Genomic DNA, 288,358 nt, shown 5'->3' with positions numbered 1-288,358 from the left:
AACGCGGCCGCCCAAGGGCTCCACACGACATCTACGTGAGCCCGATGCTTGTAACCGCTAGCTGGCCGAGTGGGGGAGGGGCCACACACCCGGGCACGGCTGAGGCACTGTAACGCTTTACATTGCTGCCACCGCATTGGACCAGGAAGGCAAGACCCGGTCGAAGGCTTTGCAGCGACACACTCCCCCATTGAAGCGGAGGCACGGCTCGTGCGCTGCTGTCGTGGTGAGTGATCCGGGGGAAGGGTCGCGAGAGCTTAATAATAACGACCTGAAGACGGGAGTATACACCTTAGTCACGCCAAGCCTCAATCCTTCATTTGGGCTCCAATGAGATCCTTGCTGGCAGACAGGGCTAAGACTGCTACACCGCCCGCTCGCACGACTGCTGGCGTTAAAACTCTAATCTCCGGGGGGCCCATCATAAACACGTTGGAAAACGCAACTCACCATACACCAGTGGCAGTAACTGATGGGCCGCACCGAGAAGAAGGCGGCAGGGGGGAGAAAAACCGGCCCTATGGATACCTTTGCCAGCTCCCAACCACAGGCGATAGCGGGGGGCGGGCGGCGGCACAAGCTTCCAAAAACCGAGACACAGACCCATTGGACCGCCTGGCAACAATCGTGCAGAATGGGTTCCTGGCCGTTAATGTCAAGTTGGACGACATAGTGGCTACAATTGGTTCCCTAAAGGCGAGAGTGGAAAAGGAAAGCTCACGCATCACAGAGGCAGAGAACAGAATAAGCTCCGAGGATGTACTCACACAACGTGGCCGCGACTTAGCTTTACTTCAAACCGAGCTACGCGAAACTCTATATAAGTGTGAGGATCTCGAATCGAGGTCCCGCAGAAACAACATTCGGATAGTTGGGGTTTCGGAGACGTTCGGCAGGGGCTCCATGGAAAGGCAAGTGGAGGAATTGCTAAAGTCTGTGCTGGGGACAGGATCCCTTTCGGACTACTTCCTGTGGAAAGAGCACACCGTACCCTTGCACCACCTCCGAAGCCGGGCGCTCCACCCCGCACCATCATAGCATGGCTCCTCAACTATCGGGACAGGGATACAATACTTCGACTGTCCAGAGAAAAAGGTACGCTACAATATGAGGAGAATAGAATCCACATTTATCCGGATTTCTCTGCGAACATACAATCACAACGCAGGTCATATGGGACGGTCAAAAGACAGCTACGGCTCCGTGGTGTCCCATACGCATTAATGTTCCCCGCAAAAATGAGAATCCAACATGGAGGGAAGGCCCATTTCTTCGAGAACCCTGCTTAAGCTATGGCATACGTGGAGGCCACCATTCCGTTGCCCCCTAGAGACCGCAATGTGGATCAAAATGCGAGACCCAATCCTGGGGAAGACTGAAGAGATCTGACAAATGGATGAAACCACACCATCCCGCCATGATATTTTGTTCACCGTCCTTTCTATAAGTTGACACAACTGGACTGGAAGGAGCGCCGTAATTACCGGGCCTGGGGCCTCTGACGTGGGCGGCCAAGGGTCGACAGTGGTTGCCCCTTTGGAAATGTCCACCAACTCTACAGGAAAGCCCTTCAGGCAAGTTATGAGTGTTCCTGGGTTGCATCGTCGAGTTTGGGGAGATGATGCGGGTGGGGGGGCAGGGTATGGGACATTGGTTGGCTGCGTTAAGCTGTGGATGAAAGGGGGGGATACGTTGTTTTGTTGTTAGGCTTGGTTTAAAGGTTAAGTGGTCTCGCAGTTGCGGTTGCTGCCCCCGCCGTGTGAATACTGGAATTGGATGATGGTATGGCAAGTATTATTACACATGGGAATGATACCGCGGGGGGACTGCGAATAACTCTGCTGTCCTGGAATGTTAGAGGTTTAAATAACCCGATGAAGGCCAGGCAGGTCAATAACTATGTTTCTAGACATTGCCCTCAGATAGTGATGTTACAGGAGACCCATGCCATGGGCGCAGTAAATATGAATATAATGCCCAAATGGGGTAAGACACAATGTTATACGAACTATTCATCCCAGTCCCGAGGGGTCATCACTCTTATTCATCCCTCAATGGGGTTCCGGGCTGAGGGGCACAAGGTGGATGTGATGGGGAGGTTTGTTCTTGTGTGGGGAAAGTTAGCGGGTAAGCAAACTACTCTGGTTAATACATATGGTCCCAACATAGATGAACCAGATTTTTATTTAAGCATATATGAGACCCTCAATAAACTAGATGCTTCCTCCATAATATGGGGGGGACTTCAGTATGGCCCTGAACCCGGGATTGGATAGATCCAGCACGAAAGGGAGGACACCGACCAAAATGGCACTAACACTTGGACAACTCCTTCCACAAATGACATTAATAGATGCGTGGCGCACATTACACCCAGACGTTAGACATTACACCCAATACTCATCCGTGCACGACAGTGAATCACGAATAGACTATTTCTTTTTATCCCAGAACCTCTCTGAGGCACTGCACAGCTGCAAAATCCTGTGCCGCACACTGTCCGACAATTCCCCTGTTACACTGGAGCTTAGGATAAGAGATGCTCCTAGACATGCCAGAAGATGGCGCATGTCGGGTGGGATACTTGGTGACCCGGGGGTGGCGGAGACACTACGGGAAGAAATAACAGAGTTTTTCAAAAATAACGTTGGGTCAGTTGCACGGGTCTCCACGGTATGGGAAAAATTTAAGGTATGGGCTAGGGGGGCAATTATCTCCAAATCTACTGGACTCCTGAAGGGAGTGAGGAGGGAGCTAGAGGGGGTAGAAAATACCTTGAACAGCCTTGAGGGGATATATAGCCGTACACACGACAAGGCCGTTCTGGCCGAGATTAATAAACATATCCAAACCTTTAATGAGCTGGCTGCTAGAGAAATACAATATATAGCGGCCCCTGCCAGAGCACGCAGATACGGTGAAAGTAATAAGGCGGGCAGAACAATGGCTAACTTGATAAAAAATGAGAGGCAGCCATACCCTATTACTAGCATACAAAACACTGCTGGCGAGGTACTGACGAGTGAAGAGGGGATAAATGGAGAATTTGCCAAATTTTATCAGACGCTGTATTCAAATAAGGATAGGAAGACGACTACTGAGATTAGAACATACCTGGCATCGGTAGGGCTCCCTAAACTTTCCCTTGAGAGCAAAATGGCACTAGATCAGCCGGTCACTGCAGATGAAATGAGTGAGGCAATCATGGGGCTAGCGTCGGGCAAAGCTCCGGGCTCTGACGGGTTGGGGGCTAAATTCAATAAGGAGTTCCGCACGGAACTGGTCTCCATAATGTTGGAAACCTGGGAGGAAGCTCTAGAGGGAGGCATATTACCCCCGACGATGAGGGAAGCCATCATCACAGTGCTCCCCAAGCCCCGACGGCCTCCTAGCGATATGTCATCATACAGGCCCCTTTCGCTCATCAATCTAGATGCCAACATTTTTGCTAAAGTACTGGCTAATCAAATGTTGCCCATGGTCTCCACTCTAGTCCATCCCGATCAGAACGGTTTTATCCCCCAGAGGTCCACGGCACAGATTGACCCGAGCAGAAGTGCAGCAGCTGTAGCCCTTGACGACGAAAAGGCGTTCGATTCTGTATCATGGGTCTACTTTTTCACGGTTTTGGAAGCATTTGGAGTGGGGCCGGCGTTTATCAGATTTGTAAGACTGCTCTATAGTGCTCCGGGCGCCAAAGTCTGCACGAATAGAACCATCTCTGAGATGTTCCAACTGGGTAGGGGAACGCGGCAGGGTTGTCCCTTCTCGCCCATCTTGTTTGCCCTAACTATTAAGCCTATGGCAGCTGCGGTTCAGCTGAGACACAGGGACAAGGGGATTAACATGAAAGGCTCTATCCAGCTAATATCACTCTATGCGGATGATACGTTGCTCTACGTCCGCGAACCAGAAGTAAACATAGCACCCATTATGACTGACATACATGATTTCGCGGATTATTCAGGATACGTTATCAATATAACCAAATCGGAAATATTTCCGCTCACACCCCACACTAAATGCCCTGTGAACACCTGCGGCCTTAAACGGTCGGACCAATGTATTAGATATCTCGGGGTTTTAGTGTCTAGGACCAGGCAAACCCTGTACGCAGACAACCACGAGAAGGCGCTGCAAACATTGGGCACCAAGCTACAGATTTGGGGACACCTCCCTATATCGCTGTATGGCAGGATAGCCCTACTTAAAATGATAGCTCTCCCCAAGTTGCTATATTTTTTTGTAAATATACCCATATGGCCGGATAGAGACTTTTTTTCAAGACTACGGTCGCTGCTAGTAACCTTCATATGGAATGGGAAGGCAGCCAGAATAGGGTGGGAGAAAATGACAGAGCCCTACAACACCGGAGGAATAGTGCCTCCAGACTTTGAGCTCTATTACCTGGTCGCACAGGCACAGTTTGCAAAATATTGGTACGAGGAACCTGGGGTTACACCTCACAACTGGGTGGAAGCACAAACTATATCCCCCGCAGACATTAAGTCGGTCCTATTTAATTCACGCCATAAAGACACCTGTGATTATGATCCAGTTAGCTGCACGGTTAGGGCCTGGCGGGCATTATTTAAACGACTGAAGTTGGAAACACCATACAACCCAGAAGTCCCCTTGTGGAATTTTCCGGGCATCCCCTCTATGTCAGACCTGAGTATTCAGGAGAGCTGGGACCCACACATGGAAATGAAGGTAGGCGATATGTTTATAGATGGTAAATTTGCAACCAGAGAGGAATTTACTAGAGCGATGGGGGGTGGGCCACTCAAAATACTACAATACTACAGAGTAAGGGCCGCATTTCAGAAAAGATGGCCAATGTTCCCAGATGAGCCCCTTAACAGCCCTGTACACAACTCATCACAATGAAGGCTGGGCTGGGCATTTCTAAACTATATGGGGCAGTACAGGCCCACACCCCCTCAGTGAACCGGGTCAAGGACAAGTGGGAGATAGACTTGCAAATGCCTATCCCAGAGGACAAATGGAGCAGATACTGTTCACTAACAAAAATGGTTTCATTCAATGCAGGCTTACGTCTGATACAATTTAAACTTCTAAATAGGTTACACTATACGCCAGCTAAAATGGCAAAATTTGCTGCGGAACATGGGGGGAATGCCCCAAGTGTGGGGCCTTACATGCGGACTCCTTTCACATGTACTGGAAGTGCCCGGCTCTCCTGAAGTTCTGGGGAGAGGTGGCCGAAATATTGACTGAAATTACACAGATACCCCCACAGCTGACTCCCCAGAAATATTTATTTGGAGACATTGGCAAGTGCTCGGAGAAAACAAGGAGGCTATTTAATATCGCATGTGCTGTGGCTAAGAAATGCATCCTGCAGGCCTGGAAGATGCCTGTGCCACCAAATGTGACCACTTTCCTCCACGAACGTACTTACATTAATGAATGTGAGGAACAATTTGTTTTGACTCTGCCGGGGGCAAGCCGACCAAAAGACATGTGGGGCCCCTTCCGAACCTATCTGTGCGAGTTGCTCTCAGATGACGAAATGTGCATATAATGTTGTATGTAAATGTTTTCTTTGCCTATCAATTTGTGTTTTCTTGATGGGGTACGATGCTGTAACTGTTGAGACCACTGTTGAACAATAAAAAGAGTTTAAAAAAAAAAAAAGAAAATAGGTTCACCTTTCACTGGTGTCAATTGTAGAAGATCTCCGAAAACTAATAATGTGTTTAACTGCAAAGAGTGCTTCGTACTTTGTTTTAAGTACTTCTTTCAATCTGAGGTAAATCAAAGCCAACATTAGGTTGGAGACCATGCTCACTTCATCTATTAGTAGCATTTTCATTTGTTTTAATACTCTGCATAGTTCTATTGCAGCTTCTGTGGAAAGTTTATAATAGTCTAATTTGTTTCGGTTCTACTGGAAGGAGTAGTAATCGGTGTAAAGTCACACCGCCTATGTTGTAGGCAGCTAAACCTGTAGGGGCAGTTACAACAGCGGGCAGTTTGTTGTTTGTCAATTGTTGAAGGAACTTGCTGATGATTTTGATTAATAATGTTTGAACCAGCTTCACCATTGACATATAGCAGTATAGGTTTGTAATTTTGGCAGGTACATTCTTTATTTTCGTGCTGTACATCATGTGCAATTTCTTTTGTTACTTCTTCAAAAATGGTATGCTGGTCTTTGTTAATTTTTGATTGTAGTACAGTTAAGTCTTCTGTATGTTCTTCATAGTGACACGTGGTGTTTTCCACTTCTGTCATAGCTAATTCTGCCTCATTTGCTATTAGTGGCTGTCCTAGTGGTTCTTGACTTCCTGTTATAGAAGGTTGACTACTGTCGGAAGTGTCCTTATCTAGTTGGGCCTGGAGTTCTTCTTCGTGTTTCTGTTCATTGTGCAACATTGTTTTGTACTGCGTAAAGTTCACATCGGTGATAGTGCTTTCATTTGCTTTGAAAGCCTCTTCATAGCAGTCATAGTTATCTAGTATCGCTTCCTCTTTTCTCCATGGTTTATAAAAGTTGTAGCAGGGACATGTAATATAGTTCTTTCTGTTGAGGAGTTTTTAATAACAATTTGACATGATTAATTAAGCTTTGTTTGGTAAGTTTCACTAAGCTGCCTTCACAATCTCTCACTCTATATCAACCTTTGCTTTCATTGGGTTTTATTTTATTTTTGTATGCAAAGTTTTGGGCTATGTGGTATAGACACATGGTTTCCAAAGTGGTACTCCTGTTCGGGTAGTATGTGCCTAGTAAATTGTTATTTAAAATGTCTTGGCTGTTGGGATCCTTTTTGGCTATTGTTTCTATGTCCTCTTATGATTTGAGAACTTTTTTTCTATATTTAGCAGGACCAAGACTTAGCCATGCTATATTTTCAGATTATCCATACAAAGCAGTGACGGTTAAACGATCTGCATCTTCATAGGCGCCATATTCTCTATGAGAGAGTATTTGTATGCCTAGGCTGTACAATTTCTGAGAGTGTTTTGTCTGATGATAGGTCATTCCAGAGGTCTTGCATCTCTGTTTTTTCTGCTTTTGTTAAGTAGGCTGTAACATATCGTGCAACTGCAGTGGAATTGTCTGCAATGTACTGCACATCTATGTTTGCATTCCATAAGAGGGCAATGATTGCATTGTAATAATTGATATATTTTGATTCTTCTGTTCTTTTTATGTAATACGTGTTCTTAGGTGATTTACCTTTAACACTATGTCGCACTGAAGACATGGATTTGTTGACTTCACCTGTTTCTCTAACTGGTCTAGGGAAACCAAAGCGGCATTTGGTGTAGTATTTCCCTTTGCTTTTGTATTTGCGACGACAATATTTGCCACATTTGTGTCTTTGAAATTGTACAATTTGTCCATCAAAGTCACTATGTGTCCTTTGTGAAGAGATTTCACAAGTGACATATTTTTGGATGAACTGCAAAACAGTGGCATCACTGTCCTGACCAAATTTAGGTGCACCTTTCATCCTTCAAAGCATGTGGATATTTGGTGCTCCTCTGGCTTGGGATTCTTTTCTCCAAAAGAAGTGTTGCACTTCTCCAAGGGGAGGAACAGTTTTATTACAAATAAAGTGTAGCATAGCAATGAAACGATGGTGGAAATATCTTGAAACATTAACAGGATCTAGAGAGCAAAGTTCTCCAAATGTTAGTATACCTATGTTGGTTTTGTTGTTGTTTGATATGCATAGGAAATCATGTAAATCTTCCCATGCATATTCTGCACAAATTAATGTAACAAATCAAGTGGGTGGTCCAAGGTTTCTGATTATACAACGTACATCTCAGTGATGTCAGAACCGGTATTCTTTAGTACCACGCATGTTTGCAAACAGATTTGTTATGCTTGATTGTAAAACCTCATCTTTTTCTTGCAATTTTTGTATTAATTGCATAGCTGACATATTTTGAAAGTGGGTTCCAGATTTCAATATGTGTGCAACTCCGTAACATAGGGTTGCTAGTTCACTTTCAAAGAGTACGTGGAATATGTATTCCACATTTTGTATAAATCTGGGATCTTCAGAATACATTCGTAATGAGCGGTGTTCTGATGCTGTTATCTGAGTGGGTCTATCCTCGTATCTTCCTCCTTTGCCAGTAGGAAATAGTAGTGGAAAAGCATGTACTTCTATACTTTTTTCCCATATGCCGATTGGTGACCCTTTGGTTTGTTGCATTTGGAAAGTTTCTAGTGCATCATCTATGCTCTCATTAGAGTGCAGTGGATGAATTGTATAATTTTCTAAAAGAGTGGATACTGCAGCAGGATCCAGAAGTTCAAATTGACCAGTTTCTGATGAGTCTTGAATTATTTCAGTTGTTTCCCTTAAGCTTTCTTCAATATTTATGTCTTTGTAGTATTCATTATTGTGTTTCAGATATTGCAAGGCTTGTCTAACTTTATGTAAGTCCACAAGTTGTTGCCAAATCTTTTTGTCTTTTGTTGGTACACCATTTACTAAGACAATTAAAGAATGCTCTACTGGACGTTGCACTCCTAGAGTGTGCACATTTTCTGTCAGATCTAATGGTAAATAAACTACTTTGCCACAAATGCCTTTCACCAATTCAGAGGGAGGTAATTTTGCTGTTTTTGGTTGAAGGCGTATTATGGCTTGAAATGGGTGTACTGTTTGAATTATGATGCTCTCATACAAATTGAGTTGTTGCAGGGGTTTTGGTAGTGGGAATAATTCCAAATTATTTGTGATAGCATGTGAAGGAGTTTGGTTGCTGTCAAGTTTTGTAATGCAGTAACTGCAACATATTAGGGGTTCACTTATTTGGTATTTGTTTTCTGCTAAAAGGTACAGAGCTAATTCAAACCATTTGGATTGTTCATTGTCTTCTATTTTGTATGTTACGTCTATAGTTTTTGTGTTACTTTTGTAAAAAGTTCTGCGGCAACACACACACACATGGTTTGGTACTTCAGCGGATTTACGTTTACATTTTAGTATTTCTTTTTTGTATGTGTGTAATAGAAGGTTGCAGAATTTTTGCTAGTCTATTCTAAAACTATTGCATTTTGTACGTGGCTTTCACTTTCAAAATATTTTCTCTGGCTACGGTCAATTTCTTCTTGTATGTATTTGGGTATACCATGCAGAAGAGTGTTATTTAAATTGGCTAGTTCTAAAGCTAGACTTTTAGCATAGTACAGTTTATACACTAGATTTCTTACATTTGAATGATGTTTTGATATCATTTTGATATCATGGATGGTGCTTTTGCGAATAGGTCCTGAAATGCAGGCTAATGAATGCCCTTGTAGTCCTGTGTATTTGCACACTGGACAGGTATCCATATTTGCAGCACTTTCATTTTGATTTTGTCTTTACCTTTCACGTACTGATTGAGGAACTGGCATAAATATTTGTATGATTTGTTAGGAATGTTACACATTGACGTGCACGGCCATTTGTATCCTGGATTGTCTGGTTCATTCGAATGGAGAGGTAATTCTGAGTTTTCTGGGGGAACTTTGGTAAGCAGTGTTTCTTGTTCCATGATGGTATTATTGATTTTTTCATAACCTCGTCCACTGCTGTGGATGGCAATTGTGGTTGTTTGATTTTGTTTGTATGCTTCTTCATTCAAATATGGTTCTGTGGTCGTGGTGTGACTCCATTCACCTCCACAAATATTTAAGAAGTTATTTTTGTTGACATTCCGTTTATTGAGAAGTTTCTTTTGTAGTTTAGTACTTAGTTTTGTTAGTGGTTTCATCCTGTTTATAACTAAAATAAATATCTTCCTTTTGAGAAGGATTGCACTGTCTACGAGAGCTTCTAGGATTAATTTTCTATGATACGTTTTAAGGGTTGTGGATGATTTCACTCCTCTTCTTATTAGATTCTGAAGGACACTGTGGCGGAACATTTTTGCAAAAATACTATTTTTACTATGGTTTCTTCCTACTATATCAGTATTTATAGGAGCAGTGTTAGCAGTAGTGGTAGCCAAATTCTTGTTAAGCAATTTCTGTTTCATGCCACATTTTGATAGAGGAGGCAAAGTTTATGTAGTTGAATATTCAATTGTTTCGCTATATGACTACATTAGCTGTTTTGTTTTAACATTTTGTACAAACTCTGGTCAATTTGGATGCTTACTTTGGACACTTTTATTTTCATTTGCTCTATTTCTGCGTTCCTTTCTACAGACTTGCTTTTTGGTAGGCATTCTTTGGGGTCTGTTGAAAAAAAAGAAGGTATGGGTTGGTCTGTCTTACAATGTATGTGTGCTGTGTGCATGCGTGTATGAGTTTGATGGGGAAGATGTATGTGGTGGTGTGTTAATGTATATTGGGCATTTACAATGAGCTTGGAAGGCTATTTCTCTGTTTGTATCTTACTACACTGCGATTCAGATGAGAGTAGAAAGTGAGCTAGTGGTGAGGAGAGGCATTAATAGTAAACGTAATGGTACAAAATTAAAACAGTTCTTTGTTTTCTAGTACTAACATGCTAAGGGATGAGTATATTATTTGTGTTCCAAAAAACAGGGATTTGTGTGCCATTCTGCCTGCTAATCTCTGTTTAATAAATGAGGATTTGTGGGCAGAATGGTTCAGAAATTGATGTTTTTTTTGGTGCGCAAATTACATACATAACCCACACAATCTCTTTGAGTAACAGTAAGAATATAAAGGTAGTTTTGTACTTACTTTTTTGTGCAATGACCAGGTTTCTTCGGATATGTTGTTTGTAGTGTAGATGCTGTTGATTTTCAGGTGAGTGGTCTTCACTGCAATTGTAAAAGGAAGAAGTTAGTAATTTTGTGTGTTTATAACACTGACGTTAATGTACATGTTCATTTTTCAGCTTTTGTGGAAGTATTCTCGTTTGATATCTCGACACAGTGCATGCGTGCATTTCATTTGACTATGTGCAGCCTTTATATATTAGGGACTGGGACTGTAGGGATCATCCAATCAGATGTTGACATTGTTGATTTGTTTAGAAAGAGAGTGTGTGTAGTGAAGATGGCAGAGGTGGAGACAGTCAGGGTGTTGGTGCTCAGAGATAGTTTTGTCCATGGTTTACAGCACTATTCTGAATGTAGACATGTGGCAAACAATTTCAATGTATGAGGAGTGGAGCTGGTGTGGAGCGCTGCAATGGATTACAATGTAGAGGCAATTCTCCAAGTTTGCAGAGATATGCGTAGGATGAACAGTCCCCATGTGGTAGTTTTGCACTATGGTGCTTTCCATTTGGGCTATGTGAGTTCACCTACTTTGTTGGCAGATATGGAAAAGTTGGTTCAAGCAGTCATCAACATCTTTCCAACTGCTAAAGTCAATTTTTCTGGCTTACTCCCTTGAGCAAAATGGGACTGATCAAAGTATTGCTAGCTGTGCAATCAATCACGGAATGCGTGCTTTCATGTTAAGAGCTTGTATGTTTTTCAGTAGCCACGAGAACATTGTTTCCAGTAATGCAGCTTATTTTGAAGCAGATGGTGTTTCTTTATCTTTTTTGGGAAATGCCATGTTCATTTGGAATGTAAGGCTTGCTTTGGAGAAGGTTATGCAATGCGTGTAGGAGTAAACTAAGAAAAAAAAATGCAAAATAGCAGGTGTCTGTCGGGCATCTGCAAAAAGACCCAAAAAAATTGCTCTTTTCAGAGCCCACCTTAAATGGTAAAAGGGGAACACTATTTAAATGTACAGTCGTCACACTCAGATCACTACATGTCTGCGGACATAGCGGTAGTCTGCAGGCAGCGCATACTACATACAGAGATTCTGGGGTGAAGAGGCATGCAAATGAGAATGAGCAGAGCTACGGATTGGTCAGTACAATTCAGTGGGTGTGTTGTGAACAGAGAGATTTAGTTAGAACGTCTTCTCCCTGAGAGGAGAACAGACAGCTATGGCTGTGTGTGCTTGAAAACAGATTATCTGGATTTTGGGAGAATCATGGATACATTGGTTGAAGGTGCATGCAGTACGTTGCGATATATATGCAGATCTTGGATTCGCTCATGTGGAAGTGCACTGGCATGGAGTGCGTGGAATGAAGTGGCTGGACTTGGTACCTCTCTGTGCTACTTTACAGACAGAGCATCATCCTGATATGATTATCATTAATTGTGGAGGAAACAGTTTAGGGCATGTGTCTGGAATTTTTTTGAAATTTGCAATGAAGGAAGGACTTGAGAAGGTCATGGACATGTTTCCACATTGCCAAGTAATTTTTTCACGCATTGCACAAAGACAAATGTGGCTGCATTGTTCTTCATATGGTCCACAAATGGAGAAAGCGAGGCGCAATGTCAATAAGTCTGTTTGTGCCTTTCTAAGAGATATTGGCATGTCCTCTTTCCACAATGAACATATTATGTTTCGTAGAACATTCATTTTTCGCAGAGATGGAGTCCATCTTACATATGCTGGCAATCAGATTTTTCTTCGAAATCTACAAAATGCATTGCAACCTTTTTTGCCATTATAGTAACCGATTTTGCATTACATGTTGAGGAATCCAAGTTCTTCAAACACACACAACACCACCAAAAGGCTCTTTTCAGAGCCACCACTTACTCCCAGAGAAAAGTCCATTGGTTTTGCTACGGTTGCACACTAACATTTTGTCTGTCATACGACTGTCCGCTGACCTTTTGAAAAATGTGCGGGGTCCTACACCGTTTATTTGATAGTTCCTTTTTTAAACTGAGAAAGGCAGCTCTGAAAAGAGCCTTTTTTATATATGTTTGTTGTTTTATATTTTTTGGGATTTCTTACACACGACACACTAGGAGAGGAGGGGAAAGGAGGGTAAGGAAGGGACACCAACCACAGGGATAAGATAGGGCAGGTGGAGAGAGAAAGATGTAGGGTGCGCCTTATTTAGGTAGGTAGCAGGTCTTCTGGTTCTCCGTGACCCAAGTCTTGAAAGCACTTCGATGACTCCCCCCCACAGAGTACTGTGTCGCAGTGCATACACAATATTGAGACCTTCGAAAGGTAAGGGTCAACAGCATCGCAAATGGCATGTGAGGCAGCTGGAGGGATGCGCTCTCCCAAAGGAGTGACTCTTGTGGAGAGAGGATCGGACACGGAGGATGCTGTGGAGGAATTCAATCTACTACGTTCTTTACATGGTACTACCTTGCGAATGTCCGCACCATGAAACGAAGTTAGGTGTCGCTTCATGGTTGTCGTACCAAAGCTGTACGCACCAGGTCTCCCAAGACTCAGCACCAAATTGCACTTTTTACAGGTGACCAGGTTCGCACGTGCTTTTGGTACGTTACCAAAAATGGTAAACAACCGCCACACCCACGACTCCTGGCGAGTGGTGGTAGTAGGAAGTTCCCCCACCTCATTCTCTTCATCCTCTTCTTCCTCACTCTCTACATCCTCACGCGTATTTCCCTCTGCAGGCCCATGGGGAGGTGGTGGTGGTGGAGGGTGGTGCTGAGGCAGATGTAGCAATAGCAGCCATGGATGCCATTAGGGTTGGTGAGATAATGTCCACTAGAGCACTAAAGGCAGCGAAACTCAATCTACAATCGCCAGAAGTACAATGAAGATGAGCTCGGGGGTGTGGCCTTTTATAGGGGTGGGGGAGCGCCTCGTGACCATATAGATCACTCAAAAGCATTGAAAAAGTTCCAAACAATATGTGGAAAGCTAGGGCCATTGTATGGGACATGTGAAATGACGATTTTGTATTGTAAAATAATTTGGCTTGTCTGCATAAGTTCTTTTGAAATGTTGCGGAAGCAGACAAAGTGCTCTAATTAGGGCACACGCTCTGCGTGGGTGCGGTCACATGATGATGTCGTGAACACATCCGCAAAGGAAATGGGTAAATGGGTGCCCGCAGGACACCAAATGCACAGGAACAGTCGTGCACATGAGCGCGGGTGTTCTACGGACAGTGTTCGGGTCCTGAAACTAATTAAAAGTGCGACACAAGTGAGAAGGACAGTTACGGACAGGCGTGATATTCGCAGGTCTTACGGGTGTGGTGCACATGTGCGTAGATGTTCTGCTGACTGTACGGCCAGGTATAGTGTCCTTGGGACACCTCTATTTTGTTTCACTACGGACATGCCGGACACCGCGCCTGTTCTATGGACAGTTGCATCTTCGCTGCGGACGGTACAGACAGGTATAGTGTCCTTAGGACACTCCTCTTGTGTTCATTTATGGACATCCCGGCCACCTGGTGTGTTCTAAGAACAGTTCTATCTTGGTTGCAAATGGTACGGGTAGGTGTATTGCCCTTAGGACATCCATATTTTATTAATTACGGACAGGCAGAACAGGCGCTCTGTCCGCAGACATTTTAACTCTTTAAAAAAAGAAATGTGACACACACGATACCATTAAAAGTAACATCATTTTTTTTTATTAAACACATATATAGCAATTAAGAGAGAGAGGGGGAAGCTTTATGTTGTTCTTCAGGGTTTGGGGATAGTTCACTAGGAAATGGAGAAGGGGGACAGGTACAGGTAGGACAGGGGTATCTTATTTTTCCTTTGACGTGCTCCTCCACAAATTGCCTTAACCCGTTACAATTCTCTTTTAGCATGTCCACTTTGCCTTCTATGCGTTTCAAGGTGTCTCACTGTGTCTTTTGGTGAACTTTTTTTTTTTTTTTCCTGGTCTGTTAAAAATAAATATATATATGTTAAGTATCCATAAAGTACTGACTATTAATTTGCTTATGCAGAGAAGTGTGTACCATAATTATCGCTATCTTCCGACATTTCGCCATGCGGAAAATTCTCCTCCAGCCAGTCTACAGTACTGCACATTCCTGTGTCAAAACAACAGAAATACATTATTTGTTCTGCACCTCTTACAAAAAGTGTACCAACATACATGGAAAATGAAGTTCACTTAATACTTTCTTGTCATTTGAATTTGTTGCGTTGTGTTCGTCTACTGTCGCTCCTAGCTGTACAGTTTCTGTGAGGTAATTACATTGGAGGCATATTTTTTTTTGTTATGTTGTAATCCATTTCATTACACATGGTATTTAAATGGATGGGTTATGTGTGAGACGTGTAGGTTCCAATGGTTATGTATTACTACATATAATGTGTTTATGTGCTGCTTTTCAACCTTGTGCAGTTTTTATATGGCATGATAGAACAATTTCAAATACCCCCTGACTGTTTGGGTAGTGTTGCTCTCGTCCGCGCCCGTCCGCAGACAGACGCTCAGTCTGTGGCCTTCAAATATCATTGGCAAAGGAGGTTCAGTATATTCTATGTTACATGTACACAAAGTAAGGGAATCCTAGTAATTATCTCCCAATTTTATATGATGAATGTGTATATTCAGTAAATAACCTTTGTTAAAGGGACGTTATGGTTAAGTTGCCCTACTAAAAACCTGTGAAATTCAGTAAAAAAAAAACTTTGTTAACGGGACGTTATGGTTAAGTTACCCTACTAAAAACCTGTGAAATTCAGAAAAAAAAACTTTAACGGGACATTATGGTTCCAAGTAAAACCGAAAAACCCTTGAAATTCGCCAGTAAGGGTAAGCTAAGCAACCATAACTGCGCCACCACTGTGCACTGCTAACACTAACACCCAGGACCTCAAAGAGGACATCAGAAATGTCATTGATGACATCGCTGATGACATCACATGTACATTCACTTTAAATGCAAACTCTGTAGAAGGTATTCTTATTGTAATGTTGACCAAAAAGTGTCAAGGATCATTGTAATAAATATCAAGTGCTAATTAGTGCATTAAGCAATGTGTTGAGATACGTAGCATTCTATTATGAAGCTCTATGCAGTATAAGGTAATCATGTAGAAATATAGGCATTGTGGGCAGCATACATGATGGAGGTGCAATATTCATAAGCTTGCCATGTTGAACAGTGAAATGATAACTGTATTCTTATTAGAGTTTTGACTACTGTGAAACATGTGATATGTAGGCAATGAAAACCACTTACTACATAATGGCATTATTGTAGACAAAACACAAAGAGACATCATCACATACAAATATGAGTATATGCACGAAAATTGAAGTAAGAAAAAAAAAGAGGTAGTAGCAGTAAGTGTTCATAACCTAACTGATTATCTTTATGCAGAGAAATGATTGCTCTGTTTCAAAGGTGCCAATTACCCTATGCATATGTATCACATGATTTGACTGGACCCTAGGGAATTACTGTAAGAACATACTTGAAGGATAAGTCTACAAATATAGTACTTTTTATATTTTTAATTCCTGACTGTTACTGAAGAAAACCATGTGGCCTAGATATGTTAGTAAAGGAAAAAAGGATGAGCCAGACATGTGATGTCATCTTTGATGTCCTGGGTGTTAGTGTTAGTAGTGCACAGTGGTGGCACGCGTTATGGTTGCTTATATATATATATATAAATATATATATATATATATAATATATATATATATATATATATATATATATATATATATATATATATATATATATATATATATATATATATATATACATATATATATATAGCAAAGGAGAGAGGAGATTACAATCAGGTCTCCATCCAGATGGTGGCAGATATGAGTGTCCTCAGTGCACCGTCCCTACTTATGGGGAGCAACGTGGCCTAGCAAGGGTCTCTCCAGGAAAGGCACCAGCAGATTTGCAAGATACAGGGCAGAACTATGAGGACATTCCCCCCTAGCTGACCTGTGTGTAGTGGATAATAATTTCCTACGGAACCTACTCATGCAGCCGAAGGGCACCCCGATGGCAAGCTTGAGATGGGAAACCGGCCTCCAACCGTTAAATGAAGTAATTGCCACAAAGCAAGTGTTATATTGGGTTAGGCTTTGGAGTGTTCCTGAATTGGTTAAGTATAGGGTGGCATTAAGTAGTTTGTAACTGGTACCTGGGTCTAGGTCATTAGCCTGGCCTAAATTTGTTAGAAGGAGCTGTGAAGAATTGGAATTGCCGGACCGCTGGGTTAACCTGGAAGACATAACATTGAGTGCTAAAATCAATGCTAAAACTATTCATCAAGAGGTAATCCTGGGTACATTGAAAACGGCTTGTATTGAATTGATAACAGGAGCCCCCTATGTAATGCTAAAACCGGTTGCAGGATTTGAAGCATATCTGGACTGTGTAACCCCAGCATATGCCCGAATTCTGTTTGTCCAGCTGCGCACTAACACCCTGAAGGTAACTGGGTTTACTGCAAGCTGGACAGCTGTGTGGGAAAAGTATTGTAGGGTCTGTGGTAACCCAGTGCAAACATTGAAGCATTTTATTTTGTTTTGCCCAGGGTATGACAGATTGAGGAGGTACCATTTGTTACTAATTTTCCAATTAAAGTAGATTAGGACGGCAGAACTGGCAATGATTTCTGTAAGAGTACCATAGATGTGAACCTGATTTATTTTACTGCAAAATATATGCATAGGGCATTGTTTCACAGGGCTAAGTGTTTGATTTAATTGTACAGAAACTTTATGAATTTAACACGTATTTTTAGAGTGTATTACTGATAGGTATTTTTAAGAGTTTAAATGTTTTTATGTATTGTCAAGATGTTTTTATGGTTGTTATACCGAAAAAAGCGATGTACAAACATTCTTTATGAAGTTATTGAACCATTCCAGTTTTAAAGGGGAATTGATAGTGAGAATAAGGTCTCCTGCAGTGCAAGAGGAAAGTCCTTTAATTCATGTTTAGGTAAAGATTTAGGAGGTGACCACGAGAAACAGATCACAGCCAGGAGGAGTCTGTTCAATTAAACCTGCTCAACTGTGTAGATGTTCCTTAAGGGAATTTATTGTAAGATTTATTCAGGAGAACGTTACTAAATGATTAGTGAAGGCTCCGGCAAGTGGGGCAGATCCACCAATGCCACCGGATAATGGAAAATCTGTATCCATAGTATGGCCTAGAACGTGTGTTGCTCCAGGAGCACATGGCATATGAAGAGGTCTAGCATTTGAGAAATGTCTGTCTGATTGTACAATGCACATTGAGGTGACATATGGTAAGGGCACAACAGTTTCAAATAGTAATTTGATAATAGAGGGAAATAATCTCAACACAGCCTAGGGTGCCGTCCTCCATAAACCATGACTCATTATTACAAAGAATATAAATGTTAAGGTCACAGATTGCATTTACAACTAAGAGGACAGTAGTACAACTAGAGTAGTGAATATTTAATGATGGTGCCTATTTACCAATAGGAGTGTAGATACAGTGATTATTTCTATCCCAAGTATATTAAAAAGGTGTGCAACATTACTCATACCTATGACAAAGTCCAAATAGAGAAATAGTCAAAGGACTGTGTTAATACCAGATATAGCAATCCCACCTAATGGTTCTTAGACATGTTTACCATTTTAGACATCAGAGAATTAAAAGCTGTGGATCCCCCAAGACCTTTGCCAATGTGTCCCTGTGATGAATCAACTTCCGTGGCCCCATTGGTCAAGGGGTAAATATCGGTTTCTAAACAATCAATCAGCACCACACCTCTAGTACACCAGCAGAGGTCCGAACAGCTTGAAAACACAAGCAAATTATAAACCTCCTTGTACAATTTTGGTAACGTGGACAGAACAACAGGCTTATCACCAAACGGTTGTGGATGGTTGTTAGTTGCAACACAGCGAAACTACAATTATTACCCAAAGATAAAAGGACTGTCCAGTCAAGGTTGTATACAAATATCTACTTTATTGTTATCACAACAGACAATTCTAGCAGTACTATGAAATCCAACCCACCCTGTAAAGAAATGCAGATAGTAAACAGCAACAGTTCAAGGATACCTGGATTCAGCACAAAGGTAGAAATGGGTCTTAAAATGTCTCTAGGGGCCTTCGGAGAAGGACCAGGGGGATAGAACCACAATGTACTGTGTCTTGTAGGAGTTCTTGGTGCTCGACAGGGTCGAGTCAGCTTCAGTGCACTTTGCAGGCTTCTGTAACATTGCCTGCTTTTGCCTGTGAAAGTGTGCCCATGTTAATAGCTTGGCTTCCCTCATTTCACCTTACACCTGCCTACAACTCCCAACAGTGTGTCCTCCTACCTTGTTTAATTGTTGGAGCCAGCATGAAAACAAGATTGTACTCTCCACTTTTGAAAGTAATGGACCTATTTATATCAGGTTGAGGCCTGTACAGCATCAGCCTCTGAATTCCAACCCAAACTCTTGACTGTTCTATAATGAACAGCGCAAAGGACTTCAAAGACGACCCAACGTGTGTATGTGTGACCCAGGCAACAGTGTGGACTGCGCCGCGTGGTGTGTGATCTCTTCTGCTATGGTCAGGTGATATCATGATTTTTTGAGCTCAGAAGCTGGATGAAGAAGAGAGCAGGATTTGCTTACAGGAGATCCTGACAATCGAGCACGCCTTTTCTCCTCGCTGGTGATTTTCTTCGCGGGGCACTATCTGGCGTTGACCTTGTCTTGGTAAATCCATTCCTCTATCACAAGGCATGCATTAGAAGGCCAGCCCTTATCAGAAGGAAGGCAACTGGCAAAAAGAGAAGTTCTTCTGGTAATGTCCTACCTAGTTTCTTTGGCACCATTGGGAGTGGAGACTTTTGGCAAAAGTGTCAATGGGCACATACATATAGGCAGGGGTGTTGCTAGGTCTGGAAAAAGATCTGGGGCTAGGCCAATGTCAGGACAGTTGTAGCTCCTAAGATTTTATCCAGGGCTACAGCCAAAGGACCCAGGGCTATAGCCTCCTCAGCACCGCCCCCCCCCCGCCCCACCACCTGCATCGCCTCTGCATATAGGAGCTGCTTCATTGCCCACAGTTCTCTTTTTGGTAAGCAGTTATCATACACAGTCTATGTGTGGGTGCATGATCAAATGTGTGTGTGTCTGCACGTGTGTGTGTGTTTATACATATGTGAGTGTTTTGTGAGTGTGAGCATGCAGTTGTGTGCAAATATGTGCACGTGTGCTGACTAAACACCACCTCCTCCTTACCACATCTGCAACAACCAACATATTCCAATGAAGCGATGGAATTTGCTATAAAGCAGCTTTCTTTTTCGCCTGCCACAGCTAGACGTAGTCACTTTGAACATACGGTTCAGAGTTTCCCTTTTGTGGTAAGGGGAATGGATGCCGGCTCCACATCACAACAGAACATGATACCTGTCTTAACCCAGCTAGATACAATGCGTGGATCCAACCTGATGCAGCGAGTCACAGCATGACACGCCACTTGAAAAAAATAGGAATGGAGTCGACTGTCGAAACAAAAGGCAAAGCTGGAAGCCTTGTACTGCCTGTAAAATAAAGTTTCATGTTCAAATAAAAAAAGGAATAATAAATAAAAAGGCGATGCAGACTGAATAATTTATTAGCCCTTCTTTACCATCAAATCTGGCAGATCTCTTTATTTTAATTCTATTTTCAAAGTAGCATGATGCAAATACCACAGAAAAAAAGGACAAGGAAACTGCAGATGGATTGTTTTCAGTGATTCGTGCTCCTCAAAACAATTAGCATTTTCCCCCCATGGTTTTACTGTAAATTACAATTATCTTTGTTGTTGTTCGATTCAATCAAGCTCAACCGAGAATCGGAATCTGTCTAAAATAATCTTGCCATTTTCTTGAAAGGTTGATTTAATTAAAGGATATTAAAAATGCAGAGGGTTTGGTTAAATGAGGCGACAGATCTCAACGAGCTCTATTCCCTATGAAATAGCCCCTATCCAGAACCTGTAACTCACCCTAGTTTCCCTGTTTCTACAGTGCAGTGTAAGGATGCACAAGGACACTTGGGTCTACTGGGTGAAGACCTGCCTACCCTGTGGTAACTTGCAAACAAATGCACATCTAATAACCCCTGCATTTCTGGATGTGAGCCAAACATTTTGTCAGCATTCGTCGAGGACATCTTCTTGTGGTGGCATTGGCAACATTTGAGGCATTATAGTAGGAAACGTGCCCTCTCCTAGGATGAGACTTGCCCACCCTGTGGTGAATTGCAGATTAAAGTACAGCCAAAAACACCTGCATGCATTGATGTTAGTCAAGCATGTTCTCACCATTGGTTGAGGACAATCGCTTGTGATTACGTTGGCAACATTTGTGGGTTAACATTAGGATCCAGATTGTAATAAAACACTTGGGATAAACTCTGCAATGGTTTTTGGTTAATTGAGCAATATAACATGAGCTGGGGCATTACTGGTCAGGTATTGGCCTGGGACAAGTAACACGCCCTAGTGAAGTGAGGGCTTTAGCATTTGCACCAGGGCATTACCTGGCCAGCAATGACCCCCCTGCAAGGGTTATATTGCCATTAGTACCCCGGCACATTAAACCAAAAGTTGAGAAACAATGTGTTTTACCGTTTCTCAGCTTGAGACAAAACTACACATCAAGATTGTTGCTGTAGTCCCTTCTTCTTTTCCATGGCAGCTTTTGCCGTGACGGGGACTCACTGGGAACACTAGTGTTCCCCATGCTGACAAAGGGACAAGGCAGCGCAAGGAAAATGGTGCATAGAAGAGTGGATTGGATATGTGGAAAAGGGGAATCGGGAAGGGGGTACGGATGCAGGGGAGCGCACTTACCTGATTCCTGGTGAGGGACGATGGTGGCCTCTCGCTCTGCGGAGGCTCAGAGCAGGGTCTAGTTCGGAGCCTCCTCATTCGCTGGGAGGCTGCCACACCACTCTGACCGGGTAACTAGTCACAGATCTGCTATGATTCAGCAGAGGATCCAGATGTGTGGTGATCCTTACATTTCTGAGAATCCTTCCCTGAGAATTCTGATACATTTCTTGATTCTCAGGGGAATCTAGGACAGGCCCACAAAATCCACATAACACAGTTCAGGCATTGGCCTTCCGGTGCAAGGCGCTTCATTGGTTTGGGGTTCTTCGAGAATTTAAAAATCAAGGCATGAAACAGAGGAGAGTGGTGGAGAGATAGATTATGTACACTATTAACATAAACAAAGAGGAATTACAGGTGATGATTCAAAGCATAGGTCTCTTTCAGACAGAAACAGGCGAACCTGTGCTGGAGAGTCCACTGACCAGTGAGTAACTAGGTAGCTGTGGTATGTGTAAAATAGTGGTGATATCAGAACAAAAAGTTGCTTGTGGTCACAGTGGCAATTTCACCATATTTGGTGAAGGGCCATTTTATCCTCATTTTTGCTTCATATTTAGAAGGGTGTGGGGTAAGGAGATAGTCCAATGGGAATTTAGCTTTGTGGATTGTAAGTGATTTCAACCCGGCACACCACCTAAGTCAATGCCTAGCGTGTGATGTACAGTTGGAACCCTTAATTATATATTTTTGTCTATAAGTTCTTTTATTTCTGAATGATGTACCCTTATATCACGCCCCTCCCTTTGAATCCCCCCGGTCTCACTGAACCAAGAAGCAGGTTGTTTTGCAAAGTTAAAAGATTTAATTTATGGATTTGAACAACATATATGTCACACTTTTATGAATTTGAACAATATCTTGATATCACACTATTCATATGTATACAATGACAGTGATATCACAACAATCAACAATCTCTTTAATCAGAATGAGTATGGATAAGAACAATAATGCAGCATGGAATAATACTTGATATGGATAGGAAAACAATGCAGCATAGAATAATACTTGATGTGTGTTCAATCAAATGCAATGCCACTCTTTCCCCCTGATACTACTCAATCCCCCCTAATATGCAATATAGAGATAGAAGGAGAGAAAACAGGTTTCAGGAATATACAATCTCAACCAATACAGTTTCAATCCCAATTCCCCCCCAGCAATCAGAGAGAAAAAGGAATGATTTCAAAACAGGTCAAATGCTTTTGAATGTGGTTTTGAATGAATGGGAAAAACACTGAAAAATGAATTTAATTCTCTAAATAGGATTCACATCTAGTGGGAGCCGCTTTGTATAGTTTCAGGTAAACACTAGCAATGATGAGTGAACAACTAGCAGATTGAAAACTGAAATCTGAGGTCAGATGCAAAGAATAGCTGGTTTACACGGGATGAAATTGAGCCAATTGCAAATTCGAGGAAAACTTTTCAGTGCGCGAGAAATGTGATTGTGGGAAAACTATAAGGAGTTAGAATGCGGTTTTGGGTTCGTTGGAAAGCTGAGGAGATGTTAGCTTTAATCTGACACTTAAAGTTCATTTCTACCATGTACGGTATGGAAGTTACAGACGTCTTCGTAGAGGTCGATTTTTTTCAGAAAGAGTAAACATTTTCAAATGAAAGATGCGCTTTTGAAATTACAAACAGATATTCTTTAAACTAAGGAGGCTATGAAGATGCAAGATACCCAATGGACAGCCACCAGAAAAGAGGCACCTCTGCTCTGACTTTTGCCCACCAAGACACTTGTCTTTCTTAGCAAATATATTAGCGCAAAGATGAATTTATCACTACAATTAACAAAGGACTATATGGATGAGGGAAAGATTCAGAAAAACAAGAAAGGTTCTACAATGCAGTTCTGGATATGATAGAATCGGTTGGATAGGATTACTTAAAGATAAGAGGATGGCTATGGACAATTCTATGCTATAGATACTCACAACTATGGTTTTGGAATAGGCCCGTCAGGATCTGGTCAAAGGATTCTGGACTGGAATTCTGCGAGCCCACAGGACAGGATTCAGGCACTCGGTTCTGCACTCAACACGGCACTCTGGTCTCTGCATGGCCTCTGGACTGGATCTGACAGGTTGGTTCTGGGTTACAGCTACCTGGTTAATGCTCTGCTCTATTGGTTTGGATCTCTGGTTTCTAGCAAGAGTTCCTGGCAAGAAACAGAATCAGCACATCCAGGCTGTTCAATTTTTGGTGTGCCCCTGGAAGTCTGTGGTTAAAATCAGGTTGCAAAATTTATTTTAAAGGCCAAGCTGAGAAGGATTCAGCTTTGGAATTGGGCCTTCTCTGCTTTCAAAGTTTTGGAGTCTTGGATCTGGGTTCTCCTGCAGAGTGCTTCGCCAGTAAGTCAGTTGATGGGTGAATCTGTGTGTCCTTCTAGGTCCTAACCAGTCTCTATTTATGTATTTCCCAAAGGGGTGGGTAGGCTGAATTATAGTAGGCACACCCTCTAGGAATCCTATTGGTTAGAATATTTCCCCTCTCCTGATTTGAGAAGGAAATCTAGTGTCATAGTGATGCTACATTTTACAATCCAGAGAGTACCTCCCCTTTGTTTCAGTACAGTAAGTCTATTTTTCACATAAATCATATTTACAATATCACCAACTTGCTAATGATACATATTCACATCACAGATTTAGTAGAGCACGTATCCGTCTGAGTTCCATTTTAGTTAGAGATTTGGTTCAAATTTGACAGTTTTTCGTGCTTTTGGTGGGTTACCCAGTGTGAGATCTGTCAAACCATTTCTCCATACATGCGCATGACATCTGGGCATAATCCTGTGAAGTTTCATATTTCTAGCATTATCACAATTGCTAAAACATCAACATTTTGGTAGTCCTGTCTCTGAACATCGCACAGAGTAGTTTCAAACTGTGAGCAGTAATTTCATTTTAACAACACTATATTTACAGATTTTTACACATTTCGCACAGTTCTCTGTGAGTCTTTTTCAAAAAGATATTTTCTTGTGGGTCAAGATACACATACCTGTCTGGTCCCGCCCCCAAGGTTTGGGTGGACCAGAGCACTCCCAGGCTCTCTTCCTGCTGGCATTTGTTTTCTGTTGACAGTTGAATCTGCTTATCTTTTCAATCAAGGGAGTCTTTTGTCTCTCTTCAGAGCAACAGGCCAAAATCTCCTCCCACCTCCATTAACAACTCAATGACAGTTCCTGAGCAGAGAGGAGGGGGGAGATGCCTTTGTGGAATGTGCTTTTGAAGTACTGTGGCTAACATTAGTTCACTTTTAAAATGTTCTTTTCTAAATAAACTTACATTTTCAACAAACATAGAGATTGAATTGTAGCATTCTATATTGATTTTGATGGCAAGTCTTTTCTTTTCCACAATTTGATCTTAATGTACAAGTTTAACTAACAGTATAAGTAAATGACAGCTCTGGCACAGGCGAGCGGCGGTACTGCACCCGTATCTGACAGATCTTTCCAGGTAAGCCCCTTTTTGAATGGGGATTTTCTTGTGATGAAATGTGCTTCTCCTGACATTGTGCTCATGGGGATTCCTTAAATAAAGTGATGTTTAACACCCAACAAGGATGTTGGATCTTTTCTGATGTTTGGGAACCATGATTGTGCACTTTCAACAGCCAAGAAAAACATATTTTAAAGAACTTCTGGGTTTTCCTGGCAATGCAGCCCTGCCTTTTCAGGTAATTCCATTTCACTCTGTGGGCAGTCCAATGACAGGTTTTGGTAGTGTGGTCTCCGGTTCCACCACTGACACAGGCAAAATGGATTGGCAGCTTATTTTTCAGGTTTCCCTGCGCACTTCTCAGAGATTTTTAGCGCATAGAGCTTTTTGGCAGCCATCCTGTTGTTTCTGCTGAAAGCAGCGCACAGTGATGTTGCAGGGCAGAGCCTAGTGTCAGAACATCCCACAAGCCCCCCCTTGTGATTTGGCATTGACCGTCTATCAATGGGAAGTCGCAAGACTGGGATGATCAGTCTCATTTCTTTTGGTTCCAAAAATGGCAAAGTTCATCATCTTTTCTTCCATCAGGGATGGATCGACCAGTTCCTCGTCCGGTCCTGATGTGGGTATGAAGCGATACCCCGGGCCCCTTGGATCTTTCCTTCCGGTCCCCGGGTGGTCCTCCTTGGTTTTAGTCTCCATGGTTTCCAATTCTAGGATGACAAAGCAAAAACATATTTGTAGACATTTCCCCACCACTATTAATGAAGTGGGGCGGACACATACATTTTGACAAATCAGGACACATTTTTCTATTGCCAATTTATTGACTATATATGGAATATTTTATAGTTGTTATTCTGGGGAGCTGGAGTGACCCCCTCTGGGGTTCCAGAAGACTCCTCCAGTTGCTGCAGAGTATGCCTAGGATGGCAACACTTCAGTTGGTTAATATGCACCCACTTAACTTCCCCCTCTGCCAAACTGCCTTTGTGGATGCAGATTTTGTAGGCCGACTGGTGAGATTTTGTCTACAAGTTCAAAAGGACCCCTCCAGGTAGGCAAAAATGTGCGCTGTTTGGCCTGGTTCCTTTGGAAATTATATAAGTAGACCCGGTCTCCTGCATGGTATTCTTTTCTGGTAGTCTTTAAGTCATAGTGGGTCTTCATGCTGTCTGCAGATCTTTCTAGATTTCGCTGAGCATAGACAAAAGCATGTTGAAGGTGTTTTCTCAGATTTTCAACATACTCATGAGTTGTGGAGGCATTCATTAATGTCTGCTCTTGGGTTCTGTAGATGCTGGGGAAGCACCATCCTGCGTCCAGTCATCAGCTCAAACGGTGACATTTTAGTTGCAGATGAAGGGGTAGATCTGATGGCCATCAGGATAAGAGGTAATTGAATATTCCAGCTTGGCCCAGAATCTGCTACAAACTTTTTTAATATGCTCCCAATTGTCTTGTTGTATCTCTCCACTACACCACAAGAGGCTGGCCGGTAAGCAATGTGTAGCTTCCTTTTGACCCCAAGAATCTCCCACATCTTTGTCATTACTTCGCTAGGAAAGTGGCTACCGCGGTCTGACTCAATCCTTTGGGGTAGTCCAAAACGCGAGAAGATGTGGTTGATCATCAGGGCAGCTGCTGTTTCTGCCTTGCAATTTGGGGCCGGAGACATTCCACCCATTTAGTAAACAAGCATGTCACTGTCAATATGTACTTATTTCCCCTAGAGGAGCGAATCACAGGCCCGATAAAATTGATTTGCAAATCTGATCATGGCAGTGTCATCGCCCTCTTTTGGAAAGGTGCCTGGTGTGTGAGAGATGTTGCCTGAAAGTGTGCACACACAAGACACCCCTTCAAGTATTGGTCGAGGTCCTGCCCCATGTGTGGCCAATATGTAACCTCTCTTAAGATTTCAAGTGTTGTATGAAACCCACTATGACCGGCTGTGGCCGCATCATTTGCGTGACTTAACATCAGGCTTCGGAATGAGGTAGGGACCACCCACTGATCATGGCCAGCTAGGGATCTCCTTACCAACAAACCGTCTTGGATTCGGAACATTTCTGGACATTTAATCAACACCCTGAGGTCCTCTTTCCCTATGTAATTGGTATCCGTCAGGGGAAAGTTCTCAGGGTCCTCAATATGTTGATAAAACTTGCCAATTATTGGATCCCCTTTTTGAGCCGTAATCAAATCAGCATCTGGGGTCTTCTTAATCCATTGTGCAGTTGAGAGTTAATTGTGAGCATTTGTCTGGGACCTAGTGATAGCAGTGACTTGGATTTCCCCCAACAGCAACTCAATCTCAAGTAGATCCCCTAGGATGGCTCTGGTTTTGGCTAGCTGATCAGCTAAGTCATTTCCAGTTTTGTCTGATCCCTCTACTTTGGAATGACCCTTGATCTTTTTCCAGTAGATGGTCATCCCATTCGAGGTCACCAGATCATCAATGTTTTGAATTAATTTCCCATGTTTCAAGGGTTTATTATTAGCACATAGCATGCCTCTGGTTTTCCAGTTAACCAGGTGCTCCACGAACCCGTTCCGTACATAATCCGAATCTGTGATTATGACCAGTTCGTGGAGTTGATGTTGGGCAGCAGTAAGGATGGCTTCATGCACAGACATCAACTCTGCCACTTGACTACTCCGGGGACCAATCTTGTACCCAGCGGAGGGTTATGGGATCTCATTCACCCATGCATTCCCTACGCCGGTCACAAGTTCTTTTTCCCCGTTGTTGTCAACATGGTCCATCCACATAGACAGTAGCCATTCCCTCACACTTGTCTTCTTCGTAGACTTTGTGTGGGTAATTAAGGTATGCCTCCATGTTGTCCTTGATTTTTAGACTCTCATCCTCGAGAGAGGTTTCTCTGGCACAATCATGCAAGTCAGCCAGACCTTGCGTGAGGGGACTCTTCTTGTTTTGGCCATATATGACCTCAAGAGGAAAGCCTTGCATTTACAGAATCCAGGAAGTAATTCGGGAATTACTCACATTTTTCGGCCCGGATTCTGTCACTTTGGAGATATTGCAGAGGCCGGTGTGGAGTCTCCACTATGATGTGTTCCCCCTGGATAAACGGGCAATAATTCTTCAATGCCCACACCGTTTCCAGGAGTGCCTTCTCACAATCGTTGAATCTTTCCTCCACAGAGGATAAAATTTTACTCGCATAGGAGATTATTTTATTGACCTTGTCATGCTTTTGGTATAATACTGCAGTCAAGCATGTATTAGAGAACCCTGTCTCTAAGAAGAACCCCTTTTTTTTGACAGGGTAAGCTAGGCAAAGTGCTTGTGAGAGGCTTCTATTGAGTTGTCTTACTGCTTCGGCTTGTTCTGGACCCCATTCCCACTTGACCCCCCCTTAAAAAGATGAATCAGGGGTCTTGTGATCTCTGTGTAGTCCTCAATGAACTTTCTACTGTAATTAGTCAGTCCAAGGAGGCTCCTTAGTTCCTGCAGAGTTGTGGGGTCTTTCAATTTCTGGAGTGCTTCCACTTTCTTTTCCTGGGGAAAGACCCTGAGGAGTAATCTCATACTCTGAGAAATTGACACAGGTTCTACACCACTGTGCTTTTTGAAAGGAAAGTTTTTCTCCGGCAGACCTCAACTGTGTCAGAACATAACGGATCTCCGCTGTCCCTCCACAGTCGAGCTTTTGATGAGAACATCATCTACATAGGCCAGTGAAGTGGGAGAATGGGAGAAAAAGCTCCCCCTATCTCCTCGCGACCATGGCCTAGAGGATCGCGGCCCAGACACCCACCATGAGATGAATTTGTCTATCTACCAGATGACAAAATACCCTGGTTCAAGAACATAAGGATATGCCCACCAGCCTGTCCTACTCAAGCCGACACCTGCGGCATGGATGAACTCGACTAAGACCTTAACAACGAGCACCCACATCGTTAGAGATGCCATAACGACCTAGCCAACTGCCAAGAACACACGTGCCACCATGCACACTGGTCACTCACGCACCAACCTACACGAAGAATGTATTCAGTGCTATGACGCAGGTGACGGATATACCCACTGACGCGCATCTTTATTATGTTTCACAAAGGCCTTTTTAGTAATGCAGAAACGCAAGACGCATAAAGCACTCGCGTATACGCTTGCTGACGCTTCTCCCACCCCTCGCATTGTGATGAGAATATAAAGAAGACGTAATATTGCTTATGAAGCCATGTCAAACCGCAACACAGGTGCCGTGCATTACACATCCCACCCATGAACCAGGTCCAAGTAGGCCGCAAGCAAGAACCGCCATGAACACTGTATGAGCGAGAGTACAAGTGCTGATCATGCAGAACGAGCCCAGCGAGAGCTCACAGCCAAGGGGGCGATGTTGCAAATCGTATGCTACCAGCCGGCGCCAAGGTCACACCTGTAAGCAAAGCCAAGCACACAGAAGCAAAGTACAACTTTAAATGTGCAGAATTCCGCCCCAGCTACGGTCTCTCCACACGTGACCAAGCTGACCTGACAAGGTGCCAGACCCACGAGGGAGAAGTCGCCTGGGTCCCACGTCTGGGACACAGGTTGCAACAGTGAAATTACTAGATGTACACCTACAGCGATGGGAATGGCCTGCTCTCAGGCCTATGTGCAAACCCGCACATTGTCGGCACAAACACATAGTTACACATTGTTGCTAGTGACAGGTACACCGCAAGCTGGGAACGATGATGGTCCCAAACTGGGGGGCTTGCGGGAGGACCAATCAGAGCATGGGGGCACTCATCACTGACGCCACTAACATTAGCCAATCATTAGGGGTCTTTGTGTAACAATTTTCAAGTATCTAATAGAAGGGACAACCCAAGTACACCACCTGACTCATCCTTAACCACTAATATTGCTGTCTATATGTATACTATACTAACCCTACCACTCTACGAACCAATCCGGAGTGGCAATAGGTTTTTCGCTAACTTTCCCAGGTGACGCAAGTAGCGTGTCATACTGTGGCAAAAAGGACCTGCGAGCCCCACGAATTTTGAGAGACTGGACGGACGCGTACGATCCTAGACCCATCCCTGCCGTGTTTTAATAAACAGCAGAATCGCCTTGCTTCTTGTGTGTGTCTCATACTCATTTTTGGGAAACACGGGAGGAGTTGGGGCCTCCCAGCCTGGAGGTCCGCGGACGGCTCAGCCGACCCCGGGTTAACCACCCCGACACCAGGTTACCCCTTTCACCCAGGTCGGGCATGGCCTTATGTAGAAAAATGTTGAATTCATTGCCGGAGTTGATATATCCGAAGGGAATCCGGGTCCATGTGTACTGCTGTCCCCCAAAGGTGAAGGCCAGCTTGTATTGGTCCTCCCCACTGACAGGTACAGTCCAGTACCCATTGGTCAGGTCTATTGCAGTGAATACTTGTGACCCCTGGATCTGGGCCAGCCCCTGGTCAATGTAGGGAAGAGGCCATCGGGAAGTATGGACCTATTTGTTGAGCTCCCTAAGGTCGGCGCATAGTCTCCACTGGCCGTTTGGCTTCAAAATCCGCAGCACCGGATAATTGAAGGTGCTGTAGACTGGACGGATTATCCCTCAGGACTCAAGGCTCTTAATTATTTCAGTAAGAGACTCCATTGATGCGAGAGGCAAGCGATATTGCTTCACAAACACTGGAGTCATGCCAGGGTCCATGGGAATTGTTATTGTGTGGATGTCGGTGCGACCACAGTCATATGAGTCCACCTCAAAAAGATCTTAAAACTCCAAGAAAACTTGTTTCAATTTTTGCCTTTTCTCCAGAGTCTCACAGGCATCAGCTAGGTTGGCTCTCTCTTCAACCATCTGCATGAAGCCTGGAAAGATTACCGGTTTCGCTATCTCAGTGGCCTCCTCGAGCTGGGTGGAAAAGTCCCTGGTCAGAGTGCTGATTTGGATTGGTGGCTTCAGGTGGGGAAGGCAGTCTTCGCAGAGTTGGAAAATCACCTCATCCCGCCTGAAGTCACAGGTCACATCTTCCTTGCCATAAAGACAGGAAGTGTACACCAGGAAGGTTCCCCCATGCCGGGTAAAGATCCCGTCTGGTGTAGTGTTGTCATCCCTATTACTGTCAAAACAGTCCTTGGGGATTGGTCCTAACAGTTCACTGCCTAAATCTATGGAAAAATGTTGGTCATCAACCGCCATTCCAATAATGGTGCCTGCGGCTAGAGTGATACTCTTTAAGTCACTGTTATCCACCTCTATTGGAATTATGTCATGTTCTATATTGACTAGTGGTGTTGGGTTTAACCCCAACCCTTGCAGTTAGAGAGAAGCAATCAGATGAGCATAGGCGTCAAGGTTTTTCAATTTCTGTCCTCTTTTAACTTTCACTTCCAGGGAGAATTGTCGTGTCCTTTCTGGGACGGTGACGTCCTCTCCAATCTGAATTTCAACTGCATAAGGCAGCAGTTGAGATGACCTAAATACTTTCTCTGAGTCATCAAAGCCCATGGGATTATCCGCTAATCGGGACCAAGCTTTGAAATGTATTAGGTCCAAACTAATGGCAAAGCGATAGAGAATGTCACTGCCTAAGTAAAAGGCAGCAGTGATGTCTCACACAACCCAACAGTTATGGACTATGGTCTTGTTGCCTATGGAGATTTTGAGCATACACCAGCTTGGCAGACGATGTTCTGAATTGGGTGTTTCCAGATCCATTTCCCATTTGTCTATCACTTTACATGTGGGAATGGCTGGATCTTTCGGGAGTTGGCGGAACATGGCTGATGAAGCTCTTACCGTTGTTCACACACACTCGGGGGCGAGAACAGAGTCCTTCCCTTCATTTAACTGAATAGGGATGAAAACTGCTCTCCAAGTTGCTGAATAGCAGCCAGGCTTTGAGCTGATTTCTCATCTTTCTGGACTATAGGAGTGGGAATGTCTGATTGTGGATTGGTAAAGAATTTCAGAGTGTTTCCTTCCAGTGTGGAATGCCACCTTAAACTGGAAGGAAGGTTGATTTTCAGAAATAGAGAGGACCCTCCATCACCTGTTTGTTGTCCTACTACTATTACTGCCACATCTGGGATTTGGTTGTTCTGGAAGTTAAATTCTACTTGGTCAGATTTTTGTTCAACCATGTGGCAGGTGCCGTTTAAACTAACATGGTTGACAATCTGTTTTAATTTTATGGGTCGGCTAGTCTGGGTCCAGTGGACCTTGTTTACACAATCTATATGGGGTGACAACCTTCGCACGAGGTCATTCCCTAGTAAACAAGGGGTGCTCTCTGGAGTCACTACTATGACCGGGTGCTTCATCTTGTGTCACCCAATTTTAATATCCAAATCCGCAGTCCCCTCAACGGGAATTTCCTTCCTGTCGAAGTTCTGAAGTTGTCCAGGAAGAGGGGTGAGAGGAATTTGGTATTTCTCCCCCTTCCCGAAAACAGTTTATCAAAGGCCTTGTTGGACCAGGGCATAGGATCTTCCCTCCTTCTCCTCAAGGTGGGGCAGATAATGGACATTTTTTGACAACTGGTGGGTTAGTTTTCTAGTTTTGGACACTGATAGAGAAGAGATTTGGGCAGCACTCTGTTTGGAGTCTAGGGAATCTGAAAAGAAAAGGTGAAAACTAGATATGGGAGAAATGTTGGGTTCCCCTGGTTCCGGATCTGGGCCACCCCCACCCCACTTTTTGGAGGTAGTCACCAGCATGGGTTTGAATCAGGGGATTTTCATGTTGTTGGTTCTGGGGTTGGATGATGGGCGGCGCTAGCTCAGTCCCCACATCTACCCAGTCTGGATTTGAATCCTTTGGGACCCATTTTTCTTTGGGAGGAGTTCCCAAATCTCTGAAGGAAAAGAACCTTTCCCCAGAATCCTCTGAGGATCCCTCTCCTTCAAATTGGAAGATTTGTACCTCCTCCTCAAAATGGGTCTTTTTGGGTTCTTTGTTTCTCCTACCCCCCCTCTGCTCCTTGGGTGGCAGACTTTCAGGGGCAGGAGGTTTTGGTTCCAGTTCCTATGTTTCCAGGGGCTTTTTACAAGTGTGGAAGGAAGCTTCCTCCAAGGCTTTACACCCCCCTCCCCCTTGTGCCTCCTCCCTGGGAACCGGTGGGTTGTCGGGGTTCTGCCACCGCATTGCTCTGGAGAACCAGGTCCAGAGTTTGAGGCATTCTGCACCGGCATGCTCATCTGAGGGTTATGTAGAGCCCTCAGCATGTGACCCAGATCATGTGCCATGTTTTGGACCTGGCGCTCTAGCTGTGACACCCGCTCAGGCTGATGTAGGGTTCTGTTGTCTCCCCTGGGCAGATCCCAGGAAGGGTAGCTATCCGTTCTCTGAAAATACCCCGGGTTTGGATAAATTTGGTACCCCTCCACCCTTGGCCTCCCCTCTCCCGGATTGGGTTGTCAAGGCTCAGGAAAGTGGGGAAAGAAGGATAGATTGTTCTGGGGTTGGAAGTTTTGCAGGTACCTGGGGAAGAAGTTCTGTCCAGTATTTGGGGAATTTCTGCCCTCCTGGGAGAAGTGAGGAGGGAAGCTTCCCGGGTTAGCTGCGGTTTGGTTGGATTTCCCCCCTTGGGCTGGAGGAGTCCACACATAACCCAGGACGGGTCTGTTCCCCTTGTAGCGGGGACTTATGTAGTCAGGGGAGTAAGGGATCTCATTTGTGGGACTACCTCCTTGGCTACCTGTTTGTGACTGACCCGAGGGCCTTCTGGGCTTGGGATTATTCTGATTTTGTGCAGGCAGGTTTTTAGGCCCCCCATCTCTAAGTCTAAAATGGGGCCAACTTTCATCCCTGCCATCTTAGCAGCAGGGGTGTTGGTTGTTATGGGGCTTTTTGCATTATTTTTGTTTTCTATGGGCTTTTGCACCGAATAAATTCGGGTGGCCTGTTCAATGACCCAGTCTAGTGATCTTTTCTCATGAAAATCTCTGACTAGCTGGGTCATGATGTACTTTGGTAGAGCGTGGAAAAAAGTATTCACAAATTCTTTGCTGTCTGTGCGCACCCTTCAGGTGGTCTGCGCAAAGGCAAGCTTTAATTCCTGCACAAATTCTTGTGGGGCCTGATTCTCCCCACATTGCAAGTTATAGGATGCCTTGTGAGCCTCCTTAGGATTTCTGTGCACAGAAAAATGTTTCAAGATGGCTGCCCTATAAGTGGACCATCTAGAATTAGTTTGGTCCTCCAGCCCCGCAAAGAAGCTGGAGTATTCTGGTGAGAAGGTCCATTTCACATATTGAATACTGCTTTGGCTGTCCCTCAAATGGAAAGTTTCCATCATCTGCTCAAAGAGCTCTAAGTGCTCCCAAACAGAATACTTAGCGTTCTTATGATAGGGCGTGATGACGCTCCTTATCGCTTTGATTTGCCTTAAGGGGTCCTTAAGCAAGGACCTTTTTGCCTATTGTCCTTCTTGGTTCGGGTAACCCTGGTCCACTCCTCCTCTGACTCAGAGGCACTGCTCCCAGAGGTGCCCGTCTGGTCTTTTAGGCTCTCCTGGATTCTACGAGCCTGGGAATGTCTGGCTTAATGTGGGGACCTAGTCTCCTGTGTCCTGAGGCGCTCAGAGGAGTCTTCTGATTCCGCCTTGCTCCCAGGATTTAATGAGTACCCCCCCCCACCCACTGTCCTAGCTGGGCAGAGGATTTCAGGATGCCCTTAATGGGCCTACTCTCATGGAGTTCCCCACTAAATTTCACTTTACTTTGGAACCCATACCCAGATTCCCGCCCATCCATTCCTGGGAGGTGCTGGTCTATGAGCCCCTATTTCTGATTGGATTGAAATCTGCCATCCCTGTGGCCCTTGGTTCATGTGCGCCAGTGGACATGGGGGTGGCAGAGTCCAGGGATTGGAAGAGGTGAAGGCCTCTGGTACTAAGGTTCCTGAGGTTATGCTCAGGTGTTTCCCTTTCCCAGTGAATCTCATCTCTGTCAGACCCTGCTCCCTGTTGCATGCAAGAACCTGAGCTTTCTGTTCCTCTATCAAGGCCTTGCTCGTTTCTATCAATAGCTCTTGCATAGCTACCTGTCTGTGGAGCCTGTCATTGTTCTCACAGAGAGCCTCAATTTCTCTCTGTGCTTCATGTGTTGTTTTAGAATACTGGGCCAGTCTTTGCTGCAGGAGGGTTACCTCCTGAGTCCTGTCCATACTGGCCTGGTCCTTCCTTGCTAGTGCATTTTCTACCCTCCTGGTGTGCTCTAACAATATTTGATGGTCTTTCTGGAGGTCACCCAGTCCCTGAAGGGTCAGGTGATTTTCTTCCAGCTTCTCTTTTAAATAGCAGACTTCCTGGCCTAAGGTGTCCCTTTCCTGAGAAAGAGCCTGCCTCTGTGCCGCCAGGTCGTCCCTCTGTCTTTGGAGCGCACCAGCTTTCTGGCGCTCTTCATCACATTCTGCCTGGGTGTCCAGGTCTTTCAGGATTAATGTATTGCTCTCTTCTTTCTCTCTGTCTAGTTGGCTTTGCAGGGTGACTATCTGACTGTGCATGCCCTGTTGAAATGTATTTGTTGATCCAGCTTTTTCTGGCTCTGCAGTAGGGTGTCCAAACTTTCTTGGTACTCCTTCTGCAGGGCCAGCATTCTGGTATCCTGGTCTGCCTTTTCCTGCTGCAGGATACCCATGTCCTCTTTTATTTTGGTTAGGTACTGCCTACTTTCATTTTCTGATTCCTGGCTCCTCTGTAGCCTCTGTTCAGAAGAGTCCAGATCATGAGTATGGATAAGAAAAATAATGCAGCATGGAATTATACTTGATATGGATAGGAAAACAATGCAGCATAGAATGATACTTGATGTGGGTTCAATCAAATGCAATGCCACTCTTTCCCCCTGATACTACTCAATCCCCCCTAATATGCAATATAGAGATGAAAGGAGAGAAAACAGGTTTCAGGAATAAACAATCTCAACCAATACAATTTCAATCCCGATTCCCTCCCAGCAAGCAGAGAGATGGTCCTATAAGTGGACCATCTAGAATTACTTTGGTCCTCCAGCCCCGCAAAGAAGCTGGAGTATTCTGGTGAGAAGGTCCATTTCACATATTGAATACTGCTTTGGCTGTCCCTCAAATGGAAAGTTTCCATCATCTGCTCAAAGAGCTCTAAGTGCTCCCAAACAGAATACTTAGCGTTCTTATGATAGGGCGTGATGACGCTCCTTATCGCTTTGATTTGCTTTAAGGGGTCCTTAAGCAAGGACCTTTTTGCCTATTGTCCTTCTTGGTTCGGGTAACCCTGGTCCACTCCTCCTCTGACTCAGAGGCACTGCTCCCAGAGGTGCCCGTCTGGTCTTTTAGGCTCTCCTGGATTCTGCGAGCCTGGGAATGTCTGGCTTAATGTGGGGACCTAGTCTCCTGTGTCCTGAGGCGCTCAGAGGAGTCTTCTGAGTCCGCCTTGCTCCCAGGATTTAATGGGTACCCCCCCACCCACTGTCCTAGCTGGGCAGAGGATTTCAGGATGCCCTTAATGGGCCTACTCTCATGGAGTTCCCCACTAAATTTCACTTTACTTTGGAACCCATACCCAGATTCCCACCCATCCATTCATGGGAGGTGCTGGTCTATGAGCCCCTATTTCTGATTGGATTGAAATCTGCCATCCCTGTGGCCCTTGGTTCATGTGCGCCAGTGGACATGGGGGTGGCAGAGTTCAGGGATTGGAAGAGGTGAAGGCCTCTGGTACTAAGGTTCCTGAGGTTATGCTCAGGTGTTTCCCTTTCCCAGTGAATCTCATCTCTGTCAGCCCCTGCTCCCTGTTGCATGCAAGAACCTGAGCTTTCTGTTCCTCTATCAAGGCCTTGCTCGTTTCTATCAATAGCTCTTGCATAGCTACCTGTCTGTGGAGCCTGTCATTGTTCTCACAGAGAGCCTCAATTTCTCTCTGTGCTTCATGTGTTGTTTTAGAATACTGGGCCAGTCTTTGCTGCAGGAGGGTTACCTCCTGAGTCCTGTCCATACTGGCCTGGTCCTTCCTTGCTAGTGCATTTTCTACCCTCCTGGTGTGCTCTAACAATTTTTGATGGTCTTTTTGGAGGTCACCCAGTCTCTGAAGGGTCAGGTGATTTTCTTCCAGCTTCTCTTTTAAATAGCAGACTTCCTGGCCTAAGGTGTCCCTTTCCTGAGAAAGAGCCTGCCTCTGTGCCGCCAGGTCGTCCCTCTGTCTTTGGAGCGCACCAGCTTTCTGGCGCTCTTCATCAAATTCTGCCTGGGTGTCCAGGTCTTTCAGGATTAATGTATTGCTCTCTTCTTTCTCTCTGTCTAGTTGGCTTTGCAGGGTGACTATCTGACTGTGCATGCCCTGTTGAAATGTATTTGTTGATCCAGCTTTTTCTGGCTCTGCAGTAGGGTGTCCAAACTTTCTTGGTACTCCTTCTGCAGGGCCAGCATTCTGGTATCCTGGTCTGCCTTTTCCTGCTGCAGGATACCCATGTCCTCTTTTATTTTGGTTAGGTACTGCCTACTTTCATTTTCTGATTCCTGGCTCCTCTGTAGCCTCTGTTCAGAAGAGTCCAGATCATGAGTATGGATAAGAAAAATAATGCAGCATGGAATAATACTAGATAGGATAGGAAAACAATGCAGCATAGAATGATACTTGATGTGGGTTCAATCAAATGCAATGCCACTCTTTCCCCCTGATACTACTCAATCCCCCCTAATATGCAATATAGAGATGAAAGGAGAGAAAACAGGTTTCAGGAATAAACAATCTCAACCAATACAATTTCCATCCCGATTCCCTCCCAGCAAGCAGAGAGACACAGGAATGATTTCAAAACAGGTCAAATGCTTTTGAATGTGGTTTTGAATTAATGGGAAAAACACTGAAAAATGAATGTAATTCTCTAAATTGGATTCAAATCTAGTGGGAGCCGCTTTGTATAGTTTCAGGTAAACACTAGCAATGAGTGAACAACTAGCAGATTGGAAACTGCATTAGCCTGCATTTGCCTGTTAGCCAGATCTCGGCCCTCAGCATATTTATCCTGTATTGCTCCAATATATAGGTATAGATATGCCACTATTTTGGCAATCTTGTTTTGCTCTTTCTTTGCCTTAGGGGCCATATATCGTTCACTCAGGGCCATATGTAATGGACCCTGATCTTGCCATCTATCTAATCATGTTGCAGTGATCTGTTCTGTGATTGCCTGTAACCACACATTCTGATCCTGCTCTGTCCATTCACCCCTTACAAATAATCTATGCAATAGGTGCTCTTTATCCATATTAATCTCTACCAAAGTTGCCATTCTGGAAATATTGATTTCCTTCCTAACTTACAGAAGTTTTCTTTTATTTTTGCAAAACAGACCGATTCCTTAGAGCGTTCCTATTGAGGGGTGCTTTTCACAGTGTAACACAGTGTGGTAGCCCAACAGGATTTATGTACCCTGTCAGTTAGCACACTGTATTAGACTGTCACAAGTGGTATATCTAATTCAGAAATCCTGCTACGAGACCCCAATCTTATAAGTGATTTCAACCTGGCACGCCACCTAAATCAATGCCTAGCGTGTGATGCACAGTTGGAACCCTTAATTATATATTTTTGTCTATAAGTTCTTTTATTTCTGAATGATGTACCCCTATATCACGCCCCTCTCTTTGAATCCCCCCGGTCTCACTTAACCAAGAAGCAGGTTGTTTTGCAAAGTTAAAAGATTTAATTTATGGATTTGAATATTGTATATGTTACACTTTTATGAATTTGAGCAATATCTTGATATCACACTATTAATATTTATACAATGACCAGCATTGGGTGATATCACAACAATCAACAACCTCTTTAATCAGAATGAGTATGGATAAGAAAAATAATGCAGCATGGAATAATACTTGATATGGATAGGAAACAATGCAGCATGGAAAAATACTTGATGTGGGTTCAATCAAATGCAATGTCACTCTTTCCCCCTGATACTACTCAATTCCCCCTAATATGCAATATAGAGATGGAAGGAGAGAAAACGGGTTTCAGGAATACACAATCCCAACCAATACAGTTTCAATCCCAATTCCCCCCAGCAAGCAGAGAGAAACAGGAATGATTTCAAAACAGGTCAAATCCTTTTGAATGTGGTTTGGAATGAATGGGAAAAATACTGAAAAATGAATTTAATTCTCTAAATTGGATTCAAATCTAGTGGGAGCCGCTTTGTATAGTTTCAGGCAAACACTAGCAATGATGAGTGAACAACTAGCAGATTGAAAACTGAAATCTGAGGTCAGATGCAAAGAATAGCTGGTTTACACAGGATGAAATTGAGCCAATTGCAAATTTGCGTAATACATTTCAGCGTGCGAGAAACACGATTACAGGAAAACTATAAGGAGTTGGAATGCTGAGGATGTTAGCTTTAATCTGACACTTAAACTTCGTTTTCAGCATGTACGGTATGGACGTTACAGAGGTTTTAGTAGAGGTCAATTTTTTTCAGAAAGAGTCAACATTTTTAAAATGAAAGATGCGCTTTTGAAATTACAAACAGATATTCTTTACACTATGGAGGCTATGAAGATGCAAAATACCCAACGGACAGCCACCAGAACAGCGGCGCCTCTGCTCTTACTTTTGCCCGCCAAGAAACTTGTCTTTCTTAGCAAATATATTAGCGCAAAGATGAATTTATCACTACAATTAACAAAGGTCTGTATGGATGAGGGAAAGATTCAGAAAAACAAGAAAGGTTATACAATGCATTTCTGGATATGATAGAATGGGTTGGATAGGATTACTTAAAGATAAGAGGTTGGCTATGGACAGTTATATGCAATAGATACTCACAACTATGGTTTTGGAATAGGCCCGTCAGGATCTGGTGAAAGGGTTCTCGACTGGAATTCTGCTCGCCCACTGGACAGGATTCAGGCACCCGGTTCTGCACTCAGCACAGCACTCTGGTCTCTGCACGGCCTCTGGACTGGATCTGACGGGTTGGTTCTGGGTTGCAGCTATCTGGTTACAGCTATGCTCTACTGGTTTGGATCTCTGGGTTCTAGCAAGAGTTCTTGGCAAGAAACAGAATCTGCACAGGCAGGCTGTTCAATTTTTGGTGTGCCCCTTGGAAGACTGTGGTTAAAATCAGGTTATAAGATTTTAAAGGCCAAGCTGAGAATGGTTCATCTTTTGAATTGGGCCTTCTCTGCTTTCATAGTTCTGGAGTCTTGGATCTGGGTTCTCCTGCAGAGTGCTTCACAGTAAGTCAGTTGATGGGTGAATCTGTGTGTCCTTCTAGGTGTCATGATCCGCTGAGCCTGCCCTTTTTGGACTTCATGGTCCATGATGCGCCGCGGTGTTAACTCTGTGGTTCTACCAACATGGCCGGTGCTTCCGAAGCGCTGCACGCCAGCCATCTCTTACTACATTTGGCTTCCTAGAAAAAGGACATGCCTCTGTGGCGCCGCGCGTCTCATTGCTACTGTTGGGTGTATCTAGACGTGTGTTCTGAAGTTCGCTTCGCTCTCATTGTTACCCTATTTTTCTTCCTTCCTTAATGGCATTCATTTACCCTTTCCCCTTACCTGTTTTCGTGGACTACTCCTGGTAATTCCTTGCGCTTGATCTCGGAGCTTGACTCCTTCGAGCTGTCTCATCGGTATCCTGGTTCCTCTCCCGGAGACTGAACGCTTCCGTTTGGAAGGCTGCAACCTCACGCTGGACTCCGAAGTACCGCGTCCAGGTTTAAATAAGTCCCGGACCGTAAGGAAAAAAGAAGCTAAGTCCAAGAGCATCACAAGAAAGGAAAAACAGGTGAGAAGGGGAAAAACTTGTGACACTAGGTCCTAAGCAGTCTCTATTTATGTATTTCCCAAAGGGGTGAGTAGGCTGAATTATACTAAGCACACCCTCTAGGAATCATAATGGTTAGAATATTTCCCCTCTCCTGATTTCAGAAGGAAATCTAGTGTCATAGTGATGCTGCATTTTACAATCCAGGGAGTACCTCTCCTTTGTTTCAGTACAGTAAATCTATTTTTCACATAAATCATATTTACAATATCACCAACTTGCTAATGATACATATTCTCATCACAGATTTAGTAGAGCACACATCCGTCCGAGTTCCCTTTTAGTGAGAGCTTTGGTTCAAATTTGACAGTTTTTCACGCTTTTGGTGGGGTACCCAGTGTCAGATCTGTCCACATTTTTCTCCATACATGCGCATGACATCTTGGCATAATCCAATGAAGTTTCATATTTCTAGCATTATCACAATTGCTACAACCTCAACATTTTGGTAGTCCTGTCTCTGAACATCGTACAGAGTTCAGAGTAGTTTCAAACTGTGAGCAGACATTTCATTTTAACAACACTATATTTACAGATTTGTTCACATTTCACACAGTTCTCTGTGAGTCTTTTTCAAAAAGAGATTTTCTTTTGGGTCAAGATACACATATCTGTCTGGTCCCGCCCCCAAGGTTTGGCTGGGCCAGAGCACTCCCAGGCTCTCTTCCTGCTGGCAGTTGTTTTCTGTTAACAGTTGAATCTGCATATGTTTTCAATCAAGGGAGTCTTTTGTTTATCCTCAGAGCAACAGGCCAAAATATCCTCCCACTTCCATTAACAACTCAATGACAGTTTCTGAGCAGAGAGCAGGTGGAAGATGCCTTTATTTGGGGCAAACTGTGAAATGTGCCTTTGAAGTACTGTGGCTAACATTAGTTCACTTTTAAAAACCCCTGTTTAAAATTGTCTTTTCTAAATAAACTTACATTTTCATCAAATATACACACAGATCTCATAATTCCAGTCTTTTTCAAACATAGAGATTGAATTGTAGCAGCCTATATTTCTTTTGTTGGCAAGTCTCTTCTTTTCCACAATTTGATCTTAATGTACAAGTTTAAGTAACAGTATAAGTAAATGACAGCTCTGACACAGGCGAGTGGCGGTACTGTGCCCATATCTGACAGATTTTTCCAGGCAAGCACCTTTTTGAATGTGGATTTTCTTTTGATGAAATGTGCTTCTCCTGACATTGTGCTCATGGGGATTACTTAAATAAAGTGATGTTTAACACCCAACAAGGATGTTGGATCTTTTCTGATGTTTGGGATCCATGATTTTGCACTTTCAACAGCCAAGGAAAAACAGATTTTAAAGCACTTCTGGGTTTTCCTGGCAATGCAGACCTGCCTTTTCAGGTAATTCCATTTCACTCTGTGGGCGGCCCAATGACAGGTTTTGGTAGTGTGGTCTCCGGTTCCACCACTGACATAGGCAACATGGATTGGTGATCTATTTTTCAGGTTTCCCTGTGCACTTCTCAGAGATTTTTAGCGGATAGAGCTTTTTGGCGGCCATCCTGTTGTCTCTGATGAAAGCAGCACACAGTGATGTTGCAGGGCAGAGCCTAGTGGGTCAGAACATCCCACAGGATGGGTCAAGGGCTAGGAGGCTTAGGAGAGGGGCTTGCCCCCATAAAAGTGCAGCATAAAAAGTGGTGAGATGGCTCATTCAGAAAGGTGTCCTTGAACACATGTTTCTAGTAGTGGGTGGTAGTGCAGACGCAGGTAACAGGCTATCAAGATGCAATATGCATCTCTTAATAAAACAAGCTATTTTTTTCCGTGTCTCAGTCTCCTACGTTTTTCTATGCTGAGAGGTTCTTTTCTCTGGCTTCTTCCTTCACTTCGAGAGCTTCGAGAGCTTCAAGAGTCTCATCGAGAGCGGATTGCGGGATGCGGGTTGCTTTTGCCGGAGTTTGCAAGTTTGCAAGTTGCTGCCTGAAGTCTGTAGGAAGCGGGCAGCCTGAAGCCTGAAGCAAACCCTGCTCGCCCGCTTACCCGCTGGCCCTACTTGCTCCTCCCCAGTTCAGCAGCCCGTGGGGGGAATGGGGGTGAGGCATCCGGCACCCGGTACCTGTCACCAGTGCGAAGGTCTGGTGAGGCACTAAAGGGGTAAGGCTCTTGTTCTTGCTCTTGCTCTCAGGGCTCCCCTACAGGGCATCAAGCACCAAGTACTAGCTAATAGCTAATAGTCAACAGCTAATTGCTATATATATATGTACAAGCCTGCATAGACTTTGACCATTTCGTCAGAAAACTACGTTTGAAGAATTTTTTTTCCACCACCGACTTCAAAACACGGAAAACTACAGTACCAGAAGGCAGAACGGAGATAACCATCGCAGAAATTGGAATCCTTTACGATCTGGTTGAGCTTCAGAAAGGTACAACAAATAATGTTGATCAAGAGATGGAACCGATTGACTTCCAAGAGTTGGAAATACGAACAGATTGGACGGTCAAAAGCAAACTCAAACAAAAATCCAAGTTCAATCCTATGATGAATACCGCGAATAACATTGAGGCATTTCAGACACTGGTAATAGAAGATCTCAAAAAATTCAGGTGCAACAAAGGACATCAAAAAGAAAAAAGTAATCTAACAATGAAGGATAGAGTGGCCCTCAAGGAACTTTCTAACCTGACCAACTGCATAATTAAGCCCTCCGATAAGGGACGTAATATTGTACTCATGACTAGAGACAATTATATCAAAGAGGCATACAGACAGCTGAATGATAAAAACTGCTACGAAAGATGTGATGGAAATCCCACGAATGATCTAGAAGAAAAAACCAAGAAGTTTGTAACAGGCTGGGAGCAGAAAGGGATTCTTACTGAAGAAAATTGTAAATTTTTACAAACGACTAACTCCACCACTCCTGCCATATATTTCCTTCCAAAAATACATAAAAATTGCAAAAAACCACCAGGAAGACCGATTGTTTCCATAGTAGGGTCAGTTCTGGAGAACATGTCTAAATTTATAGATGAAACTTTGTTCCCTTTCGTCTCTACGTTACCTTCTTATCTAAAAGACACCAAAGACTTTCTGTCACGTATTAACAACATTCCTTGGGAATCAAACTTCATGATGGCAACAATGGATGTCGTGTCCCTATACACATCAATCGAGCATGACTATGGGAAAAAAGCTTGTGAGAGATATCTTAACACGAGGTCTCTCAATTATCTTGAACACACACAGATGATCTTAGAGATGATTGATCTCTGCCTAACCCACAATATTTTCGTCTTCAATGAAGAATACTTCAGGCAAATACAGGGCACAGCAATGGGCACCACATTTGCCCCTTCGTATGCAAATTTAACTATGGGTTTCTGGGAAGCCTCTGAGGTATGGACGGAACAATACCAAGAATCAACCGAAAATGTGGTCATCTGGCTCCGGTACATAGATGATTTGTTCATAATCTGGAAGGGGACCGAACATGGATGGGTCGATTTTGTAAAGCAGTTGAACCAAAATGAGCACAACCTGAGGTTCACTGAAACCCACAGTTTCTCGTTGATCACCTTCTTAGATGTGAATATACGAATAGTGGAACAATCACTTACGTGCGAACTACACAGAAAACCAACAGGGTCAAACATGCCACTTCATGCCAAAAGTGGACATCCGAAGAGTTTAATTTGGAGTGTACCTTATGGAGAATTCGTTAGGATAAGAAGAAACAGCTCCACTCTGGACACATACGATGCAGAGAGTAAAACCACGGCGAGAGGATTCCTACAGCAATGTTATCCGAAGAAGGTCATCGAAAGAGCGTACCTAAGAGCTAGAAGTCACGACAGACAAATTCTCCTGGCGGACAAAGAAAATACAACTAAGAAAGAAAATGAAGAGATACGTCTCATCCTAACATATGACAGCAGAACAACTGAAGTTAAACGAGTGTTGCAGAGACATTGGAAAGTGCTCACTATTGACAAGGACATTGGCAAGGCACTAAAGAAACACCCAGACATCAGTTTTAGAAGGAGCATTTTGATTAAAGATAGTTTAGTTCACAGCTTTATGGATAAAGAAACACTTGACGATGCGAGCTCTTGGCTTAAAAATCGAAAAAAAGGTTTCCACAAATGCACAAGGTGTAATATGTGCAAGTTCGCAAAAAACTGTGCCACTTTGGAACACCCAGTAACAGGGGCAATTGTGTACATCAACGAAAAAATCACGTGCGACACCGAATACGTGGTATACATTCTGTTATGCAAGTGCAACAAGTGGTATGTGGGAAGCACCAAGTGTAAACTGAAAACAAGAGTGCAGCAACATGTCAGGGCGATACAGAACAAGGATGCGAACTATCCAATGGCCAAACACTTTACCGAACACCACGAGAATAATATGGAAAGTTTCGCTTTCTTCGGAATCTATGCCATTGAAAAAGGCCCTAGAGGAGGAGACCTTGAAAAAAAGCTACGACAACAAGAAACCCGGTGCATTTTAGATTTCGGAACTAAACAGCCAAGGGGCCACAATATGGACGAAGAACTTTACACTTTTTTAGGACATTGATTTATATGATAAATGGTCTGCATGTCTGATATATAACTGATTTGAAGTGATTTCATTATCTGGGTTCCAAATAAGTGGGAACCCAGCTGTGTTGCAGATTTTAACTTAATGTTTATCACATGTGTTGTGGTGATGGGTATTGTTGTGCCTTTTTTGTGGAAAGCCACGATTGTGGAGTGGTGTATATTTTAAACATTTGGACCAGTATGAACTGATACATAATGTAGGCTAAAGACATGCAGGGAACAACAACAGGGACATTTCCTAAAAATCTATCTGATCCGAGGCTGCTAAGAACCTCATAGACAATCAAGTCTTTATGCACATATACATCTGGAACTTTGACAAACTGCACTAGGCACTTTATTCGATAAATGTCGAATGCATTATGTACTTTACATGAAGGCATAAGACACTTTAAATAAAGAAACCTAGAACTCTGATAAACTGCACTACGCACTTTATTCGACATATGTCAAATGCACTTTGCACTTTACATTAAGGCATAAGACACTTTCAAGAAACTTGGAACTTTGACAAACTGCACTAAGCACTTTATTTTGTCGAATGCACTATGCACTTTACATTAAGGCATATGACACTCTGAATAAAGATAACAAAGTACTAGATGCAAGCCATACAGGACCACATTACTAGGATCAAGTGGAACAATATTTGAACAAATCACAGGCACTATGCTATCTATTTTGCATAAATGGTTAATGCACCATGCACTTTACATAGGAATCAAGCCTATTTAAAGATGGCTGCCTGCACACAACTAACCAGTCACTAACATGCAAGACATTTCTTTCTTTCCACTAAATGCCGATCTGCATGTCCTGTTTCTATGCCTACAGTTGTATTGCTTTGTATTTAATCACTATGGTGACAGGGTACTGGTGTTGTGAGCAAGCGGCGAGTAACGCCGCGAAACGCGTCAACTTTTTGTTGGGAAAGCTGTTATACAAGGCATATCATATATGTAGATGCCAACTTTTAATCAATAAAGAAGTTACAAACGACATGCCGAGATTGATGTAAATCTCTAAGTAATATCCGAAGGCGAGTGCTCCTCAAATGACTGATGGCAAGTCAGTTACATGGATGATATATATATATATATATATATATATATATATATATATTGGCAGATATATATAGGCGGAGTCCAGTCTGCCCAGTCCCCTGTGTGCGCCTGTGCCTTTGTGGAGAGAATGTCTGACTCCCCTAAGACCGGACCCCAAACCCGTCACAAGACTCTTCAGCATCGACGGATGCTGAATCCATGGACTGCTGCGCCGCACAAAGGCTTGTCTGGTCTCCCGACCAGCAAGATACACAACGTAAGCAAGTTAATCAATCCGCCTGACATCTCAACAAAACATACTCTTGCCACTAACTCTGAGTCAACCCTGTCCGAGTTGCCTGAAGCCGTGCCTCAGCCCCTTACGCAGTCCACACTGACAGGTTCCTTGACTCATGCTGCTCCATTTCACTTGAATGTTGCTGCCTGCTCAGCGGACGGGTGTGACATTTTCCAGGCTCCGTTGGTTGCTCGCCCGACTGTGTTGTTGTCACTTTCAACTCTTGTTTCAGTTCCCGTGTCCGTGTTGGACCAGGAGCATACCCTGATTCCACGAGACTCACGAGATTCACCGATGAATGCGGACTCACACGACATTTATTCCTCCCCGTTCGACATCACGACGCCAACCTCACCTGCATTGAGCCGCGCTACAGAAAACTTAACCAACTACATGCTCGACCCAGATCTTAAAGCTGCTCACATTATTACAGACAAGCCTCGAGCTGCCCACGATATAATGAAATCTGCAACCGCAGCTGCGAAACTCGCGGCCTCACTCTCTAACCCACAAGCTTTGAACTCACCGGCAACCAATAACTTACTTTTGCTATCCGCTGTTAAAATTGCCGCAGGATCTTTGGCGCAACCAACTGTGAAACTTGCCTCGGCCGCTTCACTCGCCTCTACGCCTCAGCAAGTGCTTTCCTGCCACCCCGCCGAGAAATCCTTGGCATCCAGGAAAATGGCAAGTCTGCCTTTATTTTCTGAAACTAGATATTCGTCCAGAAAAGTGCGTTCAATTCCTGATGCAGCCAACTTCTCAAACATGCAAACTCCTCATAGTGACTCATCACGTCGAGTGAGTCTGAATGCTAACTGTCCAACTCCGTCTGCAAAATCAAGTCTCTCTGTTGCGGCTGCCATTCAAATCCACAACAACGTTCTTGCAGCATCAATGATTCCCTTTGTCAAACTTTACAAATCATTGAACAAATCTATTCGTGATCAGGCTGCCATTTTGATGACCTTAACCACTAAAATGGACCAATTTGATAGCATCACCCAATTCTTGAAACATCAAATGCAGGCAGAAGCTGAATCAATGATGCAATGGCAACTTCGGCTTGCCGACCTGGCGGCATGTCATCACTGTCAAAATGACAGTCTGACCTCTTGGTTGCTAGATGCAGTCAAATGGATGAGGAAGCAAACCAATTCACTCAATGCCTCATGTGGTTGCCAGCACAAAATTATGAACAATGTTTTTAGCAATTTTAGTCTTGCTTGCCATAGGAGATGAATAAAGTTGGCATTTCTCCACTTGACAAGCAAGGCACACATGCTTGGAGATAGAACGACGTGTGTTTTTAAAGCCATAATGCACATATCACAATAGCCTAAGTGCTTAGGCAAGTTTCACTCCTCTTAACCCCGCCCTGGCAAGGGAAAAGCACCAGCGCTGAAAAGGGAACGAGGCCCCTCTCCTTCCCCATTTTTTTGAAATTGTAGGAGGGCAAGAGATACAGGATCTAATTATTTATTTCTACTATACAAATTACTCTGATTGCATGACCTGAGACTCATAATGTGTGGAAATACTAAATAGGGTATGCCTCAGGCGCAGTACCCGACGTGGTTCAATACATGTGTGTTCGACCATTGAGGAGCTCACACCATGGCACTCTGGTTGGCATATACCCGCTAGCTTGTTCTCCACATATTCTGTGCACATCAGGGCGTATTCCAACTAAAAAAGAGCAGGGCTTGGCGCCTGCTTTGAGTCTTTTCGAACTGGTATCGCTATCAAATTGGATGAACATAGTGATATGACAATATTCTCTGGCAGACTGGACAGTTCTGTGAATTCTGCACATTGTAAAATCAAGCATATGTGTGAATAAACCTCAATAAGGTTAACACAAGCTGAACAGGGTGTCATAGCATGACAGAAGGTTTCATTTTGTAAAATAAGGATAGGTTACATATGCTGGTATTTGCATTGGAAAAGGGGGGGTGGATAAAAAGGAATACGAGGCTCTCCATTTCGAGGAAACATTTGTAAAATCCTTAATAGTTCTTAACATAGATCAAAAGAAGATGAAAGTGTGTATGGTGTTGCCATCGAGTGGGGGTTATCATTCCAAATGCAGTACAGATGACCAATCAGGTGATGTGGGGAGCCAATGGTTAAGAGAGATTGAAGGGAATAGAAGAAAAAAAACCAATTCAGTAAAAGAAAAGAGGAAATACTTGCAAAAGGATGGACATCCGCAAACATCACACAATGGAGACCATATCAGTCAACCAGTAAGGCCAGAGAAGGGATCTAAGTGTTAATGTTGAACAGGAGAGGAGAAAGTGCTGATCGCTGAGGAACCCCCAGCTTAAAGATGATCAACTAGAAGCACGGGCAGGTAGTGACAAATGGGTGTACCAGCAAACCCGGTGTTTCCAGGGAGTTACAGGAGCACTTGGAACTACTTAGCTGTCACTCGATGTCTATTTCGATTATGTTAATGTCTTTGCTGCAGGTGGAGTAGTGTAAAGCACTGAGTGATCTGTGAACATCATTGTGAGAGAGTTCCCTGCCATTTTATTACTGTACCACTGAAAATCATCAGCCCACCAGTGCATAAGCCCTGTCCGTAAGGAAACAGGCAGGCTGATCTTTTGAGTTTTTAAACAGGTAACAGGAGAGTGCACTGCGAGTGCACTATTTAGCTGTCTGGTTGCAGACTCCTCGGTGGCTGCAAGATTGTATATTTCTCTCCCCGTTTGGAAACGTGCTCTATTTTGCTTCACTAGCGTGGCCATCATTTGACCTGCACCTTTTCAGCACTTCCATTTAGAACTGTGTTGCTTTTAGTAGCTTTTTCTACAAAGTCCGCCCAATTTCCTGTGGACACTACAACAAGTCTCGGCAGCGCGTACCCGCAAGTGCTCACTTTGGAGAGTGTACTGCTAGCGCACTATTTGGCGGTTTGGCAGTGAGGCGTTTGGGCAGCCTGAAGTTCGCCCTTCTTTTCCTCTTGCTGTAGGAACTTATTCACTACTATTATATCGGCACAGGGTGAGTGTTGATACTGTGACTGATACACCATTTAGATACTGGAATGTCCTATGCATATACATTGAAATCAGTGATGCTGGGGGTGGAAGAGCTGGCGGGTGGGCCACTAAATCAATCGAGGGTTCAAGCTAACCCATTGAGGTTGGGTGACTTACTGCAACCAACACGTACACCACTGGCTATGGTTTTGTCTCGTCCTGCGGCAGATATTCGCTATTATTTACAAAAATCTAAGGCCCAAACGTGAGCAAAAAAGGAATGCAACCAACGAACTACAATGATAGTGGACCAGACAGACACGTGTTTGATGGCACAGCTTATTTCATTCATCGATATACCTCACTCCGCCATTTGGCAGGGGCTATATTAATGGAATCAAAGGAGAGAATGACAGCAGTTTAACCTTTACATTCAGCTCACTGATTTCCCCCTGTTGGAAGAAAGATTGCTAGGAGTGAAAGAGAACTGCTTGAAAATGGCCTCAACTCTGAGGGAACAAGGCCAAGCAACGCTAATGGTGCATTCCGTTAAGGATAACAAAACCATTCATTTGCAAATGAATTCAAGTAAGAGGAGGGAAGCAACCTATGGTCTACCACTCCATTTTAATAATGGAACGAAGGGGTTGGCTAACTCCTCATCCTACATACCTGAAACCACACTCTCAAATATAATGGACAATCGTCAAACCAAACAGGGAGATCATGGGCATTTGTCGTCAGAGGAAGTGCCACAGCTGGATGACATACTCCGCAAGAGTGGACCTTACCATCCCCAATACTTTATCCCGATTCTTTGGATTCCTCCACTAATTCTTTCGTGTCCTTTATTCACCAGAACCCGAGAAGGTCTATTGGTTTGACTTCCTCAGTCATTCGAAAGAAAGATGAAAATAACTTTAGCAGCCATGAATACAACACTGGGTACACTGTCAAAATGATATCATTCTTTAAATTAAACGATTTTACATGAACACCAAGGTTTATATTATTGAGGGCAGAGTGTACCACACAGAGAGTTTGCACACAATACATCGTCCCTAATAGATTGTCCCTTCAAATCAGCTGTGGCGCAGGAGAACTCTTAATTGGATCAGGAACTGGTAATGGATGACCTCGGCTCTCCAGGACCCAGTGTTTACTCTTATTAAATCTAGAGCCAAGAAGATTGTAAGAAGTAATATTGAGGTTGGGGATGAGATATAGCCAATCAGTCTGGGTACGAAGGGGGATCAGGAGCCATTACATACCGCTCAGCCCCTTTTTGAAATATTTGTGAATAATATTGGGCGACAAAAGAAAACAACTACGAGGAAAAAAATCTCAAAATCCAAAACCTCTGGGAGGATCCAGAAATCGGGCTCCAGAAAGTTCTTAAGAGCATTACCTGTCCCAGTGACAGAACAAGCAGCTGCTACCTCTAGGAATAGAAACAGAAAAGAAACAAAGGAAGAGTGGCAGCAGAACCTGTGGTGATCTCTAGTCAAGAAGATTTTCCACCACATCAAGGGGATTTGTCACATCATGCTGAAACATCGAGCAATGTGATGGCCATAGATTTGTTAAATATTCCTTTGCATTCTGTTGAAGCAGAGCCTCGGCACGCAGTAATTTCTTTAGTGCCTCAACCATTGCCTCAGACAGGGGCAACCTTAGTTAGCCATCGGTTTTCTCCAAAAAGTCGACAGTATGGGTGCATACATTTGCCATACTCCTCAGATCCTATGATAAGGGTCCAACCAACAGAGTAGTCTACATTAGAGCAGTGGAGAATCGGACTAACTCTGAGCAAGTAGTTAACTATTCCCAACTGCAGCGGTCTAGATTTTTGTCTAGGTGGGAGTTTGATCGAAACATAACACAGAGAGATGGATCACATGCACATTTGAATGGAGCAAAGTTGACAACATATGTAGAGCCACTCTCAAGGCCTCAGGAATCTACAAAACGCCAGGATGGTCCACCCAATGAAGAGAACCCTAAAGTGAACCCTCTTCCTTTTCTCGTGGTCTCTTATTGGTGCAATTGGTGGAGTCTAATGTGTTCCTCATATTGAACAGGGTCAATGTCTTGAGACAGTATTTGATACCATTCCAAATCTACGATCCATATAATCGAGAGATATTGATCAGATCAAGTTCATTAATGACAAAGGTTTTGATAGTTTAATCCTACACTTTCTGTCTAAATTGGTGCCTGAGGCCATCTTGCATGCAGGTTCGCAGTTCTGGCCCCTGGGGTATGACATATTTGAAATAAACAGAAATGAAAAGTTACAATTTCGGCTCCCCCTATTAATATGGGCAGACCCCAGATACCTTTTTTACTGGTGAGGATGACATTCTCCCAAGTAGATCAGTCACCACCTATTGACGATGGTTACTCTTTCACCCTTTTAAGTGGTAATAGAGGCCTAGCGGGCAGACCTACATCCGGGTTGCAGAAATAGTTTGGGATTTGTGTTGGAACCTTGAGCTTCTTCCAATATATTTCCCCAACTTACAAAATTATCTTGGGTGAACAATCGAGGTGATGTAAGTTGTGCCCTGGGCCTGCTCCATCCATATTGGAATCCAACACGGAGGGCTGCATGGCTCTTTTCTATCTGTGTGCTACATACTCTCTGACTTTGGGGTGGTGATAGCAGGAGATTAAATATATCTTGTGTGACTACGAAGGGTGGGCCCAGGCAGGCGAGAGCAAATCAATGGCTGGTACAGATTATGGATAGGGGGTTTCTCAAGGTAAACAGAACAGTAAAAGGTGATATCCCCTCCCGCTGTACTTGAAACTAAGCAAATCACTCTGCAACAATTGATTATTTCTTTGTTTTAAGTGTTGTTTATTTGTGCATAGAGGAGTTAATAGTGCTTTCACAGAAAAGGAGTGACCACAATTTGGTGACCACTAAATGGATCTTTGCGGCCTCAGAACAGTTAAAGGAGACATATTGGGAAAACCTGGTGATTGGGCTTGGTAAGAACCATTTTAGTTGGAACATCTGATCTTTGGATGCCCTTAATAAGCATTTATTGATTAATTGTCAACAGGTGAATGATCGTCCCAAATCAGTTTTTAATTAAAAAAACAATCCAAATAGAGTAGTGTTTGCACACAAACATGTTTTTGATTTAAATGTTAAACTAAAGAAGACGGACACCAGAGCGGAAATTAGATGGGTAGGGTCACAAGATTTGGAGTTGGCATTTGTAAAAATTAAGAGCCGTAGAATCTAAAAATCTAAAAAAATTGGTTTAGCGGACACAAAGCTATCCCTGCTCAAAGGAACGCTGATAACATGTTGATGGTATTAGCCTAAAAGAATTGTGCAGAGATATGGGCTATGCTGAACTTTAATGGTAGTATTCAACCGCTGACTGTCCAGCTGAATGCTGAATTGTTTTTTATTTGTAAATTATTGATAATGTATTTAAAGATTTAAAAGGTTGAGTGTTAGATGTGAGCTTCAAGTATCCTTTTTGGGGAGGTATTTGATCGAAAAGAAATGTGAAGTTATTCACTTTTTTTGGAATTCAATACACTTCCATAATTTGCTTAAACATTTCACAGTGACATCCGTGGTGAAAGAAAAAGAAACTTAATAGTCAGGTAGTCTGATAATTACATGAAATAGGAAGTTGCAGTTGGATCTTTGGAAATCTCCATATGACCAAAGGTTTTGAAGAAGTATACTCCCGGTGACATTAAAAAAAACTCAAAAATACAGACAGTGCTTCAGAATACTTCGGAGTCGCAATAGATGGTTGTCATTTTGTTCAACACGTGATCTTTTTGGGATGTTTAATACCACCTGTCTTTTATTTTTGATAAGTCTTTCGGCTTTTTGTAGATTTAAATACATCCAAATAGGGCTTAAAGGAAGATCAGTGCACCTTTCAAGAGAAAGACTTTCAAGATCTCTGCATCTGAAATGGTTGCTTTGCACCCATTACAGAAACGTGGAAATATATACATTCCTAAGTGTTCATGCTGTTCAATAGCAGTTCGCGCCTTGAAACACCTGTGTATAGGCGCGTTACAAATACCATATCATATCATATCATATCATATCTGCATAGGATCTGCAAAGCAGGGAGCTTTGCACAATTGCCTGCAGATAGTCCGTCATCACCAGACAAGTGTGGATGCAGGACCTGATCAGGAGTTTGCACACAAACACACACACACACCACACATGCCTGTTTGCGGTTTGCTCCACTTGTGGTGGTGGGGATGACGTCCACAGTCATGCTTGGTTAGGGAAATGACTTGCCCACTGCAGTGTGTAGAGGACATCAACAATCTTTGGGCAGTGTTCCACTTCTCAAGGCACACTTGAACAACATAGGTTCATGGTCCCTGACATGATCAGTGAAAACTGATGTGTGGATTCACCTCTGATAGGCTGATGCAAGCTCAGGTTCACCGGTGCCAGAACAAAACATGTGACGTGGCCCCGTGCAGAATGTGGTGAAGTCCCCCTGAAGGAAGCTTCGATCGGAGGCATGCAGGGAATTTCGGTGCAGCTGGGAGTCTTTGACTAGCAGGGTCCCCATGCACCATAGGAGTTCCAGGGTTGTTTGTTAGGGCCAATAGGTAACGCAGGATATCAGCCCTCATAAGACAGCTTTGCCATAATATTATTGCATAAGTGGGTGGTCCTTACATAGATTCCATATGTAATTCAGAATGGAAATATACGGCCTTAGGATGTAAGGGGTTAATGTAACCACCAAAGAACAAACATGTGCATATTGTATTCATTGTCATTGTTAATGCCCAGGCCACAATGGCTGCAATCAACTTACAAGACACAGTAGTTATCTACTCAAGTGCAGGGCAATAATCTATCAGTGTTGCTCCGTATATGCAGTATTAAAAACCTCTGTGTTCTTATGTATAATTTAAAATGATTTATGCTTCAGTATTGTTGCAAAGTTGCCAGAGTGTTTTTAAAACAACATTCTAAACGCAGGCGTTAATCTTCTGGGGAATTCCTCTCTTTGTCATGTAGAACATGGACGCGTTGACAACTTAATCAAATGTTTAATAGGTGAAAGCTGCGATACCTCACATAAGAAACTTCCTTGATGTGGAATGCACATATTTTAAGCCACACGAATTCAAATTCAAATCAGTATACTTGTGTTGAGGCTGACAACTTGCTGTCAGGCGGCTGTGTTTTGATTTGATTGCTCGACTACACGATGCGTCGTAATTCAAATACTTAAGATTGGCCCAAAAGTCATATTGCTATTAAAAGAGGGGAGATATCTATGCAGAGTTCAAGGCATGACTTTTGCCCATCATTTTTGCCTGCTCGATTCTAATGGTAATGTTGAAACAGGCAGCTTTTCCAAATACTGTGGGCCTGATTCACAGAAGTGTTTTATAAGGGCATAACAATCATTGGCAAATGCTCTGTGAATCAGGGCTTGTGTGTTTATCGTGCCACATAACTATGGGTTTGGTAGCCTATAGGGAACGAAAACCTCCTGGTTGTGATGTGAGGTAGTGCCTCCACTCACAATGTTGGTAATGGTGCAGGCAGGATTACTGCGTGTAGTAATACCACCAACACTCTCTGAAAAGCCGCTTCAAAATCTAGAGTAACTAAAGGCCATAATTAGCGAGTGAATTACCATTACATCTTGCGGTAGTAATAATTCAGTTTGGTGGTATTAGTACTGCTGATATTGTCAAAGTCAAAATTAGTGGAAGGAGTGGAAGGCTATAGCCAATTGTTCTTTAACCACCAGAAGCCTAATGTCGGATCAAAGGTTGCTAGCCCCTTTCAGGAAATGTCGGGTTGCTGGAACCCTGAAATGCCTTCATATGGGAGTCCTGGAATCTCCTCTTTTTTAGCTAGGCAGATGCTGGCAGATTGTGCAACGCTGTCAAGTTGTTCTTCTTGGGGTGGTGAGGAGTGAAGCTATCATCAGAGCCAATATTGAGACCTCATGGTCAGTAGATATGATATGATATGATATTTTATTTATATCACGCTCGTACACAAGTGTTTCAGAGCGCAACAAGGCATGGGAGGGGAAACAGGGGAGAACAAAACAACAATCTTACTAGGCCCAGTGACATTGAGAACGTGCAAGTGCATGGGAAGGGAACAGGGGAAAAGTGCATGGAAGGGGAAGAGTGGAAAGTGCGGAGCAGGGGATAGCCAGATAAATAATAATAAACAAAAAAATAAAATAGATAATGGAGCAATTAGCAGGGGTAGTGCAGCCAGCAAGTGGCAAGTGCTGTGTTTATGGCAGCAGACTGGGTAAATCTGATAAGTGCATAAAAAGAAGAAAATAAATGGGTGGGTGGGAGACTGTATGGGTACAGATTCAGACTCCAGTGCAAGGGGTGGCGGGAAGGCAGTGCAGAAGGGTGGCAGGGTGAGCATGTACCTAGGCCAAGGAGACAGAGCGTGGCCAGGTGTACAGTGCCAGGAGAGAGCAGATCAGCAAGGGAGGAGGGGAGCAAAGGCAGATGAAAAGTGGAAGGTCTCAAGGAGCTTCTGGAACCAGAGATGGATCTCCTCAAGTTTTAGAGTGGAAGGGAGGCTGTTCCAGAGGGAGGCCCCGACGTAAAACAGACATCTACCCCCGGCTCGTTTCTTTGAGAAACGACTGACCCTGAGGGAGGTAGAGGAGTGAAGAGCTCGAGAGGGGAGGTATTTGCGGAGGGATAGCTGAAGGTATTTAAGAAAGCACAACACACTGTTTTCGGCCTACTCCTGGATGGAATTGGACTAAATAAGAAACAACTTGTGTATAAAGTGTTGACTTAATTTCCGGGACAGGTTTGGGGTTTTACACCGAGTAGGTTTTAAAATATTTAATTGGGTGGAGGATGCCTCTTTCTCCCAAAGCTATAGCTATATCTCCCATGGTGCTTTGCGGCAGAGAGGCTGAGAGGCATTTCAGAAATGAAGAAAACGCCTATTTGAATTTGTTTGAAATATTCCAAACGAAACCCCATCTTACCCCTGAACTGCAAATTGTAGCAACAATACTTTATAAAACGAAAAAGTTATTATGAAAACAAAACACCACAGTTTTCAGCCCATTCATTTTCCCATAGAGGAAAAGTAGAATTTGTGAACAGCCATAGCTGGATCAAATAAGAAACCACTTGGACAGAAAGCATTTCCTACATTTCCTTGACTGGCTTAAGGTAAAGGCATCCAGTAGTGTTCAAAATATACGACAGAGAAGGTGGTGGACCTTCACCTTAAAACCTTTATATTGGCTTTGGTGCTTGGCAGCAGGGAGGCTGAGCAAGGCTAATAACCTTTGGCTTACCTAAAGGATTTGGATGACATTTTCCAAACAAAAAGGTTTTCAAGGACTCCCCCAAACTAGACATTTTGGGAACAATTAGTTAAAAAATGAAAAGGTTATTAAGAAAACATAACAATGCATTTTTCAGCCTACAAACATTCATACATATATTCACACAACCAAAAACAGACAAGGAAATGTAAAGCAGTCGCTATGTTGCACACTCACAACATTGTATAGAATTCAGCAAATCGGAGTCCTGTAATTCATTTTCAAAGAACCATTTTGTTATACAGAATGAGGCAAAAAATTGGGACTAGAAAAACAAGAGGCACGAGTAGAGGCATGCATGTCCATAGGCACCTTCAACCATTTTGGTGGGTGGTCATACAGGTGGCATATCTCTCTTTGTGTCTCTACATGCGCAGAAGGGAGCAGCGACTCCAGAGTGTACAGTTATCGCACACTGCACAAAAGCATTTAAAGTATTATTATTATTATTACTTACTATTATTATTATTATTATTATTATTATTATTATTATAATATTATTATGGTATTTATTGAGCAACGTCTAGCTTCTAGAAGCTTCTAGAAGCAATGGAGTACTTTTCAAGTCTTAAAGAGAAGCACAGCGGGGAGAGTTCAGAGAGAATATGTACAGTGGCAGGCATGCTATTTTTGTGTCTGATAACATAAACACATCAAGTGCACAGTGCCAGGGAGTTTCTAGGGACCTTTCCTAGATGCTTCACCACCCACATGTATGCACACCCTTAAGTGGCTGCATTTCCATGAATGGGGAACAGAATATGGACAACTTGATTGCGCGTCTCGGCTTTGGAGGGTCCAGGGCATCTCACATCTACATCTGATGCTATGAAATTTTTATCATGGCCTGTTCCTGGGACGCGGCTGCACTACTTCCGAATATATCCATGGCCGCAAAGCTCTTTGTGCTGGTGCACTGCATATTCATCCTAACATTGTCTTTTTCAACCTCTAATCGTGGATGTTGGTGTATTTCATTTGTTCTTATTTTGTGAAGCCTGAGTCACGCCCATTCAATGAGAAACCACATATTGGGGTTTGCCCATATTATATGATATGATGTGGCATTTATAATGCGCCTATACACACATGTTTCAAGGTGAGACAAGGCAAGGGAGGGGGAACAGAAAGAAGACAAAAACAACAATCTTACTAGGCCTAGTGACATTGAATTCGCGCAAGTCCCGGGGAGCATGAAGGGGAGAAGTGCCAGGGCGGAGGGGATGGCAAGTGCAGGACATGGAATAGTTTAGTTCTCTTAAATTTCTATAGCATTCATATTTCCAGGTAATCTCTGCCCTAGGCAGCTGCCTGAAGACCACGTGCAGGCGAGGAACATAGAGTCTTAATGCTCCTTACCTGTAATGCCACAGTGCCCAACCTCGGTGTAAAACTCTGTAAAGTCCCATTGAATCTCTTGCAAGCTGTTCTGTAGTCTTCACGAAAGATAAAGCACAAAAAAAATGAAGGAAAGCCATACAGATAAAGAACATACTACATATGATAGATGCATATTAATTTGTTTGGATTTCTAAATAACCTTCACCAAGGCACTGAACAATCATTGTTTGTTTGTTTGTTTGTTTGTTTGTTTGTTTATTTGTTTTTTTATTTATTTTTATTTTTTATATGGCGCTCCAAACCCGGAGGTAACTGGGCGCAAGCAGTACAAGGAGACTTTAGGCTTGATGATACATAGAATTACAGTCATAGAATTACAGTCCATTAATGACATGTTACAAAATGTCATTAACTGCTAGAAAGAAAAAAAAAGAGAAGAGGAAAGAAAAAGAGGTAGACATACCATGGTTAAAGCCAGAAAAGGAAAAAATAGCTTACTCCAATGGCACCAGTGAAAGGACCTGCAGACATGAATGGAATACCAGTGGCACAGCGATATATGATAACCCGGTTTACCGGATTGCACCAGGCTAAATCTTGAACCCACTGGCACTAAAAATCCAGGAATTAAAATAGCAGGAAAAAAAAAATAACAGTATTCGTACCTTTGGAATTGAATACAAATAAGGTTCCATAATACAGTGTCAAGAGGTAGATGAATGTGTCACCCATAGCGTCTGCCCCTCCCCCACATCTACATCATAGGAGCGAAAGGAATGCATCATTCTTGGCATCTGCAAATTCCCTGCCGCCATTTCACAAATATGAAAGGCGCTATTCACTAAGGCAACCCTACTGACCTTATAATGGAAAGATCGAAGAAGAGCAGAATCATCAAGCTCAAGAAGAAATGAACATGCTGTAATGGGAAGATGAAAACAAAGTAACAGCATCACTTAACTGACACATGTAGATGCATTAGACATGAAGCAGACATGGACTTACCATGAAGATGCACAGACCCTAGTTTAAACTGCAGTTAGACATGACGAAATGTACCTGCATTCAATAGACAATAGAATACGTATAATCAATGTATACGCTGCAACGCAAGATGTGTATGTATACACATAAAGCTTGCTTAACGCAGAAACGCAAAAGTAACAAGTGGCTATTTTGGACAAAATGGACGGTGCTGCTACGTTCCAGTGAATGTGAAGAATCAAAGAAACCTTGAAGCTGCAGGGAGGTTCAACTCGCCAAATTAGTAAAAAATACAAATCCGAGCAGACTAGAGAGTAGCTGCGCAACACATGCCAAGGTTACCATAGAAAAGGAAGGCTTGGACTGACACTGAAGAGAACAGAATATAATAATTCCTGAGTGCAAGTCACATTTCTCTTAGATTAAGTAAAGAAATAAACAACCCTTGAAGATCAGGTGCTCATTAATTTTCAAATGACCGACATGCACAAAGTTCAGTTCTAAGGACTACTTCCAGCATATATTGCACTAATAATAAAAACATTGAACTTGTCTTTTTAAGGAAAGCACATTTGAGCCAGGCGCATCAGCTTGATCACAAAAGGGGACTTTTGTAAATTTGGTATAAATCTTCTTCAGTAGGTATTTTTAAAAACAGGAAAAAAGTAGGTAAACATTAATTAGTGAAATATGGGTCTGGTCCGCCAACTCAATTCCCTATTCGGTCCGCAGACACCCTCTTGGACCAATCATGGTCCACCGTGATAACCGCAGACATCGTATGCGTCAACTGATTGGATGGTGAAAAGCATGCGGTGCGTCATATTTTTTTTTATACAGTCGTCATGTTGGATTCGTATACAACCGCCGGTGTCTACGGATAGTGCGGTGGGAAAATATCTGAAAAGCACATTTGGGGTTATTTAGTGGTCGAAAGAGGGCCTGGAAAGTGTGGGGGGCTAGAATAAAGCTGATTTGGAGCTGTTGTTGTAGGTGAAAAAAGTGGGCGCGGGTGCTGCTCGGTCTACAGACACCACAGTTGTACGTGGACAGCGCTGTGAAAGAAGTTTGGAAAACCAATTTGGAGTTATTTAATGGCTGAAAGAGGGCATGGGAAGAGAAGCGGAGTGGAATAAAGATGATAAGGAGCTATTTTTATAGGTCAAAAAATGGTTTTCAGATGCCGCTAAGACCATGGTCACCTCTTACTCTCTGCAGAGGTCATTTGGATTGCAGGGGTTCAGGGGGAGTTTAGATCATGCCCCCAAGAATCTGCCTCTGGCCACAAACACAATAATAATATGTGTATAGTAATTATAGGAAATATAAGAGGAGTATACAGTATTGGAAATATGATAGAATGATATAATTAAAGTGTATATTGTATTTATGATTATAGTACAATTGGGGACAGTGCTCCTGATGTCCCCACCCCTTTCACACAGTCAATAATTCTCCTTAACAGCTGCAGGTGGACTGTTTGTACTCCACCAATGCACTGTGTACCTGCAGATTACCCCAGGGCGTTATCCTATGATTGTGGCTCTTCCATATCTATCTCGTCCCTCTGGTCCACCTGATGTCCTTTCCAGTATTATGTTAATGCACACACTATACTAATATCTGTATATTAATTATAGGTAATGTAGTTGCAATACACAGTAATTGTAATATGGTGAAATGTATATGTATTTATGATTGCAGTACATTTGAGGACGACACTCGTTGATGTCTCCTCCACCTTTCACAAGGTCAACAATTGGTTCTACATCATTATCTCGAATATTAAAGGCTGCACCCAAAAAGGCTGATTTTTCTGGGCCAGTTTGTGTGCCCTTGAATATTTGAAATACTTGAATTTCTCCCCCACCACCCTTTGAAATCAGGGATTTCACCCCCAAATCCTGTTTCAACCTCTCCTACACCACAACCCTGCCTCATACTCAGACACAACCTTTCCCCAGCTCTTCCATACATACCAAAACACTCAGAAACACACATACGCATACACACCTTCCTCTCAGCCCTTTCCCCACCACAAACACTGTCCCCCTTTATACACACACGCACGCAAACACACACTTACCTGTAACCCGTCTTCCACTGCCCATCTCGCTCAGCCTGTCAGCCCCTGCACGCACTCATGTGCAACAAGGGCATGACAGTTAAGAGTTCGAAAGACAGCTCTAACTGTTCTCAGAGCAGTCTTTCTAAATCATTTTTTTATTTGTGTTTTTTAAAAGGCTTTTTGACCCAAAACGCAGCAATTGTAGACTCACTAAATGGTTACATGATACCCTTAGCTTAACATCATGGACCGGGTACTGGACTGGCTGATTTGTGTTCCTCACTAACCGCTCTTACGAGCTGCACCTGGGTTGTTTGTACTCCACCTGCAGAGTACACTGGTGTTCCATATCTATTTCATCCCTCTGGTTCTCCTGATTTCAAGTGTTATGTTAATGACACACAGGTTTCCTTAAACTTCTCTGAAGTAATTGGTTGTTCAAGTTTTTAATATGTAATTGTGTGATCGCCATCAAAGCATTGTGTGTGGCTAACAATCTGTGTCTGAAGGCCAGTAAGATGAATACCTTTGCTCTGCTTTTCTCCTACCCTTTAGCTGCGGTCTTTTGGCCCTCTTCTCTCACCATCCTGTGAGGCCAAAAACCCTGGGGTTATCTTTAAGTCCTCTCTCCTCTTTACTCCTTACATTTTGGAGCTTGTCGAGAAAGCACATACTTTTAGCTTGACCTTCATACAGGCATTGTACTGATACTCACCTTCCCCCAGAAGTTCAACATTTGTAGCGCCTTGGTCCTGTATACGCTGGAATCTTCCTCAATCTCCCCCTTTGTTGTCTATCTTTGTTTCCTTAAATACTGCCCTGCTAGAGCCCTCCGCTGCTCTAACTCCAAAAAATCTGCGTGTCAACCGCTATTTGAAACAGAGAGTGGGAGGCATGTCTCTGTATTTGGACAGTGTCTGTCTTTGGAACAGCCTTCCTACTCTTCTTATACTTCCTTAAGTTCCGGAAACCTCTGAAAACTCAGCTTTTGTGTTCTTGGTTTACTTAAGCCCTTCCCAGGCCCTATATCTAGTCGACAACAGAGAACCCTCTCTCCCCCCTTTAGCAATGCTCTTGTGTGTCTGGTGGATGCGTGCCACACCCTTGGGACTCCTCTGCCCCAGAAGGTTGTTAGTAGTCTCCCAGTTTAGCATGTCTTGGCACTTTCCTTCTGGGCTTGTATGAGCAGTTGGTAATCCCCACTCCTCTGTCCATTCATGCACTTGTTCTTTTACTGCACAATGCATATGTGCATTTATAGCAGCAGTGTATACCGTTTTTTCAGATAAGCAAGTGAAATGCATATGCACAATATTTGAAGAATATTTTTAAGTGGCAGTTGGTGTGTGGACGTTTAACATGTTGATAGGGTCATATGCAGAGTTTTTTTAACTGATTGGTGGATATATGTGTGACTGTTCCAAAGCAGGCAATGAGGATGTGCTATAAAAATAACACTAAAAAGGGTAGAAGAATTGTCTTGTGCGATGGTGTGAATGTGCAATTCAGGTTTTTTAAAGCTCTCTGGTCTACAGATGGTGCAATGAAAAGAGAAAACTGGGTACCCCTGCCTTGTGACCCAGTGACTAGGTAGTGAATGACATTCTTAAATACTGTTTCTTTTTTCGGTATTGTGTTCAACCAAACTCAATTTTTCTAATCAATATAACAATTTATTAAGATCATGGTGTAAAAAATATTAACACAACATATTTTGATTACATTTGACTCACTAATACCTCTAATTATTCAAAAGTAGTGGTATTGAATGGTTATTACGGTATGTGATTGTTCATCTCTTTACCACATACAACATTTGCTATTGGTCAGCTGGTTATGTACTTACTTGTGCCATTCACAGTGAAGGTCCTATAAGAGACCAATCCCTGATTTTGTTTTCACTGGGATGCTGCAAAAACAGCATACAGGCTGTTGGTTTTAGCCTGGGAAAAGTCGAAATATGTTTCGGCCCTAATGTTTAATTGTGTTATCCTTAACGCTTTTCAAATGTTGTTGTAGGTCCTTCTTCAGGTCAGAGTGGTATTTATTTTATGATTTCATCTGGGAACCCACATGGATGTTTTGATACACCAAAACTCAAATTACGTCACTGGGGAGATGGGCAGCATGTTCAGAGATATTCCTTAAGTCTGAAGGTGAGACTGGGCGATATTTATTTCAGTCTTTGTTTTGTATTTCTTCTATTTCATCCCATTTTGGAATGCTTCTTCTGTTTGTATAACTGCTTCAAAATGTAAGTATGCGCTGTGTGGGGACATTATCATTGTCTGTCCTCATAGGACGTGTGTGTCCTCAACCCACATCTGCTGCCGGCGGGTTTTGGCGGTTTACCACAGCAGATATTGGTTCAGGATATGCAGCCAAAAGCTATTTCCACTTCAAAAAACATACACATGCCATCAGGGTAGAGGTGGGGGAATGGCTAGAAAGGAATCCGTGACATTTGGGAGTTCCAAGGGATCCAGGGAGCGAGTTTGCAACACAAAGATTTCTGTAACATTGCCTATAGCTGCGAATAGCTGACATCTGAAAGCAAACTGCATCACAGAAGCAGTGTGCGGTCTGTGGTGAAAGGGAGAGGGCAGGGGAGATGAGGAGGTGTTCTGGGGAGTGGGGGGAGCTGGCACAGATGAGGGGGCGCTTGGTGATGGCCTGGGGGGGGTTATATGCGAGGTTACAAAGGACTTAGCCATGGGTATGTGTAGTTCAGTAGTACCCGGGGTTACTTTTTTTTAAAAGGTATTTTTATAGTGACATCAGGGGTGATTCAATTGCCATCCAGGTCTTCCATTCATGCAGTAACCAGGTCAGACTCTGCTTATCATTAAAGTGAGGAGGGGGCCTGCCTACTCAGGCCATGTTGCCTGATAAATGAGCCAAACTTACAACACCATTTAGAGTAATGGGCTGGCCCTTTTCTTGCATTGAAGCTAAGCAGGGTCAGTCCTGGTTACTGCATGGATGGACGATGTTAAGCGGCTTCACTTCAACACTACAGCTAAGTCAATGCCTAGTCTGGGATGCTGAGGGAAACCCTTATTGATATATTTTTAGGTCCAGTTCATGTACTCTGGATGACAAACCTTATATACCACCCCTCTCTTAGAATCCCCCTGACCCCACTGAGCCAAGAAGTAGGTCTGTCTTGCAAATTTAAAAGGTTTATTTGAGAAAAATAACAATATATATCTATCACACTTTCATATTAAATTAATATTGGATATCACACTAAAAATATGACCGTGATCAACAATGGATAATGTTCTACTGGTAAACTGATTTGGTTACTTAGAAGTAGTATAGAGGCAAGGTAGCTGAAATGCTTTATGGTTTCAAGGAAATGCAAGGTGGAATAAATGCAGGTCAGAAAATAAACTGATATGGTTTCACAAGAGATAATATGTTCACTTTTCCCCTGGTGGAAATTCAACCCCGCCCCCATATGCAATGCAAGGAGATGGAAGTAACACACACAGTCTTCAGGAATACAATCAAATACAATACGGAATTCGGTTCCCCTCCCCAGCAAGCTTAGACAACAGGTATGCTTTTTAAAACACAGGCAAGAGTGCTTTGTAATGTGGTGACAAGGAAGTGAAAAATGCTAAAATTGCTTTTAATTCCCAATAGGAGGTTCAGGGTGAGTGGTAGACACTTTAAATCAGTTCAGGTCAACCCTAATAATGGTTCAGGGATGGTTATTAGGTTGCAAACAAATTTTAACAAAGGAAAGAATGGAGCTGCTATTTTGACAAGTGGAGAAATTGAGTCAAATCGCAAATCGCGGTAAATTTTGTTGGAAAGGTTAGATTCTAAGCTTTCAGAGGAAAGTTAAATCTTGTTCCTAGGACAAACGGTTCCAGAGATACGGACTATTTAATAAAGGTAGTTTTTTTTCGGATTTAAAGTAAACTCAAAATGACAGGTGACAGCTTGCAGCTGCAGAATTGACAGGTGACAGTTGTGCAGCTTTAGAATGACAGATGACAGGATTACTAGGAGGCAGTTCTACTTAGGTTAAAATAGTTTGGATTAGATTATTTTAACTAAGAGATTGGGTTCTGCGCAGTTCTGGCGGATACTCACTCCTAATTTTGAAATGAATGGGCCTCGTCACGGATCTGGTCAACACGTGCAGCAGCGGTTCTCTCTGCTCGGCGGGTCAATCAGGCACCGGTTCTGCTCACAGCGATCCGGATCTCTGGTTCTGCTCACAGCGGTCTGGGTCTGGTCTGCGGTTCTGGCAAAAGTTCTTGGCAAAGATTTCAAACCGCTCGCCCGGCTGTTGAATAGTTTGCAAAAGATTTTGAGGCCTGCTGACAAATACTTTTGCTTGCAGTGGGCCTTCTTGGTTCAAAGTTCTGTAGTCTCTGTTTAGCTTGGAAGTCTAAGTGTTGGATCTCTGGATGTGAAGTAGTCGGTCAGCATGCTCCTCAGCAAATGGAATTGATTGTCCCTACCTGTCCCAGCAGTCTCTTTTTATGTGTTAAGTGGGTGTGTGCGTGACATAACTGAGCCTGCCCCTCTCTACTTGTCATTGGCCCAATTCTCCCCTCTCCCATGATTGGGGGAAGGAAATGGATTGTCATCATGATGAGGTCTGTTTATGGGTCAGAGGATCCTCACCTGGTCAATTTGCCCACAAATCTATATTTGATTCAAATACATATTTCCCAGATACACAATTTGTTGAAATTACATGCACACATTATATATTCCTTATGGTCCATGCTTGTCCGCCTCTAATCTTCCTGGGGGCTTGCATTCAAAAATGACAACATTTTGCACTTTTTGTCTGGTTTACCAATATCAGACATTTACCAAAAATTACACACATGTGCGCAAGGAGTATGGACATTAATTGATGAAGTGTCAGATTTTTAACATGCAGACATTTGGAGTAAGACCCTATTTTCCGCTAGCAACCCCCCAGCATAAACCACAGGGTCCTAACACCTCTTAAGATGTGCACAGAAAAATCACAAGAATAATGATATTACTTATATAATTCTGACAAGTCCGTACTATGAATTATCCATCTTTTTTTAAAATGATGCTCTGGCCCAGATGGGTGTGGTTTAGGTTCCAAAGCACATGGGGGAAGCTTCTGCCTGCCCCCGCCTCCAGCTCGGGTGGCTCCCAGAGGCACTTCTCCTCCCACTTCTCCCAAGAGGAAGCCACTTTACGGCCCCCCCAATATAACATTTGCCTGAGTCCAGGACAAGGCTTTGTTCAACCTCCTGCAGGTGCCCTTCCCCTAATCTAATCAGAGAGGTGTCAACTCCTTTTGGTGGGGAAGCAGGATGCAGCTAGGCCTGGGAAGAGTGGCTGAGCAGGTTTCTCCTGTCGGGGGTACTTGTCAGGCAGAATTCAGCTAAATGTCACTTGAGTTCCCAGTTTAAATCAAACTTACAATTTTTACATATACATTAAATAATTACTTCCTTCAAGTCATTTCAGAATATAGTTTTACATTGTATCCACCTCTTAGCAAGTCTTGTCTTGCCCTGGTTTGGGTTCCTCTGTTCAGTTTTACACAACCGTCGGGTGGTTTTAAAATGCCAGCTTTCTGATATTGGTGAGTACCGGTATTGCATCCATTTTTGGGATCTGTCTTGAATTACTGCATTTCAATAGAGTGGTCTTTTGCTTGATAGTATAGGACCCTTGCTTAACATTGTTTTGATGGCATCCTTACAGTAAAGTGGTGATGTGGAACCCCCCACAAGAAGGTTGTATCTTTGGAGTGGTCTTGTGCCAACTGCGCAGTTCTCCTGGATTCTGGCGTGAATGTGGGCGGCAACAGCTCATCCCCACATCCACCCAGTTATTGATTTAGTTTGTTCTGGGATAGAATAATGGGCGGAGACAGCTCATCCCCACATCTACCCAGTCTAAGGATTCAACATGGGTCAAAACCCTTAACAAACCCCCTGCCCGACTGCGCTTTGATTCGAGTCGAGGGGAAGTCGGGTGCCAAGGATGTTTTGAGCCCTGTGTCGGTATGTCCGCATTATCTTCTTCCAATTCTGTAGATGGCACAGTTCAGCATCTTTTCCTCCGCCCAGTTGGATAGATTGGTTCTCCTCGCCGGTCCTGATGGGAATATTGGGCGGTACCCCAGGCCCCTCGGGTCTCTGCTCCCGGTCCCCGGTCGTCCTCCTTGGTCAGTCTCCATGGTTTCCTCTCTCCTAGGATGATAAAGCAAAAGCTGCAATACACATTCCTAGACATTTTTCCACCACTATTAATGGTGTGGCGAACATGTACATTTTATACATCCGAATGCATTTTGCAGTCTGATTTTAAAAACAATATATAACAGGGAACATTTGCATTACGTTACTATATTTTTGATATGTGGACTATTTTAGAGTTTGAACTGACTTTCTCTGGAGCGGCCCCCTCTGGTATTGCAGAGGACTCCTCCAGTTGCTGCAGGGTGTACCTGGGATGGCAACACTTTAACTGATTTATATGTACCCACTTGTCTTCCCCCTCTGCCGAACTGCCTTTGGGGATGTGGATCTTGTATGCTACAGGGGAGATCTTGTCTATAATTTCAAACGGTCCCTTCCATGTAGGCAAACATTTTCGCTGTTTGGCCTGGTTCCTTTGGAAATTGTATAGATAGACCCGGTCCCCCACAGTATATTCCTTCCTGGTGGTCTTCAGGTCATAGTGGGTTTTCATGCTATCAGCTGATCTTTCTAGATTCCGCTGAGCATAGGCAAAAGCATGCTGAAGGTGTTTCCTTAAATTCTCCACATACTCATACATCTACCCAGTCTAAGGATTCAACATGGGTCAAAACCCTTAACAAACCCCCTGCCCGACTGCGCTTTGATTCGAGTCGAGGGGAAGTCGGGTGCCAAGGATGTTTTGAGCCCTGTGTCGGTATGTCCGCATTATCTTCTTCCAATTCTGTAGATGGCACAGTTCAGCATCTTTTCCTCCGCCCAGTTGGATAGATCGGTTCTCCTCGCCGGTCCTGATGGGAATATTGGGCGGTACCCCAGGCCCCTCGGGTCTCTGCTCCCGGTCCCCGGTCGTCCTCCTTGGTCAGTCTCCATGGTTTCCTCTCTCCTAGGATGATAAAGCAAAAGCTGCAATACACATTCCTAGACATTTTTCCACCACTATCAATGGTGTGGCGAACATGTACATTTTATACATCCGAATGCATTTTGCAGTCTGATTTTAAAAACAATATATAACAGGGAACATTTGCATTACGTTACTATATTTTTGATATGTGGACTATTTTAGAGTTTGAACTGACTTACTCTGGAGCGGCCCCCTCTGGTATTGCAGAGGACTCCTCCAGTTGCTGCAGGGTGTGCCTGGGATGGCAACACTTTAACTGATTTATATGTACCCAAATGTCTTCCCCCTCTGCCGAACTGCCTTTGGGGATGTGGATCTTGTATGCTACAGGGGAGATCTTGTCTATAATTTCAAACGGTCCCTTCCATGTAGGCAAACATTTTCGCTGTTTGGCCTGGTTCCTTTGAAAATTGTATAGATAGACCCGGTCCCCCACAGTATATTCCTTCCTGGTGGTCTTCAGGTCATAGTGGGTTTTCATGCTATCAGCTGATCTTTCTAGATTCCGCTGAGCATAGGCAAAAGCATGTTGAAGGTGTTTCCTTAAATTCTCCACATACTCATGAGTTGTGGAGGCATTTATCAGTGTCTACTCTTGAGTCCTGTAGAGCAGATGCGGGGGAAGCACCATCTTGCGTCTGGTCATCAACTCAAATGGTGACATTTTAGTTGCAGATGAAGGGGTAGATCTGATGGCCATTAGGACCAGAGGTAATCGGATATCCCAACTTGGCCCAGAATCTGCCACAAACTTTTTTAATATGCTCACAATGGTTCGGTTGTATCTCTCCACTGCTCCAGAAGAAGCTGGCCTGTAAGCAATGTGTAGCTTCCTTTTGACCCCCAATATCTCCCACATTTTTGTCATTACTTCACTGGTGAAGTGGCTACCTCTGTCTGACTCAATCCTTTGAGGTAGACCAAAACGGGAAAAGATGTGGTTAATCATCAGGGCAGCTGCTGTTTCTGCCTTGCAGTTTGGGGCCGGGAGACATTCCACCCACTTGGTAAACAAGCATGTAACGGTCAACATGTGCTTGTTTCCTCTAGACGAGCGAATTACAGGGCCTACAAAGTCGATTCGCAAATCTGACCATGGCAGTGTCATCCCCCTCTTTTGGAGAGGCGCACGGTGTGTGAGGGATGATGGCTGAAAGTGTGCACACACAAGACACCCCTTCAAGTATCGGTCGAGGTCCTGCCCCATGTGTGGCCAGTATGCAACCTCTCTTAAGATTTACAGTGTTGTGTGAAACCCCCTATGACCGGCGGTGGCCGCATCAAGGGTGTGACTTAACATCAGGCTTCGGAATGAGGTAGGAACTACCCACTGATCGTGGCCAGCTTTGGAATTTCCTTACCAGAAAAAAGGCCTTGGATTCAGAACCATTTTGGACATTTCATCAACACTCTTAGGTCCTCTTTCCCAATGTAATTGGTATCCATCAGGGGAAGTTCTCAGGGTCCTCAAGGTGTTGTTAAAACTTACCAATAATTGGATCCCAATTCTTAGCTGTAATTAAATCAGCATCAGGTGTCTCCTTACTCCATTGGGCAGTTGAAAGATCATTGTGAGCATTTGTCTGGGACCTAGTGATAGCAGTGACCTGGATTTCCCCCAACAGGAACTCTATTTCAATTAGATCCCCTTGGATGGCCTCGGTTTTGGCCAGCTGATCAGCTAAGTCATTTCTAGTTTTGTCCGGTCACTCTACTTTGGAATGACCCTTGATCTTTTTCCAGTAGATGGTCATCCCATTCGAGGTGACCAGATCATCAATGTTTTGAATTAACTTCCCATGTTTCAGGTGTTTGTTATTAGCACATAGCATGCCTCTGGTTTTCCAATTAACCAGGTGCTCCACGAACCCGTTCCGTACATAATCCAAATCTGTGATTATGACCAGTTCTTGGAGTTGATGTTAGACAGCAGTGAGGATGGCCTGATGCACAGCCATCAACTCTGCCACCTGACTACTTCGGGGACCAATTTTGTACCCAGCAGAGGGTTCAGGAAACTCCTTCACCCATGCATTCCGTACGCCGGCCACCAGTTCTTTCTCCCCGCTGTTGTCAACATGGTAAGAGCATCCATCCACATAGACAGTGGGCATTCCCTCACACTTGTCTTCTTTAAAGACTTTGTGGGGGGAATTAAGGTATGCCTCCATGTTGTCCTTGATTTTTAGACTTTCATCCTTGAGACAGTTTTCTCTGGCACAATCATGCAAGTCAGCCAGACCTTGCACGAGGGGACTCTTCTTGTTTTGGCCATATCTGACCTCCACAGGAAAGCTTTGCATTGACAGAATCCAGGAAGTAATTTGGGAATTACTCACATTTCCGGCCCGGATTCTGTCACTTTGGAGATATTGCAGAGGCTGGTGTGGAGTCTCCACTATGATGTGTTCCCCCTGGATAAACGGGCGGTAATTCTTCAATGTCCACACCGTTGCCAGGAGTGCCTTCTCACAATCGTTGAATTTTTCCTCCACAGAGGATAAAGTTTTGCTTGCGTAGGAGATTACTTTATTGACCTTGTTATGCTTTTGGTATAATACTGCCGTCAAGCACGTATTAGAAAACCCGGTCTCCAGGAAGAACTCCTTGTTTCTGCCAGGGTAAGCTAGGCAAAGGCACTTGTGAGAGGCTTCTCTTGAGTTGTCTTACTGCCTCGGATTGTTCTGAACCCCATTCCCACTTGACCCCCCCCTTCAAGAGATGAATCAGGGGTCTGGTGATCTCTGCGTAGCCCTCAATGAACTTTCTGCTGTAATTAGTCAGTCCAAGGAGGCTCCTTAATTCCCGCAGAGTTGTGGGATCCTTCAGTTTCTGGAGTGCTTCCACTTTCTTTTCTTGGGGACAGAGACCCTGAGGAGTAATCTCATGCCCCAAGAAATTAACACAGGTTCTACACCACTGTGCTTTCTGAAAGGAAAGTTTTGCTCCGGCGGCCCTCAACTGTGTTAGAACTTAACGGATCTCCGCTATGTGTTCTTCCACAGATGAACTTTTGATGAGGACATCATCTACATAAGCCAGGTTACCCCTCGCACCCAAGTCGGTCATGGCCTTGTGTAGAAAAATGTTGAATTCATTGCCGGAGTTGAGGTATCCGAAGGGAGTCCGGGTCCATGTGTACTGCTGGCCCCCAAAGGTAAAAGCCAGTTTGTATTGGTCCTCCCTACTGACAGGCACGGTCCAGTATCCATTGGTCAGGTCTATTGCTGTGAATACCTGTGACCCCTGAATCTGGGCCAGCCCTTGGTCAATGTAGGGCAGAGGCCATCGTGAAGTATGGACCCGTTTGTTGAGCTCCCTAAGGTCGGCGCAGAGTCTCCACTGGCCGTTTGGCTTCAATATTCCCAGCACCGGATTATTGAAGGTGCTGTGTACTGGACGTATTATTCCCCGGGACTCAAGGTTCTTAATTATTTCAGTAAGGGACTCCATGTATGCGAGAGGCAAACGATATTGCTTCACAAACACTGGAGTCATTCCAGGGTCCGTGGGAATTGTTGTTGTGTGGATGTCTGTGCGACCACAGTCATATGAGTCTACTGCAAAGAGATCTTGGAAATCCAAGAAAACTTGTTTCAACTTTTGCTTCTGTTCCAGAGTCACACAGGCATCAGCTAGGTTGACTCTCTCTTCCACCATCTGCCTGAAGCCTGGAAAGACTTCTGGTTTGGCTATCTCAGCAGCCTCCTCCAGCTGGGTGGAGAAGTCCCTGGTCAGAGTGCTGATTTGGACTGGAGGCTTCAGGTGGGAAAGGCAGCCCTCATGGACCTGGAAAATCACCTCATCCCTCATGAAGTCACAAGTCACATCTTCCTTACCATAAGGGCAAGAAGTGTACACCAGGAAGTTCCCCCCATGCCGGGTGAAAATCCTGTCTGGTGTTGTATTGTCCTCACTGTCACTGTCAAAACAGTCCTTGGGGATTGGTCCTAACAGTTCATTTCCTAAATCAATGGAGAAATGTCGGTCATCAACCGCCATTCCAATAATGGTGCCTGCGGCTAGAGTAATACTCTTTAAGTCGCTGTTATCCACCTCTATTGGAATGGTGTCCTGTTCTATGTTGACTAATGGTGTTGGGTTTACCCCTAACCCTTGCTGTTGGAGAGAAGCATTTAGATGAATATAAGCATCAGGGTTTTTCAATTTTTGTCCTCTTTTAACTTTCACTTCCAGGGAGAATTGTCGTGTCCTTTCTGGGATGGTGACTTCCTCTTTAATCTGAATTTCAACTGCATAAGGTAGAATTGAGCTGACCTAAATGCTTTTTCTGAATCATCAAAGCCCATGGGATTATCCGCTAATCGGGACCAAACTTTGAAGTTTATTAGGTCCAAACTAATGGCAAAGCGATTCAGAATGTCACTGCCTAAGTAAAAGGTGGCAGTGACGTCTCGCACGACCCAAAAATGATGGACTATGCTCTTGCTGCCAATGGAGATTTTGAGCATGCACCTGCTTGGCAGGAGATGTTTGGAATTGGGTGCTTCCAGGTCCATTTCCCATTTGTCTATCAGTTTGAATGATGGAATGGCTGGATCTTTTGGGAGTTGGCGGAACATGGCTTCGCTAATGAAGCTCTTACCGTTGTTCACACACACTCGAGCGAGAACAGAGTCCTTCCCATCATTTAACTGAACAGGGATGAACAACTGATCTCCAATTTGCTGAATATCAGCCAGGCTCAGAGCTGATTTCACATCTTTCTGGACTATAGGAGTGGGAGTGTCCGATTGTGGATTGGCAAAGAATTTCAGAGTATTTCCTTCCAGTGTGGAATACCACCTTAAACTGGAAGGAAGGTTGATTTTCAGAAATAGAGAGGACCCCTCATCACCAGTCTGTTGTCCTACTGCTATTACTGTCACGTCTGGAATTTGGTTGTTCTGGAAGTGGAATTCTACTTGGTCAGATTTTCGTTCAACCATGTGGCAGGTGCTGTTTAAACTAACATGGTTGACACTCTGTTTTAATTTTATTGGTCGGCTAGTCTGGGTCCAGAGGACCCTGTTTACGCAATCTATTAGGGGTGACAACCTTCTCAGGAGGTCCGTCCCTAGTAAACAAGGGGTGCCCTCTGGAGTCACTACTATGACCGGGTGTTTCACCTTGTGTCGCTCAAATTTGATGTCCAAATCTGCAGTCCCTTCGACAGGAATTTCCTTCCCGCCAAAGTTCTGCAGTTGTCCAGGAAGAGAGGTGAGAGGAATACGGTAATTCTCCCCCCTTCCTGCATTTAGTTCATCAAAGGCCCGTTTGGACAGAAGGGTAGCTTGAGATCCAGTGTCCACCAGCGCTGAAATTGTACCCTGCCCCTGTACTTGTAACGGGGCATAATATTTTCCCTCCTTCTCCTCAAGGGGGCACAGATAATGCACATTTTTGGACAACTGGTCGGCCAATTTTCTGGTTTTGGACATTTCAAGAGAAGAGATTTGGGCAGAATTCTGTGGAGAGCCTTGGGAATCTGATAGAAAAAGTTGGCAACTGGAGATCAGAGCCATTGTGGGTTCCCCTGGTTCCGGTTCTGGGCCGCCCCCCCTTTTTGGAGGCAGTCACCCGGATGGGTTTGAACCAGGGGATTTCGGTATTGTGGGTTCTGTGATGAGATAATGGGCGCCGGTAGCTCAGTCTCCTTATCTCCCCAGTCTGGATTGGAATCCCTTGGGACCCATTTTTCTTGGGGAGGAGTTCCCCCATATCTAAAGGAGAAGATCCTTTTCCCAGGATCCTCTGAGGATTCCTCTCCCTCAAATTGGAAGATCTGTACCTCCTCCACAAACTGGGCCTGTTTGGGTCCTTTGTTTCTCCTACCCCCCCTCTGCTCCTTGGGTGGCAGACTTTCAGGGGCAAGAGATTTTGTTTCCGGTTCCTGGTTTTCCAGGGGCTGTTTACAAGTTGGGAAGGAAGCTTCCTCCAAGGCTTTACACCCCCCTTCCCCTTGTGCCTCCTCCCTGGGAACCGGTGGGTTATCGGGGTGCTGCCCCCGTCATTGTTCTGGAGCACCAGGTCCAGAGTTTGGGGCATTCTGCAGTGACATGCTCATCTGAGGGTTCTGTTGAGCCCTCAGTATGTGACCCAGATCCCATGCCATATTTTGGACCTGGCACCCAAGTTGTGAAACCCGCTCAGGCTGATACGGGGCTCTATTTTCTCCCCTGGGATGATCCCGGGAAGGGTAGCTATCCCTTCTCTGGTAGTACCCCTGGTTGGGAAGATTTTGGTACCCCTCCACCCTTGGCCTCCCCTCTTCCGGATTAGGTTGTCTGGGCTCAGGGAATTGGGGAAAGAAGGATGGATGATTTTGGGGCTGGAAATTGGGCGGATACCTGGGGAAAAAGTTTGGCCCATGATTTGGAGAATTTCTGCCCTCCTGTGGGAAGTTGGGAGGGAAATTCCCTGGTTTAGGTGCTTGGCTGGATCCCTCCCCTTGGGCTGGAGGAGTCCACACATAACCCAGGATGGATCGGTTTCCCTTGTAGCGGGGACTGACATAATCAGGGGAGTGAGTGACCCCATTTGTGGGACTACCTCCTTGGCTCCCTGTCTGTGACTGGCCCGAGGGCCTCCTGGTGTTGTGAATTATTTGGTGCAGGCAGGTTTTTAGGCACCCCCATCTCCAAATCTAAAACGGGGGCAACCTTTACCTGCGCCACCTTGGCAGCAGCAGGGGTGCTGTTGGTTTTGGGGTTTTTCTGCGCATTACTTTTATTTTCTATGGGCTTCTGCACCTTATAGATCCGGGTAGCCTGTTCAATGACCCAGTCTAGTGATCTTTTCTCATGAAAATCTCTCACGAGCTGGGTCATTATGTATTTGGGTAAGGCATGGAAAAACGTATTGATAAATTCTCTACTATCCGTGCGCACCCTTCTGGTGGTCTGGGCAAAAGCACGCTTTAATTGTTGCACAAACTCTTGTGGGGCCTGATCCTCCCCACATTGCAACTTGTAGGCTGCCTTGCGAGCCTCTTGAGGATTTCTATTAACAGAAAAATGTTTCAAGATGGCCGCCCTATATGCGGACCATCTTGAATGGTTTTGGTCCTCCAGCCCTGCAAAGAAGCTGGAGTATTCTGGGAAGAAAGTCCATTTGACGTACTGGATGCAGCTACTGCTGTCCTTCAAATGGAAAGTCTCCATCATTTGCTCATAGAGCTCCAAGTGTTCCCTAACATAATACTTGGCGTTCTTATGATAAGGCGTGATGACACTCCTTATTGCCTTTATTTGTTTCAATGGGTCCTTAAGCAAGGCCCTTTTTGCCTTATTGGCCTTTTTGGTTCGGGTAACCCTGGTCCATTCATCCTCTGACTCAGAAGCACGGCTCCCAGAGGTGCCCGTCTGATCTTCCAGGTTTTCCCAGATTCTGCGAGCCTGGGAATGGCTTCCAGAATGTGGGGACCTGGTCTCCTGTGTCCTGTAATGCTCAGAGGAGTCTTCAGATCCCTCCTTGCTGCCAGGATTTGATGGGTACCCCCCCACTGACCTAACTGGGCAGAGGTTTTCAGGATGCCCTTAATGGGCCTACTCTCCTGGGGTTCCCCACTAAATTGCACTGTGCTTGGGTGCCCATACCCGGATGCGCGCCCATCCATTCCTGGGAGGTACTGGCATATGAGCCCCATACTTCTAGCTGGATAGTAATCTGCCATCCCCATGGCCCTGGGCTCATGTGCGCGAGGGGACATGGGGGTGGCAGAGTCCAGGGACTGGGAGAGATGAAGGCCTCTGGTACTAGGGCTCCTGAGGTTATGCTCAGGAGTTTCTCTTTCCCAGTGAACCTCTTCTCTATCCGCCCCTGCTCCCTGTTGCAATGCAAGAGCCTGCATCTGTACCGCCAGGTCATCCCTTTGCCTTTGGAAGGCACCAGCTTTCTGGCGCTCCTGGACAAACAAAATTGGTTGTAGAGGTGCACACTGAGTTAGTTAAAATAAAGGAATACTCATATGTATAATAATACTTCGTAGTGCTCCCTGTTGGGATCTATGCTACTAGACCCAAATTGTAAAGAAAGAGGGGGAGGTATCGCAAAACACAACTCGCGATACAAACAGGGGCACAGACCATAGCAACCAAATAGCTGCTAAAAAACGTATAGGCTCTTAATGATTTCAAATAAGACAATTCAAAAAAAGACAATTCAGAAAAAGAAAAAGCTTTTTTATATTCCGTTTCAAAATAAGCATTAATCAAGACAAATGATCGACAATGAACTCTTGTCAGTAATGTTTCAACAATCTCAAAACACAAATTTCATATAAAAGAAACTCCGCAAGAGAGATTGTAAATTGCATTTACCAAAAACATATCTAGGTTACACATTCAATTGTTGACCAGCTGTTACATTCAAATGATATACACTGATATCTAGACAGAGAAATACTGTTGTTGTTGTGTCTTCTGTCCTATACTACGCGTTTCGGGTTTACATTAACCCTTCTTCAGGTAATGATATCAGATAATTCTTTCTGAAAAATTAATAGGAGGTAATTAATATAACTGCGCTTCTGAGAAAAAGAAAGAGAAAAAGAAAAAGAAACAAGACTATGGGCTGTAATAACCAATCACTTAACTAACCTGTACTTAAGGTAAAAAAACTTGGTCAATATTCGCAAAAGGTTCACTCTGTAGACTTCCTGAACCTAAAGGTGACAGAAAATTGCAACTTACTGTCAGGCTAGAGGTGGATGTTAATGGTGAGTAAAATGGCGATCTGGAGTGGGACCAGGGGCGCATCTAGGCGATGGGTCCCACTCTCAGATCGCTGGGCTGAAAAAGGATTTTGATTAGCTCACCTATCAGGGTAGTTGATAATCCGTATGGAGATCGTAGGGTACTTCAACTGTTCTAAGGCCGCAGCTTTGGGAAGGTTTTGCAAGCGGCTGTAATCAATAAACAAAGATATTTTTTATTTTAAATCTGTCCTGAAAGTACAAGATATAAATAAACTCTTTAACTTAGGCTGGTAGGCGTTAGCTGGAGCCGGGGGTAATCTGACCTCCTTGATGGAAGTGTTGCCGTTCCACGTTGTTAATTCCCACTTCCCATAAACGATAAGACAAATAAGGTCACTAAACCACCTTTGAAGTGCACGTTCGTAATGATTCGCCTCGGTAACTGATGTCATTTACTACGCGGCAGTACCGCTGCTGTTGAACTCTGTTAGAAAAGGGGAATATAATCGCACCCCTATATTAGTCTACATAAACAAAAATCACAACCTATCTTGCGGGTTTTGTGTTAGTCATAGGAGCGAAAAAAAATGTTTTACCTGCTGCAATGAGTACGAGCCTCACGCTGCATTTGTCTAACGGGAGTACCGCGGGCTTCCTGTTTCTCATTCGGTTTCAGCGTAGCTAGTGGCAACGTGTATAGATAAATAGACTAGGATGTAAGGACGGTTCTCAGTGTCGGCCATGTTGGAAGGAGAGGTGAATAACACCTATCCTTGCGATTGCATGAATGTGAGCTGACCCAGTTGTTAATATAAATTAATGGTCAATCAACGGGACAAAAGAAAATAACTGTCTGTTTTGCCTGTTCTCCACTGTAATTTCATCCGCTCACAGGTTTATCAATATATTGCCCTGACGGTCATTGTTACCAACAAGTTATAGAGTTTCAGAACAAATTCCCTATATCGCCAACCAACTGAAGTATCAGATGCATGTCTCAAAAGTTTGTGTATAACAGTTAAAACAACAATATCGTTTTCAAACATATGAGAAAAAATGTTTTTGATATTCAAAAGCAGTAATGAACATTAAATCACAAAATATTGCAACAAATAGTCCATTGAGGAGGTATACCCAATTAGATCTCGAAACACAGTAATGAACCTTCAATCACAAAAATCTGTAGCAGACAGACCATCACAAAAAACAATACAAATCCCATTCTAGATTCATTCCCCGAGGGGCCATTGAGTCCAATTCTTCTATCCAGAATGTTTCCCTTTATTGGAGTAATTTTTGTAAGTTACCTCCTCGTCTGGGTAATTTAACATGTTCCAAAATTACAAACTGCATTTGTGCAATTTTATGGTTGCGTTCATTAAAATGTTGTGCTACAGGCGATTTCATGAGTTTTAATCGCACATTAGATTCATGTTCGCACCATCGTTGTTTGGCTTTCCTGCCTGTAAGACCAACATAGTAGAGCCCGCAGGGAAACTTAATGCCATAAATCACACTCATAGTGTCACATGTGGAGGTGTGATTTAGTGCAATCTGATTGCCTTTATGTGGGTGGTAAATATAATTACCTTGTAGGACATTGTGGCAACAATTACAATTGTTACATGGGAGGGTTCCCTTAAACTTGCTCAGTTGTGTTTTCTTAGCAGAGAAGTCTGATTTAATTAGACAGTCTCGAATTGACTTGCTCTTATTGTAAGCAAAAAGTGGAGGTGTCGGGAACAGGCTTACTAATTTAGGATCAAGTGACAGTTTCTCCCAATTACTTTTCACTATCTTTTTAATCTGTCTACTTTGTTGCGAGTAAGTAGTGACATACACAATGTCTGCAGTGTTTTTCTTGACGGCTGGGCTCAAAGCTTGTTGTCGTGTAATGTTCTTGCCTTTTTCTTTATCCTGTTGTAGCTGTGTCTGGTCATAACCTCTCGAAAGTAATTTCTTTGTTAGTTCATTCGCTTTCTTCTCCTTCTGCAAGGCCAGAAATCTGGTATCCTGGTCAGCCTTTTCCTGTTGCAGCACATCCATATCCTCCTTTAATTTAGTGATGTACTGTCTGCTGTCCTTTTCTGACTCCTGGCTCCTGAGCAGCCTCTGCTCAGAAGAGTCCAGATCAGATTGGGCCTTCTCTAACGCCATCTGTTGCCTATTTGCCAGATCTTGGCCTTCAGCACATTTGTCCTGCATGGCTCCCATATATAGGTACAAATATGCTGCTATCCTGGCAATCTTATTATGTTCATCTTTGGCTTTAGGGGCCATATATAGTTCACTCAGGGCCACATGTAGGGGACCCTGATCTCTCCATGTATCTGACCCTGTTTCAGTGACCTGTTGCGCGATTGCCTGCAACCAGACCGTTTGGTCCTGATGAGTCCACTCACCTCTCACAAATAGCTTATGTAAGAAGTGCTCTCTGGCTATTTTGAAGTCTACCAGTGTCGTCATTCTGGAATTTGAGTTCCTTCCTGACTTACAGAAGTTTGTATTTTATTTTTGCAAAACAGACCGTTTCCTTAGAGCGTTCCTTTGAGGAGTGTTTTACAGCGTAACACAGCGTGGTGATCCGAGCGGATGTATGTCTCCTGTCAGTTAGCACACTGTATTAATCTGCACAAGTGATAGATCTAACCCAGAATCTCCAGCTACGAGCCCCCAATCTGTTAAGCGGCTTCACTTCAACACTATAGTTAAGTCAATGCCTAGTCTGGGATGCTGAGGGAAACCCTTATTGATATATTTTTAGGTCCAGTTCATGTACTCTGGATGACAACCCTTATATAACACCCCTCTCTTAGAATCCCCCTGACCCCACTGAGCCAAGAAGTAGGTCTGTTTTGCAAATTTAAAAGGTTTATTTGAGAAAAATAACAATATATATCTATCACACTTTTATAATAAATTAATATTGGATATCACACTTAAAATATGACCGTGATCAACAATGGATAATGTTCTACTGGTAAACTGATTTGGTTACTTAGAAGTAGTATAGAGGATGAGGTAGCTCAAATGCTTTATGGTTTCAAGGAAATGCAAGGTGGAATAAATGCAGTACAGAAAATAAACTGATATGGTTTCACAAGAGATAATATGTTCACTTTTCCCCTGGTGGCAATTCACCCCCCCCCCTATATGCAATGCAAGGAGATGGAAGTAACACACACAGTCTTCAGGAAAACAATCAAATACAATATGGAATTTGGCCCTCCCCCCCAGCAAGCCTAGACAACAGGTATGCTTTTTAAAACACGGGCAAGAGTGCTTTGTAATGTGGTGGCAAGGTAGTGAAAAATGCTAAAATTGCTTTTAATTCCCTATAGGAGGTTCAGGGTGAGGGGTAGACACTTTAAATCAGTTCAGGTGAGTCCTAACAATGGTTCAGGGATGGTTATTAGGTTGCAAACGAATTTTAACAAAGGAAAGAATAGAGCTGCTATTTTGACAAGTGGAGAAATTGAGCCAAATCGCAAATCGCGGTAAATTTTGCGAGTGTGTAAATCACAGGTAGGCTTGTTGGAAAGCTTAGATTCTAAGCTTAGATTCTAAGCTTTCAGAGGAAAGTTAAATCTCGTTCTTAGGACAAACGGTTCCAGAGATACGGACGATTTAATAAAGGTAGTTTTTCGGATTTAAAGTAAACTCAAAATGACAGGTGACAGCTTGCAGCTGCAGAATTGACAGGTGACAGTTGTGCAGCTTTAGAATGACAGATGACAGGATTACTAGGAGGCAGTTCTATTTAGGTTTAAATAGTTTGGATTAGATTATTTTAACTAAGAGATTGGGTTCTGCACAGTTCTGGCGGATACTCACTCCTAATTTTGAAATGAATGGGCCTCGTCACGGATCTGGTCAACACGTCCAGCGGCGGTCCTCTCTGCTTGGCGTGTCAATCAGGCACCGGTTCTGCTCACAGCGATCCGGATCTCTGGTTCTGCTCACAGCGGTCTTGGTCTGGTCTGCGGTTCCAGCAAAAGTTCTTGGCAAAGAATTCAAACAGCTCGCCCGGCTGTTGAATAGTTTGCAAAAGATTTTGAGGCCTGCTGACAAATACTTTTGCTTGCAGTGGGCCTTCTTGGTTCAAAGTTCTGTAGTCTCTGTTTAGCTTGGAAGTCTAAGTGTTGGATCTCTGGATGTGAAGTCGTCAGTCAGCATGCTCCTCAGCAAATGGAATTGAATGTCCCTACCTGTCCCAGCAGTCTCTTTTTGTGTGTTTTGGAAGTGGGTCTGTGCGTGGCATAACTGAGCCTGCCCCTCTCTACTTGTCATTCACCCAATTCTCCCCTCTCCCATGAATGGGGGAAGGAAATGGATTGTCATCATGATGAGGTCTGTTTATGGGTCAGAGGATCCTCCCCTGGTCAATTTGCCCACAAATCTATATTTGATTCAAATACATATTTCCCAGATACAATTTGTTGAAATTACATGTACACATTATATATTCCTTATGGTCCATGCTTGTCCGCCTCTGATCTTCCTGGGGACTTGCATTCAAAAATGACAACATTTTGCGCTTTTTGACTGGTTTACCAATATCGGACATTTACCAAAAATTACACACATGTGCGCAAGGAGTATGGACATTAATTGATGAAGTGTCAGATTTTTAACATGCAGACATTTGGAGTAAGACACTATTTTCCGCTAGCAACCCCCCAGCATACACCACAGGGTCCTAACACCTCTTAAAACGTGCATGGAAAATCACAAGAATAATGATATTACTTATATAATTCTGACACGTACTATGAATTATCCATCTTTTTTTAAAATTATGCTCTGTCCCAGATGGGTGTGGTTTAGGTGCCAAAGCACATGGGGGAAGCTTTTGCCTGCCCCCGCCTCCAGCTCGGGTGGCTCCCAGAGGCACTTCTCCTCCCACTTCTCCCAAGAGGAAGCCACTTTACGGCCCCCCCAATATAACATTTGCCTGAGTCCAGGACAAGGCTTTGTTCAACCTCCTGCAGGTGCCCCTCCCCTAATCTAATCAGAGAGGTGTCAACTCCTTTTGGTGGGGAAGTAGGATGCAGATATGCCTGGGAAGAGTGGCTGAGCAGGTTTCTCCTGTCGGGGGTAGTTGTCAGGCAGAATTCAGCTAAATGTCACTTTAGTTCCCAGTTTAAATCAAACTTACACTTTTTACATATACATTAAATAATTACTTCCTTCAAGTCATTTCAGAATATAGTTTTACATTGTATCCACCTCTTAGCAAGTCTTTCCTTGGCCTGGTTTGGGTTCCTCTGTTCAGTTTTACACAACAGTCTGGTGGTTTTAAAACGCCGGCTTTCTGATAGTGGTGAGTACCGGTATTGCATCCATTTTTGGGATCTGTCTTGCATTACTGCATTTTAATAGAGTGGTCTTTTGCTTGATAGTATAGGACCCTTGCTTAACATTGTTTTGATGGCATCCTTACAGTAGAGTGGTGATGTGGAACCCCCCACAAGAAGGTTGTATCTTTGGAGTGGTCTTGTGCCAACTGCGCAGTTCTCCTGGATTCTGGCGTGAATGTGGGCGGCGACAGCTCATCCCCACATCCACCCAGTCTATTGATTTAGTTTGTTCTGGGATAGAATAATGGGCGGTGACAGCTCATCCCCACTGTCACCCGCAGGCGTTCCGACTGGCGGTTTCTTCCGCGCTGGGTTTTGGGACGTAGGTACGGGAGGTACTAGTCCCTCCTTTGTGTCTGTTACTTTTTCCTCCTTGTAGCGCGGGGCCGCTGGGAGTATATCTTCTCTCCCGGCCCAGCGGTCCCTGCCTTGCAACTATCCTTTGGAAGCTCTCGCTCTTCTGGGTTTCTTCGCTCCTGACTCGCTCTGTCCAGGCTTCAGTCACTCGCGCCCTCCAGCGAGTGTTCTTCTTACTTTCTCTCCCCTCCAGTTTTCTCTGCTGCCGCCGTGCCTCAGCGGTTTCTGTTTCTCTTCTCTTGCGGCCCCGTCCCCGCGGATAGGCGCCGCCCCTTTCCCTGCGCTTTTCTTTTCTCTCTCCACTACTTGCCTGGCGCCTTTTTCCTTTGCTTACCTCTCCTCCGGTCCTTGCCTCGCTTGCGGCCTTGGCTGGTGGGTGTTCCGGCTCCCACGACAGGACTCCCCTGTTCCGCTGCAGTGTTGCCTTCAGTTACACATACGGATCCAGTCCACTATCTACCTCCTACCCATCTGAAAGTCTACTTTATGCTGGAACTACGCCTTCCGGGATACAGACCAGAGGAGTCCAAGGGTTTTTCCCCATTCAGGGTTTTTTCCCCTATTTCGACTTGGTTCCGGAAGGGAGGTCCTCGGACAGCTGTTCTCTTCAGCGGTCACGGTGGCCTCCCTCCGTGACAAGCAAGCTCATCGGAAAAAGGAGAAGGATTATCTACTTCGACGGCGTCTGCAGGACCCCGACAGCGATTCCGGCGGTTCAGGTGAGGAGAGTTCGTCAGAAGGGGGAGAAAAGGGAGACCAGGCATTTAAACTGTCACAAATTGCAATGCCAAAGAAAGACACCATGTCAGCCGAAGGGCAAGTGCAAGAGCTTTGGAAGGCAATTCAAGCTATGTCTCAGGAACTTCAGGGAGTCAAAGCTGAGAACGCCCTCCTTAGACAAATGGTATCCGCCCGGGAACCTCCTCCTCCAGAACTACCGCCTACAACACTATCCTCGGGAAAATTTGATGGTGCCCCCAAGAAAGTGAAGGAATTCCTAGAGGCGTGTACCGTCTACTTTACTTTCCGACCCCGCACTTTCTCTACAGACCAAGCGAAGGTCGGCTTCCTAATCTCGAACATGACAGGCAACGCTCTGACCTGGGCCACTCCCCTAGTCACAAGCAACAATGCCATTCTCCAAGATTGCGCAGCGTTCCAAAATTCTCTGAGACAGACTTTCGAATGCCCAGAGTTGTCATTTACTGCTTCTGAAGAGTTGTTGGATGTAAAGCAAGGTTCTTTGGACGTCCTGTCGTATATCTCTGCTTTCAAAACAGTAGCTTCTGGCGCAGGCTGGCCAGAACCGGCACAGTATGCCATTTTCAGGAGGTGTCTAAAAGAGGAGATTAAGGATGAGTTAGCCAGATCTACTCGCTCACCTACTTTCTCAGACCTGCTAACTGCTGCACTACATATCGAGTATCGCCTACAGGAAAGGAAGAAGGAAAGACGCAAACAACGAGGCTCAGGATTCCTCACGGATTCTCGGACGTACTCTCCCCCTAGTCGTTCTCCCGCTGCCGCTTCAGAGGAACCGATGCAGATTGGCTTCACAAGAGCACCTCTGACTGCTGCTGGAAGACGGCGAAGAAGAGAAAAAGGACTTTGCGCTTACTGTGGGTCAGATCAACACCTTCTAAAAGACTGCACAGAACTGCCTAACAAGAGGCAGGGAAACGAACACCCTCGGCATCAATAGGGACTAGTGTCCGGGGGTTTCCAGTTCTGTCTACTCGTCCCTATGTTTCTCTAACAGTTTCTTCTTCTGACTCCAAGGAAGATTCCAGACTCATGGTAGTTTCAGCTATCATCATGATAGAAGGCGAGAAGGTGGAGACTCTCGCATTATTGGACTGCGGAACAGCAGGAAACTTCGTTGATACCCTATGGGCCGATAAGGTCGGTCTACGCAGGATACCCCGGAAGAAAGGTCAGAAGATAGAAGGAGTTGACGGCTCTCCACTATCATCCGGACTCATCACCCATACCACTGAAGAGCTATCCTTAACAGTTTTTCAGCACTCGGAAGTGATAAGGTTCGACATAATCCGGGCTGCACATTTTCCAATAATTTTGTGAATCACATGGCTTTGCAGACACAATCCCCAAATCGATTGGACAAATAACCAGCTGAGTTTCTGTTCTGCATACTGCACCGAACACTGTCTTCCACCGAAGAGTCAGAAGGGCCTTCAATCTATTACGGCTCACACCTCCAACTGTGTGGGGGTTTTTGCACTACCCAATTTTTGTTTGAAATACTCCGAAGTATTCCAAGAAAGCCTTCACTCCAAACTGCCACCCCACCGGCCCGAGGACTGTACCATAGATCTGGTACGCAATGCACTAGTTCCCTTTGGCAGAATGTTCTCTTTAACACTTACGGAGAAGCTTGTGTTACGTAACTATTTGGACACAAATATGACGAATGGGCTGATTCAGCCTTCGAAATCCCCTGCAGGGGCTCCCTTATTTTTCATCAAGAAAAGGGATTCCACTGAACTTAGACCCTGTATAGACTACAGAGGTCTAAATAAGGTGACTATCCGAGATCGTTATCCCATGCCATTGATCTCCGATATCATCGAGGCTGTACAAGGAGCCAGAATTTTTACCAAACTCGACCTCAGAAACGCATACCATCTGCTCAGAATCTCCAAGGGTGACGAATGGAAGACGGCATTCCGCACTCCATTCGGCCTGTACGAGTATAAGGTGATGCCATTTGGACTGGTTAACGCTCCTGCAGCGTGTCAAAGATTTATGGACAGAATGTTTTCCGACATGCTTTCCACTTCTGTCATCATTTATTTGGATGATATCTTGGTCTACTCCTCAAACTTACAGGAACACATCGTTCATGTCACTCAAGTTCTTGAACGTCTACAGAAGAACGAGCTATTGGTTAAAGCCGAGAAGTGCAAATTTGTGGTACCTTCTGTGCAGTATCTGGGTTACAAGTTATCAGAAGAAGGAATAGACATGGATCAAAGGAAGGTTCAGGCCATTCTCGAATGGCCCGCCCCCACTTCTGTCCGAGAGGTGCAGAGGTTCCTGGGACTCTCCAACTATTACCGAAGGTTCATCCCCAACTTCTCGGAAGTGGTGTACCCCATCACTCGCCTACTCAAGAAGGAGGCCTCTCCGTTCCGCTGGTGAACCGATACCGAGAACAGTTTCAAGTTGCTCAAACATCTCTTCTGCTCAGCTCCGATCCTCCGACACCCGGACCAAACTCAGCCCTTCATCCTGGAGACCGATGCCTCTGCAATTGCCATCGGAGCGGTACCACTTCAGGCTGTCGGTGGAGTGGAACATCCGGTAGCTTACTTATCCAAGACACTCTCACCCAGTCAATTGAATTATTCTGTCCTAGAAAAGGAGCTGTTGAAAATGAAATTGGCTTGCGATGAATGGCGCCATCTGCTCATGGGGGCCCGACATCCCTTCCTTATCAGGACTGACCACAAGAACCTGAAAGCCCTCCAGGAAATGGAGTGTTCTAATTCCAGGCAAGCACGTTGGGCCTATCTTTTCTCGCAATATGATTACCAGATTTCTTACATTCCTGGGTCACTAAACCGTTTGGCAGATGCCGTATCCCGCAAGGACTCCAGCAAGGAAAGGGCTTCGTTATCCGCTGAACCCATGTTTCATCGCAACCGGATATTGGCCCTTGTTAGCTCTTTCGTACAAGAGGTTAAAGCCGCTGTGGTTCAGGAACTTCCCCAATTACCGCTACACTCCGACTCTCCTTACCAGGAGAAAGACGGCTGGCTGTTCTTCAAGAAACGACTGTATGTTCCGGAAGGCATGCTGCGGAAGAAGATTCTGGATTGGTGTCACACTTCTCGCCTTGCAGGTCACCGCGGGGGAATCAACACCCTGGAGCTCATCTCGAGGAATTTTTCCTGGCCCACCGTGAGAAGAGATACCCTGGACTTTGTGAAGACCTGTCCTATTTGTGCTCGGTCTAAATATCCTACAGGGAAACCGTTGGGGTTACTCACCCAAGTTGAGATGCCTACTCGCCCCTGGGGGTTGGTTCCTACGGATTTCATTGTAGACCTACCGGTATCCGAATCCTGTACCTGCATCATGGTCACAGCAGATGCGTTCTCCAGGATGGCACATTTCTCTCCTCTTTCTGGTGTTCCTACAGCCACCAGGATGGTTGAGGTGTTTGCACGAGACATCTTCAGACTTCACGGTTTACCTGACAAGATCATCTCTGATCGGGGTAGTCAGTACACCTCGAGATTCTGGACAGCCCTGTGTAACCGATTGGGGATTGAGAGAGCACTCTCTTCGGGATTCCATCCCCAATCCAACGGGATGACGGAACGTCTGAACGCTACTCTCGAACTATATCTGAGATGTTACGTCACTCAGCATCAAGACAATTGGGTTTCTCTACTGCCTACTGCAGAATTCTCGTATAACAATACCAGGCACGCTGCCATTGGTCTCTCGCCATTCTTTTGTACTTATGGGGTCCACCCTAAGTCCATTCTTCCTGAGGTTCCCAGTTTCACCAACTCCCCAGCGGCCGAAGAGGTATTGGTTCAGATCAAGGATGCCCATGCCACGGCATTGCAGAGTTTAGAGAACAGCAGGAGACGATCGAAGATCGGAGCAGATAAACACCGCAAAGAATGTCCAGATTGGAAGCCAGGCGACAAGGTGTGGTTGTCCACTCGGTTTTTACCCAGATGGACAAGGCCCTCTAAACTCTCCCCTCACTTTCTGGGTCCCTTTCCCATTCTTCTCAAGATCAATCCTGTGGCTTACCGTCTTCGGCTGCCTCCTTCTCTGAATCGCATTCACCCTGTATTTCATTCGTCTCTCCTTAAACCTTTCTATTCCGATTCTCATCACAGACCAGTGCCCAGACACACTCCCTCACAGACACCCAATCAAGCAGAGTTTGAGGTCTCCAACATTAGAGACTCTAGGTTCTACCGAGGGAGGTTGGAATACCTTTTGTCCTGGAAGGGTTATCCGGAGTCGGAGGACTCTTGGGAACCTGCTTCTCAGGTGCATGCTCCTCGCTTGCTCGCCAGGTTCCACCGCCTGCACCCGGGGAAGCCTGGGGTGGTGCGGACTGGAAGGGGGCATACTGTCACCCGCAGGCGTTCCGACTGGCGGTTTCTTCCGCGCTGGGTTTTGGGACGTAGGTACGGGAGGTACGAGTCCCTCCTTTGTGTCCGTAACTTTTTCCTCCTTGTAGCGCGGGGTCGCTGGGAGTATATCTTCTCTCCCGGCCCAGCGGTCCCTGCATTGCAACTATCCTTTGGAAGCTCTCGCTCTTCCGGGTTTCTTCTCTCCTGCCTCGCTCTGTCCAGGCTTCAGTCACTCGCGCCCTCCAGCGAGTGTTCTTCTTACTTTCTCTCCCCTCCAGATTTCTCTGCTGCCGCTGCGCCTCAGCGGTTTCTGTTTCTCTTCTCTTGCGGCCCCGTCCCCGTGGATAGGCGCCGCCCCTTTCCCTGCGCTTTTCTTTTCTCTCTCCGCTACTTGCCTGGCACCTTTCTCCTTTGCTTACCTCTCCTCCGGTCCTTGCCTCACTTGCGGCCTTGGCTGGTGGGTGTTCCGGCTCCCACGACAGGACTCCCCTGTTCCGCTGCAGTGTTGCCTTCAGTTACGCATGTGGATCCAGTCCACTATCTACCTCCTACCCATCTGAAAGTCTACTTTCTGCTGGAACTACGCCTTCCGGGCTACAGACCAGAGGAGTCCAAGGGTTTTTCCCCATTCAGGGTTTTTTCCCCTATTTCGGCTTGGTTCCGGAAGTGAGGTCCTCGGACAGCTGTTCTCTTCAGCGGTCACGGTGGCCTCCCTCCGTGACAAGAAAGCTCATCGGAAAAAGGAGCAGGATTATCTACTTCGACGGCGTCTGCAGGACCCCGACAGCGATTCCGGCGGTTCAGGTGAGGAGAGTTCGACAGAAGGGGGAGAAAAGGGAGACAAGGCATTTAAACTGTCACACCCACATCTACCCAGTCTAAGGATTCAACATGGGTCAAAACCCTTGACAACGACCACATTTTTAACCATGCTACGGTCAGTCTTGGAGGTTTTGCACTCAGAGAAAAATGTTTGCCTTTTGCTGAATTGCATTCTGGTATTTGTAGCGGCCCAGTCAATAATACAAAATAACAAAAAGATATTTTAACAGCAACAGTGAGGTTCCCATCCCTGCAGTAACTGAGAGGAACCCTGCATAGCTTCAACGTGAGGAAGAGGTCAGCACACTAGGGCCATGTTGCCTAATATATAGGCCCCCTTTAGAAGAACACTTAGAGAAATATGGCCCAAAGGGGCTGGATCTTTTGAAACTAAGCAGGGTTGGTCCCGGTTAATGCATGGATGGCAGAGAGTCCACAGTCCTGAATGCTGTGTGTTTTCTTAGTTTTAAATATCTCATAACACATGGCATCCACATTTTTATACAACAGAAAATAAATGAAATAAAGAAATAACATTTATGCTGGACACTGCTATCAGGGTATCATGAGACACTCACATCAATCAAACAAAAATTACATGCACACCCTCTCAGATGATAAGAACACCCTCACTCCACACATTCCCCCTTAAACTGCAAATATATTCAAAAAGAGGACTACACCGTCTCTGGGCAACATCGTAAAACAGATTTGTTTATTTTAAATCACATTCATGCTTTCCACAGCTATAAGTGAACCCTGGCCTTAAGGAGTTTCAGACACAGCAATCAACCATTATGCTACAGTGATGTTATTGTTTGGATTTTCATGAATTTCATACCTACCCTTTGATTGGTATGAAAAGGCTAAGTATGAAATGAAACCAGACCAGGGTTCAAGGCTTTTTGCTTTTCTTTTATTTAACAAATTAAATTGAATCAACAGAAAAGCAATGCAAGTGGCAGTGCAGTCCTGTTATCTTCTTTAGCATGAGCGCATTTAGATGTGGCTACAATGTCAGCCATGTCCAAACATCCCTCACGCCAAAATAAAGGTGCCGCAATGGCTTCGTGCCAAAAAGGACGCACTGAAATGGGTGCTGCGGCGGAATGCTAGAGCCCAATCATGCCGGCACCAAAATTATGGCACGGAAAAGGGGTGTACCTCTTGGAGAACGCTGCTTAACCAAAGTGTGTGCTCCATGGCAAACAATTTCATCTCACTGCGCATTGTCTAAAAATATTGTGAGTTCTCAAAGTTTGAAATATCTCATGACACACCGCATCTGCATTATTTTTTTTTTTTTAAACAGGCTACTGTCAGTCCTTGAAAGTCTTGCACTCAGATACATTTGTTTGCCTTTTGATGAATTGCACTTCAACCCATATATAACATTTTTGCCATCGCAAGTTGCGTAAAACAAGGGAGCTTATCCGTTAGTTGTCCCTAATAGTACACATTTGCCAGGGTGGTTTTCTTCTCTTCTGCACCTGAAACATAAAGTTGAACTAATTCTTACCTCACATATTCATCTTAAAAATCTATTGAATTAGACAGAGAACTGGGAGTGCAGGGTATTTCAGGATAATTAGTATTGTATTATAGACAGTGGGCACGGCCAAAGGGCGTCACTTATTGCATTTTATTATTGTAAAGTGTACAGTGGACATGGCCAAAAGATGTGCAAAATACTCTATGTCAAAGGCCATGGCTAGTGGCCCATTTATATGTTAGAATGCATATAGGGCCACAGCCAAAGATAGTGGCCACTGGCCTGTATTGTTCTAATGTCCATGGCTAGTGCCTGACCAGTGAAGGTTATATATAGTGGACATGGTTGAAAGCTGTACCACTTGTAAAGGCCAACATCTATGGCTGGTAGACTTTGATTGTTTTAAAATATTCACTTGACATGGGTGAAGGTCGTCACTGCTGTTCATAACTGAAGGCCATGACTAGCACCCATTCATGTGTTGAAATATATTTGCTGTGCACAAAGACCATTGATGAAGAACATGCATAAAGGCTAGTTATTGTTGGAATATAATTAGTGTTCTCACCAGTGATGACATCAATGATGGGATTTTTAATGTCATCAGTGTTCTCATACAACATGGAATTTGTGATGTCATTAGTGATGTGATCTGTGAAGTAATCATTGTGGTCATAGTCTGCACAACAGGGGGTGCAACGTTAAGGTGGCTTTAGCTGAATTTCAGGGGTTTTGTTGCATCACCTTAGCATCCCTGCAACTAAGCTTTTCCTTGAATTTCAAGGGTGTTGTTACAATGTATGGCTCACGTTAATGTCCCTGCAATTAAAGTTTTTTTTCCTTGAATATTACTCTATACATATATATATATATATCTATATATATATATATATATATATATATATATATATATATATATATATATATATATATATATAGAGAGAGAGTAATATTCCATTTGAGGCAAGTCACATATTCCACCAGGCCACGAAGTAGTCATCACTGGAAGTCCACCTCCAGTACAGAGCCAAATCTGCAAGACATTGTGGGTATGCAAATTAGCTCAACAGCAAGCCTTTAGCTCCACAAAGGTGCCTTTGTCTTGTAGGTCAGTGCTACTTTATACATAGCTTTATCAACCAAAGACCCCTATTTACATACCTGATGTAACCCTTCTTAGGGACCGTCAGTATAGTATAGTCTGACAGTCTTGTGGTCGGAGCATTGGGACATGTTTTACACACATCCGCTAAATTGTGGTTGGTTTAAAAAGGCTTGAAAAAACTCTTCCACCTGAAATGTGAAATTGAATATTCCATTTAAGCCAAGTCTCACATTCCACGCATTGTGTCGCGGAATGTGTGACTTGGCTCTAACGGAATATTACACTTTTCACATTTCAGGTGGATTTTTTTTTTCTACAAACCTCTTTGAACCCATACATGATGTATATACAGTATTTTACAGTATTATATACAGTATTGGGTACTTCATGTGTGAAATACATGCTGTAATGGAGGTATTCTTATAGTTGAGCAGAACTGCTTTATGGCTGCATGTGGTTATAGTACTGCCCATGCTAATCTGCCTAGAATATATTTGTTCAAGACTGGATATGAAGGGGTAAGTGTGTTTACGTGCCTTTTCTAAAGTAATCAAGTGCAAAATGCTGCTTTCTCTGTACCCAATGCATTGATTTGTGCTTTGAATGTAGCTAAAAAAAGAGCTTTTCGTAGGATAGCTCAGCTGCAACATGCTCGTCTTGGAAACAAGATGCCACAGAGCAACACAGGTTTGACCCTTGGGTATTAAGTGTGTTATTTATAATCTATCATACCATATCAAAGGGTTTATGGTCAATGCATCAAATTCCTTGCTTCTAAATGCATTTGCATCAAATTTCATCCATCTAAAAAATGTGCATCTAATGCCTTTTTGGGGGGGGGGGCATCCCCCCAAACCCTGTTTTTTACCCTTTAAAATCCACCTGAACAGAAATTAACCCTTTACCCCCCAAACGCTTGCATGAACAAATTCGATGGAATGGCATTAGATGCAATGACCACATACCATATCAAAGTATCTGGCAAGTGGTACAAACCTTACATACCAGCGATTTCACGAAACATACTGTAGGAAACTTCTATTTTTTTATTTTTATCAGCAATGATACCATTTCAGGAATAAACACATCTTAATTTCAATGGCAGGTCTATGGAACCGTTCGCATCTTCTAAACAGTTGGATACACTTATTCATTTAATTTCTTATCGAACAAATGAAAGGAAGCAATCGCATACATGTCTCATGCATACGGCAAAGGCAAGCCCTCTTCCTGCACGCACGTGCAATGCTCTAAGAAAAAATATATTTGGCAGAATGCCATGGATAATGCATACAATAGGACATCATCATTCGGAAATTAGCATGTCATTTCCCTTTGGGCAATGCAATGGACATGTAAAGCCAAGTGTGCTATCTGGAAAGGTCCCTATGTATTCACTAGAGTGATTCTGAAGGCAAGAAATCCCCTGGCAGAACTATGAGAAGGGAAACCGTACACATGTTGGACTTCCACAGCCCAGGAAAGCAAGCTTACTTGAGTGAATATGGTAATGGTTGTTTTTCCCTACGAAGGGATTGTCTGTTGTTGATGCTTGTGACTGACAGTATGATTGGCAGCTATTAAAAGGGACTACTCTGCTGTTGACGGTATCAGTGGATGAGCGCCTGCAATCGCGGTTGAAGAGACACTCTTATTTTTAGTGATCTTCTGAGTGCTCTTCTACAAAAGCTGTGCATGTGATGTCGCTATAGAGAGAGCAGCGGTTAGATAGGCTGCTAGTTCTTGCAATAGATACTCTCTTGGGCGGTGATGCCCATAGATATGATGATTTGAATGAGTGATCAGTTTGAACCAAAAATCTAAATCTCTGTATTACAAGAGAGTTTTAGCATGTTGGACTTATCAGGCTCAGACAAGAGCAAGGGGACTCGACTAGTCCTTCCCTCTTCTGTCTACTTCATGGAGCACGTTTTGAACTCGGGCAGTTGGCAATGTTTGAAGAGACAATCCAGAGAGCTCTAGAAAGAGAGAGGAATTTGTCTAGCTAGAAGGTAGGGGTGTTCCGGTAGTGCAGAATTGCAGTATATGACAGGTTAGAACAGTCTGAAATCAATAGTAGGGCCTAGCTCTAAATAGAAAATGTGGGTAGGATTTTGGGGAGTGCAGTTGGGCTTTTGAGCAAACCTTTTGTGGATGGTGAGGGGGCATACCCGCCAACACATTCTTAGGCACATGTTCATGTTGAAGTTGATTAAGGGAAGCCCGAAGTGAAGTGAGCATGCCAAAGTATTCTTAGACAAACATACATTTTATAAGTGGAGGAGAGCAAGCCAAATCATTTTTAGTCATGCATTATTTTAATTGGCGAGGCAAGAATTTGCATGCATGCCTTACTTTTGCAGGTGGGAAGAGAGCAAACCAAAGTGCTCTTGGACGTCATTGTATAGGCAGAAGAGAGAGCATGACAAAGCATTCACAGTCACACATTAATTTTATGGGTGGAGGAGATCGTGCAGCAAAGCATTCTTATGCATATTTCATGTTATAGGTGGAGGAGCACATGCCAACATATTCTTTGGCACATGCCATATTTGTAGGTGGTAAGAGAGCATGCCAAAGTATAATTAGTCACACATATATTTTATAGGCATAGGAGCGAGCATGCCAAACCATTCTTAAGCACACATCATTTTAAATGTGGGAAAGACCATGTCAATGCATTCTTGTTAAAACTTACATTTCATAGGCAGAGGAAGACATGACAAATCATTCTTAGGGACATGTTTTTTGTGTAGAGGGACCAGAGCGTGGCAACACATTCCTAGTTCCACATTTATTTTATATGTGGGGGCAAGTATTCTTATGCACACATCATTTTTGTATGTGGGAAGAAAGCACATAGCAATGTTATTAGTCATACACATTATTATGGAAGAGAGCCCAGGCCAAAGGGTCTTATGCCTGAATCATGGAATTTTTAGCACAGTGAAAAGTGACTTTACACTGGTGCAAATTAACTTACACTGCCAACAAACACCCTGATTCACAGAGCACGCAAATTGTATTTTTGTAGCGCAAAATCACTTTGCACCATTGCAAAGTCATTTTGCACCATGCTAAAAACTCCCAGAATCAGGCCGTTAGTCACATATTCATTCTCTATATGGTGGAGAGATCATTCTCAGGCACATATAATTTTATAGGTGGAAGAGAGCACACAAAACAATTTTTAGTATCACATTTCCTTTACAGGTAGAGACTAGAGCACACCAAAGCATTCTTAGGTACACATTGTTTTATAATTAGAAGAAAGTACAGCAGCATGTTAATAGGCACGCACACAACTACATTTTGTAGATGGGAAGAGACCATTCAAAATCATCTGTTGTCAACCACTATTTTTAAAGTAGGAGTAGCAAGCACACCAAATCATTCTTAGGTGCACCTCATATTTTTTAGGTGGAATGAGGACACACCAAAGCACTCTTAGTCACACATAATTTTATAAGAGGAGGAGAAAGCACACCAAACATTCTTAGGCTTGCGCAATGTTTGTAGGAGGCAAGAGAGCATGCAAAATCATTTATAGTCACACATTCATTGTATACATGGGGGAATGAAGGTAAAATTATTTCTGGTCACACTTTATTTTTGTAGTTGTGGAAAGAGCACGGTGAAGCAGTTTTAAGTATTGTTTATTGTTGTAGTCATTTTCTCCAACTACTTCCCCCTCCCCACCAAAAACAGAACCTCCCGGTATCGACTTCAGCTGGCTCTATAAAGCAGTAACAGTGAACTTTGTTCTCTAAAAGGTCTTCCTTCCAATGTTATTTCAAAACAGCCTTCCCACTGTTCATTGTTTCATTTTAATTTACTTACTTACTGGTATATTATGTCTTAATCTAGGATGCCTTCCACCACTTGAATTAAAGAGATATGTGTGCTCTTGCCTCTCCAGTCTCATTTGAAACAAGCATTAGCAAAGCCAGAAATGTAGAAAGGCATTTGCCAGCATTGTTATTATTTGCCGAGGTATTCAGACAGTTGTCAAGCTGTTGCCATTTTATGACCAGGTTGCACAATTATGGAAGTGCCTGGAGAATGTCTATACCATGCCTACACAAAAGCAACATTTTTAGTTTTGCCAACCCTTGTTGTATGAGGAAGCAAGCATAGGCAGGGGTGAGAGCATGCCAAAGCATTCATAGGCAAACTTTATTTTTGAAGGTAGGAACAGAGCATATCACAGCATTGTATATTGAATATTCATTTTATATGCAGATGAAAGAACATGCCCAAGCATTCTTAGGAATCTTCCCCTTTCCCCTTAAACTGTCACTTGTTCAACCCCTCCTCAAGAAGCCGTCTGCCGATTCTACCTGGCCAGAAAGCAATCACCCAATCTTCATCACCCCTTTCTGGGCAAACTCTTGGAAAAGCTGCCCATCTTCCAGCTTAATCTCCACACGGAATGTGTTGGCTGTCTCCATGACCATCAGTCTGACTTCAGAGCTGCCAGAGGTACAGAAACTGCTCTCCTGAACACTGCTGAAGATCTGCTGTCTAACCTTGATTCCAGTATTCCTTCTGTCCTCATCCTCCTTGACCTTTCCTTTGCTTTCGACACAGTCAACCACACCATCCTGATCGATCGACTCTGTGAGAACCTGGACATCACAGATCAGGCCCTGGAGTGGATGACCTCTTTCTTCTTGTACCGCCCCTCCCGGGTCCAACTTGGTCCCTATCTCTCTGCCACTCTATCTCTACCTGTTGCATTTCCCATGGTTCTATCCTCACACACTGGTTTTAAAACCTCTACTTGGCCCCTTTGGCCAACCTGATCTCTATCTTCACTTCTAACTTTCAGTGTTATGCAGATGACATTCAGCTTTCCTTCAGGCTCCCCTCAGCCTCCTCTTATCTCTCGCTCATTCCTAACTTTCTATCTGCAATTCAGGATTGGTGCACCTCCAGTAATCTCTGCCAGTAAGAGGGAGATCCTTCTCAATGGGACCCCTGACCCTGCTTTCCCTCTCTCACTCTGGCCGCCCATCTTGGGCCCTCTTCCTTCGCCTTCATGTGAGGCAACAAACCTTAGTGTAATGTTGACTCCGCTCTCTCTCTCCTCACATCTCAGATGTCTCCAAGAAGTCCTACTACCAGCTACACCTCCTTAAAGGGACTTTTCCCTTTCTCACTTTCTCCCAGAAGATCACTGTCTCAGAGCCATGGTTCTCTCTAGGCTGTACTACTGGAACAGCCTCTTTCTCAATCTGCCTTCCACTAAACTCTGCCCTCTGCAACTAATCCAGAACAGGACTGCAAGACTTATCCTTGGCCTCTATACTAGGGACCATATCTCTCCAGCCTTGAAATCTCTCAAATGGCTCCCGGTGTCGGCAACAATCAAGTTCAAGACTGTTTGCACTGTTCACAAGGATTTCTGGGGCTGGGGCCCGCACTACATCCAACGCTCTCTTGCAGAATAACTTCCTTCTCGAGCCATTCCCTCAGCTACCTCCAACTCTTTTAGGATTAGACGCTTCTCCAGGCAGAGAGTGGGGGTAGATCTTTCTCCTCTACAGGTTCGCCCCTCTGAAATGGCCTCCCTGCCTCTTTCAAACTTGAGCCACACCACCTGAAGTTCCAGAAGCAGCTCAAAACATTCTTCTTCTCCTCTGCTGTCTCTCTCTCCCTCCCCTGCTGCCCTACCTGACCTACCTGTCTCCTGTACTGACTGGTTTCTTGGCTACCCTAAGAGTCTCACTGGATACCAGGCTCTTTCGTGATCAGTCACCCATGCAATGCCTCTGAGCCTACCATGCACCTAGGGGCTGTAACTGTAACCCTTTAGTCCCTTGTTCTCCTTGCAATACCGAGAGCTGTGCTGCCCTGGCTGCACTTACTCAGAGCATTGCTGTCCCGTTTTCCCATCCCCTCTCCATTGCTCTCCCCCCTCCCTTTCCACTTGCACTTATTGTTCTCGCACTTGCACAATCTGAATGACACAAGGTCTAGTAAGATTGGTTCTCTTTTCCTTCCTCTTTCTTCCCTCCCTTGTTGTGTCACACCTAGAAACACTTGTGTACAGGCGCATTATAAATGACTTATCATATCATATCATATCATATTATAGGTTCATGTCATTTGTGGAAGTAGGATGATAACACAACAAAGCATTCTTATTCACCTGTTTATTCTTCATTTCACTTTATTTCTCTAGGTGGAAATAAACAAAGCAAACATTTCTTAGAAACACGCTAATTTTGACAGCAGAAGATAGAGCTCACCGAAGAATGGTTATGTGCACATCCTTTTGGTAGGTGGGAAGACAGCATTCTTGGTCACACTTCATTTTGTAGGTGAAAAAGAGCATGCCATTTTTTTTTTTAGCACACAACATTTTTGTAGGTGGGAAGAGAGCATGCAGAAGTAATATTTGACTCACATGCATTATATAGACAAAAGAGAGAGCTTGCCAATTCATTTTTAGGCACACATATATTTTTGTAGCTGAGAAGAAAATGTATTATTTTCATAGGTGGTTGAGGACAGTATGTGAAAGCATTCTTTTTCACATGTTCATTTGATAGGTAGACCAACAAGCCACGCAATGCATTCTTATACACACATTTATTCTATAGTCAGAGGAGCGAACACAGCAAAGTATTCTAAGGCACACTTTATTTTTAATGCCAGAAGAGAGCTGCAATCAACCAATGGCTACAGATCACTTCTTCTGCAAAAAACAGCGAGGCTTATGTCTGAAGTGAATCAGGAGTATTTGCAAGAAATGTAATTGTTCATGCATTGTTGTCACACTCGCAACCAGTGATGAAGCAAAAGAGTGGATTAAGGAAATGGAGCCCTCACCAAGAGAGAGAGAAAATTATATCACCCCAGGAAGAAAGAGAGTAATTCACAAATGATAAACAAGAGGGGGTCCTTGTAGATTAGCTACCTCTGATTTCTTTGGAATCAGGGGACAATGTTATATGTGGCAAAGATTGTTCTTTGTACCCTTTGTCGAGGTGGACACTCAGCCATATTTTCTTTGATGATAACACAGATAGCAAGAGTAACAACAAGACAGATCAAGATGGTGCAGCTATTCACAAAGCTGTCTAATTGTGAGTGAAACCACTGTGCACGAGAAGAAAGCTTTAGTGTACATTGTTTCCGAAGAGGGTCAGAAAACACATGCTAGTGATTGTTCATCTTTTCAGACAGTCATATCACCATTGCTATCACCTATATCAACAATACTCATACTGAATGCACAGAAAAGACCACAAGAAAGAGCAGACAATGTTAGGGCCCATCTCAGCTCTCAAAAGTAGTCTGGAGTGTGCAGTGATTTCACAGCTGAACAGCAACAGTCTCATCTGTCACCTGCCATATATGCTATAAAAGCATTTATCAAGGGAAATAATCCACCATGTAGGCACCTCTTCCATGTGGAACCCTATGAGATGCCATCATCCACATGTTTGTTGAAAGGAACGATCACTAGAACATCTTCTCACACTTCTATCACAGCAATGGCCACTTTAGCACCACCATCCCTCACCATTACACAAGAGAATCAATTTATAACACCATTGTTGCAAGGTGTCCCTTTGCCATTGTGGGGTACATGTATCCGCCCTGCAGAACTCCCCTATATCACCAAACGGCATTTTTCACAGTACCAGAAAAATGGCTGCATTGGCTCTGTTGAGCATCATTGCATTGCACCAAAACTGAGTTTTGCAGTCACTGAAATAATGGCTGTGCTATCTTTGCAAAGCACATATGGGACAAGATGAAACACATAATACCCCGAGAGCTGCTGCCAGTATTTTCTTCAATTGGACCAACACACATAATTTGAAGGCATCTATGCTGTCAGCTCAAAACCTTTTCACTGAGAAAGAAAATATTCTGCCTTTTAAAATGACTGTGCCCTGATGCTCTTTTTCATCTGTTCAACAGTGCACAGTTCTGATCCAGTGAGACCAAGCTAGGTCCCTCCATATTCAGGTTTTGCTCCAGCAAAAATGGGGCATTTCTCATTGAATGACATGCTGTGTTAGGCAAGATCTGTAAAAATAACAAAGAACTTCACTTTAAGCCGTGCGCAAAACACTTTCCTTTTTTGCAACAAAACTACACAGATAAACCTTTCATAAGAAGCTCTCTCTCTCTTTGCACATGTCAGTTTCATTGGACCCTTGCTTTGAACAGATTATTGTGTAGTAGAAATCGACTATGCCTGTGGAAATGCTCAGAATAAAGATACCAGGAAAAGCTGCATTGTAAAGTGACAGCCAAGGAAAATTAACCATCCGTAAAATGTTTTTTTTTTTTTGCAAACAAGAAAATATTGGTTTAAAAGTGAAATGTTGAATTACGGCCCTGTCCTTGCATAGAAATGTGATGGGGGTTTGTTTTAAAACATATATAGGATATTTTAGTCCAACAGTCTTGCTTTCTGGTTCTGGAAAGAAAAGATATATAAATAAATAAATGCACTGTGAAACCAGCAGGGCAGGTTTTATAGGCCCTGGCTTCAAAGGACTGGCTACAGGATCTACCTCCCCCAAGTGTAACAGAATCTGGGGCATATGCATAGGCAAGTGTGAAGCATTTCATACCCTCATCAGACTCTGTGGCAGTGCTCCAGCCTGGTACAATTGATGTCTGGAACACATAGGTGTGACTTTTTAGCAGCACCTCCCCTCAACTTAAACTGGAGAGCTTCAAAGACAAATCAATGGCATCACAGGGCTAGTGCTTGACATTTGGCTGTGGGTTGAAAAAATAAATACCCTTATTTGGAAGACAAAGCCGTCCCATCTGGGGCAAAAGACTGTTCTTATTTATTCAACTTTCAGACTTTTATTTCTGCAACCGGATAATGGTGGGGCAAGGTTGGATTTTATTTCTGTTTCCTGCCTAGTATGCCTGACTCCTTGCTTCTCCTTTCTATCCACCCACAATTTAGGTGAGGTAATGGTGCCGGGGGGAAATCTTAAATGGGGTGCTATCTACCCAAAAAGTAATTTTGCTCTCATTCATTTGGGCTTTGTGTATGTTATATTAGAAGGTCAAACTAAGTGTATTCTATCATTTTGCAGTGTAAATTATCACCACACTGGTGATTGCTGCCCTATATTAAGTTTGTGTGATTTTATTTGAATTTTAAAATAAATATTGTATTACTATCCCCCGGCCTGGTTCATGGTCCATTGTGAACCCGGGTGTTTGTAGAGGTGGCTGTGAGACGGGTTGGGTGCCATCTCAATCTGAATTCTTAGGAAATAAAAAAAAAGAGTGTTTGAATTGTCTGCATCCTAGGCCAGTGGCAAGAGTCCTGGGCTGGTGTGTGACACCCAATTGGAATCCTTAACACCATGCAGACAAATTATTTACCCCTCAACATGCCATCCCATGTTACAAGATATCACAACAACATGCAAAACATGTTCTCTTTTCAATGACAACCTTTCTGTAGTTTTGACAATACATTTGCAGCAAAACTCATCTGTAAAAGAACAAGGGATTCAATAGTTTCTTGACTTAGTTTATCTATTCTGGAACATTCTGAGTCAGCACAGCTTCACATGTAGTGTAGTTCCACCCCTCCACAAAAATGTTCTAGAAGAAGCAGAAATAAGACCAGAACACTCTGAGGGTAAGAAGGTGCACCTGACAATGACTTATGGAGGGTGCACAGGGCAAGGATGTCATAGCCATCATTGGACACTGGGTCAACTTCTGACATACCTCTCAAAGGCAAAGTCTACAAGATCTGCCAACACATGCCATTTGTCAGTAGGTCACATAGAGTATGGAGGGGTTTGACAGCAAGACCCATGGGCTAATTGAACTCCCCTGATTAGAAGTAGGCTTTGTGGTTACAGACTTTGGGGCTAATCGTGTAGCTTCCCTATAACAGGTTAAACCAGGTACATACCCTGGTTTGCTCATGTCCCCCAGCTTCTACTGACCCCTTTATATGTCAGGACTCTCCACGATATGAGATGGATAATGTGGCACAGAACATTTTAGCACTCTTTACTCACTCCTACAGTCCCCAAATGTATTTTTAAAGCAGACATTTTGCCACCAGATCCTTTATAATCAACCTCCTACCACATTTCCAGGTGGAATTCAGGACAGGAAGCAACAGAGTGCTTTACAAATCACAGCCAGACGGACACAGTGAGGAAGCAGAGATACAAATGAGTGGGGAGGGAGGAAGGACAATTTGGCAGCAATGATCTACAAACAGCCAGGAGAGGAAGCAGTGGGGAGCAGATCACTCAGTCACAGTTAGGGCGGGGAGTGTGGATCTAGATATGGAGGAGCCCTTCTGTGAAGAGGGGGTTCTTGATCTCCTTTTTAAAATGTAGATGTGAGCGTATATGCCTGGTGTTGGTGGGGAAGAGATTCCAGAGTTTAGGGGTATAGACAGAGATGGCCTGTCTACTGGTTCATTCCTTCCTCCACTGGCAGGAGTTCAAGTCTGCACTTGTCCTTACTTCTGGGGAATTGTAGGCGTCTGGAGATGCTGAGCTTCTCAGTGAAATAGCTTGTGACTTCAGAACGACAGCCTTGAAGATGATATGTACTTGCAATAGGAACTAGTGCAGATCAGTAAGGGTCAGGATCGAATTTGTTCTTTATGATTAAGGTGAACTGAGCATTTCAGAAAGTGGCATAAATGAAATGGGCACATTTTCTCTGGTCCCTGGCTCTCTCTCCTCACTGTAAAATATTATTTGATTGAATGTAACAATGTCTAGAAAATTATAAATGGTCAGAATGAAATATCAAGTAATGAATGTTAAGAAGATATAATGCAGTAAAAAACAAATTCACCTGTCTCTTTTCGATGAGGAAAACATGTCATGTTTGTAGGCTTTATTGAAAAGAAAATAATGTAACTCAAATACACTTCTGCATGTGTGTTGTTATGCTCTATATAAAAAACAATATGCAAATGTAATGTTCATTGAAGTATGGCTCACATCATTTCTGTTGAAAGAATAACATATTGTCAGATTACTATTATAAGTAACAACAGTTAATATTGCACATCTATGTTACAAAAGACAAAGCATATCTGTTATGTTGCATTTTGGACTATGAACCCATCATTCCTTTTGTAAAGCCAGAATACCAAGGACCTATGAGCATACCATTTAATTCTGTAGGACAATATTAACAGAACTGCAGTGCAAGAAATACATCTAAATGTGAGTAGTTTGCATTCTGAAATCCCCAAATCATGGTTTCATATTTTTAAGTTAATATGAAAGTCAGCAGCTCCAGTGTCTGGTCTATCAGTAGGTGCCTCCTGAAAAGGAGAATACCTATTCTAGACCTTAACCCCAGATTTAGGAATATATTAGACATAGGGCCTCATTACGACCCTGGCGGAAATCCACAGACCGGACCGCGATAGCGTACATAGCGTTTCCGCCATTGCACGAGGGAGCAAAGTGCGGCCAATTACGACCCATCGGGCACGAGCATTACGCCATGGCGGAATCTGAAAGGCTGCGATGGCGGAAATGACCCCAAAACGGCCCTTACCGCCGCCGTACGCTGCACCAGGTGCAATACCGCCACCCATTTTAGCGGTCACCGTAATGAGCGGTCACCGTAATGAGCGGTCACCGTAATGAGCGGGCACCGCAAATTACGGCCACCGTAAATATACGGAAACGGAAGTAAAAGCATGTGGCCGGAACGGGAAACAGCACGCCGCACAACTATAAAATGAGAATACCTACACTACCATTAAAAATCCGACCCTGACACACATCCCAACCCGTTAGCAACCCCAATTAAAAAAATAAATATGGGAAAGGCTGCCAAGAAAGCGTGTGATCGCAAGCGGCAGGTCCACTTCTCCCGAGAGGAACTGACCGTGCTCACCGAGACCCTCCAGGAGAATGCCGCCGTCGTCTTCTCCAGTCAAATGACCAGGACGGCCCTTGCCAACAAGAAGGCCATATGGGCCCTGGTGGCACAGCGCGCAAGTGCGGCGGGGACAACACCCCGCACGCCACAGCAATGTGGCAAGCGGTGGGACGACCTGCGGATACGCGTACGCAGCATACTTTCTGCTAACAGAAACATCGCCACAGCTACCGGGGGGGGGGATCAGAGTCGCCCATCAAGTTGACCCCCTGGGAGGATATCTGCGCCTCCACCATAGGAATGGAGAGCATAGAGGGAGCATAGAGGGAGTCGGAGGGATGGAGAAAGGAGTGCCGACATCCGGAGAATCAGGTAGGTTGGCCAAGAGAAACAATGCGAAATCCACAAAGCACGAACATGTGCAGTACCATGTGTGCCCATAGTGCAATACATTGCCCTGACAGCGCCCTCTAAAAGTCAGAATGAATAAACAAATCAATCAAGATGCCATACACAACCCCTACATGTGCAGCATGCACCCCCTAACTGCAGCCAGGCAAATGAATGCATCCTCAATCCACACGAAAATGAGACCACCTCCAAGTCCCAGTCCCAAATCACCCTCATGTACCACCCCAATGCATGTGATACGTTGCCATTCCAAATCCCACAGACCCATGACTAACGCTCGCCCCTCTTCACTCCACCACAGGGTCCCATACCAACGACGAGCTGCACGACACCCCTACCAGCACGCCTGCAAAGAGGGCCAGGACCAACGACCCAAGAGCCTCCACCTCAGGTGCAAGGATCAAGACACGGCAGCAGCATGAATCAAGTGGCAGCACACTGGAGGGGACTGCAACAGGCACCCCAGCAGCCAGCAAGTCCACAACACCAGCACCACAGGTCCCCCCAAAGGATGTATCTGATGGCACTGCTTCTGGTGGTAGCAGCACCATAGGTGACACAGCGGTCATGCCAGCATGCACAGACACGGAAATCAGTGATGGCGACGTAGGTACCATCCATGACCTCTCCCAATCCACCTGCAAGTTCCATCCCCTACACAATGACGAAACCACGCAGGGGCACCCTGAAGACGACGACTGGCCAAGCCCCTCAAGGCCTGTGCCAAGGCAACATGTGTCGAGCAGCCCCTCTGTCACACCACCGCAAATTTCCATGGCCCAGCAGAGGCAACTTTCCCTCAAAAAGCTGATCGAGCAACTGCAGGAAGTGGCCACGCTACTCAAGGACCATGCAAATGAATGCGGGGGTTCCAGGGCAGCCATGGAAACATGCCCTGAGACACTCAGGGCACAAATACAGCAAAGTAGTGAGAGCCTGAGGGGAGTAATGGAGAGAAGCACCGAGACCCTGAGGGGAGAAATGGAGAGAAGCACCGAGAGCCTGAGGGGGGAACTGCATGCGACGTCCAAAGACGTATGTGCTGAACTTGCCGCTGTGCGCCGTGTGCTCACAGAGCTCTCACAAACACTCAGAGAGATGCATGGACGCGAGCAGGCAGAGACATCATCCGTGGCAAGTTCGGTACAGGGCAGCCCCCAACGCAGATCTGCCAGGCACCGGCGCTCCACGGCCAGGGGCACCCCTGATACCCGTAGAGGGGTCTTGCAATAGCGTCTACCCACGCACTACAGGCATATCTGGACACTGGTGTTGGGGGGGGGGAGGTTAGGAGGGTGGAGGGGGTGAGGTGGGCTTCACAGGGTTGCGGGTATATAGGGTCACTTGATCAATCCACATGAGCAATACAGTACATCATAAACATCTTATGAGAAGCGTGGTCATTCATTTGCGTACAATTACTCCTCAGGCGTAAACCAAATAAAGTGCCTGTGCAACAGGTCCCCTTTCCATGTAATAGCCAAAAAGCGTGGTTGTTAGAAGCATGCATCTATGATGCCCTGTCTGATTACACGTCCATCCTGTGCCTCATGGACTCCCTCAGGGGCCGCCACATCCCCACCATCATCAAGTCCATCATCAGGTGCATGCATTTCAGCGTCCGGTGGCATGGGCACATTCCTACGAACGCACATGTTGTGCAGCATGACACATACCATTACCATCTTAGAGACCTTCTCATGGCTGTACATGAGTGCCCCGCCAGACCTGCTGAGGCAGCGGAAACGAGCCTTCAGTAGGCCGAATGCCTGCTCTATTACTATACGGGTACGTGAGTGAGCATGGTTGTACTCCTCCTCATGCTGGTTCTGTGGGTTCCGTATTGGTGTCAGGAGCCATCTCTTCAGCGGATACCCGGCATCACCTATATGAGACAGATAAAGGGTGTCAGTGGAATGATAGTGCTAATTGGCCCCCCCACCCCTTCCTGCAAGATAAATGACGCATCAAATGGCCCACGATGTCATGCATTGCATGAGACTCACCGAGTAGCCAGGATCTGTGCCCAGCGTGTCGCTCCATGTAGCGGGGTATTCTTGAGTTCCTTAGGACCATGGAATCATGGGTGGATCCTGGAAATCTGGCACAACAATGCGTGAAGATCTTGTTCGCGTCACACACCATTTGCACATTTATGGAATGGAACTGTTTCCGGTTGCGGTACTGGACCTCCATGGCAAGTGGGACAACCAATTCGACATGGGTGCAATCGATGGCACCAATGCAACCCGGGATGCCGGCAAGTGCATGGAATCCAACTTTCGCGTTGGTAATCTCCTGGGCCGTGCGTGGTAGTGTGATGTGGTCGTCGGCGTGCTTCAGGAGGGCATCGAGCACTTGGAAGAGTGTCCGTGAGAACAGTGGCTGTGAAATGCCATGCAACTGTCCGACTGTGTGCTGGTATGTGCCTGTGGCCAGGAAGTGTAGTACAGACACCACCTTCAGTAGGGGTGGGATGGCGGTTGGGCTATCGATCATGCTCACGAGGTCTGCCTGTGTCATGTCCACAATGGCGATTATGGTGTCCCGGTCCAAACGGTAGAGGGTGTGGATCTGCTCAGCAGTGAGGTCGAACGGATCGGCTCGGAGGCGTGGGATTGCGGGCCGCCTGCGTGGTGGTAGTGGCAGTGCATGTGGCCCTTGCTGTCCCTGCCTTGCCCTCCTTCTCCTCCTTCTCCTCCTGCGTCTCCTCTGTGCGGGCGGTTGTTGTAGCTGTTGTTGTTCGTCGTCTTCTTCGAGTTGTAGTACTTGCAGTGCTATCTGCTCCCCCAGGGCCAACATCGCAAGTGCTGCCGGTCGCAATTTGGAGTGGTAGTGGTCGTGGGAGGGGCTTGGGTCTGCTATATATGTGCTGTCGGCCTGTATGGCTTCCACCTGTGCTGATTGAATGAATCTGTGGCAGATGCAATCCACTCTGGCCGAGCACGTCCCGCCCGTAAGGCTGCATATGGCCGCATGGCATCTTGGGATTGCAATCATGTATCAAATCCCGATGCAAGTGTGATGTACTTTGACAGATTGTTATGCTATGCTCCCATTGTTACACATGCTGTATTTGCTATCGCTTACATACCTGTGAGGACTCAGTGGTATGTAGGGCTCGATGACGGAGGACCCTCATGCAGCACAACTACGAACTTCACTGACGGGCGTGCCCTCCCAATCGTGATAGTAGCCAGTTAGCATTATCACACACAGCCGCACTACATTGATATATTAGTGAATGCAGGCGTTCACAGACGCGTTTAGGACGTAATGTTGCAAATGAGGAATTCGAAGGACAGCGTTCGTGGTCTTGAAGTAGCGGCGGGGATACGCCCACGGGTCTTGCTGGAAATGTAACGTTCTTTTGTAGTATGTCCTTGGGACAGGGCCCATAACGAGCAAGCAATGAATGATATTTATTGAATGGCATGCGCAATAGCGTAGTGGCCGATAAGGCAGGACGTTTCATGATCCATGTTGCCACACAACACTTAAGATCCGGCCTGGAGCACAGTGGTTTTTGCAGACTGCATTACGCACAGACGCAATGGAGGTTTTGAATATTATGTGAGTGAATATCCATGCGCTTGCATGGCGGGATGAGGGGATGTTGAATGGATGCATGGACAGTAACAGACGTTGGCAATGGTGTATTTACCTCGGATGTTTTCGTTATGATTCGCTGCTGCTTTAGGGGGGTATATGTCCCTTTGGAGTGGCCTTGCATGCATATGGGTGTGTATTTTGTGTGTGTGATGAGGTGTGTAATGCATCAGGAGTCCCGTAATGCATTCGGTTCATTTGTCTTTCATTTGGGTGTCAGGTATCTGGTGCCCTTTTGCAGGTGCCATCTGTACGCCACTCCTCCAGATGGGTTTTACTCTCGACACCTGCAGCTTCGGGTGAATCAGTGGAGCACCATTACGATCTTATGGGACGATCGCCAATGGGCCACATGCCCTTACGCAGTACTGGTGGCTAGGTGTAACATTTCGGCCTTTCAACTGGACTAGTGCCTGCCTCATGGGACGGACCTGCGGTTCTTGCCACTTCCATGTTGCCTTTTGGGACGTTGATGTAGGCCCTGTGTGCCATGATGGTACAGGGCGTCACACAAGTGGAAGATGGTCAATTATTGCAGATGCAGCCCTCGGTGATGATGGATGTTTTGGTGTTATTGTGCAAATTGCTGTGAGGCCTTTGTCATTTGGATGTGCATTAAAATTGGATTCCGATATTTGCCGTGTTGCGTTAATCTTTGCAGGTGATGTGGCGATTTTCGATTTGTGGCGGTATGTATTGCGAGGTGATCTGCGTTGTGTTCCGCCTTCTGAGTTGAGTTGTGTGGTACTGTACTGGCCGCGTTTGCCTACGTAGCACAGTATGGTCACGGATAGGGGCTGCCATTGTGACTGTTTACATGATGTGCTGCTCAGGGGCGGGGGATTGGCTTTTGGCCAACTGGTGCCTGTCAGCCAGGTCGATTGGTGGAATGATGGGATGTTCAGAATGTGGCTGGTCACAGGTGCCTGTGTTTGCGTGCGTTTGTTGGAGGGGGACTGGGGTCATGTCCATTGGGTAAGCTTCTGTATTCGTGCCATCTGTGGCCTGCTGCTCCCATCGGCCCCTCTTGAGATGGCCTGGCTGCTCAGTCACTCTGCCAACTTGTGTGGTACATGCTTCTGCTGATGGTTGGTTTGTTTACTGGCAGGGGTACAGGGCTGGAGCTATCCCCCTCAGGATGCTGCTTTGGATGTTGCCTTGCGCTGGTGGCAAGCGATGGGGGACTACTGTTGTTTTGTGTCATGTGTTCTTGGTTTTCATTTTGATGTCTTCTACCTTCACATGCCTGTGCTGCATCAGTACGGCTATGGTGGCATGCCGTGCATGGATGGCCACTCACGGGGCGCTTTGAGCCCCTGCATGCATTTCTACGTTGGCATGCATGGGTGAATTGTAGTTTTCACTGGTTGCATAGTGTGAGTACATTGCGCCTGCCAGGAGTTGTGCAATGTGGCCAGGGAGTGGAGTACAGGCACTCAGTGGGCCATTTACGGTTGGTTCACGATGCCGTATTTCTCGCCATGGCGGAATGGTACTTTCCGCCGTCCTTGATGGCGTTCAGTACATGTCCGCTAGGGTCAGAATTCGCGTACCATTGCGCCATGGCGGTAATTCCGGTTTTGCAGGGCGCGCGTGCGCGTACTTGGTGCAGTTAGCGTTGCCGTTCACTGCGGTGTCGCTAATGGCATCGTACTTTACGGTGACGGGTCATAATCGCTACGAGCGGTATTCGATGGCGGTATTGCATTTCCGCCATCGTTTTTCGATTTCCGCCAGGGTCGTAATGAGGCCCATAGGCTTACTTGTTGCTCCTTAGCATGGAACAGAATATATCATGCAGATTTAGTCCCTGTGAAATTAGGAAATTAGGAAGTGTTATTTAAGGTGGTGCAAGTATCCTTCGTTGTGCAGGGAGAGTTGTGTTTGCCGTATTGGTGTACTATTACTATTTTGCATCATTTGAGTGGATGGGTTTTCTCTCTGCAAGTTAGGTCATGGCAGTGCTGTTGGAGGTGGGTTTATTGTTGCTGGAAATGTGTAGAAACTCTAAAGTTTGAAAATGGTAACAGCACACTGTCTACATCATTTATATATGATTGTATCTGCAGAAACTTTACCATGAATGGATTTAGAATATCCTAAAGCTTGCGTCACAATAAGCATCTCACTGACCAACGCACTTTGCTTGATTGGAATGTGAATAGATTGAGACAGAGTGTGATACATACCAGATGGTCATGGCTGATTGTAGATGCAATGAGGGAGTGCAGATCATTTTTTGATGATTGACTGGAGTCCTTTCGGTGGGAGTTAGGAACTGTCTTGTTGTCTCCTTGTGTTACTTATTGATGCCCACACCTGCCTGTCTGAGGGTGGGCTGGTCAGACATGATGCAGAAGGGAAAGGCCAGATCTTGAGTGCCTTCCAGAAGTCGAGGTGATCCTCTATGCAGTGAATGCTAAACAGGAGTGAGTTCCATATGGTGGGTGCTTGGACGAAGCTTGGACTTATTCTGGTTGATATGATGAGAGGGATGACAAGGAGGAGAGCTAAGCCTGATCTTAGGATTCTGATGGTTCTGTTGGGGATGAGCTGATGTTGTAGATATTCTGAGCCTGTGTTTTACAGAGCCTGGTGGGTGATGTGTATAGCTTTGAAAGTGGACCGTCGTCTGATGAGAAGCCAGTCAGGGATACAATGTCTGGGTATGATGTGATCTCTGTGAGCTAGGGCATGAAGGAGCCTAGCTGCAGTATTTTGGACCCTTTAAAGTTTTCTAAGTTGAGATGCATGGGCACCCAGGTATAGGGAGTTAGTATAGTCTAGGCGAGTGAGGATGACGGTCATGAGTGCGGCAACACTGTCTGGGTAGGTAATGTAGGGGAAAATGCATCAGAGAATGCTTAGGTGAAGGTCAGGGTATTTTGACACAAAGTTGATGTGTTGTGATAGTGTCAGGTCAGAGTTCATTGTGCATCCAAGGTTCTTTAATGTTTTGGTGTTCGAGGGTGTAGGGGCTAGGGATTACAGCTAGAGGGTGAGTTGGGGAAGAGGTCATGATTGCAGATTTTATGGGGTTGAGAAGGAGGTGGTTAGCTATCATCCAGTGTTTGATTACATTGAGGCATTAAGCGAGGTCGGGAGAGGAGCTGCCAGGGTCCTATGGGATCTTGAAGATAATTTAGGAGACATCTGTGTAGCTGTAGCAAGAAAGGCTGTGTGAATGGACGATAGCGGGGAGAGGGCTCAGGTAGAGGTTAAAGAGCCGCCCTGTGGTCTATGCTGGTGACAGGGCGCAGAGCAGAGGAGAATGGAGGCATATGTGTCATTTGGAATCTGTTGGAGATGATGTAGGGGATCCATTTCCATGCTGCATCTTGGATGCCGAGGTAGTGTGGTCTGCTGTGGAGGGTCCAGAAGTTGATGTTGTCAAAAGCCGCCAAGAGGGCGGAAAGGATTAGTGAGACACAGTCTTCTGAGTTTGAGGTTCTTTTTAGATCATCTGTGATGGAGAATAGGCATGGTTCAATTCTTCATAGGGGTCTAAAACTGAACTGGCAGAGTATGGTCGAGGATGATGTTAGTTTCTGTGAAACAGTATAGCTGGTTGTGGGCATTTTGGTCAATTAGTTTAAGCTATGCAACGGTTATTTGAGATAGGGCTCTCGTTGGCCAGAAGAAGGGGGTCAAGAGAGGGTTGTTTGAGCAGGGGCTTGATGTAGGATGTCTTGAAATCTGCTGGGAATGTGCCTGAAGTGAGCAATGTAGTAATGATCTCTCCTGCCATGGTGCCGACACAGGTTGTGGAAAGAATTTCTTTTAGGAGAGAAGGAGGCCAGGGATCTTCATGGGAAACTGAGGGGCAGCTGCTAGCATGTAGCTTTAGGTATTCAGGCTGGGAAATGGGAGAGAAGGAAGAAAAGAGCGGATGACAGGTGAGTTTGCGAGCCCGGGCGTGGATGCAGCAGAGTGAGGCGGGAGCAATGATAATTTAGAGCTAAAGGTGAGGTTTATTTCATGGCTATGTTGTGGAAGTGTTCAGAGAGATCTTCACAGAGTGCCTAGGTGTAGGGTGGGGAGGAGGAGGTGCAAAGAGGGGCCTTGACTTCTGAGATGATTATGATAAATGATACACTGCTGATGAAGCAATGCCGTTTATGAAAGTATTGGCAATATAAACAAGGTAAATCCAATACAACTGGATGGGTTGCTTTGATAGTTTTGAACGTCACTATAATGATTTCAGATATTCACTTTGCGATTGAAGAACTCTTCTCAACACCTAGGTCATCATGTCCCCTGTGCCAACTGACTCGCTAGATGCCGCCCAACCCTCTCCTCCCTGGCACCCTGTATGTACAGCTGTACCCCTCTTCTGTGCCCCTCGGTAGCCTACACCCGCTGTATATCTGTACTGTTGAATACCTTTGTAAAGTGCTCAGTTTTGTATCTGTATTGATGTATAGCTCTTGAAGCTAGGTCCACGCTCAATAAATACAATAATAATAATAATAATAATAAATCTAATAATAAATATAATAATAATAATAATAATAATAATAATAATAATAATAATAATAATAATAATAATAATAGTTTTGTTTCCACTATTATTCTGATAACTGCTTTACCTTTTGATCTCATGGGGGATGTGGGTAAGAGGCAAATGTATTTCAATACTGTAGATTGAGGTTTATACACAAAACAATCATTGTCCATTTGTGTGTCTATTATGTAAAGGAATTGCATGTATTATCTTGCTCAGCCATTCATGTATTCTATGTATGGTTATTGGTCAAAGTGTGAATGGCTTATTACTGAGATAAGAGCTGGCAGGATGTGTTTCCCTTTTTGAAGACAACATGACTTAATTAATTAGAAGTATTATGCTGACTTCCCATGTGATGTAGGTTAGAGAACAACTCTAATTACTTGATTCATAATTTAATATAAAATACAATATTCAGATTAAAGCATCCTGTTTCTTATCACAGATTGTGAGATGAGATTGTGGCACGTGTAAGTATTACATTGGAGATATGCCTCTGAAAATGTAACCGCAAACTACCAGGGGGTGCAGAGATGCACTGACGCATCTCCTCTCGTCTTCTCCGAAGGGTGCCGTTTTTGGGACTTGAGCCCCCCCACAACCCCCCGGAGTGAAGTGCCGACCCCCACTGCAGCCTTCTAACACCGTAGGGCACCTGAATACCCCAACTCCGGTCTCCCGACATGGTGCCTTCGCTGCGCAGTGAACCCACGAAGATAGGAGGGAGGGAGTGCCCCACCTCCCCCGGCGCCGCGGCTCCGCACGAAAACAATGGAGACCCGCGGATAAGGTGAGGCCTGCAGCTTCATCGTACAGCGTGGGGAGAGCAGCCCACCCCCCCAATTTGTCTGCAGCGGTCTCCCGTGCCCCACAGAGCCCAGGCGTGGCTGCTCAATGCTTTGGGCTGCTTCCCGCCATTGGGCCCGCACCCCAGAGCAGCGCGCCGGGCGCGGAGGCCTGCGTGGCATCCCCAGACTCAGTGGATCCATCCCAGGAGAGCTGGCTTGCTCCCTCAACCTCATCGGAGTCTGGCGAGAGCGAAATCCCCCGCCGGCGACTTGGAAGGGTGAGCACCCTCCCCAAGGGTTACCCACAGCAACCCACCCATCCCCCCCGCTTCGGGCCCTCCCTGGATCTGATGGGGGATGGGGAGACATGCAGAGGGGGCACCGGAGCCCCCACGAGGTGAGTGGCCGTCCTAAAGTACTACATTGCATTGGAGGCAAAGAGAGCTGGCCATTGACCTAGAACCGGAGAATAGGCCTAAACAACCCCCACCCAACAGCGAGCACAGGGCCTGGACGGCAAGCAGGCAGGCCCTCTTCAGAGGCGTATTATGGCTCGGCGGCGGTGCCCATTGGAATTGGGGCTCCTAGGAGTGGATCTCGTGAGGAGGTGAGGAGCTGGGAGAGGCCTATGAACTGTAAAGAATCTCTGCAGAAATTCCGACGCTTGGCCCCTGGCTCCACGACTCGCCCTGAGATGGCGACCTCGACGCATCAGGAACTAACAGACACTAGCACGGTCACCAAGGGTATGGCCTCCCTCCTCGAGGAGATCAGAGGCTTCAGGGTGGATATAACGCTACGTCTGGACACTTTGGACAAAAAAGTGGACAACATAGATGACAGGGTTCAAGCGCTAGAGAACAATACGGCCTTGAACGACATCTTTGAGACACAATTTGATTTGCGCCTGGCGGAGCTCGAGAGGAGGGAAGAGAAATGTTCCCTAAAGCTTGACGACCTGGAGAACAAGGAACACCGCTGTAACCTGCGCTTTTTAGGCTTCCTGGAGTGTGAGGGCGAAACACAAGCAGACATTGTAAAAGCTGTTAACGCGGTGGTGCGATCACTCTTTGAAGGGGCTAACACGAACAAACCTACTATTGATAGAGCCCACAGAGCAGATGCAGCCAACAGAGGCCCCAGGTCCATTCTAGTATAATTCCACTACTTTGTGGAGAAAAGTAAAATTCTTGAACTGGCCCGCAAGAAAGGCCCAGTGGACTGGGAGGGGGCTCAGATCTCGGTGTATCAGGATCTGTCTGCCTTCACTCTGGCGAGACGTCGGCTCTGCTCCCCGCTGACGAAAATGCTCCAGACCAAAGGGGTCCGATATAGGTGGGGATACCCTTTCTCACTTTCTTTTGAGCTAGACGGCTACAAGTACACCCTGGTCACAGAGGACGATAATCGCATGGTGTGGGGGGAGCTCTTGGATGATCCAAATATGGAAGCGGGCGAGCGAGAACGCGAGACTGCCCCAGCTGGCCCCGTGCGGACGAGGGCTCCACAGGAAAGACGTAAGGTCCGAGGCCACAAGAAATTCAGAAGAGTGGTGCCGGCATCCCTGCAGCTGCCCAACACTTGAAGAGCCCCCGGGAGCTCGACGATCAAGCGTGTACCCATTACTGTGAGTGGGGAGGCTATGCAACTGTTTATGGACTAATAAGGACATGGGGGTGAGGGGGGCTCGAGTTGTTGTTTTTGAAGAGTTTGGGAGCCTGGAGGGGGAAGACAGTGGTGGCCTGGACTGGCGACAAGATGAAGCCGCTAATCAACCAGGTGTTCAGGGGGGAGGGGAGAAGGGGGAGCGAAAAGTTGGGGTTTGTTTATTGGGGATTCAGTTGGGTCACACCAGGTTTTCAGGTCTACTTTGCACTTACAGAATGGTTTCTGGGCATCAGCAGGGTGCAGAAGTTCTGCGGGAGCATTGTCATTTTTCGCTCCACGGAGGGAGCCATGAGCCTTTATCATCGTTTTGAGGGATGACTCGCTCCAATTTTTGACAGTGGGGTCGTTAAACGTACGTGGGCTTAACTCACCTACAAAAAGGTCGCTGGTGGTGAGAGAATTTTCAAGGCTCTGCCTTCATTTCCTGTTTGTACAAGAAACTCACTGGGTTCGGGGCAAGGAACCCAAGCTAAGGGCTAAAAAATATTGATCAGGTGTATGTGGCGTCCTTCCGGGCTACAAAACGCTGAGTGGCCCTCCTGGTTTCTCACGGGGCCCACTTCGTGGCCAAAGCTCAGAAGTTGGACCTGGCAGGGCAATATGTTATGGTCAAGGGGGAGGTGAGGGGCCGGCTGTTCACCCTGGTTTGTATTTATGCTCCAAACGAGGCACATGACACCTTTTGGGAAGGGATGAAAGAGAAAATCATGGCTTTCTCCGAGGGCACCCTATTGGTAGGTGGGGACTTTAACATGGTTCTGTGCCCCGAGAGGGATAGGAAATCAGTAAATCCATGCCCAAACTTGCGTTTCCACAAAAAGCTGGCAGAAGTTTTCCAAGAAGTCAATGGAGAATTGGGCTTGAGTGATACGCACCCCATTAAGCAAGGCGATTTAGTTCGAATAAAATTGGGCATTCCCCCAGCCCCTGCATCCGGATCCTTGTGGAGGTGCAACAACCTCCTCCTACATGATAAGGAAGTACGCCAAACCCTTTTAGAAGCCATAAAAGATTACTTCTCTGCCAATGACCATGGGGAGGTTGGCGTCATGGATGTCTGGGAGGCATTCAAAGCAACCATTAGGGGCGTCCTTATCGAGATAGGTTCAAGAAAAAAGAGGGAGAGGGGCCATGAGGAGAAGCTACTGAGGGAAAAGATAGATTCTATCCAACCGAGGGGGAAACTGAGAACGCAGATGTTCCCCGGACAATGGGAGGAGCTACAAAGATTGCATTCTGGGCTGGCGGACCTCCAGGTGGGACAAACGGAAAGGAAGTTGTCTTTCTTGAAACAGAAATACATGTAAAAGGGGGAAAAGCAGATAAGATACTAGCTTGGAGGTTCCGCAAGCTCACAAATAGTAGGAGGGTGAACTCCATTCACACCACGGAGGGGGACTCGACTGTAAGAGACAGCAAGATAGCTGAGCAATTCAGACAATATTATGAACGGCTATATTGCTCGGAGTATGCAGGGGACGGGTCCGAAATAGATGGGTTCCTGGACTCCCTCCCGATCCCGGGCCTCTCCCCCGAAAAGGCAGAAACACTAGAACTTCCCATAACCCCACAAGAAATAATAGACACCATTTCCTCTTTGAAGAGTGGAACAGCCCCGGGGGATGATGTGTTCACTGTTAAGTTTTCCAAGACCTACCGGTCTACGTTGGCCCCGTTCATGACCAGGATGTTTAACTCGGCACTGGAACTGGGCTCCCTTCCACCCACGATGATGTCTGCCCTGATAGTAGTGCTCCCCAAAGAAGGGAAGGACCCCTCTCAGTGCCAATCATACCGCCCTATATCCCTCCTCAACGCTGATGTAAAGATACTGGCCAAACTTTTAGCAAACAGACTGGCGAGACTCCTCCTTTCCCTAGTACACAGAGATCAGGTGGGCTTTATCCCGGGTCGCCAGGGGTCTGACAACATATGGAAGACCCTGAATCTGATGCATGAGGCTTCAAAGCAGGGGGTGGAAGGCTATCTCCTCTCACTAGATTCGGAAAAGGCCTTTGACCGCGTCGAATGGCCTTATATGGGTAAAGTCCTCCGAAAAATGGGTCTGGGGGACAACTTCTGTGGTTGGGTTTTGGCACTTTACAACGGTCCCTCGCAAGAGTCTTGGTTAATGATGGCACCTCAGACCGACTGGCCCTATCTAGAGGCACCCGTCAGGGCTGTCCCTTGTCACCCCTTTTGTACGCCTTGGCAATGGAGCCACTGGCTATAGCGATCAGAGCTGACCAGGAAATCACAGGGATTAGATGTGACAATTGTGACTTTAAACTTTCCCTGTTTGCAGACGATATCCTGGGCTACTTGACCAACCTTCAGGACTCTGTACCCCGATTATTCGGACTTATAGACTACTGTGGCACCTTTTTGGGGCTTAAGGTGAACACGTCCAAGTCTAGCATTATGCCCATGGGTCCTGGGGATCATGACATCGGGGGTAACACCGAAATCCTGGGAGTGAGAATAGAGCGGGTTTCCACCAGGTACTTGGGCTCCACCATTCCCAGGGATCTGTCACAACTCTATCAATGTAACTTCCCGGGGATCTTGGCCAAGATTAGTAGTGATCTCAAACGATGGGCACCTCTCACACTCTCTTGGTTTGGGCGTATGATCACGGTTAAAATGAATATCCTGCCCCGCTTACTCCACCTCTTTGCGGCCCTCCCTGTGGTGATCCCGGAGGCCTTCTTCGAGACACTACAGTCCCGAGTCCTTCAGTTCATTTGGGCCGGCAAAAGAACAAGAGTCAAATTTTCTACCCTAACTCTTCCCAAATCTCATGGTGGTTTTGGCCTCCCGGACTTTAGACTTTACTACAAAGCAGCTGAACTCCGGGTGATGTTGGAGCACATGAGGGACCACCTGGGGACATATTGAACTTTCACACCCACCCGAAAAAAGTCAGGGACCTGCTATGGGCTCCCCCAAGGGCCCTCCCCCACCTCAGAACGCACCCAACATTAGCGGCCCTCTGGGCAGTCTGGAAGCCGAACAAGGACAACAAGCTGCTGTCATCCTGGCCGTCCCCTTTAACATCGCTGTGGGGTCCCCCCTTCGATCTAGACACCAGGGGCTTTAGAGACATACAGGCATGGTCGGATTTGGGCCTGGAGAGAGTTGCTCAACTCTCCCGGGAGGAGGGTTTCATAGAATATGATCAGCTGACTGAGGCTTTGGGCGACAACCCGCCCTCAGTCTTTGAATATTTGCATCTGAAAGGGATACTGACCCACCCTCGTGGGCCGATAACCTCAAGCGCCCCCTCACTCCTTTCTAACTGTCCTAGCTAAGAGCACCTCCCAGAAAGGCTCCCTGTCTAAGTTTTATGGCACATTGATAACGGCTAATCTGGAGGGTAGGCAGCCCTTCAAACGGATATGGGAAGAAAGGTTGGGCCTGACGCTGGACGACCACACATGGACGGCAATCTTTAGATCTATATTAACGGGTTCACTGTACACCGCTGCCATGGAACATAGCTTTAAGATACTCCATTCATGGCATCGCCCTCCAGCCACCCTGTCCAAAATGTTTAAAGAGGTGTCCCCTTTTTGCCCCAGGACATGTCAACAACGGGGCACTTGGTTTCACATGTGGTGGGGATGCCCGGTCATTCAGGTGTACTGGTCAGAACTGCTCAGCTGGATCAAGGATATAGAAGGGTATTCCCCCACCTTACATCCACTGGAAATCCTCCTGGGTACTCCTATGCCGGAGACTGAACAGCCTGCTTTCCCGAAGGGCATTGGGGCCATGTTGAGGGCAGGGAGGCTAGCGCTAACTCAAAAATGGAAAAAATGTCCTGGCTCCATCCAAGGAGGAATGGCTTTGTAAACTTAGGTCGATCTTCACCTATGAAAAACTCACTGCGATAACAAATTACACCATGTCGGATTTTGTACAGGAATGGACTGCTGTGCTTCTTCATGACGATTGCATCAATATGCGTCTGTAAAGTACGTCCCTTAATGCCTCCATTTCACACACCTCTCCACTAACCCCAGGGAAATAGCTTGGGCCCCCTACTCGCTGTGAACTGATCTGACCCCATTATGTCAAAATATATGCCTAATAACATATTGATATCCGAATGTTCTGTCTGCAGCTTCTATAACTCGCAAAACCTCTAGACCTGGTATGTTCGAAAAGTTGGGGGGGTGTGGGGGGAGTTGGCTAGTAAGGGAAAAAAAAAAAATGTAAACTGCCATTTATGTTTGCTCAATGTATTGCTGGCAGGGACTGCCCCAGCACCCTACCTTATATGTATGATGTCAATAAAAACAAAGTTAAAAAAAGAAAATGTAACCACTAAATAGTACATAAGTATATATTCAATAGAGAGATCGCATTACATCAGTCTCAGTCCGTCCCTCCTGGCTGTCCCTGTCTACCTTCTACCTTCTCTGACATGGAGAGTGAGGAGTAGTGACGCTCTTCCTTCTTTCCTACACCCCATCCACAAGAAATAACATGTTGCTATGTGTGGTCTACTATGAGGTGAAAGCCTAGTGCCAAGGTCACTCATATAGATTGTAACAAGACTCACACAAAGTGACAGTAATGTTGCAAACCACAAACTGTAAGGAGAAGGAAGGTGACTGAGCACAGGTAGACTTCTTGGGTACACATCAAACATGCAAAGGGAAGCTGTGATATAAATCTTTGTTTGACACAAAAGGAATAAAGAACTAGGAAAATAATATCAGAAATGTCTTGGGATTTATTTTTTAATGTGTTGGGTGATAAAGAGCAAAATGAAGCCATGAAAAGTACAACATCATTGTTTACACTTACTTCCTTTAAATTTGGAAGTAAGTGTAAACAAAGGAAGATAATAGTGGGGAATGGCAAACACACACAAACAGGCACGAGATAAACCAGGTATCAACAACTTCCACATTCCATCAAAACCCCTCTGAAACCCTCCAGAACTCGCCAACATCTCTCCAACACTCCTAAAGCACACAATCACATATAGTGAGCTTGCCCTATGCTCCTCTCTCCACAGCCAAAGACAACTTCCACAGTAAGGAGGAATTGAGCAGAGCTGTTGACAGGAACTCAGAACACTTATTGAAGTCTCGAGTCCTCTGGCAGGCTGGTTGTACTTCTTTAAAGAGGCTCGAGAGTCGCCCGTCTCGACCATGGGGTTTGAGCCTGGCCTTGAGACGGGAGGCCAGGGTCAACTCACACGAAACTCCATGTGAATATGGCAGCACTGGGCGGATCTGGCTAGAAAAGTTTGACTTTCTGTGGGCTCTTTTTGGGATGTTTAAGCATCCCTCATTATTAGCAACAAACGTATCTCCTGCAGTGTAATGTAAGACTCTGGTGTTCCATAATTCCAATATGGTGAAGCATCATTGGAGGCTCATTTACCTTTGAGGTTAAAGCAGAAATACATTTCATGAGACCCCTGTTTCCTGTTTCCTGATAGTATGTGGCATGACAATTCAGGTATTGCGGGTCATCGATGGAGACTCCTATGTCTCTGAAATGTGGTCTGAATGCACACATAGCGTGTGCTTCTTTTGGCATACAGATCCTGTACTATGCATGCTACTTCTAATATGTTGTAAATAAGTTGAGGGTGCTTTCCCTATGCGTTTAAGGCAACATTGAAGAAGCCTTTTGTAGCTGACCTCTCACTTCCATCTAGCAGAGCCAGAGGAACTTGAACAAGTACAAACAGGTTTACTTACAAGAATATAGTTAATACATAAATCCGTGTCATATAGAGATACCAAATTCCAAGTTCAGATTCAGGGGTGAGAATAGCTTCTGCGTTGCCGCTCCCTGTATGTGCTTTACCTAAATTGGAAAACTTCTTGCATTTTCGGTAAATTTCTCAAGGCCTTATTATTTTAATAATATGTGTTGCTGCATTAATTGAGTTGAGGTATTTCTGTGCCGTGATGTGGTTCAGTCTACCTGGGACACCCTAAAAATGCACTCAGATATTAAGAAATTCAGAATAATATGTTTTCCATATCCTAGAAACACTCAGGAGTCCTATACACCTCACCTGGCAATAGCACACACATGGGCTAGGGAGCACTGACCGCAATCTGTGCCAATACCAGTAAAAGTTACTTTACTTAGTACACACTCTGCATGGACGTCCACAGTTCCACTCATGGATATACTATTGTGTAATAAGTGTCATTGCACTTACCTTTAAGCACAGAAACATTTAAAGACAATCATTTCGTTTGACTTTCAACACACCAAAGCATGAGCTTATCTTGGTACCCCATTTTCTGATTCAAACTAAGCCCATGCTTATATTAAGCACATCCTACCTGAACAGGCATAGTCAATGGCTATCAATCCAGCAGCCTGGAAATGTATCTTGGCATCCCATTCTGTTCATTAAGTATAAATAAGTATTATGATGCAAGCTACTCTAGTACATGGTCCTGGTTGGTGCTCTAGAGAACACCAACATGAATACATAAGCAAATAAATAAATAAATACATACATAAACACACTCCAGTTTGATTTAGTTTAGCGTTTGATACTTGAGGAGAACCATCTTCGGTTCCGGAAGCACCTCAAAACCTTCCTCTTTGCTTCTGCTTTCTCTCTCCCTCTCCCCTGCTAATTCTTCACTGAAACTGCACTGAACCTGCACCTGGGCCACTCTCACCGACCTCGGTCCTTGGCCCAGCCACTCTCCACTTGCACTGCCTCCCTGGCAACCCCAGCACTGCGGGACTGTCTCTGCATCCCTTACAGCCACCCCCTCCCAGCACTTGTCTGCACTTACCTTGCACTTGCCACCAGCTGGCCCTATTTATTATTTATTTTTTATTCTACTTACCCTGTTCAGCACTTCCCCCTCTCCCCTTCCCCTTGCACTTTTTCCCTTCCCCCTACCCCTGCACTTGCGCGATCTGAATGACACCTGGCCTAGTAGGATCGTTGTCTGTCTTTCCCCCCTGTTCCCCCCTTCCATGCCTCGTCGCGCCTTGAAACACTTGTGTATAGGCATGTTACAAATGCCATATCATATCATATCATATCATACGGTTAATCCAGTGTCATGTGGAGTAAATCAAAGGTGCTCTGACTCTGAGCTCTATGAAGAGTCCCCAGTTACTTCTAATGCATTTTCCAGAGGGGCTTCCACTAGATCTGTTATCAGGCTTGACACTATTTTCAATTCGATAAGTAATGACTTGAAAAACATGTGCCATAAACTGCAGCCCTGACAGGCGAAAACGTGCTTGGCCATCTTCAGGGATTGTGTGTCCCAGGACAAACCAAAGAAATGGGAATATACATTTTTGTATTTTATTCATTTTTCAATAAAGTGTTATGTTGGTTAAATAAAACCTTTTAACACTATGTTACAAATTCCTCGCAATACATCAAGTACAATTTATATATGTACAATTTACAGATTCAATTTCATATTTAAAAAATGGATACGGCTCTACGATCAAATGGCCTCTCTTAAATGATCAATGCATTATGTAAAATGGAAGCTAATCAAAGGAATGCACAGTAATCTCTGCCTGGTCCACCCACCCCTTCCTTGATCCCAGTGATCTGCTTCATTCATGCTGGACAAAGAACAATGAATGTCAAGGACAATATTTGCTGTCATTGATGAAGGCACCTTTGCATAGAAACGGATGGATTTGAACAGAAGTATCCACACAGACTGTAGGAAGGCTCAGCTAAAGACGCTTTGATAGCTGTTTGAAAAGCTGTTTACACCTCTGGCCACACACACGACTGAGATTAAACATCACAAGACAGTTGGGCGACCAGTTTTGAAGTCATGAGGATGGTGGTGCATGTCTCCAAGCATGGATTTAGGACATAGATTGGGAGTTGATATGTGCAGGGTATCTCAAAAGTGGTCTGCGTCCTCCCACACATCTCCTAGTGAGATTCATGGTAGGATTCTGTTAAATTCTCTTCTAACCCAAATCTTCCTGATTCACCTTTAATAGCCATACATCTTCAGGCAAGTTTGGGTGAGCTTTGGGTAGGTTGAGGCTAGTTCTTGGGTAGGGGGACAAGTGATGACAATGAATGAAGAAGGAAGGGGAATGTTAGTTGAAAGTGAGGGGTCGGGTTAAGCTGCCTTAGGGAATTGCAAGTGGAAATGGTTTCCGGCGCATCTGTGATATCTACATGTATAAATCCACCTGTCCTGATCTATGTCTAACCTGCTGGTCCCATGTTTGAATCTGCGTAAAAAGAAACTCTGTCTTTTATTCTTGTATTCTTCTGAAGTTGATCAAATTAGTAAAGTTGATGTTGAGGATTGCAAAATTGCCTGTCGGCTCAGCACTCAGTCACGTGCCTGGCATACCTGAGACTGCATTCCCACATTTAGAGGTATGCACATGAATTATTTTTGATGTTTCATAGTATTACAATGTAGGGGATTCATAACAGACATGGACATCTGAAAGGCCTGTAGGGCTGATGAGGAGTCAATCATGCATCACTGAGTTTATTTATTTAATTTTAATGAGAGACCATGCTGCAGGTTAATGGCTTCAGAAAGGCCTGTAAGGTTGTGACAAAGTCAGGCCCAAGTTCGTTCATGGTGTACACTCGGATGTTCCTTAAAGGAAAACCATTCAGTCAGGTAGGATCGCAATATTCTGAGCTCTATACCTCGGCAAAACACATACATGACTACAGTAAGAAGACTAGTCTGAACATGGTTTTTGGCACATGTGATAAGATGTGCTAGTCAATCTCATCATTTGCAACCAACATAGACATGCCCTATTCTTAAAGTTCCTTCGAATGTGTGCATCATTGAGATTCCCCTTTTTTCATCCCGTTGCCACTTTTGCACAAATAAATGAAGTATTCTGCACATGTTAAAGTATATCCCAAATTCAGAAATAGGATGCACATTAAAATCTGGAGGAAAAAATCACATTGCCCTGTAGCCTTATTGTACAGAGGCTGGGAAAGTGCAATGCATGACAGAGTAATATCTGACTCATTTGTGCATTTTATTTAATTGTGAAACAACAGTGGCATGGACCTTGGCTGCCACACTTACTTTATTATCTGTCAAACAGTATGGATATATGTTTAAAACAAATCTTTTTCAACATTTCACAATGACCAGCCCTATAATAGGAAGTTATGAAAACATCACTCTTATCATCCATGTGGATGCAGGAAGTGCCATTCATGCCCGGGAACCTAAGCAAAGGGGGTTGTCCAGCATATCATTTGTGCTGCAGCACAGACCCCTAGAAAACGCTGGCCACTTTTGTGAATACGGTGACCTAATATATATATTTTTTTTCAGAGTAATGCAAAATAAGAAATAAATTAATACATTAATGGGATGTCAGTGCATTTATTATTCACATTACATTTTCGGTGAATTTGTCACTTTAAAAAAAGAATACAATGACAATGTTTGTAAGATGCAAACAAGTGTTCAGGGTTCTATATTGAAGAATACACCAAGTAGAATCCATTCGTAATGTTGGCACTTTTCTTTCTTTGAGCATCTCTGGCAGGAAAGATGCTGTACTGCTGGCCTAATGTATTAGCTTCATACTTTGTTTGATTTGAACAAGTCTGGTAGGAAACATTCTGCCCTTTTCCATTCCTTTCTTACAGCAACATTTCTTCAGCATGAGCTTTACCTTATTCTGGCCCTCATTAGGACTCCAGCGGAAAACCATGGTTTACCACAGTTGGCGGGGCGGTAATTCCCCATGCCACCATGGCCCTTCCCCATTCCCATTTTTGCCCCATAGGGCATAATGGGAATGGGGAAGGCGGTAAGTACGGTACCGCAAATTGCGGTACCGTAATTACCTCGAAAGTCCCTTTGCGGGTTCCTTCCTTAACGGCTGGTCTAGACCAGCCGTTAAGGTCGGGTCCCGCAAAGGGACCTCGTAGTAAGGCGTTAAGGGTTTAATGGCACCGACACCTTTTACGGCGCCGTTAACCCCTTAAAGCCTGGGTCCTAATGAGGCCCTCTGTCACCCAAATCTCATAAAGGTCCACCAAACCCAAATCACTGGATACCGTGAAAATGTGGGGGATTCAGGCTTCTGCCAATGATGGATCCAGGATTAATTGGGAGCCATGATAAACGTATGTGGGCTCTAGTATGGATACAGGACCGGGGTTAGAAGCTATTAGGAAACTTCACATGGCCCTGTTATAGATGCGGGACACAGATTAGGAGCTTCACAGAATGGACTTGTGCTAGAGCATGGATACAGGCGACATATTGGAGGCAACAAGGAAAGTACTCATATCCTACCGTAGAAAGAGCATACTCATGTGAATCTGATAGGAAGATGCATGTATTCAAACACAGACTCAGAGTAGAAGAGGGCATAATTGAGCCAAAAAATAAATGACATTCTGGTGTACAATAATCCTGCAATATGGTCATTATTGGTATATCTGAAGCTATACTGTACCCACTCAAACCATGAGTATGGCTTTGTAAATAGTGTGTCCTGATAAATAATCACTCTTACGGACTGACTATTTTGAAAGATGTTAATGCATAGAAAGCTGAACGTCAAGGACAATATTAGCTGTCAATGATCAAGACACATTTACGTGGGAACGGATGGATTTGAACAGAAGTATCCACACAGACTGTATGTAGGCAGGCTCAGGTAAAGACGCTTTGTTAGCTGTATGAAAAGCTCTATACACGTCGGACCATACATACAACTGAGATTAAACATCACAAGAAAGCTGGGTAACCAGTTTTGAAGTGATGAGGTTGGTGCAGGTCCCCAAGCATGGATTTAGGACATGGATTGGGGGTACATATGCGCAGGGTATCTCAAAAGGGATCTGCGTCCTCCCACAGATCTTATAGTGAGATACTAGGATCACCTGATTATAGTCATTCATGATGTGAAAGGGAACATTTAAAATCATAGAAACGAGTCAACAGTATTTTCTGTTGAATAAGCAGACCTGAAAATAAGCTCAACTTCTCAAGGTTCCTGTTGGCTTAAATGGCCCACCTGGAAAGAGAGAGCAAGCAATGTGAAAAAGAATGACACCAGAATGTGGGGACCTTTACACAGAAGAGAGCACAACAACATAAAGTGAGATAAGATGATCAGCCCATTATCACACTACTATGTGGTGGCTAATATGTGATCTGAGCTTCAAACACTTTAGTTCCACTATCTTAGATTGCTTTTCTCATCCCCATTCTTAATGAATTCATATGCTGCATAATGCGGTTATTAAATGTATTGCTTTGCCCGAAGCTACTGAAAGGTTGTTACAACCCTTGATCGTAGGGACTGAGCTCTAAACCTGCACCTTGCTGATAAGTGTGCATGTATAGCTAAAGCCTTCTGGTGCAGGTATATTGCTTTGAAGCACCCAAAGAGAATACACACAAGTTTATCAGCCGCTAAAAGAGGGAAGACTTGCATTTGTCTTGCTAATATGTAAGACCTTGACCTGTCCTGTGAACACAGATATCTTCAACAAGTGCTTAACACACTGAGCTATCTTATAAGCCAATGTAGCACTCAAACGTATCAAATGTATTTTAACATTGGGTATTTCCTGTGATCAGTATATTCCCCAACTAGAGGTGAAACAATAAAGAAATCATGCCATGGTGAACACACTACCTGAATCTAGTACAATAACACAGTGCTAGATTAATTGATTTCATCAGAAGACCATAGGATCATGTTCAGTAGCACCTGGAGCATTCCAAGTGCCAGATGGGATTACCATTAAACGACCTCAGGCCCAAACAACTGAACAGACTCAAGGAATATGGCAACATACGACTTTATTATTAGCTCAAATAAAGGAGGGAAACCTGGTCAACAAACAGATTGCAGCTCACTCACCCTCGAATACATTTCAATTACACAAAAGCTTTTTACCTCAATGTACATCAGCTATGACATCATCCTAAGTGGCAAACAGTAAAAACCTACTGAAAGGAGGGATTGGTTAAGTGAACATATATACCCATAACTTTATGTGTTAGTACCGTTATTGGCTGCCCATTTTCTGGTAGGCACGCCTTGGACTACCTCTAATTATGTATAATACAGATTAATAGTAGAATAACAGGAGCAGATTTGCTTTTGCTACAATGTATGGTCCATCAATACATAGGACATCATGATCGGTTGGCAATTTCTCCCAACCTTGGACATTCGGATCGTTAGAAGCATGTAAGCAAAACGAAACCCAGGTGCGGGGAACAACTTCAGACAACTGCCCACTTGTCCAATTACCCTACCATCTCGCATCAGTTAAGCCTTCAGTCAAGACTTCTTCTTTGTAGTTGACCTTGCTGACTGTTCCCTTCCTCATGACTTTTAAGGCTGTGAAGGTACATTGCTATCTTTGTCTGGAGCTTAATGAATAGGACTTGTTTTCCAGTCTCTCACCACGTGCGAGGAGACCATGATTTTCTCCATTCTGACCTTTTATTTAATGCTATTTGATTCAATTATATTGGTGCTATTAATCCTCTTGGCCTCTGTAGACTTAGTTGCTCCGTCTTGCATATGTTTTCTGCATCTTTCATTGTTTAATACTTGGCACTTACAAATGTGGGCTCTTTTACTTAATCTAAGAGAAATATGTTGTGCGTATGTAGCTTATCCTCTTCGACTCCTCTTATGCCTTGCAATTACTTCTTGATGTGGTGTAGAGGAGCAGGTAGCCATCCCCTCACCACCGTCAAACTGGACTGGTTGGAGTAGAGCATTAAATGGGACCCCCTGTGTCATTCCCATAACACATTGTGTGTACAAGATGTTATGCACTCAGACAGCTGCACAGAATGTACCCCCACGTTGAACCAGTGGAAGGAATCCACATGGAAGGATGTCAGCATGCACCTCTGGAAATCATGGAGTGTTACGTGAAATCTGATGAGAGGAGAGTTATGTCATAATGAAGATATATCAACCTATGTTGAAACAATATGAAAATACTTTAAGAGTAACAAGGTAACTGAAGCGAAACATGTACCCAAATCTAAAGTAATTATGACTACAAAGAAGATGAAGTTACTTATTCATCACTAACTGTACAAATGCAGTAATGCAAGGTAGAAAAGAAATGTATTAGCTGCTAGAAAAGTGTATATAATGTTACTGGGTTGGTCATGATAGGAAAATGGATGCTTATTCATGTCTGATACAACCAAGCTACCTCAGAGATAGACTAAGGCTGAAAGATCAGGAGACGCAGAAGAATAGTTCTGTGTGCAGAACCAACGATGAGTCAAGGTTGGCCCAGAATAAAGGATGCTATTTTAAGGAATAAGCACTGAGCACAAAAGGAGTTACACGGATAAGCTTTGATTATGGCTCATTCCTCATAGATTGAAAAATAAGAACACATCTGCTAAAAGCCAACTGTTGGTCAATTAAAAGTGCAAAAAGCTGTTATGAGATGGAGTGAGCAAGTCTCTAGTTGGCAAGAGGAGCAAGTGCATCCAGCATAATTAAATCAAATAGCAGAAAATAGAAGGATGAAATGGACACATTTGTGGCCTACTAACATGTACTTTCAGAGAAGAGAACAAGGGCTATTTGTTAAGCCTCAGACAAATATAGTTGTGTGCTTACACTCCCTTGAATGTTCCAGACCAGTGAGCAGTCAACAATTTCAACTACAAAAGGAAGACTTTGGGTTGCGGCCTAATGTTGAGAGGCGATGGACTAATTGGGAAAAAGGGGCGTAATCTGACAGGAATCAAAACTTACGTGGTGCTAAAAGCATTGAAAGTCAAAGGTTGGAAGTGTACACATGTTGCAAAGACCAATCCATTATAATCAGCACTGTATGTATGAAGAGGTAGTTCAAGGCGTGCCCTAAAGATAAGGTAGACAATGATGCACTAATCCATATATATTAGACATGATCTGTGTAATCAAGTTTGTTTGTGAGAGTACATGCATCACTCTGATGATTGTCAGGTCTCCCTACTTTGAATAAAGTAGTGTGTTTCCATATTCTTTGAGTCTTTCTGGTTGTTTGGTCTGTGATCTTTATTTGTAATTCCATCTAGCACAAAATAAACTTCAAGCACATTTGGTAGAGGTGCAGATGGTTATAGTCTAATTGAACTGTGCCCAGATCCAGACTTCCAGACAATTGGCTGACACGGCAATTAGCTAGACAATCGCTGAGCTTCCTGCGGAGAGCAAAGCACAGATAAAATGTGTGAGAAGAGACGGTTGGCAGGTGCCCCTTTGACAAAATGTCTGTCCAGTCTCTGCAGGTGCCCGTGGATGAAAGGCTAACTGGTTGATTGAGGGAGAGTTGATGCCAAGCGACTTCAGCTGAGCCACAGACGTAAGTAGAACATTGATAGTGGCAAAAATAGGAGGGAGGGATTGTGTTGTGAATAATAAGTATAAAAAGTAACAAGATTTTTTGGGGGGGATTATGAAGAGAAGAAGTAGATACCTCAATTCCTGGTTCCAAGAGGGACAGAGAGGTATGCACGAAAAAGTTAAAGATTGCTGAGGCAATGCCTGCAGAAGAGCACGTTCCAAACTCCAAAATGGAGTGAAACGGAGGAGGGATACATTTACTAAAATAGTAAAGGAAGGCGTAAATATAGAGAGTTCACATGAGTGGTGTTATGTAAATGTCAATATAAAGCTTTTGTTGTGTTTAAACTAATAGATATATAGTGATAGTAAAAAATGATGGTGATTGGTAGATTTTTTAACCAAGAAATGTATGTCAATTAGGAAGGTACAAATCTAATGAAATTAATATATAAATTCAGAAGAGGCTCTTAAAATACTAATAATAAAAGAGTGAGATAATAAAACTTGATAGAAAGTGTAAACGAAGGAGCAAACAGAATATTGTTGCATATATCTTTAAAATAAAAAAAAGTAAGCAGCTAAAGAAGTTCCTTTTGGGGTTGTAAACAGTGATTGATGGTGCCTACTCCAATTGATCAATGTGGTATATTTGATAAAATAAGAACCGGATAAAAAAGTATCATCAGTCGAGATGGCCTTGCCATTATGGGGGACGCTCCGCTTTAACATTTGTGTTGGACATGGCCAAGATATACAGCGAAGATTAGGGAATATCATTCAGAATGGGTTTGAGGCACAGCTAATATGACATTCATGCCATGGCCTGAGGAGGGTTCACTGTTAAAAACCATATTGTGACATATGACAGCTTTTTTGCATGCCACATATAAGGGAAAAATGTTGCAAAACAGGCTGGCCATTTTAGAGTTATGGAAGATGTACCAGACTGAGTAAGAAGATCCAGCCAAAAAGGAGTGGCTGCTTAATCAACATAAAAGGAAGGATAAGATGATGTCAGCTCCCTTTTCTCCTCCTGAAGATAAAAGTGTAGATACAGAGTGGAAGGGATTTTACCCTTTAAAGGAATTAAAAGCAGCAAGGGGTATGTTCATCCAACATATGCACCCCACGCTTATCACAGCAAGGATAATGCAGAATAAAGCAAAAGCAGAGAACGCAAAGATATAGTAACATGCGTTGAAAGTAATCAGCGTGATGAGAGAAAGGCCAGAAAGAACAGACAGGTGGAGATACAGGAAGAAGTGATGAAGCAGAAAAAAATTAAGGATAAAGCTAAGGGAATATAGAATGAATGGATAGGAGGACAAATATTACTTAAGCTAGACGAAAAGGGCATTGATGGGGTTCGAGAAAAAGAGGAAAGAGAAGAGCAGGAAAAGAAAGAGAAGGAAGAGGAAAGAGCATACAAAGAAGAAAGGAATAAAGAGCACAAGTGAAGGGAATAACAAAGAAGATATGAGGCAAGGAAAGAAAAGGCGAGATTAGAAGAGAAAAGACGAGAAGAGATAGAAGCTTAAAATGTTAGTTGGGAAGAAGTCAAGAGGAAAATGAATTGAGGGAAATGAGAAGAAGAGAAGAAGAAATGAACAGGAGTAGGGGATTGAGAGATGACGAGATATTTTTACGTCATAGGAGCATAGTGCTGATAGATGCACGAGAACAATTGGAGGACAAGAGAGGGTCACAATAGCCCCATAGGGAGCAGCAATGAATGTCTAGATCAGCATGTGCTGGTGGGCAAGACACAGAAGACATGGAGCAAAGACTTGGGAATGTATACAGGCAAATGGATGACTATGTACTTAGGGGTGGAGGCAAGTAACCAGCCAAACATTGCAATTGTTGGAGACCTCAATGTTTGGTGTAATGAGCCAGAAAACAGGGACTGTTCACATCTAATGAGCATCTTGGATTCACATAATCTTAGACTTTTGTCAAAACAACCCATCCATGTGGACATTGTTTAAACCCCATTATATCTAGAGGATTCAGGTTAGATATGGTGGCTAACAAACAAGTCAGCTGGTCTGATCATTTTATGATTCAGGCTAACTGCATACTGGTGCCAAGTGCACACAAAACTATCAATTATAGATTACCAACGGCAAAAGAGAGAACTGTACAAAATATCAGATGCCAACTTGATGGCTCATATTGCAGAAATCTATGATATGTCAGGTGGTGAGGTGGATTATATGTGCCTGATGCAACAGCTATAGGCAAAATGTGATCTCTTTGCACCACTAAAAAAAGTCATAAAACTACCTGGAGTGTGAACAAGTGGTTTAATGAAAGTGTTAAAGAATTTCAGAGAAAATATCGGAAGGCCGAAAAAAGATGGTGTCGAACCCAGTCAAGGGACAACCTGATTAAAGCCAAGTCGGCATTAAAATGTTACATAGAGGAGGTCAGACAGAAAAAGGCACTGAGTCTACAAAATCAGATCAATATAGAACAAAATAGACCGAAGGAACTTTCTAAGGTCATTGGTAATTTAGTGAACCATGACTGCATTAGCATGGGGCTACATCCCAGTGTAAAAATGGTCAATGATTTTAATAAATTCTTCTTTAACAAAGTTGAACAGAGTAGAGTAAATCTGGATAGTCAACCCTTAGGGGAATATAGTCTTGTTATACCGATGCATAAGGCAGGGGGAACATCCCCAATTGTGGACTTTACATTCTCTCCAGTGTATAAAGAGACTATCAACAAATTAATCGAACCATTAAAACTAACAAATCATAGTTATGACCCAATTCCAGCGTACTTAGCGCAGAAACATGCGGAGGCCTTGAGTGGACCTATGCAAATCTTTGTCAATGCCTCGTTGGGACAGGGATGTGTGCCACAGACTTAAATAAGTCTTATCTGACGCCATTATCAAAGAAGCCCAGTTTGGATGCCCATGAACTGCATAACTATAGCCCAATTGCTGTGTTGGTGTGACCAACAAAAATTCTTGAAAAGATAGTGACTCTGCTACTACAAAAACATATGGAAGTGAACAAAATTCATGACACATTCCAGTCCGGGTTTAAGCCTGTACATGGAACAGAGACAGCAATGATCATAGTAAGGGATGACATACTGGAAAATAAAGACTGAGGTAATGTCAGCATGCTTATTATGTTGGACCTGTCGGAATCATTCAACACTGTTGATCCAAAGATTCTGACTGCTAGACTGAGTGAATAAGCCCATGTCTCCATGGCACTGAGATGGTTCCACTCTTTTTTGAGCAATCGCACACAGCAGGTTAAGATGGCCTCTCTTTTATCTCAAATGCTGACCCCAATCTGCGGAGTGCCTCAGGGCTCTTCCCTATCTCCAGTTCTCTTGAATCTCTAGATTCTCACCCTCCTAATAATTCTGGCACAGTTTCATCTGCACTATCATTCCTATGCTGATGATACACAGATTTATTTGAGCCTAAATCAGTCAATGGAGGCAGTGGACAATATTCTGAAATGTGCAGAGGCAGTGCGAAGATGGATGATAAACAACAAGCTCCAGCTAAACCCTAATAAGACAGATATAATTATCTTTCGATCAAAAAAGAATTTCTGAACCACTGCCCAGATGGACCCCTGTCCACCAATATTTGGCAAAACCCAAGTTTACAAGTGTATACAGATTTTGGTAAGAATCTGGGGTGCATTTGGCATTCTGACATGGGATACAACCGGCAAGTGAACCCAATGGTTAAATCAGTTTAATTCCAGTTGAAACTACTGAAACCACTCCTCCTCCTCATTTCAGAAGGTGATCAAGCAAAGGTGGTGGGCTCACTTGTTAATGCCAGGCTGGACTATTGTAATGGTCTCTGGGCAGGAAGCTCTAAATATCAGTTACAATGTCTTGCAGTAGCACAGAATGCTGCTGCACGCATAGTGTTTGCACTACCCTGCAAACAATCCATTTCGGAATCCAGAGGAAACTAAATTAGCTTCCGGTCATCCGAATAATCCAATTTAAGTTATTGTGTTTGATCTTTAAGTGTATACACAACCTTGCACCCTCTTACCTAGTGGCTAAGATTCAAATCTATACCTCTAGTAGATCCTTAAGATATATTAGATCAATTGGTAGACGGTTCTACCTCTACATTTGTCTGCTGGGGTGACAGAAGGTTCTCAGTGGCTGGTGCCCACACATGGAATGGTCTTCCACACCATCTAAGGAAGATAGAATCCCTGACAACCTTTAGACAACATCTAAAACATATATGTTTGAATATGCTATGTGAATAGTGACAGGTGTTCATCGAACTGTACATACGATCTGCACCTAGATGCGACTTGCCATTTGGTTTCCATCGGGGATATGCGAGATACAAATTTGAAATCAAATCAAATTAAATCAAATGAGGGATATAGATGGGTATATAATCCAAGAGAACGCAAAGGGATCCCTATTAAGGGGAACTGAAGGTGATTAGATGACATCATAACAGATGAGTACAGAACAAAATCTTTAAACAGATTAGATATTGACAACGTGGAGAAGGACACTAGTCACACAAGTTGGGGCATAATGATGTCAGACAAAAAAAAGGAGGATAATGATAAAGCGCAAAGAGAGGGCGCATGCAGGATTTCAAAAGAATCTAGCATAGACAAAGGGGTACAATGGTCAGATTTAGAATACCCTAAAGAGAGAACACCAAAATCAACATTATATACCGATCGACCACCGATCAACCACAAGGACGATTGCATAGTACAGGGGGTGTATCATTGCCTTATGTAAGTACGTTAAGGGCATTACCAGGACAGAGACAAACAGGTGAGACAAGCCCAACCTGAAACACATGCAGAATGTGCAGGAGTGCTTATGGACCGGGATTTTCACAAATCCCATTATTATAGAAGGAGGAAAGGGGGAGGATGACCACAATATACACCATGGATAAAGACAATGTAAAGTGTAAATTGGCAAGTTTGACTCTCAGTGTGGGAAAATGGATTTATGAACTAGACAGAATGACATCAGGAATGACGTTAGCTATATGTGATGTAAAAGGCTTACTAGCAGCTATCATAGGGCGATAGCTGATGGCATATGCAAACAAGCAGGAAACAGAGGTGTGTGCACAAAACAAAGCACATAATGGAGCCCCATTTAATAATTGCAGAGCAGACATATGGCGGGTGCTCAGAGTGCAATATCCCGATTCATCAAACACGGGTGCAATAACGAATGGGAAAATGGGAGAGGGTGAAGATCCGATTGTATGAGGATTTTATTAGTAATGTATGTTTTAATCACTAGAGTACATGTGAATTTATATTTAGTTTAGAAATGTTCCTTTTTTCGAATAATGTAGAAAATATATGTATTTTTGATAAAAGGTCTTTTTAAACCATACACAAATAAAAAAAAGAATTAGAAGTTCCGATTGTTTATATTAAAAATATTCACAATGAATGTCGTCAGGAGACTTGTTAACTGTGTGATAAAACAGTAGTATTATATTAGCACATGTTTTGTCACGGGTTGACCAAGCCATTGCAATGGCAATTGAAAATCAAAGATGGGAATGGAAGCAAAACGATGTCCAGAAATACAATTGACAATCGTGCATCACTGTGGATTGATGCAGGAGGAGAATAAAAAGGAAGCTGAGAATACAAAGCAGGAGGAAGTTGTCAAAAATAGCCATAGAAGGAACAGTATTGATGAGTAACGAAGGAAGGGCGACACAGGAGATACAGTCAACAGTACCAACAACAACCCCATACATGTGTTTCAGCCTTGTTGGGCCTCATTAGTGAGGTGGAGCAGTGCCTCTCAGAGCACAGTGAACAGGGGGTTCACATTTGGTTTCCCCCATGTAACTCGGGGTGACCAACCCCAGGTTCCTTGCAAAATGTTTCAAAAAAGGTAGCAGGCACCCCTCTCCAGAAAGAACATTGCAGGATGACCTGTTCTGTGGGTTTTTCCCACTTTGAGAGTCCGAAGATATTGTTTTTTTGCTCACTGTACCTTTCACAGATGGGAAATATCCATTTGCATATCAGTCTTTGTCCCGCTTACATGGGCAGTCTAGCACCGAAATGCTATGGCAATTCTCTTCTGAACAAGAGTACCAACAGTAACCCCATACATGTGTTTCAGTTGTGTTGGACCTCCTTAGTGAGGTGGAGCTGTGCTTCTCTGAGAACATTGAGCAATGGGTCCACGTCTGGGTGCCCCCAGGTAACTCAAGGTGACCAACCCCAAGTTCTGTGAAATTTGTTTAAAAAAAAGGTAGTAGGCGCCCCTCTCCAGAAAGAACATGGCATGACAACCTGTTATGTAGGTTTTTCCCACTTTGGAGTCCGCAGCCATCGTTTTTTGCTCACTGTACCTTTCACAGATGGGAAATACCCATTTGCATATCAGTCTTTGTCCCGCCCACATAGGCAGTCCAGCACTCAAATGCTATGGCAATTCCCTTCTGAACAAGAGTACCAACAGCAACCCCATACACATGTTTCAGCCATGTTGGGCCTCATCAGTGAGGTGGAGCTCTACCTCTCTGAGCACCGTGGAACCCATGCACATTGAAAGACAGAAACCTGAGACTCGGCTCTCGATTCATAACCCCCAAGACACTTGCCAAAAGACACTCCTCTCATCCCACACACATTCAAGCGAAAACCGCTCAAATCTTGAACATCACCCAAACAGCCCCCTTGAGCACATCTGAACAGCCACTAATCAAGGGCGCCCTCGTCAATGCCCGCTCCCTGGTCGCCCATGCGCTAGATATCGCAGACTTCATCTCTGTCAACAACCTACACTTCCTGGCTATCACGGAAACCTGGCTGCACCAAGCAGCAGGCCCAGCCCTATCCCTCGCCATCCCAGAAGGTTATTCAATACTAAGGAAAGACCGGGACATAGGTAAAGGAGGAGGAGTAGCCTTCATCGCCAAAACATCCCTTGGACTTAGATTAACCCCTCCGCCCAGCTTCCGATCTGCAGAACTTCTGTCAGCAAAGCTCCAACTCTCTGCTACACAAACCATACTATTACACCTCCTTTACAGACCTCCAGGCCCCATCACCACATTTGAGGAAGAGATATCTGACCTCTTGACCACCAACACCAAAACAGGATCTCAAATTATCCTGCTTGGTGACCTCAACCTCGGTCTCGGAGACCCAAACGATACCAATGCGCTCTCCCTGGAAAGCACCATCTCCCAACTAGGGTTCAAGCTCAGAATCACAGACCCTACCCACAACAAAGGCAGGACCTTGGACTGGCTAGCGGATCTCAACTGCTCTACGACCATCACAAAAAACGAGCAAACTGCATGGTCTGACCACCACGCCATCTCCTTCTCCATCCAAGGGAAATCACAACCAAACACTCCAACCCCTACGATCCCCCAAACCCTCACCAGAAACAACCGCAACATTACCTTACAAAACCCGCCCACTTATAGACAATATCTGTACCCCTACAAACTACGCCAACCTAGATGCGGAGAAACTTGCTGACCTCTACAACAAAACGATAGAATCAGCAGTAGACACCATCGCTCCACTCAAACCCACCAAAGCCAAACCGGCAGCCCATATGAACAAATGGTTCACACCAGAGCTAAACATCCTCCGAAACTCCAAACGAGCCGCAGAAGCCACCTGGAGAAAAACGCCCAACCTCTCCAACAAAACTCAACTCTCGATAGCAGCCACCACCTACAAAACTGCTATCCTCAAGGCCAAAAAAGAGACATATGATAACAGAATTGAGAGCGCCAAATCCAAAACAAAAGAGCTTTTCAATATCCTCAGGGAACTCGAATCCCCCCCTACACTGGCTGAAACCTGTGTGAAAGATGCAGATTGGTGTGAGAGGATTCAAAAAGCCCTAGCAGACAAAATCACCATGTTACAATCCAAAATCGAAAAGAAAAAGCTCAGCCTAGCCAAAAAAACAAACCATCCACAGTCAACCACCCCCAAAACATCCAATTGCCCCCCCTTCTCCTCACCAGTTTCCACTAAAGAAGTAGAACGCATCATTAAGGGTCTCAAGCCCTCTAGATGCCAAGGGGACTCATGCCCAGCTCCCATCATCCAAGAAGGCGCCAACACTCTGGCCCCCTTCATAACAGCCCTCATCAACGCATCCTTCAAATCAAGCTCAGTGCCTAGCAGCCTCAAGGAGGCCTGGGTCATGCCACTTCTAAAAAAAAACAATCTAGACCCCAATAACCCAACTAACTACAGGCCAATCACCACCGTTCCCTACATCCTAAAGATCTTAGACAGAGTGGCCACCTGCAAATACAGAAGCACCTGGAAGACAACAACCTCCTGGGTCTCAGACAATCCGGCTTCAGGCCAAGGCATGGAACAGAGTCAGCCCTACTGGACCTAAAAATCCAGATGGACGAGGCAAAGGACAAGGGTAATCTAGCCATTCTCCTATTGCTAGATCTATCAGCTTCCTTCGACCTCGTCGACCATCAGATCCTCACGGAACATCTGATGACCTCAGCGGCCTTCTCTAACCAGGCGACTGCCTGGATCCAGTCCTTCCTAGCCAACCGAACCACCCGGGTCTTCTCCCCGGGGGCATCAGCACTCCCTTTCCCCATCACCTGCGGCGTTCCTCAAGGCTCGTGCGTCTCGCCGACCCTATACAATATCTTCACTAAGCTATTGTTTGACCGCCTAGATAACCTAGGTGTCACATACACAAACTATGCTGATGATACCCAGGTTCTCATCACCCTATCGGGGTGCTACGATGAGGACTCCACCAGAATCAACAACCTTTATTTGGAGATCCAAGCCTGGATGGCAGAGCACGGTCTATGCCTCAACGACGAGAAAACTGAGCTCCTTCTTGTCGGCTCCCAACCACGGCTAAACAAACTAGACCCCCGTTATGCGTCCATCAACATAGACGGTAACCTAATCACAGTAGCCAAAGAAATTAAAACCCTTGGGGTTTATCTAGACTCTACTCTCTCGCTCAAAAGACAGGTGAACGCCACTGCCTCATCCACAGGTTACACCAACAAACTCATCAACGCATGCAAACCTTTCCTATCACCTTCCAGCTGCATTACACTAGCCAGAGCGTTAGTGCTCTCAAAAATTGACTACTGCAATACCCTCTTTCTCGGCTCCTCAGAACGCAACCTGAACAAACTACAGGTGCTTCAAAATAATGCCATCAGAGCCGCCCTCAGTATCCCACGAAACGCCCACATCTCCAGCATCAGACAAGATGTTCACTGGCTCCCGGTACGAGACAGAATCACTCTCAGATCCCTCGTCATCGTCCATAAATGCCGCTCCAATGACGCACCCAAATACCTGGCAGACAAGTTCCACAATCACACCTCAACTAGACCAACTAGAACGCCATACTCACAGTGCCTTTCCGTTCCCAAATTCTCCCTAAAAAAAGCAGGTGGCGCCAGCTTCCCGGTCCTAGCTGCCAAACTATGGAACGCTATGCCACCAAACCTTAGAGCAGAACCCTCATTTTGGACTTTTAGAGCCAAAACAAAAACATGGCTTTCCAACAAAAACTCTGCCTAATGGTACTTCCTCTCCGCATGTCTCTGTTGACCACCTGTAACCCGGTCTGCTACACCTATTGTTGTTTTATCACAGTCTGTATTGTATATTTTCGCCATGTTGCAACTGTCTCTAAGTCTCCGGCGCCCAGTTACCCCAGGGTTTGGCACGCGGTACAAATAAATAAACTAAATTAAACTAAACCGTGAACAGGGGGTCCATGTCTGGGTTCCCCCAGGTAACTCAGGGTGACCAACCCCAAGTTCCCTGCAATTTAAAACAAAAAGAAATTATCATGCACACCTCTCCCGAAAGAACATGGCATGATAACCTGTTCTGTGTTTTTTTGTTCACACTTTGAGAGTCCGCAGCCATTGCTTTTTGCTCACTTTACCTTTCACAGATGGGAAATATCCTTTGCATATCAGTTTTGATATCTTGGGTAGCGAGGAGGCCACCAAGTGTCCCTCTGTACAGACTGAAGATGGCGGGTGAGATGATGGGTTCTTTAGGGTCAATGGCTGACATTGTGATCTTCTGGTACCCATCTGGAAAGCCAGTTTCTACTCGTCTAGTAAGATGAGGTGTTAAATATCTCTTATTTTGTTTTTCTATTCGGATACTGGTATGTATTGTTTTTTTTGTTTCTTCTGTTGTTTGTTTTTGTGTTTATATAGTAGCTTTGATCACATATCCTACTGCTCACAATGTGGGCAGTACTGGGCATTCGGTACATCCTCTTTCTGCACCATCCTCTGCTACTGACCTTGTGTATCAGTGCTATAGACCCACTCCCCATTCTCCCTCTTCTCCTCTCTTTACTTGCGCTCTCCACTACTTCCCCTTCTGCCTGTGTGTGTTGATGACTTTGACAACCATAAAAGCATCTTGCCCAATAAAAGACAAAGCTATCGGCACAGCCAACGCTTGCTTGAGTAAGCCATGTACTGCCCCACAATTTACTCTATTAATACGGTCCCTTCTGATAGGAAACATGTGCCATAACGTTCAGCCAGTCTCATTTTATATTTCCTTATCCATGCACTACTATTGTCTAATTACCTGTGAGATGTAAAGTGCCTTCTGGATGTTTTGTGATATTTAAAAAAATGTAAATAAATACATTTAAACATTGCAGAGACTAAGCTGTATTAAATCAGGCACACGTACATCATTAGGTTGCTTGTCATTAGCACTCTAAAGTCAATGGGAACCTGGAGAATACCATATGGTACATTACCAACAGTGGAGTACTTATCAAGTGGGGACATAGAATGATACTACCCATGTGGTTCACTCATCTCCTCTGCCTTCCACCTGGGAAAATGTTGGGAGATTTTTAATACTGATTGTAAGTTTCCTTGTCCTTTTCGATTAAGCATTCATATATGTACTTCTTTTGCAAACATGAATCATGTGTATGTTATTGCATGTTTATTTACCCACAATCAGTAGATTGTGTCATTTTCTTTTGAAACACTTCCAGTATTTGATTATGCGGGTGTGCCAATCGTGTATTACATAAACAATGTGTTTAATTATTTGTTATCCTCTTTAGTTGTGTAGAGTAAATAATGTGATAAACTTGTAAATAAAGAGAGGACATGGTGTCTTAGGCCCTACCGGCCGTGGGTAACCCAGAATTCTGTGGCAATGGTCTGAGCAAAGCTCGGAACCATTACAGAGGCAACAGCAAAATTATCAGCTTATACTGCTACCACGCATGCCAAACGTGTCACTAGTACCGCGCCAAACACAGTAGTCATCATTGCTTATTTTTTTTTTGTTTTTTTGTTTAGGGTGTTCAAGCAGGAAGTTTATCACGAAAAATAAATCTTCAAAATGGCCACCATGAAAAAAGCAAAAGACACTCTAAATAGAGCCCCTTTTCTCTTTTTACAGAGCACATGGAAAAAATGATGCACGAGGTTTCCGCCAGGGCAGAGTAATAGAGAAATCAAGGCAGCAGGAAAACCAAGCACAGGTTTAAAAAAAAAAAAATATATATATATATATATATATATATATAGTATTTATTTTATTTAAAAAGGGACTGCTGGAGAGCTGGGCTGGGGATATGGGGGACTACAGCCAATACATAGCTTGGAACGCAGGCGTGTATCTTCAGATACCGCCCAGATTCCAAACATTGTGATTGGTTAGGGTGCATAATCAAGGTGCTAAGTAAAAATAAGTCATTTATTTAGATACATTGACCGGGTGAACTGAGCAGTGATTAGCTCATCCTTCACTGCCTTGATAAACTATTGCCTAGATGTGATCATGTGCCCTACAAAATCATTAGCAATTGTATCATCAGCAAAAATATCAAGATGGCGATACTAGTCCCCCGGTCAAACATCTCCCATTAAACTGGAAAATCACAGTACAAATGACATTGTGTGCCACCACAACACCCTAGCCTTACACCACAACCAACTGTGTGGCAAGGAACATGCTGATGGATCCCCAGGGCACATATGACTGTATCTCTCAATCACACACTTGAATGAGTGGTCCATGCCATCCTCACTTGGGTAGCTTGGTGATCAGCACATGGAAAATTATAAGCCTGCTAGCCTGTTTACCCTGCCCATCCTTTCCCCAGGGGAGTAACCACCATTGGAATGTTGGGAGGCGCCAATATTTTCAGATGTACATTAAGGATTGCAGTGTTGGTGCAGTATTGGAGCTGTTTAGCACCATTAGTTTGCAAAATGACCGTGTAGCTTTGCAGACTCCCTTAAGAAATGCACATGTCAGATAGATGATTCACAAGTTTTGAAATGTTCACTATATTTGTTGTCCTGGTTTTCCAGAATGGCAGGTAATTTGACTATGGGGGTGTTCTGACAGACCCCTCAATATCCCTTGGGATCCTCTTACCCTAACCCAGTCTTCTCTATCGATAAGGTCAGCATGAACACTAAAGGTCGTTAAGTCCACTGCCGCATAGATCTTACTTCCTCTGGCACTGCCTAACGGTACGCTACTCCAGTGTTCCCCACAATGTTGGTCTTAATGTTATTTGAGATGATCCCTGTTTCTTGAAACACTCTCCCATTCTCGCTATCCCGCACTCCTCTCACTAGTCTTTTGCCTCTTAACGTTTTACTATTGTTTACATTCCTACTTCCTCTCTCCTCCTGCCAGTTACTCTTCCACCTTCTCTGCTCCATTCCTAATCTATCTGTTCTTCTCCCTCTATCCTCCCTCTTTCTATTTTCACTTCCTACTATCTCCAGTCTTATCACCCCCTGTGTCTCTCCCTCTTTCTCAATTTCTGTCTCTCTCTCTAACTCTCTCTTGTCCCGCCTATTTCCTCCTCTGTCCCTCCAACATTCTCACACTCCTCTCCCTCCCATCTCTTTCACTTCCCTCCACGGTCAACAACTCTCTCTGCCCCGCAACCTTCCCCCTACAACTCCTCTACAACTCCTGCCTCTTGATGTCTGATGAACCAGTGGCAATCTCTGAGTTACCGAAAGAATTAGGTCACTTGGGAGAGTGAAATGACACACTGCAAAGGGGCCTTCAAGATGCTATCAATGAACGTACGTATAACAGTGAGCTATTGGAGCATGTGAGCAGGCTAAGCCAAATTCTGGAGATTCAGTCTGAGGTTTTGAAAACTGATTTAGAAGATCTAATATACAGATTTAGAACCTCGCAGAAGAAATTGGGAATAGAGTCTGCATGCTCCAGGATCAGGGTTTGTTTATGGAAATCCTGCGGAATATCCAACCAGAGACATTAGTATCACACAAGTACATAGGACGGGCCAGTTAAAAGGAGGCTCAGGTCGAAGACCCGAGATGTACTGGTGGCACTCGCCTCATACACTCAGAAAGAGGATATTCTGAAGACAACTAAAGCCCATGAGCCCTTGAAGGTCAGAGGTTTGCAGGTCCAGTTGTTCCAGGACCTGGCTTGGAGCACACTTCTTAAGAGGAGGCAGATGGGCCCGTTGTCTGGGAGTTGAGGAGGAGGAACATTTAATATAAATGGACATTCCCATGTGGCCTCTTATATAGCTTTGAAGAGATGCAATACAGGATAACGTTAGGGCAGGAAGGCTGTAACTTGCTGAGGATAGAGATGGAGATAGAGGCCCAAGGGGAGGCTCTCTGCGCACTTAAACCACCCAGAAGAAAAGAAAACCATGGGAATGGAGTATCATGGGTGGACGGGGGAAGTAGAGGCCACCTCCTGAAAGATCCCCGGGAAGGGGCTGGGAGATCATTCAGGAAGAAGAGTCGCAGCAGGGATCTGCCAGTACATAATGGGAGCCAACTGCCAACACATAGGTGTTGACTACGTGGGCATCATTCAGTAATGAAAGGACAGTGATTTCGGCTGGATGGTCGGAGAGTGTCATGACCACTGTGAGGGGGCACAAGTTGTGCCACAGGCAGGCTCCCACCAGAACCCTGAGGGCCTTAAAAGGGCAAAAGGGCTCCTGGAGAAAGAAAGCTGACCCTAAAGTCTTATAGGAGCTGAAATTAGTGATACTCAATTGAGCGCCACTATGGCGAATGCTATAAGATCAAAACTAGGTAAACACTGGGGTGTGAGCACAGCAGGAAGTAAAACTGAATGTTTTTATGCCTGCTTATCTTGCGACTGTAAAAAGTTACAATCTGAAAACCTCTTTCTAAATGGTCAACTGGTTTCAGTGGACGTATATTGCTTCTTTTCCATTTTCGTGAGGACCCAATAAATATACTTAGACTTTAGACCTAGAGTCACTTGCAGGCTTCCATGGGGTCCACAACCCTCTGTCGTGTTCCTAAAAATAAAAAAGAGAAAACATTTCATAAATTCTATTTACATGAACCTCAACAATGCAAAAAAGTTTTGTATAGTATTGCTCCCAATTTTCAGCATAGTTATTCCTATTGGTCAAAACTCATCATAAATGACTATCAACTCGTCTATTCTGGATTTGGCTTCATACCAGTTCTTAGTTGCACCTAAAAAGATATGTATTGTGCTATCAATGGGGTGCAAACTCATTTTGTTATGATCCCTATTCAAAACAGGTGATTTTTTGAGGGTATTGATAAGGTCTCACCACTTATTGATGCTTTTAATTTAAACAGGAGTTGTGGTCAGTCTTTAGATTGACAGCTGCATTTCTATGCAAAGTTAATAATGGAAAGAATAGTTGTGGCTGTTTGCAGAAATTCAATTGCTAAATACAAGACAAAACCTTCCTACTTTTAAATCCTACTTTTAAATCTGCTTAGCTGATTCAAATAGTCTCCTGCATCCTGCTGCACTGGTTCCTCAATACAAAGTGTCAGAACATCGTTTTGCATATGCCCCTTTTCCATTGCCTCAGTCCATTCGATTTTTTCCTTTGTCGCCTGGGCCTTCCTTAGGGCCTGAAACAAGGGCATGGTATATGAGCTGTAGTTGAAGACCCATGCTCTGACATAGTTGCAAAGGCCTAAGAAGCTTTGCATTTGTTTTATCGTAAGTGGTTTAGCCGTGTTCATGATAGCTTCAGCCCTTTCTGGGGTTACCTTTTTCCCTTTTTGTTATATTAGCTGGCCTATGTACAGCACCTCTCGCTGACATTATTGTAACTTTTCCTTATCAACTTTATATGCTTTCTCAGCCAGGATTGTCAGTAGCTGGACAGAGTCGCGCCTGCATTGTTCCTCAGTGATGCTGCAGATCAGAATATCAACCACATACTGCAAAACAACACTGTCTACTGCAATATTGTTTAGGTCCATCTGTAGGACTCTGTTGAAAATGGATAGAGACTCACAGTACCCCTGTGGCAACCTTGTACTTTTCAGGCGCATTTGTCTGAAAGTAAACGACGTCAGGTCTTGAGGGTCACGGTGCAACGGGATTGAGAAAAACACATTTTTCAAGTCAATCACCATAAAATATTTCGCTTCAGTGGGTATGTTACATAGAATGGTGGATGGATTAGGGACTAGAGGGAACTCGGCTTCAACTATATCATTTAATGCTCTTAAATCTTCGATTAAACGCCAAGACCCTCCCTTTGATTTCTTGACAGGGTAAATCACTGTGTTGCAAGGAGATTCTGACGTCACTAGAAATCCCTGCTCCATCATGGCGGAAATTGTCTTCGCGATTCCTTCATCTGCCTCGCTGGACCTAGGATATTGTCGTGCTCATGGTAGAATTGCTCCTGGTTTCAGTTTAATTTTTACTTCACCTGCCCCCCTAGGAGGCCTAAGTCATAGGGCTTTGTAGTCCACACTTGGGCCATGTCGTCATCAAAGTATTCTGGACGTATCAGCGCCAACATCATTCTCTGTGACACCTCCCGTTTGATCATTTTGACCCAAAATGTGAGACTTACTTCCACCCTCATCTCTTCTAGGTCAGGGTGTTCTTCGAACAGATCATCATCGGTGATGTCAGTCACTCGATACCCTTCTTCAATGGCGATAATCGCACACCATTGTCTGCCTTTGTCATTATATCCTTCGACCAATACCACTTTCCCTCACTGCGGCAGATTGTATCATTAAGGGAAATACCTGTCCCTCGTCTTCGTGCATAGATATTCTGGGTCTGAATAGAAACTCATCAGGTATCCTAATAGTTCTATCTGCGAGGCCTGGCAATCCCGCCACGAGTACCTGCACCCCATATGCGAAGAATTCTGGCTCTAACGGTATAGCTCTCATGGCTGTGCGCCCTGAGTATGCTCTGATCATTTTGCATACGTTCGAATAATGCATTCCTGGAGTGGAGCACACTATACCGTTCTCGGTAAACGAGATTGTCATATTCAACTTAGTCATTAAGTTCCGACCCAGGATGTTTACTGGGGTCTGACGTGAATATAATAAGGGTACATTCATTTTGCGCTCTCCCACAGAGACTGGGAGTGCGCCTGTAAAGGGAACTCTACTGTGAGCTCCCGTGAAACTCTGAGTATCTATGGCCTCGCCGGACAAGGAGAACTTGCCTTCTCGTATGCATGAGCGTGACGCACCCGTGTCAACTAAGAAGGAATATTCTTTACCCACTATGACGACATCCACCCTAGGTTCCCTATTAGGGTCTGGTGTCACTGATAGGATAGAACACATCAGAGTCTCCGGTGAGATGTCTTATTTCAGATATAAATTTGGCTTACTGTATACTTGTTGATTTCCTCCAGCCCCAGGCTTGACTCCCCCTCTGGAGCTAGTACCCTGTGACATTTGCGGTGGTGCCTGCTGGAATTGTCCCTGCGGTACATTCCCCATGTGCTGGGGTTGAACCACTTGCTGTGCACCTTGCTGCAAGGCTGGCACCTGCTGCTGTACTGTGTGATTTTGTGCACTGCCCTGCTGTGGGGCCGCAGGCTGATTCACCATGCTTGCCCCCATCCCTTGTCTATTTTGCCACATGCCTTGGCTTCTGCACACGCACGCCACATGTCCTGTCATTCCACACAGCAAACACACTGGCGGTGGTCGGGCCATATGTCCATCTGGCGTAGCTGGACTGCCCATCTGCGTGTTCTGTAAGCCACTTTGATTATTTTGAAAACCTCCCTGGTTACCTCGAAACCCACCCTGATTACTCTGCCATCCTCTTCCTCCAAAACCCCTTCCCCTCGGGTAAAATCCCGCGCTACCTTGGTTATCCTGCGCTGGGTTAGTCACCTGCTGTGTGTGTGGTTCAGCTGGGCTTGTCAGCATGGCTCCCTCGAGAGCATACTTTGAGAGTTTCTTTTGCACCAGCTTCACCTCCTCACCCTTACGGGTTGCTTCCTTTTTCCAATTCTTCTCTTGCAACAATCTACAGTAATGTGCAATTGTCAACTGTATTTCAGCCCATGGTTTAGCTTCTATTCCTACCAATTTCTTGAGATGTTTTTGCACTAGCTCAGGCAACCCTTGGCACAATATATGGTAGAATACAGGGATAGATTACATCCAAGACTCATGCGTTTCGAGCACCCACGCGTCTTGAAAATTCTGGATATAAATCAACGGATCCTCTGACTCTTTCATTTTCTGAGTCATTATAGCCCCCATATCAGACGTGTCTGGATATAACGTTTGCAGCGCTTTCCAGACTGCTGCTCTACAGTTATTTAATGGCGCTCCATCATGAGAGGTGTTAGGGTTACCCTAGGGTAGCCTGTCCGTTTCCATACATCATCTGCCCTTTCACCAAGTATGGCAATTAAGAGGCCTTAATGTCCCCTATAGCTAAGGTGACACCCCTTGTCATTTTCTCTAACTCATCTATCCACTTCCCGGCTCCTGATGTCAGCATTGGAAGCTTATTTTTTAAGTTCTCTCGGCCCATGTGTGGCCATGGAATATATTGTGGTCTTGCTCCCCCCTTTTCTAGTAGCGGGAATTGGAATATGCAGTCTTCCTTTTCTTTCCCTGGCAATGCCCTTAATCTATCAGCATAGGCAGGTTCTGACGCCCCCCTCTGACCGTGGGATGTTTCTTCTTGTCGGCCGGACTGCGCGGCAGACTTCGGTGTCCTACTTGTGGACCCGCTAGCATCTGACCATCATACCCCTCGGTCCCATGGGAGCCATTTTTCGCACCGTCTCCCTTCCTCTTGTGCCTTATCCTCCATTTCCCCAATGGAGTCCGACTCTGAATACTCCCAGTTCACATAACTCCTTGCATCTTTTTCATTCTGCCCAATCTCCAGCCTGTCTAGGGACAGTCCCTTGCTCCCACTACTCCGAGTAACATCCTCATATAGCTGAGTGCTCTCAAAACGCTCATCTTCCCTTCCCCCATCGGATATCTGTTCTAGCCCCATCTCATCGTATATTTTATCAATCGTTTCCCCGATGCTTCTGGTGTCGAAGTCATCTTCAATATTTGTCCCACTTATACCTTGCACCAAGTCGCTCGCAGGAAATCATTCTTCTATGTCTTCCCATTCTACAACAGGATTGGGTTTTTTAACTTCCCACTACAAATATTCAAGATCTCGTGCCCTCTGTCTGCGCTTATGTTCTGCTTCTTCATCTATTTCTTTAGGCTTCCTCGCTTCTTCTCTAGCCTTGTCTACTTCCCTCATCCTTTCGTTTCTACGTTCCTTTGCCCTTATAATTTCCTCCTCTTCTCGTCTCTTCGCTCTCTTCTCACGCACCCTTTGCTCTTCTTCCATCCTTTGCTTAGTATGTCTGTACTGGTGGTAGGCTGCCTCTTGTTTGCGATCAAGCTGCTTCTCCTGCTCTTCGCGATATAGTTGTTCTCGCTTTAGCCTATCCTTCCTTCTTGTCCTTTCATCCCTTACTTCCATCTCTTTCTCTCTCTCTCTCCTTTGCGTCTCATCAGACCTCTCTCTTGGCCTTATGTCATCACTTCCTTTTCCATCCAACTTCAGTAATATCTGACCTCCCATCCATTCGTCTTTCGCAAACGCTATCTCATCAACTCTACCTTCATTTCCCTTTTGTTTATTTCCCTCTTTCTCCTTATCAGGAGGTGCACAACTCAGTGCCCGATCTTTTCCTTCATCTTCTCGTCTCTCCTTTTCCCTTGAGACCACAGAGGTGGTATTGTTTTCCTGGTCCTTTCCCTTATTGTCGTCACTACTGTACGTAGGCGACTCATATGCAGGGTTGCTATACCCCATGGCTGCCTTAAGTTCTCTTAGCAGGTAAAGCCTCTCTGATTTACTCCCTTCAATGACTGGCTCAGGCGGGGCTGGTGGTGCGGTAGGCGTCTCACCTCCCCGTACATACATTTAGTATCCAGTCTGTGGGTGGTTCTTCCACCTTCGTTTCTTCAACCATCTTCCATAATTCTAGAACAGCAAGATGTTTCTCTAGCTTCTTGCCTGTATATGTGGCATGTAGGAAAGTCGTCATATGCTGTAAAACAGCCTTAGAAAGGGACCAATTCTGTGGCCAAGGCATACACATCTTGTGGGCGGTATCCTTAACCCAATCTGTGCTATACTGTTTGAGTTTTGGTGCATGCTTGGGTAGCTGCTTGCACAAATGTGCAAGTGGAGTATCTTCCTCCATTCTTGATTTTGACACCAACAATATTTATACAGTTTTGTATCCTTCCAATAGTATGAGCAAGCACCAACTACGCAAGCTGAGAAAAATATCAATTCGTTGGCGATTCCCTCTTAGTTACAGAATCGCGTAAAGCCAAATTACATTTCACACAATCAATAATACAATTATTTTACATTTGACGTACAACAGAACACATACGACAGACACTTGACAGACTAGACGGACACCAGCTTCTCATATATATACCTGCCTTCTAATCAATACCCCGTCATGGAGTTTAAACAAACTCCTTTGATGCATCTTTAAATGTCACTGTAGTCTAATTGTCCCTTATTATATGGGCTATGAGTTCACGTTTTTTCTGACCGCTGTATTAAAGCACAGGAACAAGGTGAATCCTTATGTTTTTATCTCAGGTGCCCCCCTGGTAATCCTTTATTTTTATCCCTGGTGTCCCCCTGGTATCCTTTGTTTTTCTCTCGGGTGTCCCCCCGGTATCCACTCGTTATCTCTTATGCTCGAGTCGTTATCCCCTATATATATATATATATATATATATATTCAGTCTTCTCTACTTCTGACTATTTTAATTTTTTCTCCACCACCCACCGTTACCTTTCCGTTACTGGCTCTAATGCCTACACAACATTTGCCAAAGTAACGAGTTTGTTGTTTCACTCACCGATCGCATCTTTTCCTCTCTGGAGCTTCGGGATCACCACCCCTTCCTCTTCCAGCCTTTTAAGGGTTTTTCGTCCGATTGGCTGCCCATGGGAATGAGAAGGGTTATGCTTGGAAGGCAGTTTCCTTCAGACCCACTGCAGTTTTTTGAAGTTTTACTTGATCATTGTCCACAGGAACCGTCTCAGTCTACTCAGCCGGAATGGCGAAAGGACTCGTGATATTGCCGAAGGCCCAGTGTTACTTTGTGCCGTCAGTCTAAAGGTGTCTTAGTATTATATAATCAATAATTAATGGCCGAAACCATCCTCACGCTACCAAGTGTACAGAGGAGCGGGGTTTCACTGATGGGCCCACAGATCAGTGCGCACCCTCTAGTACTTATAAAACAAGATAGCTGCACCATGTGAGGACTGGGGGTGCAGGATTCACTTACTCCAAAACAACTCAATAATGAGGACTCAGTAGTTTGGAAAAGGCAAGTCCGTTTAATGACAGGTTCATCAAACAGAGAAACAAATGGAAATCAGCAGCATTGCGATCACCTGTCTCGCTCCAACTTCCTCGAACTTTAGTTGAACAGCAATTCTTATAGGAAATATTCGTCATCATTGACGTCTAATTCTACAAAACTCGACATGCAATATAATTGGTTAGGAAAGGTAACTTAAGTATAGGTGCTATATCTGTATATGAAAATAGAGTATGCAGATTAGATAATTCTTATCGGGTGGGCGTCTACGCCCTTCCCACTACATCACACGTGATTGACGTCACTACAAGTACAACGTCCTATTGATTCTACTATCTATAGGACTCCAGATAACCCGGTCCATTGTGATTGGGCAGGTTACACCCCTAGATATAAATCCCCATTTTAATTAGCAGCATACAGCATGGACACCCATGTGCCTGGTGTCCCAAGTTTCACCCTGCCTCCCTTCCATCAATCAGTATCTTAGGGCTATGTGTCAATTAGTTGGCTGGGTATGGCCTCCAAACTGTAGCCTCTTATCAGGAAAAGTTATGGCATTCTCGGGTCCTGGATGACATCAGGTGGTAGTACCTCTTCGCGCCAGGCTGGTCACATGTCTGTTCACCATGAATCTGCTTCAGTTTCCAGCTTTTAGTGTATTTAATTCTGTTTCGGCCTCGCCACCTGCATGGGCCCCCCTTATGTTGACCTTCATGGGGGCAGGCTGGCATGCTCTGAAGTTTGAGTCTTGTTAGCTGACGCTCTCCTCCCTTTCTCTGGTTGACCTCGATTTCCCCAGCATGAGCCGCTCTTTGTTGAGTTTCGATTCTGCTCCTTCTCTTGACTCTGGCTGGGTTCTGAAACTCGGCTTGTCAGGCCCCTGGCAACCTGGGTACATTTCTGCTTTTACAAAATGGATTCGCACTTGTATAATGTGCCTTATTGAGGTAGATATATGGTTGGCGCGTGGCGCTCTAATCTTCTACTAGGCATTGCAAGCAGTATCAATATCTTTAGCTTCTTGCGTTCCAAACCTATTTACACACGTTTAACTGGTTGGTTGCTTCCATTTTGTCTCGTAGCAACGTTTCCTCATGTTTTAACATCGTCTCTTTCCTGCGTCTATTACATATATTTTCACAACTGCTCGCACTGGCATGCTATATTCGATAGACATTTTTGTTCATTTGTGAGTCTGTTCAGGCTCTTATGTCATTTCCACTGGCCTTCCATTAAGGCTCTTTGGGTCTCTTCATGGACCGTCTGTAGGTACTCTTCATTTCGTCTCAGCGGCTGGTACGGCTGTCTGATAGGGTACCGTGCTGCCCAGGGTTGTCTGGTTATGGGCGCTTCAACAGGTATGGATCTTCTGATATATACTGGGCAGAGTCCCAGTGCAGCTCTTTGTTGGTTCATTTGCTCCTCATATGTCACATACCTTGGCGAGTACGCTCCTGGTACCTCAAAATGAGGGGATGGGGTGCAGGCCATGTCTGGGACCTCCTCTACAGTCCCCCTTCTGCTCGGTTCATCGACCACTTCTGCACCCACCTTTGCATTCATTTCTTTTGATTCTTCGGTGTCATGTTCATCGTCTTTGGGGTTTGTACATGATGGTGTGAATGTGTGAGCCTACGGAGTCCATATTTTTATCACTCCTTTCAAACTCCCTGCTGTTTTCACATGTTCGTCTTTGTTCCATGTCATTAGCTGTCATTGTCCATTTGGGCTGCAGTAGATCCATTTTCCTTCATACCTTCTTCATTTCTTAGGGTATGTGAACTTTGTTCCCTCTGGTGCAAATTTGCTGGCTTTCACAAAGTCTCTTATTTCTTCATCAGTCAGATCTCTGGGCTTCCACCCTGGCTCAGCATCAACCATTATTTTCATCCCTATGGTTTTCTTTGCAGTTTTCTGGCACTGTGTAATGATTATCTTGATAACACAGAATCCTAGCAATACCATTGCTAGTAGAGCTCCCAGAAATTTTAATATATTTGCCATCCATTGTGGAACCCACGAGAATAGGTCTCCAAACTAGCTGTCATCGTCCACTTCATCACTTTCATCGATCATCTGGTTTTTCAGGCTTGTCAACATGCTTATGGCCTATTTTAGGGTTCCATTTTCTTCATCGTGTGATGGTACAAATGTGCAACATGATTCTCCGATTTTTGCACAAACACCTCCATCTATTGCAGTGATCATGTCAAGCACATATCTGTTTTGGAGGGTCATAAGTCATATTGCTCTCAGCTCTTCTTTGATTGCGTTGAATCCGTTTATAGTGGTATTTATGGTCTGCAATAACTCCCATCTGGTTATCTGCAACCATTTAGTATTTACTCCAACTTGGATGTGGGGCAGGAGTAGTGTTAAGGGAGTAAGATCGGGACAAGTGAGGAAGAGGGCAGTGTGTGAGTTTTCCATCCACTACATTATAATTTTGAAATTTCAAGCAAAACAAATTGCAATATTTAATGTGTGTATTTACTATTTATTTATTTTCTATGGTGCTGACACTCTTAATGGTTTTTTTCTCATGATCAATGTAGTTAGTTTGATTAGTTTTTAACATTTACATACATGTTTATTGAAAAATGTTTTTTTTGATGTCTCCATTTTTTGTTTTGTAGGTGGTACTGAACGCACCACCTTTAAGCCTGAACTATTGTAATGGTAAAGATAGAAGAGGGTTGAAATATGAGGAGGAACACATAGCTTGCGGGTGTTGTTTGGTTATTTACCCTATTTACCCACCCTTTGTCCACGCATAGCCATGTTAGTCCAAATTGCCATTCTCATCCTCTACCTGTCCCTCGCCACCCAAAATGCATTTCTCCTGGGATTTTGTTGGGCCAGTTCTACCAAGCAGTAACATCAAACTGTGTTTTGTGAATGTGTTGCCAATATAATGTCAGAAAAGTGTTTGGGGATTTATTAGCTTAAATGCACCTATAAATACACCGCTGATAAAAATGTTTGAATCATATGTGTTCACATCTGAAGTGTTTAAACGAGCCTTGGCAAAGTCAACCATTTTGGCTTGTAAATGGATATAAGATAGACATTTTCCAGACTCTGCCATCATATGCCCAGGTACTGACACCATTTCCAGTTGTTGCCAGGTAGAAACATTGGCCCTCATTCTGAGTTGGGCGCAAAGGGATACCGGGCACCGTTAAGGACATCGGTGCCGGTAATCCCTTTGTGCCCTATTCCAAGGTCCCTTGTTTTACCGGGCGTTATGGACGGGGCCTGTTAAGGGACTTCAGAGCTAATAACGGTACCACAATTTGCGGTACCGTTATAGCGCCTTCCCCCTTCCCATTGAGCCCTATGGGGGCTGAAATGGGAATGGGGAATGGCTTTTTCAATGGGGACTTACCGGTCCCACAAAGGTCAGAATAGACCGGTAAATCCCCATTGAACCAGCACAGACTTGGTACCGGTATTGGAAGTAGTCATGGCACAAATAGCGCCATGATTACCTCCAAACTCAGAATGAGGGCCAGTATGACAGTGCCTGGCAAATGCCTACACAGAAGCTAAAACTGTTTGCTTTCCCAGTGTTTGTAACTTATTGTTATTGTTATGATGTAGAACCATTTCTGTGGAAGAATTTTGCCTTCATTCTCTACCTACATTTACCCATACTTCTTAAACCAAATCTGCATTCTTGGGATCATGTGCAGTTATCCTTAAAGAGTTCACACACTCTCTGCGACGCTGCACAGCACTTTAAATTGAATGCTAATAAATCATTTTGCAGAGCCAATTGAGGGAAACAATTTCATTTAAGTGTGAGGAATCATTATAAAAATGGGTCTCTAGTTAAGTTATCCATTTCATGTTCTAGTTGTTCAGACATTCGTCCATTTAATCTATCAAGACTAATAACAATAGCAGGATATTTGCTTTCAAATTCAGTGATTTCTTTTTTTTAAATCACAAAAATGTCTATTATCCTCTCCTCCTCATGGTGTATGCTCTATGTTTTCAACGTATTGATGTCTCAAATTGTCAACCACTGCTGCTCACTCACAATGGGAGCATGAAGAGCCTCATTTGCATGAGCTGATGCAAAACATCTCCCTTTTCCTCCCACTCATTGCTGCATCAGTAGTGGCGCACCAAGCGTGCGTGGAGTCACACAGATACCCCAGCACCAGTGCTTAATTTGTAAAACAAAACAAGTGCCAGGGCCAACATATTATCTACCACTCCAGTGACACTGCGGGCAGGGCAGCTCTCCACCATTGCTGCTACCACTATAGCCACTCCCCAGTGTCGACATGGTTGCTCATTGTGGTAGATGGATTCACAGACTATCACCACTTCATAATTAAAGTCAGTCTGAGACAACAAGTGCCAGGGCTCAAAATATAAAGCAGAGAATTGTTAAAAGCCAGACAGGGGGGTGAGTAGGGGAAATAATGAGAGGGCAAGTAAGTCATGAATATTTGCTCATGATGTGTCAAGAGAGTTTGTAATCCTGGCCACTGGTGCAGTTATTATCCCGATTGTGGCTGCTTTTCAGGGCTCCAGTTAAGGACACATGTGGGTGAATGACCCCCAACGTCCCTTTAACACAGTTTGTTTACTGAATATCATATGTTTTTATTAGTGCAACTAGAACATAATGTTCCTTTAACACAGTTTTTTTTTACTGAATATCATGCATTTGTATTAGTGCAACTGTTAAGTCACACGAGCCGGACACATTGCAACTTATAAGAAATCTTTATTAACACGCTTTATGCTTAAGTAACCCCCAGCACAGCCAAGCACAACCACAGCTCAGGCTGTTGCCCTCCAACTGCTTTCCCTAGAACCACAATCAAAGCAAAATGTAGAATAACATTCTTGGAACGTAAACACACACACAGAGTTCCTACACATCATGAACTCCATACTACATCACAGCATTCCATCCAGCAAATAACACCATAACACATCTCCCTCCGTTTATCATCTGCTGCATCACACATAACCCCTTTTTACAAATGCAGCCCTGTCTTTATTCCATATATGATCCCCACTGACACGGACTGCCCCTTTTAGCACAGCCAGCACCTTGACTGGGTCAGAGTACAATGGTTCCCCTTTCCTTCTGATTAATCCCTTCTTTATTCTCACAATATCACCACACTCAATCCTCAATTCCTTTTGACCCCTTCTTCTGCTCTCTCTCATCACCCATTCCTCCTTCTTTTTTCACAAAGTCTTCCTCACCCCATCCATAACCAAATTGGATTCTCTACTGCTCCCCATCCATGGATGACTCACAACAGTGTTCGCTTTGCGCCCTCACATTAACTCAAAAGGGCAAATTCCAGTAGTGGAATGAGGATGGCAACCTTCTAATCATAACCGCAAACATCAGCCATTCGTATACTCTCCATCACGCATCCACCATACCGTTGGTTTCAGGACGATATAATGCTGAACTTTTGTGCCTCGCACCACATTCCTTTAGCTACTTCACAAAGCATCCTCCTGTAAATTGCGTGCCATTATCAGTGAGTAAACTTTCCGGCACACCCTCCCTAGCGAAAACCTCTTGAATAAAATTAACCATACTCTCCGCAGAAATGTCCCTGACAATTCTAAGCTCACACCACCTTGAAAACAAATCCATGAGCAAAACAACATGCCTTCCTCTACCATATCCGAGATATGGTATGCACCCATAATATCCATGGCCGGATGGCTCCAAAAACTGGCTCCAAAAACTCGCCGGAACCTCATAATCCATGAGAGGCTGTTTCTTCGCCTCTAACCCCTTCCCTGATCTAAGGAAAAAATGTCACTTCCTCAATATCCTTGTCAAATCCAGGCCACCAGTAATCATTCTTCAATATGTCTTTCATCTTGGCAATGCCTATGTGCCCACCATGGGCCAAATCGTTCACTCTAATCCTAATGCCCTCAGAGACCACAGCACACTCCCACCTGAACATAATACCATTAACCATACTCAATGCATCCTTTACTTGCCAAAAAGCCTTCACGTTTTGTTGCAAATCACCCGTTCTCGGCCACACTGCTGACTCAACATATGTCATCAATTGCATAAATACCACATCTTTCCTCGCCTTTTCCATCCACTCTTCCCGGGATACAATTCCTTTAGTGTTCACAAACACCATTTGCATGTGGCTGTCCTCCTTACCATCATCAATCGCCACCCTCAACCTCGATAAACTGTCTGCTAACAATGTTTGTTCACAGGAATAACTTGCATCACAAATCGATAACACTACATCCTTGTGACCCAGCCGTCCACCCGCCTAGAGACCTTATTGAGCCCTTTATTCTCAAAATTACTTTTAGAGGCTTGTGATCCATTCTGATAATGAAGTCTGTACCCCATAAACAATTCTTAAATCTTTCCACGGCCGAATAGCATGCAAGTGTCTCTTTCTCAAGTACAGAGTAGTTTACTTCAGCCCCTCTCAGCCCCCGAGATGCATGTGCAATAATTTCATCACTCTCTCCCTAACATAGTTCTGATAATACTGCAACTATTGCAACTATTCCACCTTCACTCGCATCAACCGTGATTACACTAATTCGGTGCGTATCAAAACAGCCCAAAGGGCGCGCCAGATCAATCTCATCTTTTAACCTTTGGAATTCCCCTTCATACCTCCAGTTCCAAACAAATTCCTCACCCTTCTTCAATAGCTTCCTCATTTCAGTTACTTTAACCGCATCCTTTTTAATGAACTTCTGGTAAAATTCCATCATCCCCAAAAACAACCTCACTTCAGCCGTACTCTGGGGATGTTTTACCTCTTTGACGGCATTTACCAAACATTACTTCAGCCTCACGCCATTCCTGGACACCTCATGTCCTAAGTAGTCTACCTTATCCACTCTAAATTTACATTTCTCCTCCCTCAAAGTGATTCCCTTCTTCTCAAATATTTTGAGTCCCTGTCCAACACCCTATCATGTTCTTCTTCTGATTCTCCACATACAAGCACATCGTCTTGAAAGCAAAAAACATTCTTCTCCCCTCTAAATAACCTGTCCATAAACTTCTGAAATACAGACAAAGCCGACACTAACCAAAATGGCATCCTCCAAAATTGAAAGACACCCTCATGTGTGATAAAAGCAGTGAGTTTGCGGCATCCCTCCTCCAAATCAATTTGCTGATCGGTGAAGCCAAATCAAGTTTTAAAAACACCTTCCCTTGCCCAACTCTGGCCAGTATTTCACCCATTTTGGGTAGTGGGTGTCTGTCTACTAACACACATTTGTTAAGTTCATGCAGGTCAACACATCTCAATTCGCCTGACCCCTTTTTGACAACAATCGGAGGAGAAGTCCATTCCACTCCTCCTGCCTTCTCAATGACACCCATCTTCAACAACTTATCAAGTTCCTTTTTTACCTCTTCTCTCATAGCCAATGGAACCGATCCCATTCTGGCCGACACAGGCACACTTCCCTTCCTCAAAATAATCTGGTGCTGTACACCTTTTACTTTGCAACACCCTTCCTGAACACACTACCAAACAATTCTCCTACAGTGGACCCCACCTGCAAAACCTGTTCATCTTCATTAGGATCCAGTCTTACTTTTAGTTTCTTCTGTTCTCACTGTGCTAGCTACGTTAGGCCCTTTTTTGTCACATACATTTCCCCTTCACTATGTCGACCCTTAAATCCAAATTTGCTATTGAAATACCCAAGCAGCTCAATCCTGTCCTGATTATAGCCTCCCAGGTTAACATCTGGTATCAGCGGATTGCACACATCCCCATTCACCTCCACCTCAAAAACCTCTCTCGACATCAGGGACATGTTTGAGCCGGAATCAGCCATCATCAAAACCTCTCTATCATTTACTTTGATACAGGCATATGGATGTTTACACTTATCATCATCACTCCCCACTTCATTGACAATATTGACTGTTATGTTCTCCATAGGATTTGTTTCCTCCTCATCCAATGACTTTTGCCCATCCTCCTCATTTACATAAGAAACTTTCTTCTGACTGTATTGATAGTTCTTGCAGCTGTTCACAAAATGTCCCCCCTTTTGCACTTTGCACACGTGGCTTTCCTCCCCGGGCACATTGGCGATACTGCAAAATGGGTATTGCTAGCACAACAAAAACATAAAAAAGTTCTTCCTTCTTTTTCGCTTTCTGTTCATAGTTTTTAGATTCAGCTCCTCCTCGAATACTCTGTTTGTCCTTAGGTTTATTCTTCTGATTGGACTCGTCGACATTCAACACTTCTGCCTTCACCTCAGTAGCTTCCTTCTTTGTCAGCTTCGCCACACATGCTAAAGAGTATTCAACCCTCCTTGCAACCTCCAAAACTTCATCAAGTGGTGTGGGTTTATCTCTTAACCAGAGCTGTTCTCGGATTTTGTTTGATCTACAATGAGATATAGACTGGTCGCGTATATGCTCGTCAAAAGATTCTTGAAACGTATAAGGTAGGGCCAGGTGGCGTAGGGCTGTAACATATTCTTCCACAGTCTCGCTGGGTCCAAGCACTCTAGTGCAAATATTGTATCTCTCTAGTATGGTACTAGCTTTAAGATTGAAATACAAGACCAGTATGAAAAGGGCACACTCTAATTCATTGACTGAGTCTCCTCCACCATAACCTGGGAGCTGTGGTAGTGTCTCAAACATCCGCTGCCATTCGTATCCTAAGAAATGCATCAGCAATGAAAGCTTACTGTGGTTGGAGTAAGAGTTTCCACACACAGCTTTGAGAGAGTGCATGAATCCCTTTGTCCACTGCAACCATTTTGTCTTAATAGGTCCGGGTGTGGCCATGAACATGGGTGGACCTGCTACTCCCAGCATCTCCATCCATTATTAATTTCAATTCTGTGCTTTGCATCAGAAAAACTCCCCTTGTTTATCTTATCACTACCATGTGGCACGCTGGTGCCATCCCCCTATCTACCCAGGCACACTTTATTTCTCTCTGTTTCTTTGTGATGCCTCTAAGATTGCCTCTCTACTGCCCATTGTACTCTCAGCCTCTCTGTGCTCACCTTTTCCCTTTTTGTTCTCCTTTCATTTGTTAACTCTTCCGCTGCCACACCTCTTCCTGCAGCGGCTCACTTCCACTTTGCGATGACCCTTTAAGTTAGGTTCCTAGCCATGGTTAATAGCAGTTTGTAGTCCTTATTTTGCTTCAGACTGGTTTAAACATGTTACTTTTATTAAACCGCGTTTACACTCTGTATGCGGTCTGAGCGTGCACATCTATTATGTACTTTAAGTTATCTTCAACATTACCGTCTGACTGAGAGCTTCTGCGTATGCCCGGAAGGGAACTTTCTACGCGTACGTGGCCTTTGACTGTCTTGATCCACACCGGGTGAGCCGGGGTGGACTGGCCTATAGGGAACTCTGGAGATTTCCCGGTGGGCCTCTGCACCCTGGGCCTCTTTTGTGTGGTATTTCCACATTTTCTCATAGGAAAAGCATTGGGCTTGCTGAAAATGTGTCATATGGGGCCACTTTGAACTTTATTTCCAGGGCCTCTTTTGGTCCCCAGTAATTATTTCCAGGGCCTCTTTTAGTTGCCAGTCCACCCCTGCGGGTGAGTCCCTGCTTGATTAGAACAATGCTATATATTTCGTTATTTTTTCCGGGCAATTATGCAATATTTTGCCCGTGACCGGTGAGTTTTGATATACAAATCTTGGTAGCGACGAGGCTGGGCGAGGCACTCGGCAATCTGGAGAGGGGTTGGGAGGGCACTTACTTGGCAGAACAACATTGTGTAGTGAACAGACAGAGTCAGCTGCTCCCTCGTTGGCCGCTAGAGCGCAGGGAGGCGCAGCATCATTACAAAGTGTCTGTTTCTTTGCTGCCCGCTGCGACGTGGGGCACGGAGCGGCGCACAGGCACTTTGATGCAGTGCCGGGAGGTCGAATCTAGTAAATCCTCGGCGCCAATGTTAAGTCACACGAGCCGGACACGCTGTCATTTATAAAAAACGCTTTATTCACAAGCTTTATGCAGAATGGACCCCCAACACAGCCAAGCACAACCATAGCTCATGGTGATTCCCTCCAACTACTGTCCATGGAACCCCAATCAAAGCAAATCATAGAATAACATTCTTGGAACGTAAACACAAACACAGAATTCCTATGCATCATAAACTCCAGAGTACATCGTAGCATTCAATCCAGCAAACAACAGCATAACAGCAACTTAACCATAAAGTCCCTTGAATGAAGTTTGTTCACTGAATTTCATAGGTTTTTATTAGTATAACCTAACCATAACGTCCCTTTAATAATGTTTTTGCAATGAATGTCATAGGTAAGTGCAACCTAATTTGCTACGACTTCCTAAAATCATACTCGCCCCCAGTATATCAGCATTTTCATCCAATCTAAAAGTTTCAAGCAAAAACTGTCCCATTCCCTGCCTCCTTGTAACATTCTTAACACTTCTATCAACTTTCTACAATTTATTATACCCTTTTTTGGTTTGCCGACGTTTGCGAACATCTGACGTTACTGCAGACTTCCCGAAAAGCATCACGTGACCACACGCACAGGCGCGGTTTGATGATGTCTTCAAGAATTGGTCTGCGCTTCAATATGCTTTTGGTAAAAATGAAGCTTTAATTTAATTTTCTTGTAAATAAGTATTTTCTTGCTGTCCAATGTATTTCAGTCCCATGGAGCATCTTCAGGGACATAGTTCTAGAAAAAACAAACGGCCACATTACGACCCTGGCGGAACGGGTTAAACGGCGCCGAAAAAGACTGCGGCGCTGTTCAACCCGTTCCGCCACATTACGATGTCCCCTCGCGGGACACGTTAAGCACGCCTGGGAAAACCAGGCGTGCATACCGGGTCCCGCGAGGGGAAGAGGGAGCAAACAACGGGCCATCTCGTAATGGCCCGTTGTTTACTCCCTCTCCCATTCCCATTCAGCCCTATGGGGGCTGAAATGGGAATGGGGATGAACCGTGTCCGTGTCCTCGAGTGAGGAATTACCGGGCCATCCGAAGTCCGAATGGTCCGGTAAGTCCTCATTCCGAGGATACGGACACGGATGCGGTTTTGCCGGCAGCCATGCCGCCAATAGCGGCATGGCTACCGCCATACCTCGTAATGAGTCAAAACTTGCACATATTCCAAAGATATTTTTGTATGCTTCATTAATATTCTGTTAATGCAACATTTGTGATGTCATCTTGATGTCCTACCTGTTAGTCTCATCAGTGCATGGTGGTGGCGCGAGTTATCGTTGCTTAGCTTACCATAACTGGCGAATTTTTCGGTTTCACTTGTAACCATAATGTCCCTTGAACATCGTTTTTCACAAAATTGTATAGGTTTTTATTAGTGCAGCTAAAACATAACGTCCCAATAATGAAGTTTGTAAATTGAATTTCATAGGTTTTTATTAGTGCAACCTAACCATAATGTCCCCCTAACAATGTTTGTTCAATGAATGTCATAGGTAAGTGCACCCTCATTTGCTACAACTTCCTAATATCATACTCACAGTCCATATATCAACATTTGTATCCACTCTGTTCAAGCAACAACTGTGCCACATCCTTTTAACATTCTAAACACTTCTATCAACTTTCTAGAACGTATTACACCATTTTTTGGTTCACCGATGTTCGCAAATGTCTTACGTCACCACAGACTTCCTGAAAAAAATTACGTGACCAAATGTGCACGCGCAACATGATGACATCTTCACAAATGGGTCTGTGCTTTGCAAACGGGTCTGTGATTCGCAAACAGTTTGAAACTGCATTTTCAGCCAATCTAGGAAGTTTCAAGCAGTTCCTAGATCTATTCTTACTGGTTTTCCATCTTCATTCCAGGACAGAGCACATCCTTGAAAGAATATTAGCACAACTGCTAGTTAACTTAAAAAATGGCATAAGCCATAGCCATCCCTCCTACCCAGGAGCAACCACCACCAACACCACCACTGCCACCTGTAGGGCCTGCACAAAAGAAAAAGCGCAATCATGTAGAAGACAAGTAAAAGAACCAGGAAGATGATATAGAAGAAATTTCAACCGCCAGCACCCAGAAAGAATCATAGGTGTGCTGGTTCTTTATCACTGTTGGGGGTGTCCGAAGGCTAATGCTACACAGGTAAAATGCACTGAGTGCAATTTTGCACTCAGTCACCAACAACCTGGCCAGTACTCCTACGGGATCTCCTCCATGCACTGCCACACCAAACCCAATCACTGGGATGCTCTGAGAAAGGCTGTTCCTTTCTCAAGAAGTAGTAGCCTGTCTTCCTCCACCTCACTGATAGAGCATGCTGTGCCATGTGGGCCAACCAATTGAAACTACTAATTCATTCTATATGTTGTTACATCAATCGTGACGTTATTTTGGTTCATAATGTGCTGCCCGTGTATTGTTTGGCAGAGCGCTCTCGGGCAGCAGAGTCCTCTGCTTGCATTTTTCTTATATACATTTGTTTTACTTGCAATTATTCTCCTGGTCTCATTCCCTAGTGTGGTGTGTCCTTTATTTGGTCTCAGGTATAAGTGCATTGTTGCGGATAAGCCTCCAATATTATCACCCCCTGGCTCCATCTGTATGCACACGGGTTGACCTGGCCTGGCCTTTGGAAATTAATTCTTGTGTTAGCATTAAACACACTAAAGAAATCAAGCACTCTGGGGCATAACGACCTAGCTAATGTGGACTTAAAAGAAGACCCTGAGAACTGGGCACAAGTCATGGTTATTTTGTTTGGCTGCGTCTGCAGAGAGCGATTGATTCCGACCTGATGGCACCAGCTTGTTTTTATACCCATCGTTAAGAAGGGGGAGAGATTGGATGTTAACTACTACAGGCTGCTGTCTAGATTGATTCCGACATGATGGCAGCAGTTTGTTTTTATACCCATCTGTAAGAAGGGGGAGAGAATGGATGTTCACTACTACAGGCTGCTGTCTATGTTGGACGTCACCAGCAAATTATTTGCTACAATGGTCCTAAAAGAACTACAGAATGGGGTGGCCGAGAATAACATTATTCACCCGTTTCAGAGAGGACTCCCCACAGGGTCAGGAAGTACCAATAATATCTGAGCACTTGATTTTCTTTTCCAATGTACTCGCGGTAAACAGCTCAGCGACACTGTACATGGCTTTTGTGGATTTCTGATCCATGTTTGACCAAGTAAATAGGGAGACTCTATTGGCCAAACTCGGCAAGTTGGGGCGCCCAACATGGCTGCTGCATATACTAATGCAGATGCACAGTAATAATTGTGCCTGTGTTAGGTTAGATAATGGGGGGATGGTGACATCTATGATTAGAGAGAACAAGGGAGTCGAGCAAGGTTGTGCGCTGGCTCCCCTGTTGTTCAATCTATACATATCTAACCTTATGCTGGCTAAAGCCAACTGCCCCCTGGTGCCAGCAGTGGCAATTTTATATGCTGATGATCTGGTCATCTGTGACTGTACCTTAGTGGGTATGAAGACCTTGCTAAATGAATTGGCAATATACGATTACAGGAATAAAATGGTTATTAACCTGGACACTACCCCGATTATGCTAATATCACAAAGGAAAGTCCACAGAGTTAGGATGGAAACCACTCTGGGTATGATAGAGTATGTTCCTTCCTACCCGTACTTGGGTTTGGAATTAAACACCTTGTCCGGGTATGACCAGATAATTGCGAGTAAGGTCAGGAGTGCCAAATAGATAATGCTTCAAGTACGAAGGTTTGTGTATGAACACGCTAGATTCTCTATTAAGGGTATCAGAACATTGTATAAACAATGTCTCTGCCCTGCAGTCCTTATTGGGCTTGAAGACCTGGCCATGCAGGATCTTGCTTGGTTAAATAGAATAGAGGACTTCTTTTGGCGCCCAGTTTTGAGACTCAGCCCATCTTACCCTATGGAATATTTATGACTAGAATTAGGCCTCACATCCCTTAAGGGGAATTGCACTTAGGGCACATGGCTGTTTCTTTATGAAGAGTATTGCCAATCCGGGCTGCTCTGCTGGCACGGCTGGGAGACACCGGGAACAAATAAGTGGTCTACAGTGGCAGTCATTTCCCACATTTAAACCTCAATACATTTGATACGGTTGAATGGGTTGCTAAGTACGACCTGGGAACTCCTTAGGCCTTTGTGAGGCGATTCAATAGATGGGATTGGTTCAATAACTACACTCAACTCTCCAAACTAAAGGGCTATGAGGCAGTTGTAAACGTGGTGCACAGGTATAGAACAACCCAGCCCTATTTATTACTATGCCCAGACAGATAAGTAAGGTGGTTTATTCTACAGCTTAGAATGAACCAACTCCCTGTCTTGGTTGTGCATGGCCAACTTATACAACTTGCCCCTGCTGCAAGGTTCTGACATATTTGTAAAAACCCGGAAAACTGGAGACTGCCAAACATGTCTTGACTCATTTGGCAGACATGGGTCCCATATATATGTGGGCACTAGGAAATATGGTCCACGATATGAGACTATCATTACAGAGACTTTCTGGAACTATTTGTTTAAATACTGATTCAATTTCCTTGCAGATTGCCCTACACCGGGTGTGGCTTCAGATTACACGTAGGTGGCCCTCCCAGTGAATAGTAGGGAAAAGGGTAAGTTAGAAACACGTGGCCCACGGGTTAGGGCCAGGAAGTTTAAATGAATTGTGGATGAATTTTGTATTAATTTTGTATGAACTTTGATGGAAGGCAGTTTTTTGGTATATATATATTATTTTATATTAGATATATCTTAAGATGGAATTGGATTTATGCTTCGCCTTATGTATTATATGTGTTATGAATTTGGTTATATATATTCCAGCTGGTGGTGATTGAGACATTTTAGATGTATTTGTTGTTGTTCCAATTTGTTGTATTGTGTAAAGTTCAATATGAACGAAACCACAATAAAGATTACATTATTATTATTACTATTATTATTATTATTGTTATTATTATTATTATTGATGAAAATACCAGCAAACATTTAAAAAGAAAAGCCCAATTTTTTCCATGAAAATGTTTCTGTACGCCCTAGGAAAACCCTATGCTTGCTGTGGGACAAATGTCACAAAGTACTCCCTCCAAGGAAAGCCTGGTTTACATCCCCCCAGCTATATTATCACAGCAATAAAATGTGGCCTCCTTGAAAGGTGTTGTCCCTGAAGTCTTGGCTCTGTACAGAGACAAATGGCCCAGGCTTGGTGCATCCCTGGAATGCAAAGAGGAGGTGTACTAACAGGGGCCACAATTGGGAGGAGCTGAACTTTCAAAGAAATACAAGAAATTGATGCATTTGAGATCAAAACAAACAGTGGTCCCCTACAGATAAGACATCAAAGGGCCAGCCTAAATCATTATCTACAGTGGAGGTTCTCTGTGTAGCAAATGCATCCCCTATTTACGGCTGTAACCAACTTCAAAAAGACTAATAAAAACAGTGGCCCAGAGAGACAAATGGGACTGAAGACAAGAGACTCCAATGTGCACATCCCAAGGATGTGATATTAAATTAAAAGGACTATTATTGTTTAGTCCTTTTTTTACTCAATAACCATAAATTGGATTTTCTTTAATTATGTGTCTTTTTTTGATCATTCTCATACGATTTTGGTGATACAAATTCATCTACCTGTGGCTTAGGGAGCTATAATGTCCAGTTAAACTAGGTTCCTGAATTTATGAGTTGGCAAACTGGTGAAGGGTGAAATTATGAATGAGAACATGACATGTTCATAACTGTTATGCTCTCTGTAAAAATGGCGAATTATTGCTAAACGGTTGTGCAAAATGGTGCAGAACTGGCTGTCATTTTTTTAAATTCCCCATGATTAGCTGAAACGGAATATGGTACAATTAAGATGTTTTGCCACATAACTAGTTGGTGCCAAAAATTTGACATGAGAACAAATGGAGATTGCAAATTAACAAACAAAGCTGTCATATATCTGCTACAGACTCTTAAACCAATCGTTAGAGATGGGCTGGAGTTGGGAGAAGAGAGAAGGTTAACTGTTCTATTCTAGCTGCAAGAATTCTTGCAGGTTACTCCCGCAAGATGATAAATGTGATAAAGTCATCTCTACTATACAAGATAGAATGCCCTATGAGGAAGGCACAGAGCTGCTAAAATTTACCAAGGGACAGCACTGATGAAATTTACCATCAGAGAGAGATGCTAAAATTATCATCAAGAAAGCTGCTAGAACCCTCCATCTGACAGCTATAGGAATACCAGAAAAGATTGCAGAAATGTCATTTTGGTGTAGCAGTCTTTTGGAGCTGGCTGTTACAGGGTTGGCCTAAAAAGCTGACAGGACCCTGTAGTGGAGAGCTGGGGACCATCCTCGGGAGAGGAGTGTCCATATTCCTGCCCTATCCTTCCAGAGGTCCCTGACATGCAGCTGGCTGCCCTGAATTTTAAACAGAGGCTTTCTATTTAAGTAGAACTGAACCCTGGAAAACCAAAGGGTGGGGGAGTCTGCTTGCCTTAAAACCTTTCTCTTTATAGTGGGCAGGGGCAACACTGTGTAGATCCTTAGCCTAATTAACTAACCATATTAATTGAATGTATTCTCTTTGCAGAACACTATGGGGTGATTTTTGTTAAAATTTGAAATGAACAGACCTCATTCCCGGTGTACGCTGAAAACTATAGACTGTCATTTAATTGGGTGATCCTTTTTGTCCTGTTGACCCTGACTTCCATAAGAAGAGGGGTGTCTTGGTCCCTAAAATCACATAATCCCTGAACCATCCATCTTCCCTAACACAAGCCTTTAAGTGTGGGTGGTCTGAAATCCAAAATTCCTAAATCATTCCAAAAAGAAAACATTCTGTCCGACTTCCCTAACAAAGACCAAAGAAGGGGGGTCTGAAAAAATAACTGCTTAATACTCCAGTGTTTATTTTAAACTAAAAGTGTGGGTGAAATCATAATTGCCATATGTATTTGTACCATTCTAGAAGCCTTACTGCCAGCCTTTTAAGCAAGCAGGAAAATCGAAATTGCACAGCATTACGTTTATAATGGTTTTTGGTTATTGATCAGTTTAATTATTTCTTGAAGTGGAATTTGTAGAAAGTAAATAATTGTGATTTGTGTTCTTATCGACTCACTTGTGAGATTTGTTTTATGTTGAGAGAATTTTATTGTGTTGTACCACGCAAAAAGTGGTGTTTGACATTTTAGTGCGAGTTTCATAACATCTAATTTAAATAAATATAAATATTATTTCCAGTACCCTGGCCTGGTTATTGGCTCTTTGGTAGCTCAGGGGGAGGGATCCAAGAGGCATGACATGCATCTGAAAAAGGACTGAATAAAAGAATCCCATTAAACAGTTTGCTGTGCGACACCTTGAGTGGGGAGGGAAGGAACTCCCCGTGTTAAGGGTGTCCTCTCAATAAACATTTACAGGTTGACGGCTATCACACTCAAATGCACTTCCTGGCACGGAACAGCCATTGTACATAGATGATGGAACACCTTGATTGGTTTCTACAGGAATGCTACCTGTAAGGCAATACTCTAATTTATTTTTTCTCACAAACATTTACCACTATAGTTGACTATGTAAATAAATATTCACAACATGCAACTCTCACATACCCTTGGGAACCATTTATTAAAATAATATTATGCAATTGTTAGCGCCAATTTTCTAATGGTCAATACCATAACTAGTCTGAAGATCATATGGCTGAACTGAACTCATGGCCATGCAAAGAAAAACTAATAAAGGATGGATACAAACAAAATAAACCTGCTTTCCCCAGATTGTTTTAGGACTCAGGCAATGGTGCCTCTCATTGCTGCAATGAATTCAAACAAGGTTAGAGCAGGGGGCACTTTTAAGAATGAGATTGAGGTTTACTGAATTAAATGGTCAATATATTGACTATGACCCCAGGTGGAGAATCATAACTGGAATATGAGCACCAAGAAGCAATTAAGTTCAACCTTATGTTAGCACAATATGCTAATAGTTCATTGAGCCAATTTATGAGGGTAAAATGAATACTTACTGAGGGTCTCGCACTTACGAAAATCTATTTTGTGGACACTGATGTGCTTAGCATTTACGCATGCGCTGTAGCAGATTCCTTGGCCTGGCACTCCAGAAACACACTCAACAATGAACCAAAAACTACCCAAACAAGTCACACTAGCAACTCGAATCTGCTATCCTGGCAGAAACAAGCATTAAACCGATGGGTGTTGTTGCAACGAAATCGTGTTATGCATCTCATAAGCTCGCGTAAATGACAGTAGATCCTTTTTTACATGAATACGAAAACTTAATTACGGTTCTTCTCCGATCCATTGAGTGGATGAGTGATATGCAGTAATGTATCATGCTGTCCCTTGAGAGACGTGCCCTATATATGAAGCATTTGTTTACCACCAAAAGTAAGTCACTTCTTGCTCACCAGATGATTGCAGAGTGTGTAAATGTACATTGCGCTCATTTGCATAGCTCTCTAAGGGAAGCGCGAGAACTCGGATACACAGGTTTTAATGTCGTGCTGTTATAGATGAAGCAGCCTGTTTAATTTTTTTTGTCTGCCATTTTAGCTCTGAGAAATTGAGAGAAGCCATCTTTGATGCTCCCTCTAGAGAGCTGGTCACGTGACACCCACTCCTCTGCACTGGAAGAGCCAGGGTGAGGAGGTTAAGTCAATTTCCTTTTTGTGCTTCCCATTAAAGTTCAATCAGAGCTACAGAAAGAGATTTCTGTGCATGCAGGTATTGGGTTGACTTTAATAGAAGGCATAACTGATCTCCCTTAGGTCTCTGGCGAAATGAGCTCAGCAAAAAAATATCCAAGCAGGTCCTTTGGGAAGTGCGGGAAAGTCCACTTAAACGCTACATTATCTTAATAATCTCATGCTGCCGCATTCGCTCATTTATTTGAAAGGTCTTAATTTGCAAACTGTGGTATTTAAAAGGTTTTTTATGTCACTGAAGAAAGTGAAGAGGATGTGTATTAAAGGTTTTTTTATGTATTTGCGCAATTCTCATAATTTGCCTAATACACAGAGAGGTAACTTTAATGGGGGTACTAAAATATTAGCAACGTTATGTGCGTTGCAAAGATTTAATGTGCCAGTTCATGCGAAAGGCACATTGGTATTTAAAAATAATATCCCGCCCTTCTGTTGGAATTACTAATGGTAAGATGTGAATCTTCGTAAAAGATAGTGCTGCGAGCACAAAGTCAAAGGGCACACTTCTTGTATGTTTAAGTCCGAATGTATAAGCTGTATTTGCACTGAACATAAGAAAGCTGCGGTTCTGTATAATGCATTGCAATTGCCTGCAGTTAAAACCTAGACAAAGAAGTTATTTGGTTTCTTGCTTTCCACCTCCATTACTGCAAGTTTAACTCTTTCTCGTCGTAGCCCCTGCTCAGTGGTGGACTAGCCTACAGGGAACTCTGGTCAGTGCTGGACTAGCCTAGAGGGAACTCTGGAGATTTCCAAGTTGGTCCTCTTAAGTAGGGGGTGCCTTGGTTGTCTACTCCTCTTCCTGTCTCTACCAGCAACCCCACTCCCTTACTTCCATTTCCACTCAGCCCTGACATTCCTTTGAAGCAAATAATTCAATAAAAAGCAAGCCATATGTTATAACTCACTGTATTATGTCAATTTATTATAGTGTTCTCATTTGAACTTCTATTTAGTGATAAAGATGTTGTAAAGAACACTAGTGGAACCCATCTTTTGAAATATCCTTAGGTAGAGAGCCCCCCACAGTCTACTTAAATGGGCACTGCTTGCTAGCTAAATTCCCTGAAAACATATCCACTTTTGCTCTTGCCACTTTTGCTTCCCAGTCCACAGCTGCCGCTATTCACTTTTCTTGGGACAAGCCTTTTGCTGGGCTCCATATAGTTGCAATATCCAGGGCCACTTGTTTACCTCGGGCTAAGGGTGTTGCTAGGTCTGGAAAAGATCCGGAGCTACACTAATATTGGGACTGTCGGGACGCGCTGCTAGCTAGCCTTTTGATTCTAGCCCCTGTGCTTCTGTCTGTGTCTACAACCAAAAGACCCTGGGCTAAAACCACCTCAGATCTCCCCTAGCAATGCCTCTGCCTCACACATCCTACATCCCTCTAGCCTCACTCATACATCTCACAAGGAATTGCATGAACGTGTTAGAGACGGGAAACAGTGGCAAACTGAATGCATCAAGCTAGTGACAAACCATGTGACTTCTACCAAAAAACACTGAATATTCCCAACCTGAGACACCAAAACATTAAACAAAATCCTGAGAAAGATACACAAAAATAAAAACATCAAAAGACCACGAAAATCTAAATATCAGAAGAAACTATGGCCACTAGCTAAAGCCACACAAGCTACAGCCACTAGCAACAATGACACATTGTGTGTGAAGGCACGAGCATGAAGGATTTTATGTCATAATCATGACTGCTGAAGACCGCACAGAAAAAAGGCTGCTTTGCTTAAGCTGATTTTGTGCAGTTGTGTGCAGTTTATGTGGATGGGTGCTTTGCCTAAAGTGATTTTGTGCAGCCTTTTATGGCTGGGATTCTGACAATTTCAGTGGTTTCAATCCCTGAACCCCCCTGGAAGCTGCTCCCCACCCACTTTCCACCGTCACCTTTTTGAATCTGGGGGGGTTTGCTCCCTAAACCCCTTTGCTCCTGTTCATCCTCCCTTCCCCTGCAACAAAATGTGTGCTCAGCCTACCATACACGTATACACACACTTACGCATACACACCTATACAAACGTACACCGACACACAGATGCTATTACATACACACACACAGAACATTACACTTAGTGTGTCTGATTTCCTACTTCTGACCCGACTGCGTCTGTGAGACCTTGCTCACACTCGTGTGCGGTGAGGGGCCTAGCAAAAAAATGAAAGCAAATGAAGGCTTTGTTATTCCAGCCAAAAGAGGATGTGCCCCATGGACGCATTGACACAGGTGAGGAATAGGTTCCTTGTGATTTCATCGCCTGCTTTTACATCGCCAGGCTTTTAAACATGCACATTCCATCGAATGTGCTCATGGTTTATTGTTTTTTATTTTTTTGGGGAGGTCCCCCCAAATCCCACACCCACACTTATTTTTTACTATTGACCACCCGCCCAAACCCTTATTTGCCCTTTCCCACCCCCCCTAAAAATTTCGATGAGCACATACGATGTAATGTGCATGTTTAAAAGCCTGGCGATGTAACAGCAGGAGATGAAATCACGTCGTACCGATGAATATACTAAAGCAGAACATTCCAGAAGCCATCCAGATGGGAAAGCCTTTGCAAAGGACATTTTCTACTCTGCTTCAAAAGAACATAAACAAAAGTTACAGCCAGAAATCGAGTTATGACACTAGAAGGGACAATTTGTTACAGATTTGGTAACGCATAGGTCATAGCCTTTCCAACTTCCTTGTACATATGATAATCAGATTCATTCAACTTAGAAATGTAAGCTTGAATATGAAAAGGTATTAGAGACTGGAGCTCTGAGAGTTTTCCTAGCATTTGTGGACCTGTCACAAGCTTTTGACAAAGGTAATCATCAAAAACTATGGAGCAAGTTGAAAGCCTGGAACTGCCCACCCGAAATACTGGATCCAGTGATTGCCCTCCATACTGACACCAAACTACGAGTGTGGCTAAGTAGACTGGGACTGCTATCAGAGGAGAGCAAATCGGAACGATGAGTGAAACAAGGCAGCCCGCTAGCCCTGGCACTATTTATCGCCTTCTTGGGGGACTTCAAAGACACTGAAGAGTCCATGAGATCATTTCCTCCAAAAATTAGCCAATGTCCAATATCCCAAATTCTCTATGATCTTCAGCGCCAGCTAACAAACCTGGCTAAATACACCGAAGAGAACAACTTGGAAATTAACATATCCAAGATGAAAATACTGCTCCTGGACACAAATACAAAAAGGAAAATGGAAAAATGGCACTGGACTCTCAACAACACAAAAATAGAAGTAGTTCCACACTTCAAATACCTAGGAATAATGGTGGACGCTTCAGGAAATGAAAATAAGAGCAGGCCCTGTTAATTCTCTTTAACACCAGCAATACAATTCTACAAATCGAAAGTAGTACCTTCACTGGTCTATGGAATGGATGCAACTCTGAACATCCCAGCTACACTTTAGCTAAAGCAAGAAGGCCACCTTTGGAAAACAGTCCTGGGACTCCACAAGTCAAACTCGATGGCAGCCATCAGGTGTAAACTGGGTCTTCTCTCTCTAGCAGCGTCAGTTGAGCAAAGCCAAATGCAACTCTTCAGAAAAATTCTAACACCAGACAGTTCTACCAAAGTACCAGATTATCGGACATGACATCAAAAAAAGTCACTGTAAAGCACTGAACGTTTGGGAACATAACTTGAACAACAAATTAAAAGACTTGCAGACGAGAAGACCTGATCCGCAATCCACAAAGAGTTACAACAAAAATGGAGTACCAAGACTGGATCACTACGTGCGAGAAGGCAACAGCAAACAAACTACTAACGCACTTACCACCGACCACGAATAAACTAAAAACACCCCTGGCATATTGCTCAAAATTTCCAGATAAAGTACTTCAGAAAATGTTCATGAGAATACGCCTGAACCTATTACCAATGCAAGAAATCCGTGCCATCAGGGCAATTACACCGTCGGACACATGCAGGCTGTGTGAAGAGGAGTCTGAAAAGGAATCTATAAAACATCTACTAATGAATTGCCCAAAAACAAGGCACTTGCGCGTAGCCTACCTATCGCCTCTTCTCAGAGAAGCAAGTTCAAGGGAAGAATACATATGGTGGTATCGCCTAATAGCAGGGGAGAAAATGAGATGGACAATAGCGACTGTCAAGATCCTAGTAGCAGGTCTGAAAATGACAACAGGCTTGCCAACGTGACACTCGCAGACAAAGATTTTCGCCAGTGAACATCGACTCAACCTCCTACAGTCGAGCCGCCCCAGGCAAACCACTACACACTTAAGACGTCCCACAAAGAGACACCCATAGACACTACACATTCTGTCCGTTCTGGATCTACCCGTGAAAAAACATGTAAAAATCTTACAGATTATACACAAGAAAAAAAAAACGAATAAAAAATAATTAGGAAGTTATAATACATCAGATGGTGAATACACAAGATAGCCTTCTTATCCAATCTGTGAATGACGAAGGAGCGCAAAATAGGCATGTCTTTATTAAACAATAAAAAAATGTCTAACCCAAGAGGTCAGCCAAAGAGAGGAAATAGTAAGTTCTTTCCTTGCAATTTTAGAAAATGGACGGTAGGATACAATTAAGAGCTAGGCCAAGAAGTCATACTTGTGAATTCTAAGATTTGAAAAGGGGCAATTAGATCCACTTCTATTTTGCGCCATTTGGGGGGAACATCCTGCATATTCTTAGAGTGTAAGCAGAGAATTAATTGATGCAACATGAAGGATTTAAGATACGATATAGCTTCTGGAGTTTGACTTCCCCCCAATTCTTTAATAAGCTTAAGTCCATAAAACACAATTTTCAGTGTGTTTTCTTCCATAAGATTTTAAGAAATAATGTGTCCAGTTTCTTAAAGAAAGATTTAGGAAATGAAATAGGAATCATAGAAAGTGTTCTTCTCTTTATTTTTTCAGGAGCAGACGCGCTGGGAACAGCAGTGTTGCCAGCGCGTCTGCTCCTGATGGCCGCCCTGTAAAGGGAAAACGACCTCTGTTTTTCCTTGCCCGGTGGCCATTTTCTCAGTCATCTTTTTTTTTCTGTCCCGAAATGCAGCAGCGTTTCAGGACAGAAAAAACAGCTTTTAGTATACTGCGGTCTTGCAGATCTTGCAGGCCGGGCATCTAATAGCAATATGCCCCTCGCAGCAGGGGCATTACTGAGTCAGGTAATGCCCCGGGGCCTTCATTAACTATGGCCCCCCGGGCATTACCTGACTCAGTAATGCCCCCGCCACTCTGGGCATATTGCTTAATTACAAATTCGGACAGCCTCAGTGTTTGCATGTGAGAATAAAGAGACTGCAATGTCCATCATGCCTATCGTCCATGAAGGCTATCTTTTTATTGTTTTTGCAGATAATGTTTTTCTCGCATATGAAAAAAGCGTTGCTGGGTTCCAGAGCCGGGCAGAATTTTAGAATTGAGTCAGGTTCTCAGGGTAAACATGTCTATGTGTGTGTAGCTGTGCCTAAATGCAGTTATCAATGCACAGAATTCCTCAAAGGATAATACATTGTTCAGTTTCATTAACCTTTATTCAATTTAAAATATTCAGGTTCCAAGTACAGTCACATTAAAATGCTCAAATACACAGAATAAACACAAGTCAATTCATAAAATATGTAACATTACAATTCAGAGAATGGAAAAACAATCAAAAATCCAACATTGTCCAAAATTGCTTGCCTGCTTTCCACCAGAGGCTTTGGCTAAGTAACTTCATAAAACACCCCATCCAAATTGAAGGTAGATTTGCAAAAGGACATTGCCTGTGCAGTAGTACGAATGTTATTTGCTATAAAACAAGGCTTAAGGTATTTATTTTGGAGACTCGTCAATTCTCAAGCAAAAGCAGAAAATGTAGGAGTGTCTCATCTCCCGTCCCACACATTGGGCATTTACTATCAACGCATCCCTTCCATGAACAAGTCAAAGTATACCATGCAATATATATATACATATATATGAACAAAACCGCTGGACGGATTTTCACCAAATTTGCAGCAAGAGTGGTGGCTTGGTTCCAAAAGTGTGCTTTTGTAAATTTGGTGGAAATTGGTGCAGTTGTTTTTTTAAAACAACCAAAAAGTAGGTCCCAAAGAATTAGGGTATATCTATGTCTGCTCTGCGGGCACACTTGCCTGTTTGTTCCGCGGACACAAATCCGATTGGTGTAGAAGGCAACGTGGTGTCCGCGGACATCGGAGGCGACCACTCATTATGTGGTGAAAAGCATGAAGTGCGTCAGATTTCTGGAAACGCCTGCCATCTTGGATTTGCGGACGGCAACCAGTGTCCGGGGACATCACGGTAAAACATTTAAAAAAACACATTTCACTTGTCAAACTTATCAAATAATCTCTGGGGAGGTGAGGGTTGATGAGGATAGGATGGGATACGGCTGCTAGTAGCAAAAAAAACAGTTTTTTTCCACCGTGAGAAGTTCACGGACACCTCAGCATTACAGGGCTGGTGAAAAGCAGTTCGAAATTCTAATTGAAAAATGGCGCTCATTGATGCACCACTGCTCCAACGTTCACTCATGGACAGAAACCCAACATTTTCACAAATGTGAACATGGACCTTTAATGGAAGAGCAGGAACGCAAGAAGAAGTGGCTGGTTCCACCTTCACCTGCACACACAGCTCTTGAGGCGATTGTGTTTGATAAAACTCTATCAAGAGATCTGAAGGGACTCACAGAATTCTGTCACACAGGAGATTTGGAGGTGTTCCACAATAAGTGCCTAAGTACCAGCCCTAGAGATTGCATTTCGGTATACACGGTATGGAATCTCACACACTACTTGCGTTATTAGCACATAACGAGAACATAGGCCGACAACAATCTATAACTGCTGGCAAATTTGGGATGCTTCGATATGAAATGGCCTTTGGAAAAAGAACCAAAAAGTGAGTGGTCAAGCCAATATATATCAGGAAATGGAATTTGATTTCATGAAAGATCTGATTTTCAGTATGTTGGACATGCATACTCATGGAATCATTCGTTTTTTGGTTCCTAGGACATATACGTTGCCACAAAACATTGCAAACATGCTCTATCCACCGAAAGCAGAACTCGTGGAACAGTTGCCATCCCGATACAAATGGTTATCAGCTATTTGTATGTTCAACAATTTTGATACATTGTTCATGACCAATGGAAAACATGTGTAACTTAAATTTCAAAGCTATCAAAAGTATAAATTGTGGAAGCAAAACCAATACACTATTTGAATTATAATACTTCGCCGTGGACCAGCCATGACAAATAGGCTAGTCTGACACAGGTACTGGAGGAAAAAGGTGGGGGGCAGTCACTGTTCGCTGTGCACAGCCTTTGCAAAGTTGGGGGCTGTTGGTGCTCCCTGACAGGTGGATTATGAATTCCAACTGTTTTCATAAAAGGAGTAAATCTCTGGAAATTTTGCACAGCAGTATGCAAGTAAACAATTTGTTTGTTTTTAATAAATATTCCTAATGCTGCAGTGGTGCACATGGGAATCGATGCTGTGGGCCTTAAGGTCAATGCCTTGAGCTGTCTACTACCTTGCATCCTGCCAAGGTAATTTGTTGCTTCCATTTACCAAAAACAATCTAGGCATAAGCCTGTATTGTATTTTGTCCTTGGAAATAAAGGGAGGATACATAAAGAAAGGGAAGGAATGGAATGAGACATGTAAACACGACAAACATGAAAAGTGGCAGCATTCCAAAACTGGACAAAGTAACATTTCATTTCATTTGATGAAAAATCATTGATCTGGACAGACACTCTGCATTATGCCAAGAGAATGGAAATGCCAATTATTATGTAAGTTTTACTGTAGACGAATTTGTAGACAAAGGAGTCAAGGGTTCATTTCATGACCGGTATGGATTGCTGACTAACATTGCAATGGTTTGTTGTTTTTGGCAATTGGTGAGGAGACTCGGAAACAACTGGTGTGTACTTGTACTTGTCCCATGACACTTGGGCAATCCTGCACCGAAATGCATGGATCCATGTCTGTGTTCGCACAGGTTCCACCATTGCCCAATTCTAGGCTAATGTTACATTAAAATGCTGTCTATGTGTTATTTGAATTCTTCAGTCAACTTCCGCATCGGCCTCCCATTGCGAGGTAAATACACTGCTGAAGTGGGAGAATGGGATAACACCCTCCCCCCAGTTTCATCCAGACCATGGCCTAAGGGATCACTGCTGAGATCTGTTTGAGGTCTATTCCCCTGAGAGCATCGTTCCAAGGCCTCTTGCAACAAAGCAACCCGGCAGCATGGCCCCCTCAGCCGTTGCCCCCTTTGAGGACTACAGGACCATTGCAGAACTGTGAGAAGACCGGACAGCGCAATCCAGATATTGGCCCTCGGGAGCTGACTTGAGAAGTATCCGGCACGCGGTTGGTGAGTGTCCATACGTGGTCCAGACGAGGAGAGGTGGCGAGCTGCATTGGAGGGGTGAACGCGGTTGAGTGGCCCCGGCCCACGAGGACTTGGTGAGTATGACACACCCAACAAGCAATGTAATGTTGTGTGGGAGGGGGAGGAATTGTGAAAAGGGTGGCGGGAGGTGTTTACAGTGTGTTGCAGAAGATTTGATTAATAAGTGATGATAGATGAGTGAGTGGTAGCTGGACAGGCGCGAGGGCCGTCTTCTACCACATCACAAAGTGAATTGGGTGGACCTGAGTGGTGTGGCTTTCCTATGAATTGGCGTTATAGATCAATGAGTAGACAAGGATCCCTACTAATTGAGTGTTGAAGCTTGGTAGGTAGATGAAGTTTTGCCGCAGGAGGTAGCTAGTTTTTGTTCCCGAGTACGGAAGACGATTGGCTGGTTAAGCTCCCCGAGAGAAGGGGGCATATCACATGCGAGGCGACGCAGCGTGCGCAGCCCGATTGTAATAAGTATTTGTTTGGTGTCTCCTCCACTCCTGGCAAGGTGGGAAGACAGCTGTGGGTTTACGGGTGACAAAAGGGTTAAAACATATTACACGCTTTCTGATCTTATAAAGGTTTCTTACCGGTAATAGTTTGCAGAAGTTGGTGACGTCACCCATAGGGCTTGTATAGGACACTGCGACCAAGATTGGAAACAGCACTAAGTGACATTCCAGCAGGACACAGACTGTTCAGCAGAGCAGCAATGTTTTTCTCATCAATAACCCCCCACGAGAGGAGTTGGAACAATTCCCTTCCTTACCAGATGACAAAGTATCCCGCTTCAAAGGCATACACATACGAGGCGCATGCCCACTAGCACGCCCTTGTCAAGCCGACGCATGCGCCATGGACCAGCTCGATTAGACACCAACCACGAAAATCACCATTGTTAGAGATGCCATGATGACATAGCCAACGGACAAGAGCCCAGATGACACCATGCACACTGGTCACTCACGCACCAACCCACACAAAGAATATACTCAGTGCTATTGCTATGACGTAGCAGACTGACATACCCACGTACATGTATCGTTGTTATTTTTCACATATGTCTCCTACAGTACAGCAGAAACGCAAGACGACTGAAGAGCTTGTGTATACGCTTGCTGATGTTTTCTCGCTACCTATCATTATGAAGATGCCACCATGTATATCTAATGCTGCGTATGAGACTCTGTCACCCCGCAACCTCCATGGTATGGATTATCTACCACCACCCACGAACTAGGCCCAAGTAGGCCGCAAGCAAGAGTCCCCAGGCAGGAGCCCTGCAAACAAAAATCCTCATAGAACGAAAATGCAAGTGCTGACCACGCCGAGGGAGACCCCAACGAGAGCCCACAGCCAAGGCCACGATAATTCTACTCCAGCTACGGTCTCCCCACACGTGACCAAGCCGAACTGACAAGGTGCCAAGCTCACGAGACAGACAACCACCAGGGTCCCACGTCTGGGACACAATCTGCAACAACGAAGTGACAAGTTGGACACCTACAGCGATGGGAAAGACATGCACACCAGCTCATAAGCAGACCTGTCAATTTTCTACCACAAACACATAGTTGCACATTGTTGCTAATGTCAGGTTCACCGCGAGCTGGGAACGGCGATGGTCCCAGGCTTGGGGGCTCGCGGGAGAACCAATCAGAACACAAGGGGCTCATCACTGACGCCAGCACTCTTAGCCAATCACCAATGGTCCCCTTGTGACAATTCCAATGTAGCAACTGTTAGGGACAGCCCAAGTGTACCACCTGACCCGTCCTTATCCACTAACATGTCCTCCCATAGGGTAACTATGCTAACCCTACCACTCGGGGAACCAACCCGAAGTGGCGATAGGTTTTGTGATGATTTTGCCAGGCGACGCAAGTTGCGCGTCATACTGCTGTAAAAAGGGCCTGCGAGCCCCACTAACGACGAGAGCCTCTCCGGATGCATACAGTCTGAGCGTATCCCTGCTGTTACTCTAATAAACAGCAGTAATTACCTTGCTCCTTGTGTGTGTCTCATACTCCTTTTGGGACGCAGGAGGAGTTGGGGCCTCCCCAGCCCCAGAGGTCCGCGGACGGCTCTGCCGGTCCCCGGGAAATCACCCCAACACTGCATAGCACTAATCTCTCAATCACATAGTTGACTCCAACATTGCACGTTGATTTCTCTGTGTTTGCATTGTTTCTCGTTTGTGTTCATCCTTAGTTTTCCCACGGTGCATAAGTAATGGATCGATTAGAATAATATTAAGAACGGCTACTGAGACACATTTCTGTTATGTTTTCTACACAGCCACATCCTGCCCTACTGCAAATGTCATAATTTCCAGATACCAATTGATCGCTTCTTTAGCTGGCATTTGATGACACCTTAATGGTTGGATGAGCATAACTCTGTTTTGGGATGATCGCCATGGGCCCTTATACCCTTTTGCGGTACCGGCAATAAGGAGTAACTTAACATTGTTTACGGTGGTGTAGCAAGAAGCTGATGTCGAAGCCATGCGAATCATAGTGCCTCCATCCAATGAGCTTATACCCAAAAGAACACTGTGTGACTCACGATAAACATTTCTGTATCGAGAACAAAGAAAGCAACAAACAATTTGGTTGAATATGGAAATCATCTGATGTTCTCGGAGTGTTTTTTGTGAAATAAAAGTACATTCTAAATTGCAGAGTATTACGGTTAAATTTAAAGGTAGTGTTTTGTGTTCAGAATTGGGACGCTCTGTGCTGTGAAAGGATGTGTGTTGATATTCTGGGTTTTGCATCAATTGACGTCTGCACGTAGGAGATGATTGGCTGCGTTTGGCTACGCTGCACAGTAGCGTCATGAATATAAGTGGAAAATAATGCTAGAAATGGTGATATCAGCTTCTGGAGTGGGGACTATGATTTAATGCCGAAAGGACACTTCAGCTTAGGGCGTTGCGGCAACGGATAAGATGAGCACAAAATGGCCACACCCTGCTACCTGATTTCGCATATGTAAAAGTGAGGAAAACCACGGTAAGGTGCATAGGAAAAGTTTTTATGATCGATCAACGTATGCTTAACCCCTTAAGTGCCAAGGGCGAGAAATCTCATCCTTGACATTACCTCTGTAGTGCCAAGGACGAGGTAGCTCATCCTTTTTGGCACGTTGTTTTGACTCTAATCCAATTCCCGGGCTATGTGAGGGGGAGGTCCCCCCTCGCTGCCCTGGGGGCTGGATTACCTTCTGTTTCACGTCGGCATGCGTAATGCATGCCGGCGTGAAAGTAATTTTCACTGCGGCAGCCATTTGGGGCTGCCGCAGTGAATATGAAAGGTGAGTCTGCACCTTTCTCCCCCTCGATCTCTAGCTGTATTTCAAGCCAGAGATCGAGGGAGGTGTCGTTGGAAATGGGAGATTCTCCCCTTTCCAACAATACCTTTAGTGAAAGCATTGCTGGGCGCGGATCGGGTGCAGAGTGCTCGATAAGCGCCCAGCAATGCCCACTAGACACCAGGGATCTGTCTGAGAGGCCGGGGGAGGTGAGGGCTAATTACAGTAAGCAGCCCTCTCCCCACCAGCTCTCAAAGCATGGGGGCACATATGAGCAGAACCCTGGGGGCAGATGGCTGATTATCTGCCCCCAGAGAGGGGGCAAATTGAACAAAAAAATAAAATAAAAAAATGCAACGGGGTGGGGGGCCACTAGGCACCAGGGATTTTTTACTCATGAAAGGGTGGTGGAACTCCTCCTCCCACACCAAGTGGAAATCAGGGCCACCCCTTATAACCCTCCCTGGGGGCAGATTTCTGCCCCCAGGCAGAAGTACATGAGGTGGCCCCCCATCCAATTGGAGGGGCGGGGAGAGCCACCAGGAAAAAGTGTGCAGGCCCCCCACAGGATGGGGCCTGCAGGTTAGGCCCCCCTGGGGGCAGATGGCTGATCATCTGCCCCCAAGGAAGGGGGCACAATGGAAAAAAAAAACAAAAGGGAGATTTGGGTGGGAGTGGAGGGCCACTAGCCACCAGGGATTTATTCTATGGAAAAGGGGGGTGACCCTCTTCCCCTCACCCCAAGGGGAAATGGGGGCACCCCTTGTAGCCCTCCCTGGGGGCAGATATCTGCTCCTAGGAAGGGGCATCTGACGCCAGGGAGGGCTGCATGAGATGCCCCCCTTATCTGCCCCCAGGGTGGGCTACATGAGATGCGCCACCCCTCCAATTGGGGTGGGGGTTGAGAGGTGCACCCTCTTTCACATTACAAAGTTCCCCGGCAGTGTAGGGTGCAGCCTGCCATTTTCAATTTTTTTCTTTGCCAAACTTGCCTTGGCGCAGAGGGGCACATTGGTGTGCCACATTGGGGTTAGGGGGGAGAGGGCCATAAAAAATTGTGGGACAGGCCCCCCAGTGGGTGGGGCAGTAAGGTTTGGTCACCCTGGGGCCAGATTGGCACACCAATGTGCCCCTCTGCACCATGAGGAGTTAAGTTACCAAAGGAACAAAGTGAAAATGGTGGACCGCATTTTAGGGGGGGCAGTGGGGCACCCCAAACTGATGGGGAATTTTCTAGGGCGTGGTGGTTACCCTCTACCCCACTCACAATGGAGTGGGGGCCATGTCATGCATCCCTCCCTGAGGGCAGATATCTGCTCCTAGGAAGGGACACCTGAACCCAGGGAGGTGTGCGGGACAGCCCCCATATCTACCCCCAGGGAGGGCTACATGAGATGTGCCGCCCCTCCAATTGGGGTGGGGGTGGAGAGGTGCACCCCCCTTCACATTACAAAATTCCCTGGCGGTGTAGGGTGCCCCTCAGCCCCCCTAAAGTGCAGCCTGCCATTTTCAATATTTTTCTTTGTTTACCAAACTTACCTTGGCACAGAGGGGCACATTGTTGTGCCAATCTGGCCTCAGGGTACCCAAATATTACTGCCGCATCCACTGGGGGGCCTGTCCCACAATTCTTGGTGGTCCTTGCCCCCCCACCCCAAATGGAGGGGGGGATCTACCCACGCAGCCGTTTGTTGGAGGCCCAGGGAGGACTGAATGAGGTACCCCCACCACCAATTTGGGTTGAGGGGGAGAGGGACACCAAAAACTGTGGGATAGGCCCCCCAGCGGGTGGAGCAGTAAGGTTTGGGCCCCCTGGGGTCAGATTGTCACACTCTTGGGCCCATCTGCGCAAAGGGGAGTTGGGTTACCAAAGGAAAAAAGTGAAAATGGTAGACCGCATTTTAGGGAGGGCTGTTGGGCACCCCAAACTGATAGGGAATTTTCTAATGGGAAGGGTTGGTGAGCCCCCCCACCCACAATGGAGTGGGGGCAATGTCATGCTGCCCTCCCTGGGGGCAGATATCTGCTCCTAGGAAGGAACACCATAGCCCAGGGAGGAGTGCAGGACAGCACTCCCCTTTATCTTCCCCCAGGGAGGGCTACATGAGTTGTGCCACCCCTCCAATTGGGGTGTGGGTGTAGAGGTGCACCCTCCATTACATTTCAAAATTGTGTGGCATTTTAGGGTGCCGCTCAGCTCCCCTAAAGTGCAGCCTGCCATTGTCAATTTGTTTCTTTGTTTACCAAACTTCCCTTGGTGCAGATGGATACATTGGTGTGCTAATCTGCCCCCAGGGTGCCCATACCCTACTTCCCCATCCATTGGGGGGCCTGTCCGATGTTTTGGGATGGGCTTCTACCCACACCCTAAATGGAGTGTGCGGGCACCTCATGCAGCCCTCCCTAGGGGCAGAGATCTGGGGGGTGATGTTCAGTAGACTACCAAGGATTGCTTGCAAGAGGGGGGGGCATGCTTGGAAATTATAGATTTGTTTTTGCTGGTGTGACCGTAGGTAACAGATGTTTTTTGTTTTGTTTACATCTTTTTCTACGCAAGTAGCTGCAATGTTATGCGAGTACTGTTTTTTATTTTTCTATGGTTAGGGCCCACTGTTAGTGGGGTGGGTGAGACTGAGGCTGGGTTGTTGGTGGTTGGGTGGTTATGGGCCATCTGGGCAGATATTTTGGTGGGCTGGGACACAATTGCAGGTGCACCCACAAATGTGAGGTACTGCTTTCATCGGGACACGTGTGGGAATGCAGGAAGGTAGGTCATGTGTTGTTGGCGGCATGTTTCAGTGGGTGAGCTGAGTGAAATTTGGGGACATTTTTTGTTTCGCCACATTTCAGACTGGGGTTTCTGGGTAGTACATTCTGGGCTAATTTACGCAAGTCAGACCTCTGCAGATCCCCACAGATGTCCTCTTTTCGGAAATGCATGGGGTTCCCTGTTTTCCTTGGTGGCTTGGACACCCTAGGCCCATATCTGTATGGTGTGCCCATCTGAAAAAAATCACAAAATTTAGCTGTCGGAAAAGACTTGGGGTTAGGGGTGTTTTAGGCTTTCCCCTTGGCATCCAGGTAGGTGCACCTACACATGTGAGGTACTGTTTTCATCGGGACACGTGAGGAAATGCAGGAAGGTAGACCATGTGTTGTTGACAGCATGATTCGGTGGGTTCGATGGGTGAGCCGATTGAAATGTGGGAAATTGTTTTTTTTTGTACCACATTTAGGACTTTGCCGGGGTTTCTGGATAATAAATTCTGGCCGATTTGCGCAAGTGATACCTCTGCGGATTCCCACGGATGTCATCTTTTTGGAAATGCATGGGGTTCCCTGTTTTCCTTGGGGGCTTGGACACGCTAGGCCCATATCTGTATGGTGTGCCCGCCTGAAAAAATAGTGAAATTCAGCTGTCGGAAAAGACTTGGAGTTAGGGTTGTTTTAGGCTTTCCCCTTGGCGCACAGGTAAGTGCACCCACACATGTGTGGTACCATTTTCATTGGGACACGTGTGGGAACACAGGAAGTTATAACATTTGTTATGTTTCTGTGGTTTTCATAATGTTTTGACCCATTTGCTGGTGCCCTTTGTCACACAACCCTTTCATTTCCCTAATGTGCCCTACATTTAGTCGCTGCTTTAGGCACCATACACTTTTGTAACCTGCACAAGTCACCTATCCTTGAAAAGGTCTGCCTGTGCTCTTTAAAAAAATGTATGCTTGCCGTTCCTCACCTCATTGGTTTTCCTGATTTACACATGCTAACTACGTTTGTTCAGGCCATAAGCATAAAACTCCTGTGATCCATGGCTCAGTGTTTGCCTTGTGGTATTGCTTGTTTTGTGTAACACTACAAAAATGTGTGATTTCCTAACTGCAAGAGTCGGGGGAATGTAGCGGAGCATTGTTGTTCTCAAAATTCATAGAAGCCATTGCCGTAAAAAGCCAACCATGACCACCACATACCTTTTTTTCGGTCATTTTCCCACTTTTTCCCCAAACTATGGCATTTTACCCTAACCAGTTGTTGCCCGACCAGCGCAAATCACCCCTTCCTAAACTTGGAATTTTGTCTACTTTTCATAAATGTATGCCTTTCTGTCCTCCAATTCGTCTTTTCTACCCTTTTCTTCCATTCCGCCCACGCATGTCCAATTGGCAAAAACGGTCAAAACCTGTTACCACTCAACCTGTTCTTGAAAGCAAGGAATTTGGCTAATTCAGCACAGCAAACCATTTGTTCCCAGCTCTTATGAGGAAAAAACCACAGGCTTCTTTGTACATCATTTAAAAAAAAAAACAATATTTTCGCACTTTTTGGTTATTTTCTCTCACCCCCCTACAGCAACCTATGATTCCTGGGTGGCTTTATGACCGTTTACATGTGGGAAAAAGGGCCAAATTTGGTCAAGATATCTCATGTAACAAAAAAGTTACAAGGCATTGAATGGCGACACACCGAAATCACCAAAAAAGGCCTTGGCACTGAGGGGAAAAACCCATGGCACTTAAAGGGTTAAATGCTCATGCCCAGACGCTTGGGACAATAATATTTTTGAGCGCACTACTCCTTTAATGAAACTGCATGAAATTTTGCAATTTTATTCCCGACCTAATTCTGAAGGAGTTTGCAAAGTTTGGTGGGATTCTGTCAAGAGGGGGCAAAATTAGAGGGGGCTCCCAAATATTGTAAAGGTTTATGAATGAGGTGTCATTTGACAAATCTACACTTAATTTGGCAAACTGATAACAGATCTATATATACATCTTTTTACAAAGTTTGGTGGGATTTTGTCAAGAGGGGGCAAAATTAGAGGGGGGTTCCAAAATATTGTAAAGGCTTATAAATGTGGTGCCATTTGAGATATCTACACAGAGGTTTGAAAAAAGATTATAGATCTAGATATAAATGTTTTCGTAAATTCAGAATGGATTTTGTCAAGTAGAGGCTAGGTTATATGACTATTGTATGTGCATACATTTGACACTTTCGAAAAAATTCAGTGTGGGTGGATTTCAACAAACTTGTGTAAGGAACATTGGCAAGGACCAGAAAACATGGTTTACCAAATGTGCCCATGTTTTATTTTTTGACAAGTGTCATAATGTAGGTAGAAAAAAATAGTGATATACTTTTGGTGGATCTTCTTGTGAGTTTATAGTGAATTTTAACATTCCAGCACAGCAGTCCAATTCTTGTCTTATTCCATGAACACTGTATGTGTTGTCAGGATTGTTGCTTGCATTTCTATGAAGGATTAACATTTGCAAACACAATTGGTCTGTATTGTGTAGGTAAATGTTGTGAACAATTGGTGGCAATTGGAATAGAATATGTATTGCCACATTTGCGTAGCAACTTACACCAGTTATATTTGAAAATTTGAATGGACCAGATAGTTCTGTGTCCAAGTCATTTCTTCGGAGTGTGTTTTGCTTCTTTGAGGAAGTACCTGAGTAACTTTGAGTAGTAGCTTCTTCTTTGGTTATAGTAATTGATGAAGTATTACTTTCTTTTACTCTCTTTGGAGGATTTGCAGTAAGATCCTGTTGCATTTCTGTTTGAAGTAGTTTTCTTTTACAATGTTTTACTTTCTGTGCAACAGGATACGTTTTTAGATGGGGGGTGTACGTTGAACGTAGTCTATTGTATTCTAAAATGCAAGGAATATCAGCGTTTATTTTACTTGCATCAAAGTTGATTAGAAATAGACCGTCAAGTGTACGTAATCATGATAGTGCTATGTAGCTCATACCTTCTTTAAAGACTCTGTTCACAATATATATCAATGCTTTATCTAGGGTAAGACCTTGTGATTTGTGAATGGTGACTGCGTATGCTAGAGTTAGAGAAAATTTCTCTCTGCGCACCTACGTGTCTTTGAAAAGAAGGAATCAAACTGTTGAGCATCCTCTCCTTTTTACTTCTGATAGTTTGTCAAAGAGAATATTGACAAACTGAATGTTGTTGTCTCATGGGTATGTTTGAAAGCCAACAACTGTACCAAGTGTGTTAACTAGTCTTTGCTCCACGTCAAGCTTACATTTAAGCATCACTCTACAGTTTAAAGATAATTTTAATATTTTCTCCAAACCAGCTGTGTTGGAGATAAAGTTTTCTAAGGTACTTAGTCTTGCTGTGGCTTGTGGACACATGAGTAGTGTCATACCATGTACGTCCAGTTAGTCTGAGGAGCAAATTACAATTATTGGTTGCATTTCTTATTTCAACATTGTTTCATTGAATTTTGAACAGCTTGCAAGAGTTGGCATCAAGGACATACAAGTGACATTTTTGTGTGCTAATTTTTCCATGACATCAGTAGCACATGAATTATGGCCATACAGTGCATGAATGTGCAGGGGTTTAATATTGATTGTGCTTCTTGAGGTAGTACACCAACTCTAATACTTTTTAAAATGTTGGCGTATGCGTGGTCTGTAGACTGGCGCATATTTTCAGTTAATTCTCTGTATTGGAAATGTTGCCAAAGATTAACATTTCCTATGCTGCCAACGGTTTTACAACAGAGTTTGTGTCCTAAGGTTTTAAAAATAGGTTCACCTTTCGCTGGTTTTAATTGAAGAAGATCTCTGAAAACAATAATGTGTTTTCCTCCAAAGAGCTCTTCGTAGTTTGTTTTGAGTACTTCTTGCAACTGAGGTGAATCAAAGCCAACATTCGTTTGGAGACCATGGTCACTTCCTCTATTAATAGCATTTTCATTTGTTTTAACACTCTGCGTAGTTCCATTGCAGCTTCTGTAGAAAGTTTGTAATAGTCTAATTTGTTTTGGTGTTCTACTGGAAGGAGTAGTAATCGGTGTAAAGTGACACCGCCTATGTTGTAGGCAGCTAAACCTGTGGGGGTAGTTACAACAGCTGACAGTTTGTTGTTTGTCAATTGTTGAAGGAACTTGCTGATGATTTTGATTAAGAATGTTTTGCCTGAACCAGCTTGACCACTGACGTATAGTAGTATAGGTTTGTAATTTTGGCAGGTACATTCTTTATTTTCATGTTGTACACCATGTGCAATATATTTTGTTACTTCTTGAAAAATGGTATGCTGCTCTTTGTTCAGTTTTGATTGTAGTACGGTTAAGTCTTCTGTATCTTTTTCATAGTGATGCATGGTGTTTTCTACTTCTGTCATAGCTAATTCTGCCTCATTTGCTATTAGTGGTTGTCCCAGTGGTTCGTGGCTTACTGTTACAGAAGGTTGACTGCTGTCGGGAGTGTCCTTATCTAGTTGGGCCTGGAGTTCTTCTTTGTGTTGCTGTTCATTGTTCAACATTGTTTTGTACTGTATAAAGTTTACATCGGTTATAGTGCTTTCATTTAAAAAGTTGTAGTAGGGACATGTAATATAGTTATTTATGATGAGGAGTTTTTAATGACAATTTGATATGATTAATTAAGCTTCGTTTGGTAAGTTTCACTAAGCTGCATTGACAATTTGTCACTCTGTATCTACCCTTTTTTTTCCATCGGATTTTATATTATTTTTGTATGTGAAGTTTTGGGCTATGTGGTATAGACACATGGTTTTCAAAGTGGTACTCCTGTTTGGGTAGTATGTGTCTAGTAAATTGTTTTTCAAAATTACTTGGCTGTTTCAATCATTTTTGGCTATTGTTTCTATGTCGTCGTATGATTTGAGAACTCTTTTTCTAGATTTAGCAGGACCAAGACTTAGCTATACTATATTTTCAGATTTTCCATACAAAGCAGTACCGGTTAAATGATTTGCAGCTTCATAGCAACTACATTCTCTATGAGAGAGCATTTTTATGCCTAAGCTGTTCAATTACTGAGACAGTGTTTTGTCTGATAATAGGTCTTTCCAGAGGTCTTGAAGCTCTGTTATTTCTGCTTTCGTTAAGTAGGCTGTAACATACCAGGCAACTGCAGTGGAATTGTCTGCAATGTACTGCACATCTATATTTGCATTCCATAAGAGGGCAATGATTGCATTGTAATCATTGATATATTTTCCTTCTTCTGTTTTTTTAATGTAATATGTGTTCTTAGGTGATTTACCTTTAACACTATGTCTAACTGAAGACATGAAGTTGTTCACTTAACCTGTTTCTGTAACTGGTCTAGTGAAACCAAAGAGGCATTTGGTGTAGTATTTCCCTTTGTCTTTGTATTTGCGACGACAATATTTCCCACATTTGTGTCTTTGAAATTGTACAATGTGTGCATGAAGATCACTATTTGTTGCTTCTGATGGAATTTCACAAGCGACATATTTTTCGATAAACTGTAAAACAATGGCATCACTGTCTTGACCAAATTTAGGAGCATCTTTAATCCATAAAGCATGTGGGTATGTGGTGCCTCTCTGGCTTGGTATTCTTTTCTCCAAAAGAAGTGTTTTACTACTCCCAGGGGAGGAACAGTTTTATTACAAATAATAGCAATGCAAGCAATGATGGAAATATCTTAAAACAGTAACAGGAACTAGAGAGGCAATTTCTCCAGGTGTTAGTATATCTATGTTCATTTTGTTTTTGTTTGATATGCGTAGGAAATCATGTAAATCTTCCCATGCATATTCTGCACAACTTAATGTAACAAACCAAGTGGGTGGGCCAAGGTTTCTTATCATGCAACATACATGTCTGTGACGTCGGAACCAGCACTCTTTAGTACCACACATGTTTGCTAACAGATTTGTAATGCTTGATTGTAAAACCTCATATTTTTCTTGCACTTTTTGTAGTAATTGTGTAGCTGACATATTTTGAAAGTGGGTTCCTGATTTCAATGTGTGTGAAACTCCGTAACATAGAGTTGCTAGTTCACTTTCTAAGAGTAGGTGGAATATGTATTACACATTTTGTCTAAATCTGGGATCTTCAGAATACATTCGTAACGAGCGATATTCAGATGCTGTTATCTGAATGGGTATATCATCGTCCTTCCTCCTTTCCCAGTAGGAAAGAGTAGAGGAAAAGAATGTCCTTCTATACTTATTTCCCATATGCTGATTGATGATCCTTTGGTTTGTCGCATTTGGTACGTTTCTAGTGTATCATCTATTGTGTCATTAGAGTGTAATGGATGAATTGTATAATGGTCTAAAATATTGGATATTGTAGCAGGATCTAGAAGTTCAAATTGACCAGTGGTCATTCTTGAATTATTTCAGTTGTTTCCCTTAAGTTTTCTTCAATATTAATTTCTTTGTAGTATTCATTATTGTCTTTTAGATATTGCAAGGCTTGTCTATATTTATGTAACTCTACGAGTTGTTGCCAAAAACTTTTTTGTCTTTTGTAGGTACACCATTTACTAAGACAATTAAAGATTGCTCTATTGGACGTTGCAATCCCAGAGTGGGCACATTATCTTTTAGATCTAATGGTACATAAACTACTTTGCCACAAATGCCTTTCACTAATTCAGAGGGAGGTTATTTTGCTGTTTTTGCTTGAAGGCGTATTATGGCTTGAAATGGGTGCACTTTTTGAATTATGATGCTCTCATATAAATTGAGTTGTGGCAGAGGTTTTGGTAGTGGGATTAATTCTAAGTTATTTGTGATAGCATGTGAAGTACTTTGGTTGTTGTCAAGTTGTGTAGTGCAGTAAGTGCAAATTATTAAGGGGTCAGTTATTTTGTATTTGTTTTCTGCTATAAGGTAGAGAGCTAATTCAAATCATTTGTAATCTTCAGTGTCTTCTATTTTGTATGTTGCGTCTATAGTTTTTGTGTTACTTTTATAAAATGTTCTGCGGCAATACACACACATATGGTTTTGTACTTCAGCTTAGTATTTCTTTTTTGTATGTGTGTAGTAGAAGGTTGCCATCTGTACAATTGTTGTTAGTCTGTTGTAAAGTTATTGCATTTTTTAAGTGGCTTTCACTTCCAAAATATTCTTTTCTGGATATGCTCTATTTCTTCGAGTAGGCCTTTGGCTGTACCATGTAGAAGATTGTTATTTAAATTGGCTAGTGCTAAAGCAGGACTTTTGGCATAGTACAGTTTATGAACCAGATTTCTTATAGTTGAATGATGTGTTGATATCATTTTGATATGATGGAAGGTGCTTTTGCAAATATGTCCTGAAATGCAGGCTAATGAATGTCCTTTTAGTCCTGTGTATTTGCACACTGGACTGGTATCCATATTTTGTAGCAGTTTCATTTTGATTTAGTATTCGCCTTTTACATACTGATTAAGGAACTGGCGTAAATATTTGAAAGATTTTTTGGCAATGTTACACATTGACGTGCACGTCCATTTGTATACTGGACATTCTGGTTCAGTCGAATGGAGAGGTGATACTGAGTTTTCTGGGGATATTTTTGTAAGCAGTATTTTTTGTTGCATTATGGTATTATTAAGTTATTCATACCCTCGTCCACTGCTGTGTATGGCAATTGTGTTTGTTTGCCTTTGTTTGTATGATTCTTCATGGAAATATGGTTCTGTGCCCGTGGTGTGACTTCATTCACCTCCACAGATATTTAAGAAGTTATTTTTGTTTACATTCTGTTTATTGAGAAGTCTTTTTTGTAATTTAGTAGTTAGTTTTGTTAGTGGTTTCATTCTGTTTAACACTAAAATAAATAACTTCATTTTGAGAAGGATTGCACTGTCTAACAAAGCTTCTAAGATAAATTTTCTACAGTAGGTTTTAAGGGTTGTGCATGATTTGTCTTCTGTTTTTATAAGATTCTGAAGGACTCTGTGGGGGAACATTTTAGGTAAAATACTTTTTTTGGTAGAGTTAGTTGCCACTACATCAAGATTTATAGGAGCAGTGTTGCAGTAGTGGTAGCTGAATTCTTGTTAATCACTTTTTGGTTCATTTTACATTTTGATAGAGGAGGCACAGTTTCTGTACTGGAAGCTTGCTTTGTTTTGCTTAATGACTATATTAGCTGTTTTGTTTGAACTTTTTGCACAAATTCTGCTAGAGATGGATGCTTATTTTGGACACTTTTATTTTCATTTGCACTACTTCTGCGTTGCTTTCTACGGACTTGCTTTTTGGGAGGCATTCTTTGGGGTCTGTTGAAAAAAAAGAAGGTATGGGTTGAACTGTTCTGCAATATATGTGTGCTGTGTGCATGAGTGTCTGAGTATGATGGCAAGGATGTATGTGGTGGTGTGTGATTGTGCATTTGGCAGCTACAACTAGTTGGGAAGGCTATTCTTCTATTTGTGTGTTACTATACTGGGGTTCAGATGATAGTAGAAAGTAAGCTCGTGTTGAGGAGAAGCACTAATACTAAATATAATGGTATAGAATTAAAACAGTTCTTTGTTCTGTAATACTAACATTCTAGGGGCTTAGTTATGTCATTTGTGCGCCAAAAAACAGGAATTTGTGTGCCATTCTGCTTGCTAGTCCCTGTTTAAGAAATGGGGATTTGTGGATAGAATGGTGCACACATCTTTGTTTTTCGGCGCACACATTGCATGAATCAACCCCACAGTGTGTTTCAGTAACAGTTAGAATATGATGGTAGTATAGTAATGACTCTTTTTGTGTGGAATGAGCAGGCTTCTTCTGAGTTGTTGTTTGTACTTCAGAGTGGTCTTCACTGCAATTGTAAAAGAAAGAAGTTAGTAATGTTGTGTGTTTATAGCACTGATGTTAATTTAGACGTTGATTTGTATGTTTTTGTAGTAGTATCCGTTTTTCATATCTGAACATAGTGTGTGCATGCAATTGCTTTTGACTATGTGCAGTCTTTATATTTTACTTTAAATATGTTAGTTCAACATGATTTGCAAATAAGTAGAATGGTAAGTATATGAAAGTCAGTTGGTTTCTTAAGGCTGTGTTATTGAATGTTAGTAGATAGAAGAAATAATGATATACTTGTTTTGCAATTCTTATAAGGTAAATAGCAGAAACTCTATAGAAAAGCATTGGAATGTATGCATTTCTGAAGGTGTGGGTAATAAAGCAGAAGGATGTGATTTGCAGGCAGTGGTGTTATTGCAGCTCGGAGCTTTTCAATGATAGTGTCTATCTGTGTGAGTGTATAAAGATGCACGATAAAGATGCATGACCTTATCCTGGCTGTGTGTAATTTTATAATACACCACTAAGAGTTTTTCTACAATTATACTGTTATTTCTCCCATCTTTTAATATTATAATTTTTTTGATAGGTGTGTGTGTAAAACATGTTTTAGATAGCAGACAGTTTGGGAAGTGACCGTTGGTTTTAGCAGATGGGAAAAATGACAGTACGTTCATTTTATAGGTCGTACAGGTTAAGTGGCAGTTGCTCTGTTTATATGCATTCATAAGAGTTGTACATGTATTGTGCAGAAAATATGCATACCTGTAGTTTGTATTCATGCATATGGATATGCATGCAGCTGAAAGTAGAAATCTTGGAGACTTGTAGAGTAGTTTTTGTAGTAGGCGCTTTCCAATGATATGAGACTTGTACTCAGAGTGATCAACAGGTCATTTGAAGTGCTGAACTCTGATGATGGAGTTAGATGTAGAGGTCTTGGATGTGATTGGTGGATGGTTGTGTGACTGCTTAGCCAATGAGGGAATGACACAGAGAGTGGTGTTGAAAGGGTAGAAGGGCTGTCTAAGAGTTATGAGCTCAGTGGACACCACGGCTGTACACGGGCAGGGCGTGCCACATCCAGGGTTTTCCAGAAAATCCAGCATGGAAAGGGGACTCTAGGGATAAGCCAGTCAGATGTTGAGGCTGTGGATTTGTGTTGAAAGAGACTCTGTGTAGTGAAGATGGCAGAGGTGGAGAAAGTCAGGGTGTTGGTGCTTGGAGATATGTTTGTGCATGGTTTACAGCAGTATGCTCAATGCGGGCATGTGGCAAACAATTTTGATGATAAAGGAGTGGAGGTGGTGTGGAGCACTGTGCTTGATTGCAATGTACAAGGATTTGTAGAAGTTTGTGAAGATATGGGCAGGATGAACAGTCCCCTTGTGGTCGTTTGGCACTATGGTGCTTTCCATTTGGGCTATGTGAGTGCCCCTACTTTGTTGGCAGATTTGGAACACTTGGTTCAAGCAGTAATGAACATCTTTCCAAATGCTAAAGTATTTTGTCTGGATTAGTACCTAGGGCAATATGGGACAATAGTTCTGTTTTTTGTCCTCAACAAAATATTGCTAGGTGTGCAATCAACCGAGGCATGTGTGCTTTCATGCTTAGAGCTGGTATGTTCGTCTTTAATAATGAGACTATTGATTCCATTAATGCTGTTTATTTTAAAGAAGATGGCATTTCCTCATCTTTTACAGGAAATGCCATGCTGTTTTGGAATGTAAAGGTTGCTTTGGAGAAGGTTATGTGAAGATTTTAGGTGTAAAGTAAGAAATACAAATAACAGGTGTCTGTCAAGCATCTGTAAAAAAATAAATAAGAAAATGTCTCTTTTCAGAGCCAACATCAAAGGGGAAATGGGGCACACTATTTAAATTGACATTCACCACGCTCAGATTTTCGATATGTCCACGGACATGGTGGTAGTCCGCGGACACCACTTATTACATGGACTTGGTACCTCTCTGTGCTAGTTTGGAGGCACAGCATCATACAGACATAATTAAATTCATTGTGGAGGGAACAGTTTAGGACATGTGTCTGGAATTTCTTTGCAATTTGCAATGAAAGAAGGACTTGGGAAGTTCATGGACATGTTTCCAAATTCCCAAGACAAATGTGGCGGCGTTCTCCTTTATTCGCTCCACAAATGGAGAAAGCGAGGTGCCTTTCTAAGAGATGTTGGCATGTCCTCTTTTCACAATGAAAATATTATGTTTCAGATTTTTCTGAGAAATGTACAAAATGCATTGCAACCTTTTTTGGAATTACAGTCATCCATTTTGCAGTAGGTGTTTTTCAAACGCAAAAAAAAACACCACCAAAAGGCTCTTTTCAGAGCCACCACTTCCTCGCAGAGAAAAGTGCAATGTTTTTGATAGTGCAGCACCCTAAAATTTTAGATGTCTGCAGACTTCTAAAAAAATGCAGAGGGTCCTGCACCATTTATTTGCCACTTCTATTTTTAAACTGTGAAAGGCAGCTCTGAAAAGAGGCTTTATTTGGAGGGATTTTTGTTCTATATTTTTGGATAAGAAAGGGTAGGTGGGGAGAGGAAGATGTATGGTGGGCCTTACTTAAGTAGGTAGCAGGTCTTCAGGTGCTCTGTGACCGCAGTCTCAAAAGCACTTCGAAGAGTCTCCCCCCTGCAGAGTACTGAGTCGCAGTACATACAAAAAACTGTGACCCTCGAAAGGTAAGGGTCAACAGCATCATGGATGGCCTGTGAGGCAGTTGGAGGGATGCGCTGTCCCACAGGAGTGTCTCGCGTGGTTTCAGGAGTGGAAACGGAGGGTGTGGTAGAGGAACTCAACCGACTACGTTGATCACAAGGTACAACCTTGCGAATGTCCCCACTGTGGAACGACCTTAGGTGTCGCTTCATAGATGTCGTACCAAAGCTGTACGAACCAGGCCTCCCATGACTCAGCACCATTTTGCACTGGTTTTAGGTGCCCTTGGTAGCACGTGCTTTTGGTATGTTGTTCGCACATGCTTTTGGTATGTCACCATGAATGGTAAACCGCCACACCCAAGACTCATGGCGAGTGCTGGTCAGAGGGACTTCCACTGCCTCATCCTCTTCATCCTCCTCCTCTACATCCTCACGACTGTTCCCCTCGGCAGTCCCTTGGGGAGGTGGTGGTGGGGGAGGGGTTGGGGTGGTGCTGAGTAAGATCTAGCACCAGCTGGAGCAGCAGCAGCCATGGATGCCATCAGGGTTGATGCGATAATCTCAGCAAGAGTAGCAAAGGCAGCACAAGTCAATCTGCAATAGCCAGAATCACAATGAAGATCAGCTCTGGGGTGTGTCCGTTTATAGGGGTACTGGTGCGCGCTTCGCGGAAACCCGTGCGGTCCGCGGACAGATCGAACACCCCGAAAAGGATCAAAATGTTTTAAAAAGTATGTAGAAAGCCAGGGTCATTTTCTGGGACATGTGTAATGGTGATTTTTTTTTTCTGTCAAATCCTTTGTATTGTCTAAAAAAGTACTTTTAAAATGTATGGGGACCCGGACAGTGTCTGTAAATCAGGACACATGCTCAGCATGGGTGCAGTCACATGATGATGTCGCAAACTAGTCTGCAAAGGGAACGGGTGTCTACAGGACACCAAATGCACATGAACGGCCGTGCACATCCGTGCAGTGTTCTACGGACAGTGTTGGCGCCTGAAAGTAATTAAAAGTGAGACACAAGTGAGACGGACAGTAACAGACAGGCGCAATGTTCGTAGGACTTTGGGGTGTGGTGCGCATGTGCGTAGCTGTTCTACAGACTGTACAGACAGGTATAGTGTCTGTAGGACACCTCCATTTTAGTTAATTACGGACATCCCGGCACCACGCGTGTTCTAAGAACAGTTTCATCTTGCCTGCAGACAGTACAGACAGGTATAGTGTTCTTAGAACACCTCCATTTTGGTTATTTGCGGACATCCCGGACACCGTGTGTGTTCTAAGAACAGTTTCATCTTGCTTGCGGACAATACGGACAGGTATAGTATCCTTAGGACACCTTCATTTTGGTTAATTGCAGACATCCCGGACACCCGCACTGTCCGCGGGCATTCCAACTGCCTTTTAAAAACAAAAAAAGACACAAAGGCTGATTTAAATTATATACAGGTATACAGTTTATGACAAAGATGGGGAAGCAGAAACTGACAGAAACAGAGGGGAATTAGGGGTTTGGAGAGGATGGATGGGAGGGAATAAAGTCTCATCAAAATGTTTTTCTTGGTGTTGAGGGTTTGGGGATAATTGACTGGGACATGGAGAGGGGGAACAGGTGCATGTTGGACAATGATATTTAATTTTTTCTTTTATGTGGTCTTCCACGAAATGTTTCAAAAGATTTAAATTTTGCATAAGCATGTCCATTTTTTGTTCCATGCGCTGCATAGTATTTTCTAATTTCTCCTTTGGTGTATTATTTTCAATGTCTGTATGGTCTGTTAAAAAAATATATATATGTTAAGTACACATAAAGTAATGATTATTAATTTGCTTATTTAGAGAAGTGTCTACCATTAGTATCACTGTCTTCAGACATTTCCTCACGTGGGAAATTTTCCTCAAGCCATTCTAAAGTACTGGACATTTCTGTTTTAAAAAAATATATATTTCTTTTAGTGTACCAAATACAGAAAGTTTAGAAATATATAATAAAAATATAGTGTATTTACTTAGTTCTGATAAATGCTGTTCTTCCTGTTGTGTAGGTCTGCTGTTGATCCTAGGTGTGCAGTTTCTGTCAGGTAATTATGTTGGAAGCATATCTTTTTTGTTATGGTAGATTCCATTTTAGTACATATGGTATTTAAATGGATGGTTGATGTGTTACATATATAGGTTGCACTTCTTATTTATTATTACATATAATGTGTTTATGTACTGCTTTTTTAAATGGTTCAGTGTTGGCATGATAGAACAATCTAAGATACCCCCTAAGTTTTTGGGTAGCGTTGATGTTGTCCGTGCAGTCCGCGGACATACGCACAGTCCATGGACTTTAATAAAAAGCCCTAGCAAGGGGTTTAATATATTCTATGTTACATGTATATAAAGTAAGGGAATCCTAGTAAACATCTATGAAATTCACACTATGTATATTCAGTAAAGAAAACATTGATAAAGGGAGGTTATGGATAAGTTGCGCTATTGAAAACCTATGAAATTCAGCAAAAAAAACGGTGTTAAAGGGACGTTATGGTTAAGTTGCGCTACTAAAAACCTATGAAATTCAATAAAAAAACTTTGTTAAAGGGACTTTATGGTTGAAAGTAAAACCAAAAAACCCATGAAATTCGCTAGTTATGGTAAGTTAAGCAACCATAACTCGCGCCACCACTGTGTATTGCTAAGACTAACACCCAGGACATCAAAGATGACATCACAAATGTAATTTCTCCCTCCCCACACCCCCCGCTCATGTCCTTGTGTCTTTCTCCCTCCCGCCCACCCCCCGCTCATGCCCCGCTCGAGCCCCGCTCATCTCTAGCACCCGCCCACCCCCTGCTCATGCCCCGTGTGTCTCTCCCACCCCCCGCTCATGTCCGTGTGTCTCTCCACACCCGCCGCTCACCACCCGCTCATGTCCGTGTGTCTCTACCCACCCGCCGCCCACCCCCCGCTCATGTCCATGTGTCTCTCCCCACCCGCCGCCCACCCCCTGCTCATGTCCGTGAGTCTCTCCCCATCCGCCGCCCACCCCCCGCTCATGTCCGTGTGTCTCTCCCCACCCGCCGCCCACCCCCCGCTCATGTCTGTGTGTCTCTCCCCACCCCCTGCTCATGCACGTGTGTCTCTCCCCACCCGCCACCCACCCCCTGCTCATGTCCTGTGTGTCTCTCCCCACTCGCCGCCCACCCCCCGCTCATGTCCGTGTGTCTCTCCCCACCCGCCGCCCACCCCCCGCTCATGTCCCGTGTGTGTCTCTCCCTCTCCCCCCACCCCCGCTCATGCCCCGTGTGTCTCTCCCCCTACTGCCCAACCCCCGCTCATGCCCTGTGTGTCTCTCTTCCCTTCCCCCCCTGCTCATGCACCGTGTGTATCCCTCCCTCCTCCACCCCCGCTCATGCCCGTGTGTCTCTCCACACCCGCCGCTCACCACCCGCTCATGTCCGTGTGTCTCTACCCACCCGCCGCCCACCCCCCGCTCATGTCCATGTGTCTCTCCCCACCCGCCGCCCACCCCCTGCTCATGTCCGTGAGTCTCTCCCCATCCGCCGCCCACCCCCCGCTCATGTCCGTGTGTCTCTCCCCACCCGCCGCCCACCCCCCGCTCATGTCTGTGTGTCTCTCCCCACCCCCTGCTCATGCACGTGTGTCTCTCCCCACCCGCCACCCACCCCCTGCTCATGTCCCGTGTGTCTCTCCCCACTCGCCGCCCACCCCCCGCTCATGTCCGTGTGTCTCTCCCCACCCGCCGCCCACCCCCCGCTCATGTCCCGTGTGTGTCTCTCCCTCTCCCCCCACCCCCGCTCATGCCCCGTGTGTCTCTCCCCCTACTGCCCAACCCCCGCTCATGCCCTGTGTGTCTCTCTTCCCTTCCCCCCCTGCTCATGCACCGTGTGTATCCCTCCCTCCTCCACCCCCGCTCATGCCCCGTGTGTCTCTCCCCCTCCCGCCCACCCTCCGCTCATGCCCCGTGTGTCTCTCCCCCTCCCGCCCACCCCCTGCTCATGCCCTGTGTGTCTTTCTACCTCCCCCCCACCCCCGCTCATGCCCCGTGAGTCTCTCTCCCTCCCCTCCACCCCCGCTCATGCCCTGTGTCTCTCTCCCCTTCCCCCCACCCCCGCTCATGCCTCATGTGTCTCTCTCCCTACCCCCCACCCCTGCTCTTGCCCCGTGTGGCTGTCTCCCTCCCCCACCCCCGTTCTTGCCCCGTGTGTCTTTCCCCCTCCCGCCCACCCCCGTTCTTGCCCTGTGTCTCTTTCCCCCTCCTGCTCACCCCCGCTCTTGCCCTGTGTCTCTTTTCCCCTCCCGCCCACCCCCGCTCTTGTCCCGTGTCTCTTTCCCCCTCCCGACCCCCCCGCTCTTGCCCCGTGTCTCTTTCTCCCTCTTGCCCCCTCTTGCCCCGTGTCTCTTCCCCTTCCCGCCTCCCCCGCTCTTGCCCTGTGTCTCTTTCCCCCTCCCGCCCACCCCTGCTCTTCCCCCATGTCTCTTTCCCCCTCCCGCCCATCCCCGCTCTTGCCCCATGTCTCTTTCCCCCTCCCGCCCACCCCTGCTCTTGCCCCGTGTCTCTTCCCCCTCCCGCCCACCCCCGCTCTTGCCCCATGTCTCTTTCCCCTCCTGCCAACCCCCGCACTTGCCCCATGTCTCTTTCCCCCTCCCGCCCACCCCCGCTCTTGCCCTGTGTCTCTTTCCCCCTCCCGCCCACCCACGCTCTAGCCCCGTGTCTTTTCCCCTCCCGCCCACCCCCGCTCTTGCCCCGTGTCTTTCCGCCTCCCACCCACCCCCCGCTCATGCCCCGTGTGTCTCTCTCCCTCCCACCCACTCCCCGCTCATGCCCCGTGTGTCTCTCGCCCTCCCGCCCACCCCCCGCTCATGCCCCGTGTGTCTTTCTCCCTCCCCCACCCCCCGCTCATGCCCCGTGTGTCTCTCTCCCTCCCCCCACCCCTGCTCATGCCCCGTGTCTCTCTCCCCTTCCCCCACCCCCCACTCATGCCCCGTGTCTGTCTTCTGTTCCCCCCGCTCATGACCCGTGTCTGTCTCCTGTTCTCCCCACCCCCCGCTCATGCCCCGTATCTGTCTCCTGTTCCCCTCATGTGCCGTGTCTGTCTCCTGTTGCCCCCCACACCCCCTGTTCATGCCCCATGTCTGTCTCCTGTTCTCCCCACCCCCCGCTCATGCCCCGTATCTGTCTCCTGTTCCCCTCATGTGCCGTGTCTGTCTCCTGTTGCCCCCCACACCCCCTGTTCATGCCCCATGTCTGTATCCTGTTCCCCCCACCCCCCGCTCATGCCCCGTGTCTATCTCCTGTTGCCCTCCACCCCCCCGCTCATGCCCCATGTCTGTCTCCTGTTGCCCCCACCCGCCTATGCCCAGTGTCTGTCTCCTGTTCCCCCCACCCGCTCATGCCCCGTGTCTCTCTCTTGTTGCCCCCCAACCCCCGCTCATGCCCTGTGTCTGTCTCCTGTTCTCCCCACCCCCCGCTCATGCCCCGTGTCTGTCTCCTGTTCCTCCCACCCCCCGCTCATGCCCCGTGGCTGTCTCCTGTTGCCCCCCACCCCCTCCGCTCATGCCCCGTGTCTGTTCTCCCCACCCCCCGCTCATGCCCCGTGTCTGTTGTTCCCCCCACCCCCCGCTCATACCCCGTGTCTTTCTCCTGTTCCCCCACCCCTCGCTCATGCCCCGAGTCTGTCCACTGTTCCCCCCACCACCCGCTCATGCCTTGTGTCTCTCCTGTTGCCCCCCACCCCCCGCTCATGCCCCGTGTCTCTCCTTTTGCCCCCCAACCTCCACTCATGCCCCGTGTCTGTCTCCTGTTGCCCCCACCCCCACTCATGCCCCGTGTCAGTCTCCTGTTCTCCCCACCCCAACCATAACTCGCGCCACCACTGTGCATGGCTAAAATTAACACCCATGACATCAAAGATGACATCAAAAATATAATTACCATAACTGGCAAATTTCAGGGGGTTTTCAATTTTACTTGTAACCATAACGTCCTTTTAACAATGTTTTTTTACTGAATTTAGTAGGTTGTTATTAGTGCAACTTAACCATAATATCCCTCTCATGGCCTGCGGTAGCGGCCATGTAGTTATGGTTACGTTTCTAAACCCATAGGAAGAGCACTTTTTGAGTGGCTTATAACTTCGCTCTCCCTGGACGAATTTTCCCATAGACTGCATGGAGAAAACATTTCTGTCGCGCGTACAGCCAAAACCGCTGGATGGATTTTCACCAAATTTGCAACAGGAGCAGCGGCTTAGTCCCGAAAGCATGCTTTTGTAAATTTTGTGAAAATACGTAAAACGACCAAAAAGTAGGTCTAAAAAAATGAGTGATGTCAGTGTCCGCTCATCAGACACACTTCCCTGTTCCCTCTGCGTACAGGACACCGATTGGTTAATTGGCTTGCGTCATGTCTGCGGACACACGACATGTTTGCTGATTGGCTGGGATGAAGCGTGAGGTGCGTCACATTTTTGGAAACGCCCACCATCTTGGATTCGCGGACATTGCAGTAAAAAACATATTAAAAAACAAAACATTGCACTTATCAGATAATCTTGTTTTTCGCTGCAAAAGTCAGCCAACAGTTTGGATGTTTGCAACCAATCCTGTGAAGTTTGGGGACACTGCAGATGTTTGGGGCAGTTTTTGGATGTCTTATAATTTTGGCGCTATTTAATGAAAATGCATGATATTGTGCAATTATATTCCTGACCTGGTCCCGAATGAGTTTGCAAACTTTGGTGGGATTCTGTCAAGAGAGGATAAAACTAGAGGGGGGGGTTCCAAAATGATGTAAAGACTTATCCATGAGGTGCCATTTGAGGAATCTGCACTAATTTAGGAAACTGGTAATACATATAGATATAAATGTATTTCTGAAATTTGGTGGTATTTACTCAAGAGGGAGGAGAATTAGGGGTGGGGTGCCAATATATTGTTAAAGTTCCATTTGACAAATCTACACAAAGGTTTGCAAAAAGATTACAGGTCTAGATATAAATGTTTTCATAAAGTCTGAATGGATTTTGTTAAGCCGTGGCTAGGTTATTTGCCGATTGTATGTACATACATTTGACACTTTTGAAAAATAAAACATGCTGGATTTCCAGCAAACCTGTGTAAGGAGCATTGGCAAAGACCTGAAAGCATGGTTTTGCAAATGCGCCCGTGTTTTATATTTTGACAAGTGTCATAATGTAGGTACAAAAAATAGCGATATATCTTTGGTGACTGAGGTGTAGACTGTGGCCATGGGCAGTGGCCAGATTGTCCAGGTCATGGAATAAGGTCATTGATCCGGACAATCTGGCTACTGTCCATGACCACGAGGGACAACACATGGGGCTAAAGTGGCCATGTCCACCTGGGACTGGCTTTGTGGTGAAGTTATTCGAAATTGGGATAGATTTGAAAGGGAAGAAAAGTGTGCTCATGGTAATAAGGTCACAGGGTTCTCTTTTCGCCTTCTACAGGCTTTCATGGAAAGCGAAGAGGGGCCCTGTATGGAACCCCGCCTTCCCTTTCCCTGCTGGTCATCTTGGAAACAGGCTATCATGAACAGTGAAGAGGCATCCTGTATGGAACCCCGCCTTCCTTTTCCATGGTGGCCATCTTGGAAACGGATTTTCCTTCCTACACCCAGATGCCGCAGGCATCCCTGTCTAGGAAGAAAAATCCTTTTTTCAGCACCCCGGGTTCCTGCTTTGGGAACCTAGGGTGCTAATGGGCTTCATCCCCTATTACAGGGGCTGGAATGGGAAGATAATGGTCCAGCGACCTCGTTATCCACCCTCGCTTCGCTTGGGCTGATAACTTGGGCTGCCAGGCCGGTATCCACCATTCCAGTCCCTGCAACGGAGGATGAACATCACAATATTCCCATTAGCATAACACAAAATGCAAATGGAAATGTTGGAAAATCTTATTGAGTCTATGTACTTTACTGAGAAATATAAAGTAGATGGAGTCTATACATTTTTTTTTTAGTTCTATTTTGTAACTGTGAAAGGTGGTTCCTAAAGGAACATTTCTTTTGTTGTTTTAGGATGTATTTATTTTTTTTGGCAGGAGAGCTAAGAACGAAATGTGGGGAGGAAATGAGGGAAGAGGCACCAAACACTAATATGGAGAGGTAGGTGGACAGGGGAAAATGTTGCGCGTGTGTTATTTTTAAGGTAGGGGGCAATGTTTCTCATGCTCCTTGATTACAGCAGTAGTGGTGGCTCTTGGGGAGGAGGGATGGCATTAGCTGATGCCATTTTCAGATTAATAGCAGTTTTACTAAAAGTATGTACTCTGTACAAGATTGTTAATGGATAATGAGTTGGAATAGGTGCTGTGCAAGGGACGTTTTTAAGTTGAAAGTTTCTAGATCAGTAAAAAATGTATTTCCGAACTGTCTGCGAAGCACAGATCTTATCGTGAAGTGCAGACATGTTCTCAGACACGTTATCATGCCGTGCGCCAGGTATGGTCATGTGGCAATGTCTGGAAGGTCCGCAATGAAGTCAGATATTCGTAGACATCCACAGATGCAAAAGTAGTTGAAATAATTGCAGAAAGTGTATAGAAGAGATAAACATGATTCTAGAAGATTGGAAATGGCAGAGTTTTAAGGTGATACTTTGTAAATTGTACACAAATATTGCTATATTGGGTAAGTATGATATTAGTAAGTTGTAGGAAAATAGCATGCACTGGTAAAAACCCATTAAATTCAATGACAAAACTTTGTTAAAGGAACGTTATGGTTATATTGCACTCATAAAAAGCTATGAAATTCAATGAAAAACCTTTGTTCATTTGCTACTAATTTCTGACAATTCACAACTCCCAGAATTCATTAGATCAACAGTTTCCCTTCTTTTCCATATTCAATGTATCATCCCATCTATTAACTAGCCTACAGCTTGAATTCTTGTGCCAAACTCATTTTATATCCACAGTATTTTAATGTTTACATTTCCTTTTCATTCTCTCATGTTTTCTATCCACCCTCCCTCTCTGCCACACCTATTACAGGTTTGTACTACACACCTTGTTGTTCCTTCTATGCTTACACTGAAAGTCACTTTCCCACTGTATCACTGCTCAATTTTCACAACTGTTCTCCTTGCAGCCTAAAGTCGCTATCCCCATTTCACCATGTGTTTTAGCATTTTTTCTTTCCCCTACTCCATGATGTAGACCTTGCTGGCTTCCATGCTTTTATTGGGATTTTTGCATCTTGTACTTTCAAGCATGGTTAGGGCATTGGATGTATTCTCCAACATTACCATAATCCCCATCACACCCTAAACACACATGACATCTCCTGGAGATACATGCTCACGCCTACATTTTGACCTGTAAAAGGCTTCTCTATACCTGGGTGTTACCAGCTCCTTAGAGCAGATTTATTGTATAGAGCCTGCAGAGTATGGAGGCATGTCTCAATAAACATGGGACATGGGCCCAGTCAAATGTGGGCTTGATAGATTGCTAGCAACCTCTGGCCAATGCTGTTTTGCTTATGCAGTGGGAAGTCCCCATCATTTAATCATCACAAACGTTTCATTTAGATTAAATAATCCTCAATAATACATCACAATAATAAAACAAAACAATATAATAATATTATACAGATACACTTCAAAAGAAATCAAATAGTGCAGACATGCAATCTATAAGTACTTGGCAGACACTTTTTACTGATCATCCTTTCTTTTCCAAGAACAGATGGTACAGCATGACATTATGTACATAGTATTTTGTTTTAAAAATATGCAGAACATTGCTTGTATCTCTGACACCAAATCTCTTCAACCCCAGCCTAAGTCATGTTCTTCTGGGTTTGCCATACAAATGACACATTAGTGTTACTCATCCCACTGAGGTTTAATGATGGACATTCCTACAGCCAGGTGGTAGGGACAATCCACTTATTCTATTTTATTGATTATAGTTCAACCTAGCTCAAGGTCCGCAGAGTGCTTCACAACAGGAGGGTGGCAGAATTGGGCTTGGCATTTTATTATTAGTGCAGTACTTTTGTTGGAGGTAGAGAGGGATCTGTATTCATCCAGCAGGTATTGTTGAGACATGTTTTTGTGTTTTGCAGAACTGGAGGATGGTGTTGGCATTTCAAGCCACTACCAGTTTTAGTTTCAGATGATCAGGGCATGGCAGGAGAGGGTTAGGTTTGACTCTGCTCTTTTAATTGTTTTGCATTTGAGGTGCAACAGCCTCCAGAGCTGTGGAGTTTAGCCACCAAGTGTGTTGGTGTTCTTTGTGAGACTTCTTTGTAGGCAATACATGCAGTTTTGAATATGATCTTCGCGGGGTGGGGGAGACAGTGGAACGTGCACAGTTTAGAGAGATACAGTCACATTTTCCGTCCCCTGTAATGAGGTGGGCTGCAGTCTGTTGTTCTGCTTTGAGGGTGGCCAGGTGTGCGTTTGGAAGCCCAGTAAAGAGGACATTTCTGCCATCTATGGGTGAGATAACAGGGGCTTGGACCACCATACAGATTTTTTCCATGCAATTAAGAGTTCGATTTTCCAGAGTGTGAGGATCTGTAGCTATTCGGTTTGTGCCTTTTGGGCTATGTTCTTTTGGAATGAAAGTCTTCTGTCAACAATGAAGCCCAGGGATTTGGCTGAATTTGACAGCTGAGGAGTGAATCTTTCCAGGCACATGTCATCCAGCCATTGTTGCACAATTTGTTGTTTGGTGGAGGTGGGGGGGCGATGAGGACAAATATGGTCTTGGTTTGGTTAAGTTTGAAGTTAGCATTTGACATGCATTTTTTGATAGTAGCCAGGCATTAGCGGAGGTGAGGGTTGTGTTTGGGCCGCTCACCATAAGGTACAGCAGATGCATGGCTATATTGGGGTGTTTTAGGAGAGTTACATAGTGGTCCATGTATAGATTGAAGATGATTTGGGGGAATGAAACAATAGGGGACCACACAGGTGACTGGGAGTTGGTTGGATCTGACTGGGCCTATCGATATGACCTAGTGCCTAACGGATATGTAAGATGCAAACCATTTTAGAATTCCCATCCCGTCGGCAAGGGGGGAGAGAAATATTGGGAGATCAACTGTGTTGAAGACATCTAAGAGGTCTAAGAGGACTAGGAGACATGAGTCCCCAGTATCAGTGATTCTGAGAGCAGTGTCGACCACTTGGATGACTGAATTCACAGTGCTGCATTTTGTGCAGAAGTCATACTGGTAATCACAGAGGTCAAGCTTGTTGATCTTCCCAAGTAGTTGGTTCGCAATTACGTTCTCAATACGCTTCCTGGTTAATGTGAGGCTTGTTATTGATCTATAGATAGCGGGTCCTCTGGGTCAAGCAACCGTTTTTTGAAAAGTGATTGTTTCAGACCTGTCTTCAACATGTCTGTGAATGCACCTTCACTGAGGGAGGCATTCACAATACTGAGGAGTACGTTAACTGCTTAGCCAGTACGTTGATTAATGAGGAAGACTGGGACAACATTGTTTGTTTGTGTAAGTAGTGGGTTTGATTGAAACAAGTCTATCTGAGAGATCCTTAGGACAAAGGATGCTGAAGTCAATCCAGGAGGGTAGTGCCAGGGGGTGGGATGGACAGCTGGGCTCTGTCTGGTTTTTGTTAATGAGAAAGGTGTTTATTCCGTTGCATTTTTCTGGCGAAGTCGACACTTGGAGGACTGGTGCAGGCTTAGAGCAGTGCTTGACTACTTAGAATAAGGCTTTACTACTGTTAGAGGCTACTTCTGTGGTGGAGATCTAATAAGCTGACTTGATCATGTGTCTGAATTTGGTATGCAGGGATTTGTGGGATGAGAGGTCTACGTTGGGTACTCCCGCCACCGCTTTTCAATGGATCTGATAGTGCGCTGGATGGCTGCTTAAATGGTGGGGGAGGTGGCAAAACAAGAAGTCTCCAAAAGAGTAACAGTGATTGACAGGTGAGCGACTGCGGACTGATCATTTTTGATGTCAGGCTTTACTGTGTGTGGTAAAAAATGTGTAACAGGAAGCATTAAATGTATGGTATGTCTTTAAATCTATATTGAGGATTCTTTTGACACTTCAGGTGCGTGTGGGTATAGTCTCCCATCCTCAGGTGACTCAAAACCAATTTAACACAGAAAAACTTGTTGTCTCCAACAGGTAACCCATCTCCCCTTAGCCGGATGGACTAAGTCCTTCCTGGTAAATCTAGAATTAATATTCCTTATCTTAAAGTAAATTTTAAATGGTTAAAGAATTCTTATGTACAAAAACAGTATTTATTTTATTTCTTAAAACACAACCTGCCTTCTTTCTAGGCATTACACAGTTCACAACTATTGAACTCAAATGATATGTTAAACAAATCCAAAAGTAAGTATCAAGTAATGTTTCCATAACTAGAGTGCAAATTCATTGTTATTGTAAACAGTCAGCTCAAACACAATATTTTTTCTATTTGGCAATTATTATCTATCTTCAGGGCTTTGAGCTGTCTTTTCGTAAAAAAAGCCATTTCCATTTTGGTTCCTTTGTTTACCTATAACACGTGATTAATCACAGATTACCACTGTGTCCCTCTACTGGTGTTAAATTGAAAGTTACAATATGTCAAAAAGGAAAATGAATGAGACTAACCTCAGATGTTTCCTATTCGACTTAAACAAGGACTAACCTATAAAGAGATGTTACCAGTCTCTCCTCCCATAGTCAGAAAAGCTGTGACGTATTCGATGGGGCGGGCTCAGATCTAGTTAATACACTTAAACAGCTATGATTGGTGTTGCTTCGCTGGGCAGTGCTGTTCACAAATTATTCTTAGCAGGAAGCTTGTGGCACTCTATATGGTATCAAGAAAGCATAGCACCCATTAGAAAGGCGATCCCTTCAGGGGCGTGTCACTGCACAATGTGCGTCATCGTGAGTACGCGTGCCTGCTGTTGCCATGACTACAGAGCAACAATTACATGTGCTCTCAACTTCGACTCATTCCCTCTAACTCCAACCTCATAGGTTCGCCCCTTCCCATATCACAGGCTAAATTCACACTAGTATTGCTCTGTTAATCCATGGATCATGAGGCATCAGACCGGATTACCGGGCAGGTGCCCCTCCTCAGTATAAATTACTTTTAGGTATCCATGGTAACTCCTCACGTCCGTACACCGAGTGCGCTGTGACACCGGCGGACATCTTGGTATGGGAACCTGCTTGGAGACAATGGGCCTTATTACGAGGTGGGAGGTAAGGGATTACCGGCACCGGTAAGGGCACCGGTGCTGGTAATCCCTTACCTCCCTACTACGAGTTCCCTTTGCGGGTCCTTCCTTAACACCTGGTTTTTGCAGGCGTTAAGGATGGGACCCGCAAAGAGACTCTAGAGCTAATAACGGTACTGCAATTTGCGGTACCGTTATTAGTGCCTTCCCCATTCCCATTGAGCCCTATGGGGGCTCAAATGGGAATGGGGAATGGCCCTGGTGAATGGGGAATCACTGGTCCCTCCGACCTCAGAATGGACCGGTAATTGCTTCATTCACCAGGACGGAGTCGGAAGGGATTTGGAGGCAGCCATGGAGCTGATAGCTCCATGGCTACCTCCAACCTCGTAAAGAGGCCCAATGTCTTGGAAGGCCTAGCCCAAACCGACAATTGCACGCTTTGGTACTGCGTAAGTCCAGTGGGCTGCCCTTCTAATCGCTAGCCAGTTAGTTATGTGGTGTATAACATTACATTGTTCATTGTTCATTGCTGCAATTTACAATACAAATATTTTTTTATATAAAACATTGTTTGATAATACACATGGTTTTCGGACATTATTGGCTGTACCTGTAGCTATATCATATTAATAGGAGATCAAAAGACTCTGCCTGCACATCGCATGACAACCTGATGCTCAAGAATAAAGAAGCGCAATCAAAGAGACATTGTTTGCACATCTCGAAGCTACAATTACAACATAAATATTACAATGCATATTAGTCACATGTCTGTTGTGGGATCCTGTCCATGGTGCCACCAAGCAGGCCTTATCCAATCCTCTCAGGCACGATCCTGCTCACACTCTAATGCCTGCTTGGGACTCTATCAAGCCTCAGTTGCTCCCATGTCCAACTATTCAATGTTGTGCATTCCAGTAACAACCATTTCCTGTGCAAAGGTGTAGGCAGCATTTTACTCACTACGCCTGTTGAACATATCTTACCATTCATTGTGAATGATGATAGAGTGGTGGTCATTGGTACTCTGGTCAATTCTAGACTAGACTACGAAATGCACTATTGTCGGGTGTTCCAGCCTATCAGCTATGCAGACTGCAAGTGGCCCAAAATGCAGCAGTCAGGTTAGTCCATTGGGTACAAAAAATCAGCCCCAACCTCTAATTTAAGAAGAGCCTTACACTGGTTGGAAATAAAGCAGAGAATTGAGTTCAAGGTTCTGTGCTTGTTCTACAAGTGTGTCAACAAGATAGGGCCAGGATATCTATCAGACAAAATTTGGAAGTTTGTTCCTACTCAACAGCTGCGCTCAGAAGATTATAATCTGCTTCAGATACCATGTACCAGGTATGCGAGTAAAGGAGACTGTAGATTTTGAGTCTACGGTCCAAGAGCATGGAATAAACTACCCAGAGAAATCCAGGAGATCACAACTCTCCCGGCATTCCACAGGGCTTTGCAGACCCACTTGTTTGGCTAGAGTCCTGGACCTTGAGTTGATTTATATATATCTCATATAATGAACTTGATTAAGGCACGTTCTAAATGCAAATGATACACCTGCGCCCAATCACGATTTAATGTGACTGGTGCACGTTTACAAATGAAAAAATCCAATCAAATCAAATCATCTCCGGTTTCGGACGCACCTCAGGACCTTCCTCTTTGCTTATGACTTTGCCTCTCCTCTCCCATGTGATCTGCTCTCTATCAGCACCATGCACCTGGCCTACCCTCTCTCTTCCAGGACCAGGTACCTGCTCACCCTGCCACCCACCCACACTGCCACCTGGCAATCCCTTGCACTGGGGTCTGTATGTATAACCATACAGTTTCCCCTTTTTTCCTGCACTTACCAGACACACCCTGGGCCTCATTACAACCTTGGTGCTAAGTGCACCAACTTTACCACCATGGTGTAAACTCCGTTTACACCATGGTGGATGGCGGATTTACCGCCCCATTCCAAGGTGAGTGGGGCGGTAAATCCCCATTTCCCATTTTCCCTTCCCCATTCCCATTTTTGCCCCATAGGGCATAATGGGAGTGGGGAAGGCGCTAATTACGCCGCCGTAAATTACGGCGGCGTAATTAGCACCATGGCTGGTTAGCGCCATGGATTTTAACGCCTGCTAAAAGCAGGCGTTAAAATCAGAATCAGGCGTTAAGGGTTAACGGTGGCGTTAACCCTTAACGCCTGAGTTGTAATGAGGCCCCCTGTCTGTTGCCTTAAACCCAGCACTTGCTGGCTGCACTATCACTCTTTGTTGCTTTTTATTATTTATTTATTTATGTATTTATTTATTATTTATCTTTTGTCCTCTGTTCAGCACTTTCCACTTCTCCCTCGTTCCATGAACTTTTCCCCTTTTCCTCTCCCTGGCACTGGCATGTTCTCAATGTCACTGGGCCTAGTAAGATCGTTGTTTTTGTTCTCCCAGGTTTCCCTCCCTTGCATTTTCACACTCTGAAACACTTGTTTACGAGCGTGATAAAAATAAAATATAAATATCAGTGTCAAGATGTTCACCCTAGTTCATTACAAAGGTATTCCTTTCTGATGCACCCCATGCATAATCTAGACGAAGCACATGAGGTCCCATCACAGTTCTTCCCCTTGGTGGTAAGAGAGCCCAAAACATCTATCCAGGCTATCTCCCATTGCAATAGCTTCCTATGGAGATGACCTCCTCTGCCATTCAATGAGACCTGTTCTAGTTTTACACATTTAAGTTGTGCTATTTTATGTCTTGGCTCTAAGAAATGTGTAGCCACTGGTGATTTCAGATTCCAATGTTGGACTTATGCTCGGTCCGACTAACCTTAGCTTTGCTCATTGTGATCCCTGCATAGTACAACCCACATGGGCATCTCAGTGCATACACCACATTTGTTGAGTCGCAGGCACATGAGTGTTTTATCTCAATTTATCTACCTGAATAGGGATGGAAAATTTTGTTTCCCTTGTCGAAGATTGGCAATTGCAGCAGGGCTGTGACCCTTTGTATTGTTCCTTTCAACTTGTCCTGATGATATTTCAGCTCTTTCTAACGTGTTACAGAGAGCCTGACTATTCCTATAAGTAAAAGTTGGAGGTTCGGAGAAGAGTCTTTGTAAAGTGGGGTCTATTTGCATCATAGCCCAGTTTTGTTTGATGACCTTTTTGATCCTACTGCCCTGCATGGAGTGTGTAGTCACATATAGCAGGGAAGGACTTCTCTTTGGTGGTTTTGGTGTCAGTAGTTTTGCTCTTGGTATGTTTTCCACTTTCTCTGTTATCCCTCTGATCAACTCCTTATTATATTTTCTGCCTAGGAATTTAGTCAGTTGTTCCACTACCTGTCTCTGATACTCCTTTGGGTCCGATATGTTCCTTTGGTACCTCAGAAATTGACTTAGTGGTACACTATCGATTGTGTGTTCGGGTTGAAAACTGTTTGCAAGTAAAAAGCTGTTCCTGTCAGTTGGCTTCATAAAGATCCTGGTGTTAAGACCATTGTTTTCATAGTATATTTCTACATCTAGAAATTAAATCATGGTGTTACTTGACCATGTCATGAAGTTGGATCGTGGATGCATCTGATTCATTGTGTCGAAAAACCTGTCAAATTCATCTACTGGTGCGGTCCATATTCCGAAGATGTCATCTATGTATCGCGCAAAGATGGATAGATGCTGCATCCATCTTGTCGAATTCAGGACGTGTTCGGTTTTGAGGCAGGGGTTGTTGGTGTTGGAGTAGCTAGGGGCCATTGCCATCACCATGCTAGTTCCAGATACTTGAAGGTAACATTTCTGATCAAACTTTAAAAAATTCTTCATGAGTACAACTTTCAAGAGCTTGAGGACAGCATGCATCAGATTTTAGTAGGAGCCACTCAAGTACTTCTAGGCCTGCTTTGTGAACAACACTTGTTTACACTGAAGTGATGTCCATAATGAACAATAAGTCACATCCTTTTTAAATGTGGTGTTGTCCAGGATAGAGTGGAAGTGTCTTGTGTCTTTTATATCGGTTGAACTATCCTGTATGAGTGTTTGTATTGCCTTGTCCAGGTATTTAGCTAATGGCTCCAGTAGACTGCCCATCGCTGCAATAATTGGGCGTCCAGGTGGATTGATTGTTTAAAATATCAATTGAGTTCAATAGTTGAGAACTGTGTAATGCCTTGAAAGGAGGCGAGTTATGTTTTAAGAAATAAAAGAAATACTGTTTTTGTACATAGGAATTCATTGACCATTTCGAATTTACTTTAAAATAAGGAAAGTTCATTCTAGAATTGCCAGGAAGGACTTAGTCCACCCATCTAGAATGCAGGTTTGACACAACAGGTTGTTCTGTGTATGATTTACTGTGCGTGGTAACATAACTTTCCTCCAAGTGTTTACTTTGAAAGTTGAAGAAAAGGATCTCTAAACAACCGAAAGTATTTCAATATCTACCAACTTCCCTTTACAGTTGAAAGTATGAGGGTTTCCTTCATCCATTCATGTTACATCAGTTAACCATGCATTGTACGTTGGGACTATTTGATTCATAGATATAACTCGCTGCACCTGATGGCTGATACGTCAATCAAACACTCTACTTTTTCTCTCTATCTCTGCACTCATCACTTTGTCCCTCCCACTTTCTCTCTCTACACACTCTCTTTTCCTCACACTCTCTCCCTCTCTTTCCGTTTCTCGCTACATCTCCGTCTCTTTCTATGTGGGTGACAGTGATGTTGGCTGGTGCAAGTTTGTTGGCATTACCCCAGCCGTTGCTGAAGCTGGGCGACCAGAAGAGGAAATACAAATATATTGGGGGCAGTGACTTTTGTAAAAGAAACTATCAAAAAAGGCAAATTGTACTTCGATTATAAACTGGCTGTATTTACAATTTTGCACTGTTAAATTCTATTGATCACTACTGGTATTTGTTTGAATCATGATAACTTACTGATAAAAGCACATAATCAATACCTAGAATAACCATATAAATGATGTGCTGATTGAAGGATTTCATTACAAGAAGGACTGTCTGGTACACTCTTCTAGCATTCTTATGAAATATCCCTATAAGGAATGCGAAGGGACAAACAACTCCAAAATTGCGTAAAATCAAAGAACATTGTTGGAACATTAGAATGACTGCAGGTCTTTGTATGCCTGTTGTGTAAGCGTTGAATCATTGTACGTAGGTCCTCATTAGGAGTATTACAAAGCAGTAGAGGCTGTAACAGATTTTGGCCTTGGAGTGGAGGATTTACCTCTAGGATAATGGTGGAGGCAAATCCTTCCACTTTCTGCTGAAATATCAGCGTTATTACCACCGGTGGTAATTTCACCGAAATCCCAATGGAGTCCTATGAACTCCAAAAAATGTGAGCTATCTCCACCTACCACCACTTGTAATCCGGCAGTAAATCCCCAGACCAAGTGGCACTAACGGCAATTCCATTCGGTAGTATAACATGGATTTACCGCCAAAATACTACCAAACTCTTAATGAGGGCCATAGTGGACACTGTGTTTTGTGGTCATTACATTTTAAACAACACTCACCCAACATTTAAACATGTGTAGCATTTATCCATACATGCTGATTCGGATAGCCTCTATATTGGTATGTGAGGAGACTCCACGGGTTGTACAGCGATACTGTTTCCTTTCCCTGTGCAGGATTTCAGCAGGGTCTTAGGATAAGGATAGCTGTGCACATTCTCAGTTACTGAGTTACCTATGCTCAAACATCCTAAAAGGATTACAATGCAACCCACATGAGTGTAGCAGTCATTTTGGGGGATCTATGTGAATAGGGCAAATATTTTACTGCAAATTACCAAATTGTTGCATTTTGACACCCCCCTTTTTCACTATATATATATATATATATATATATATATATATATATATATATATATATATATATATATATATATATATGCTGGGGAGACCACACACAGCCCCTCCACCCCGTCCACATGTATTATTTACTTTACTCCAGCCCCACATATACATAGGGTGAAATTGGGATGTCGAAAAGCAACATTTTTGCATTCACAGTAAATGTATACTGTGAGAAACCTGAAGGTATTCTCCCGACTAGATCCGGGAATCCATTATTCAGGTGGCCAAGGACACCAGGTTGGTAGGATAGCTCAGCAGCAACATGCTTGCCTTGGAAGAAAGATGACACAGAGCAACACAGGTTTGATCCCAGTGTCCGTGCTTAGAAACCTCTGGGTATTAAGCATATTGTAAATAACCTATCATATCATATGATATCAAAATAGCCCTCTCTTAAACCAATCCTAGGTGCATACGAGTGGGGGAGGATCACCTGGGTTGGGGAACCCGAACGCAGGGAAATACTGCAGGTGAGGTGCGATATGTTACCAGCGAAAGGGACGAGGAAAACAAGGTCTCTGAGGATCTGATAAACTGTACCAACTCAACCTCCCTTTCTCCCAAATAAGCTTCCACATGTGAATCCCCTTCAAACCACAAACTACAGAATCCCTGTTTCCAGATGGTCTTTGACCAAAATACTCCCAGTCAATCTCCTTCCAGCCCCTCTGATTATTATTTCCTGTACTTCCAACCGGTTCAGATAAAACACCACAGTTCTCCAAATTCACCCTGTTCATCAAATGATAATAATCCTGGTCATTCCCATCTTCACGAATCTTACCAATCTCATCCCTCTGAAAAGAAACCCAAGGATCAAGAACATCATTCTTGATGACGACACTCCTTTTTCTGACGTGAACACTTTTGCATATTATGAATGACGACAGACTAACATTCAAGCCATTTACCTTTCATGTCCCAACACCAGGGTCAAGCACAATCAGGCAGTTGATCAGAAACTCACACACCTAACGGCCCTTTCCTATCCCCACAGGGGTAAAAGTGGAGCACAAGAGCACTCAGCATGGCAGATCAAGAGGAGGAGAAGGACGGCACATACCGAGAGGTTGACAAGGAGAGAAGCAACCCTGCCCTTTCCGACCAAGGCCCGTGAAACCTCTGGAGAAGGAATCGTAAGACCGCAAACAATAGCCAACTTGTGTTGCGGCAGATGTCAGAGGTACACAAGACCCTCCTCTGCTGCTAACCAAGTTGGGGTGTAATGCTGGTCTCCGTGGATTGACAAGGTTGGTAAGAGTGAACTTGAACGAGGGATGCCGATAAAGAAGGGGCAAAGTCTAACGTCCCGAAATACAGTGTGTTGACAATAGCGAACCAGGCCGAGGGATGACCACAGTGAACTGTTTAAAAAGACATTATGATTTGTGAAGGCATAGCAAAGTTGCATTGAAAGCCAAAGGGAACTCGATCGAGGGAGGCGAATAGTATGGTTGGATCTGAGCCCAAAAGAGTGAGATGCAAAGCTGAAAAGCATCACCCAACGTGCATGCAGAAAATAACTTTTTGATTATAATTATATTTTTGAATACATCAGGACCACAGAGGCAAGAGACTTTTTGTAGAAAAGAGACTTAACCACAGAAGAACCTGATTGCTGAGAGCAGAACTATCAGCTTGTGCTGAGAAGGCTCAAGCGTGTGTGGTGCTCTGAAGTCCTACCTTATCCCGTGCTAGTAACGTGGGGCAGGGAAACCCCAACTACCACATCCTGACGTATTATTTGTGAACACTTCCTGCTTCCTTAAGAACATTATGCCACACTTCTTTTTGTATTTAGCGTAAGGATTGGCAATCGTTTTTTTTTTTTTTGTATAAGCCTTTTTATTTGACATGACACCACTCAGACTGCCTTATTATTGTTTGATGGTCGACGCTGGCCCCCATCTTAGATTGAGGTTTAGATTAGGCTTTTTTCCAACCTTGCTACACAGTTTAATAAACACCCTTCATCTGTGATCACTTGTGTTTGTCTTTACTGTTGCCACTATGAGCTCCTTACAATACGCAGTGATGAGTGTACACCGTTCTTGGCAGCTATTTGTTGCTTTTCAGCAGGACATAACTAACTGCCCTTCTCTCTTGTACAGTGATCAGCCGGATATCCTTGCATGCCAAGACTTCTATGCAAATCGCCCACCGGCCAATCAATGTATTTAGTATTTCAACAATGCCATTACAACCATAATTTATCAAGTCATGTCACTTTCATGTCTCATGACATATCTTGTTAAGAACACTTTCATCCTTTACTGTAACCTTATCAATAACACTATCAGCTCAGCAGAATTAAACATTGATTCGCTGCTCCTTCTAAAGCAAAGTTCCATTAAAACCCATAATACATGTCTACGCGCATGACCCAAGAAAGCTTTTAATGACATCACTTGCTGTTTTACCAAAGAGCACATAAATATTTGTGCGCAAACTGCCTTCAGATCTTCAGCGTACATATGTGATTTATTGATAAATAGGACTACATATATCAATAGCTGTTTGGGTTTTACAGCTGCAGTGACAATTTAGTAGTGCTTAGAGTTCACACCGGGTCAAGAATAGATTGAAATAACCTAGAATAGAATACAGATGTTTTGCTGAAAAAAATATATATTTCACACCTAAGTATGTCGACCACTTAAAGAAGAAAGAACAATCGAAGCATGGTCCAGATCATACAAATTGTCAATGGTGAGCGGTGTGTCAGCCTAAATAATGAACACTAGCAAACATGTAACAATTCATTATATATTTAATCAATTCATAATTTTAGAGCACTGAAAACACCTTCCAATCCCCAAACAATGATGTGATGGTGTACCAACATTTTAAGCTGAATATTAATGCAGCTAAAACGCATTACAAATGACAACATAATCACACACAACAACAAAATGATCAAGTAGGAAAAATGAAAAGCAACAAAGAATAAGGGAATTAAGATCACAATATAATGCCAACGAAAGCTCGAACAATGGGAGTCATAAAATAAAGGTGGGGAAATGGGTGACCTTAAGCGTTCAATGGAGACAGCCCTGGAGCAAAGTGACTTGCTAAACAAGCATTGGCAAAGCCAATGGTTTGGGCATTTTCAGTTGCATTTTGCATGTGTAGGCAGACATGCAGGAAACCCTTGAGCCATATATACCCATCAATTCCACACTTTTCTGAGAGTTAGTGTTTGCAAACACAGAACATTAGGAATAGAAACATAAAAAAAAAATAAGTTCATAGTGGCGTTACCATGCTTGTCACTCGTGTAATCCGTCTGAAAATTGCAGGCATGTTTGGAACTTTAAAAGTAATTCCTGTAGATGTATGGTATTTTTAAGTGATTTCGGTGATGTTAGGGATGGACTCGGTAGCGGGAATTGGGGTGGGGTGAGCTAGGGTTGGTGGGTGGATGGCCCTATGGGGATAGGTGTGTATGCAAGGTAGTGGGCGGGTGTTTAGTCAGGTGTAAGGTACAGGTAGGGTGGGCATGTATGTGGTAGTGTGTAAGGGGGCGCTGGTAAGTAGACCAGTATTAGGGTGAGTGGGTAGCGTAGGTGGGTAGCAGGTGTAGATTAACATGGGCCAATGGTGGTAGACAGACTTGAGGTGGAGAAAACAGGTGGTTGTAGTCAGGCCTCGGCTAGGGTCAGTTGATGGGGGTATAGCTAGGCCTAATGTGGATTTGGTGGGGTAGGGGTTAGACAGGCTTGGGGTTGGGTAGGTGGCTGGGAGTGGGGATGCCTGGGATAGGGTGGAGGGTGGTTATACCCTGGGTAGCATGGATGGAGTGTGGAGTACGGCTTAGGTCAGACTGCAGTAGGGTGGGTGTGTAGGGGTAGACAACCAAATGATATAGGATTGAGGTGATTGAGGGTTAGGAAGGCCTGGGCTAAGATTTCGTGGATGGGTATAGGCAGGCCTGATGATGGAGTGCAGTTGGTGGTGGTAAGGCAGACTTGTGAACGTATGGAGGTGAGGGTGTTTAAACATGACTGGGGTGTAGATGTCTGCACTTGGCATGCTGGGGGTAGGTTGGGTGGGTGAGGTAGTCAGCCAGGCTTATAGTGAGTGGGTCAGGTACACCAGGGATAGTGTGAGTTGCTGAGCTTGCGGTTTAGGCAGGCCTACAGTAGGGTAGGTTGGCTTGGCACTTGGTATGGACATGTGGGTAAGATGGTAAGGAGGTGCAGTAGGATGCCTGGTGAGACAGGAATGTGGTTTGGTGGGTGGTTAAGAAGGGTGTTAGGCATGCCTGTGCTAGGATGGAGGGGTGAGTGTGGATAGGCAAGCTTGGGGTATTGATCACTGGCAGGCCTGGGAGAAATCTGAGTCACTAGGGCTAAGCGGGCCAGGGGTTGAGTGGGTGGATAGGTAGGTTGGGATCATGCAGGGAGGTATGGTGGATGATTGGGTAATGGTGGGTAGGTGAGCATGGGATAGGGTGTGTATGCAGGTATGGGGTAATGTGTGTGTGGAGGCATGCATGGGGTACAGTGAGTGGGTAGATGGGTGGTTAGGCACGCATAGGGTATGGTGGGTTTATGGGCAACCTTTCGGCAGGTGTGAGGTAAGGCTTCTATAAAGGCAGGCAATGGGTGGATGTTTAGGTTCAAGTTGGGTAGTGGTGTAGTGTGGGTTGATAGGCAGGCATGGTAAAAGGTGGGTGGATAGGCAGGTGTGGCGTACATACATAGGGTATGCAGGTGGGTGGGTACACGTTGCAGTAGAGCAAACAAGGAGGTATATAAGGGCACTTCAACCTACAAAGCTGCTGTAAGGCAGTGGCACTGCCAGAGTGAGGTGATTGAGGGTTAGGAAGGCCTGGGGTAAGATTTCGTGGATGGGGATAGGCAGGCCTGATGATGGAGTGCAGTTGGTGGTGGTAAGGCAGACTTGTGAACGGATGGAGGTGAGGGTGTTTAAACATGACCGGGGTGTAGATTTCTGCACTTGGCATGCTGGGGGTAGGTTGGGTGGGTGAGGTAGTCACATGCTGACTGGTGTATTCATGCTGGCATGCATAGAATGCCATTTTTGATGGTCTCAAAAGCAGCCGGACCATCTTACTGTACCAACTCTCCAAATGAGAAATACCCCCATATCAGCCTCTTCACTGAGATCGCCAGCTAATCCTTCTTTTGGATTAGCCTCAATGCTCCTTTTTGACCGCCGTCCCATTGAAATTTCCACAGTGAGCCAAATGAGTCTTCCAATTCACATCGCCCATGTAATGCCTTTTTAGGTTTCTGTGCCATGTATCATAAGACCCCATGCATGCCCCCCATCCATCAACCCTGCATCTGTGGCCACGGATATCAGTGAGGGTTCCACGAACGCTGACCCCCAGCCGCCTTCAAGATGTTCATGCACAGAGGCATCGTCTGTTAATACCCATTCACCCAAAACTGTGAATCCCCCCACCACGCGCCTCTGTTCCGTCTATGTTCCCCCAGTGCGGCAATGTAGTATCCCTGAAATTCAACCCCTGCCTGAGCTCCGCCAAAGATCCCCAGCTGTGACCCATGGCACCCGTTGCTACTCAGATACTGCATTCACCCTGCCAGTGCTCCCCAATTTCGGATGCTAGTGAGGTTCTTTCAATGCTCCCCAATCTTGACCTGGGCCACCTTCTGAGAGGGGTGCACTAGTACAGCACTGGGAATGACCCTCAGTCCATACCTGAAGGATCATCCTGGTGTTCATAACCTAGCCATGCTGCACTCCCAATGTTCCTTGGGGAACATCTGCCTACCCATTGAACATCATAGTCCTGGTAGAGTGCAGTTACAGGTCAGAATGCACCCACACCTCACGCTGGACTTTACACTGTTTTGTTAGTGGGTAGGGTCTGCCATCTCAACCTTGTCTGTAGAATCCCCAACAATGTAAGCACACCCTTGGGGACATCACCAGATGGCATCACCTGCTTTTCTTCTTTAAAAGAAGACCCTGAAGAATACCATGAAATCCACCAACCCACCTTCTACTGTTTCTCCCTCTGCACTGATGGAATGCTAACCCGTGCTGGAAATGGATCAGGAGCTACATCAGGACCAATATATAAACCCTTATAGAAAAAGGTAAAATGAGTCTAATTGTAACTTTCTCGGCTCCGCCTTGATTGGAGGAATGCAACTACCACAATGCACAGTCATGTGTGGGTAGCCTGATTTTTAAAGTAACAGACATCCCCTGAAACTGCTCGTTGGGCAAATGAAAGCAGTGAGGTTCAGGTGGCTGTCCTGCATCCCATTTAAATGCTCTGCAGGACAACTTACACTGTGTGCAACCAAGCTTTCTGAAGGTGTGTGGGTGTAAGGTGCATGGTGATTAGGTCGAGCAAAACAACACTCCCTGAAAGCTATGCTGGTAAGTTAGCTCAGTGAGTTCATTTATTCTATCAGCATACAGTATGGCACAGGTTTGAATCCCGTTAGGAGCTCCATCTTAATTATTGTTTAGTAGAAAGGATTCAAAGAGACAAAGCCCACCAGGCATGCCCTCATCAAATTCAATGCACGGTGCAGGTGGGCATGCTCATTCTGTGCAGCAGAGATACCGGAAGTGGAGGGGGTTTTGAGTGGCACCAGAATGAGCAGCAGCCAGGCCCAGGGGCATCCTGTAGCAGTATGTGACCTGCTCTTGCTCTCGCATTGCCATTGGAGGAGGAGGAAGCCCTTTGGGGATAAGCCAGTTAACGTGCTGCATAAAACAAATCACTGTGCAGCTGTTGCTTACCAGTTGCCATGACAACAAACTAGTCTGCTTTCTAACACCCCTTTCTCTCTTTCGCCCATAGCAATGTTTTGGCCATATAGGCAGTGCTAGTAACACCAAAAGTGCCAACACCAAAATGCCTCCAAAAGGCAAGAAAAACCAGCCTATTAGCCCGGGGTTGTGTTCTAAATCAGTGTTGTTGCAACAGAAAAGACATGGATACCCAGTTAGAATCGTGCTTATTTTAACATCTTCGAATTGCCCTGGACTGTTCTAAGCTCTGCAACTGGTTTGCAGAAACATTTACGGCAGTGCATGCTTTCTGGTTGATGGTTTGTTGCCCCTTATTGCAGCAAAGGAGTCGTCTTGCTGCTTCGGGTGTCCAAATTATTTTCACAATTATTCCCTGACCCCACACCATTGACTATACTGGCTAGGGACGATGGGATTTGTAGTCCAAAACGTTTGAATAGCCAAAGGTTGCAGACACCTGCGAGTACACTTTTTTTTTTTTTTTTACCAGATGGCAAACCTACTCCAAATTACGGTAACTCAAAAAGAAGCCAAATAAAGCTATACAGAGAACACCATTATTTGGCCACGTGAGCTTGTGTACCATATTGCTGGATTCACCAACGACCAGCACCTTCTAGGCAATGCCACACCCTGTAAACAAAATAGGAACGTGCACACGTGACCAATCTAAGGAGGAAAGAATACGGGGAGTGTGATTGAATTTATGCAATCAAGACATTCGTGGCTGAACCCAACAAGTTCACAAATGCTGAGCAATTTAAAACAGATGCTAGCCAGTTGTGCATTACATTTTGCACCATCATTCTGCAGAAAAAAAATATATATATATATGTTCAGGGCTCGGGCTGATGGACCACTACCATTGCTGTCCACCCACCTAAGCAGGGGTGATTGCTACATTGTTCTAACATGAAGTGAGTGCAGGGGAGGAGTGGACTGTGGGAAAAGGTCGAAATTAAGAATAATGTGTTTCGTTGTATTTTCCATTAAACGTTTAAACAGCACTAACCTTACCCAGACGGAATTAGAGTGCCTTACAAAGTTCAAAGGGAGGCGGTGAAAAGTAGTTTCAATGTTTAACTGCTACCATCCAAGTCACAGTATACAAAGACTATGCTAACACACACTCTATGCCACTTATGCCACAAATCTTCATTGGAATGCAAATCAGTAAACTTAAAGCCAAGAAAATCATGGTGAGGTACATGGCTGATAAATCGGTTTCAAGTTGTTGGAATTCATGAGAGCAAGGGAAAGTGGGGGTAGATCGGCAAGCTGCACTTCCAAGTGGTGTCTCGTATCCTGCCTTGTGCTATTACAACAAACACAGTGAGCTGCCCCATCCAAGATCAAGTCGATAATAGAAACCAAATAAATCTTATGTCACCCACAGTAGAATGTGTTGTTGTTCTAGTGCAGACCTTCCTGTGGTGGAAGAATAAATCCCGTTTCTTGAAAGGGTGGTCAATAACTATAATACATTTTTATTTCTTGAAAGGTCAGGTTATATCTAGAATTGATTCTATTTCTTTAAAGAGCCTGCTACAGCTAGAATAACGTATATTTCTTTAAAGCGTGGATATATCTAGAATTGATTCTAATTATTTAAAAGGCAATCTATATCTAGAATAACACACTTTTCTTGAATAGACAAGCTCTATCTAGAATTGATTTATTGTTGTAAAAAAAACGCCAAAAGAAATATAATATATTCTAATTCCTGAAAGGGTTGGTTATATCAAAAATGGATTTGAGTTCCAGTATGTGCCTGTCAGTGCTTGAAATATACAAGTCACAATTTCCTGCCTGGGCTCAGTCGCACTTGGAATATTGCGCCCCCAATGATGCCTGATCCCATGCCAGTTTGTGGAAGAGATTTGAGAGCATCATGTGATCTGTGGATATTTACGGAGTGCCTGCCTTTTAACTTGGATCCTCACATTTTTATGAGACTAGTCAGATTAGAGTAGATTAGATATATTTACATGTTCGGATCCCAGAGCCTTTTGTGACAGAAAGAAGAACACAATGCATGAAAAAGATACATGCTCAATTATCCTTGATTGGATAACAGGTAGCCAATATAACAAACAATTAATAAAAACATCGTGATAAAACATTATTTCTTAAAATTCCTATGATACACAAAAATGGAAAACTCTTTTAAATCAGCTCTACAATTGAATCATACATATATGTCGTTTAGAAAACATCTCAAAACACCTCTCACCAGACAATTAAGCCATGCCCTATCATAGCAGTTCTTTATTCTGTTGAAAAAATGCAGAGCTTTTGGTGGATTACCCTTAGACAGAGGCTAGAGTATGGAGGGAGGGGACACCTTCATGTGCTCCATACATTAAACTAACACCTAGCTCACGCTGGCCAAACATGAGCCAGTATCAATCATTAAAGGACAATCTGAAGTCAAAGTTCAAGACCCTATGTTCCAGGCAACAACTAAAGAAGAGGCAACCATCTTCCTGACCATTGAGGATAAGGCATAACTTCCTGAAGGTTAGCTATTCCTTCCTTCCACAGGGACCTCCTATTCATTTGTCTCTTTTTATACAGTACTGAGGGCAGAATACTAGAACATGTAATATCTTAATCCTCGCTGGCGTAATTGTTACATTGATTGGTCTCACTCATATTGCATCTCTTCAAGGTACTTGCCAGAGAGATTTGATCACATCTGGCCAATGGTGATGGACACCTTTGCTGTAACCTTGATGACACTCTATGATGAGGGGGTTGAAATAAGTTAGCTGTAATATATCTATCAATGTGAGGTTGGTAGTCTTCTTTAGAACAGTCTCCAGATGCTGTATTTGTTTACACTGTACTAAAACCAGCATGGCATTTTGAGGATCTAACATTTCCTCCAACTCCCGGCTTTGTAGGTATCTATTTTGGTCATCAATGTATTGGGTGCTTTGGGCCTTGGAAAAACATTCTTCACAAGCCATAGCGACCAGTTTATTGTTACAGAATATGTGTTTAATGGCGTATCTTGCTGGACTATTATGAACCCTATGCAAGGTAGAAACTGAGCCAGTGTCTGCTTCCAATTTGTCACCTGGAAAGCGATGTGGGAGAAGCAAAGTATTTTCCTTAAGGCTCTTTTATGGATTCCAAACGTAACACATTACCTATTCAGGCCCTATAACTCAGTATCATTAGCTATGGTGGTGCCCTATCTGGCAGGGAAGGCTTTAATCACTTTGTAGGATATGATGTCCTGAGTCTTGAGGCCAATCTCTTGATTGCCGTATTAGCTTCTGTCTAATATAAGGCTGAGAAAATATTAGGATTCAAGTTTGAATTTAATGACACCATTAATCTAGATATGGATCTATGGCGGTCATTACAACCTTGGTGCTAAGTGCACCAACTTTACCACCATGGTGTAAACTACGTTTACACCATGGTGGATGGCGGATTTACCGCCCCATTCCAAGGTGAGTGGGGCGGTAAATCCCCATTTCCCATTTTCCCTTCCCCATTCACATTTTTGCCCCATAGGGCATAATGGGAGTGGGGAAGGCGCTAATTACGCCGCCGTAAATTACGGCAGCGTAATTAGCACCATGGCGGGTTAGCGCCATGGACTTTAACCCTTAACGCCGGGGTTTTTGACAGGTCATTGGCACCCAAATACCATTGTGTTAGACTTGGATTTATTAATATAATGTTTGCCCAAAACATATTATTCCTCTGCTGCTAGTTTTTAAGTGTGTAAGAAAAAAGAAAGCCCTACGTAAAGATTGTACCTGCACAAACACACCTGATTTTGAGAAAGTGTTTCAATGAATAATACAAATATGTTTCACTTGGGTCTCATCCATACCCATCAATCTTAGTATTATCCACAGCAACATTCTTTCAACAAGATCAAATGCTCAAAATATTACATAAAGGTCGTATACGTTGCCATTTATTTTGCAATGCAAAAATGATATATCATTTGTAAAAGCCACCCTAAGAGGGATGCACCATAAGCTTATAATTAACTGTCCCACATTTATGGAACAACACATTCTGCAATCAATGTCAATTAAACTAACTGGATTGTAAACCACCACCAAAATGGGAAGACCTTTTTTTGTAAAGTCCCACAGTGATAATGTTGTGGAATAAGGGAGGAAACAGGGTTTCTATCTGCATAATAGAGAAAATAAACCCTCAGTAATGGGTCCCACCAGTGTGGGACATTTTGATGTAATTGATGACATTAAATTTAAAGCCCAAAATACCATAGCCCAAGGGCCGCGTCCTCAAATTAGCGGATGATTGTTTCATATATCTTATCAATAGAAAAAAAGACCACGATCCACAAATGAGTACTTACAGAGGGTACATGAGAGCCTTACAGTGACATCATACTTGCTGTCCATGCTGAACCTTCATTGGTTCTGTGTGCTACTCCATTCAAACAATGCTCCATTGTAGAATGATCCATGTGCACTTTGGCATCATTGAGGATGTTGGAAAAACGATTTACCCAATCGTCTTCATCAATCTTCACTCCTATTGATGTTTTATGGATGCTGATGCCTTGAATCACTCTCTTGTGCTGCCTTTTCGATCATGCACCATGTTTCCAAGAGTTTTTGTTTGTCACGTATGGACTTGACAAGTTGTATGATCAATATCATCCTGGTTGCCATCTTAACTGCTTCTTGAAGTTTGGATTTGTGGGCAACACACTCTTTATCAAAATAGTGATTACTGTCATATTTAATTGCAATTTTCTTTGGTGACCTTCATCTCCCTTTAATGACGAAAGGGTGGTTAAAGACAAAGGTATGTATGTATGATTCCAGCATATCTGAACAATTGTCATTAATGTTTTGGACCAGAGTTTATGCTTTGGTATTTCGAGCCATACAAGAACAATTTCTTCTAATCCAAGGCCAAATCTCTCCTTACTTTGTTAATACATTTGTAAGAACCATCCAGAATTACCTCTGGTGTAGCCAAATGCTTTTAGTTGTGTCTCCTTCGAATTGTTAATGCATTGTGGTCATTTTCAATTCTTTTCAGAATTTCAACATTTTTTTATTAGTACATTAAAATGAAAATATAGTCGATAACAGAGTTGACATCTCTTGCATTGTGAGCTGAAATCAACAAACTTTCAGACATCAAACAATTTAGAGCTGAGGTTAATATGAGATAATTGAGGCAGCAGATTACTTTTGACATGCTGAGCAGAGCGGGCAATGTTCATTAACGGTCCATTGTTAATTATGCAGACCTAATTTCATGCCTAGTTTCAAGTATCCCTGCTGATTCCTGCATTTCGACATTTAGGTCGCCACTGACGACAAATATGTAGTTTTCTTGTTCACCGAGATCTTTTTCATCCCTTTTTATTTCCTGTAATATTTTTGTACACACATTTATGTTCTGACAATTTACATACACATTTAGAACCCTTAACAGATCTCAATATAATATTTGCACATTTTATTTATTTATCTATGCATTTATATATAGATGCAACAGTGCTCATTTTATCACAAATTAATGCACAATAGATAAGAAATCAGATTTGATGGGAAGCAGTGAGCTTCTTACAATGGGGTGAGTTTGAGGGACATTCTGACAAGGTTCTGGAGGGGAGTAAATGGAACAGATTTCGGGGACAATACATAAGTAGACATACATAGATTAAACACAACCAAAATTGAACATTTATAAGTGCAGGTAGGCGATACAGCTAGCTGTGCTCGGGATGTGACCATGATGGGTAAAGTGCTAGAGTTGAGGCAAAGGAAGTCATGGACAGTCCTCAAACTCCTCTGGCATTGCCTTGTAAGATTGATTTTTGCAAATATCCACCCTGCAGGAAATTTGAGGCCAACAACAGTTCTCCCCTTTTGTCTCCATGCAGCAGTTTTGGTTAAATGTAGGCAACCATTCAGATCCTGAGATTTCATGAATCAGGGGACCTGGAGAATAATTATGTCAAACATACACAAAAATCAAAAGCAATGCAGGTTAACTATTTTCTGTTTTAACATTGAAACATTTCAGGATAAAAATCCTATTTTTTCCATAGCATCCCGGTTTTCTTCATGGGGGATAACAAAGACTAGTAACAATGTATCATCCTATTTTCATACCCCATTGCTAATTGCATGTATGTGTCTACTTGTATGCTGCTTGCTGAAGACTCTTCATTGAGGGACACCCTCTGCTTGTGCCAGCAGCTTGAAGTCCATACTGTTAAATATGTTATCATTTAAGAGTCACCCTATCCAAGGAAGCTTAAAAACCAATCCTGAACAAGCACAATTACTATTTATGATGTAAGTTTCAATTTCTGGTATTGGACCACCCTCAGTTTAACAATTTAGCATGTTACCATCCCAACGTCATGCTCTGAAAAAAGAACCAAAATAGTTTGCTATAACAATTTATTTTATTAAACAGGATACTATCAAAACATTGTGACAGGTGATTCACACTTGAATTGCAATGGGATTGGAACTCAATCAAAACATGCTCTAATGTGTATTTCCTTTTATATGCAGGCACACACCTTGACATTGATGGTTTAATGGGAAATTAAGTAAAACAATCTAAATTGGACCATTATTTTTACTTTAAGCTTACATCACTGCTGACATCAAAAGGTGAAGCAGTATTCAGAGTAAGGCTTAAAACAAAATAAAATGTAATGCAGTTATAGCTCATAAAGTATGGTTCTCAAATTCTCAGGATGAGTAAATCTAAAATGCTGGACACTAATTAGAACAAATGATTGGTTGCAAGCTGGGGCAAAACAGCTACTAGTCTGCTTGTTCTATGATGTCAGACTTGTGAAAAACAAGGTTTAAGAAAGGCTTGGGCTTTTCAGGATTTGTGTTGTTTTTTTGAATGCTGGTGGGGCCTAGTTCACTATTTGCAAGGAGTCAGGTTTGTCCTCTTAACACCCCAGTTCAATGTATCCACTAAGGATTTGACATCAGTTACTTTATTGACTACAGAAGATACCAGTCATTATTACTGTTATTCTGCATTCAATTTCAGATGTCTAAAGATTCCAGAGATACCAAATTGCAGCTGAAAGTCGTATTATGATGATACGCATGAGGGATTACGTTTTAATTATTAATCACAAAGCACACACACACACATACTTGCGCTATGATCCCATTTTGTGTGCTATAAATTTTAATGAGGACTCCCAACATTCTGTTAAATTCTATCCCAGATTGTATTCATTATGTATGCAAATGTCTAAATGGTCTTGGGACATGGGTTGTTCACCTTCTGCAAAATCCCTCTGAGGTAAACTAGTCATGCTTGTGAAAAGACTTCTGTATTCGGTCTAATTTGGGTCAGAGCCTTTAAAGATATTTCACCATCCTCTACATCCAGTTGTAATCCAATCTGTATGTATTCATTGCTGAATCCTGGTGAAAGGGTTCTCCCACTTCTCTGTTTTCCCAAATGTGCTTGAGGTTAAATACCCAAATAAATCCACACAAAAGAAAATATGAGTAAACCTGATTGGTCAGTGTTTTTGATTACTCACTAGACCCAAGAGAAACGGATACATGTTACACCCAGTGGCATATCTAGGGTGAAGCTAGGGGGGGGGCACTTACCCCCCATACAAAATGGTGTTCCCCCATTATGCTCCCCCCGGGAGGCAGGTCTGGGCTCGGGTTGCTGTGCTTGCTGCCTCTCCATGGAGACAGCCAGCATAGAACAGAAGAGCCGTGTTCTCCGGGGCTAACACCTTGGGCCCATCAGGATTCATGTATGGGCCTCCTGTTCTGTCTTTTGAGTGGCAGAATGGCATGTATGGGGCTGCTATCTTGTTGGTAGGGGGCAGGAAGCCAGGTATATGTCTTGTGCTCTGGGTAGTGGGGGACATGATGCCAGGCATGGGGCTTGCATTCCCAGTGGTGGGAGGCAGTATGGAAGGTATGGATCCTGTGCTCTGGGTAGTGGGGGCACAATGCCAATTATGGGGCTAGTGCCAGGGGTATAATGCCAGGAAATTGTGCATGATCTCTGGGTGTTGGGGGGGAGGACAGGATGCCATGTATGGAACTTGTGTTCTCGGTGTTGGGGGAGCAGGATGCAGGCATGGGTCTTGCAATCCCAGTGGTAGGAGGCAGGGTGGAAGGTATGGACCTTGTGCTATGGGTAGTGGGGGCACAAGGCCACTGGGTGTTGGGGGGCCAGGATGCCATGTATGGAACTTGTGTTCTCGGTGTTGGGGTAGCAGGATTCAGGTTATGGTGCTTGTGCTCTGCATAGCAGGGGGACAGGATCCAAGGTATGGGGCTAGTGCTCTGTGCAGTGGGAGGGGGTGAATGCCAGGTATGAGGCTTTCAAAGATGGTAGTGAGGGCAGGATGCCATGTATAGAGCCTGTATTCTGGGTGGTGAGCAGGCAGGATTCCAGGAATGGGGCTGTACTCTGGATTATAGGGGACATGATCAAGATATGAGTCTTGCAGTCTTGGTTGTAGGGTGCAGATTGTCAGCTATGGTGTTTGTGGTCTTGGTTGTGATGGAGCAGGATGCCAGGTATAGGGCTTGTGTTGTAGGTGGTGGGGGCAGGTTTCAAGGTATGGGGCGTGTGCTCTGGGTGGATCTGGAGAGGATGCTGAGTATGGGGCATGTGCTCTGGGTGGTGGAGGGTCAGTATGCCAGGTATGGGGCTTGCACTATCATTGGGGGTGGTGTTGGGTCATTTGGGTTTGGACTTGTGGGGCTGTACCTTACATATGGAGAGACTACCAACCATGCAATGGCTTTATTGGGGCATTTAGAGCTGCACGTTGCATACTATAGCAACCCCTGCAAGGCTTTACATTAGATAGGGTTACTCACCAGCCATACAATGAAACTGGTGGATTTCAGGCTGCACTTACATCAGAACAAGTCATACAGATGGCAAGATTGGGCAAGGATGGTGTGGCACTATTGGACTTGGCCTAATGATCACTGTGATCAAGTAGAATTGCTTGAAACTCGCAAGGCTAGGCTTAACTGGCAGACTGGCACATTGGGCCTCATTATAAGTTTGCCGGTATCCTGGCAACAAACGTACTGTTTTTGCTGCCTGATATCCCGGTTTTACCGGGATGTTACAAGTGGCAGAAAGGGCAGCAAATCCCCAGTATTTTGGCACCAACAATACCGGTGCCGAAAATACCAGCTGTCTCACGCCGTTGAGGGCCTGAGTTACCTCGAGCTCTTGGCTAGAGGTAAGTCTGGTTACCCCGGCTGGCATACTTGTACTCTGCCGGTCCAGTAAAGTGCCGGTATGTGTTAATATCGGCACTTTATTACCAGACCTGCGCAGTTATAACGAGGTCCATTGTACTGAACACTGCAGTCTTTTAAGAGAACCATGGTGTATTTAAACATACCCCAGGCAGATTGCCACTTTTATTTGCAACTCCTTGTAGTAGGGCAACACGAGTCAGCATGAATTGACAGGATTTAAGCAACACTAAAGTATACTTTGAAATAACCTGGCATTTTGGTATATTCCGGCACTTCCAAACCTAATGCTGTGCACTTCATGTCCTCCTGGCACAATATTAAAAATGGTGTCATTTTTACTGCACTATAATGCATGACTAGCGTTGTGCTTACAATTAACGCCCTGGCATAGGAAGTGTTACAATATTTAAGCTGTCCTACAACATTTCTTGTACATGTATTTGTATGCAACTTTCTCTAAACATTGTGCTACATAAATGCACCATTTTAACTTCCCCAGGTTCATTTTGGACTACTTCTCCCATGTCAATTTAGAAAAAAACATTCACATTGTCCATTTGTAGATGCCCCCCATACTTTTGCCTGTAGCTCCTTGCGTGCAGTCCCTAAAATGGATTCCTGGAGGCGCCACTGATCACACCCACTTCTTTCCTATTTTCTCTTTCATATAAAAAGAGATAGATATCAGAATGCGTGTCTTAAATTGTGGTTTCATTTCCTAATAGCCCCTCCTCTTAGAAACCGACATCACTGACTCATTGGGCCTCATTCCGAGGTGGGCACAAAGGGATACCGGGCACCATTAAGGACATTGGTGCCGGTAATCCCTTTGTGCCCTACTATGAGTTCCCTTAGCGGGTCTCTTCCTTAACGCCTGGTGTTACCAGGCGTTAAGGACGGGACCCGTTAAAGGAAATCAGAGCCAATAATGGTACCGCAAATTGCGGTACCGTTATTAGCTACTTCCCCCTTCCCATTGAGCCCTATGGGGGCTCAAATGGGAATGGGGAATGGTTTGGTGAATGGGGACTTACCGGTCCCGCCAAGGTCGGACTGGACCAGTAAGTCCCCATCTTACCAAACCGGACACGGTACCGGTATGGGAGGTAATCATGGCGCAAATAGCGCCATGACTACCTCCATACTCGGAATGAGGCCCATAGACTTTAGACAGAACCATTCCATAATTGTACCCATATGGATACATTGTATTCTAATTTGTTCGCCCTCTATGGAATGTAAAATAATTCTATGACACAATAATTCTATGACACAATTCTGTCAGAACACTGTGTGTACCCATGCGGAAAACCACTGCTTCATTAATGCTTTCACTTTAATCATGTATTTACAATAAAACTATAATGCACAGAGTTAAAATGTAGGGTCTATAATGGCAGACACAAGCATTATTAATTGTCCAATGCATTTCTGATTTACAAAATCCATCCTCAGGGACATATCTAAACATACCAATCAATAAAAAATGTCTTGAGTTGCCAATTATTGAAAAGGTATATAAGAAATCTGATACACGAAATATGATACTTATGATACTCATTTTGTGTGCTACCTGTCTTAACTGTGTCTTGATTGTCATTGTACAGTTACAATTCTAATATTTTAGTTGCAACACATCACTTAATGGCAGTAATCCGCATATGTATGGATGCAGCATGAGGCCACAATAAGACACAAATATGTATTGTTGTAGTAGGACTTTGGGATGCTGATTGCAGCATATGTACACATGTGTACACTTATTATACAAATTAAGTTATTTATATTTTTGAGAACCCATCTTTACATTTCTTTTCATTCCAAAGATTGTAATGCATTTTATCTTCCGTGAACAAATACCCTACGGCCCCTTCCCCACTACTCCTTCCTTTTCCCTGGAAAGACTGGGAAGGATAGGGATGAGGAATTCCCCTTCAGTCTCAGTTTTGGAATTTGGATCGTATTTTATTAATTCTTTATTGCCCATGTTTTTTTTTTTATTTTTATTTTTTTATTGTGGCACTATTCATGCTTAATATTCCTATGGTCTACATTTTGTGTAAATACTAATGAAATTGTCCTTCTAACAAGAAAGTCAAAATAGATCCACAGTGTGCAATTCATATCCAAACTGAATCGTTAACAAATACTTTGAATTAATATTTATTTACAAACGCGGGGCATCAAAAACAGTGGGCCTCATTACACGGTAGGCGCTAAGGGATTACCGGCACCAGTAAGGTCACCGGTGCCGGTAATCCCTTAGCGCCCTACTACGAGGTCCCTCAACGGGTCCCTTCCTTAACGCCTGGTTTGACCAGGCGTTAAGGACGGGACACGCTGAGGGACTTCAGAGCTAATTGCGGTACCGTTATTACCTCCTTCTCCATTCCCATTGAGCCCTATGGGGAATGGTATTTGGAATGGGGAATGGTATTTGGTATGGGGACTTACCGGGTCCTCCAGGGTCAGAATGACCCGGTAAGTCCGGTAAGACCCCATACCGCCTACCCGGACCCGGTATGCGGTAAGGGAGTAGCCATGCCGCTTACGGCATGGTTACCTCCTACCGTGTAATGAGGCCCAGTGTGTTTATTTTATTTGACAAACCATGTATATTAGGCACATCAGAGTTTGCAGCATAGTTTACATCGACTCACACTGTATTCGTATCAGCAAACACAATATAAAAATCCCATCCCATAGACAGAAATGGTCAAGTCAAAAATAAAGTCCATCCATGACATGTGTTTCAATGTGTGGGAGGTGATAGTGGGCATGTATATGAAACAGTGCACAGCTGTTTCAGAGGTTGCGGTATAATCCTGAATTCCTAATATCCCTCCCTTGTCTTCCTCAGTGTTACCATGGACTTATGAGACATTCTAAAATAAAAAAAGGGAAAAAATGCCATATCATTTCCTATCGCTTCCCATTTCAAAATATATTGCTGCACTAGTGCTGCCTGCTTATCAACACAACACTTTAGATAGCCCTGATAATCCAGACTTTGTGCCCTCAACAAAAACAACTATAGAATATTGAACCCAGTGAGAGTAAAGAAAAACGTATAGAATGCATGGAGATTCTATCGCTAAAGGTGAATCTTACAAAATTCTACTTTCTCTAGCATGTGTACCTATTCTACCAAATTCAAAACAAATCATGCAATTGATTCACCTCTTTTAATCAACAAAATAGCTTTAAGTCCCCTTTCTAAACTATCAAATGGGTGTAAACCTATTGGATGCAATCATCTTACTAGACAGGTGTTTCTTCATCCTAAATCCTCATTGTTTCTTCTTCATATATTCATTTTCCTTCTGATTGGTCCTGTTTCGTTTTAGTGAAATAACCTCCCATGAATCGTTTGGTATCAGTCTGGAAGCAAGTTTTTATTATTTGTTTTGGGTTGAAGGGTAGAAAGGGTGGTTAAGTCGCCTAATTAAGACAGAAGAAGTCATGTTTTAGTATTTCCCCTACATTCTAATCATTATCAATAGGTTATATCACTTTTAAGTCATTTCCATTCATTCTTTCATTCAATCATACTAACAGGCATCACTTCTCTATTTAATCAAATTTTGATTACACTTTTCTTATATATATATATATATATATATATATATATATATATATATATATATATATATATATATATATATATATTCTTCCTAATGTTCCATTAATGCAATCCTCCCTTGAGCAGTGATCAATTCTCAATCCAGAGCATACCTACTTCATTGATCAACTGGATGTTTACTTTCCTTGTGAGTTTGTGATCTGCTCACTGCAATGATCTAGATTCCTCCTAGGACATGATCCATGTTTAGGAAATCCCACTGAAAAGGTTCTGAATACTGATATTGCTCAATGTTCCTGTTAGACATCTCAAGCAGAATATTTACAGCATGGCCTGCATCTCAGTGTGTGGCCTAGGCAATGGTGGATAATACATTACCAGAAATGCAAGCCGGCATTCAAGAAAGGCTTTGCTGCCTTAAACCACTGTTTTGTATTACAAACTATTATAGAAACGTACGTGAAGGTCAGAGGCAACAAAGTAAATGTATTCTTCCTAGACTTATCTAAAGAATTCAAATCCATTGGCAGAAATTTACTATGTGGAAAGATGAATATGATAGGTGTCCTGGCAGATCTGTTGCAGATAATTCAGATCGTTTATAGTAATACTTTAATTGCGATTCATTGTGGTGCAGAGGGGTATAAATAGGCTGGATATATCAGTACAAATAGGGGTATCAGATAGAGATGTGCATTGGCCCCTCTTTTATTTTCTCTGTTTTGAAGCTATTTTTATCCACATAACTCACATTTCAAGGTGATGCCAGAAAAACTGAATGGGGTCTACGATGATAAGTTGCTGATTTATTTATTTATGTATTTATGTATGTATTTATTTATTTATTCATATTTTTATAGCGCACAACAGCCCAGGGGCATCGTGGCACTGTTACATATATACATTATATATATATATATATATATATATATATATATATATATATATATATATATATATATATATATATATATATAGGAAGGGTTTAGTAGTTACATAGATATTTGCATTTGCGGTGCGACTTGGAGATACATAGGTCAGACATGTAGTATGTATTTGCATTTAAGTTAATCAAGGGGTACAAAGAGCACAGCAAAAAATAGCAGAAAGCATATACATTGCAGATGGATGGACTGCAGAGCGGAGGATGATCAGGTGTAGAGAGGGTTATGTGAATAGTGTGGTTTTGAGGGATTTGTGAAAGGCGAGTAGTGAGGGTTCCGCTCTTAGTGCGTTGGGGAGGGCATTCCACATTTTCGGCGCAATGTGTTGGAAGCCAATGCCGCCAGCGTTGGCTCATTTTATGGAGGGTACGCAGAGTTGGTTGCCATAGTAGCTTCTAGTAGGGTGGGCAGAGGTTTTTAGGATATCATTTCAGATAGGTAGGATGGGGCAGTGAGATTGATGCATTTGTGTGTAAGGGTAAGGATTTTGAAGTTGATCCTTTCCATGATTGGGAGCCAGTGGGCTTTGCGTCTGGTCTGGAATATGTGGTCACTTCTAGGAATGTGAAGAGCTGCGCTGAGTGTGTTGTTTTGTGTTATTTGCAGTCTATTGATGTTTTTTGTAGAGGTGCCTGCCAGCAGGGCATTGCAGTAATCGAGTCTGGCACCTATTGTGGCTCTGTCTATGGATAGGCAGTTTTGAGCGGTGAGAAAGGGTTTTATGGCACTTATGAGTTTAGTGGTGTGGGCGGAGCCAGAAGAGATGGTGCTGACCTCTCTTGTCATTGAAAGTGTAGAGTCTAAGTAGACTCCAAGGGTTTTTACAGATGAAGAGACTGGAATATTAATGTGGTCAATGGTGAAGTGATTTAGTATTGAGTTTGGACAGGATTTCCTTGGGGCCCACGATGATAATCTCCATTTTGTCCCCATTTAGGCAGAGCCCATTGATTGCCATCCATGTTTGGATGGTGGCATATATCTGTAGGAGAGCTTCTGAGTCGTGGTCATAGTCTCCAGTGAGGGGGTGGGCAGCTTGGGTGTCGTCGGCATAGTTTGCGTAAGCTATGCCGAGCGAATCCAACATGTCGAATAGAGGTTTAGTGAACAGATTGTGGAGGATAGGTGCTGTACATGATCCCTGTGGGACTCCACAGTTGATGGTAGTGGGGGCTACATTGGCTTGGTCGGAGCAGACCTTCTTTGCCCTTCCTTCTAGGAAGGAGGTTATCCAAGAGGTGGCTTTGTCAGACAAATGGGCGGCGTTGGATAGGTGGGAGGTGAGGATCTCGTGGTCAACAAGATCAAACACGGAGGAGCAGGAGGGCAGGTTTGCCAGTATCCGTTATTTTGGTGATTTGATTTTTCAAATCTAGGAGGGCAGTTTCTGTGCCATGGCCTATCCTGAAGCCTGATTGTCTTCTGCCTCGGATAGCATTGAATTCCAGATATTGTTGGATTTGGATGTGGGCGGCTTTATCCAGTATTTTGATGGGGCGGTAGTTGTTGGGGGCAAGCATGGTCTAGGGTGTTTTTTTTTTATGAGTGGGTGAGCCCAGGCTTCTTTTAGGCTTTGTGGTATGATACCTGAGGCGAAAGATGCCTTAATGAATGCTGTGATGATGGGGGTGAGTGAGTCTGTGCATTCTTTGATTATGGTAGGCGGACAGATGTCCCCTTTACCTGTGGAAGTTTTAATATTTTTGAGAAGATTGGTTACTTCTGTCTCAGTGACGTCTTTGAAGAAGGTATTTGATCTTACTAGAAGGGCGTTACAGCAGAGCCTTCAGTATGCAAATGATTTTTAAAAACACAATCTCTCCTTGAATTTATCTAAGATGAAGATTGTTGTTTTTGCAGTTTGTGCATTGACCAAGTAGATGTGGACACCTATTGATACCTTGGAGTTATTTTTTTGAGAACTGGGACATGGACCGCCCATGTACAATCTTTGGTCAAGCAGACGGAAGCAAGCCTAAGGGGGTGTTCAAAAGTTTTATTACCTGCATGGAGGAAAAAGGCTTAAAAATGCCTTGAAGTACTGGATCTCAAGGTAAGCTCGGCTACCTTGTATGGTAGCGAGTTGTGCAGCTTCTCCTCATTTAGCAATCTTGAATTCATGCAAAATATTTTTCTGAGGAAGATAGTGGGGTTTTCCCCAGCAACACCAAGGGAGGCATAATGACATGAGCTGGGCATTTTAAGTATAGGATGACAAGCTTGTTTTACATTTGTACAATGTTTTATGAAAGTGCAGTTGGACTCATTGATGAATCCTTATATTGGGAATGCCCTAGCACAAATGTTAAGTTGCCCGGTACAGGGCAAATGTCAATGGCTCTCGGTGGGAGTGAACCTATTGGACAAATGGGGGCTGGAATAACGGCGCAAAATGTCCAAAGGACAATGGAGAAAGTTAATTAAGGTGCATCTAGATCAGGATAAATGGATTAACACCCAGAAGCACATCTCAAAATTATCCTCTCTGAAAACGTATCGGGATTGTTATGCTGTACGGTCCTCCCAAATTTCTGTCCTAAAGGCTAACTCTCATGAGTGCAGTAAAAATATCCTAATGATAAGAGCTATTAGCTCTATGGCTGCCTCCATTCTGGGCTCCATTACCTGCAATGGGGACTTACGGGTTACTCCGAGATAGGAGGACCCGGTAAGTCCTCCATGCAGGAACCCATCCCCATTCCCATTTGGGCCCCCATAGGGCTCAATGGGAATGGGGAGGGAGGTAATAACGGGCAGAGTACAACTTGCCCGTTATTGCCTCCCTCTTCCTCTAGCGGGACCCGGAAAGCATGCCTGGTTTGACCAGGCGTGCAATCCGGATCCCGCGATGGGCAGCTCGTAATCGGCGCTCCCGGATTGATGGGGGCCCGTCCCATAATGGCCCCCTTCAATCCGGGAGAGCCAGGGTTATAATGAGGCCCTAAATGTTTTACCAGTGCAAGCCAAAACACCATGTGCAATAATGTCTAATCCAACCTCCTCCTCACCTGATTCATCTGAACCTGAGTGTGAAGTGGTCTCTTCCAGCAGTGGAGGGGGTCTTCTCTTCTTCCTTGAAGTTTTTCGATCCTTGAAGAGGTACAGCTTATCTCAGGGAGAAGCCACTATGCCTGTAAGTCTAGAGCCCAAGCAATAGTGTCAGAGGTGAAGGGGGCTGGTGGGTGGTGTCTGGACTTGAGGGGGCTGCCTGGGGTGGTGTCAGAGGTAAGGGCAGTGTTTGGAGGGGAGTGTACTATCATGGGGCTGCTTGGGCTATGGTCAGAGGTGAAGGGGGTTGGTTGGTTGTGTCTGGACATGATGAGGCTGCCTGGGGTGGTTTTGGGGCTGGGGCAGTGTTGCGAGGGGAGTGTACTATCGGGGGGCTGCCTGGGGTAGTGTCGGAGGTGAAGGGGGCTGGTGGGTGGTGTCTGGACTTGATGGTGCTGCCTGTGGTGGTGTTGGAGGATAAGGGGGCGAATGGGTAATGTCTGGACTTGAGGGGGCTTCCTGGGGTGGTTTTGGGGCTGGGGCAATGTTGAGAGGGGAGTGTGCTATCGGGGGGCTGCCTGGGGTAGTGTCGAAGGTGAAGGGGGTTGGTGGGTGGTGTTTGGACTTGATGGGGCTGTCTGGGGTGGTGTCAGAGGTAGAGGGGCCAGGTGGGTGGTGTCTGGACTTGAAGGGGCTGCCTGGGGTGATGTCAGAGGTGAGGGCAGTGTAGGGAGAGGAGTGTACTATCGGGGGGATGCCTGGGGTAGTGTTGTAGGTTAAGGGGGCTGGTGGGTGTTGTCTGGACTTGAGGGGGGCTGCCTGGGCTGGTGTAATAGGTGAAGGACGCTGGTTGGTTGTGTCAGGACTTGAAGGGGCTGTATTGGGTAATATCAGAAATGAAGGGGGATGGTGGGTGGTATCTGGACTTGAGGGGGCTGCCTGTGGTGCTGTTGGGGGTTAAGGGGAATGGGGGGTCGTATATGGAATAGAGTGGGCTTCCTGGGGTGGTGTTGGAGGTGAGGGCAATGTCGGGAGGGGAGTGTACTATCGGGTGGCTCCCTGGGGTAGTGTTGGAGGTGAATGGGGCTGGTGTGTGGTGTCTGGACTTGAGGGGAGTGCCTGGGGTGGTGTCAAACTTGAGGGGGCTGCCTGGCATGGTGTCATAGGTGAGAGCAGTGTTGGGAGGGGAGTGTACTATCAGGGGGATGCCTAGGCTAGTGTTGATGTAAGTCAAGGGGGCTGGTGGGTGTTGTCTAGACTTGAGGGGCTGCCTGGGGTGGTGTCAGAGGTGAGGGCAGTTTCGGGAGGGGAGTGTACTATTGGGGGCTGCCTCGGGTAGTATCAGAGGTGAAAGGGGCTGGTTGGTGGTGTCTGGACTTGAGGGGGCTCCCTGGGGTGGTGTCAGAGGTGAAGTGGACTGGTGGATGGTGTCTGGATTTGAGGGGGCTGCCTGGGGTAGTGTTGGAGGTGAAGGGGGCTGGTGGTTGGTGTCTGGACTTGTTGGGGCGGCATGGGGTGGGGTCAAAGGTGAGGACAGTGTCAGGAGGGGAGTGTACAGTAGGAGTTAAGTACCCCCACTTCAATAACCTTGCCGATATTGCCTATATGTTGGGAACCAGAGTGTGAGACACATGCGGTACCAGTGAAAATACCGATACCTAGGAGAATCTGGGAAGCAAGGTTCCCATTGAGAAAATCATACCTGCATAGGAGTCAGTACAATGGTCATTTTAATGAAATTCTTGAAGAAACAGGACGGTTAAATGACGAAGAAGAATGGTGACGTCATGCAGAGCAGAACTGACGTACATAGAACAGATGCAGAGACTAGAGAATGCAGACATCCTATAAAGCATCATGAAAGTATCAAAGATAAGTGACATCTTGGGATCAAGATGAAGAAAATTATGCTACAGAACGGATGAAGATATCAAGGTGATTTACATGTGTACAGATGCAATGAAATGCAAGCAGACAATGTATTCTTGAGGCTAGCTTTATAGTGAATAGATTGCAGCGTGCGCTAACATGTACATATATATTGGAGTCAGTAAAGAATGAATGTTTCCACTATGCACAATAGCAGAGCTGGGCTAAGAAAAGAAGACCTCTTTTCCATTATGTTGTGGTTAGAAAACAAGTGAATTACAGGCAAATCTCAGAAAGGCAAGGCTGGATGAGCCAAGAAGCCAAGGCCATATCAGGCTGGGGTGAGCAAACATTGGATACAAATTGTGTGAAAGAATGTAGCTTCTGTTCAGGAGGTATGGACAAAAACAAGAAGACGTCAGAGGTCTATTAAAAAAAAAATATTTTGATACACTAGAAGCTCGATTTAGTGGTATTCAGTCACCTGGGGAGAAGAAGTTGGACGAGCATAATGGTCACACCTGCGCACGAGGGCAGAGCGTGCCTTCACTCCCTGAATTCTCCAGAGCAAGGAACACTCCCAAGGACAAGTTCAAAGCCTTATTTGACATTTGACCACTGAGGTGATGATAGATGTATATGCTAATTGGTGGGAAGCTCTGTTTAAGACGAGCTCACCAGCACCTGGAAGTCCAGTCTGTGTGCTGCTAGACGCAGGTGGAAAAGTACTGACAGAGATTAGAGTGCCAACCACTTGTAGAGGATCATGTAATTAAGGGTCCTATAGTTTGTAGAACCAATGGGACATTGTGTATTTAGTGACGTCCATAGTGGACATTTTGAAGGGAGGGCTTAGTTGCCCCACTTGATGTTAAGAAGAGAATCACGTTATTCCACTGAAGAATATGGATTGTATACTTAGATCATCATTTTAGACCCTATCACACTTGCTGCTAGGTTTTTGTAGTTTGCCACATAGGATGATGTTAGCAATATGTAGGTTGATGTCATCAATGACAATTTTTTGCTATAAAATAATGTTTTTAAAATAATTAATTGAGAGACTATGCGCTGAGACGTCCGTTGATGTCCGTTGTACTCCCTGTTTTAGATAATTGATATTAAAACAGTTATCCTTTTGCCAACTACCTTGGTCGTTTCAATTATTGATGTTTGAATAATTGTTACATCCCAAACCATCTCAAGGGTATTGTTACCTCATCTTAAAGGGCTGGAAACCTCCAGTTCAGGAGTGTACTATCGGGAGATTCCTGTGGTAGTGTCAGATGTGAAGGGGGCTGGTGGGTGATATCTGGACTTAAGGGGGCTGCCTGGGCTGGTGTTGGGTGTCAAGGGGGCTGGTAGGTGGTGTCTGGACTTGAGGGGGCTGCCTGGGGTGGTGGTGTCGGAGGTGAGGGCAGTGTCGGGAGGGGAGTGTACTATCGGGGGCTGCCTGGGGTAGTGTCAGAGGTGAAGGGGACTGGTGGGTGGTGTCTGGACTTGACAGGGCTGTCTGTGGTGGTGACAGAGGTGAGGGCAGTGTAGGGAGGGTAGTGTACTATCGCGGGGCTGCCTGGGGTAGTGTTGGAGGTGAAAGGGGATGGTGGGTGGTGTCTGGACTTGACAGGGCTGTCTGTGGTGGTGACAGAGGTGAGGGCAGTGTAGGGAGGGTAGTGTACTATCGGGGGGCTGCCTGGGGTAGTGTTGGAGGTGAAAGGGGATGGTGGGAGGTGTCTGGTCTTGAGGGGTTGATGTGCAGTAGGGGTATATGCCAGCAGATTGGGTGCCTAGGGTGTAGGGGGTTTGGACTTGCGAGGGAGCCCACGTGTTTTTGTTGGGGGTGCACCCTTAGCTTTCGAGGGAGCCTGCACATTTTCATTGGGGTGTCACCTTAGCTTACTAGGGATCCCGCTAATTTTTGTTGGGGATGCAGCCTCGACTTACGAGGATGCTCCTGTGTTTTTGCAGGGGTGCTGAATGCTTATGAGGAGGCCCGCATCTTTTTTCGCAGTGGTGCGGGATGGTGGCTCAGGCGTGGATGTGAAGGTTTGCGCTTGGCTTGGGGTACGGCTTGGGTTGGGTTTGCATAGGAGTGTGCTGTGGGCGTTCCTCGCGCAGCTACTTTCCCATCACGTGTCTGCTGGAATTGCGTGTTTGGATCCATGAATACGCTGATTCACTTAATCGAGCAGGCTCGCACAGTGTCCTTCTCGGCGTGCAGCCCTTGCAGGATTTCTGCGTGAATTAACATGAATCAGGGCCCTAAACATAATTTAGAAAAGTGGCTTTCAGCATTTTTTGGATATCTTTAAATTTGGTCAAATTCCAGTCCTTTCGGCTTTTTTACATGTTTTCTCTCCATTATTTGCACGGAATGGTCTTAATATTGATTTCTCCAAAGAATTGTTCAGAATTTCACAAACTACATATATCTTGTTTGGAAGGATCGGTGACATACGTTATTTCCATGTATTAATTTACTGTTTTTCAGGTGAAACTAGAACGTTTTATTTTTAGCAAAGTAGATTTTAGCATTCGTTTTGGGATGTTAAAACGTAACAGGATTTAGTTATTGGGGTTTTTCATGGTTTTGGGCCTCATTACGACCCAGGCGGTAAGTTACCGCCTGGGCCGTGACTTTACCACCATGGCGTAAACTACGTTTACGCCATGGTGGTTGGCGGACTTACCGCCCCATTCCGACCTTGGCGGGGCGGTAAGTCCCCAATCCCCATTTACCCTTCCCCATTCCCATTTTTGCCCCATAGGGCATAATGGGAGTGGGGAAGACGTTAATTACGCCACCGTAAATTACGGTGGCGTAATTAACACCAAGGTCCCTTACCGCCATGGTTTTTTACACCTGCTAAAAGCAGGTGTAAAAACCGCCATGGCGCTAAGGGACCTCGTAATTGGCGGTAAGGGGTCGGCGCAGCTAACGCTGGCGTAAACCCCTTACCGCCAGGGTCGTAATGAGGCCCTTTGTCTGTGCAGCTCCAGTATCGATTCAACATTTGTGGGGAAATCGGCATCACTTGTCTGGTATTGTCTATAAGGCGGGAAAGTCCTTCTCTGCAGTTTCCAGGCTCACCTTTTCATGGTGGTTGAAGAAAAACACAACACATGTAACGCTTACCTGACCTCTGCGGGAGTGGTGAGAACCTCGGATCACAAGGCACTGTTGTCAGCCTCACTGGATGACTTGGAGGGGACCTCTGCAAAATAGGAGATAAGAATCACTACCCTATGGAACCCAATATCATGTCCCTTCCTTCACCTCCCTCTGTGGTTCCCACTTCCCCACAAGATGTAACCAGACCTCTGCTCACCCGAATGTCTAGAAGAGGAAGCTCTCCATCCTGCTGTCTTGCAGGGGCGCTATGTTCTTCATACAGGCTGCTGCCAGTTACATCACTGGCGCCAAGTCCAGTCCTGCTGCGACTTGCGGAATGAAATTCTGGGAGTTAAATTCTGGGCGTGGCTTAAGTAAGCAGCCACACCCAAATACTAGACTTCTCCTGCATGAGAGCCACTGCGCGGCCATGTTGGGAGAACCAGGAAGTCCTGTTCCTCTTCAGTGATCTAATGGCATTATGTGTGGCATTAGGCACAAGCAATTGTGAATGCTGCCTGGAGCACCAGGCAAGTACCCATCTAGCCCCCATGTGGGTAGTACACTTCATGCCATGTGAGGGGGGCTTTAAAAGTGGTAACCCCTTAGTGATCATGACAACACCTGAATAAAGCCTGGCACCTTTCCAGCACCTCTCCTTTTAGAGTCAGCCAACATCCATTGTTTTGAGTGTCCCCTGCAAGATTCACTGTGGGTTCTTTAAAAAGCAAAATCAGAATTGGTGCATAGATATTTCAATACATATGATAAAAACATGAGAATAAAAAGAAAGACTTATTTCAAGCGTGACGCCGCCAACTAGCTTCGTGTCAACAGTGTCACCTTCCTCCGGTTCTGCCTTTTCAGCCATCATCGCTTTGCATGCTGGTTCTAGTAGTTCTGGTGTTCCGTTAGACATATGGCCTACAAGTGCTCGATTTCCACTGTGCTGTTGAAGTTGCCTCTTATGACACAGGGCAAGTTGGCAGCTATAGGAGAGTAATAGGGTTGCTCACACTACCCTTCATCCATCTTCTCCAAATAATCACTATGCAAACATCTCTTCAAAGTTGGCGCGTTGACTAAAAGGCTTTCCAGCGGAGAAATTTCACTTAAGTCGAAGAATGTACTTAATTAATTCTGATTATTAGCTGCGGCGTTTATATTTCCCAAGCTGCAGATCATTATCCAGCTGCAATTTATTCAATTAACGCTGTTGCTGTTATGGAAATATGTAAAATAAAACAATATGAAAACCAAGCTGCCACTTTGTGAAGTATTTACTGAAACATATTGATGACATTAATGTATGGGTTATCATTGCGCCCGGATTCAACACTTCCTTCAGACGGGCTCCTCTAGCTGGGATTCTTTTTATCTCTAATTAAGCTGTGTCTGTCTCACGCCTTTGCAGCAGGAGCTTGGGTGCATAGCGCCAATCTCTTCAATGCAAGCGCATTGGAGCTATACAACACTCACAGCTTTACCTTGGGGGCTTTTAATGCTCCATGTATGCGTTAATTAACAAAATACAAGGATTACACACATTGTAAATACTAATTTGAGGGCGGATCCTGGGAAAACAGAGACATGCTGTATTTGGGAATGTTGATAACCAGACTTCTAATTCTCAAAACTACAATTTTAACTCTTTCCAAATATGAAAAAAGTCTTAGCCGGCTTTCATCTTTTCAAATGTGTTTAATAGTATTGGGATGGTGGGATGGATGTAGCGATAGATGGATGAAAATACGGAACAGGCGTGGAATTAGGTGAACAGGTGAGTAGGAGTACAGAAGGATAGACTGCAAACCGGTAGATAAAGATAGGTAGATAGATAGGACAGAGAGGTAGATAGATAGATAGATAGATAGATAGATAGACAGACAGACATAGATACATAGATACATAGACACATAGATGCATAGATAATACATAGATAAATAGACAGACAGATAGATAGATAATACATAGACAGACAGACAGACATATAGATAGATAGATAATAGATAGATAGATAGATAGATAGATAGATAGATAGATAGATAGACCGGTAGATAGATAGATAGATAGACAGACAGACAGACAGACAGACACAGACAGATAGATAGATAGATAGATAGATAGATAGATAGATAGATAGATAATAAATAGATAGACAAACCGACAGATAGATAGATAGATAGATAGATAGATAGATAGATAGATAGATAGAGATAGATAGATAATAAATAGATAGACAGACAGACAGATAGATAATAGATAGATAGACAGACAGACAGACAGACAGATAGATAGATAGATAGATAGATAGATAGATAGAATAGTAGAATAGATAGATAGATAATAAATAGACAGACAGACAGACATATAGATAGATAGATAGATAATAGATAGATAGATAGATAGATAGATAGATAGATAGATAGACCGGTAGATAGATAGATAGATAGATAGGCAGACAGACAGACAGACACAGACAGATAGATAGATAGATAGATAGATAGATAATAAATAGATAGACAAACCGACAGATAGATAGATAGATAGATAGATAGATAGATAGATAGATAGATAGATAGAGATAATAAATAGATAGACAGACAGATAGATAATAGATAGACAGACAGACAGACAGACAGACAGACAGATAGATAGATAGATAGATAGATAGATAGATAGATAGATAGATAGATAGATAGATAGATACATGTGGATAGATGGAGATAGATGGAAAGACGTCTTTGCAATGCACCTACTGCACAGGTAGTGTGTACTTGCAACTCTGCGTTTACATTTAGCAGTAGATTAACACTAGTGAGGCGTCCATCACCGATGGCAGGTCAGAGGGCAGAAGCAGGAACCCAGACATGTCCCTGCCGGGAAAGGAGGAGTGTCGGAGAGGGCAGGGTGAGGGGGAGCAACTAGAGGAGGGCTAATTAAACAGAAGGTGGCGGTGTGAGTTGTTGGTTTGGGTTAGCAGCAGGCAGTACGAGCGTCCTTTATATCTACCTCCTCCCCCTCCCCCCTCCCACCCCCGACCGGGCAAGGTACAGAAACGGGCAGCCCAGCCCATCGAGGCTTTAGCTGGGAAAGAAAGGACACTCAGGCAAGCTACGTCACGGCAGGGGTGGAGAGGGGGAGGAAGGGCACCTTCAAAACGAGGCTCAGATGTCAAACAAAGGGCCCACCAATGCAAAGTCTGTGATGCAACAGCTGTCACACGTGCGAGCACGTGCGCGCACACACACACGCACTCGCTCCCTCTCTGATGGGCCGTCGTCGGAGGGGCATTCAGTTGAAAATGCTGGTGTGGGTATTTTTGCATCAAGCCAAACGGAGTTACACGCATGTCATAACATTTAGAAGAATAGACAACAGACAACTCATGCAAGCCTACAGCATGACCATCAACAGTTTGCTTGGACTAGACCATGAGCATCAACAATATGCATTAGCCTGCTCATAATTACACACGCATAATACAAATAAGCACAGTAGTCACACTCAAAACCCACTCAATACAAGCGCACACCATGATCGACAGCATTACACAGAGAATAACACACTCAGAGATCAGGCCCTGAATGCAAGCACACATCACGACCAAACAACAATGTGCTCTGAATACAACATGCATAACGCAATTCAAAGCTACCGCCATCGACACCAGGCACTGCGTACAAGCTCACACCATGATGATCAACGATGCGCTTGGATTAAGACACCTGGCACAACACACACGCAACACAAAATCAGCACTATAGCCATACACAACAGTCACTGCCTGCAAGACAATACCGTGAACACACCATGTTATGTAGTTATTTATTTATGTATACATTTGTTAAGTGCACTGAACCCACAGACATCAAGGCGCTGGTTACATAAGAAGGCAAAGCAGAGATCACTTGTGCATACAAGCATTTGGACTTTGCAGCAAGGTTAGACAAGGGGCAGGGTACCAGGAAAGAGCAGAATGTTAAGGTTTTTCTGGGAAACCCAATATGATGGTTCAGATCTCAGTGACAGTGGTAAGGAGTTGCAATTTTTGGCTGCAATGACATGGAAGCTGACCCCACATTGCTTAAATCTTGGGATGGCAAGTTGGCGAGAGTACGGAGAGCGGGTAGGTCTAGAAGATTGTACTAGGCTACATTTTTGAGAAAGATACTTCGGTGCCATCTTGGAAAGGCATTTGTGTGTAATGGCTAGTGATTTGAAGATGATGCGCTCTCGGATAGGAAGTCAGTTGGTGCTTCTTCTCACGCTATGTGTTCGCACTTTGGCAGGTTGAGTGCCGCACTAAGGGCATTGTTTTGAGTAACTTGCAGTTTGTTAATGTTGCGCAGGGAGGAACCTGCAAGGGCATTGCAATAGTCTAATCTGGAGCTGATGAGGGTTCTCGCAATGGTGTTGTAGCTATCGTTAGTTAAAACGGGTCTGCCAGCTTTAATAAGCTTAGAGGTATGAGCTGCAGAAGAGGCGATCACACTTACCTGCCTCAATAAGGACAGGGTGGCATCAAGATAGATGAATGACACCCCCTTTCAATTATTTGCGCAATTCTAGGACAATATTATTCTTGTTTGAATGTATGCCACTAAGCCTTGTTTTTAGTGTTCCATAGACACACTTGAGAACCTCCCTTTGAGTGATTCCCTTCACTCAATTGCGGCTACCAGTGCTCTACTTGTGTGCGCACGTTGTGGACCTCTCAGGCGGTCCGTTTTAAGGGCGTGACTAGCACTTTCATTGTGATGCTTTTTATTCTTATCATAATGAGCCAATATTCAGTATGGGCCTGTGTAGATTTAATATGCAATTGTATCCATTTGTGAAACAATAATACAATGAAAAAAGTTTTTTAGAAAACAAATGTTGTGCTGGTTTGATCTGTCTGGTCCTTTTCTGGGTTCTTCTCTATTGTAGTCAGTTTAACACTCATGCACTGATCTAAATTTTGTTCCATTCGACATGACCACTGTTTGAATATTGGCATCAAGATAGACACCATGACCAACAATAATATTCTAGGAATGGTACACTCAGAATAGCACGTGCATGATAAAATGCAGTACACCACATACAAGCCCACACGTGGACCAAAATGAATACCTTCAGAGTAAGACGTTGGAATCACATGTTCATTATAGAACATGTGTAGTCTTCAACAACGCTGAAACAGGATGGAAATAACCAATAGACAGGCCTTCTCTGTCTTTGTCCGAAGACTCTCGAACCTTCTTACCATCGACACCAGAATTGCCCCCTTTACTCTGTGATTCAGGAAAGATCTCATGACCCTCCCTCTCAAAGGAATAATTCATTGCTAACACGTAGGTCCACACACCCTCCACTGCCAAACTAACCTGAGGCTGGTCAATCTGCTCCCCCCTGTTTCCTCTGCGGGTTGCTCAAACATCCCTTGCTGCTAAATTGCCATCCATCCTCTCCCCCCTTGTTAGCTCCCCACTCCCTTATATTGATCCCTTGCCGTCAGCGTCCTTTTACAGAGTACTTCCCCCTATCACTTGTAAAGCACAATGTTGGTTGCTGAAGCTAGGTGCTCCTTCCTTGAATACCCTAAAAATAATGATAAAAAGGGTCACAAAACGTGTGTTAACCACGCAATTGATCATAGGTCATCTTTAGCTCTCTGTGCAGAAAAGGCTCCGGGGCGACCTGCACGAAGGGCCTATGTCTGGTTTGCCTGGTATTCCTTTGTTGGTTTGGAGGAAATCCCCCCAACAACTACTTTTAAAATTCACTGAACATTAGCAAACACATTTTGGCTCATGGACCCTGTTGATAGACGAGCAGTGCTGTATGTGAAGCCAAAGTTGGCAAATACACATTCATGGACTTCAGCGAAGTGTATACAGTTTATTAAGTCACAATCAGATTGGCTACTTTAAAAAAAGACAACCACATTTGCTAGTGCCTTTCTGCGCTACACATCTTTGATAATTAGAGTCCTTCCAAGGGTAAGGAGAGCTAGAGGGGTGAAACATACTGAAAAACATATAAAGGGCTGTTTTGTTTGCTTTTTGGCCATATTCCACCCCTTTAAGAGGCCCACTTGCTGCTCCTACAGTAGGGGAGAGCCCCACAACCTACAAACCCTGCTTGAATCCATGCAGCAGGCTCAACACATCAGGGAAATCCTCATGCCTAGTATTAGCCCAAGGTCCCACATGGCCACTGGGGGTGAATGATTCATAGTTGATGGTCATGACTTTAGCAAAACGGCCTCTGGCTACTTCAGGTTGTCAAGCAGGTATGTGGGACTGATGGCAGCCCTTGGCCATTGGGGTGCCAAACACATGGTCATGCACCAGTCAAACACGACACTGGGCATAACCAATGGCTGACTTGAGTTGCACTTCTGGTTCGTGAATATTCATATCCGTGCACTATGGCCCATTCTGTATAACCCAATCATCTTCAATTCTGAAAACTACTTAAAACGTGACTCTTTGCCCCGGAACCTTGCCCAGAACCATAAAGAAATGTCTAGGAAGCATATACGCAGTGGGAAAGAAGAATCCCAGAGAGGGAACCCATTCTTCTGTAGAGGAGGTCCCAAGTATAGCCCGCACTCCAACCGTCCATTTTGAAGTACCAGGAACGTTCACACCGAAATATGTGACGAATGATGAGCAAATAAACCAGCAGAGAGTCACAGTGGGGCTCTGTCCAGTACCTATCAGAAGAATAGCACCTATTGAAGTACTGATACCAAGGAATCCAAGGACAGTAAGGTACCCTTTGAGAAAACCATATCAACAAATGAAACAAAATGAAGATCATTTCAGTACATTCCATGAAGAAACCAAAAAGGTCTTAATAGAAGACAAATAGTGACTACACAAGCACCTGGACTGACTCACATATGGAAGAAATGACGATCAGAGAATGACGTAAAGAGAAAAAACACCATGGGCCAGGGATATCGTGAACCTAAAGTGAAAGGACGATGTCAAATGTAAGAAGCTTAAGCCATGAGCATGATGAAGATATTCGACCAGTTTACGCATGTACATAGCTTGGAACCGCAAGAAAGCTAAGAAAATCATGCGGCTTGCTATGCTTAGTAGAAGGATAGTGCGGCAAGCACCACCTATACATTTCTACCTAAAAAGAAACATGTTATATAAGTATATCTCCACTTTGCAAAAGAAGTAGAATCAACCTAAAGGTTACTAAAGGCCACAAGAGGAGAGCTTCATATTTAGCAAAATCAAGAATAAGAGTCAGAAAACAAAACTCAGCAGAGGAAAACATGCCAGGAAAACCAAGGTCGTATCAATCAAAATGGATGAACAGTAACCACAATTAATTGAATCAAAGAACAGAATATCCTGCTCTGGGAGGTCAAGATAAGAAACCGAAGGCAGGTGGTGGGTGAAACGAAAATCAAATACACTCATTACATGAAGAAGAGGAAAATTCATGGTATCTGAATCACATGTCCAGCCGAGCAAGCAGAAGTGAGACTTTCACACCTACGATTGGCAGCAGGCCAGGTGAAGATATCAAGAATTTTCCAGACAGGAGATGTAGTCTCGAGGCCAACCACAGCAAAATAATTGACACATGGCCACTAAAGTGATGATTGATTATAACAATATTGGAGAAAGGCTGGGGGAGCTAAGGGGCAACCTGCACCTGGCTGACCATTCTGGGTGCTGCTAGAAAAAGTGGAGAAGTATGAGTGGGGTTGGTGCCAACCCAATCACAATGAACCAAGTGATCTAGGGTCCTATAATTAGTAGAACCAATAGGACATTGTACTTTTAGGGACGTCTGCAGGAGCCAATTTAAAGGAAGGGCTTTGATGCTCACCTGGCAGTGTTTACCCAATCCCCTTACTCCGTTACCATATATAGATATAGTATCTATATTAAAGTTACCTTTCCTAAACCAATAGAATTGCATGCTTCTTTTTAAGTGTTACACGTCAGTGATGACGAGTTTTCAGTATAAATGTTATGTTTTTTATGAAGTACGTTGGAGTTGTGAAGTGAGAGAGAAGATCACGCATCCACTGATATTATATATTCCCCTAATTCCTATGCTTTAATATTCCAGCTAGAAGAAACTTGCATCCATAGTCCTGAATAAAGAGGAACAAATAGGTCACCACAGTAGTTAAGTTGAGTTTAAAGTCCATGTGGGGTAAAATATTAGAGGCAGAGGTCTATGTAACCAGCTGGAATTTGTCTAGTCTGTGAACATCTGTCTTACGTGTTATTTGTTGTGACATCATAGGACGAACATTTTTCCTTCGAGGAACTAGCATAAAAATTATGCGATTGGGTACTTGAAATAGAGAAGAATACAACCTGATGTTTATTGAGTAAAATAGAAGATACAACATTTTGTGGAAAATGTGATTGGAGCTTGCGAAAGACTGGTGCTCACTCATACTGTTAGATGTGTTCAAGTAACGAAAGACACAACAAGTGTTGTATAAAGAGAAAGTGAACAGATTTAAACATGGAAGGCATGACTCCATTAGTACATCTGTGCAAACAGTTGCCAAAATATGCACCTAAGCTAAAAAAGTACAGTGCAGTATGAGATAAAGGAACCGCAAACAAAATGTTTATGCCATGGCCCCAAGGTGGATCGTTATCTAAAACAGTCCTACAACACATGACGACATATTTGCACGTCACATACACGGACGAAAAGTTAGACAAATGCCTAGCTAGTCTAGAGTTGTGGAAAATGTATAAACAGGATAAAGAGGAGGAGCCACCATTAGATATGATACTCAATGTATGCACAGATGGGGGGGTGCCCTCAGCGCCACCTACCCCATCTGAAATGAAAATTGAAGACAGTAAGGACAAAGGGTTATGCTGGAAAAAGTGGAGAAGTATGAGTGGGGTTGGTACTAACCCAATCACAATGAACCAAGTAATCTAGGGTCCTATAATTAGTAGAACCAATAGGACATTATACTTTTAGGGACGCCTAAAGGAGCCAATTTAAAGGAAGGGATTAGATGCCTCACCTGGCAGTGTTTACCCAATCCCCTTACTCTGTTACCATATATAGATATAGTATCTATATTAAAGTTACCTTTCCTAAACCAATACAATTGCATGCCTCTTTTTAAGTGTTACACGTCAGTGATGACAAGTTTTCAGTATAAATGTTATGTTTTTTATGAAGTTCGTTGGAGTTGTGAAGCGAGAGAGAAGATCACGCATCCGCTGATATTCATGAGACTCCCTGTATTTTGTACTTGCCATTTAACTCCCTTTGCCAAACCGTTGAGTTGTCATTATTGATTTGGTGTTGGAAAATTAATCTGCACCCCATCCATCTCACGGGTGCTGCTATCTTGTCATCAAGTGCTTCTGGGCAAACCCCGACTCTATTGGCCGGGTGGGGGTCTTAGAGTACACTTGGTGCAGAGATTGGATGGTTATCGATTATCGATTAGATGAGACACCATTGACCATCGTCATAAAGTAACTCTAGGTCCTTGGCAATATCACATTGTTAAAACTGATATAATATTGTTTCGTCCTCATTGTATATGTTGGCCTATGCCCAGTCGCTTTGCGAGGAAATCTGCATCGCAAGGTCGTGACTTTAAGTTAATCAAGCCTCTTTTTTAGGTTAAAGCCGCCATTTTAGTTTGTCATGCAAAGTCACCCTGTGGCCTAAAATGGCCGACCTGTGTTCTCTTGTTCTTACTTTAACCTATTCAACCTCTGTAGGCGAATTAATGTCCAACCTGCCTGCAGGCTACATGTTAGGGTCATGTAGACCTTGTCCTTTGTTGAACTTGGGATCAGGGGATTACTTGAATCGGCGATGTTAACCTACAAGTATACAAGAAAAATAATGGTATTTAAACATGACGTGCAAAACATCTGTTTGACCTGCATTGAAACAAATGTGTAAAGAGTGTAAAGTTAAACCCAGAGAATAAAAGTAGTTGTTAGTAAATGTATTAAGAAGTAAACCACATGCACGAGATATGTAAATTAGGAATGAACCTGGCACGAACCCAAGCCCAGTACATGATTAACTTGTATGAGGCGGGACATCGTTATGAAGAAACTGTATAAATATGCTGATGTCCAGCTAGCAATTCCTGTTCACTGCTCACATTGAACCTGCTGGTGGTCTCTGTGATATACTGATGGCCAAATAGCTATTTGTGTACTTTGTTTTGTAAACTGTTCAGTGTTGCAATAAAGATTCTGGGAATCTTCACAAGCCCGTGTTGGTGTATTTCTCTTTGCAATGGTGTAAAAGCCTTAATATTGTATTTTCTGATTCCACAGATGACGCCCGAATAGGGACCCTCAAGATTGACTTTGTCTCGTTGAAGGTTGGCTCGGCTACCGGACCAGGATCGGACGGTGCCAACAAAATGGCACCTCTGGACAAGAAGTGATTTCCTCGACAGAACAGCACGATCTGATCCCTGAACGGTGAGCTGTAGCCTGAGACGACGTCTTGACGAGGGTCCATATATCGAGGTGGGTAAATTTGCCGAAATCACCAGACACGTGGGTCCTTAGATTGTCCTTAGTATCCCGATCAGGCCTCCCAGTACTTTGGTCAGGTGAATCGTGACCCAATTCTTAATTTAACCCTGACAATTTGAATTTGGCGCATTGTACTCGCGAGCACAGTTATTTGACCAGGTAACACCAGAATTCTGATATGCCTGGGAAATTGTCTGCCTGCTTTAGGGCATTATTCCGCAGCGACAGACAATCTTTGGAAGTTAGCCATCCTGCACCACAGGAGGGGTCGCCGGCATGTACTATGTACTATGTACTGTAAGAAAGGCTTTGGTAGTATAGCATTTAATGATATTTGGTACAGACAGACCAGACATAACTCTACTCTTCGGTGGCCAACCAATGGTAGCTTTGAAATCCCTCGGTTAGAATATTTAGAGTCTGGGCCTCATTACAACTCAGGCGTTAAGGGTTAACGCCACCGTTAACCCTTAACACCTGATTCTGATTTTAACGCCTGCTTTTAGCAGGCGTTAAAATCCATGGCGCTAACCCGCCATGGTGCTAATTACGCCACCGTAATTTACGGTGGCGTAATTAGCGCCTTCCCCACTCCCATTATGCCCTATGTGGCAAAAATGGGAATGGGGAAGGGAAAATGGGAAATGGGGATTTACCGCCCCACTCACCTTGTAATGGGGCGGTAAATCCGCCATCCACCATGGTGTAAACGGAGTTTACACCATGGTGGTAAAGTCGGCGCAATTAGCGCCTGGGTTGTAATGAGGCCCTCTGTATTGATAGAAGAAACAGGCTAGACCTGCAGCATTTGACGCATTGCACAGTTGGAAAACCGAAGCTTTGCAGCAACAAAAGAGTAGAGAGAAACATATGCGTCGACATATGACGAATGCCGAATGCCGAAAAGGCACTGTTATATGATCAAAATAAACAATTGGAATCAGTTAATTACACAGACAGAGCATTTCAAGTAGGCATTCAGAAAATGTACCCTTCGAAAGATTTTCATACGTCCAATGAATTGATTAACAAACTTTTGCATGAACGAAGGCCCGATGCCTCTGCGCCACCCCTGTACGTTCCTCCTCCTGGTGCTTTGCCCCTTCCTGTCGCTATTCCTCCTCCTATAGTTCCCCCGGTCCTTCCTATTGTTCTTCCTGTTGTTCCTCCAGCCATCGCTCCTTTACCTGCCCCCTTGCCTCCACCGATTGACATTCAGAATGTGCCTACTCTTCCTCTTCCAAGTGATTCCGCATCGCTTGTAGTAGACCAGGGAGCGGGATCAAGGGTTGTGACTCGTAATACTGTGTCCTTAGATAAAAAGTATTAATTGATTGCTTTGACTAAACATTGTATGGAGAAGGGTGAATAAGCTGATGTTTTTTCCACACTCGAAAATCTAAAAAGTATTTCTGAGAAAAAATCTTTTATTGAAGGGTTGGGAATTCATTTGAGCATAATGTGGAATAGATTAAACAATGTAGATCTCCCACAATGGTTACGGGATTTGAACACCTTAGCGTTGTCTGGAGATACTACGGAGAAAGTATATGAGCATGTCAAGAGGATTTTCTGTGTATAGGAAGGAGTTGGAAGAGTTACAGAATGAAGAAGCAGATGGTGATAGTTTAGGTGCTATATTCTTACAGAAACGGTTTTCTCCTCGCCGTGAATTGATAGGTGAGGAAGCGTGCATTTGTACAAAGGATGCGATAAGATGGATTTCGGATATGTCGATAACTCCAGATGAAGTATATGACACGTATAGTCAGTAAACGTTAGAAATGCAAAAGAAAGTGATAGAGGTTATGGTAGAATACCTGCAGGATGAGTGTGTAAAAAGAAAGATTTGTTGTCCCGCAGAATTGTTGGGTTTTTATAAGAGAGCCTTTTCGATTGATACCTCTTCGACTGCCTTAGCGCTTGATTTGGCTCTGTTGCTTAGTAAGCGTTCGGAGCTACCTACTTCTCAGTTGCCTATGAGAGAGGTCCCTCCGTCATTTGTCCCAAAGGTTGAGATTGCGGCCGATGCTGCACGAGGTATAGTCGCTGTGGACATTCCTGCACATTATGTATCACAGTTTGTTCACGTCCCATTCTCAAGATAGGTGAACACTATAAAGCAATCTATTCCTGATATAAGAAAGAATCCGACGGGGTTCTATAAAGAAATAGAGTTGGTCTTACAATCATCAGTATTCACCTTAAGTGATATTGATTTATTATTTCCCGCACTCCTGCCAGTTGATTTGTGGAAACAGATTAGGACTGTAGATGATGTACTTGGGTTAGGAGATACATGGGATAATATGGTTAGGCTTGACAGAGAAAGACCAGCTGGCGAGAGACCGCCTCAAGTGATATTAACTTTGCCTGATAGGATTATTGTAAAATTAAAAACCATAGTTCCTGAAAAAAGAATTTTTCGGGACAAGCTTACGGCCTGTGTCCAAGGAAAGTCTGAGGGTGCTACCGAGTTCTTCAATCGGTTCGAACAGGTATTTTTCAGATTTCAGTCGACAAGACTTAGGCACAGAGTCAGGGAAAAGGCTGTCTGTCGACAAATGTGTACGTGGATTGCTTCCTGACATCCAGTTACAGATTATTTCCCCGGAAGCGCTTGGCAGGCGAAGTCTCAATCAGAAGTACTCACATGGCTCGGTACTATGAAAATCGTGTGAATAATGAAAAGGAAAAACTTGAGAAAAGAAAGGGTGACCTGAAAACAAAAGTACTATTACAACAGATTGTTAGAAGCCCAAGAGGGGGTAATACGCAATTTAGAGGTCAATATGTTCCACAGGGAAATATGCCCCTGGCTCCGGTAACCATTAACCAGTGTGCCTATTGTCGACAGGAAGGCCACTGGTGCGCACAATGTCCGACCTTGCAGCAAAGGTCATTTAGGAACATGGCTAGATGATCCAGAGGTCACCCAGGTGTAGGGGGCCCTGGTAGAGGTCAGTTTACGCCAGAATCACAGCAACCTTTTTCACAGGATAAACAAGCATCAAGTGTGGATAATAGAAACATTTTTGATCATCCTTCTGCCGCGTACCTCTCTGAAGAACTTTCTTTTGATGACATTCTGTTTCGTTAGGATTGCCCAAAGCAGGATTTGGAACCAACGCCTATTCCCGTTCATCAGAAAGGTCCCTACGTTGAGATGGTGGTGGGAAATAGGAAGCATCTATTTTTAGTAGATACGGGAGCACAAAAGTGTTCCATTGACCATTCACGGTTTCCAAACATTCCCCTGTCAGGACAATCCAATGTTTCCGTAGGGTTTTCAGGCACACCTGTAGTTTGTCCAGTCTCTTTGCCGGTACCGATAACAGTGGGTCCCTTCACGGAGCAGTGTCCATTTCTACTTACTACAAACTGTGGAGAGAATTTGCTGGGGTTAAATTTGTTGAAGGAATTGAATGCAGTAATACATTGCTCCTCGGACAGAGTTCAGTTAACAATTTCACCTCAGCAATCACTCACCTCTCAGTTTTTGACTCGACCTTTACCGCCAGAATTCAGCAACATTCCGGAATGCTTATGGGCAATTGATGATAATGATGTGGGCATTCTTTAAATTGAACCTGTTAAAATTATTCTGAAACATGGAGTAAAACTGCCTCGCATTCCACAATATAAGATCTCAGTCGAAGGCGAACAGGCTTTGAAATGTACAGTTTCTGATTTTGTACATCGTGGAGTAATTGAGGAAATTACAGGTAGTTTGTGTAACAGCCCGATTTTGCCGGTGTACAAAAAAGGTGATAATGCGATTCCTTTTCGGTTTATAATTGATTTACGTGCTTTTAACAAAATTGTGGCTCCTCAATTTCCCATTGTACCTGATATGACTACGATACTAACTATGATTCCGGCTTTTGCCACTCACTTTAGCGTCGTTGACCTCAAAAATGCATTTTTCAGTATTCCTATACACAAAGATAGTAGGTATTTGTTCGCGTTTACCCTAGGTGGACGCTCGTTCACATTCACTCATGCACCAAAAGGGTACACTGAGAGTCCACGTATTTATAGTAGAGCATTGAAAGAGCAACTTGATACTCTCGAATTGCCTACTACTTGTACGTTGCTACAGTATGTAGGTGATCTCCTCTTGGCTGCTGATTCTGAAAGTGCCGGTAAAGAAGGCACCATGTTGTTGCTTTGTTATCTAGCAAAACATGGTCATAAAGCTTCACTCAAAAAAAATTCCAATATTGTTGCCAGTCGGTCGCCTATTTAGGCTATCTCCTGCCAAAGGAGGGAAGAAGGTTAACACCTGAACGAATAAAAACTATTTCTGGCATGTCTGTCCCAAATACGCAGAAGGAAGTAAGAGCCCTGATAGGTATGGCTTCTTACTGTAGATTGTTGATCCCTAATTTTTCGTTGACGATTAAACCAATGCTGGCTTTGACAAAGAACGGCATTTCTTTGCCATTGTCATGGACTTTGGAACACCAGACAGCATTTGATTTGCTCAAAACCGTGCTGTGTTCGGCACCGGTTTTAGGAACTCCAAATTATGAAAAGGCCTTTGTGTTGTATGTGCATGAACGTGATGGATGTGCTTTGGCTGTGTTAACGCAGGAACATGGAGGGAAGAATAGGCTGTGCAGCTATTTCTCGTCCGTCCTTGATCCTGTTGCATGCGCTTTGCCGAGATGTTTGAGAGCTGTTGCTGCTGCTGCTGCGTCTGTAAAACAGAGCGAGGGATTGGTCCTGGGTCATGCGTTAACCCTAATGGTACCTCACTCTGTAGATGTTCTATTAAATAGAACTCAAACGCAACACCTTACTTCTGCATGATTGACAAGATAAAAATTGATCTTGTTTGCTCAACACATTCTAATTCAGAAGTGTTGTATATTAAATCCGGCTGAACTTTTACCTGTCCCGCAAGATACTGTTGATGGTGACGAAACATCACATGATTGACTTTACACTACAGAACAAGAGACTAAAGGTAGAATCAATTTGAAAGATACCACTTTGAATAGCCCACAAGGAGAGCTATTTTGCGATGGCTCCTGTTTCAAACTTCCGAATGGTACATCCACGGCTGCTTATGCCGTCACTACCTTAAGCACGATTGTGGAAACCAAAAGAATTATGCATAATTCCGCACAGGCCGCAGAAATTATAGCATTAAGTCGAGCTTGTGAACTTTCTGAAGGGCTTACAGTAAATATATATACCGACAGTCAGTATGCCTTTGGGGTAGTTCACAACTTCGGTAGACTTTGGAAAGAACGAGCTTTCTTGACCTCACATGGTACAAAAATATAGCACGGCACTTTAATAGTGCGATTACTTTCAGCGCTCGCACTCCCTGTTCAGTTAGCCATTGCAAATTGTACAGCACATCAGAAGGTTACAGATGATATAGGAAAAGGGAATGCTTTCGCTGAGCAGATAGCTAAACAAACTGCCACTGATTTTAGTTCAGAAATGTTTGCTGTAAGGGAAACTGTAAATGTCTGCACCTTTGGTGAAAGTATTGATTCTGTAAAAGACATTCAAGCAGATGCTACTGTAGAGGAGACTAAGAAATGGGTCCAGGGTGCAGGGAGATTGGATGATGATGGGTGTTGGGTGGACAATGTTGAAGGAAAATGGTTACTCCCTGACGCCTATATTACAATGATGGTCATTATGGCTCATGGTCCGACCCATGTCTGTGTGTGTAAATTGACTAAAATGTTACACAGTGTATGGACCAATGATAAAATCATCAAAATTGCAGAGCGCTTTGTCTAAGGGTGCATGGTCTGCTTGCAGCACAATGTAGGAAAAGGTTCCTCAACTCGTAGAGGAAGTTTCGCTCCACCTTCTGTTCCATTTGAGGTCATCCACTTTGATTTTATTGAGATGGAACATTGCAACAATCTTAAATACGTGTTGGTCGTCATTTGTGCATTTAGCAAGTGTGTGGAGGCCTTCCCTGTTAGAGATGCAACTGCCATAACCACGGCAAAGACTCTGTTGAAAGAGTTCTTTCCTAGGTTCGGGCTGCTGAGAGTCATCTGGTCGGATAATGGGCCACACTTTATCGCTGCTGTAATCCTACAAATATGTGAAGGATTGCAGATTGACAAACGGGTCCATTTGGCCAGACATGCCCAAAGTGCCGGATTAGTGGAAAGGCATACGGCATTATAAAGAACAAGCTTGCTAAGACGTGTGCTAGCACCAAGTTAAAATGTCCGGACGCCTTACCGATCGTGTTGCTGTCGATGAGAACAATCCCCCAAACTAAGACTGGGCTCTCTCCCTTTGAGGTGGTGATGGGGAGGCCTGCTAATATTTGCGGTATGCCAAAGAGTCGCTCATTGCGGGATGTAGAGAATGTGCTTCTTTCAGATTACTGCAACCAGTTGACTAAAAATCTATTTTCAATTTATCACCAGGTGCGAGAGGCATTACCTGTATGGTACGAGGGTCCCGGTCACAGTCTACGACCGGGGGACTGGATCCTCACGAAAGTTTTCAAAAGGTCGTCTTGCCTTGCACCTCGGTGGAGGGGTCCCTACCAGGTCCTGCTAGTCACCCAGACTGCAGTGCTGGTAGGAGGGCGGAAGAACTGGATACACGCAACGCACACCAAACGGATCCCGCAGCCCGTGCCATACAATACAGAAGACACAGAATCCCTTTCCAATGCTGTAACCAACGTGCCCGAAACAGCAACACTGACAAGAGAGTATCGGAGACCATTCCAGAGTTTGTAAGGCCAGACAAAACGGCCATCTTATCTCTGCACTCTCCAACAGTGGTACTTCCAGATCATCCATTTTCTGATCCCATTTCCGTTCACTCGCCACCTCCAGTGGAAAGTGACAACGCACTGCTTTCTGACTCTTCAGCACCAGAAATTATGAAATATAATTTACGTCCTAGAAGATAGACACACGGCACGGTCTGACTGTGCGATTGAGGAAATCATTTGAGGGCTTGCCTTTTGGCCCGACTGTACGAAAGGATTCTGTTGGCTAAGGGTTGTGGGAAAAACATTAAGACGACGCGCGACTGGAGTCACCAGCAAACAAACAATTGGTGTTTTTTCGATTGAAGACTACGATGCCTGCACCCGCTACCGCTCGTACCGAACTTTTAGATAAATATGTGACTAGCAGAGATAATGAGCAAGCGTGTAAGGGGACCCCGAAAATGTATTGTTGCCTTTTTGTAATAATAACAGGGTTTTTAGTAACTACTGGTTTTGGGTTATGGTACCTGGAGGAAGCATATCCGCTAGAGGACTTTTTACCTGTTGAAAATGTATCTGTTATACCCACTCCTTCCTTGCAATTGCATACCTTGTCGCCTAGAGATTCTTCGCATAGACGGAACTATCAGAATAATACTCTTTTGTTAATAATGAATGCCACTCATGCAATTTTTAATAGGGTCAATTGCTGGATCTGCTTGCATTTACCGGAACATGGGGATAAGGGGCTAGGTTGGTACATTCATCCTTTACCTTTGACAACTGCTTGTTATGCTTCTCTTAGAGCACTATTCTTTGGCCGTTGCTGCGTTTACGTACCAGACTCCTCTCCAACGATCTTTAGGGCAATCCAAAATCTACATGTTCTTAGTTCAGAAGTGCATGTTCCTGAGGGAAACTGGGAACTTAGTGCATGGTTTTGGGATCTCCTACGGTCATGGGGATGGAAGTTGCTTTCGGTCTTGCTGATTATCTTGGGTAGTTTACTATTCCTTTGTTGTTGTATACAGTGTCTCCCTGGTATATGTTCGGTATTAGGGGGATGTTGCGCCCAAGCAACAAGTGTATTAGGGCATAAAATATATGCCCCAGATAAGGTTTCCAAGGAGTACGTGTCGAAAGAAACTCTAGTGTCTGACCTAATGCCAATAGATATGTCTGAATATGATTCGGGGTGTATAGACGTTGAAATGTGGAGTTAGTTGTAAAGTGATTGGAAGTAGTTTAGCGCTTGGCATAGGCCAAAAGGAGGGTTTGTTAAAACTGATATAATATTGTTTCATCCTCATTTTATATGTTGGCCTATGCCCAGTTGCTTTGCGAGGAAATCCGCATTGCAAGGTTGTGACCTTAAGTTAATCAAGCCTCCATTTTAGGTTAAAGCCGCCATTTTAGTTTGTCGTGCAAAGTCACCCTGTGGCCTAAAATGGCTGACCTGTTTTCTCTTGTTCTTACTTAAACCTCTTCAACCTCTGTAGGCGAGTTAATGTCCAACCTGCCTGCAGGCTACATGCTAGGGTCATGTAGACCTTGTCCTTTGTTGACCTCGGGATCAGGGGATTACTTGAATCAGCAATGTTAACTTACAAGTATACAAGAACAATAATGCTATTTAAACACAACGTGTGAAACATCTGTTTGACCTGCATTGAAGCAGATGTGTAAAGATTGTAAAGTTAAACCCAGAGAATAATAGTAGTTGTTAGTAAATGTATTAAGAAGTAAACCACATGCACGAGATATGTAAATTAGGAATGAACCTGGCGCGAACCCTAGCCGAGTACATGATTAACTTGTATGAGGCTGGACATCGTTATGAAGAAACTGTATAAATATGCTGATGTCCAGCTAGCAATTCCTGTTCACTGCTCACATTTAACCTGCTGGTGGTCTTTGTGATGTACTGACGGCCATATAGCTATTTGTGTACTTTGTTTTGTAAACTGTTCAGTGTTTAAATAAAGATTCTGGGAAACTTCACAAGCCCGTGTTGGTGTATTTCTCTTTGCATGGTGTAAAAGCCTTAATATTGTATTTTCTGATTCCACAACATGTCCTTTGACAGAAATTAGTAGACCGCGAAGATCCCTGTAGACAGTGGTTAGAGTAAAAATAAAAATCTGCAGAGGTCTGAAGGGACCTGTGTTTCCCCACATAACCCCTTCCCACTCCTACGGGCAGCTGAGTGAGCGAACGGCATGAGAGGCAGTGACAAAGGCAGTGATCCTGAGCATACAGAGAGGAAACATGCGAATGGTGAGTGAAAAAGACTAAGTGCTTTGACAAAAGTGCATGCTTTAGAACAAGTAAGGAAATTTAACGGAGGGAGGCGGGAAAACAAAATATAGTCAGAGGTGGAGTAGATTGTGTGTATATATATATATATATATATATATATATATATATATATATATGTGTGGGGAGGAAGGAAATAGTGACTCAAAGGGGTCACTAAAAAAGTAAAAGAGGATACCGGGGAGGACACCCGAGAAGAGAGATGATACCGGTGGGGACACCCGAGAAGAGAGAGGATTCACCTAATTCCTACGCTTTAATATAGCGGTTAGAAGAAACTTGCATCCATAGTCCTGAATAAAGAGGAACAAATAGGTCACCACAGTGGTTAAGTTGAGTTTAAAGTCCATGTTGGGGTAAAATATTAGAGGCAGAGGTCTATGAAACCAGCTGGAGTTTGTCTAGTCTGTGAACGTCTATTTTACGTGTTATTTGTTGTGACATCATAGGACAAACATTTTTTCCTTCGAGGAACTACCATAAAAATTATGCGATTGGGTACTTGAAATAGAGGAGAATACAACCTGATGTTTATTGAGTAAAACAGAAGATATAACATTTTGTGGAAAATGTGATTGGAGCTTGCGACGACTGGTGCTCACTCATACTGTTAGATGTGTTCAAGTAACGAAAGACACAACAAGTGTTGTATAAAGAGAAAGTGAACAGATTTAAACATGGAAGGCATGACCCCATTAGTACATCTGTGCAAACGTTGCCAAAACATGCACCTAAGCTAAATAATTACAGTGCAGAATGAGATAAAGGAACCACAAACAAAATGTTTATGCCATGGCCCCAAGGTGGATCGTTATCTAAAGCAGTCCTACAACACATGACAACATTTTGCACGTCACATACACGGACAAAAAGTTAGCCAAACGCCTAGCTAGTCTAGAGTTGTGGAAAATGTATCAACAGGTTAAAGAGGAGGAGCCACCATTAGATTTGATACTCAATGTATGCATAGATGGCGTGGTGCCCTCAGCGCCACCTGCCCATTCGGAAACAAAAATTGAAGACAGTAAGGACGAAGGGTTATACCCGCTAAGAGAAGTTAAAGCAGCCACCAGGTATAGCATCCCGGCATATGAGTCACCTACGCAAAGTAGTGACGAAAATGTAGACAAAGACAAAGATAGAGATATCACCTCCAAAGTCCTGAGGGTTTAGGAGAGATGCAAGAATGAGAGAAAAGACCAAACACAAGCAAGTACATCTCTTGACACGTAGAGAGAAAGCAAAAGATGGAAAGGAAATGAGGATAGAACTGATGAGATAGCATTTACACAGAATGAATGGATGGGAGGTCAGATTGTATTGAAACTCGATGGTAAAGGCATAGATGACGTGAAACAAAAAGAGAAGCTAGACGATTTTCAGAGAAAAGAGAAGGAAAAAGAGAAAGGATTGAGAGACGAGAGAATAAGGAAAAAGGATAGGCAAAGACAAGAATAGTTATATCGCGAATCATAAACAGAGAGCAGCCAATGATCAAGACAGACAGGAGTAGCGAAGGATAGTGGAAGAACAAAGGATATGAGAGAAAAGAATAAAGAGACAAAGGAATGAGGAAATCCAAAGGGCAAATGCATGTAGAGATGCAAAGAAAGAGGCAGAAGATAGGGTCTGAGAAGAAGTGAGAAAGCGCAGAGAATTCAATGATAATGTGTAACGTAAGCGATGACAGAGAGCATGCAATCTTGAATATCTGGAAAGGGAGGTTAATAAACCTGAGCTATTAGTAGACTGGGAAGATATTGAAGAGTTGTTTCCTGAGTACGATTCAGTAACAGGCACATCTAGGGCGAATATCGAGGATGACTTCGACACCAGACTCATCAGAGAGACGATCGATAGATTATATGATGAAATGGGGCTAGAACAAGTACCCTAAGGCGAGGGGGAAGACGAGCGCCTGGAGAGAACTCAGCTTTACAATACCGAGGACGTCTCATGACGTCCTCAGTATCGTAGAGAATTGTCCCTTGATTGGTTGGAATTAAGTATGAACAAAGAGGATGCAAGAAGTTGCACGAGTTAGGCTCAGACAATGTCTGACACCGAAAAAGTGAAGCGTGAGGAAAAGGAGGAAGAGAGGAGACATGACAAATGATTCTCAGAAGGGAAAGGGGTAAGATGGTTAGATTCTAGTGGGTCTGCACAGAGGACATCAGGATCAGACTCACAGTCAGACTGACATGAAGAAGTATCTCACGGTCACAGGGGGGTGTCTCCACCACCCTATGTGAGCCTGCTAAAGATATTGCCCGGTAGACGGCAATGCAGGAATATTACACCTGCAATAGATGGAAGAACAATGAGAGAAGACAGAGAGGGCTATGCATCCCAATTTCCGTTGCTCTAGAAAGGTGGAACGAGACCACAGTATATTCCATCCCTCACATGGATCGGGAAAACCTGAAAAATGAGCTTCCAATGTTGACATCGGGAGCCGGAAAATTGATACACGAGCTAGAAAAAATGACGGGAGGGAACACGTTAGCTATAGGGGATATTAAAGGTCTCTTAATCGCCATACTTGGTGATAGAGCAGATGATGTGTGGACATGGCCAAATTATCTTGGTGTGACCACAGTTAACACAGCACATGATCACATGATGGAGATCCATTAAACAATTGCAGAGCCACGATATGGAAAGCATTACGATTGCTATATCCAGATACTTCCGACATGGGATCTATCATGACTCAAAAAATGAAGGAGTCCGAAGACCTGTTGCTTTACATTCAGAATTTCCAAGACGCGTGGGTACTGGAGACTCGGGAATATTGGGGGAAATCTATACCTGTGTTCTACCATATATTATGCCAAGGGCTGCCAGACCCGGAGCAGAAACAGCTCAAGAAATTGGTAGGAATCAAGGCCAAACTGTGGTCGGAAATACAGCTGACCATCGCACACTATTGCAGGCTACAGCAAGAAAAACATTGCAAAAAAGAGGCTACACAAAAAGGTGAAGAGGCAAAATGAGTGCAGAAGAAATTGTCAAAATATGCCCTTGAGGGGGCAATGATAACTAGCACAGACAGATCGAGCATGCAGCAAGCCAATAATCCACAGCAGAATAATCAGGGCAATACAGAGTTTTACCCCAGGGGAAGAGGATTCAGAGGAAGAGGATGGCAGAGTAATCAGGGAGGTTTTCAGAACAATCAAGGAGGCTTTCAAAACATTCAAAATGGCAACCAAGATATGTCAAATGGGCAAATAATCAGACCACTGCCAATATCTTGGTTGTGTGGGATGACAGGGCATCTAGCACGCACATGCAGAAATCAAGGCATGATGCAAAATGACCAAGGATTAAGAGCTGGTATAGTGAATCCACCTGTCTTTTTACAGCAGGGAGGAAACAGAGTTGTACAGAATCACACAGTGCAACAACAAACGCCAGGAGCAATGCAGAGCGTGCAATATCAGAATTTGATGAGCTTTCCACAAGGACAGTACCAACAGTCGGCAATGCAACTGTCACAGCCAATAAGTGCAGGACAGGCTGCAAACCCTGGAATGAGGAGTAACACTGGTGATGGGGGAAGTCCATTCGCACAAAGTGGGACAAAATGATATATGGACTAGGACAGCTCACTGGGAACCCTGATGGGTTCTATCCTATCAGTGACACCAGACCCTCACCAGGAACCAAAGTGGATGTTGTTATAGGGGATAAAGAATATTCCTTCTTAATAGACACAGGTGCAACATGTTTGTGTATACGTGAAGGCAAATTTTCCTTGTCCGGTGTTGCTATAAATACTCAGATTTTCACAGGAGCTACAAGTTGTGTTCTTTTTACAGATGCATTTCCAGTCTCTATAGGAGAATGTGATATGAATGTACCTTGTTATCTTCACGACAAACCCCAGTAAACATCTTGGGTCGAGATCTAATGACGAAGTTAAACATGACAATCTCGTTCACGGAGGAGGGCATAATATGTTCAATTCCAGGACTGCACTATTTGAACGTATGCGAAACGATTGGAGCATACGCAGGACACACAGCTATGAGAGCTATCCCATTAGAGCCAGAAATATTCACGTATGGAATACGTTTGCTAATGGCAGGGCTGCCAGGCCTTGCTGAGAAAACCATAAGAACCCAAGATGAATTTCTATTTAGGCCAAGAATACCTATGCACGAGAAAAATTGACATGTTTTTCCCTTGATGATACACACAGTCACAATACGAGGGAAAATGGCTTTGATTGATTGGTTGTGATGATGAAGGCCGACAATGGTGCACAGTAATGGCCATTGAAGAAGGGTACTGATGGACTGACGTCACTGATGACGATCTGTTTGATGAGCAAACAGATGGGGGAGAAACAGCAGTTAAGGTAACCTCACTTCTTGGTGAAAATTATCAAAAGAGAAGTGCCTCAAAGAAAGATGTTGGCAGAGAACCGTCCTGAATATTTCGAGGATGACATGGCCCAGGTGCCTGTCTCAGTGTGGAACACAGGCCCCTATGATGTAGGATTATTGAAAGGAGTCAGAGAAGTGAAAATTAAGCTGAAGCCAGGAGCAATTCTTCCAAAAGCACGACAATATCCCATGTCCAGGGAGGCACATGAAGCTATTTTTAAGGCGATTTTGGCTATGATTGAGCAGGGCATCTTAGTGGCGTCAGAGTCGACATGCAATACTGCAGTTTACCCTATCAAAAAATCAAAGGGAGGGTCTTGGAGGCTAATTCAAGATCTGAGGCCGATAAATTATATTTTTGAAGCCGACTTCCCTTTAGTCCCTAACCAGGCTACAATCCTAAGTAATATACCTGTTGAGGCAAAAAATTAACTGTGATTGACTTGAAAAATGCCCTTTTCTCAATCCTATTGCATCGAGACTCTCATGATATGACGTCATTCACGTTCAGGCAAATGTGTCTGAAAAGCCAAGGTTACCCCAAGGGTACTGTGAGTTTCCTTCCATTTTCAACAGAGTCCTGCAGATGGACTTAAGCAATATTTCATTAGAAAGTGTTGTTCTACAATATGTGGATGACATCTTAATTTGCAGCACGACAGAAGAAAGATGCAGATACGATTCTGTTCAGCTATTAACTATATTAGCTGAAAAAGGATATAAGGTTGACAAAGAGAAGTTACAATATTGTCAACAAGAAGTGCTATATATAGGCCAGCTGATCTCACATGAGGGGAAAAGGGTTACCCCAGAAAGGGCTGAGGCCATACTGAACAAGGCTAAGCCACATACGATAAAGCAGATGCAAAGCTTTTTAGGCCTTTGCAATTGTGTCAGGGCACAGGTCTTCGAAAACAGCTCATATACAAAGCCTTTGCTACACGCCCTAAAGAAGGCACAAGTGATAAAAGAAAAGATTGAATGGTTTTAGACCATGGAGGAAGGATTTGCTGAACTCAAAAGAGCCATTTGCATGGCATCAGTTTTAAGGATTCCCAATAACGCAGAGGAATTCTACCTGTTCTCACACATGAATGGCAGCGTTATGACGGCAGTGCTCACACAGAGAACCACATTGGGGTACAAGCCCCTGGCATATTATAGTGGAAATTTGGGCCCAGCGATGAAAGGTAATTTCCCTTTAGAACAAAGTTTAGCTGCCGCAGCGTTAGCCATAGAGAGGGCTACAACCATTATAATGGGATGCTCAATGACATTGTATGTCGAACACTCGCTATCCATCGATTAAGAAAGTCCAATGCAAGATAGTGAACCCAACTATGTTCATAGCAGAACCAATAACTGAAGGAGAGCCAATACATAACTGTGCAAATTATGAAGAATTCTATGATGAAATTCCCAGAGTAAATGAAAATGCATTGGAAGAAGGAGAAATTGTCTTTGTTTACGGTTCCTCCAGAATCGATCAAAGCGATGGACAAAGATATACAGGCGCTGCTGTGATGAAGCACACAGCAAATGGAGAATTTTGAGTGATTCTTAGTGCACGATTACCATCTTATTTTTCTGCAAAGGCTGCAGAATTATTAGCGTTGATATTACGCAGACCAGGAAGTAATGGTGTACAGCGACTCCACCTATGTGACATCAACAGGGCACGCAGGTTTAACATGCAGGAAAAGGGGCTACCTCAGTGCAGAATACAGCCTTATTGGACAGACTGATTAAGGCACTACAGCTCCCAGTGGGCATAGAGGTCGTCAAATGTGCCACCCACACGAAGGAGACAGATTTGATATCACGTGGAAATCAAGCAGCAGACAAAGAAGCCAAGTATATGTCAGCCAAGAGCGAGACGATCATGGATGTGAAGTCACAAATGTGAATAAAAAAATGATTGTCACACGGAGTGACCCCGAAAGCTACAATAATATGGGACAAACACAGTTAATGGAACTCCAAGGGGAGGCACCACAGGAGGAGAAAAACCTTTGGAAGTTGCGAGGGTGTACTTTAAACCCCTCCAAAAGCTTGTGGCGACAAGGCAGCACTGGTACACCAGTAATGCCTATAGCCCTGTTAAAAATAGCGTTGGAGCAGTTACACTATTCAGCACATATGACCAAAGAGAATCTAGCGGCAACGCTCGCTGAATACTGGTTCATACGAACTTAGCAGAGCACGTTGCATTTTATATGGCAAACTGTATAATTTGCCAACAGTTCATGGCTGGGCATACACTAAAAGTAATCAGAGGAGTTATTCCAAGGCCAAATGGACCTTTTCAGCACTTGCATGTCCATTATGTCGATATGATTCAAGTATGCAACGGGTACAGGTATCTAATTGTTGTGGTGTGTCCATTCTCCAGACTCTACCTGTGCGGCCACATTTCTAGTGAGAAAGGTATTTCCCAGGTGTGGAGTATGTGAATTCATGAGATCAGATAATGGGACTCATTTTGTAAATGAAGTGTTCGAGCAGATTAGCTTGTTGCTTGGTATAAAGCACAAGTTCTCATCAGCGTATCACCCGCAAGGTAACAGACTATGTGAGAAGCTCAACGGCTTATTAAAGGAAAGGATAGCCAAGTTGAAGCTTACTCTAAGAAAGGGATGGTTACCCTGCCTTCCCTTGGCACTGTACGTACTCAGGAACCAACCCGGTTCCGACCATCATCTTACGTTGCATGAAATAGCCACAGGAAGAAGAATGCACACTCCCCTGACACCCGAAGACAGAACTAGATGTGTTGCCCAGCCAACAACAGAAATCTTAGGGTCTGAAATGCAAAATGAATGGAATTGCATGACATCTTGTCTTACTGTAAATTCAGGCCAGCTGCAGCGACGACGAAAAGGGTGCAGGGCAGGACAGAACACAGAAGGAGATACTATTGCAGACACAGCTCAAGGACTATGTCTTCCATCAATCTTCCCTGGAGACACCATCCTGGTGAAGAACCACACGAGGAAAAAGTGGGACAAGCCAAGGTTTGATGGTCCCTTTACAGTGGAAGACTGCACTCTCTCTGCAGTGAAGTTGCAAGGAAGAAGAGCTTGGATCTTTTGGGTGACATAAAGCCATACACTGGAGAAGGCGCCCGGTCTGCACCCCACCGCAAAGAGACTATGAACAACATATCCATGATGAGGAAGAAGGACATGCAGATGCGATTCATGACAAGGAAGAAGGACGCATGACCAACAGCAAAGCAAAGACAAAGAACTTTTGTGCAAAAGTTGTGGCTTTATTTTGGACATTCCTCTCAGCAAAAAAAAGGAGATAAGGACATAACAACGGACACTCTGTGCATCCTAGTCACAGGGTGAAGAAGAAAATTGCACATGTAAGCCACAACATAGTCTTTTGACTTTGAACTTTGGACTGAGGCACACTGAAGCCTTGATTAGAAAAGAATATGCCAAATTTTGATCGAGGACACATAAATTGGAAGAAAATACAGTATCCAGATTCTTTCCACACAGAAACTTTGTTCGGAATCACTTATGGTGTCCCACAGTAGTGACATCACCAAAGATGTGCTAACATACTTTGATCTAGGGCTAAGATCATAACCATCACTCGTGGGGAGGCTCACCAGTGTCACTGACTTTCTTCAAGATCCTGAAAACAAAAAGACTATAAGGAGGCTGTTCACTGTGATTGCCAAACAGTTCCTCCTACTTCCGGAATACAGCGAGGAAAAAACAAATGTACCAAGCGGAGGAAGAAGTGAATAGGCTTATTAATGTACTGTTCTTTTGCCTAATTGAAGACTGTCCAGATCTAGTCTGAACTACAGACGTATTGATATTTCTTCGAGATCCCGCAAATACAGAACATCTAAGTATAATCCTAAACGAAATTATTATTCACGTTGCTCTTTACGCACACCAAAATTGCAGAAACCGTTCACAGTAAGTGAGAGCCAAATGTCCCGAACCTCAGCAAGGGCAGGACAAATGTCCCTGTCACCAGAAGACAGTGGGTTGGCGAGTAATGGTTTCTTTTGCCTAATCAAGGATTTTCCAGAGCTTGTGGGGAGACCTGTCGATGTTGACGTCCTCACATTCATCAGAAACCCAGCTAATTCTACGCAGATGAGCATGCTATTGTATGGTATCGTGATGCAAGTCGAACTTTCTAACCATCAGCAGAACTATTTGAGAAGATTTTAAACTTTCCGCTGAGGGACAGATCGAGAGAGTAGTGCAAGAGATTTCACTTTTGTTATACTGACAAAGACACAGCATGTCTTCAGGAATGAAGCAAATTAGAGGCACAGATTGGGAACTCATATATTTTGAACATGCACAGTAAAGCGACTTGCTGAATTTGTCATGAACCATCGAACTCGCCCTTTCTGGGCCTCCTGGTCCCTGACACGTCGGGGTCTACACTCCATAATACTACCAACATGGCAGCAAGCCCAGAATGCCTCTCACCAGTCTTTGCGTTCTACAGAGCGTGCTCTATAAAGAGAACACTCCCCTGCAGCCCCGCGTGTCTCAACGTTGCTGCTAGCTGTGACCGGACGTGTGCTCTGTACTCTTCCTTGTACTATTCTGTTGTTTCCTGGTTCCAGGAAACCCTTCTTCCAATCTACCTTTCCTCCTTCTTATCCAGCCCTCCCGTAATCCTTGCACCGCCTCTGAGTGCTTCTTATCCCTTTCTTGAGTCTCCTGGAGTTTCCCCTTGATCCCGGACATCGAAGCTGAACGAACACTGGAAGCCGAGGACGGCCGAGCGTGCTTGTACAAGACCCGAACCATACGAAAGAAGACTCCTCCTAAAGAAGTCATCAGGCAACGAAAACAGGTGAGAAAGGGGGAAACCTGTGACAGATTGAGACACCACCTGACCAAAGTCGATACATACATGGAGGCGGCCATCCAGGATCTTATGCACGGCATGCAAGAAATAACCACCGAAGTACAAAACCTGAAAGCTGAGAACGCCGCGTTAAAACAATTGGTACTATCCCGCGACTCTGCCACAAAGGACATTGTGCTATTGGGCGGCATTGTTGACAAATATGATGGCTCTGCAAAAACCCTCCATGGATTCCTGGATTCTTGTTTGGTCCACTTTACCTTTAAACCTTATTATGTTTCTAGCCCCAGGGCTAAAGTGGGCTTTATTATTTCACACCTTTCCGGGAACGCATTAGCCAGGGCCACACCATTAATTCCGGAGATGCCCTTTTGGATGATTATGACGGATTCATCCAAGCACTTAAAACAAAGTTTGACCACCCAGAACAGGTCTTTAGTGCTCAAGGATGTTTACTCGATTTCTAGCAAGGCTCTCAGGACATGCTCACTTAAGTGACTTGATTCAAGCAACTCACTAAACGAAGCGGGTTGGCCTTCTGAAGCTTGCTTCACTCTCTTTCGAAGAGGGCTAAATGAAGATATCAAGGATGAATTAGCCAGGGTGGCACGTCCAAGTTCTTATCAGGCACTTATGGATCTTGTTCTACAGATTGATTTTCGCATCCAGGAAAGGAAGGCAGAGAAAAAGAAGACCAAGTCACCCCTCCAGAAGAACCCGTTAGAGACCTCCTCGAAATCCAAAGATCCTTCTGTCCCCACAAACGAACCCAAACCCATGCAACTAGGGGCCTTCCGTGGACCCATATCCCCCCAAGAAAGGTTGCGAATGATCCATACTGGTTTATGCATGTACTGTGCCTCGGACAAGCATTTAGTCAGGCAATGGGCCTCATTACAACCCTGGCGTTGGACCATGGTGCTATTAGCACCATGGTCCATGCCGGATTCCGCCATGGTGGATGGCGGATTTACCGCCCCATTCCAAGGTTGGCGGGGCGGTAAATCCCCATTCACCATGGCCCCTTCCCCGTTCCCATTTTTGGCCCATAGGGCTCAATGGGAATGGGGAAGGCGTGTAATGATTCGACACTAACCTGTTTCGTGCAGCAATCAACGATGCAATTGGGGAGTCCCCTGAGACCCCTAGCACCTCCCTCCTCCCTAAAAGGGAACCGAAGGGGTGTGCAAGGAATACCAGGGAAACCCTCCTGGGGAAAAAAACCCTGCTGGAACGGATGAGAAGCTGAATCGGTCGTGGATCCGCTGACTGCAGCTCCTCAAGATTTACAGGATTCACTGGACCTGCTCACAGAATCTCGGCGAAGTCCGGATTCTAAATAAGTAAACGAAAGATGAGAGAAGGAACTAGGTACGAGGGGAACCAATGCGATGAGTGGGGAAGTACCTATTGTATCTGGAAGAGGGGACTACTGCAGTTTCCTGTAGACTCGTGTGTTGCGGAACGGGAAGGATAGGTAGAATGGTAAGGCTGTAGGAAAGAGTAGAAAAGGAAAGGTAAGCAAAGGCATAAGGTATTGAATAGTAACAACCTAGTTGCGAACTCACGTAGCGTCTGTAGAGAGTAGCGACGCACTGGGCTTCGGTTCCGCTGGACCATATCCGGAATCCATGAGCGAACGAGATGACGTCAGAGGACATCTGTCTTGCGAACGTGAAAACACTGTACCGTAACCCAGAGGATGAGGAGCCATCTTAGAAGAGGGAAAAACAGAGAGTGCTCGCAATTTCCAGCGTTGCCACAGGGAACGCCGGTGCCAGCTAGCCGTGACAGTATGCCCCCTTCCGAGGGCAACACCCCCTGGCTTGCCCGGATGACATCTGTGGAAACGGCGAACAAGTAAGGGGGCGTGAACCGCTGAAGCCGGTTCCCACGTACGGTCGGCCACAGTGTACCCCTTCCAATGGACCAAATACTGCAGTCGACCGCGATGATAACGGGAATCACAAATGCCCGAGACTTCGAATTCCGGACCATCCGTAGTAGCTACTGGAGGCGGGTAGGCCCTTGTAGAACGACCGAAACGATCCGCTTTGTGAAGTTTGAGTTGTGAAACATGAAAAACAGGGTAGATCCTGGACCAAGAAGGCGGGAGTTGTAACTCAAAGGCCAAAGGACCTTTTGTATCCAATACTGTAAAAGGTCCAAAATATTTCGGAGACAATTTAGAGGGAACCAGATGTCTGGGCAAAAACTTTGCTGCGAGCCAGACCAAATCCCCCGGGACAATTACTGGAGAGGTTGAACGATGCAAGTCAGCATACCGTTTAGAATGCTCTTGAGCTTCCAGTAATGCGGTTCTGGCCAAAAGATGTCCCTGTTGAATGTCGCCCATTAGAGCGTCCACATCTGGGAAGGCAGAAGCTCTGAGAAGAGAGGACGAATAGCAGGAGGGATCGTACCCATAGGTGCAATGAAAGGGACTAGTTTTGATAGAAGCATGAGGAGCGTTATTGTAGGCAAACTCTGCCAAGGGTAATAAATCCTTCCAATTGTCCTGTGCCGCTGACACAAAACAGCGTAGATACGTTTCCAGCGTTTGATTTAAACGTTCAGTTTGTCCATTAGTTTGAGGATGGTATCCCGAACTCAAGGCTCTCCTTATTCCCAAAGCAGAGCAGACTTGTTGCCAATATCGAGAGATATATTGGGAACCCCGATCTGACACTATGCTGTCAGGAAGACCATGCCGGGAAAAGATTGTGTCTATGAAATATCTTGCCATTTGGGGAGCTGTCGGTACTGCGAGTAGAGCCTGGAAATGAGCCAATTTGGTGAAATAATCCACTGTTACCATTATGGTGGTATGATTTTTAGACTCAGGTAAATCTACGATAAAATCTGTGGAAATCAATTGCCAAGGACGAGTAGGTATTTGGACTAAAGCCAGCTTTCCCAATGGTTTACTGCGAGGAACCTTGACTTGTAAACAGACCACACAGGAAGAGACGTAATCCGTCACGTCCTTTCTTAAGGTTTCCCACCAGAAATGTCTGAGTATGAGTTCTTGGGTACTGGCTATTCCACGATGTCCAGATACTATGGAATCGTGACACATATGCATGACTTCAGTCCGGAGCTGGAGTGAGGGAATGTATACCTGATGACCCCGGTAGAAACATCCGTCTTCGAGACTTAGTCCCCATTTATCCGCTTGTAATCTAATGGAGTCCATTAAGACAAGAGTTTGGGCTGCTACAGAATGGAGGAAGTCCTGAACCATAGATATAAACGTAGCATGAGGAAACAATCTTTCGGTCTGAAAACCAGATTTGCAATCAGGATCTCTACGAGATAGAGCGTCTGCTTGAAGATTGATCTTTCCAGGAATAATAGTGAAAGTGATGTTGTAGGGAGAGAAAAAATGGGCCCATCTTGCTTGCCGGCTGTTACGAGTCTCAGCGTATTGTAAACTCTTGAGATTCTGATGGTCGGTACGAACCTCAATGGGATGTTGGGAACCCAACAGGAGATGTCTCCATTCCTGAAAGGCCCGTTTTATAGCCAGCAACTCTTTTTCTAATACTGTGTAATTGATTTCAGAGGGAGAAAAAGTCTTGGACAGAAAAGCCACTGGGTGTTCTTGTCCTAGAGTAGAAGTTTGTTTAAGTACAGCACCCAAAGCAAAATGGGAGGCATCAGTCTCGACTATAAACGGTAAGCTTTGATCTGGGGTTCGTAAGAGAGGAGCCGAAGTAAAGAGAGTCTTCAAAGTATCAAAAGCTGACTGGGCGTCTTCTGTCCATTTGAAAGGCTTTCCCTTCTTGAGTAGTCTTGTAAGGGGCAGAACGATGGATGAAAATCCTGCTATAAATTTCCTATAGAAATTCGAAAACCCCAGGAACCTCTGTAATTCCTTGACTGAATTAGGAGAGGACCATTCCAGAATGGCGGTCACCTTGCGGGGATCCATAGAAATTCCAGTAGGGGACAGAACGAACCCTAGGTACGTGACTGTAGTCTGATGAAATATGCATTTTTCAGGCTTGCAATAAAGGTAGTTATTTCGTAATCGGTGTAATACTTGACAAACGTGTTGATGGTGTTCTTTAAGATTCTTGGAAAACACCAATATGTCGTCAAGATACACCACTACCGTATGAAGTAGGAGGTCTGAGAATATATGGTCTATGAATCTTTGGAAAACTGCTGGTGCATTCGCGAGTCCGAAGGGCATTACCCGGTATTCGAAATGTCCAAAAGGGGTACGAAACGCGGTCTTCCACTCATCCCCTTTCTTGATTCTGATGAGGTGATAAGCCCCTCTGAGGTCCAACTTTGTGTAAATAGTTGCCCCTTTCACTGCTTCTAGGACGTCCGGTATTAAGGGCATTGGGTATCGATCGGGAATCGTGATCTTATTAAGACCCCTATAATCTATGCAGGGACGTAATTCGTCAGTGTCCTTCTTTGCTATGAAGAACAACGATGCGCCCGCAGGAGAAGTTGATTCCGCAATCAACCCGTTTCTGAGGTTAGTATCCAAATACTGACGTAGGACTAATTTTTCCTTCTCGGAAAGGATATACATCTTTCCAAAAGGGAGTGGCTGAGAGGAGTCTAGACGGATGCAACAATCATCACTCCGATGAGGTGGAAGTTCCGAAAATTGGGGAGAGGAGAAAATGTCCTGAAACTCTTTGTACTCAGGAGGAACAAGACTAATCAAGTCAACTATTCTTTGAGAGGCCACAGGGTTCGATGAAGGAGCACAAAATCCAACTGATCCTTCAGCAAGACAGTGTTGGGTACAATGTTCTGATCCCAAAAAAATGGAACTGGCTGCCCAATTTATGTAAGGGTTATGTAGTTTTAACCAGGGCAAGCCCAGAATGACCGGGTAGTGAGCTGCTTTTATTATATCAAATACGGCTTCCTCCCTATGAGATCCAATGAACATCTTCAAAGTGTGAGTCTGTTCTCGGATAGGTCCCGAAATCAGTGGAGTTCCGTCCACACCTTCAACTGGTATTGCGATAGCTTTGGGAGATCGGGGTATATTCAATTTTCTCGCCCAAACATCGTCTATGAACAAACCAGCGGCCCCACAGTCAACCAAGGCTGGGACAGTAACAATGTTTTCATTTGGCAAAGAAAAAGTGACGCGCAAGACTACCATGTCCAGCGATGGAGGGAACCTTGTAGATGATTGGGAACCTGTATCGGTTACCCCGACCGTAGGTCCCCTTACGGTTGAGGTCTGGCGTTTCCCGAACGAAATGGTTTTCTGAGAGGAGCGATCGGGCACTCGTGAACGATATGATCAGAAGAGCCACAATACATACAAAGGCCCTGGTTTCTTCTGCGGGCGCGTTCCTCTTGAGTCAGAGGACCTCGTGTAGTGCCCAACTGCATAGGTTCATCCGGCGTAGGTGTTTTAGAGAAGGATGCTACTTCTGGGGCAGAGCGATGACTTCTCCCTTTCCTCTTCTCTGTGTGTCTCTCTTGTAGTCGATAGTCCAGCTGCATGGTTAACGAAATTAGTTCAGCCAAGGTGTTTGGTCTCGAGACTCGAGCCAATTCATCCTTCAACTCTTCATTAACCCCTCTCCTAAACAACGTAATAAGTGCATCATCGGCCCATGATGTACCTAAGGCCATTTGTTTAAAACGGGTAATGTATTCTAAGATTCCTAAAGAACCTTGTTTGAAATCTAGAAGTTTCTCTTGAGAGGAGACATTGTACTCTCTCCGAGAAAACATAGCTTTTAGACTCGCCGTAAAAGCAGGCACAGAATCTAATATGGCATTATTGGAAGTGACAATAGGCGTGGCCCAAGCAAGCGCGGGACCCGTGAGATGAGTAATCATATATCCTACTCTATCTCTGTCTGAGGGAAAGAATGATGTCTTAAAGGCAAATTGCACCGTACAAGCATCCAAAAATTCCCTTAAAGAATGCGGGTTTCCGTCATATTTCCCGCCTGGTAGGGGGCCAGGAGGGATTTCAGAACTAGTGGGAGCCTTAATTAACATTTGCTGTTTGAGGATAGCATTTTCATGCTTTAAGGCTTGTACCTCGTGGGACAATCCTTGTACTGCGGTCGTTAACTGCTGCACTTGATCTAAAGCTGCCTGTAAAGTAGCCATGATGTGTATCTAAGCCTCTTCCTTTCGGGCGTCGCTAGCTGTAATGATTCGACACTAACCTGTTTCGTGCAGCAATCAACGATGCAATTGGGGAGTCCCCTGAGACCCCTAGCACCTCCCTCCTCCCTAAAAGGGAACCGAAGGGGTGTGCAAGGAATACCAGGGAAACCCTCCTGGGGAAAAAAACCCTGCTGGAACGGATGAGAAGCTGAATCGGTCGTGGATCCGCTGACTGCAGCTCCTCAAGATTTACAGGATTCACTGGACCTGCTCACAGAATCTCGGCGAAGTCCGGATTCTAAATAAGTAAACGAAAGATGAGAGAAGGAACTAGGTACGAGGGGAACCAATGCGATGAGTGGGGAAGTACCTATTGTATCTGGAAGAGGGGACTACTGCAGTTTCCTGTAGACTCGTGTGTTGCGGAACGGGAAGGATAGGTAGAATGGTAAGGCTGTAGGAAAGAGTAGAAAAGGAAAGGTAAGCAAAGGCATAAGGTATTGAATAGTAACAACCTAGTTGCGAACTCACGTAGCGTCTGTAGAGAGTAGCGACGCACTGGGCTTCGGTTCCGCTGGACCATATCCGGAATCCATGAGCGAACGAGATGACGTCAGAGGACATCTGTCTTGCGAACGTGAAAACACTGTACCGTAACCCAGAGGATGAGGAGCCATCTTAGAAGAGGGAAAAACGGAGAGTGCTCGCAATTTCCAGCGTTGCCACAGGGAACGCCGGTGCCAGCTAGCCGTGACAAGGCGCTAATTATGGCACCGTAAATTACGGTGCCGTAATTAGCACCAAGGTCCCTTAGCGGGTTGGACTTTAATGCCTGCAAAAAGCAGGCGTTAAAGTGTGAATCTGGCGTTAAGGGTTTAATGGCGCCGCAGCCTTTTACGGCGCCATTAACCACTTAACGCCAGGGTTGTAATGAGGTCCAATGTCCAATAGCCCCTCCCCGGATTTCGGGAAAGGCCAGCTCCTGATCCTAGATGGAGCTCAGTTTCGGGAGAGAGATGTAGGCGCCACATCTATACCATCCTTGAACTCTCCTGGACAAAACTCTCTGGTAATTTTACAGGCCTTTCTATCACCATCCAAGAAGGAAACCTACCCCATTCTGGCATTAGTGGACTGTCGGGCTATGGGAATATTCATAGATCAAGAATGGGTCCTTAAACATCATGTTCCCTATGAATCCCGGACAATCTTGCAACCCGTAGAAGCAATTGATGGCAGGCCTTTCTCTTCTGGACCTATAACCCTTCAGACCAAGGAAATTGAGCTTGCAATAAACCATCATCGAGAGAAGATAAAGTTTGACAACATAAAATCTGCCCATTACCCAATGGTATTGGGAATGCCCTGGCTACAAAAACACAATCCATTCATCAATTGGACAGCAGGTTCCTTGTTCCTAGGTTCAGAATTTTGCATGTCTCATTGTCTACTCCTGGATCCTTCTCCAACACTATCGGAAGAACGTTCAACAACCCAGCAAGGTCCTCTCACGGTCTCCTACATCGCCATGTTCCTAAAGCCTACCAGGAGTACAGCGATGTGTTCTCTTCTGCTTTTGTTCATGCCTTACCACCCCATAGGCCAGAAGACTGTGCTATTGAAACTGAACCTTCAGCTGTGATTCCCTTTGGAAGGATGTTTATTCTGTCTGAACCCGAGAAAAGGGCCCTTCGTGAATACCTAGATGCTAACCTAGAAAACAGAACCATACGCCCATCCAAATCTCCAGCCGGAGCTTCACTATTTTTTGTTCCTAAGAAAGATACCAAAGACCTCAGACCTTGCCTTGATTATCGAGGTCTAAATCAATGCACCTTTAAGGATCATTACCCGTTACCCCTGATCTCAGACATCCTGGAAGCCATAAGAGGAGCCGTAATATTCACCAAATTGGATCTCAGGGGTGCCTACCATCTGATCCGTATTAGGGAAGGAGACAAATGGAAGACAGCCTTCAGAACACCCTTTGGTCACTATGAATACTTGGTCATGCACTTTGGACTCGCTAATGCTCTGGCGATCTTCCAACGCTTTATGGATCGGGTGTTTTCGGATATGCTGTTTCTCTTCGTCATCGTCTACCTGAACGATATTCTTGTATTCTCTAAGGACCCTCTCAAGCATGAAGGACATGTTAAGGCAGTACTACAATGACTACGTGAGCACAAGCTTCTAGCAAAACCCGACAAGTGCCTTTTTCATGTTTCCACCGTCCACTATCTAGGATTTGTCCTTAGCCCAGGCGGCATAGGAATGGATCAATCTAAGCTTAAAGCCATACTATCCTGGCCAACTCCGACCACTGTAAAACAGATCCAGTTCTTTCCTGGGCCTAGCTAATTTCTATCGAAAGTTCATACCATCCTTCTCCGAGATTGTTCACCCGATAATTGCCTTGTTGAAGAAAGATACTCCCTTTCTTTGGACATCTGCCCAGGAGAAAGCCTTCCAACGCTTGAAAAAAGAGTTTACACAAGCCCCCATCCTGGCTCAACCTGATATAAATTGACCCTTCCTAGTGGAAACAGACGCCTCTAACTATGCCATCGGAGCAGGTCTGAAACAGGAACTCGATGACGGACTGGAACACCCTATTGCCTATCTTTCGTGGACATTGACCCCCAGTGAAACTCATTACTCGGTTTTAGAAAAGGAACTGCTAGCCATCCGTCAAGCCTTCACTGAGGGGCGTCATTTATTTCTAGAAGCTAAACATCCTGTCCAGGTTCGCATGGACCATCGAAAGCTCCAAGTATTACAGGTCCTGGAATGCAGGAACAGCCGTCAGGCCCGTTGGGCCTTCTTCTTTGCCCAATACCAGTTTCAGATTCACCATGTTCCTGGAACATAAAATATAATCGCTGATGCCCTGTCTCGGCATCCTGACTATGAAGAACGAAGTTTCCTAAGCTGTTTCCCCATACAATATTTGAAGCTCAGGCAACCAGTCTCCTAGGTGAAGTCTGCATGCAAACTCAATCCTCTGATTTCTGGAAGGACATCTCGGGCAAGAACCAGTGGAATTTGAAGGCTAAGCATGGATACCTGTTCCAAAGATAATGCCTTGGTTATTCCAACACAAAAACTACAACAAAAGATAATAAACCTCTGTCACGATACCCTTTACTCGTGGTATTACCACTACCCTCCGACTAATACAAAGGAAATTTTGGTGGCCTGGAATGAAAGCTGACGTACAACTGTACGTTCAGGCATGCTCTGTCTGTAATCAAAACAAACACGACAACAAAAGACCGGTGGGTCTACTACAGCAACCTCCACTACCAACAAGGCCTTGGGAATTCATAGCAACAGACTTCATTGTGGAATTACCGCCTTCCAGGGATCCACAATCATCATGGTCACCATTGACTTGTTTACTCATATGGCTCATTTTACACCCCTGTATAAATTGCCATCCTCGTCAGAACTTGCTGGAATTTTTCTAGAACACATATTCCGACTACATGGACTCCCTTCCAAGATCATATCGGACAGAGGGCCTCAATACATTTCTCAGTTCAGGAAACACCTTTGCCGGATACTAGGAATTCAACGTGCCCTCTCGTCAGGCTACCATCCCCAAACCAATGGAGCTACTGAGCGAGTAAACCAAACCCTGGAACAATATCTTCGTTGCTTCTCTACCAAGGTCCAGGACGATTGGTCCCTTTTAATATCACTCGGCCGTTAAGACCAGCCCTTTTTTCTGTAGCCATGGATTCCACCCTTCGGTTCTACCTACTGTCCTTCCACATCCTACACCAGTTCCAACAGTCGACTCCTGGATTGAAACACTCATTAATGTACAAAGAGAAGCCAAAGAACAATTAGAGAAGGCCAGGACCCAGACCAAGCTGTATGCGGTCTCCAAAAGAAGGCCGAGCCCTTCCTACTCAATAGGGGATAAAGTAAGGCTAGCCTCGAAGCTGCTGCCAGGGCATCTGCAACCAAATGAATTGGCTCCCCGGTATTATGGGCCATTCCCTAAAAAGGAAATCATCAACCCAGTGGCCTTTCGACTCAAATGACCAGACTCCTGGAAAAAAATCCACTCAGTCTTTCATACATCCTTAATGAAGCCCTACGTCCAGACCTCTCGAACTAACCTCCAGCCTAATCCAGTACTCATCAATGACCAACTGCAGTATGAGGTCTCCAGAATTTGGGATTCCAGATATAGATGTGGCCAACTCCAGTACCTGGTGGAATGGAAGGGATATCCCCCCAGTGAACGCACTTGGGAACCTATCTCAAACTTAAATACCCCCAGGTTACTCAGAAGGTTCCATCTCATACACCCAGGAAAACTCGGCGGGACGGGTTTTCGGAGGAGGCATGCTGTCATGAACCATCGAACTCGCCCTTTCTGGGGCTCCTGGTCCCTGACACGTCGGGGTCTACACTCCATAATACTACCAACATGGCGGCAAGCCCAGAATGCCGCTCACCAGTCTTTGCGTTCTACACAGCGTGCTCTATAAAGAGACCACTCCCCCGCGGCCCCGCGCATCTCAACGCTGCTGCTAGCTGTGACCGGACGTGCGCTCTGTACTCTTCCTTGTACTATTCTGTTGTTTCCTGGTTCCAGGAAACCCTTCTTCCAATCTACCTTTCCTCCTTCTTATCCAGCGTTCCCATAATCCGTGCACCCCCTCCGCGTGCTTCTTATCCCTTTCTTGAGTCTCCTGGAGTTTCCCCTTGATCCCGGACATCGAAGCTGAACGAACACTGGAAGCCGAGGAAGGCCAAGCGGGCTTGTATAACACCCGAACCATACGAAAGAAGACTCCTCCTAAAGAAGTCATCAGGCAACGAAAACAGGTGAGAAAGGGGGAAACCTGTGACAGAATTATTGGCTGATTTGGACATTTCCCATAGCCTAGCAAGAGAACAGTATCCAGAGATACCAGAGAATCAATTTTTCAGACAAAGGGGGGACACTTATTTACTACCTGCAACTCACAAACAGAACCAGCAGAGTCCAGAGATAATATTGTTTAAAAGTGTATTAAAAGTTTCATCTTTCAACTGATGATCGAGATGGGGATCCAGAGCAGCAATCTCATCCTCCCTCAAGAGGAGAGACGTCCATACTTTTCTGGAAGTAAATGCTGTAGATTGACCTACAGGGGTATTATGTATTTTTGCATTATATTCATCATTGTTTTACTGTCATTGACAATCAGAACTGCATGTTTTATTGGTGCACAAAGTGTTCCAATCCCAATGCACCCACCTAATGATGCACACATGAAGCCCATGAAGGCACCCAGACCTTGCATGGTCATTCCAGTCCCTAGAAGATCTGATGGTGGAGTGAGTGAACTTGAAATGGATGTGATTAGCAATGACACGCACACTCTTATGACAACAAGCAAATCGAAAAGCTGGAGACAGGGTTGGCAGAGTGTGAATGTAAAAGGTTTAGTGACAACCACACGCAGGCAAACATTGAATACACACACGCCAGGCCTAGAGTCAATAACTGCAGAACCACAATCCGAAGCATGGGAGAAGAAGGGACTGCCTACTATGAGAAGTTCCACTACAAGTGAGGTAAAAAGGCAAAGGGAAGAAACTGAACTCCTGAAGAGACAAGAGGAATCATATAATAAACCAACCGAGGCATCATTGATAAGCACATATGTTCCAGTGAAGGGGACAAGTACAAGTCCTACAATACAACCATATACTGAAAAAGAATGAAAGAGGAGCTGGAGAAGAAACCAACAGAAATAACATTAATGAACCCCCCTGATACGACACTGATCGGGACAAAGACAAGCTCAACGAAAATCTCACGAGCACAGATGATAGCAGAATCAATATGGCCATCACTAGCCAGAGCCAGAAAGAGGCAAGAGGAAATAGAAATAATTGCCATACTTTCCTCCACTCGATTTGCACAGATGAAGATACCTGCATCATGGATCAAGACACCTGAGAATCCTCCAACAAGAAGCAGCCATACAGAAGCATTCAGAGATGTAGTTATAGCAAACTACATGAAAACCTTAAGAATCAAGAGAAGCATACATGGAGATGAAAGTGAACTAAACAATTACTTGGACAGCACAGCTCATTTAGGAAACAACATCTGGTACCAGCACATGAAAGAAGTTGGAAGATGAAGTTCAGAGGGTGAATGTTTTGTTTGTGCACTCCTACCGTACAGCATGGGGAAGTCCAAGATCTTCGTAGCTATAGAAATTGATGTCCAGACAGCACACTGTCTGTCACACGTAGCAATGTGCAAGACCAGAGGCCAGTTCATGGGTAGTGACACCTCACTGAAATGGGCACCTGAAGCAACTGATCCAAATGAAGACGATTATGTCCAGGACATAAAAACAAGAAACAATGGAAAAACAAAACACATTGTGATCAGATATGAGAAGCCTGGAGTTAAAGGGGCAGGAATCAGAAGAGAAGCAAACCAGAAGCTAAATGTCCTAGAAAAAACTCAAGAAGAGGCTCAAAGTTGGGAAAACAGAGGCCAAATGCAGATTGGGGGAAACAGTGCTTTTTTCAGACAAGTGGGAGAAAGGAGTAGTGATTTGCAGGGTATGGATGGTCCTTGGAGCCTGCAAAGCAACAATTGAAAATGCACAAAGGCTATGCAAGCCATTGTGGCCAAAGCTTGCAAAACCGCTGACATTGTTCGAAGATAGAGGAGGACCCTTGCAGATAGTACCACTGGAGAGCTCAGAATTGTGCTTCAGGAATAATGGCACAAGAAAGATGGGAGAGAATCAGAATTGTGGACAAATCTTTGATGCCCCAGGAATGGAGCATGGAATTGCAGTAATTATGGATCATTACTGGGCATGTGGATCCAATGCGTACATCAGACTGCTAAAAAACTGGGGAGGTATATGCACAATAGTTAATGTCCAGGTTCCAGCGTTGGTGATCCCAACGAGTGACCTGAACATTGACAGTTTCCTGAAATCAGATGATCACCTAAGGAAGAAGAGATCTGTGGAACTGCTGACTTGAATGAAGAGAGAGAATTACTTTTCTGCCAAATCAGAAGAAGCTTTTCATGCGATCCCATATGAACATAGGCTGTTCAGCCTCACCTCATCAGTGTTCCCGACAATTTTCATGCCAAGATTTCAAGTTGGAGCAAATACTAAATGTTTGAAGATAACCAGGTGGGAGTTACTGCAGACCATCAACACAACCATAAAGGGATTCAACACAATCAAACAAGAGTTAAGGGCAGTCCGACTGATGACTCCCCAGAATAGATATGTACTTGACATGATCACAGCTATGGATGGAGGTGTTTGTGCAAAAATTGGAGAATCATGTTGCACATTTACACCATCTCACGATGAAGGAAATGGAACTCTAACAGAGGCCATAGATATGCTGACAAAACTACAGAATCAAATGATTGATGAAAATGACAAAGTAGACAACGACAGTTGGTTTGGATCACTATTCGCATGGGTTCCACAATGGATGGCAGATGCATTCAAGTTCCTAGGAGCCCTACTAGTGATGATATTACTAGGATTATGTGTTATCAAGATAATAATCTCTCAGTGCAAGAAAGCTGCAAAAAAAGCCATACGGATGAAGATCATGATTGACGTCGAGCCAGGCTGGAAGCCGAAAGACCTGACTGATAAGGAAATAAGAGACTTTAAGAATGCCAGCATTCATGCACCAGAAGGAACACAATTTCTATATCCTAGGAAGCATAGAAATTATGTGGGAAGATGGTATGGACAGTGTCAACTGATGACGTGGAACAAGGACACACACGTAAGAACAGCAGGAAGTTTAAACGAGTGATAAAGATATGGACCCCAAAGAGACATTTCTTCAGACCATCATGTATAGACCCAGAAGATGAAGAAAGAATGGACCCAGGCGATGAAGCCAAGAACACAGAGGACCCAAAGAAGATGGATCCAAAGAAAGAGGCGAAAGTGGTCGATGAATCGCCCAGAGGGGGGAGTGTAGAGGAGGTCCCAAGTACAGGCCACACTCCAACCGTCCATTTTGAAGTACCAGGAATGTTCACACTGAAATATGTGACATATGATGAGCAAATAAACAAGCAGATAGCCGCAGTGGGACTCTGTCCAGTACCTATCAGAAGAACAGCACATACTGAAGTAACAATACCAAGGAAACCATGGAAGTAAGGTATCCATTGAGAAAACCATATCACCAAATGAAACAAAATGAAGATCGTTTGAGTACAGTCCCTGAAGAAACCAAAAGGTCTTTCTAGATGATGAATGGTGATGACGCAAGCACCTGGACTGACTCACATATAAAAGAAATGACGACCAGAGAATGAGACAAAGGACCTCATTACAACCCTGGCGCTAAGTGTTTAACGCCACCGTTAAACACATAGCGCCTGATTACGAGGTCCCTTTGCGGGACCCGACCTCAAAGTCTGGTTTTACCAGCTGTTAAAGTAGGGACCCGCAAAGGGACCTTGGTGCTAAGTACGGTACCACAATTTGCGGTACCATACTTAGCGCCTTCCCCATTCCCATTGAGCCCTTTGGGGCAAAAATGGGAATGGGGAAGGGCCATGGAGGAAGAGGGAATTACCGCCCTGCCAATCTTGTAATGGGGTGGTAATTCCCCCTTTCTCCATGGCGGAGTCGGTAAGTTACCGGCATGTACCATGGTGCTAGTAGCACCATGGTCCTCCGCCTGGGTCGTAATGAGGCCCAAAAAGATGAAACGCCATGGGCCAGGGATATCGTGAACCTAAAGTGAAAGGACAATGTCAAATGTAAAAAGCTTAAGCCATGAGCATGATGAAGATATTCGACCAGTTTACGCATGTACATATGCCTGGAACCGCAAGAAAGCTAAGAAAATTGTGCGGCTTGCTATGCTTAGTAGAAAGATAGTGCGACAAGCAAAACCTATACATATCTACCTCAAAAGAAGCATATTATATAAGTATATCTCCACTTTGCAGAAGAAGCAGAATCAACCTAAAGGTTACTAAAGTCCATACGAGGAGAGCTTCATATTTAGCAAAATCAAGAATAAGCGGCAGAAAACAAAACTCAGCAGAGGCAAATCGTGCCAGGAAAACCAAGGTTGTATCAATCAAAATGGACAAACAATAGCTACAATTAATTGAAGCAAAGAACAGAATATCCTGCTGTGGAAGGTCAGGATAAGAAACCGAAGGCAGGTGGTGGGTGAAACGAAAATAAAATACACAAATTATATGAAGAAGAGGCAAATTCACGGTGTCTGAATCACGTGTCCAAATGAGCAAGCAGAAGTGAGACTTTCACACCTAAGCATTGCAGCAGGCCAGGCGAAGATATCAGAACTTTTCCCGCAGGAGATGCAGTCTTGAGGCCAACCACAGTGAAATAATTGACACATGGCCACTAAAGTGATAATTGATGTTAACAATATTTGGAGGAAGGCCGGGGGAGCTAAGGGGCACCCTGCACCTGGCCGACTATTCTGTGTGTTGCTAGGAAAAGTGGAGAAGTATGAGTGGGGTTGGTGCCAACCCAATCAAAATGGAACAAGTAATCTAGGGTCCTACAGTTAGAAGAACCAATAGGACATTGTACTTTTAGTGATATCTACAGTAGCCAATTTGAAGGAAGGGCTTAGATGCCTCACCTGGCAGTGTTTTACCCATTCCCCTTACTCCGTTACCATGTACATATATAGTACCTATATTAAAGTCACTTTTCCTAAACCAATAGAATTGCATGCCACTTTTTAAGTGTTACACGTCAGTGATGACGAGTTTTCAGTGCAAATGTTATGTTTTTTATGAAGTTCGTTGGAGTTGTGAAGCGAGAGAGAAGATCACGCATCCGCTGATATTCATGAGACTCCCCATTTTTTGTACTGTCATTAAACAGACTCCCTTTGCCAAACCATTGAGTTGTCATTATTGATTTGGTGTTGGAAAATTAATGTGGACACCCATCCATCTCACGGGGTGCTGCTATCTTGTCTTAAAGTGCTTCTGGGCAAACTCAGCCGCTATGGGCCGGTTGGGGGTCTCAGAGTACACTTCCTAGCTTCCTAATTTATCTTCCCTAACCGGAGGGCGGGGAGAGGATGCCATTACCTCATACCGCTATACCAAAGAGGAAACATAGGTAGGTTAGGATCTCACTTGGGAATGGGCAAGGAGGGACCAGAAGAGCAGGGGGAGGATGCCATGTCCACATACCTCTAGTCCACAGAGGAAACATAGACAGGTAAGGACCACCGGCACAGGAATGGGCAGGAAGGAACCAGAATCCTATAAACTAAACATCGTCAACACCAGGGTGGGGGAACAAGCCTGCTTCAACCAGGTACACAGACCACTAAAGAAGCACAGAGGAAAACTGCTACCCAATCATACCTGCCAACTAGACGGACACACTACAATACCAAACTCACAGGATAACCATAGATGTGGAGCAAAGAAACTCAAAGAGTAATAGTTAAGAAAAAAACACTAACCCCAACTAGAAAACCTCAACTTTCTTCATACACTTCTCAAACAGAAACCCACACAACCACTTCTTCACATAGCAATGCCCACATACCTCACCACACTGCAACAACAGACAGACAACACATAACCCGTATCAAAAGCACATGGGAACTCTCCACACTCAAGCTCAGCGGATGGAGAAAACCGAACTGAAGCTGCCAACAGGACATCACAGCTCTCACTCTCCTATTCCCACTACACCCTACTAACACCCCACCCCTCCTCTTTCAGATCTGCTAGAGCTTCTGGGGACCACTCCGGTGGTGACAGTGCCCGTTACAAATACCTTTAACATTAACATTAACATTACTGTATTGAGCACAAACTCAAGGCCTGGCAAACCTCACCAGCCCCAGCAAATGAATGTCACAGCCCACTGTTCTCTACTTTTGCCTTATATGGTATTCAGCTGTTGTTATTCTGTTTTTCATATGTTATCCGCATAGGCTATGCTAGCTGGACCCATGTTAAGAAACTGCAAGACCTAACTGCTGATTGGAAGTCATATGTTGTAAGAAACCATTATGCAAACTTTCTTGTAGTGGCCACCTGGATTTGGGCCAATGCCACATTACATTACTTATCCGTCTATATAAGCTGATCTCTGAGACTTGCTGTCACTCTCACTCCAAATCTCAGCTATTATTTGTGTCCAAAATACAATCACTATCCGTCAGCCTTGTTCAATGAGTGTGTTTTTATTTTTCATTATTAATAATACAAAACATGTTGTGTTATCACAGTTTTCCATGGAATGGCCAAAGGCAATTCCCCAGATAGAGTGACCACTGACATTAGCTGCAGGACATGTCCAGTGGCCCCAGGGGTTAGCTTGGTAATGCCAACGACATCACCACACACAATGCCTATGGGGAAAATCCTATGTCTTAGAGGTACCGAGAGCATTGGAGCCTACCCTTGGCAAACTGCCCAGTGGGTAGCTAGAAGGTTCCCAGGGAAAGGGCAAATACCATGCACTTATCAAAGTGCCCAGTGGGCA

Source organism: Ambystoma mexicanum, chromosome 11, assembly GCF_040938575.1.
Source record: "Ambystoma mexicanum isolate Mex_15411 chromosome 11, UKY_AmexF1_1, whole genome shotgun sequence".
Lineage (NCBI taxonomy): Eukaryota > Metazoa > Chordata > Amphibia > Caudata > Ambystomatidae > Ambystoma > Ambystoma mexicanum.
This window is presented reverse-complemented; position numbering follows the sequence as displayed.